The sequence below is a fragment of the Phalacrocorax aristotelis genome, chromosome 3, assembly GCF_949628215.1.
Source record: "Phalacrocorax aristotelis chromosome 3, bGulAri2.1, whole genome shotgun sequence".
Classification (NCBI taxonomy): Eukaryota; Metazoa; Chordata; class Aves; order Suliformes; family Phalacrocoracidae; genus Phalacrocorax; species Phalacrocorax aristotelis.
Genome location: NC_134278.1, coordinates 83,240,133 through 83,519,072, shown reverse-complemented (window position 1 = coordinate 83,519,072; position 278,940 = coordinate 83,240,133). Strand labels below are relative to the sequence as shown.

The window sequence follows — 278,940 nt, the reverse complement described above, 5'->3', positions numbered from 1 at the left end:
CCCCCGCTAAGTAAGAGCAGCCAAACACAAGGAAATCCATGGTTAAGGACGTGTGTTGTAACTGATCATTTGAGGGCCGGGTTCAAAAATAAGAGAGAGAAATTAGAAACACGTAAAAGCCCAGGCACGTACGTGTACATACACAGCAGAGCGAGTACATCCCACTGCTGCCGAGGAGGAAAACGATAGTTCTGCTCCAGGAAGGAGCCTGGCTTATTTATCATGGATTAATTAAAATGTTCATTCAGAACGCACCTAATTTGGAGCAAATGGAGCTGTGTCTAGTGTGACTTCTAATGGGGAGGGAATCCTTTAATTTCATACAAAATGCTGTATTTCTGTACAAGGTGTCTTTTAATGGGGATTTTAATGAAGGATGGGGAATGCACCTGAAGTGCGACACTTACTTTCGTAACCTCAATCACCCCTTCCTTTTCATTCCACAAGCCTTTGTGCGTTCATTTATGGAACCATCCAGACCTACAGACGAGCTGCAATGCCTCCCTCTTCCCTGTCTGAGCCTCTCTCCTGAGCAATAAACGAGCACTGGCTACGTATAGCTCTGACACCATGCGAACAGGCTTTTCTAAAAAGTCTGTGGAAGACACAGAGGCAAAACATCAGTCCCACATTAGTGATAATTCTACCCTCGTCATTTTTTTCTTCCCCCCCTTTTGCCACGGAACAGAAAACTGGAAGAGAGGGAAGGTTATGCAGCTGGATTTTGGAGCATGTTCATCTCGTGTTATGGTTGTATGGGGGGGGAGGGAAGAGGAGGAGGGGGAAGGCGCGGGGGAGAAGGAGAGAGAACCGCGGGTGATTCCTCCTCCCCTGCTCTGTAGTTCCCCACAGAAAAACGTGACTGCAGATCGTGCTTTGCGATTCTCACCCTCTCCTACGAAAATATGTCCTTCAGTCTCATTTGGAAGGAAGCAGTCAAAAGTTTGCTAAATATATGGCAGAGGAATTCTCAGACAAGAGGGGCTCCCTGCTGCATTAGAGTTCCTAATGAGCTGTGCATGTGAAAACTGCAGGGAAGGAGAGAACCTGTCAGGATTAGGGACTGTAAATACAGCTAACAGCATAAGATTAACATTGTGCAGACAGCACAAACACCCTCCCCCCCTCCAGGTGAGGGACCTGGAACAGCAGCCTAATTAGGAAACACATACAGCATCATAAATGGCAGTTTAGGAAAGCAAACCTTTTCTGGCCAGCTCATGCATGGGTTAATAATACCCAGCACTTCAGTTAGGTATGCACTGCAGATGGCAAAAGAAATCCCAGGGTGAGCCTTGATCTGAAATCCAGGCTGTGTCTGTGTGCACGCATTGTGCTTTGCAACTTCCTAGCACACATAGAAAGTTAAGAAGAAATTTTCAGTCAGACAGCTTGCCTGATAGATGGTTTTGAAATGAAGTATGATTTTCAAGACAGCAATACTAGTACTTATCAATAATTCATATTAACGGGACATAAGGGAAGCAAAAGAGAAATTATAAACAGTTGTTTTGACTAAGCCACCAGCACTGCAAAATGCTGGCTGGGTTTGGATTCAGCCCAGTAATGCCTCTGAGAAGAACTTCAGTCCATTGGATACCAGCAGGGATGAATTTGGCTCCTTGTATCAAAAGCCAGGGAGGGAAATTCGGCAAAGGCAAAGTAAAATGCACCATAACTTAGGGCAAGAGGGATAGGGGATGGTAAACGGATGGAGGGGGTGGGAGGAGGATGAGAGGTAGGTTTCCAGTGAGATAACTAGTTTCAATTTAGCATTAATTTTCAAGCTCTGCTGCAGCAGAAATCACATATTTTAATAAAGCAACATAGGGCAGAATCATTAAATAGATCACAAGCATTGCCTATTAAGATTAGCAGGAACAACTACCTTTCCTACAGTTATTCTTAAAATTAATATGGGAAGGGATTTATTTTGTGTTATTTAGGAAGACGGATGCCTCTATCCCAGGAGATGCGGGGGGGGGGAGCCTTTTGCACCGCAGCACTAGGATTTCTGTCGCAATAAGTCTACTAAGCAATTTTAGCTGATTCTGTAGCATCATTTGAAGATTTTTTTTAAAAAAAAAAAGCACACAGGGAGTTTATTGACCCTATCTGATAGTATTTAAACACTCATTTCACACTCTGGACAGGAGAGCTGTGAGAAGTGAAGCCTAAAAATGAAGTAGGAGGGGAGATAAAACTGCAATTTGGTCTAAGAATGATTCAGCTCCCTCCTAATTATTCGGCAAATATTCAGCAAGCTGAACAACCAGTACTTGTGGGCACAGCCCATGAATAATGAGACAGGGTACATGCTTTCCTCTATGTGAGTGGCGTCATGTAGGTTCCCACGTTACCGGCCAGGAGCCAGCGAAGGGCAGAGCAGGCAGAGCCTGCAGCATGTTAACGGGGAGGAAACGACAGCCCTTGTTTTGTCCACAGTTCGAGGTCTGATTGTGGGCAGCGGAAGCTTTCTGGCTGTTCACAGAATCACCTTCAGCCTCCAACACGCACACCTGCATGCTGCAAAGCTGGGCTGTGAGGCAGCTAAGCAAGCAAAACACCAAAATGCTGAGCAGTGCCGCCAGGTCCTGGATGTTAATTCCTGGGCTCTCCTGGAGTTAGCTGTAACACAGAGACTGCCTTGATTCCCTCCACCTTCCTCAGACAGTTCCACTTTTTTTTTTCAGCAGAGAGGGAAATACCTTGTTTATCCAAGTAGTGCTCGTCCATGCCTCCAATATGTGGATGGCAAATAAACTGAACTAGGGCAGAGAGAGCAAAAAAGAGAAGGGAAAAATGTACCTACTTTGGCACTGAATGTTTCACAACATTTCTGATTTCTTCATTTTCCCAGGCTTAGATGCATGTCCCAGTATGTTAAGGGATGTGCAATCAGAACAATTTAATGATCGAGCCCTTTATGCCAAATTCCTAATTATTTTGTATCATTCACTGCTGTATATGTAACTACTGAACTTTGACCATCAGTGGCACTTGCACGTAGGCACCCCAGGCTGCTTCAAGTTAAACTTGAGGGAATAAGCTAGGCCTAAGTTTCATCCCCCCCCAACATTTTCAGGATGTCCAGATATACAGTTAAGCTATGGGCTTTTTTAAGGACCTGTCTATGATAGGGTGCTCCAGTTCAAGCCAAGCCATGATTCCTCTGAGGCTTACATTAAAAAATGGGAGATTTAAAATATGATTTTAACATAAACCCTCAGAGATGGGTCCCCACCGATTTCCTGATTACTCTCTTAGATGTGCAGAGCCAGATCCCCCAAGGTGTTTTCGCACCTGACTCCCAGTTAGCTGCTTAAAGAGCAACTAGAACATGGTCCATATTTTATGGAGGAAAGGGGGTATACACACAGATATGTCTGTGTGCCTGTGACAGAGACAGCCGTTAAGGGTCAAACTCCATTTTTCATTTAAAACAATCCCAGCTTTAATAAAATAAACCATCATCAGATTTGAATTCTCCTCCCTTACCTTGGGAACCATTTCAAACCTTGTCTAAAAGCTGAATTGAAGAAAGGACAGAAGTCCCACAAAGCAGGACACAGGCTGAACCAAGAGGTGTGAACATCAAACCGTTGGTAAAAACCCTCCTGGCTGCTGAGCAAACCTAAAGGTACCTAAAGGTACCAGGCATTTCTGTTTGATCCCAAATTGCCCAATTCTCCTTCAGCTGCATTTCTGGGCATTGCCGGCACTCGCCTGGTAAAGCCTGTTTGGGTAAAGCTGTGGCCAAATAGGAGTTACATTCAAGCCTGGGAAAAGGAGGGGTGTGCCAGGCCCTTGGAGTCCAGCTCAGGCTGCCTCAGGCCATGGGCTGCAGAACCAGACTCTCCAAATTCACCTAGCTCCACTTCGGCAGAGCAGGTGGCTGCAGCAGTGTCCCAGAGCTCCTGCCAGCCCCACTGAGTTGGTGCTTCGTGTATACACGGTGCTCTGCGAAGGAGCGTTGCAGGCATCTTCTGCCTGTAGAAACAGCAACAACAAAGATGTGGGATAATAGTTTGAAAAATGCATCCTCAAATTTGCCCTTTTAAGGTTTCTTTAATGTCCCATCACTGTTAAATCTTACAGTGTAGTGAGTAAAATTGACTGTTGTTCAGTCCTGCAGTCTCCACTTCAGTTTCTTTTGCTTAACTTTCTGTGAGCATGAAAACACGGTAGCGCACACCAATATATTAGCACACAATGTAATGTGTTTGCAGCTCCCTGTATAATTTTGGCCATCTATTCTGTTTGACCACTAAGCTTTAACTGAGTGCAAATTAATGTGCTGGTTTAATCCATGCTTAGAATGAGGTTATGCTTTTGGGGGATATTGCTCATTTACAGGAAACACAGGCTATTTATAATTGTGAGCAGACTTTCGGAACTGAGAAGGGCAATTCTTTCTGTTTGCAGGCTTTGAAATAGATGGAGCTGTGATAAGTTCAATACGCTGGCTTGTGATTTTAAATAATCTACCTGGAGATGAGGGTATAGATAGTCCTGCCTTTATGGTCATAATTGCCACCCACATAATAGATGTATTTATTACATTATTTATTCCACCATTTTTGAATGGTGTGAAGTGGTGCAGGAGTACTAACTTCATTTAAGTTGTGCCTAATTATACCAAGTGAGGTAAGTACGAATTAAGGGAGGAAATAGAAACCTCATTAATCCTGAAGTAAAAGACAAAAACGTAAAGCAAACCAGAACACCCTTTCTCCTCCCAGGAATTGGTTGCTGTCTAAAAGATAGACAGCTCTTGGGCTCCACTACAGAGTTATCAGTTCAGGGCCACCAGTTGTCACAGCAAATGGTGAAAGCCACAACAGATTAAGATCCCCTGAAGATGCCACCCCAGACTGGTATAAAGACTAGAGCTACCCGTCAGATCATGCCATCAGGTCAAGTGATTTCCTCTGACATTAGCACATGGGATGCCACTTGTTGGATCTTTTATAAGGAGAAAGGCTGACCATTTCTCTCGGGTCTTGTCATGGCTCCCACCCCTCACCTGGGAGGGAGGAGTTTGCTGGTGCAAACTGGCCAAGCTCTTTTAACCTTAATTTTTAGTACCTGGCCCTGATTTGCTCCATCCTGACCAGGATGCCTTCTGTGGCTCCTCCCTGCCCTTACACAGGTAAAAGGGCTGATGGGAGAGGCCCTTTCTTTTGATGTGGAGTTTCCCCTAAGTAAGGTTTGTCCTTGAGGAATGAGCTTGTAGCACAGAGAAGTGCTGAGTTTGTTTGTCTCCCTTCCTGTTTTGTTTCCTTGGAGTGTGTGGGAAGGTGTTGGCTGTTAGTAGGTCTAGTTCCTGCTCTTCCTTCAAACTGGGTCATCACAATTTACTCTTCTACCTTCTGTAAAGGTTTTTTTTTCCTTCCCTCTCTGCTTTGATATCATCCTTCTGCAACTCTCCCTCTCCTCCCCCTCTTTCCCTTCCCTCTGTTTCCTCCTTACACTAAACAGGAGGAAAGTGGGTCATTTTATAATTGCTCTTCTCTATTTCAGAGAAATGCAGAGGCATAAAACAGAACAAACAGGTAAGCGTCACAGATTCAGGGGAGCTTTAAAGATGTTTTTCTCTTGGCTGTCTCATGGGCTTGTGTCACCTCCTCCTTTCCCTTTGCTTCTAAACCTGTGATGTAACAGCTAGTGCTGCTATCTGATTGTGTAGTTAAAATTCAAGTTGAGGCTAAGTGGCTTGGGAAGCTGAAAGTAAGGTTGTTGGATTATTTTTTTCTCTCCTTTTTATTGTTTGTGGTTCGATGGAATAACAAAATTTTGGAAAGGGGAGGGGTTGTACTTAAATATGCAAAGGAGGGAGTGATTCAGTGGTGATGCGATAGTTTGCAATAATGTCAGGCACCCACAGAAATGATCCAGAAAAAGAAGGAAGGACTTCCTTACTTATTAATAGTCTTTATCTGGGAGCTCTTTGCCGTACAACAGCACTTTAAATCATCCTCAGTTAGACTAAACAACAAGACATGTGTAGTCCAGCCAAGTACGTGTGGTTTTTTTAATGTAGACACAGCCCCAGGGATTCTTTTGCCTGAGGCCTTGCTGTGTCAGTGCTATCACAGCCATCCCCTGCTTCTTTCAATGAGAAACTTGATAAACTGAGTCCAGTTCTGAGGAGAGAGTTGGAGTCTGGCTCCAGGTGTAGTGTTAGAGGAATTCCAGGATTAGGAGATTCAACAGCTGAGGGTGATGGCTTTGACAGATGGGCTTGGTTTTTTTTTTTGAGAGCCAGGGTTTACAGACCCTGGGACTGTACTGCTCACTGTTAGCTACTACTCCAGATTAACTAGCTCTGTTATATGTCAGGCAGGCTGTTTTACTGTTCCTTATAGAGCCCAGAGTGTTTACTGCCCATCAGAACAAGCTTATTGTGCATACTTGGTTGTAACTTCTGGGTAATTAATCTTGCTCCAGTTTTCACTGTCCTGTGCAAGATGTAATTCTCTCTCCTTGGCAAATGCTTTTGCTATTTATTGTGCAGAGTGGTGGAAAAGACCAAGCTCTAGGAGGAGGGTGGGGACCTGGGTTTTACTCTTAGCCTGGCTGTACTGTTCTGGGAAAAGTCACTTCCACCTTGAAAATTAGTGCTCTGTGCCAAGGTACCAAAGTGTCAGCTTCCCTGTGAGCACTGGCTGTGCAGTCCTTGATGGTGTTTTACAGAACATGCTGCACTGAAGCAGCTGCATGTTCCTTTTCCTCTATTTAAGTTGGGGCTGAATGCATCTTGGCCTCTGTTCCTGTTGCTTCTCCCCCCACTCCCCTGGCCCCCCCAATGTTGTAAATATGCTCCTCTTTACCTATTGTTTACTATATGTCTGCCCAGTGGGACTTGGTGCTACCTCTATAATTTACCTCTCCAAGGAGAGCCCAGAAAGCAAACAGGGCAACTGCCTAGAGAGGAGGCTTCTGTTTGTTAGGTGAAGGGAAGATGTAGCTTGCTGATCCTTTGGGGGACTTGTTCCTGTCACTAAGGGCTCTTGGGAAAGCCTGATGTGTCTGTTTAATTTCTGCCCAAAAGGGGACTACATCAGATGGGGAACCTACTTGAGGGGAAATGGCAAGTGCCCCTCTGGACCATGATGTCAACTTTCCATCACATGGCTGTGCATCTGGAATAATTCAGGTGACTCAAAAGAGCACAGGCTTACTGTATACAACAGAAGGACTGAGTTTTAAGATAGACCAATCAGATATTTAGCCTAAGGTGTTAACCCTTGTGTTCAGCTTCCATGTACATAACATTAGGTTTAAAATTTCTCCTGGTAGTATTCTTCAGCCTGGTTTGAGGCAAAGGACTCTTGTGCATCATCAGTCTAACAGAAAGACTATCTCTGTGGATTTATGGGTCAATGTCTTAATATATCTCTTAAATGGGATTGAAAACTATCCTGGAAACTTCCTGAGAGTTATTTCAATTCCCCCTCCTCCCTTTTTGTATTCTGTAAATAATTGTTTTTTGGCTGTGGTTTTTTTTTCTTTTAACGGACAAACTTGCTGAAAACTGCAAGTGAGGGGAGCTAATCTGTCAAGAACTCCCCAGTTTCTCAAAGTGGAATACTTTTATCTCTCCTCTCCTGAAAAACTAATAAACATTCAAAATATTTTGAGGAACCAGAGCTCAGCTGAAGAAGACTACTTCTCCCCACCTAGTTCTTGCTTCTGGTGTTTTTAAGATGTTTTAAGGAGTGTTCTTCAACCTGCTTATTTCTAAAATATGCGCAATATGGACTCCTTTGAGTAATTAGTAAGCCTTGCTTTCACATGAGCTATATGAATAATATGAAGCTGAATCTGAAGGTGTCAGCTTTCTGCTTCATCTACATTTTTCATGCAAGTGCCAACCACTTGAGTGTGAAAGCACTTGACAACCTGCAGTACTGCAAAGCCCAGTCTTGGCTTGGCAGGGGGGTGTGAAAGGTCAGGCTTGGGTATGTTAGGATGCTGAGGAGAAAGCTTTCATGGTGCCTGATCGAGGGTGTTCTCTTGCACTGTAAGAAAACAAAAAAAGACTGGAGAAAGTGGAGGCCTGTTCCAAAATCCAAAGGTGTTTTCCTGTGGGCTTCAGTGTAGGTCTGCGTACAGCTTTGGACTGAGGGATGATATGGATTGCTGTCAGATCACTTAAATAGTTCCTTAGAGATTGTTTCCTGAGCAGGAAAAGTCCTCATTACTTGAAGGCTGTCTGAGCAACCACTCATAAGTCAGACTGCAGCTCCTACTTATCAAAAAGAGACCCTTTATTAAGTGGAGTCTCTTAGAGCCTGCGCAGATTGCAAAGGAACACCCCCAGGTGAGCATGATGCCTACCATGTGACCCCCAGTAAGCCCATTACAGCCCTTATTATCAGGCTCAGCTGCCTTCCCAGCTCCCATCAGTGCCTACAGCAATGCTGTGTCTCTTGCTGTTGGCCTTGGAGCAGGCCTGTGGCATTTCTCTCTGACTTGTGTCAAAAATGCTTGTGAAATATGTCCAGACACTTGGGTTTCCTCATTCATCTCCCAACACCTTTCCAAAACAAAGGGTTGAAGTTAAAAGGTGACTAGAGAAATAATTGTTTTAATTATATATTTGCCTTGTTACTTCAGTGTTGCTACTACAGCTGAAGAAATGGCTCCTAAACCATGGCTCATGATTAATATGTTCCTCATGACCAGGATGATCCAGATAACAGGGAGATCAAAATTGGCTGTTGCCTCTGGGACTTTCATTCCTGTAATGCGCTCAAGGGATGCTTCAGGCTAGGGACTGCTCTGCTAGGAGCTAGGCTATTAGGTTTGCTCTGCAGCTGGGTGGAGATGGGGTCTCCTCATGTGTCTCTCTGCAGGCAATGTGAGTCTTGGTGGAAGAAAAGGTGTGAGGTAAATGGAGCTGATGCTACCAGAGAGGGGTTTTGCTTAGCAAAGGGACTGTGGCCCTTTGCTGGTCACCTGGGAAGTGAGAGGGGTGGTGTGGGCCCTGGGGCACCTGCAAGGCACAGCAAGCTGCTTAGCAGCTTCTTTCTGATACCTGACCTAGATACCTGATCTAGATTAATGGTTTGCTGCTTGTCTTTTCCTACATCCAGGGGATGGAGGCTAAGCCTTTGCAGTATGTCCTGTTGACCAGTTATTTTTCCTCCTTCTAAAGGAAGTCCAGAAATGGTGTAATGTATAGACTGACTCTCAGCTGCTGGTTGAGGGACTGCTTCTCTGCCGCTGTCTGACTGTCTACTCAGCAGAACAGCCTGAGGGTGAGATTTGGTGTGCAGGGGGGCATATAAGAAAAGGGAAGAAGAGATGAAGAATAGAGGAGGGAAGAGAGCCCTGAACAAGCAACTGTGAGTTGAAGCTGAGAGGTGTGATTGTAAAAGGACAGCCTAATGAGATGAATTGTTTTGGTATTTGCAAGCCAAAATGTGGTTTGGGGCGGGGGGGGATTATCTGGTCAGGGGCTTAACCCTGGAGTGCTCATGCTACCTCCACTTCTCAGTACTGCCTATGAGCCCTCAGTACTTGACATGCTTCAGCATTGTCTTTTGTCTTGTCCTTACTGAAAACTTTGTCAGCACTTACCCATCAGGATCCAAAGCAGGTATCTGACTCATTCATGGGAGTGATTTATTCCTGTGGGGTTTTCCATCACACTGCACCCAAGCAAACAGGATTAAAATGTGATGAGGTTTATATCTGGATCTTATTTGTAATAGTTCAAGGGGAGAACAGGAGAAGCTTCACGCCTGTCCCGAAGCAGGTGAGACATTCAGCTCAGCGTTACCCAAAGTCACATACCTGCTTTCCTGCAAGAAGAATCTGGACATGAAAATATCCTTGGTTTAGCTTGTCTTTCTCCCTTCTTACTCCAGGATGCTCCTCCTGCCTTTCGAGCCACACCCCAATGTGGTACAGAGTCCCTGGGGCCAGCAGGGCTGTAGCTTTTGTGCTGCAGCAGGGAACTGAGCTGCCCTTGCTCCCAGCAGGCAGGACCCTTTAAAGGCAGTAAGCCTTCATTGAATAGAAAGGTCCACAGGGAAGGCCCAGATGGAGTAGTTAAGCTGTTTTAGTTGGTTTCTGAGTTTCCCCTTGTTCCTGTGTGCCACCTGGCACGTGGCCCTGGTGCCTCGCTATGTGCATTGCTTAGTGTCTCTGCACTGGAGTTTCTCTGCAGAATATACCCTTCAGCTGATCTGAGATCTGCTGCACAAAAATCCCAGCAGGTTTGCAGAATTGATCATGCTAAGGCAGAAATAGCCTTGCGCTGGAGCTAAGGTCCTTTCAAGGCAGGAATCATTCATTTGGGAGATTTTAGCAGCACCAGGCTTGCTAGTAATCTCAGCTATTTGAATTCACTGAGAGTCCAGTCCCAAACATGCAGTACTCAAAGAAATTAAAAATGATCCCTTTGGAGCACACTCTATCTGCTTTCTAGCTTTCAGCTACTTAAAAGCTGTGCTTCCAGCACTTACACCTCCAGCCACAGGGGGTAGAAAATAGACCAAAGATTGCAACAGTATAGAGCTTGCCAGAGTAGGAGCTGCCCTGCTGTATCAGGAGAGCTGGATCATATGCTAGGCTTTCTGCCTTACCAGCTTTGTGGACTTCTCCCAGGCATATTTCTTGGCTTCTCCATTTCCTTCCCTACTCCCCACATAATTGTGCTCCTGATAAGAGCCAGGATGTGACCCCACATGGATAAGGCAGCATTGCTGTGCCCTCTTGTGTTGGCACAGGGGCTAGGTAAAAAGACCAACTGTTAATACTTTATTGCATGGGTTCCTTGCACAGCCTTATTAATATTAAAAGCCAGAGGAACTTCTGGGTGTGAGCGAAGGTAATGGAATTTGATTCTTTAAATTGATCTGCTTGGTGATATTGATTGGTTTGGTTCGGGGGCGGGGAGGGTCAAGACTATACAATTTTCTGGTTTTATCTTCCACCGTAAAAAACAAAACAACATAGCATAGGCTGAAGGGGGTGTATTAATACTAATTAATGACTCTGTGTATTAATATCTGGCATGACATTTTTTTTGTAGAAAAGGAGATGCCTCTAGCTTACATATTTGAAGAATTAGCACTGGCACTGTTTTCTTCTTGCATAGAGATTGGGACTGCTGCCATCCTATGCACCAGTCCCACTGCTTATTTGGCAATAAGCTAGAGGAGCATTGCCTGGTACTGGGTATGAATGCACAGTGGGGAGGAATTCTCCCACACACTGCCAGAGAACAGATTTATTGCCACATATCCACACAAGGTGCTGAATTCACCTAAGTATCTTCTAATGTTGTATTTTAATTGCTTATCTCAGCCAGCTAATAATAAATCACTGCTAAAATTGCAGTGGGGATTCGAGGGGTAGAGATAGAAAGATTTTATTGATATTATTGCAAAAGGTCTTTTCTATCTGTTCTGGGTAAATGAATTCTATCCTTTTGGATGTATTAAAGATCTTTCAAAACCAATCTGCTAGCAACCCTCTCTGTGCACTCTGAGCAATCACTGTGCAGACTGCTGCATCCCTAGCCAGAAAAAAGCTGTGCAATAGCTGGAGCCCTCAGCTCCACCTGCCTGCACTAAAAATCAGAATGCAGGGAAGAACGAAGGCTTCTAGCAGAGGAGTGGTGTTTGTGTTTTGGTTTTGCTTTGTGTTTCTTGTTGCTTCAAACCATGCTATACAGATAAACTGTAGTTTTGCAATAGTAAGTGCTTATGGGACAGCATCTGAAGAGTAACAGAAAAAGAATGTGTGAAGCAGTTGTCCCTCTCTTTCAGTGCAGGAGCATTTCACAGGCCATAATCTGAATCTCTTAGAGTTACAGTTCAGCTATTGAGTTTTGTAAGTTAGTTATTTTAAGCACTCTATAGAAATTCTATGTTTTTCTTTCCAGATATACAGATATCCTTGCTTTCCAAGAAGGGTAGCACTGGGGCTTTTAGGAGGGATTGGTATATAATGATTTGAATATAATACTGCCATTATAAATAATATTACAGTAATGCCTAAAGCAAGAATAAGCACAGTTTGTCTTGTGCCATATGCAAATATAATAACTGAGATTTCATACCCAATGAGTTTGCAATCTAAAATAGGTGATACTGGCAAAAGGCAGTAGAAAATAGCCATTTCTGGTCTATGATTTTCTGCTTTCAGTAGACTTTCCCTGTATGCTGAGAACTCCAAGGCTGTCCAAGGTAATGGTTATTTTTAACCCAAGAGACCTGGGAGGTATTTAAACTGATATGCTTCAGATCATAACTCAACCTCTTTTTGAGGAAGAAATTGTTTCCTGATCTTTTTTCTAGAGGTAGTCTCGTAACTGCATAACTGGGGAGATGACGGGAAAATAAAGCAGTTCACCATGTCTCGTGATTACAGTTCCTACTTGGCATATTAGGCTACACTATCACCAGTGTGGTACAGTATTAGCTTTCCTGTGCATGTATGCTGTTGTATACAGACTGTATAGAGAGTGTTCTGTGGCAGGAACACTTTGTAGAACAGTGTAATCATTGCACTGCTAAATGGCCGTGCAAACACACACCAGAAACAGGGCAGCCCACTGAGTAAAGGTGCTCACCCAGTATCCCGTAGACTCCTAGCATCTCATGCAAGCTATATGTCCGATGCAAAATGCAACTGCACGTAAGAATAAGACTTCAAATAGCAAAACCTCCTCATGTGAGAAGTTTTGTGGCATACGCCAGTTCAAACCACATGATAAACACCTGAGGATTGCTTCGTAAAGCAGTCAGAAACACTGAGGAGACTCCCAATGGCCAGTGAACCTCAAATATCAGATTTAAGGAAGATTGAGCCAATGGCTTCAGGACCTGAACCTTTGGAGTGCCACTACTTAGCTGTGGCAACTCTGAGCCAATGTGCAGATTTGGATGCCTGGTCCAAGAGTCATAATAAGGTTTGCTATTATCTTTGGTGCTACAAAAGGCTGCTTACATGGATCCCTAGGTTTCGGCTGTCTGTAGATATGTATGTGCAAGTGAAGTACCAATAGCTTATTTTAGATGAGGGAAAGGAAGGAAAGGCAATATCCAAACTAGGCGAGTCTTTTATGTAGGAAGAGCCCATACTCCTAAAGGTATGAGTTTTATTCACAGTTCTCTATTTACAGGAACCTGGTTTGGTGGGGCGAAGCCTATGGTTCATTAATATAATATGCTTTTCTAGTCTTGGAATGGTTTTTGTTATCTTCGATCTGGCATTTTTCACATGAGCCTACTTAGGTACCAGTAGACAAACAATGTCAATGAAACACTGAATTCTCAATGCTTGCTGAGGCCAACAAAGTGCAAATTCTTTTTCTGATTACTCCCTTCCTGGGACACTGTATCAGGTCAAGAATGGTTCAAAACTACTTTCATTCTCTGTGGAAGCTGTGAGGAAATGGGAGGAAGGAGATCATGATATTTCTGTTCTGCTGCAATAAGCTTTGCAGGTAAATCTGCCTACCTGTGAATTACCTTTTTGTCATCTGAAGAATGGGATTAGCTTTCTCTCTTGAGATCTAAAGTCTTAGCTTTCATCATGCTGCACATCTTGGCTGTAAGATGAAATACCTGATCATTGTGTGCAAGAGAACTTCAGAGCTCTGTTTTGGGGAATCCACCTATGCACTGCAAAGTCCCCAGTTTTGTTCTCCCAGGGCTACTGGTTATGATTCAGTAGCCACAGTAATTATTTTGTCTTTAATTTTTAAAAGGGTTGAGCTTGTTTCTCTACTTGTTCAGTTTCCCTTTAGTGCAGTGAAAGGTAAGGGCTCTTGAGGATATCCCAGGATATTAGGCAGGGTAAAACAAGGCAGAAAACAAAAGTGTGTTGTAGAAGGTGAAACATTAAATTTTGAGTGGGGAGTCGGTCACGTTTGTGACAGAGTATACTCTAGTTTCTCTGAGTATGAGGCTGGATACTCACCTCAGTGGTTATTTTTGTACAGGAAAATACTGAGGGGCAGGAAGACACTCAATTTTGTCTGCCTAGCCTTCATTAGAAGTCAAGAAAAAAAATTTATCATGTTATTGTGGAATCATCTTAAGATCTAAAGAAAAACCACCAAGGATGTATTCATGGAGGGAAAGATTTTGGGCGATGGGGGACTACTCAGATGTTATCCCTCAAAGGTGGAGGCAGATATCAGCAAGGACAAATGACTGTTAGCTTTGCTTGGTGATACCTACTCTTTAATGTATCACTGTAAAATAAATGCTTTGGCCCCTAGAGGATGGCAGTAACCCATGGTGGGGGAGGGGGGGCGGTGTGTGGCTATCTGGACTGCTACTTACTTCAAATCCAAGCTGCGATTAACTTGGGCCTTCATCTTCCAGCAGTTTAATGACATTTTGAGACCAAGAGAATCCAGTAAGAGACCTGGGAATTGGCTGAGCTGCTCTATGAAGCCACATGGTGATGGGGACTGTCTTACTTGGGCAGAGGCTTCAATGTATCCCTTGCAAAGGAGAAGTTATAGGGTAATGGTCTTGGCTGACTGTGGCAGGTGGCTGAGGGGAATATTTGTACATTTAATGTATGTTAATATATGTACATTTGTACGTTAATGTACATTTAATGTAATAAATGTACATACTTAACAGTTGTTACAGCTGTTCCTCTACTGTGAGACACAGTATGGTTAAAGAGCAAAATACTGCATAGCCTGGTACTTGTGGGTACTGCTGTTGTCTTGCCGTGTAGAAGGCTTTGATGTGTGGTGTTTGGTAGGGACTATAACATATTTCCTACAGCGCTTCAGTCAAAAGTATGAGACAACAGTGATGGTTACAAGACCAGAGGTTGCTTAGTGGCTGTCTTCTTTTTTTCAAGTGGTATAGTTTGCTCTTCCATGAGTCAAAACCAACTGGGAACATTACATTGAAAATATCCTGAAGCCTGCTGCAGAGACCATGCTAACTTCCTCATAAGATACAAGGGTGGTCTAAGGAGAAATTATACCAATAGTAGATATAGGGTAGAAATCCGTGATGTAAATGAACTAAACAAAACCTTAACTTGCCCAATTATCTTCTCCACTTCAAAGGCATAATTTAGCTGATGGAAGAAGTCACAGCGCTTTATGTTTGCTGTCATGGTCCAAGGCTGGTTTGACTTGTGCTGAAGGAAGGAACTGACTTTAGTGTAACCTATGCTGTAGCAGCATGGCCTAACCAGGATCAAAACTCTGGTCAGAAAGAAGACTGTGTGTACAATGTGGCCCCGCTGTCCTTCTCATTTTTTTCATGAGAAAGTACTTTTCTGAAGCCTGGTGAAACTAAATAATAAAAAGGGGTACTGAGATCAAGAAAAATAACCTGTCCTGATGTTTTCATCTAGGGATACTTGAAATATCATAAGAACCTGAAATCCACTGGGGGGAACGAGTCTGAAATGGCAGAGGTGTGCAGGAGTTGCTCTCAAAACTCGAAGACACAGGGATAAAAATAAAAAACAGAGCAAGGGAGGATGCCTCAGTAACTTAGCCCACTCTCTGTATTGCTTCTGTATAGGTGTGGGGGAGATGGCAGGCAGCAGCTGGCTGCTTCAGAAAGCCTATTTTTATTAAGTCTTGCAAGTATTCAGAGGAAAGGACAACAATTTAAAAAAGCTAAACCAGTCAATTTTAGGTGAAAAACCTTTAAGATATCTTCTTCTGATGGTGGAGCATATATATTTTTCCTCTTTCTCTTCCTTGGCACTTCCTGCCCTAACAGGAAAGTACCCAGATGACTCTTCCTACAGCATCATTTTCTGGAGCCCTGTTTGGTTCTCAGTGTACACAACATGTTGCTGAGTCTCCCCTTCCCCTGGGAGAAGTCAATTAGAGATCTGATCCTGAATGAATTCTTAATTGCAGGTTTCAATCTAGTATGAAGGGGACGGCTGTCATTATTTAGCCAGGAAGGGAGAAGCACCAGTACTGGCAACAGCTTATAATGTCAGTTGTTTGCAATGGTGACAGCTAGCTTTCCCAGGAAGAGTGGGCGACAGTGAGGTTTTTAATGAGGGGCAGGTGGCTGCTTGCTGTGTGCAAACCCAACTGCTTTGACTGGGCTAGCTATAGTAGACTACATGGGATGCTGTATCTATATTTCTTCTGTGCCTTTTTTAAGGGCTTTGCAGCTCTTAGCTATAATCCCACACCAGTACTAATAGGGTGATGCAAAGGGAAAAAAGTGCTTCATGGTCTCCTTGTACCCACAACAGGTTTGTGTAATGATCTGCTGGAAATAGAGTTTAAATAAACTTTCAGGAAAATCCAGTGGCAGTTACTAACTGATGTTGGGGCAGGATTCAGCTTGCTTTCTAGGGAAAACCCATCATGACAGCACCTATTTCTGCAACCCCTATTTCTGGCAATTTTCTATTTCCTTATCTAGCTCGGAAGTGCTCTAACAGTGGTTCTCCCTGCAGTTCAGTAGAGAAGGTAACACAGATTACCTCACTTGCAGAGTCCTCAAAAGCAGCATGGTTTGACCAAATCCATTGCTTTGTTCCCTCTTAGAGCAAGAGAAGTCCTTTAATCCTTCAGAAGATGATCCAAAGCACACAGTACTGGTGAGGGATGGCATATGGACAGACTGGGAGAAAGATGCCTGGAAGGGTATAATATATCTCTTGAGGGAGGGGCGTGATGTTGGTTTCTTTGTCATCAGTCTCTGCCAACGTGTTGAATCCTTGTTATTCTCAATCTGTAAAGTGAGGAGATCTCACTACTTACGTCCGTCTAGTATTTCACCTTTCCAATAAGCAGCCAAGGAAGTGGCCAAGGCTGGTAATGAACGTTTCTGTGGTGTCAATGTCTTTCCTCTCAATTATCTCCAGATAACTTCATCAATTACTGAAGGGAGATCAATGACCTTAGACAGATGGAAGTGCTGTCACAGGTGAAAGATCCCAGTCCCATTATTTACTTACTTCAACAGTTGTTTCCTTTACAGAGGACCTCATATGACAGCTAAGTATGATATTAGTGTCCTGCTGAACAAGAAGAATGAGGATGCTAGCAGAGTTCCTTTGCTGGCTTAGAAGGAGCTGCACAGGTGGCATTTTGAGGTGTGCTATATTGTGTCCTCTAGGGGAGGGGACTTGGTGGATTGGTCTTTGTCAGAAGCAATCTTGAAAGCTCCTGTGCCATTTAGGGTACCAGGGTTGTGTGTTTGCTTATATAAAGGTTAGATGAATTTGCCTGTTCTCCTTTTCCTGAGCCAGATCTTAACTTATAGGCCACATAATCTGTCAGACCAAAACCAGTCTTGGCTACCAGCCCAGTGACAGTATCAAGGTTTGACATCTGTCCCTTTCAGAGAACAAGACTGATAAAGCTGGAGCTAGTCTGGACCCAGGCAACCCAAATCCTTGGGCATGGCATGCCAGTGAGGCTAAACCTGGAGGTTTAAACCTTCAAGTTGGCTGAATCTCTTATCTAGTTTGGCAGAGGATTTCAAAGTGTTGGTATATGTATGTGAAGGTAACTGCAGTCTTCTGAAGTTATCCCAATTCTGAGAGTCTGTGATTCTTCTATAGAGAGCAGAATACCAAAGGCTACTCTGATATCAAATTCCTTAAGTGGGCTACAGAATGCTTTACCAAAAGCAACCTCATCATCTTCCAAGTGACGGTTGAGGGTGAAGCTCAACAGTGCCCCCTGTGCTGCTCACCCGAGCACCTGAGTGACAGGTGAAGACAGCAGGCCACTAGTGCATTTATCTAACAGTCTTTATCTTTTGCTTTTTTAACAATTGTATTTGCCCTGTAAAGGGGGAGGGAGCAAATATAGTATTTTTTCCCTTCTTTTGCACCCTTACTCATCTCTTCCCATGTGTTGGAGCAGCTGTCCTGTATGGTGGTGAGAAAGTATGCAGGTAAATATTGATCATCTCCTTTTTGTAGTAATTCGGCAGAGACATTTATCTACTTTTCACCCAAATTACATCCCTTCTCTCAAATGAATTTGTTACTGAGGAGTATCCTTAGGACAGAAATCCTTACATTTGTGAACGAAACAGGACTTTAAAATGGATATAGAATTTCTGATAAGTCCTGTAATAATTTTGCTGTCTTCATTAGTGCCTGAACAACAGGGGATGTCATGTGAGGGAAGGAAAAGGAGGTGGGAGGCAGCTGATGAGAGGAGTGATGTACCCTGCTAACAAAGTAACTCATCTGAATCCATACATCCAGGACCTCTGTGTTTCCTTTCAACTGCCTCATTCTGAGCAACCATGTTAAGAAGGAAGAAAAATATTTAAAGCTCTACTAAGTAGAGCCCCATGGAAAAAACAAGATACGTATCAGTAGACCTGGTGCTGCTGGGAAACCCACACAGCACTGGGTTCAACACATTGCTGCCATGTGGTAGCATTGATTTGCTGCAGCTCTGGCTTTGCACACGTGCCGGTGTTCCTTTGCACACGTGCCGGTGTTCCTTTGCACACGTGCCGGTGTTCCTTTGCACACGTGCCGGTGTTCCTTTGCACACGTGCCGGTGTTCCTTTGCACACGTGCCGGTGTTCCTTTGCACACGTGCCGGTGTTCCTTTGCACACGTGCCGGTGTTCCTTTGCACACGTGCCGGTGTTCCTTTGCACACGTGCCGGTGTTCCTTTGCACACGTGCCGGTGTTCCTTTGCACACGTGCCGGTGTTCCTTTGCACACGTGCCGGTGTTCCTTTGCACACGTGCCGGTGTTCCTTTGCAGTGTTCAGCAGCAAGCAATTGACTCTTTTTCATACTGCTGAGGAAAATAAGTGCAGCTGGAGGAGAAGAGCTCGCCTTAGACACGAGATATGGGGTGGCACTCCTGGGAGAGGCCCCAAAGGATTGCTACCTGTCCTTAGGGCTTTTCTTATTCTCTCAAGTGCAGCACTTTCTCAGGAAGGAGCTAACAGATATCAAGGGACACCAAGGCACTGATGTGTGAGCATGTTTTGAGGCCAGCAGTGCAGCATGGGTCACTAGAACATCAACCCTCTCTTCCTCCCCTTCCACCCTGTCAAAGCCAGGGCTGCTTTTCCTGCATGATTGCCCTGCTGACAACTGTGAATGTCTACTGCTTGACATAACTTAAGTCTATCATCTGAGATGTAGTATTTTAATAACAGTCTGAGCTTAGGCAAAACCATGGTAGTCCCTCAGGCCACCAATGCTGCTTATTCCTCCCCCAGGGTCCAAGGGAGCAGATGCAATGGCTATATGACTGAGGACAGCAGTATAAAAGCAGCAGTGGCCAACAGGCTTCAGTTTGCTTGAAAACTGCCAGGTCTTTCATCAAATGCCAGTGTAGGGAAGATGAATTTTGCAAATCAGGAAAGGCCAGGAGAAAATATTTGTCTTGTAAAGAAAGGAGACATAAGGATAAGACCAGGGATCTCTTTTTGACTGAAAATTAACCAAAATAGGGACACAGTTTTAACCTAGGTATCTGGCCATTACTCAGGGCAGTGGTTCTTCCTCACCAGGATTTCTTCATTAATCAGTTCTCTACTGCAACCTTGTATTCAGGAAGGAGACATCTGCTTCCTGGTTCTTGTGATGGAAGTTGTACTTTTGCTCTCTGGGGATGGTTTCCTCTAGGGTGGTGTATTGCCTTCCCTAAGGATGGCCTTTGCCTGCTGCTTGTTCTCTTCCCCAAATGCCTGTTTCAGAGGGCTGTCACAGAGACCTTCCTTCCAAAACTGCCTGATAATGTGGACTGCAGGCAGTGACTGCTGCTTATGCTGGGTGTTCTGTGGGGTTTTCAGGAGCAGAAACACTCTGTTCTGTAAACTCCAGCAGAACATAGGCTGTATATTGAAGTAATTGACAACCTTCATCTTTTCCACTGAGAGACAGCAGTTAGCTTATTTGAATCCAGTTGTGGCCAAAATACAAAGCTATGAAGAAAACAAATATGAAAGATTCTTATGTAATGAACTCTGGAAATGAATAATGAATACATCATTTTAAGTGGTTCTTCAGTCTGTTACAGAGTGCTATCCTGAGATGAGTGTACATGAATCTTGGGTAATATGAAGGAGGACAATCATCACTTGGTTTCTGAATTAACAGATCACAGGATGAATGGAAGAGCTAATAGTTCCTTGAAGCAAACTTTGTTGACCTTTGTGCATCTAAGAAGAAAACTTGGCAGTGTGCTGAACCTTAATTTTTAAACAGAGAGGGCTAGAACTAGTTGCTTGGAGTTGGTGTGATGCCATTGACTTCAACAGAGAATTTACAACAGACACATTGCATTGCTCTGTGGCCATTTGTTGGAACTACAATGAGAAATGAAAGACTAAAGCAAGATTTTGCAGCAAGATTCCAATTTTCTTTAAGATCCCATGGTGACAGAAAAGTAGAATATATGACTGAGTGATTTCTTACATGTCTTTTATTAAATGCATTAAGTATCTTTGCTATGGTGTCTGAGTGTAGGCTTTATTGAAAAAACAAGCTCTTTGGGACCTTCATCTATTAGTAGACTGGCTTACATTTCAAATAAGTCACACGGCATTTCTTCCTAGTCCTGAAATAGTCTTACAGGTTGGTCTTCAATTATTGCTTATATCTCGAAAGGTTTTTAGGATAGCTATTCATTTGGGTTTGGTCTCCCTCAGAGTCCTCAGTTGGTAGACTCATGATAGTGAAAGCGCTTTGTGGATAGATGACTCAAGTGTTTCCTTTTTAGAGTGACTTTTAGTAACTTCAAATTATAGAATCTGAAGGATTCTATAAAAATATGGATGTGTGTACAAGTATGGTGTGAGTGTGAAAATGTATGGATGATTAAAAAAGGCAAATTTAAAAATTAACAGTCCAGGAAATTAAGCTTCCAGATCCTACAGCAAAGGTGTAATGTTTTCAAGTTATCAATAAGGAGAAAATATGTAAGCAGCCAGCAGCTCAGCCTTATAAAGGGGACCATTTGTTGTCAAGACATCTTCCTAATCCATGCCTTGCAGACTTGTCAGGGGACTGAAATGAAGGTGATGAGTGGTGGAGGTCTAGGAGTCTTGGTGATGATCAGAGTGCTGCCTGTGTTAGTCTGTATAGCCCTTTCTGCCCTACCCTCGAGGTGTCATGCCTGGCCCCCATGATGTGATAGCTGTGTCTGGAGCTTTGACAGACAAGTTTCCTACAGGAAAAAATTCCTTACTGAGGCTGTTTTCCATTTTCACTGAATAAAGCAGACGTTGGTTAGATGGTGTGGAAGTAAGCGCCTCTTGTCTCAGGTCTTCCTGCCAAGCTTCCTGGGAGCCAGATGTTAGTGGCAAGTGAGCTTATTTACAGTAAGCCTTTACTAAAGTACATGTGATGTGAAGGAAGTGTAATTTTTCACTTGCTTTCATACTTGAGAACCTATTACAAATCAGTAAACTCTTTAGTGTAACATGTGATTGTTATTGTCATCTGTGTGATACATAGATGTGGTCAATAGCCTTCCTTTCACATCAAGGTTTGCATCTTGTTTCAAGGTCAAGTCTGTTTTCCTAAATCAGACTAAATCTGATTACTCTTATAACGCTCTTCCCCCAGCCTAAACAACAAGAGTTAAATTTGCTTATTGTTATATAATTTTTAAAACATGTCAGACATCTATTTGAAATGGGGAGCTAGGTCCCTAAATATCTTTCAAAATCTGGTGCTGTGCACCAGATGGAGAATCAACATTTAAAGTGTAATTTCATAAAGGAAGCGGAGGATCTTAGTGAAATTATTTCCTTTAGCAAATAGTTGCACAGCATGAAGAAAGAAAGGAGAGCCAGCAGCTTGTACAGAGAAACCATGCTTGCTCTCCCTCTCCTTGTGCCTCTTTTCTAGTCCTTTTTTGCTATAGATGCATCCAGACCACATCATGGTGCTATGCACAGAGTGTACCAGACTAGATATCAGTTGGTCTCTTTTTGGCACCATGCAGCAGGTCAGAGTGAACACTTAGGTGTGTCCCATGAAAGGCTCAACCCTTCTTATGACCTTAAGCAATTTAATATAGATATAAATGTTATAAATACACTGAACAAGAAATACTGATCCAAGATAATGTCGGAGGCTCTTAAAAGCAGACTTAATATGATATGTCAGGCTCATGTAAGTGAATGTTGAACTATGTTATCTATATATGAACCTGAGGTTATGTGCAAATACAGAGGCTGCAGTTGGGGTCAATACCCCAGGAAATGGGCAGGAAAATTCCATCAGCTACCAATCTTTGATACTCAGACATAAGTAATGTTCCTGGTAGGGAAAATTCAATCCCTGATCATTTTTCAAGACAGTGGTGACACTGCAGATTCTGGGTAATGTGTCAGAATTAGTGACAGTCTAGAACGAATCCCCAGAGTTTCCTTACCCTGGATGCAGGGGACATGTGCAATGCACAAACACATTTGCCGTGTCTGGGAGGGAAATGAAACTTTCTAGACAGGTAAAGCTCATCAGTTTTCAAAAAACAGTAGCTTCTGCTTAGAGATCAAACAACTGCCATATGGTGCTGTTTTTTCTATAGCACCAACATATTTAGCTCTGCCAGGGGAAGTCTGGGGAACTGATTCTCAGAGGCCATGTAGGATATGGCTAAAATTGGAGTAAAACACTACCAAAGGACAGAACAGCTTTGGAGAAAGGAGGCTGAATAGCAAGTACAGGAGGGAGTGATGCAGTAGGTCATGTAAGGAAGGAGGTACTGCTGAATTTGACTTCTGAATTTCAGTTTATAAAGGCTTGACAGATGCAAAGGTACAGGTGTAAAAAAAAATAATAATTGTAGAACTCTTTATATAACTAGACTCTTCCACCAAGCTCTGAATCAACATTATTTCAGCTAAGAAAATAATTGCATGCAACTGCTCTAATTCTCAGCTATAAGACCAAATCTCTTTAGGAACTGCAATAACAGCACATCTAGCTAAGAGGAAAACTTGGCTCGGAACTCTTTCACTTCCGCAACACCCACTTTTCATTTGAGTGTTCAAAGTTGCTGCAAAACATATTTTTGAAAATCAGCTATTAAGTACACACTGTAGTAATTTTTCTAGTGACAACCGTTGCATAGTACATCTGCACTGTAATAAACTTTTTGTGGTACCTTAAATTTATCTCGTTGTTGTCCATCAAGTCTTGTTAATGTTAATCTTGTTCCAATGCTGACAGTTGATAAGCATAATTTTGTGATGTAGGCAGCCCTAATTCGTGATCATCTGGGGTTTCACAGAGTATCCAGAGCCTTCCTCAAAAGCATGATTTTGCAAGTGACTAAGGCAGTCATGAAAGATCTTTCAGCTTAAGGTTGCTCTATAAATGCAAAGTAGCATTTATTATTTGGGCATTACAAACACTGTTTTAATTTTGGCTTTATCAATACTTCATTAATAAAGTGATCCATGCGGGAACCATTTGTTACTCTGCTGTCCTAAGCTGCTTACTGTGTCACATTAGGAACAAAAAAAAGCAAAGCTTATAGCATCAAAGACAGCCTGAAAAATATTTTTTCCTTTGTCTCCCTGCCCCCTTTCAGGCTTTCTGCTCCAGTAGCTCATGTTGTAGTTGTAGTATACTTCGAGTGACTTGAAAGCATCCATAATGCTGCATCCCTGGCACTGTAAGCAAATAAACTATTTTTGTGCAGCAATCTGTAAGCTGCACTTCAAGATACATTTCCTCATCTGCTGACAGATGCTTAGGAAGTTTCAGTGAAGACTGAGTAAAGATGGCACTGGCAGAATGAGGAAACTTGCCTCATCTTCCTTGATGCATTAAATTCAAAGCAACCACAGGAGGGGTCTAATAGCCATGGGTTTTTCCTGTCTGGCTATCAGCACTTTGAGAGTGAATGGTTCTGCTGCTGTACTGAGCCACTGTTGTCCATGGTTCGTATTCAGGGTGTTTGGGAAGAAGTGAGCACAAGAGGAGCAGGGAAAGGCAGTGGATGCAGGACGGCTGGTGCCCATGGAAGGCACATGCCAGCACAACCTGCTGGAGTGCATGAAACAGTGTGTCAGGGGATGTCATCTTGAAAAATAACTTGGTGACACAGAGTCCCCAAATCTTGCTTTGTTTTCACCGAGTCCTGTTCCAAATTCCTCATTTAACAAGTTAGGAGATAATTTTGCTTTAAAGTAGTCAAGCTTTGGCCTGAAGAGTAAGTTTCTTCCTCTCTGTATCTTGTATGATCTCTGGTAATGAACATAGTGTGTGGAGACCTTGGCTGACTTGCTCATGGATAATGTAGTCAGCTGAGGGCTGGCAGCAACAGGCCCATCCCCCTGGAGTGACTTGGCACCAAGATTAACTGCACAGAGGATATTGGACACCTGCAAGATGTAACCAAGGGTAGGGTGAGCTTTCATATAGCTGGTTTGTCTTGTCCTAAGATCTGTCCCTCCTGGGCAAAATCTTCCTTTCTTCCCTGAAGTCACAGCTGGCATCCAGGAAAGTTGCTTTTTCCTTTGCTTTTGTTTCCAAGCACTTTTCTATAACACTCTTGGGATTCAAAGCTGGGTTTGTTGAAGTCTTATGTTCTTTCCCTCCCCCTCTAGTACTTCACAGGAACCTTTTCTTTTTGCCTTCTGCTAAAGAACAAGTCACTTTCTCCTGTGCCATTGGAGCTGTAGTTTGCTGAGCCCTTTTTGTGCAAGATGCTTTCAGAGACTAGATGACTGGATCAGGTTTTTTGAAGACCGCCCCACATACACACTTTCAAGGCTTCAAGGCTTGCCCACTTTTTAGCAAGCCAGGGTTGATACCATCTTACTTCAACACTGATGGATTCTTTCCCCTTACTTCTTGGTCTTTGTGAATGAGCTGTTGGCAAGCGTTCCTGACTGCAGCTGCTAAAGCCTTAATCTCTTTCTGTATGGAGATACAGAAGTTGCCTTTAGTGAGTCTCTAATGTCTATTGCTGCAGTGTCAAAAGCTCAGTTCATCACAGGAATGGAGCAAAGTCTGCAGAAGGCAAGTTCACTGAACTGGTATTAAGCTGGCTTCACTGGGACCCATGGGGAGTCAGTACCTGCAGCACTTTGCAGGGTAACGTGTGGGGCTGCAATCGGCGGTCTGGTGTTAGCTCCAGCTAATGTATGGGCATGTTGGTACTATTATCTAGGATAAACCTACCCTGCATCCTAAAAACCCTAGCAACACTTCCTCAGATAATGGAAAGCCAAACAGTTTAGGTTGAGATCTTTTTAATACTCATGTTATACTGCTGACTGCAAGTTCTTGGAACTGGTTGGAGCTATAGCCTCTAGGGTGAAGGAGAGCCATTCTTCCTCCCATCATGGTCTGGCCTGGGATGGAATTAACCTCTTTGTCTAGTGCAGAGGGGAAAAAAAGAGCAGGTTAGGCTTGGCCTGCATTTGATCCTTGCAACATGCAAGTTCTGCTTCCTGCGCTTTTTCTTGTAGTGACCTTTTTATCCTAAGAGGTAGGTAAGAACTACTTTGAGACATCAATATATGTTTTGTAGAGCAAAACTTTTCTTCCAAGAGGAAAGGATAATTTGAAGATTATATCAGTTACAGGAAATCCCAAAGTCAAATTAAAAAAAGGAAACTTGTACTTGTGAAGTCTTCAAATATCGTATGATTAAATTCCTCTTTAGGTTCTGACACTATGAATGGGATGATTGCTATTGATATCTCATATGTGCCGTGTGCTACAGAATAGGATGTTTTGCCAAAGTCTCTCTCACCAGCAACCAAATCTCAGTGAGTGGGGAAAGAAATGTGGTCTGCTTTGAAACTGGCAGGGTGCAGGAAGGCCAGGGTGCTGGTGTTTGAAATGTCATATGTTATGGCTGAGAAAAATATGGGTAGTTTCCTCCAGTATTTTGATTGCCACATGTGAGAGAGCAGAGAACAGAAATTGGTTATTCAGAGGGCAAGAGAGGAGATGGAGTAACATACGGTAGTCCAAGGCAGAGCTGTGCCAATGCATTTTTTTTTTTCCCCCTCCCTCCCTTCTGTTTTCTGGATGAATGAAGGCATGGGTGAGGGAGAGCTAGAAGAAAGCAGTTTGGGGCTGAACAGGACATCTGACCTGAAATACAATATCTGCGTTTATCAAATGGCGAACAGAGGCTTAAAGAAATTCAAGGCTTTCCAAGGATGTGATCCTCCAAGCAGCAACTAGGCCTCTTGGTGTTCCTTCTGTGAGTCAATACAAGAGAAGGACGTGCCGTGTTGCTCTGTAATTATGTGTCCAAGGATATGGAGAAGGGGATGGAGAAGGTGCTGGTGAAGATGGGCAGAAGTGGCTGTTCCTAGCAGCTTGCCTGCTGCAAAACCAGTTACCTCTGTGCTGGCACAGTGTACGTGCACTAGCTGGTGCATCATGGTGTTTGCAAATGTTATTTGACACAGCTGATGCACTGCGGGGGGAAGCAAAAATATTATGTGCAAAAGCCATGATGTCTGCAGACAGCAACATCTTCAGAAGGTTCCATCTGTAGCAGGACTCGGCCATAAAGCTGAGCTGACCTATTTCACCTTTCTGGCTCCTGACATGGGCAAAATGTTATCCAGCACTCAATGTCTTTTGACTGGGTTTTGTCAGCCAGCCCTTTTTCCCTTCTGCTATGCAGTCTACCCAGATGAACTCAACTGAGCAGCAGTAAATACCTCAGGGGCAGAGAGCAGTTTGACTATATTGGTGGATCCGTCCCTTTTATTTGAAGGATGCTAAGGTTACCAAGTCAAAGGTAGGAGATGGCAAATGGCATTTGCTTGAGCAAAATATCAGCTCCTGCCACATTGTTCCTCCTGCACAGTGAAGTGAAGCAGGGAGCTGCAACTAAGACAAGGGTGCAACCGTACAACTCAAGGTTTTGTTGTAATGTTAAGAGGGTTGAGTTAAAGGTTACCTGTGAAGCCTTGCTTCTGGCGCATCCCAGCTTCTGAGTGCTTAACTGCTAGGTTTCCATGTCATCTTTGTGTGCTTCTTAAAACAAAACAAAAAAGACCTAAAAATCAGTAAGCCTCATTGTGTTGTGTTGCATTTAACACCTGCAGGGGGGCAGATCAGCTTTACTTGCTTTTATGGACTAGCAGAGCAGGAAACTACTGAATACCTGGGCTAGGCACATAAGGGCAGGGAGTCCTTAACAACATGGGTTTTGTGGCTACAGGGTGAATTTTGCCAGCTTCTGTTTCCACTCCAGGATCTAATGTGGTCCTGCAGGTTAAAGGGTCTTTCATATCTAATCCCTCTGGGACCAGCTGCGCCCCTGTCTGTTTAGGACTGCTCTTTTTATCCTCTTCCTTTCCTTTCCCTTATTGCTGCTTATCCCATCCCAGGCTTTTGGTCCTGGTGGTCCCATGAAGGTGGCCCTGAAAAGGTTTCCTTCATTTATGCTCTGACCCATGTTCAGTTTTCTTTTCTCTCCATAATACTTCATGCTTCTGTGCAAGATTCAAGCATAGATGCTGAGTGCCCTTCCAGTGCCCAACTCCTGCTGGATCGTGAGTAGTCAGCATAATTTGTTTGCTATGGAATATAATTTGTCAGCAGATTTTTCTCTTTTAACATGAAAAGGCTGAATCTGATGCAGGCAGTACTGCTACTAAACTTTGCACTATAAACTCTCCCAAGCAGTGATTTTCACTTGTAAAGTATCTCCCTTTGTCCCTTTCTAGTGGCCGGTACATGAGCAGAGATTTATGAACTTATATTTCCAAAACAGCCTGCAGAGTAGATGGGCTTGTTATCAAAAGTTGTGATTGCCCCTTGATTATAATCATCCAATATGGAATATCAAGTTATGGCTGTAAATGAATAGCAAATCAGAGCCTCCATTGATATCAGTCTCTGCAATCCCACTGAAGGCAACACAGCTACACCATTTCACACCACACATGGTGTGCGCCAGTCTTTATCTGGCATCTATAGCTCTAATAGGAACATACGCTTTGCTAAATTAAGAAAGAATATTTCTGTGCTTTAGTACAAGCACGCTAACAATTCTGACTTATTTTAAGGATGTGTCGTAAAAGCATTAAAAGGGACATAAAATAATAATATATGTAATTTACCACTGTGGAGACTGTCAAGTGTTGTCATGCTACTGGCATTGTATTTAATACATGGGCTTCCAAGAGCCATCACTAATAGAATTTGCATTAATATACACAGCTTCTTTAAAAAATAATTAGCCAAAGTAGAGCATCATGTGCTGAGATTCTCAAACAGGAGAGAAACATTGAAGCAGTAGTGAAATAAGCAGTCTTGAAGCAGCTTGGAAAGTCAAGGGCAGCTAGAAATATTGCCCCAGCTATTTCCTCCTGCCCATTGCATCATGATGCGGATGCAGACATAAGCTGACAGCATGAAGCATTGCTGTGGAAAATTTTGAAGGAAGTAGTAGATTTGGACTGGGCCCGGAGGCTGTTGTGCTGCTGCTGAAGGCTGTTGGGTTGCAGCTGTAAGCTGGAAAAGCTGCAAATACAAGGAACCTGTTAAGTCACTAAAAGAAAATGTGATCTTTTCTGATGTTTTCCTAGAGACTGGGAGGTGCCAGTGCTTTGCAATTAATGCAACACACAAAAGCGTAGGTTACGCATTTATGTGTGAGCACATGCCAAAGGCAAACATGTTGCAGAAGATTTGCATAGGTCAAAATGTCCAATGGCATCAGTGAGGCACTGCGGAGCTTATCAAGGAAATGTGTGATAACTCCCATCCCAAAGTCAGCCCCCCTATTTGTGCATTCTTTCATCAGCCTGCAAATGCAAGGCCAGATTGACTTGGGATGCCATTTACTTGCTGTTAATGTGTTAAATCAGGCAATGTACCTTCAGCATCCAGCACTTCCAGTTTCTTCATGTGTTGGAAACAGCTGGAGATGCATTTTGCTGCTCAATATGGAGGAGAAAAAGCGAACTTTTACTGGTCAAACATATTGGATGCCTTTTGTCAGAAGCTGAACAAAGTTAACGGTATTTGTGCCAACACTGGCAGGTTGTGGCCTGCTTGTCTTTTGTACTTTAGCCCTATTGGGTTATAAGCCTGAGCTGTGGTGCGGCCATGAGGCACCAGACCTCGTTGCCCACGGGCATCCTTTGTATCAGATGAGCGAGGAGAAACAGGCCCAGCTGTTCAGTGCCATACTTGGGCTGGGCAGAGCACTGCTAGCGATGAGTTTCTCTCCTTGCTGAGCTCTTCCCAGCTTTACAACTTCCCTACCAAGACCTTCCCCCAGCTATAGAGATTTTCCTCCCTTACTACCTGTAAGTGGATGCTCTCTCTCCAACTATCTGTTAAAATTATGAATTATCCCTAGCCTTCTCACGTACTGTCACCTTGAAGATATTTATAAGCTGTGATTCTGCCCTTTTTGAGTCAAGGCAGTGTCGTCATTTCTGTTGCAGCCACATATGTCTCGTTGTCTAATTTCTGGGGTTGTAACTTAGCAGTGGAAGTTCTGTCTGGGCTGGAGTTTGGGAAGTGGAGTTTCAGACCGGGAGCAATTAAAAATAAAATAAAATATAGCTATTAACTGTTATACTCATGGAAGAGCAGGGGAAATTAACTTTTTTTAGCCACAGTCTGGCTGCTTTTGGTAGGTTAGTTTTTGTAAATCAAATGAGTTTCAAGCAGTGCAACCTTTCTGCTTTTGTGGCAGCTGCTATTCTCTCAGCGTCTCCATCTGCACGATGCACGTGTGCAGCCTGGGAATGGGAGCTCGTGTTCAGATACTGCAGCAGTCTTGGTGGGCAGCCAGGTCTGGGCCAAAATACTGTAGACTAAAATATAACTGAAGACTATAAAAGCTACCCCTTTTAGGACAAATACTGTAGTTTCTCTGAATCCAGCCATGGTCACTATTTGTAGTTTCTTCTGCTTTCCGTGGATGAAGAGTAATGTCAGGCATAGACCCCAGGAGTGGGTTTTTTCTTTGTTTTAAAGAAGATTGCTATGGTGAGATCTGATACATTTAATGAGCACATTTTTTTTAATTAATTATTTCAGATCTGTCTTTCTTTGTATGACGGTCTGGGTTACCTTCCCTCTCTGCTTCTCAGGAAATCCTCAGGAAATGTTATTAGTAATAAATGCTCAGACTGCCAGTAGTGTCTGAGGATTCACTGCACAGAGTGTGCTCAGGGGACACAGGTATTCCCTTGGGAGGGCTGAGGCAGTGGTTGGCAATGAGAAAACATCTACGCTCAGTTCTGCAGCAAAACGAGATACAAATCAAATGCTTTCTCACCAAATGAGAAAACTCAAAGGGATCCTTTGCTGACCAGATGTGCTGAGTAGGAGAAGGGGAAGGCAGAGTAGTGGGGGAATATGGCAAGGGATCCATTGATTTCCATCCAATGTGGGATGAACTGGTAGCTGGGACATGATTAGAAGCCATAAAAAAAAGAATCACAGAATTCCAGGTTGGAAGGGACCTCAGGAATCACTTAGTCCAATCTTTCTAGGAAAAGCACAGTCTAGAGAAGATGGCCCAGCACCCTGTCCAGCCAACTCTTGAAAGTGTCCAATGTGGCAGAGTCAACCACTTCCCTGGGGAGATTATTCCAATGGTTGACTGTTCTCACTGTGAAAAATTTCCCTCTGATGTCCAATCAGAATCTCCCCAAGAGCCACTTGTGTCCATTCCCCCTTGTCCTCTCCATGGGACTCCTTGTAAAAAGGGAGTCTCCATCTTCTTTGTAGCTACCCCTTAAGTACTGGTACATGGCAATGAGATCCCCTCTGAGCCTCCTTTTCTCAGGCCTGAACAAACCTAGTTCTCCCAGCCTATCATTGTATGGCAGGCTTCCCGGTCCTTTGATCATCTTGGTGGCCCTTCTCTGGACCCCTTCCAGCCTGTCCACATCCTTTTTGTATAGCGAGGACCAGAACTGTACACAGTACTCCAGGTGTGGCCTGACAAGTGCTGAGTAGAGTGGGCTAATTACTTCTCTCTGCTGGCAATGCCCTTTTTGATTCAACCCAGCATCCTGTTGGCCTTCTTGGCCGCAGCAGCACACTGTTTGCTCATGTTGAGCTTTCTGTCCACCAGGACCCCCAGGTCCCTTTTCACAGAGCTGCTGTCCAGCCAGGTGGATCCCAGTCTGTACTGCACTCCTGGATTATGTTTTCCCAGGTGCATGACCTTACACTTCTTGTTGAACCTCATAAGGTTCTTGTTGGCCCACTCTTCCAGCCTATCCAGATCTTCCTGCAGAGCAGCTCTCCCTTCTGGAGTGTCTACTTCCCCACTCAACTTGGTGTCATCAGCAAAATTCATCAGGCTACACTTGATGCCGTTATCCAGATCACTTTTAAAGATATTGAATAACATTGGGCCCAATATTGATCCCTGGAGGACACCGCTTGTGACAGGTTGCTACTTGGAAAAGGAGCTATTTATCACCACCCTTTGGGTGCAGTCTGTCATCCAGTTCCCCACCCACTGCACAGACCACTTGTCTAGGCCATAACAAATCAATTTCTCCGGGAGGAGACTGGAGGACCGTGTCAAAGGCCTTGGAGAAGTCCAGGTAAACAATGTCCACTGCCTGCCCCATGCCAACCAGGTGAGTCACTTTGTCATAGAAGGCCACCAAGTTTGTCAAGCACAATCTGCCTTTAGTGAAGGCATGTTGGCTTTTCCCAATCGAGTGCTTCATTTGACTTGTGATGGCCCCCAGGAGGATTTGTTTCATAACTTTCCCAGGGATTGAAGTAAGGCTGATGGGCCTATAGTTACCCAGATCCTCCCTTGAGCCTTTCTTGTAGATAGGGGTAACATTTGCCTTCCTCCAGTCCTCTGGGACATCCCCCATTCTCCATGACTTCTCGAAGATTATGGAGAGTGGCCTTGCAATGATGTCAGCAGGCTCTCTCAACACCCTCAGCTGGATGGTGTCAGGGCCCATTGATTTGTAGGGGTCAAGCTCCTGTAGTAATTCATGTACTAAATCTTCCTTCACTGATGGTGGGTCGGTGTTTGGATCAACCAGCAATTTCATTCCCAAAGCCTGGGACCCAACAGTGTTGGTAAAGACAGAGGTGAAGAAGGTGGTGAGGACCTCTGCCTTTTCTGCATTATTGGTGATTGACTCTCCTCTTCTGTTTAACAGTGGGCCTATGTTTTCCTTCTTTTTCTGCTTATGGCCGACATACCTGAAGAAACCTTTCTTATTATTTTTGGCATCTACAGCCAGTTTCAATTTGAGTTGGGCTTTTGCTTTTCTAACTTCATCTTTGCACGCTCTGGCAATGCCCTTGTAGCTCTTGACAGATAATCCTCCACTTCTGCATCTCTGGTATCCTTCGCTTTTAGATTTGAGTAGACCCAGGAGGTCATGGTTGAGCCATGGGGGCCTCTTGCTCTGTTTACTTCCTTTTCATTTGTAGGGGATAAATTGGCTTTGTGCTTCCAATAGACAGTTTTTTAAGAACTCCCAGCACTCATTAGCTCCTTTGTCTTCCATGGAAGCTTCCCATCGAATCCCTCCCCACTGAGCCCTGAGTGAACTGAAGTTTGCTCTTCTAAAATCAAGAACCCTTGTCTTAGAGCTGACCTTCAGCACACTCAGCAGAATCCCGAATTCCACAATATTGTGGTCACTGCAGCCAAGCCTATCACTAACCGAGGTATTACAAAGCAGGCTTTCTCAGTTTGTGAATAGCAAGTCCAGCAGTGCCTCATTCCTCGTTGGCAAATCTAACATTTGTATCAGGAAAACAGTCTTCTATATATTCCAGGAACTTGGTGGCTAACATGCGAGCTGCCGTATTGTTCTCCCAGCAGATGTCTGGGTAGTTGAAGTCACCCATCAGGACCAGGTTCTGTTGGCCAGAAGCTTGCTTTAGTGCCCCAAATATTGCTTTGTCGTCATCATGGTTAGGAGGTCGATAGCAGATGCCCACTGTGAGGTCCTGCTTGGAGATGACCCCTTTCACTTTAACCCAGAGGTATTCGATAGGGCAGTCGCAATCACCATAGCTGACTTTGATACATTCAAGGTTTTCCTTAATGTAGAATGAGGGATATTGGAGATGGGTTGAGCTGGACGCCAGCTCCCAAAGACAGGCTGAAAGCACTGGAGTGGGTCTGAGGAGTGAAATGAGTCAAGAAGGTCTAAGTCTAGGTTTTGCTTTGACATCAGAATGAAAATAGATACTTTCCATTTCTTTCTTTGTCTGCACTGGTGGGAATGCTGCTCTGCTGACTGCCCTGAGGACCTCCCCTCACCATGCTACTTCACCACCATCCTGCAGCCTTGCTTCCTCAGCCAGCATCACTCAGGGCAAAATGGGGTGGAGGAGGGCTGGCTCTCTACTCCAGACAGGGGAACTGGGGCTACAACTAGAGTTTGGGGTTTGCTGCTGCTCTGAGTCTTTGGTGGGGGACTCCCCTGGGTCACCACGCAGGCTGCCCTGTGCATCTTCCAAAGCCAAGACCCAGAAAGTGCAGATATAGTGCTGGTAACAGCGGGCAATTTCTACCTAGAGGATGATGGATCTGTCAAGATCTGAGGAAGAAGGATGTCGGAGGACTGCAGTGAAACAGGCTACTGAAAACATTCAGGTACATTGTAAGAGTGTGAAAGTGAGGGCTGAGACTGAGACACTGGGGAGGGCAGGATTCTTTCTCTGAGAGAGAGAGATTAGAGTCTTGGGACGGGGCTGCACATCCTCAGTTGCTCAGTGCAATTCACTGAGGATAAGCAGTGTTATGGAAAGGGTGCTGTGTGCGAAGCAGACGCTCTATGCTAACATTAAGGATATTTATCTTGTTGGTGCCTTGCCATTGTTGATTTCCCCAGAAACAAAGTGAATCCCATATGGCATTTCTTTCTCTCGCCTTCCTTCTGAAACGTGATTATTTGAAGGATTCAAGAATCATGTAGTTTAGGAAAAGCTTCCTAGGAAAAGTGGCTTGCAGAGCCAGGCGTGCTAGCTTCTGTCTGCTACATGCTGCACCCTGAGATTGAGTCAGGAGCACACTGGGAAATACTGATCTGATGCTGCGGCAAGTGCCTGCAGCTCCATGGTAGTCCACAGGGATTTAAGCCATCAGAGAGCCTGGAGCAGCAGCCAAACATGGTAGCAGAGGACTGAGGGTGTAGCTAGTGAGAGGTAAATCCTTGCCTTCCCCTCTGCTTCCAATAGCATCAGTTATTCAGCCTCAGGTTTTTCCTGCTGCCAGGTCCTACATTTAGCCAAGCCATGGGACAGACCCAGCCTCCTGGCAGCAAGGCAAGTGTGAATCTGAACCAGACCTCACCCTGTGTCTGAAGCAAAGCTTCCTGGGGAAATCCCTGTGCCAGGCAGCAAGGCCCCACACTTCTGGGATGTTGCAGTATGAGGGATTTGGCAGTGTGATGAGCAGGAGAGAGATGGGGGTTGATGGAGCAGGCATGTACCCCTGAATTATAACCTGATCCTTAGTTATATGAAGGACAAAATTGAGGTTGAGTATTTTTATTTTTATCTTTATCTTTTATTCTTTTCCCCAGGTCTTAATAATTCTCTGCTGCTTCTCATACAGGCGGCCGGGGGCTGCGTGATCTTGGCTGTCCCAGGCCCTCCTGCCCTTAGGAGATGGCAGCAGGCTTTGCAGCTGGGACTTAAATCCATGTGCTACCTGAAACCCCAATAACACTTCCCTTTGAGTCAGTGTCTCTGTGGGAGTGTTCTCCAATATAACTTTGATACTGTAAATACTAGAGGTATTTACCTTCTGTTTCAGGGGAGTGAGGGCTTTGGTATCCCAGCATGATATTTATTTGCTGAGCTTGGCTTAGCCTTTATTGGCTCGGGTTGTTGGACAGGGGGAAGGGGAGCGATAGTGGATTTCTGCTCATTTTCTCCAAGGTACATGAGGTATTACCCACACAAGTAGATGGCTTTGAGGAGACTGTCTCCAAGGAGCACTGCTGACATTGGATGTGGCAGAAGTCATAGTGCAGAAATATTAGCAGCTAAATCACATTGCAGATGTTATCCTCAACTCACGATTAATTTCCTTCCTCCAGAAAGGCCTCTCTGGTTAATTCTTGTAGTATAAGAAGGAGAGACAGTAATATGTGGATCTCATAAGCAGAGAATTTGTCAAATACAAACACTGTAGCTGAGGTGTACATTGACCCAGAGGCTTTTGCAGAGTAATGGTCCACAGCTCTTGCTGGGCCAGCACAGATTTGAAGGTGGTTAAAGACAGCCAGGGGATTATCCTGGCTGAGGGCAAGGCCAGAGGAAGGGCACCTCTCTCTAGATTTCTCATGGCCTGTTAAATTTTTTACAAAATATGATTATCAGATTTTTTTCTGTTTTTCTATAGCCATATGTTTTCAGAGCTCACCAAACAATAGATGGGTTCCTGAAAACTAAATACATTTTTTTCAAACCTCAGATATATTTTTTTATCTTTCCCTCTTCCCAGTTTCTCATTACAAATGCAGTATATCTGAAATAAAAACTAAAAATGCCACTAGAATTTTAATTTTGGTTGAAAAGGTCATTTGTTTCAAAGGGTTAGTTTTCATTATTGTTTAGAAACAGTAGCCCAAAGCAAAGCACAAAGTTTAGGCTTGGCCTGCCTACACAACATATTACTGTGCTGATCTTCTGTTAGCCTTGACCACCCACGGCCACAGAAGGTGGGTGCAGACTCAGTGGTGCGCTGCAGAGTGAGATGGAGACATGCCTAGATGCCACTGACTTTCGCATTGTGACCTGCACCTGGAAAATTTCTCATGAAACACTGGCTGAACCAAGAAGGGCACCTGGGTGAGGCTGAGGCGCTGCACAGACACCGGGTGATTTACCCACTCACACAGGGAGCCAGCAGCAGTGCCAGAAAGTGAGTCAGGTCTCCTCTGCTCCTTAAATTTAGACTTGTCAGCCCTCATCTCTCTCCACAGCTTTGTGAAGCATAACAGGATCCAAGGTAGTTAAAAACAATGTCAAAGGTGTTAAAATGATTACCATAAAAATACATCTGTTTTCTGCAGTAATGCCTTGAAATGCTACAATGCTCTTGGAAACCAGAAGGTTGACACCTGGCTGCTGGAGTGTATCTTGTGTGGACTTGGAGAAGAGAAATCTGCTGAAGTGGTAGGGTTTTCTTTCCTTTTAAAGTCATTATTTTAGGCAGTTAGTAAAAAGCAATTTTATTTCCCATGTGATGCGGATCTCAATCTAGCTCCTAAATCCCTCTAACCTGATTCAGGCCGTAAGAATTCCAGCTATTGAAAAATACAAGTTTTTTTATATAAATATCTTAATGTCCCCAGTGCAGCAGATAAAATTAGGTGCTTAAATCTTATCTTGAGAAATTCAGATAGCTCTGCCTGTATGGATCATTCAACCCTACCAAAGGCTTTAATGAAAATACAGTTCACATATATATAAATGTTACATACATATATGTAAATGTAGTTTATGTATGTGGCGGTTTACAGCCAATATTGAGAAGGAATTTCCTTTTTACCTTTTTATGATATGTAGTTGGGCAAACAGCCTCATCTAACCCAGGCAGCTTTGAGATGTCTGTTATCTTTGTCATCCTTTGAATCACACCTTTGCTAAAGGGAGGTGAAGCTTGGGTATGTGGATGGTGAATGCAGAGCTGCATCTTCATCTGTGATAAAATTTACTTTATAACGCAGAGGGGAAAGGGTGTTAGTACAGAAGAATGCAGAGATCCAGTACTCTGATAAATGCATGTGGTGTATATTTTCCATTGGAAGGGAGTGTTACAATTTTCCAGCTGAAGTTACTGTACTTTCATGGTTTGCCAAGTTCTTGTGTGTGGTTTGCCATAGTCTGCTTTCTCAGTGCCACATAGCAAAGGGATCTGTCCACCCCAGCTTCCCACCTGCACTGTGCCAGCTACAGGGGTCACTTGAGTTCCTAGAGCTGTGTCCTCTCATGATGGGGACAGAGTGGAGACAGATCTTGGCAATGCCACCCAGTGAGATGCCACCAGTGGTGGTGAAGCCACTCAGCAGGAGGGGCCCAATCTGGCCAGCTTTTAGCCCCATGATGGAGCTGGCGTGGCCTTGGGGACCATGGACATTGCAGGGAGCCACCACCCCCACCAAGGAGGGAGTGCTGAGCTTCCTTGGAAGTAGGAGACTACGGTCATCTCATTCCTTCTGTACTGATTTCTTCACTACCCCTGGGGGTACAGCCCCGGGGTTTGGCCTTAGTGTGTCATACATCCAACATGTCTGCAGAGCATGGTCAAACCCAGAGCAGGAGAGAGGAGCTGCCTGGCGCAAAATGAATGTAACACCAGCACAAGCAGTAATGGCTAGTTTTGTTGCTCTCCATGCTTTCCCTTCCTGCCCCCTAACATGTTGTCGAGTTGTAAAGGTCAGAGCATTTAAACTCACCAAAGGAAATGTAGTTTGTAGTATTTGACTTTTCAGAAATACAGCGTGGTAGCAATTGTTAAACCTGCTTCCTTTCAAGCACAAACAAGCCCTGCAAAATAACATGTTAACAGAATGTATTTCAAAGCAGATGGTGAAGCAGAAAGCGAGCACTGGAGAATGCCTGAATGCTGCAACTGAAGCGCCGTGGGCAGGTCTCTGCAAAGCTGGAGGTGAGGGGCCAGGTCTGCCCCACAGCCTTGGGGCAGGGCATGTGGATGGGGTACAGGGGTGTTTGCATGCAGGGAGGGGAAGGAGGGTGAAAAGGGGGTGACAGGTCTCATAGGGATGTGTCTGCAGGGTCTCTTGTGCTGCCTGTCTCCCCCATAGCTACCCTCACCTCCTTGGCAGAGCGTTGGCCAACCCAGGCAGTGCTCCTTGAAACCGGACCAGGGGAATTTGGTTGCTCTGGGTTGGTTGGTGCTGATGCATCCTGCTGGTCTAATCTGAAGGTGTGAACCCAACAGACTCGTTTTACAATGTACAAAGTGGGCAACAGCAGTCAGTCATGCATCTGGATTATTTAAAGTGTTGGAGTTACTGGTATGTTTTCAGCTGGCCCACAGAGACATTTGCATTTTGGCAGCACAAATGCAAATTGTAATCCTGCCAGTGACACAACTCTTTGCATGTGCATTCAAAAGTACAGGTTTCCTTGAGACATTCCTAGTTGAAACCGTGATATAATCAATGATTGCTTTTGAAACTCACAAGATTCTGGCTGATTTGTCTTTTCCCATGGAAAAATACTAGGGTATGTGATCTTCTTATGTGGTGGTAGCAATGGAGGAGCTATCGACAGAAATAGAGAATACTCCTGAGGATGCTTGCTAGCTGGCAGCTGAAAACTCGTCTGCTGAGTTCACTTTTGGGTAATCGAAGGAGACTGGCTGTTAGCAATTGGAATTCAAAACTGTACCGGAGAACTGTACTGAGCACTCTTCCTTCAGTGTGGGAATACCAACTGCCTGTTTTAGTGAAAGGAGAGCCAAAGAAAGACTACAACCACTGCGGGGAAGAGGCAGATGCAAGAGGGAGAAGCATACGGTGCTGGAAGTGATGTAGCGGAAACACCGCTGAGAGCAGAGAAGAAAACCAGAATAGTGCCTGTCCCAAGAAGGGAATGGGAAGCTAGTGTCAGGTGCAGCCGAGGAAAGGGAGAGAGATGGATGCAGCAGAGATGAAACAAGGCAAGCCCAGTAGGTTTCGGCTTTTGTGATGAGGCAGGAGGGCACAAGGAATAAAGCAATGCCAAAGGAAGGATAAAAGCAGGTAGCAGAAACTGAGAAAGTCAGTTTTCCAACACAGATTACAGCAGAAGTAGGCCACTGTGCTTTTGTCATTCAGCTATGCTAGGAAATTCGGAAAGAGATCCTCGTGGATGTAATTTAACAGCCTTTTGGTTGACCTGTAATCTCCCGACTATTCACAGGCATCTTGAAATGCTGGGGCTGAGCGTCGGGGTTGGTTTTGTTAAGACTCTCACATCTTGTACTGTCTTCACATCTGTGATATTTATGGGTAAAAATAATCCAGTACAAATATAGTTGTGTCTGCCTTTAAGAAACCAAAGTTGTTGTGATGCCTGGGGCTGTGACACAGAGAGCGTTAGGGAAGTGCAGGCAGAAAGCTGCTGCTGTAGGGAGGCAAAGAAATCTGGAGTTAAATAAAGAAACCAGCTCCTGCATAGCACTTCGACCCAGCCCCTCTCTGCTGGGCTTGCAGTAAATCAGAATGCACTCCCAACAGCCCCTTCTGATATATTAATTAGCATGGCACCTTAACAAGGAATGCAGAGACTCATGTTTCAGCAGCGATAAGCCAAGCCTTTGTTTCAAGGCAGGATGCCTCATACTGAGCTTTCAGCCACTGTCACAACAAGGGATGGAAGTGGATGGTGGAAAACTGAAGAAGCTCTGATCTCTCGGTGGAGAGATGGGAGGCTGTAAAGGTGCTCTCCGCATGCCAGCAAAGCGGAGTGAGTCAAAACGTTGAGACATCCGCCAGCAGAGCAGCAGCAGTGAGCTCTCTGGAGAATTCCCGCAACAGCCTGCTGCTTTTTAAATCTGGTCAATAAACATTAGATGAAATGGATGTTTCTTTGTCAATGTGTCTATCTGAACTTCAGTTACTCTGGGCACTAGACGGGAGCCATAAAATGTTTTGTGCTGGTTTATGAAAGAGAAACTTTAATTACCTTATTAAGAACTGACCATTTGCTCCCAGTACATGAAAATCAAAATCTGTCAGTTCAGTTCAATGATGATTTCTTTCATCCTGAAGAGAAAAGGACCCAGCACTGCTGCTGAGATGTTCCAGTGTACACAAACTACCATCACGGTGAAGGTGTTTTTATGCCCTCTGCTGTGATGCAGACATCGTCTGTCCGGTATTGCTTTGTGAATGGGATTTGTAGTAGAACAAATGTTCCTGACTGAAAATGCAGCTTTTGGCACTGGAAGTGGAGTGCTGAGCTCCTGTTTGGAATTTGATTAGGGTTTAAAGCAACTGTAGGGTAGGATGATGTGTTTGGAGGTGGCTTGCTGGTTCTGCTGGGATTAAGAAATGGACGATCCTGCAGCATTGCCTCCTAGCTTAATTCAGATATGGGTGACCAGAGAGGCGAAGCACAGCCAGTGCTGATGCTGAACTTGTGCTGTTTCACATCAGACAATGAGCTGGCAGCTCAGCACTTGAAGGGAGACTTTGTTTTGTGACCGTGGCCAAATAAAAACTGTGTAAACAAAGCAGAAATGCTGCTGAGCAGTTTGATGTTTTATCTGGGCTTGCTGAGACCTTTCTCCTCAGTGATTCAGGCTCTTGTGTTTCTGAGCATGTGAAGGACATGCACACAAAGGATGTGCAGGCAATCTGCTTGTGGCAAATTTGCCTTTTTTTGTTGTTATTAATCCTACTAAGCAAAATGGTATAGATTTTTATGAGGGGGGAAAATTGCTTGTTGCTATCCAAGTAATGCAACTCAATAAAGTCTTGGAGTCAGAAGGTATATTTGCCAGCTGTTAACCCACCTCCTCACCTAAAACAAAACACCATAACCTGAATAAGACACCTCTCTTTGCCCTGCAGCCAAGATGATTAATATGACTCCTTAAGGATCAAAACTTGCATTGGCTCAGAGAAACACTCCACTACAGCACCCAAAAGTGCTTCTCTGGGGACCACAGAGCCAAGAAGCACAGGGCAGCAGAGCTTGGCAAAGGGTGTTGAATTGACAACAAGTTGCACAAGCAAGAGGGCTGATGAGGAATGACCTGCTTTAGGGGCTACCATCACCTGTTACTTTTCACAGAGCTCATCAGAGAAGGGTATTTAATCCTCTTAAGTAGTGCATGAGTTAAAGGTGGCTTTGGTGGTTGTGTTTTTCACTTGTTGCAAGCGCTGGTCCAAGAGGATAGTGCAAAAAGAAACTAGTTTATATTTGAGATCTAATCTGGACTGTAAATCATCTGGTGATCATGGCTGATGTTCCTCTCTGTGCAGCTCTGAGCACCGGATCCTCCTCCAGAAACACAGTGTCCAGAAGCTACTGAAGGGCTGCTGTTAGTTAACCAGTAATAGCGGCAGGAGCCACAGAGTCTGCAAAGGAAAATCAATGGAGCAGGATCTAAAAGCTGTACTAAATAACTCCTCAATAACCATAAATCTTGTTACCAATAGCTCTCAAGCTGTTTCACTGTGCAAATGATGCCCTCACTTTGTGGAGGTGGAAATTCCAGCATCAAGGAATGAAGTGATTATTCTTAGAGATGTAGGAGAGAAAAAAGGGTCTGTATTTTTGGGTTGGTGGGTTATCTATAGGGCTACATTGCCTCCCTCCCACGACCAAACAAATCAGTGTGGGAATAACATGCTGGCCCTTTTTAGCTCTCTGGCAGGTGCTTTAGGGGGAAGAATTTTCCTCTGGGCCCTGCTGAGCGGCGCTGGGCCATGGAGGCTGGCCAGGATGATGCTGAGCAGCACTGGAGAAACAGGTTCAGCACAGGGCTCACGGTCTGCCTCTTCAGCCAGGAGCCTGCCTAATGGGTTTTGTCACCTCTAAACTGGTCTCTGTGCATGCAGGAGAAGCAGAGCGTCTATGTGTGGTTTTAAGATCTGTTTTGCGGCAGGTGATGGGAACAGCAGAGCCTGGAGAAAAAATGACACCTGTTATACACATGCAGCAGTCTGACTCCATCCCTGCTTGCTTGTCACAGTGTTTATCGCAATAAAAAAAAAGCAGCTTTTTTCTTAACTTATTTAAAAAGCACATCAGGCAGGGATTAGAGAATATCCCCTCCCTCTCCTCTTCCCCAAGAGCCCCACACAGGGTCTGGCCAAGCCCCTGCAAGAGGCAGTCTCTTCCCTGGGTTACTGATGAGAAACAGATGCCTGATCTAAATGTGGGGTTATATGCAGCAGTGGATGGTTCAGGCCTAAGTTTCCCAGAATGACTTCTGGTGCAGGGAGAAATTCAAGTGGAAAATCCTAAGTGCAGGGACACAGTTTTAAGCCAGAACCGCTAACCCTCATCTTACCTTTTTTTTTTTTTTTTTTTAATATTGAAGTCTATAAATTGATTAAACAGTATTTACTTAACGTGAGCTAATGAGGACAAATTAACTCCTCCTAAGTCACTGTGGTGCAATTAATAAAGAAATCCTTCCCTGAGTGACTTGCCTCATAGCTTCAGAGTTTGTGTTGGGGACAAAGAAGAGGAAACCACAGGCTGATGTTTTAATGAGGATGAGGGTGAGCTTTTTCAGAAAAAAAATGAGGCTTTGGCTCATCACAAGGTCTCTCCTCTCTGCTTTGGCTTTGTATCAGCAGAGGGCAGCAGAGATTGGAAGAAAACATTGCTATGAAAATCCTGTCGCAGTGGCCAGAAGGGGAAGAAAAATATTCATCCCATATATTCACATGATCAACGTGCATGTGCTAGGTCGGGGCAGAGGTGGGTGTATGTCCCTCTGGTCCCTTGCCAGCCGAGAAGCACCATCAAGGGCTCAGCAAGGGCTTACCCCTGCACTTGGAAGGGATGCAGATGTATTTCTGTCCTTCTGGCCTATGCTTTGCACCAGGAGCTCGCTCCTGACAGTTGGCTGGCAGAAGGAAAATATAGTGGTTAAATATTTGCAAGGGAGGTGAAAAGCAGTTTAGAATGACTTGCTCTGAGCTGTGAAGAAAATAGAGCATGCAAAATGCTCGGTCTCTCTTGCCCAGTCAAGGCAAAAGCCTCGTGGAGGGACCTTTCTCCTGACAGTGACTTTTATTCACGACATATCAGCAAGCTGCCCCTTTCCCTCCTTCTGCTGTAGCTGTCACCCTGCCCCCAGGAGCAGACCTTTCCTTCCCTTATGCTAGCAGACTTGTCGTTCTGCCTCTGACATTACCAGCGGCTTTCTGTCCCTACCCCTCATTCTCTTCATGCCTTCTCCCCCACAGTTAAAGCCTGCAGGTTATGAAATCAGCAAAGGGACAGTGTGAGCCCACTCACACACCAGGTTCCTGACAAACCCTGGCCCTGTGCTCTCCTGCCTGCCCAGGGATCAACACCAGCAGCAAATGCCTGACCAAGGTGGGGCCAGAAAGCTCTATGTTCCCTCCTTAGATTGATCTTGGGCATATTTGCAATTGAGGGCCAAATTTTCACAGCAGGGTTAAACACATAGCAGCAGTGAGTGCCAAAGCACATCACCATCATCCCATTTCTCAGGCTGCTGCGGAGAAGTAGACTCTGCATGTTGCTTTCTGTGGGCATGGCCCAGCAAAACAGTCCAATTTTACTAGAAACCAAAATGAAGGGACTGGGTAGAGATTGCCCCCAGCCCCACTAGCTGCCTGCTACCACAAACACAGGCTATTTCCTTATAAAGTAATTCAGCGTTACAGATGGGGAAACCTATTTGCTGGACGGTGGCTCCCCAAACAGGTTTATTAGGGATCCAATTATTTGTGTTGTATTGTAATTATTACTATTAACTTAAATAATTATAACTTGTTATTGTTAGAAGCTCCAGCAGAAGGAAGGTATCAATATTTGCTTTTCTTTAGAGTGAAGCTCTCACTGAAGCAAAGCTGTCTGCTGAGGACTTGCAGGTACACATTTGGCATATATTTGAAAGATTAAAGAGTCTAAAATATCCCCTGGGCTGCTGACTGCTTTGGCACAGTGTTTCGCCTGTTCAGGTGTGACTTTCAGTTGTGCCTTTCACTTGTTCTTTTTTTTTTTTGGCTTAGTTTATTGCTTCCAGGGAAATTTCTGACTGTTGTCAGTACCCCAGGCAGAAAACCCAGTGAAAAAGTACTGACATCTCAGCTGCTGTAGCACAAGCCTTTTAAAATTTTAAGGTATTTCTTACTACAAAAGGAAGGAGCACGGTGTTTCTTGCCTTGCTGCGCTGTGATGGTGTATACGCAGGTAGCATCCTTCCTCATCCTTCTCCCACGTGCACCAGGAGGTCTTTGCACTGGTCCTGATTAAAAAAGAACTTTATGTGGGGAAGGAGCAGGTAGCCCATCAAGCGTGAAGGAAAGTTGGATGATTAGATGTGGTACTAATGCATGCTGGCATGGTCCAAATCCTTACCTGCATTGATTTCTTTTCTTTCCAGTGCGTCTTTAATGCAAGATTCACAAGCAGTCCCTAGATACGGACCTCCATACAAGACATGGGCTCAGCACCATCTTTACCACAGTTTCTTGCTGCTGCTGAGTTTCAGACTGAAAATGTCAGTGGCTGAAGATATACTGAAGGCAGGGGTGCTGGAAAGTTTCTCAAGCATGTTCTGTATATGGTACTGAGCTGTGCCTCTAGGTGCAGAGATAAATTACCTGCTCTGCTAGACAGGGAGGCATGTGGGCTTGAATGGCGCTTACTGATGTCTTAGAAATTTTTTTTAAGATTTGGGGCAGGCTTTTAAATCTAGGAACCTAGCAAGGATCTTGCTTTACATCTCTTCCAGCACATGTAAGTGCTGTAACTGTACACCAAGGCTCCCCAGCTAGCACCAGGACCAAAACCATCTCATCAGTGCAGCATTACACACAAACCCACTCTTCTGCCGAGGGCTCAGTCATCGTTCAGAGTGATCTGACCTCTCCCAAGCACCCGAGACTGCTGCAAACGCTCCCTGTCAACAGTCAGTAGTTAACATTCAGCTTTGCGGTCAAGGCATTGGATGGTGGTGGGTCAGAGGTGTCGTGAGTCTTCCCTGACTGGATAAAGCATGCAAATACAGTCAAGTAAACAGAACTGTCCAAAGCCCATGGATTTTTTTTTTTATTTTAGTGAAAGCTATTCATGGCAATTCTGAAAAGTCTGATAGAACAGAGACATTAAGAATTGAATTTCTTTTCCTTTTTTTTTTTATATTTATAACCCTCTCTGGAGCTTGAAGTAAAATGGTCAGTTTTGAAGTTTTGATTAAAAACATCAAAATTTTATTTAAAAGGAAAATATTTCAAGATTTTTCCATGTCCCCCCAGCAGATCTTGCTGTGAATGCTCAAGGCTCATTTTAAAATTGGTTTCTGTAAGCAAAGCAACATGCATCTCTGAAATTCATTTTCGCTGAATATTTTTTGTATTCAGGAAAAGTTCCCTCCCACAGCCAGTCACCAAAAGCATGCACACTGCACAGGGTTAGGAGCCTGGCCTCAGCAAATTCATTTTTAAAAAGATGCAAATCAGTGTTTCACAGGTGGATGGTGCCTTTCAATACATAGAAAAAGGTTTCACTGTCAGAAGGTGGATATTCCTTGTTTCATGAGAAATTAAAATCCATTTGCCCGGGGTAGGCTTTAAGAGTCACATAGTGACTACAAGAAGCCATTGAGCTATCAGGTGGTAATGGAAAACCCCCGTTGATGGTAATTTATAGCCAATTCAAGACAGCTGTGAGAGGGAGGGCCCTGCACCTTTATAAGTGCATCCCTTTGGCTGGCTTAGGAGAAAGTGGTGAGGGAAGTAAAGGGCCAAGCAAGCTTGTAGGGAAGTGCTACCGGGAGGAATAAGGTATTGTGAAGGGGGGGGGGGGGGTGTGGCAGCTAAAAGGCATGAGGGAGTGAAAGTCATGATGAAATGATTCTTTAGCTATTTCTTGTAAGTAGTGGTTATATTTGATTTCTTCTTTGTATTTGTAGTAGATGCCAGGTCACTCTGGCCCATCAGATAACAACTGCTGACAGACATTTGGAATTAATAGGCTATTTGAAGCTACTTTTGGCTCATGTGGATGTTTCTGGTTGTCCCTCTAATGGCTGTACAGCTCAACAGCAATTACCTGTGATGTGCTAGGCTTCTTTTGCCTTCTGTAGTCACCAGGCAGGAGCAGGATTACACAAAATTAGCAGGTTCCCATTTTTATGTCCATTCTCTTTCTCCTGGATGTAGGAAGCTTGTAAGATAATCTGAGGACAGAGGTGAGAGGGATTCTCATCAAATGGATTGTATCTTGTGGCCTTTACTGAAGCTGTATGAATGTTGTCATATCAATGTGATGGTTTGTTTGTACTGTTTGCTTAGCACAAGATAACTCTGATCGTGTTTTCCTTCTAGATTAACAGTGATAGTGGAGGCAAGCTGGTGAAGCTATACAGAATCATAGAAATGTTTAGGTTGGAAAAGACCTTGAAGATAATCAAGTCTGACCTGATCATCTTTTGGGCTGCTCAGCAAAAGCCTCGGCTGGTGTCACTTGGCACAAGCCCACACACCGAGAGCACTTAGGGAAGTCTTGGGGACAGAGGAAATGCACAAAGGGACACATCATGCATGTCTGCATTTTGGGTAGAAATGTGTGGGTTGCTGGGGTGGGGTGTGCGGGTGAAATGGGGAAATAGGTGTGCATGAATCCAGCTGCCCCCATGTGTGAGAAGAAAGGAGCCCCAGTGGTGAGGTCGTCCTTTAAAAAAATAAGTGAGTTCAACATAGACCTGAAGCAGTTGATGGTTCACCAAGGTCTTTTCCATCAGATATCTCTTGGTGCACAGTTACTATCATGTCCTATAGTATTTGATGAATTTTGAGTCTGTTATTCAGCACTGAGGTGTCCTACATAATGAGGAGCCTTTGAAAGACACTCCAGAGTCAGAGAACTGAGCTTTGAGCACATAAACATGTGCCAGTGGTATCTACAACAGCAATACCTAGCCCTAACTAATTTCATGTGTTTTGCAAGGGAACTTAAAATAGCACATGTTGGAAATCAGGGGATGAGAAATGTAATTGCTTATGTTCCGCAAAGGAGTGGTATGTGCAGCACTTCTGGGTGTCAACAGCAGCTGGCCTGAGGTACCTGCATTAGTTTGAAACAATACTTGAAGATCTCACAAGTGTCTTGAACTTTAAAGGCAAACAGCAAAGGGTCACTAAGGCTAGGCTACAGCCTGACTGAACCAAAACTAGTATACAACTCATCTAGCTAGGGCCATGAAAATTTGCAGAGTTCATTTTTCCTTTCAGTGTTGCTGCCTTCTGTCTGCTTATTTTTTCTGCATTGGTTTTCCCTCTTTGATTTATTTTTTCACTTGTGGTACCTGTCTCAAGAGATTGAGTCACAGTCATAATCTGTTTGAACTCCTACCTGCCAATTTCCTTGTTCTTGGTACGTTTTCTGACATGCAGCTGATTCAAGCTTCCAGAAGGCTCTCTTGCTTGGGAGAGTGGTGCTTTGCTCTCTATTACTGAGGTCTCAATCACTTGGTACCCTTTAACACTGTCCACTGAATACCAGCAGCCTGTTCCTGGCTCTTACTCAATACCCTTCCTTCTGCTGATGTCAGTTTTAAGCTCTGGAGCTTTATATCTTGAATTCCCTTGTGCCATCTGCTTTCACATCCCTAAAAATTTCCTATGCTGCTATTGCTGCTTCATGCAACAGATTCTCCTACTCCACTTCTGGTGTAAAGCGGGAAGTCTCTAAGCATATCATCATCACTCCACAGGATGATGACAATCTAGAAAGGAACTTCTTGGCTCCAGCTGAATGCCTCAGTTTGCTCTTCTGATACCTGCCTCTATGCCACTGGCACCTGAATGAATTGACTCTTCACACAAAAATGTCTCCTGAGCACTGGCTTTTTTGGATTGGGTGTTAGATGTCAAAACACTATTAAAGTCAGTGTTAGCTGCTTATTGTACTCAATTATCTGAAAGTTCCACAGAGTAGTTAATTTTTCAATATGTAAATAAATGCACAAATACCACTGCCTTTCTCATTAAAATTAACACAGGAACTACAGGGAAAGTTCAGACATACAATAGTGATGCCATTAATTGTTTGATACCCTCAACAGACAGCACTAAGGCTGCTCAGCTGATAAGGTCTTAATGCTGAGACAGACTTTGAAAGCCCTAAACAATACCTTAGCCCCATAATAGCAGCCAAAAGTGCTAACTGAGCTAGCCTGAGGAAAAGCAAGGTGGCATGGGGACAGAAATCCCTGGGACAGGGAGTAAGTGTGTTTTCTCTTGCACAAAATGAGCAAATGAGCTGTTTTTGCAACTGCATGCAGTTGAGTGGCTAACCTTGTGTCATGTGCGATGACACTTTTTCTTGCATCTTCTGTGCTGTGCTCCTGCAGAAAGCCATGCTGAGGGCTGAATGAGAGATGGAGTGGTAGCTTGTGAGACAGTGTGCCAAGACTTCGGGCAGCCTGCTAGGGAGAGGACCAGGGAGCTATGGAGAAGCCAGCAGACCAAAGGAGACAAATATTTCTTTCTAATTAGCCATTATGTTGTGTATAACTGAGGCACAACTCCCCTCCCTCTCTTTGTGGGACGACATGTGAAGACTGTGGGAGTCTGCAGCCCATAATGGCTGCAATGAAAAAGCACACTGATGATGCTCATAAGGATTTTCTATGGGAACCAAAAATGGCCCCCACCCGCCTTCAGTGCTCTCTTCTCTGCACAACCTTTTCAGAAGCTACTTGCCAACGAGCCTAATTCTATAATGTGATCCGAACTGATGCAGGAGGCTGCCCCTTCTGCTGGCCAGGTTAGTGTGTTCCTTTGCATTCAAGTTCTTGTCAAGGTGCTTACAGTTACCTTAATGAACACAGCTAGCAGAAAACAGTCCATACATTAACGTGGCAGTAGTTACCCAAGTGAGGAGTACCTCCAGAGAAGAGAGCTGAGCAACTGGCTCTAACAGTGGAGAAGTCTTCTACCTCATCTCCATGACGTAACTCTACCAGAAACAGAGTTTTATATTACAGGATGAGTTAGGAGTTTCTGACTCTGCTGCTTGGATTTATTTTGATGGCTGCTGCTTAGCAAATGGACCCCATGCCTCACCTTCTTTTAGAGATGCAGTTTTACTTACAACTGTTCATGGTCATCCTGCTCCTTGCCTGCACTGCCTTCTATGACTAACTTTAACACTATTATTTTTATTTACAATTATCTGCAGCCAGCAGAAGTTTTGTGCTGACAAGCAAAGATGATATACCAATATTAAGAATTCCAAGACACCTTCTCGAATATCAGCTATCTCACTTGCCTGTGAAGTCTGTCTTTATACTGGACTCTTAAAATGCTAAACATCAGGGTATTTTCTCAATGTAAGCAACTTGTCATAAACTATTTGTGCATGACCACATTCATACAAATATTTCAGTAGTGGTATTTGAAACTAGTATCTCACTAGGTATATCTACTTGCTTTGTACTTGTCTTGTAAACGTGATATAGGTAGATAACCATGTGGATGTTCAGCTAGAGTTAAAAAGGAACCACTGCGCACACTGCCGTACAGGCAGTGGTGGTGTCTAACAATGTGACTGCGTAGGTTTTCCCCAACAGTCTTCCACTCTGCTCTCTTCATACCTAGGCAAACCCAGGCATGGGAATGCTACATCACACAATCAACCAAGAAATGATGAACCAGAAGGAAAGGACCCGGTTTGAAGCTTAGATTCCAGAGTTCAAGATTTACAGTTTTAAAAAGTATGTTTGAAAACAGATTTTCAAAAGTAGCTGTACTCTTGAGCCAGACGCCTTTAGAAGCCTCACAAAGTTAAAATAAATTTGAAGAATGGGTACCATCAAACCACAAGCTGATTTAATTTACAGTGTTGTCCTAAGGGAGTGTTGTCATCTCCCCGAAGGGACACCACCCACCCTACCACACCAGACAACAGGGGAGTGAACTGCATTGCCAGGACTCTTGCTCTATCGTGTTCCAAGAATAATTAGCTGAGGCCCTGACATGCAAGGGATTTCTATCCCTTATGTGTTAGCTAACTAGACTCTTCTCACAATCTATGTAAATATTTTAAGTTTCCAAGGATAATTGGCCTAGAGGGTTCCACAGGCTATTTGCATATTGTAGAGTATTTGTGTGCTGCTTTTTCTTTTTTTTCCTATAGTCTGAATGTTCTTGTATCCCATGAAAGGATAGGAGGTTTCAGTTCATGTCTGCACACTTTTTGTTTCTTTAGATATATTTTATGGCATTCCCTTCCATGTTTTTTCTCTAAGCTAAACTTTCCCAGTCCCTGCTTACCCAAAGCTTAGCATCTGTTACTGCCTTTTTTGAAGCTCCAAATTGGGCTCATTATCTCTGCAAAATCTGTGGCAGCAGAGAAATCAACAGAACTCAAGAGGTGCTGAGTCTCTTGGCAGAACACAGGCTGGTTTGGCCTGGTCTATCACACAACTCTTGACATTATACACTTCCTATAATGAACTTTCAGTACCTTTTCTTCATACTAAACTAAACCACAGCCTGGTCAGGTCACTTTTAAGACACCAATCCCTTCCCACCCAAAGAATTAATTTTAATGGCAGGGAGCATATCTGTTGACTTTGCTGTTGTGGGGGCAAGCACTGATTTGGATTAGCTGTGAATGTAGCTCTTAATACAAGAAATTGCATTCACAAAATCTCTGAATGTTTTTCAAGTTTGCCAAAAGTATCTAAAGGTCTTGATAACAGCTTTGCAGTTGGGGAATACATCCTCAGCAAGTGAGGAGAAAGGTTTGTGTACTCTTGTGAGTGTATGAGAGAGAACAGAAAACCAGTAAGCTAGACAGTAGTAGTAGTCCTGGTTGTAAATTCTGTACTTTCTGTTGCCTCTGCAGACGATGAACAACATTGGTGTCTTCAACAATTTCTGAATGCTATCTTCATATCTCTAATAGCCTTTTAGTAGAAAGGATAGTGCTTATATCTTCCAGGAAGAAGTTTTATGTTGGGGTAAAAAATGGCCTTATAAAGCCATACCTTTACAAAGCAGAAGGATGTGTGTATCACAACAGTGGCCACTCCATGAACTATGCTGAGACTCTGAGACTTAGAATCACATGAGGATAAACCTTTTTCCAGACTAAGTCCTTAGCAGAAGATTGTGTGTAAGCAACATAATCTACAGAGGAAGGACTTGCTACTTTTTTTTACATCATAACTTAGATACATTTACTGAGCTCTGCATGATTCCTTCCTTACAGAGGAATAGCCTTTTAGATCTTTTTTCTTCTCCTCAAAATAAGTGTTGAAGTAGCGTCTTACAGCTGGTATGCTTATTCCGTAACTTTTCTATTAAAGGGGGTCTTGAGGCTTTCTGAGTGGCCATCAAGAGTAAAGCTTTCACGGAGCAATTCTTGCTTTCTTACTAGTTCCTTTGTTGCAGCTTCAGGGGCCCAAATCTAGAAAATAAAGGTATTTGTAGTTAATCTGGACATGACTTCTGCAACTGAAGCATTAAGAAAATACTGTTAGCCAAATAGAGGCACGTTCTAGCATTCCTTTCCATCCTGAGGCATAGAAGAAATCTTGTGTGGCCTCCCAGTGGAAGATACCACAACAATTTGTGTATGCATAAGCAGAGCATTCTCTGGTTGTCACTTCCAATCTATAACATGCCATAAACTCAGATTAGGGATAACGTGAGAAAGAAGATCCAAAGCTAATTGTTTAGAATGACTGACTCGGGCCCAAGATTTTCAGAGTGGAAAACAGTAATTAGCTGTGGAGTCACTGGCAATGTAGCCTTATTCCCCCTGAGACCGTTGCAGAAACTAGCACAAATCAGGGTAGGGAAATGGTAAACAAACTCCAAACAAAACCTCTCAGTCAGCAATGGTATTCTTTTCCTTTTTTTTTGGGGGGGAACGTTAAAAATTACTTCTCTCTGATCTTTTTCTATTTCTTTGATATTTGTGACTGAGTATTAAGAAGTACCTGATACTAAAATTATATTTCCAGTATTCTAAATCTAGGAAGTAAATATTTAGTGTACTGTGATCCATTTAGTTCAGTAACTGTCACTGACACAAGTAATCATGTGGTAATTAATTGAGACGGCAAGCTAGAAGTTGGTGCCAGTCCCATGCACAAGGACTCCTATCCTTTAAGTGTAAAAACACATACCATGAATGTAGTTGTATTTGTATTTTACTGTGGGTCCACTTTAATACTATTTGAAAACCTGATAAGAGCTTGACTTCCATGATAATTTGTTTTATATAAATCTATGTGTACGTATATAATACATATACCCGCTTTTGCAAACCCTTTTGTTTACTGTTTTGTGGCAACCTCTCTAGCCTGTGTCACATAATCTATAAGGTAGTTGAATTGTGAACTCACTTCATCAGATTGTTCTAGTTTTTAGTCTACAGCAAGGTCTACCTTTAATTTAATGTGAAATTGTGCTCATGTTTTGCTACTGTACATACTTTTCTGGGCTTGAATGTTATGTCATCTCTCTTAGTAGCACCACTGGTTATCAGAGAGTTCAAATAAATAACGCTGTCCTCGAGGGAATGTGCTGTCTTTTCAAGAATGGATTTTTCCACAACTGGTAGAGGTATCTGTGAAGGCTGAAAGAGAAGCAGCTATCAGTTATACAAATACATTGCATTTGGAAACAAGGCACACATCCTGCATCTTCTGATGCTTTTGCTGTTCATTGTGTGTCTATTTGTCTTAATCTGTTCAGAATCTCTTTTTCTTAAAGCTGGTAACTTTTTTATACCCAAAATTTGTGAGGGAAACCCTTTAAAAGGTAGGTGATGACTCTCCTTCTTGGACACTAAAATATTAACTGCTCTTTAAGATGCACAAGATGATCACCTAGTACTGCTAGTGATCCCATCCTGTGCCAGGTGATGAATAAATAAGCACCTAAAGTTTGTCATTGGCCTGCCTATGAAAGTCTTAGGCTATTCCTGACAAATTCAAAGCATTTCTGAACGGGGAAACCAACATTTGTCTACTGGGATGTATTTACTACACCATTCAGGGCAGGACTGCTAAAGGATACTTCCAGCAGTGCAGATACAATTGCATTTTCTCTCTAAATAGCATCCTGGGTCCGACTAACATGTACTGCTGGTAAATCAGGAAGGTCTCATCCACAATAAGACAGATAGGATGCGGTCCCAGAGGTTGACGTCAGCTTGGGAACTAGGGCAATGGTAAGGTATTCTAGGCTCCCGGGGGTTCAAGAAAGGCATTCAGAAGTACAGCAGCCAAGCACCAGTGTGGGATTTGAGAAACAGGCCTTGAGTCAACAGTAGAAGAGGAAGGGATGTGAGACAAGCTGGGAAATGAGAAGTCAGCAAGCTTGATACTGCCTCAATGAGTTCAATTAACAGAATAAAAAGGCCTTTCTACTAATTTGAAGGGCCTTGGTCTTATCTTGTGAAGAAACAGGTGCTCCCTTTAAGAAATCATGGTTACCAGTTGTTCAGTATTTACCACAACAGGGCTGGATGATCATAAACTTCAGGAGGAGGGAGGGAAGAGGAGGAAATATCTTTTTAATGTGTCCTGTCAGTGATGCAGGACATAATTCTTAAGTGGGACTGGGGAAGACATGAAGTTCATATAATTAACAAGTCAAAATTTCAACCAATGAACAAGTGCTAGTACTGGCAAGAACAAGTACTGGCTTCTGAAAATAATCACTTTAACAAAACTAACTGATTTATAGTTTTAGAGAAACATGGATGGCAAATAAATGAAGCACTCTACTAAAAATTGGCAAATCAATCCTCTGTTACCATCTCTCATACCTCTTTTTTCACAGCTTGTACCTTTACAGGCATCAGTGTAGAAGCTGACTTTGGCTTCACAGCTTTTTTTTTCTCTGCCTTTTTTTTTTCTGGGACTTTTGGCAAATTTTCCAGTTTATTTTGGAGCAGATCAATTATTCTAGAATCTGCAAATACTTTTGCAATATCAAGAGCATTCTTTCCTGTATTTAAAAAAAAACAAACAACATGTATAAGCTGTGAAAATGAACCTTGGCACTTGTTATTGCAACTGGATAATAACTCTGCAGTCACTGAACTGAATTAGGCCTCTATTTTGTTAACCATTCAGTGTGCCAGCAGTGTGCCTGATGTTGGTGTGAGGATTGGCAGTCATCAACACTGCTTGCAGATATAAGGGCTTGCAGAATGAGCCTTAAAAGCAAGTATTGCAGGAATGCTTGCAGTGGTTGCTTTGCTCTTGATGTCCTGACATTTGCAGCTTAATACGCTGGTTCTGCAGGTTGTAAATTTGATCTCTGAGAGCATTTAGCACCAGGAGATGGTTAGCATAGTACAAGGTTAGGAATGTCGACCAAGTTATTGTAGGTATTGACCTCTTCCAGTACTTGCTCTGGAGCTGGCAAGGAGCTGAAGGAAAGAACCATGGTTTAAATAGGGCTGAACACCTTCAGTGTGTAATAAAGGAAAAACTCTCCTGGATTTTATGAGACCCTTGTGGCTGTAAAGTAGTTGTGAGCCTAAACTGCCGTGTGAGTTAGAACTTCACATGGTAACAGAAATGGAGAATACGCATCCCTTCTACAAGCAGAGTTTCACCTATAAGGCATTTTGGGAAGGAAAGTTTCATTATGTAGCAATGTTCCTTCCTACGTTAGAGCAAGAGCTTAAAATATGATAAACATTAACTGTTTAAATTACTCCAGAAGGAAATAATACTGAATGAAGGATCTGTTGTGAGGAAGAAACACTCCAGTATCAGTTCAGATTTGTTTACTGTGAAGTATTTTTTCTCAGACAGCAATATTTACATGTTAAGCAGCAAGAATTTTTTTTAAACCAGTGCTGCCTGTCCATAAAAAGTAAGTGATTTAAATGGGTGGCAGAGTATACACTGGCCACAACAAAAATCTAATTTTCCATCATATATTATTAACTGGATAGAATTTTTTCCATTAAAGCCACTTATAACTCTGTATATATCTTGTGAGGAGCAACAGTCTCCTTAATCATGTAATTAATCATGTTACTTTATTGTCTAGATGCATAAAACCCAGGGAAGCTGTCTACTTACAATAATGATTCCCTGCTGTAGAAAATGAATTGAACCTAACTCTCACCTTCATTCCAATCCTGATAGCAATCACAAATTCAGAACACTTCAGAAAAGTGTTCCAAGAACTTAGTTTTTTTTAAATAAAAACCCCCTTACGTATACACATAAGGAAACAGGCCTTTTTCATGGATTCATTGATATTTACCATTGCTGTTTGTAGCTTGGATATCAGCACCCACACCGATTAAAAAATAGACAATATCTAATCTGCAGATCTCAATGGCTCTCATCAGTGGGGTTGCATTGCTAATTGCAGGCGCATCCACGGCTGCTCCAGCCTTCACTAGCAGTTCAGCAATATCTAGGCATCCGTTATAGCAAGCGTGATGGAGAGGAGTCCACATGAAATTGTCTGTTGCGTTTACATCAGCCCTACAAAAGAATAAGAGAAGCTGTGGCAGAGGAAGCTAGCTACTAGATACAGTAACATCCACAGCTCCAAGTGCCATCAATGTTAACTGCCCACTGCAATGGCATATTCAATGTAAACAAATATTTTCATATTGCTACTGCTACTCTGAAACCATTGTAGTATCTTGTCATGGAACATTAACTGTAAGGGTGTGCCTGGGTGGTGATCATATCCCCCTCTAAGCCAGCACTGTGTCCTCTGCATGGAGGTTTTCATAGGTACAGAGAAAAATGGGCATTCAGACAGCTTTGTCATCTAAAATGATGCTGGTATTTGTGGTCTAGCTTCATGGAGAATGGCAAGAAGGAGATTATGGAATTCAAAAAAGAATGCTTTTGGGCCAAGAACAGGTGCTCTAAAAGATGTGGCAAAATTGCCTACTGTCCAATTTACAAATGAGTTAGAGAAGGTCTGTCTTGGAAAATCTGAGAATATAAAACATTTTCAGCCACTGTGTCGCTCAACTAGATCTGTTTCTGCTCCCAGGTTAAGATTGGCATGTTCTGGAGGATGCAGGGGCTAATCTGGGGGAGACATTTGCAATATGCTGTCTTTGGATGAAGCTGAGGGGAAAAGCATTGCCACCCCTTAAGCCCCTCACTGCCTTGGCAGCTTTTGGGCTGGGGTCATGCAAGAGCAAGAGCCACTAGAGCCCCCTAATCATGTTAAAAGGGAAGAAGTATGGTTCCTCTGTGTCTTCGAAGAAAGTGCAGTCTGTGACCATAGCCAGATCTGCAATCTCCCACGTGTGCCACATCTGGGTTCAGACAGAGTCAAAACCTCATGATGGGACTCATGAGGTCAAGCAGAGTGAATGACTTTCTGTGGTATTTAGGACGGCCTAGAGGTCCTGAACTGAATTAGGGTCACTGCCCTATTTACTCTAGGGACAAACTGCTGATCTTTTCCTAAAAGACATGGAAGGAGGCTGCTTCCAGGGATGGCTTTTTTTGCTCTTCTGGTCAGATGGTTAATATTAAACTCTAGATCAAAAGAACAGATTCATCTGTTCATCTTGTTTAAATTTTTCATCTTTTTTAGAATTCTACCTTTGGTGAGATCTCATTACAGTAAATTCCCCAGACCTACCAGTTTTACCTTTGTTATCTTTCAGGTGCTTAGGTGTTATGGTTAATTCATATGCAGTTTTCATTTCCTTTATATTTCTCATCAAAATAAGTGGTTCTAGTTTATTCTGTTTTCTCTCTCAACCCAGTCTCCATGCCCGTACTGATATTCTGTCTGCCCCTGAATCCCTTTTGCTAACCTCATTCTATCAGAAACAAACTGATCGAGGGGAACAGGGACAACACAGCACTGACTTAAAAATTCTTCAGTGTTTTTTCCTAATGAAACACTGAATTTGCCTTTAGCACAAATTTAATTTACTAATGAGTCTTTCTGGAACAAGATAGAAAGCAGATACCACCAATTTATGTTTAAACCCCAGCATTTTCTATAGCTCTGAATACATGTTTTGTTGTCTATTTGATATGGATTTGTGATGCCATATTGAAAAGGTTATATTGTGAAAAGTATTTTAACTCCCCTGCTGAACTGAAAGGATCTGAAAGTCCACGACGCTAAAAGATGCAAAGCTAAACACTGTATTGATAACTTTCCTCTCCACTTTGAGATTTTTTTAAATTGACAGAAACCACAATTGGTACTATTTTTTAAAAATATTTAAACATTTAAATATTTTTTTAAGTTATTACATTTCTAGGTCTAACTGTTAAATATGATGAGATGTGACTCCAGTGCTGTCTAGTGAGGCTTGATGAAAGCAGTGGAGATTAATTTGCTAGATTATTTTGCTAACTCTTGCATCCTTATCTTTGGAAGACCTGAATATACACATTTACACAACTTTGCATATGATCCAGGAATGTCAGTGTAATTACCAGGGTGTGTAAAGATCCAGCTGCTGTTAAGTCTTTGCAGGAATTGGAGCAATGACTATAGCCACTTATCCTTAGAAATGAATGTTAAAATGAACTCTAGCTATAGGCAGAGAGTAAAGCTAATGTAAGTATCTTTGAAAAATGTTCATTTAAGCATTCATGTGAACGACCGTAGGACTACAAGTCTGAAGATAAAAGAGATTATACTATTACACAAGTATGACTGAATTGTTCTTAAATTGCTTTCATTTTTAAGTTGTCATTGAGATTTTTCACAAGTGTGTCTGTAGGCTACAAAATTTCTGAGGCACTCCTAAAGTGAGTGCAGCCTGCAGAGGCTGCAGAGGAAAGTGATTATAAGGCTTATCCCCTTAAAATATTTGCCTGCAAAGGCTCTGGCATGTGGAACAGGGAAGTCTGGGATTGCCTTGATGATTCAGCTAGGAGTACCTTGATGATACCAGGCAAGTCACTTGAGCCAGATTTCCTCAGAATCATTCATCTGATGTTGAGTGTTCAGTTTTGAGGATGCACTATTTGAGACATGGGTAGGAACTAACTGCAGTTCTAGTAGACTGGATTTGTAGGTGCTCTGTGTGTGACCAAAACATCAACAGCCCAAACAGCACCAAAAATTTCAGACCTGGGGAGCTTACCTCTTGGGTGTTTCTATTTCCCCATTACTAAAACGTGAAAAAACAATAAACTAACCCTCTTGAACTCAGGATCTTATAGAACTACCTTTTTTATTTACATAATATTTAATGTTAAAGAAACCATAGTCTGTTGCATCCAAATGTTTACTGGAAATCTATGCTTTTGAAAGCCTTTCCAAAATAGCAATTTAAAAAAAAAAAAAAAAAAAAAACCAAAAAACTGACATGATCTTACCCTTTGTCCAGAAGATACTGCACGATATCTATGTTCCCACTTGCACATGCAGCCATCAAAGGTGTTTTGTAATATTTATCTTTTGTGTCTACTGGCACACCCTCCTCAAATGCTTTCTGTAGAGACAGAATGTCTCCTGCTCTGACAAGGTAGTTAATATTAATGTACATTTTCCTTGGCTCATCTATATACCAGGCTCGGTCATCATGCACAGGATGGGCAGATGGGTGTTCCTGGTTAAAATGGTAGCTGTTGGCACTGCTCTGAATAGCCTCAATCATGTACGCAGGGAAGCCATCTTCCCTACGCGGACATGTGCTTGTAGGAATAACACAAATCGGCACGGGGATGGTGATGCCTTTTTTGCCTCTTTGTTTCTTCCCTTTCTTCCCCTTCTTCCCTTTGGGTCCAAAGGATGTTATAAGACAGTTTTTCTGCAGGTATTTAGAGCCTTTTAAAAATTCTTCAGTGTTGATTCCCTCAGCATGAGATCCTTCATGCATTTCGGCAACGGTTTGTATTTGTTCAACGTCCACAAAGGTGCACTGCTTCTGAACAATTGATATAAAATCATCTTTAGCTACTATCCCATCCCCTTGGTCAACAGCCTTAAATGCTTTGTGGAGGGCAGCCTGGTGCTCTAAGGACCAGTCGTATAGCCTCAGTGCCCAGCAGGGGTTGTCCTCCTTAGCCCCAGGCTTGAATTGTTTTATAAAGCTATCTTCAATTTTACGCAATTCTGCTGCTGCTGCTTTAAAACCACCTTCCTTGGCAATGGCTCTTGGGGTCTTTGTTAACAAGTTTGTCCATGTAGGATCACAGCCTAAAAACAATGATATAATTTTGCTGATAATGCAGTGGAATTAGTAATTATTAATTAAATAATACAAGACACTTGTAATATACATGCAACTAATTGCCACAGCTCTATAATTTTATACTGTCTTAACTAGAAATAGCGATAGTAGATGGAACTACATCACTGATCTCTGACTGGAAGGTTAGCTACGTGTCTGTATTTGTTTCCCACAGGGAGATTAATTGGGCAGCCCATGCTTTACTTATCCATCCACTCATGAATATGTATACAAAGGCAGAAGTTCAGTGAAAATTTTACACTTTAAGTAAAAGTGGTGAGCAATGTTAAGGAGAAACAAACTAAGATTAAAATGTCACTCACTGTTATATACCTCAGCCTTGTAATTTGGCAATGGGCCACTAGTTAAATGTGTTTGAATCACAAGAACAGAATGTAAAATTTTGTATGGTGCTCTTGAATCAAAGCTTAAAGCAATATAATTATCTGATTAGGTTAGTAAATGATCATATCTTCTTTGGAATATGTTTCAATGCCCATGGGTGCCAGGTTTTCTTCATGACTACATTGAGATAATTTTTTTAATGATCAGCAGACTAAAAATCAATTTTCTATTGGAAGATTCAATACAATACTTCTAAAAACAGCTAAAACCAGAACCATTTAATACAGTCTAGTTCTAAATTACACAAACCCATGATGTTTCTGCTGCTTTCTTTAAGGAATGTTTTCTCAGCCACATTAGTAGAAATAAGTCATAATAGCCCATGTCAGGCACTTAATGAGAATTACATATGCCACATGATACCTCAGAGTCAAACCTTTCATAACTACCCAAGTGCAATCTTTCATTTAGCACAGAAAAAGGATATACGTGATAGTTGCAAAGTGACTTATTTTTAATGTACCTCTTTGTCCTATAAACTTGCAGCAATTTGCAAATCCTCCCTCCGCAGCGTAATGAAGTGGTGTGTTACCATTCATAGCAATCAGGCCCAAGTCTCCATTATAAGCTGAAATAATCCTCAAAATCTAGAGAAGCAAAGTCAGTACCAACAAAAGTCTTGTCTGTTTCTTAAGATGGGGATGGGTGAGAATGAATTACAAATACATGCAATATCATATATTCCCAGTTTATATAGTGAACTTCTCTCCCATGCCCAGCTGATCAATGAGCACATAACATTCAAGTTTTCTAATAGTAATATTCTTACTTAACTGAGGAAATAGAAACCTTGCTCAGTTGTAGACATGGAGGATGATCTTCACTTCTGCCAGCCTACCACAGGCTACTGTCTTAAAGTAACTGATGTGTGGACAATCAAACCCACATAATTTTATATACTTTGAAGATGATATGAGGAATAAGGAAGAAAGTGGCTACCTGTGGCTGTTTGCATCTGCCCTTCTTATAACGGTAATGTTTCATCCAAGTTACACAGCTGTGACACACTACACTCTGAGAGAAACATGCTCTCCAATGGAGCTGTTCACACCAGACAGCCACACTAGCACACAACACTCAGAGGTACCCTGGCAAAAAAGGTTCTGTGATTATGAGAGATTCTATCACTGCTGGGTTCCCTTTGATACTTAAAAAGAAGTTTCTTTTGATTGCTGATTATTATGCTTTGATTGGCTGAGATACTAGACTTAAAAACAAACAAACAAAAAACCCAAAACACCGAACACCCCACACCCCCCAAAAAACCTAAACACTCCAGGTTTGGCTTTGCAGCAATGCTTTAACACCACAAATGATGATACCTCAAAAAAGCCTCCTTTGGCTGCAAAATGTGCAGCACTGTGTCGTTCCAGGTCAAATAGGTTAACATCAGCTCCTCTCTCAAGTAGACCACGCACCAGCTCAAGAACGCCTTCTCTTGCAGCTTCCATCAAGGCTGTGCGACCTGTGGCCTGCAAGGTAGCAAGAAAACAAATGAGATTTTTTTTTGTACGCTAATTCATGTTGGAACGATATGATCTTACTGTTGCAAGGTGGCATAAAACTGGAAGTGTCCTTTTAGGTATTACCAAAAAAAGGAGACTAGTCTAATAGTTTCAAAAACACTTGTAGGTAAACTTTAAGAATCTAGTCATAATGCTGCTAAAATATGTGCAGTCAAATCCTAGTGACTCACGTATATCAGTAACTTGAGTCCCTTGAACAGTCCCCATGAAAATCAATTCCTTAGTTAAGGAATTCTTTATTCTGTGTGCATGCTGTAATGCATGTTTACAAAATTTAACACAAAATACCACCTCTATCGTGAAAGAGTGTAAGGAGCTATGACTCAGGAGTGCTATGGGGAAGGCAGAGCAGCTGGGGAATTTCACTGCTGTTCTGCCTGAGAAGAAAAGTTCACATTCTAACACATCAGTGCTGTCTCTTTCTAAACAATAGTGCATGTTTGTGATTAGCAGTGCCTATTTTCTTTATAATGGCTGACTTTGGTACATCCAGTGACCTTCCCAAGAACAGGGTATATCTTGGATCAGGGATCGCCTGCTATTAATGTTTTGGCCCATAGCAACACTTAGAATACCTGACCTGCCACACTACAGAGGGGCAGAGAGCAGTGAGCCATGGATATCTTCCACTGAACCATATGTTCTTCCCTGATAGCTGTCTTTCTCTGGGCCTAGCAAACTTCCTATTACGAGACTAGGTATGTGCCCATCATGTTACCAAAAGAAAAAAAGGCAGGTTTCTCATATTGCAGGTACACCGAGGGCACAGAGTGGACAAGTGCATTAAGGGATGGGATAAGGATGTCCAAACATTCATTTTGCTATAGTTACAAGCTAGGAATGATACTGCAAGACTAGGACCAAAGCAAAAGCCATGGGTATTTTTAAGTGAAAGCTTGTAGGGCACATCCAGGCAAAGTACAAATCAGCACTGCTCTACTGACATACACTGAAATGCAACTCCTAAGAGCTGCCCCAGTTTAATTTTGTTTTTGTAAAATAATAGCACTTTAATCTACAAAAATCTAAATTGGGATATATGGTTCAAGCAGAAGACTTAAATCCCTGCTCCTGCAAAAAAGGGTGGTACAGAGGAAGGGAATATGCATGGCCACAGATTTAAGCACTTGTCACCGCTTTCTTATTTTAATGTGGGGATTTAAGGTCATATACTCTAGTCATCTGGTAACTAATCTGTACTCCTGTACATATGTTTTTAGTTACGGAAATATTCATACTGGGTTTGTTGCATTGGGATTTGCTCCTCTTTCCAAGAAATTTACACATATTTCTTTAATATCATTAGCTCGCTCACAGGCTTGTAGAAACACAGGCTTCCCATCAGTAGTGCAGTTGTTAACTTCTGCACCATAATCCAAGGCAATTTGCATGCAGTGGTAGTGCCGTCTTGTAGGTAAGATGCAGTAAAACAAAACACCTGAAAAGAAAGCCAGCAGGGATTACGGTGCAATACTAAATTATTAGAAAGGTTATTTCTGAATGGGCAAACTCTTTCAATAGAGACCCATTAACTTCTCTTAGGGTATACACAGGCAAAAAAAGACTTCTAGTTTAGGGCCCTTGAACTTGGGGAATAAACCAGAATTTAATATGTGACAACAGGTCATGGAAGGAACACGATTCTTAATCACAAGTTATCTTTCAGATATGTACTGGAGAGACTGATGATTTAAAGGCCTAGACTGTTCAGGGAGAATTATTTTCATTTTCATCAAAGCTTTTATGGCCAACAGCTTCTCTTGAACTGTAAGGATTACCCTCAACCATGGTTACTCTCTACATATTGGACACAACATATGTATCAAGTGTGAAACACAGTTAAGGGGTCTTTTTATGGTATTTCTGGTCTGATAAGGATCCCTTTTACTTACCTTTCCCTTCGTTATCCACAGCGGTCATGTCTGCTTTAGCTTTTACTAATAAATCCAAAACCAACTCATGCCCTAGCTCAGCTGCCTTCATTGCTGGAGTACGTCCCATTTTGTCCTGGACATCTGGATGAGCTCCCTGTTCCAGCAAAAAGCTGCACATGTCAGCATCATTTTTATTGCAGGCCAAATGAAGTGCGCTATATCCTTCCATAGGCTCTGTGAAATTAATGAGGTTTGGGAATCCATTCTGGACCAGTTTTTTTATTTGCTTCTTGTCTTTCTGGTGAATGCACTGAAGAAGTTTGTAGATCTGTAAGTTTAGAAGTCTGTTATCTACTGGTAACATCCTGGTATAAACAAAAATGGCTTCTTTCAGGGAAGTAATTTCTGCACGGGAAGAAAAGAAAACATGTAAACTCAGAGATGAGATAATTACATGCCAGTATGACTAGGAATCAAATTATCTTCAAGGCATGAAAATACCCACTTAAACCTGACAAAGCACTAAGCTTTGAATGAATTTATCTCATTTAGTATATACAGCATATATAGAGACTATATAAATGCATGTAGCACCTTGCAAAACTTTTCTTTCCAGAACAATTCAAACTGTTCTGAGGAAGTCTCACTCAAGGTGAAAATTAAGTTAAGAAACTGTAAGGTAACTGCTTTCCATTCAAGGAACTGTTATAATCTACAATTACTTGGAAGCCTAAGGGGAGGATGGTTGTCTCTCATTTTAGTACTTCAGAGGGGAAAAAAGAAAATCACAAGTCGCAGCGTCCTCCACACTTGCCGAAACAGAAAATTGATACTAGCATCGCCTCATCAGTACATCAGCACCTCTTTTTTTTGGTAGCTGATGCATGAACTTCCTGTTGGGGCTATGTACATAAAAGAGTAAATTGCATTTCTCTGCAGCAAAACCCTTGGGGAAAAAATAATGCAGACAGCGGGGCACTGGCCTGGAAAAAGGTTCCCTTAGGTGATGCAACTCATGCTTCTTGGGAAAAGTGGGGTGCAGGAAACCAGCTTTGCTTTTGCATCAATTCTGATATTTTTTGTAGGCTTTTTAGCCTCTTTTAGCTAGTCTCAGCATTTGTGGCTGAAGGGTCAGATGTTATAGGGACCGTTTCTGAAGCTCACTTAAGTGGATGGGAAGCTTCCTGTCAGCTTCAACAAGCTGAAGGGTCAGCCTGTCCTCCAAAAAATGACAGTGCTTACAGGACATGCAACAAAAAATGCGGAGGAAGAGCATCCTGTTAGGGAATACTTGGGTTTGGGGTGGTGGTTTATTAGCAATATAGCCTGTAAATCGGACCACTCAGCAATCTGCTTGGCTACTGCTGGGTGCTTTGCGAATGTCCAATAAAAGGTGAATTTTAAGAGAGAGATGCAGAAAGATGCACAGTTCCAACAGACTTTTTGAGGCAACACCTCCCATTCTGGAAAGGAAGCCTGAGAGAACTGTAAGAAAAGTAGAAAAAAATTAATGAAGGCTAATGACATTGGCAATGGAAAGAGAGCAGTAATATTTGTACCACAGGTACAACATGCCAGTTGCTGTTTCTGTAACTACTGCCTCATTTCTTCTAAGTTCTGTGGCCAATCTATTTTTGGAACAACAGAGACAGGGGTCAAGTTTACTGTTGACAGATTTCTGAGAACCATCCCTCTTGTGTTTTCACCTGCTAAACAAACTACTTAGCACTCTCCCTGTGCATCTGGGCCTGCTGCCTAAAGATACCTGCAGCCCTGAGTCAGCATGGCAATATGTGCAAAACAACCTCATTACACCAACTCACACATCTGACCGCAGCCGATCACTCATCTCCTGTAAGAGAGTTAAAATAGCAGAGGTGTTTCAGGAGAGGAGTAAGGAAAAGATAGGGAAGGGCCATACAATACCTGTAGCCACTTAAAAGCTGCCCTTTCTGGTTTATGGAGCATTGCAAAAACAGTGTAAAATGTTCATGTTTTGCTAGAAAAACTGTTTATCGTCGTAAAAGTTTTGCCCAGCTCTATACCATGTTTTATTTGAATTATAATTGGAAGCTGTTCACTTGCAGAAGTGTTTAAGTAGGCACTAAAATGCAAAGACTTTCTCTTTGCAATGTAATCTGGTCAGAATAGCTCAGCTGCTCCCACAATTTGGTGGTTTTCTCTCATTTAAAAATGACATTGCTTAAATGTTAAGTTCTTTTCTGTGTAGGTCTTACACAACCCTCATTCTGATCATATACAAAGTATATTCTTACATTGCATGATCAAATCATTAAGTAGCAATACCTTAAATCTGTTGCCTGTGGCTCATTTATTCTCATCCTTACCATATTGTGCATATTGTCTTGTGAAAGGGAATAAATGCAGATATTTTTTTCTACTGACGGGTTACAACTACAGCGGCACTCTAGTCCTAAAGTTTATAGTTGAGAAATAAGGCTAAACCTGGGTAATGCCCTGGTAGAAGCAAAAAACAGTCTCCTATGGGGTCTAGCTTTTAGAGCCTCAAACATTAGGAAATAATTTCTGAGCAAATTCTCAATACAGGAAGTTTTTCCTGGCTTCTCAGCACAGGGAAAGAAGTGTAAACTGCAGGGGCTATGGCAAGGAGCAGCAAGAAGGTACCGCAGGGAAGGCTTTTCAGTACTTATACCACTGAAATTCAGCAAGAAAAATGTTTTTAAAGATACTTTAAAAGATGGAGCTGACAAGCTTAAATGTTCTATCATGCTCTTGTTCTGTTTCCCACCACCCTGCAGCAGTAAGGACCTTGGGTTCACTTCCAAGAACGGGATCCTGTCTTCCCACTGTAATTCATTATTTGCACCTGGATTTTGCACAGCATTTTTTCAGGAACTCATTTAGGATCAAAACTTGCCTTTTCTTCCCTTCTTTCTCCCCCCTGAAGCTGTAAACACTGAAGAAACGCCATTCCCCATGGAAATAGGTTAGTAATGCTACAGAACACAAGCAGCATTGCAGTTGATAAAAATCTGTTAGTAATATTCAATGAAGGCACAAATGGACACAATATTCAATGCATATGGATTTGGATTTATGTTATGGATTACCCTTGAGTTTCAGAACAGTGCTAGTGCCACATCTTGCACAAACATTACACTCAGTCTCTGAAGTACAAGCATCCAGAATAAGCATATCCTAGAATGCCATGTTTTCCAGTGGGTGAGATGACACACTGGCAAAGCAAGTCTGAACCTGAAGTGCCTCTTACACACCCAAGCAACTACTAGTTGTAAGTAAACACCTGCCATCACTGATGTTCCTCTTTCTGCCAGTGTCCACAGCAGTGACACAGCAAAGGGGCAGCAGCGCAAGTGGCACAGGCTGTCGCAGGAACAGCTGTAACTTTGAGAGGTAATGGGAGAATCAGCAGCACTGGTGGGAAAGGCGGACATGTACTACATGTGTTAGGCATCACAAAACAGGGTTGAAAAGCAAAGCACACAATATTCTTGCAATGTCCAATATATATATATGTCCAATGATCACTTTAACTATGTGATTAGGTATTACTTGCTGCCTACAACATTTGCCGCATGCAGTATGTGAGACTGACAGCATACCTTACACTTACTGCATGCTTTCCTTTTTGCTCACAGGGTGATGTATTACACTCTGTTACAATTTTAGCCCCAGTTCAGCCTGATCAATTTTTCCTGGTGCTTTTGAGATGCTTATCATGGTATTCTTCTAAAACTTCACACACCATAACAAAATTATTTCCTTAAATGTAAGTGAAATTATTTTCATCAGAGTGAGGTATGTTATCTCAATTCAATCACCAATGAGATCCTACCAAGTTTAAAGTCTTTGCTTCAAAGCATTAAGAAGTAATAATTTACATGAAAACAACCATAACATTTTAACTGTGACAGTTAATATTTCTTTGCAATATTTCTTGAAAGTGACTAGATCAAGTTTTATTAGAAGCTTCTACAGTAACAGAATCAATGCAAGACAGGTGGGATAGAAAACTTTACCCAGAGGCAGGTAAAGTTACAAGAAGTGAAACAGGCTTCTGTAATGAAAATATAACTATAGCATCCTGCAAATTTTCTTTAAGTAAATACTACCAACCATATGTACTTCATATAAGTTTTTATCACTTAACCTGTAACAGATCTTTTAATGGAAAATGAGGTATTGTTAATGTGGCTTTGAGACAGTCATGCTCTGGGGAGGACTTCATGAAGCTATAATCATAAATCCCAAGCTTGTAACATCTGCTGAGCAACAATTTTAGCTGTTGACAAACATCAACAGAATTGCGACCTTCATTCTGCCAGCTTGTACCATTGTTTTGGCTGAAAGCATGAACTAATTTCAAATTCAGATTAATCCTTTTCCTGGTACACCTATTATTAAGAAAATAATTCTAATCAGATTCTTATTTTCTCACAAAGCTTTCCAAGCTCTGATCAAGGTACAGTGATAGAGAGGGAGGGTCTGGTGGCCAGTGCTTTCACTGACACTCTGTTGAAGCCTGGTGCCTGACTGCTGCTGTGACTCCTTTTTTACAGTTTTCGACATTTTTCAGTTTCAACATTTCAAGTCAAAAACATCCCTTTAATTATCACTATTCACAAACCAGTAAACAAAATTTTTGTGTTTTATGTTTACTGAGAGAAAATAGCTTAGCACTTTCTACATTTAATCCATTTGCATGCTGGCCATAGAGATAAGCATTGAGCCCTATATGCCTGTATAAAAGAAACCAATATGGTAACAGTGCCACACTACATTTATATTAGTTTTATTATTTTTAATGTGTATATATTTATATGTAATATATTTATTACATACAATATAATATGTATAAATGTATATTATTATTACATTACTTTATACAAATAATTGCACTGGATTTTTGGCTGTGACGAACGTTTAATAGAAGCGATGTAGCAAAATCCTCCTAAAACTGAATTCCAGTATAATGAATAGCCTATAACACTGAGTTTCCTCTTTGATCCCTTCTTGGTGTTAAGTCTCAAGAAACGCTTTGCTTTGGGCTGATGCATAGCTTAGCACTGAGTAATGGTCGCTTACTTGTTTCCGGTCTGAACTAAGCAGGTTGAGATCTCAGCCCAGCTACAACCCTCTGGGAATCTAGACCCAGTCCTGATCACTGTAAAGACATTCCCAAGGTCATGGCTGGATTAGATCGGAAGATGTGTGTTCTTTTGTCTTCAGTTTGCCTTGCAACTTCCAGTCACTTTAGTGTTCATCCGAAATGGAATGTAATAGAAAGAGACCAGCCTGCTTCAGGGAGGGCAGGTAGCTCTTGGGGGCCAGCCAGCAGCTGGCAATCAGGTATATGAGCAACACCTGCTGGGGCTAGGGGCTGAGAGGAGGTTGCTTCTCAGCTAGGAGGAAAGCTCGGGCTCTCTGCAAGCCCCTAGACTGCTGGGGAGCTGGTGATAAGGTGGTGCTGCACCCTGGGGCAAGGAACAGGGTGTGCAACTGCTCCCACAGCGCTTGAAGTGCTGAGTGCCCTGGAGGAGCCAGGTAAGGGATGAATCTGGTGTTAGTTGATTTTCCTTGGGTTGCAACTCAGAGGAATGGGTGCCTGTACAGGAGGCTGGCTTTAACAGGAGAGAAACTGCTGGAAAATGAATATGTTGCAGCGCTGGTGTTGACCCATGCTGTACTTATGTGATAAGGACTTTCTTGTCTGACAATGCAGAAAGACAAGCTGAGGTAACTTCCAGTCTGCCTTCCTGTGAGAGAGGTGCTGAGCAGAGGGGAGTGCTGATGTCTAGCGTGGAGTATTTATTTTAGAAACCTGAAGCACAGTAGCTCTGTGGTGCCGCCCCTGCCGTATCCCGGCCCGCCGCAGCCCTTAGATGGGCCTGCATCACATGCACTGCCCTACATCGCGTTTGTTACCCAGCCGTGCAGCTGAGAGGCTGGAATTCGGCCGGCTCTACCCCAACCCCTCGCAAGCAGCTGGGGAGCGCCGCCGCCGCCTCACGTGCCCTCCCTCCCACCACCGGGCCCGGCGGCGGCCTGGGGCCCGCTGAGCCGCATCCCCGGCGCGTCCCTCACCGGACACTCACCTGAGGAATGGCGGCCCCCGAGAGGCCGGCGGTGGCCGGGGCTCCCCCGGCTTAGCGCCGCCTCACCGCGCCCGCCATTGCCGCTCGCTGCCTCGGTGGCAACGGGGCGCCGCCGCGCGCGCCTGCCCCTGGCAACGGCGCCAGGAGGTTGTGAGGGGAGAGTGGGGCCGTGAGGCGGCTAGTCTCCTCAGCGCCCCGGCGGGGCCTGGGTACGGAGGGGCGGCTGGCCGCCCTCGGAACGGTGGGGTGACATGGGCACGGCCGGTGTGCGGGAGGGGGTTGGTGATGAGTGTCGGCGGGGAGGGCGAGAGCGGCCGCCGGGCTCGGTACAGCCATCCCTGAGCAGGTGCGGGAGCCCGGCCCGCCCTAGGGGCTGCTGGGCTACCCCAGGGGGACAGGCAACCTGATCTAGTTAAAGATGTCCCTGTTCACTGCAGGGGGGGTTGGACTGGATGGCCTCTAAAGGTCCCTTCCAACCCAAACCATTCTATGATCCTAAGTATTCGGTGACCTTATCTTCTGTGGTGCCACAGGGAAAGAGTCCTATGTCACAACCTTTGATAGTTTTCTTACCGTTGACTGACTTTCTTGCCAAACCTGTCTTTCCTCCCGTGGAAAGCAGTACTGTACAGTTGTTTCACCTCTAACATCTTGCTAGAATCACTAGGCACAAAAATGGATTTACAAGATCTATGTGTGACTGAACTTCACAGCCATCCCCAGAGGGTTTGTGTAGCGCTCTAATATGAACGAGGTATGTTAGACTTGAATTGAAACATAACTGTTCATAGACCTGACTGGAAGGATAAGCCTATTTATTAACAGGAGAAAAATGTCAGTGCCAACAAATAGGGAAAAATGCTTTAAACTGTTGAAGCAAGTTGAAGCATAAGTCATTCTAGAATAGGGCAAACACCAGTAATGCTGGAACTTCCTAAGCTCTCTCTATTTCTTTTCTGTCCATTTCCTTTAGTGTCTAATTTCAGCCTCCAAGTGCCACAAACCAACTAGGCCTCAGTGCTCCAGTTGGGCTTAGTGATGGTGTATGGGACAATGCCAGAGTGGCTGGCTGCTGCAGTAAGACTATTTGTCTTGCACCTAGCCAAGACTGGCAGTTGAATTATTTGCAAAACAACTCTAGGATTAGGAAGTTCAACAACAAAGTTGGGTTTTGATATGAAATCTCTTCTGCCAGGGAAGTGGTGACACACAGCTGGATGCATGTCCAACAGCATGGAAAGGCGGGTGATGCAAGGCATGAGACTGTGTGGTGAGTCACAGCAATAGGTAACAACATTTTAGCATAAAGCACTTCATTATTTCCCCCGCAAGGAGTGCCGTTTGTACAGTAACTATTTCATGCTTGCACTTTGTAGTGCGAATTGGCTGGATTAGTAGTCTTGCACTGTTCTGCCTTGGTGGATTGCTTTCCTCTTTGGAAAATATATCATCCAGGCCCTTTTTCCTCTTTCTCGTTAGTCACAGTAAATAGATGCTGCAGACATGGAACAGCAGATATTTCCCTGTCTGTCCTGTGTAAGATTTGTTGCTTTTGCTGTTTCCACAAACAAGAAGACGTGTGTTGGCCTAAGGCCCAGCTGAATTCTCCTTTTTCACTTTGTAGAGTAGCAGACCTTAAATGCTCATTAGAAAAACTAGACATATATTTTGAAATTTAGTCCAATATGAAAATAACTGAAGATTCTGTCTGAAACACCTGCATGACTTGACTCTGGAAATTGTGGAAACTCTGGAACCAGACCATAACAGGTGTGGGTACTTGATATTTCACACAAGTGTGGATGTATGTATACCTGGATATTTCAAATCAATGTGGCTTCAAGAGCAGAGCATCTCTGACTTGCTGGCTGCTGCTCTGGTATTAGGGTACTGCAACATCTCCAAAATAAATACGATCAAAACCCTATTCGAGAAACTCACAGTATTCCCTGCCTTTAGAGATAAAGTTCTCCAGAGAAAATTATTGCAAGCTTTGAAGCATCAAGATTGGGCTCTTTTTGACTGACAGCTCAGTTCTGGACGAGTGCCAAGCTAATTCAGGAATACAAGTGGGATGGCAGTGGTAAAAATGTAACCGACTGCACTAAGGAAAGAAAGGTGTGAACTGCCCAGAGCTTTGAATGTACCCTAGAACCTTGTAGCTGGAGGTTACAGCTACCAGAGCCAAACCTGGGACACAAGTCACAGCATGAATCAAGACACAGTTCTCGTATGGTTTAGTAGAGACCAAGGACTCTGCGCACCATCCGAATCTTCATCTGAGGGCAGTGCTGTCCAGAGGTTTGACGTGGTATAAATTACGGTGGCCTTGAGGCTGCTCTATCCTGGATGCTTTAAGCATGCAGCCTCCCCTCCCACACAGGGACGTCTCTAGCAGCTCACAGTCAGGAAAGATCAATGTCTGATCCTGGGACAATCCCAGAGGTGCTCCACTGGCTTCCTGGCTACCTGGATGAATGCAATCTGCGGAGCCAGTAGCAGATAAGTTTTTCCCACAGTGTCAGCATCTGCTAATGGGATAATCGGTAGTAAATAGTTTCCTAACCAGGATTATTCTAAAGAATGTTTATTGCTGAGGAGCATATATGTCTTCCCCTTGTTTTACACACTCTTAAACATTAACTTCAATTGCTACTACAACATATGTGCACCATCATTATAGGTAAAGCCCCTATTACCAATATGCTCACTTTACAGCTCCAAAACGGTCTAATTACATATGAAAAGATTTCACTGCTGAACAGCTGCTTCAAAGTATTTGAAATATGAAGGCCGTGAAGTTTTGTTTGGTGCTTGCAGAAGGTGCCAGACTGATAGCACTACATAGTCCCTGCATGGAACAAGGGGAATAATATAGCTGTCATCCTCAGTATCACTTGTTGTCTTTGTATTGTGCTGATGTAAAAGCACTAGGATGCTACAAACATCCCACAGCTGACCTGGAGGGAGGCTGTGCACCATAAGGACTCTCGTGCTGGTTGGCACTAGAGTCCTGCTGACATCACTGGGAACTGGGCTAGATGATAGCTTGATTTCAGCTGGAAGGTGTGCTTAGGGATTGCATGGTTTTTACTTAAGCCTTTTACTGTGCAAGTAATTATTACTGTTATTCCTCTCTCCGGATTCTGATGCTACTGCAAAAAATCTGCTGCATGGTGCATTACATCCAAAATCGCCCTGTTCAGGTTTGCCACCTTGGGAGAATGACAGGAACTTACACATTTGCCTAATTCTGAAGGTCATCTGGAGTGTTTCAGTTAGCTGTGAGATACAGAGGGAGCACAAGATCAAATTATGGTGTTAATATTGCTAACTGTCAATAAAACTCTCTGCCTTGCCCATCCATAACACTGCAGTGGGAGCCAAGTGCTGCTGCAGCTGCTCATGGATATGTGTGTGTATACCCACAGCAACACTGACCATGAGTGCAGAGGTCCAGCTCTTCTACCCACGGGAACAGCTTGCGGCATGGGGAGTTGTCGTGTTTCTTTTTTGATGACACTGTATGAAGGTGTTAATGTCACTCAGATCAATGCACAGCTTACTGAACTGATTTAGCTTAACTTTTTTGCTCTTGTTTATACTCTAATTGCTTACTGTCAAAAGCAATGCTCATTCTTTCTGTCAATTAATGTGTGCTTTTAGGAATAAGCCCTTGCATAGGAACAGAAAATCCATAAATTAGTGAAGTAAGTGCTTAGTAAGAAAGCCCCACAATGGCTGGAATTTACCTCCTGACTAAGCCTCTGTAAAACCCGTGTGCATGTTCATACAGTTAGAGTACTCCATAACCTGTTGTGGTATCATGTCTGCTTAGGTACTTTGTTAGGTCCCTGATACTGTGTCCCTGGACAAGATACTTGGGAGGAAAGCTGCGTCTCTTTGGTGGTGGTGGTTTTCAAGGGAAAAATTAAGTTTTTCTCAAACTGTCAGCAGACCTTATAAAAGACGAGCAGCAACAAAAGCTAATGTGCTCTGCCAAGAAGTTCTCTGTTGAATGCAATCCGAGATGAACACTATATGGAAAAACAATCCCAGGAAAGTGTCTGCAGCAGGTTAGCTGGGTATTGGGAGAGGAGCATTTCAGATTTAAGAGTAGTGTCAAGAGGGTGGGGTTTTTTCTCTTTTATTTTTGTCACCTAAGTTTTTCTTAAAACACTGTAACTCATGTTTATTTTGGATGTTATAAATACAGGCTTCTTGTATATGTCTGCACTTTAACTTGACTTGAGGTGAAGGTGATTTCAGGGTTACTGGGTAAGAGGGAGGCTCTCCTCACCCAACAAGGTGGCAAAATAACAAAAGGGATGGTAGGGCAGTCCAGCAATTGTGTGCTTCCCAGCACGTGCTCCCAGGTACTGCATGGGCCAGGATGAGGGCAGGGATCCCTAGAGTCAGGTGAGCTCTCCAGTGACACATAGGTGGGCAGGAGTTCAGCTGAAGAGCTGGCAGCTCTGGGGGCCCTCGGAGTTCATCACTGACTTGGTTAGCAACATTTGTTCACTAAAAGCTTCTGTTACTAATCCTGCAACTTCTGTACCCTACAAGACCTGTGGAGGAGGGAGTACTGCACCCCTTTCATCACCATTTCTTTTTTTTTTGTTTTTACATGTACTTGTCTAAGTCTGTGCCTTGGAACACATATAACTCAGTGGGAGGATTCCAGATGACTTTCAGTGGGAGTGCATCAGGCCTGCTAATAACTGAAGCTCTGACTCTCTTGATTAGTTCTTTATATGCAGATCATAATATTAAAAACCTGAGGGGGAAGATGAAAGATAATGATTTTGTGGCTGTTTTTCAGTTTGTTTCCACGCTGACAGGTTAGACAGCAATGAAAATATGAACTGCCTTCATTTGTCCCATCTGTTCTCATATGGCCTGTCACTGTGCCCCATGTGAGATACTGCACACTGCAAGTTCTTAGTTTTCAAGATAAAGGAATAAATGTTCTGGGGTGTTGCTCATCTGATGTTACATGAGGCTACTGAAATACTGATCACATGCTTCACCACATACACAGCAAATAAAGGAGGAATTTTCAGTTCGAAGTTATTCCATGCTGTCGGATCTGGAAGGCAGAACTTCTAGTGGTGCTGGCTCTTAAGAACAACTTACTGCAGTAGCTCTTAGAAATGCAAATAGAAGGGAGGCCATGTAATGAAAAGTGACTTGAGGCAGAGAGAAGCACATGTATTGAGGGGCTGATGGGTAAACATCTGGGCTTCAAAGCTGCTTGTTGAGTTCAGTGCTCCTTACTGTAAGGAAGGGTAATCTGCACAAAGAACGGCTAAGAGCATGAGAACAACTCTTCCAAAGTTGTAAGGCTGCTGAAATCCCTGAGGTCAAGCAGGGGGAATTCCTATACAAGAAATCAATTGGTTCAGTTGGAATAAGCCTTGTTCCTATTCCCTTGCTTGGCCTTGCTCAGTTGTGGTTAAATGAGGAGAGTGGATGATAATCGTCTGATTATCTTGCTGTTGACAGGCTGTGGAACAGGTGGGAGCCCTTGCCTGTCCTCTTGCTAATGCCAGCTACAGGGGTGGGTCCAGCATTTGGAAAGAGAAGTAAGATGTTCCACAATCTCAAACATGTGCAGGAAGATGGCTGTTCCACTGCTGAATGTGTCAGGAGAGGACCTGGAAGAATCAATCTGTTTGCTCTGACTCAGACCGCACAATTACCTACCACAAGAGAGTAACTTTTCTCAATAATTAATCAAATACATTAGGAAAGACTACCCAGGTATAGGATGCAATTTCTTGATCAGACCAAAAAGTTAACTAGGTCAACTTACAGCAGTCTTCGGTTTGATATGGGAGGTCTGGCACCTCCTGGGGGAGACCAACGCTCCATGCTGCTGCCCTGTATCTACTGGTGTCAGCACAGTTGACCCCAGCTATTCTGAGATCTTCTGGTTCCAGAGTCCTTGGATTTTGTGCAATGCCACAACCAAGCCAAATTGCAAACTGTGTATGTGTAAACTGGCAATCTCTTCCACAACAGTTAGTAGGAGACTGCTAATGAAGCCACTGTGCTCAGTTACTCTCATAGATACATGTTACTAAAGCTTTCCTGTTCATGTTAATAGATATTTTTTTAATCAGACATTATTCCCTATAATAGTAGCAAAACCAGAGCTCCAGGCTGAATATATCCTTTCTAAGCTACAGGTTGCTCCTGCATACTGGTAGCTGTCGCCCTGGTGTTTAGCTCTCTGCACCTTAGGTTAACACATTGATTAATCCAGACATTAGATAAAAGATGGAGTTTATTTAGGATTGAATATTCATTTGTAAATGGAATATGCTACTTATATTCCAAAGTCCATGATATATGGGCTTTGTACAGAGTTATCCCGAACACCTTACATCTCTATTATTCGACACTTCCTAACTTTCTACAGCCACTTAACTAAAGTATTTCAAGGTCTATTGCTCATTCCTAGCTTTTCCATTAACCTCTTCCCATCACCCCTAATAAATTAGTATTTGGGTTCCTACAGATAAGGTATTTTCACCTCTGCTGTCATGATTTCAGGTGTGCAGTTGCCCTGTAGGATATGCTCCCCTTTGTCTCGACCATGACTGTTACACAGTAACCTGGTATTGCATTAGAAAAAGCTGCATTAAATTTTCTAGGCAATACCTAAAGCAGCATAAGTGGCCAGTTTTTTTTTCCACATGGGAGAAATAAAGTTACATTGACAAATATATAAATTATACGTGGGGTCCTGTATGTTTTTCCCTACGAATAAGTGACAGTTCTGACTAGGGAGATCTTCCAAAGTTTGTATCAGATAGTTGATGCTATTCTACTGATTTCTGGGGGCAATAGATTCAGCCCTGGCTTTCGCATTTTTTAAAAAAGTGCCCCGCCTGAGACACTGAATATTACCAACATAGGCTATGCAAGTTTTACTTTACTCATAGCGTAAGACAAAACACAATCCATTACAACAGTCGGGAATAAAGCACACACAAACACCAGTGCTTTTTCCTTCAGCTTTGCTACCATGTAACGCGCCTTGGGTGCAGGAGATGTTAAAGCATCTACCATAGCATCTATGACTTCATTGCAGTTAGCGCTTCCTTCGCTGAGTATGCTGTTGAAAAAGTTTGCGCGTTCTTGAACATACTCCTTATTGTAAGCTGCTTTTTCCTCTTCACTGAGTTCATTCCAAATCTCTTCGGCACTGATTGGTGGCTGAATTTTTGTAGAGCGTGCATAATTTCCTGGCTGAATAATGCAGACCTAAAAGCAAGATGTAAAACTTATCAAGATGCAATCAGTCATTCTGAATTCAATTAAATACTATCGTCAGTAAAACAGATCAAAAGCTTTCTGCAGACAGGCTTATTCCAGAAAATGCTGCTTTGTTGAAATTTTGACCTTGAAAACTTGACTGAAATAAAATATATTCCTGTTAAACACTTAAGATTGCAGAGGTGCTTTATTCTGACTTCCTCATTTTGCTCTGATGTTAATGTTCTTGTTTTGATTACTCAGCATACCTTCACAGAATGCAACAGTGCATCTTTGATTTTTATAGAGTGCTTAATGGTATAAATGTTTTGACAATACTGAGACAAAGCATTTCAGTATGAATTTGATGTCTACAAAGTGGAATACTTTGGATTTTTCACTCAGTGGTGAATCTTGCAAGGAATGGGGTTTTTTGCCCCAATTTGGGACAAAAGGAGATATCAAAGAAAATTAGAAGCTCTTGGGGAAAGAAGTGCTATTTTCCCCAAGCAGATATAATTAAAAGGAAAACAGGCCTTGTCAGCCAAGTACAGAGGGGTAAAGGTCCTGGTCTAGCTCTCACTGAAGTCATTAGCAAATATCCGTGGATTTCTGTGCATGTAGGTTTAAATTGAAAGCAAAGAAATCCTTTGCTGTTCTGCCTGTTTTCTTTGCACATGTTGTTGTTGCTCAAACTTCTGAGAGTTCTGCATACTCACAGTATGCATGCTTTTCCTCAGTTAGCAGTGGGCTTGTTCAAACTATTTGTAGATATGCAATATATAAACTCCATGGTGTTTAACTGACTGGATTTCTAAAGACAACAACACAGGGCGAGGAAAAACTGCACTGAGCTATGTAGGAGACTTGGGGATCTGACAAGCATTCTCTGGAAAGTCTGTAGTAATATAAAACCTTAATGGCTCCAATCTGCCACCCAGCCCATGTACCAGAGGCTACTACCTGTGTGTCAGTACCACCTCATGCCTGCCTCTCAGCCTGCATGGCAGCCAGCACGCTGCATACCAGAGTGGTTGAGGAGCTATATGCAGAGAGCAGGAGGGGATGCAGGTAAGCTCCAGCAGAGAGCATGTGTAGCAGGGGCATCTTATGCTGCCTCAGGTAGGTTTGTCACAGCGCATCTTTTGGAGCCCTCCCTTTGGGTGCTATGTTCAAAAGCATTTAATATTAGCCAAACCAATGCCAATAGTAAACTTCCCACGTTTGTTTTAAGCAACGGAGGCTTGAAAACTTCATGTTTTGGAGCTTTTTGGAGTTGGCTAGGAGAAAAGGAGAGATGATGCTTTTTTTCCCTTCCTTGATTTTCTGCAGCCTCCTTTCCAATAAAAGACACTTTGTTTCCTTCTGGCAGCCAGCTTGCCTGGCCAGAGTTCAGTGGGACAGAGCCATAGCTCCATCTGTTCCTTGCCACCTCTGGGTGACTTTCTCCTGAAAGGACAAAGGGAATGACAAGGCAGGGGAGGGGAGCACAGGGAAGAGAGACCATGTATTCTGCAGGCTCTCTGCACAGTAGGTTCCAAGACAAATGCTAGCCAGTGTCTTGCATACAGTGAGAAACAGAAAAATAACTCTCATAGTCTGGAAATGTTTGTCAGCCTGACTCGCTGTATTGTGTGTTGGGCTATTCCAGGGCTGGGGTAGCAGTAAAAATCCCCAAACGACCAGAGTAGCTAACCTGTTAAACTAAGCTCTTCCATGCATTTGAGATTGTGCTCAGCTAATCTGTTCAAATCCTCATCACGCTGTGTGGTATTAAGATGTGTAAAATCACTTGCATTTTATAGCATTTTGTACTTATCCAAGAGGGATACTTAATAGACTCATAACTGTAATTTCTTCTAACGCAAAGCTTAGGAACAGTGCTGTAAATATGTATACGTAAAGAGTACGCCAATGTAAATCCTCTAGGGAAGACTTTTTAGCATTTGAGAAGAGTGTTTCAGCAGTGGAGTGACTCCAAGGACAAAGCCTAGTGAAGCTACTTATTGATCTAAGCTTCAGGCTTGACTATCAGTGTTGCTTAGACAGGGCACTAAGAGCATGCTTAGAGCCTCTTAGGTTAAGAGAATAAAAACATAATTACTCTGCACAATACTGCCTCTTGCAGCATAACTGTTCCCACAAAAAGGAAGGAGCTTTTAAGCACTGATGCTGTGAGAGAAAAGAGAGAGAAAGAATCCCTCTGGTAGGTGACAAGCCTTCCTTTTTGCTGCACATTGCTCCCACCCAGGCTCTTTGTTCCAGCAATCACCCCAGAGAAAGTTTCGATTACCTGGTACTGTTACATGTTCCTCATGGAGCACATCACTGCTCAGGCAGGCCTGACTTGGAAAGTTTCTCCAGTGCAGAGGATGTGGAGAACAGGTGGAAGTTACAGTGTTGGCACAAAGAGGAGGAGCACTACCCCAGCTTCCTAGAACTGCAAACATCACCCAGATCTGCTGTTCCCAGTGATTTCCAGCTCACTGATTAGCCCCACAGAAACCACCCCTTTCCAAGGGGAAGCTGCACCCAGGGATTCAGCTCTGATTTCTCTCTCTCTCATTTGGATGCATGGATCTTGCTTTGCACAAGATTAGATATTATTTTGCGTAGGCTTGTTCTTGTTCCCTTGCCAAAATTTCTAACCTCACACCATTGTCTGGTATTCTTTGTATAAGCCGCTTCTTTCCCCACAAAATGATGGCTGAGAAGGGGTTAATTCTCCTCACTGTGGGGGTCAGCTACCTTTCCAGCTTCCCGTGCTCTGCCGCGTGGCGGGGGGGGGGGGGGGGGCTGGGAGGGGCAGGGCCATGGTGGGGATGGCTGACCCCGACTGGCCAATGCCAGGTTCATTCCATACCATGTGACACCATGACCAGTATATTGAGGGGGGGCAGTGGCAGCGCGGAGGCGTCGGGTCGGCGGGCGGCGAGCGGCTGCGGCGCGTGCGGTTTGTTCGGCGGTTCGTTCCCCCTCTCCCCTCCCTTCCCCCCTCCCCGGGGCTTTGCGCCTCTCGTTGTTCTCCTTTACATTGCATTTCTACTGTTGTTTCTTTTAATTTTAATTATTAAACTGTTCTTATCCCAACCCACGAGCGTTACCCTTCTGATTCTCTCCCCCATCTACCGGTGGGGGAGTGAGCGAGCGACTGTGTGGGGCTGAGCTGCCGCTAAACCACAGCAGTCATTTTGGCGCCCAACGTGGGGCTCAAGGGTTGGAGATAACAACAGCTGCTGGTCACAGCACCATGTTGTCCTTTTTGCAGTTGGTGTTAAAAATCGGTGTTGGTTAGTTGAGTCTGCTGTGTTCTGCTGTGATTAGTAATGTTTTGCCTACAAGATTTGTTATACAAACACTCGTTTTCAGCTTTATCTGGTATTTGGGGTTTTTGCTGAAACCGTTACTGTACTTCGGACACCACCTTGTTGAGGCAATTAGCAATTATACCTCCTCCTCTGAGAGGTTTTATATGGAGGAAATACAGAATAGTACCTTTGCAACTTTGTTCTATGATGTCTGTGCCTTTGTTACAACAACGATTTTGTATCTTGAACATCCTTGGGTGGTTAAGGTGCACTTATTGTTAGTTTTTGGGCATGTTGTTTTGGTTTTGACTAAGCAACTTAAGAATATCACCCAGAAATCTGCCCCGAGGCTTGATAGTTACGAGTGGCAGGGCATGTGGGATAGCATGGGCAAATACCTAGGGCAGTGGGCACCCCCAGTGTTTTGGAGTTTCACCCCCGAACAAGTGCAGAATCCTAAAAAACTAGTAGAATATTTGGAGAAAGTATGTTGTTACGCTGGGAACTCCAGAGAGACACAGATAACTGCAACATGCTGGGGTCTGGCCCATGCATACTGAGCCCTGCTCAACAGTATTCAGTGCCCCCAGGGGGAAGAGAATGTCTCTGGATTGAAATGCAAAGTGACTGGCACTGTAGACAATCCAGCCCTGACAACAGGCACTGCAGCCACTCAAACCCCCACAACAAGTACCGGAGCTAGCTCAGAAGATAAACCCGTACCAGTATCAGTTGCCCCCATACACAAGACGAAATATTGGAAGCGGACATCAACTCGTTTAGAACGGGATGATGAAGAACCAGGGCCATCGCGGGAAGAGGAGGGAGAAGTAATAAATGAAATAGAGACCACCCGATCCCTGTCCTTAAGCGAGTTGCGAGATATGTGAAAAGATGATAGCCGTCGTTCAGGTGAGCACATTGTCACCTGGCTGCTCCGATGCTGGGATAATGGGGCCAGTAGCCTGGAACTAGAGGGAAAAGAAGCCAAACAATTGGGATCCCTTTCTGGGGAAGGGGGCGTTGACAAAGCAATTGGAAAAAAACCACAAGCCCTCAGCCTCTGGAGGCGACTCCTGTCTGGAGTGAAGGAAAGGTATCCCTTTAAAGAAGATGTTACATATCGCCCAGGAAAATGGACAACTATGGAGAAAGGCATCCAGTATCTAAGGGAATTAGCTGTGTTTGAGGTGATTTATGGTGACCTGGACGATCAACGGTCATCCAAAGATCCAGATGAAGCCGAGTGCACACGACCCATGTGGCGGAAGTTTGTACGGAGCGCACCATCTTCGCATGCAAACTCATTGGCAGTGATGTCCTGGAAAGATGACGAGACACCAACGGTGGCAGAGGTGATAGATAGACTCCGGGATTATGACACAAATATCTCTTCCTCGCTTGTCTCTGCTGTGGAGAAACTATCCCAAGAGGTCCAGCAACTCAAAGAAGATCTGTCCTACTCCCCACCTCGACAGAGCAGTGTCTCAGCTGTTAGGAATAAGCGTCCTTTGGCTCAAAGAAGGGGATACACACCACGGGCCACCCTATGGTTCTACCTGCGTGACCACGGAGAGGACATGATGAGGTGGGATGGCAAGCCTACTTCGACCCTACAGGCACGAGTACATGAACTGCAAGGAAGAACAGTCACTCAGGGAGGCTCTTCCAGGAAAGCTGCTGCTCCAGTCTCCAGCGAGCAAGTCCCCAGACAGAGGAGTAGAAGCGCAGATTTTATTTCTAAGTGTAATAGAGGGACTCCTGATTCACATTTACAGGAAGTGAGTTGTGACTGCCATGATCAGGACTAGAGGGGCCCTGCCTCTAGCCGGGTAGGGGAAAGGGATAACCGGGCTTACTGGACTGTGTGGATCCGATGGCCTGGCACGTCCGACCCACAGGAGTATAAAGCTTTAGTGGATACCGGCGCACAGTGCACCTTAATGCCATCAAACTATATAGGGGCAGAACCCATCAGCATTGCTGGAGTGACAGGGGGATCCCAAGAGCTAACTGTATTGGAGGCCGAAGTGAGCCTAACTGGCAATGAGTGGCAGAAGCACCCCATTGTGACTGGCCCAGAGGCTCCGTGCATCCTTGGCATAGACTACCTCAGGAGAGGGTATTTCAAGGACCCAAAAGGTTACAAGTGGGCTTTTGGTGTAGCTGCCTTGGAGACGGAGGAAACTGAACAGCTGTCTACCTTGCCCGGTCTCTCAAAGGACCCTTCTGTGGTGGGGTTGCTGAAGGTCAAAGAACAACAGGTGCCAGTCGCCACCACAACAGTGCACCGGCGGCAATATCGCACCAACAGAGACTCTCTGATCCCCATCCATAAACTCATTCACCAACTGAGGAGCCAAGGAGTCATCAGTAAGACCCACTCACCCTTTAACAGTCCCATATGGCCAGTCCGGAAGTCTAATGGAGAGTGGAGACTAACAGTAGACTATCGTGGCCTGAATGAAGTCACTCCACCGTTGAGTGCTGCCGTGCCAGACATGCTAGAACTTCAATACGAACTGGAGTCAAAGGCGGCCAAGTGGTATGCCACAATTGATATTGCTAATGCATTCTTCTCAATCCCTCTGGCAGCAGAGTGCAGGCCACAGTTTGCTTTCACATGGAGGGGCGTCCAGTACACCTGGAATCGACTGCCCCAGGGGTGGAAACACAGTCCTACCATTTGCCATGGACTGATTCAGACTGTACTGGAACAGGGAGAAGCTCCAGAACACCTTCAATACATTGATGACATCATTGTGTGGGGCAACACAGCGGAAGAAGTTTTTGAGAAAGGAGAGAAAATAGTCCAAATCCTTCTGAAAGCTGGTTTTGCCGTAAAACAAAGTAAGGTGAAGGGACCTGCACGAGAAATCCAGTTCTTAGGAATCAAATGGCAAGATGGTCGTCGTCAGATTCCAATGGATGTGATCAACAAAATAGCAGCCATGCCTCCACCAACTAGCAAAAAGGAAACACAAGCTTTCTTGGGCGTTGTGGGTTTTTGGAGAATGCATATTCCAAATTACAGTCTGATTGTGAGCCCTCTCTGTCAAGTGACCCGGCAAAAGAATGATTTCAAATGGGGCCCTGAGCAACGACAAGCCTTTGAACAGATTAAACAAGAAATAGTCCATGCAGTAGCTCTTGGGCCAGTCCGGGCAGGACAAGATGTAAAAAATGTGCTTTACACTGCAGCCGGGGAGAATGGCCCTACCTGGAGCCTCTGGCAGAAAGCACATGGGGAGACCCGGGGTCGACCCCTGGGGTTTTGGAGTCAGGGATACAGAGGGTCCGAAGCCCGCTATACTCCAACTGAAAAAGAGATATTGGCAGCATATGAAGGGGTTCGAGCTGCTTCAGAAGTGGTTGGTACTGAAGCACAGTTGCTCCTGGCACCCTGACTGCCAGTGCTGGGCTGGATGTTCAAAGGAAACATCCCCTCTACACACCATGCAACTGATGCTACGTGGAGTAAATGGTTGCACTGATCACCCAGCGGGCTCGAGTAGGAAACCCCAGTCGCCCAGGAATCTTGGAAGTGATTATGGACTGGCCAGAAGGCAAAGATTTTGGATTATCACCAGAGGAGGAGGTGACACGTGCTGAAGAAGCCCCACTGTATAACAAACTGCCAGAAGATGAGAAGCAATATGCCCTGTTCACTGATGGGTCCTGTCGCCTTGTGGGAAAGCACCGGAGATGGAAGGCTGCTGTATGGAGTCCTACACGACAAGTAGCAGAAACTGCTGAAGGAGAAGGTGAATCGAGCCAGTTTGCAGAGGTAAAGGCCATCCAGCTGGCCTTAGACATCGCTGAACGGGAAAAGTGGCCAGTGCTCTATCTCTATACTGACTCCTGGATGGTGGCAAATGCCCTGTGGGGCTGGCTGCAGCAATGGAAGCAAAGCAACTGGCAGCGCAGAGGCAAACCCATCTGGGCTGCCACATTGTGGCAAGATATTGCTGCCTGGGTAGAGAAACTGGTTGTAAAGGTACGGCATGTGGATGCTCACGTCCCCAAGAGTCGGGCCACTGAAGAACATCGAAACAACCAGCAGGTAGACCAGGCTGCCAAGATTGAAGTGGCTGAGGTGGATCTGGACTGGCAGCATAAGGGTGAACTATTTCTAGCTCGGTGGGCCCATGACACCTCAGGCCATCAAGGGAGAGATGCAACATACAGGTGGGCTCGTGATCGAGGGGTGGACTTGACCATGGATATTATTGCACAGGTTATCCACGAATGTGACACATGCACTGCAATCAAGCAAGCGAAGCGGGTAAAGCCTCTGTGGTATGGGGGACGATGGCTGAAATATAAATATGGGGAGGCCTGGCAAATTGACTATATCACACTCCCACAGACCCGCCAAGGCAAGCGCCATGTGCTTACAATGGTAGAAACAACGACTGGCTGGCTGGAAACGTATCCTGTCCCCCACGCCACTGCCCGGAACACTATCCTGGGTCTTGAGAAACAAGTCCTGTGGCGACATGGCACCCCAGAGAGAACTGAGTCAGACAACGGGACTCATTTCCGAAATAGCCTCATAGACGCCTGGGCCAAAGAGCACGGCATTGACTGGGTGTATCACATCCCCTATCACGCACCAGCCTCTGGGAAAACTGAACGGTACAATGGACTGTTAAAAACTACACTGAGAGCAATGGGGGGTGGAACAGTCAAGCACTGGGATACACATTTAGCAAAAGCCACGTGGTTAGTCAACACGAGGGGATCTGCCAACCGAGCTGGCCCTGCCCAGTCAGAAATCCTACATACTGTGGAAGGGGATAGAGTCCCTGTAGTGCACACAAAAAGTATGCTGGGCAAAACAGTCTGGGTTCTTCCTGCCTCCGGCAAAGGCAAACCCATTCGTGGGATTGCTTTTGCTCGAGGACCTGGGTGCACTTGGTGGGTGATGCGGGAGGATGGAGAAATCCGATGTGTGCCTCAAGGGGATTTGATTTTGGGTGAAAACAGTCAATGAACTGAATGGCACAATGTGAACTGCTATATAATACTGCGTGTCACCTCTGTGTTGCATCAATGATATCAGAGTACGAGCCTCCCAACCCATGGAAGATCAACTATGGAAAAAGCCGTGCAGCAGTGACGGAACGATGGCTGACTCGGCATGCAGCAACCCACCGCCACACATCATCTCTCCCACCCGGAAAGACTGATACAACAGATGGAGCCCAGAGTCATGGACTGGGTGAACTCAATGGACATTTTAATGGACATTTTACAGGGAAGGTCCATGAACTAAGGGAATGATGTCTGTGTAGTATGTTAAAGGATGGGAAGGGGAGGGGTGGTGGTTGGTACGGTTGCATTGCATCATATGGGACCTGGGTATGGTGTAAATGGTATGGAATAAGGGGTGGAGAATGTGCTGGTTTTGGCTGAGAAGGGGTTAATTCTCCTCACTGTGGGGGTCAGCTACCTTTCCAGCTTCCCGCGCTCTGCCGCGTGGCGGGGGGGGCTGGGAGGGGCAGGGCCATGGTGGGGACGGCTGACCCCGACTGGCCAATGCCAGGTTCATTCCATACCATGTGACACCATGACCAATATATTGAGGCGGGGCAGTGGCAGCGCGGAGGCGTCGGGTTGGCGGGCGGCGAGCGGCTGCGGCGCGTGCGGTTTGTTTCGGCGGTTCGTTCCCCCTCTCCCCTCCCTTCCCCCCTCCCCCGGGGCTTTGCGCCTCTCGTTGTTCTCCTTTACATTGCATTTCTACTGTTGTTTCTTTTAATTTTAATTATTAAACTGTTCTTATCCCAACCCACGAGCATTACCCTTCTGATTCTCTCCCCCATCTACCGGTGGGGGAGTGAGTGAGGGACTGTGTGGGGCTGAGCTGCCGCTAAACCACAACACAGGGAGTTTCACACAACAGTTACTTGTTACACCACTTACCTGGACACCGAACTTCTTCATTTCCAGTCTCAGAGCATCACAGAATTTTTCAATAGCTGCTTTGGTCATAGAATAAATACCATTTCCCAGAGTAAAATAGGCAGTAATGCTGGACATGAAAACAATACGTCCTGGAAAGAAAATAGTGCAAATAACATAACTTCAGTCTCAGTCTTTAACATAGAATTGATTTATTTGTGCCTTCTGAGCTGCTAATAAGGCAGTATTTGGCATGATGCTGTTTTACTACATAGTATGCCAAAGCCGGGCTGTGCAAGTGCGGAGTCCCAGCATAGAAGTGCACTCAGCTCTGTTAAGCAGAGAACTTCACAGAAAAACCTTTCTTCCATCTAGTGACAGATTCTGGACTAGACAAAGCGTAACAGATTCCCAACGTGCTGCTTATTCCTTCTGAGTCCAAGACAGGATGAAAGAGATGGAACAAAGCAGTTCCCTAAAAACTTTAGACTGAAAAATAGTAATGAAAGACCATACTAGTGATAGGAGGAGGACTGCAGAGGAGAGGAGTAGATGATTTTCTCTGCAGGGTATATATGACTACTAATACCATTTTTTTAAGTGCTAATGATGCCTCTGCACTGAAACCTGGCTTACAACTGTGCATAAAAAGTCAAAATCAGACTGTACAGTGATAAGCTTTGCCAGAGAAAGGTGACTTGACAAAATGTCTGCAGCCTTACACTGCCTTGCTGTGATTGCCCTGATCTGTGCTGCTTTTTCCCCCTTTATAACTCTTGCTGAATTCAGGCATGCGTTAAATAGCAGAGGTTTCTGATTTGAGGCACTGGGCAGTTGTTTACTTGTTAACTTCTATCATATAGGCATACCAGAGTAAGAACATGTCAATGTGGGTATAGAAATACCAGAGGTGTGAGAGAAGATGGCCTTGTTGCTAACAATACGGAGAACGTAGTTGTGCTCCTGTTGCTGCCACAGATGCAGACAATGTCTGGGCTCTGGATCTGACCAAATGGTATAGGCTTGTGGGATATTAAAAGGTTATCATGGGAATGCAGTGAAATCTGATATTTTGAATCAGGTTCCATGCCTTCCTACACAGTGTCTGGAATAAATCTTATATACAATAATGGGAGAACAACTACCAGCTTGCTAATCAAGATGCTATATCAGCTGGCCTGGCCATCTGGAAAAGTTATGGGGGAATGTTGCTCCTCTCAGAGTAGGATGTTTAATTCTAGGCTGGAAGGCAATGCCGCCCTTTACAAGTACTAATAATCTTAATATTAAAAATCCTAGTTTCTCTTGGAACCGGTGCTCATCCTAAAATGGCAGTAAGCCCCTTCCTTCAGAAAACAGCTATGGGGTAAGCGACAGTAGGATGACTTCTGCCTCCTTTATCCAGTAGCTAACTGATTTGGAGCAAACACCCAGGATGTGGGGCATGTCACTTAACTTCCCTCTTTGCCTAAAGTAATTGAAAACCAGCTTTCCCAGGAGAATGCTCTAACATCCGTAATTCCAGCTTTTTATTTGGAGAGGCCACTTGCTGCCCCCAAAAACATGAGCTTTAGCTGTCCTGGCTGTTCCCACAAGGATGGAGATTGGAAACCTAGGATTCTTCCTAGAAGTGCCCTGGCCTCCTCTCCTACATAGATGGGATTTGAAAATGGAGCGCAGGCAAGTCAGCATTGACAGCCAGGAGCAAGATGCAGAGTGCCCTTTTGAGATATGTGCAGCCATCCAGACACAAATCTTCTAAAAGTTTAAGCATGTGCTTAATACCATACACACAATTAGTCCCTTTCACTTCAAAGTAACCCTTTGCAATTCAGAGAGTCAGACAAATGCCTCTGGTGGATCAGCATTGAAGAGTTTAAGCAGAGAGTAGGACATGACAGAAAAAAACCGATGCCTCCCCATGTAATGGCCACATAACATATTCATTGTTTCTCACTGAGTACATTCAATAGAACATTCTTTTACAAAATCACATCTGACTTCCAGTATTTAAAAGTTTCTTTCTTCTTGCTTCAAAATACCATCAAACGAAGGCAGCCAAGCAGAAAGAGACAGAGCAGCCAAAAAGGGGATGCTTTTATCTTACCAAAATTTTGTCTAACAGTGACATCTGGGGCTTCCAGATGAAACCTAACCCTTACTGTGCTTGATGCTGTATACACACAGAACAAATCCTCACCTTAAAGAGCTTACAGCTTAAAACAGACAAGCTAAGCAAAAGAGGGAGAAAGGAAAAGGGTATCTTTGTTTCCCAAATATATATGGGGAAAGGTTGGGAACAAACTGCAAAGCAAATAAGACATGCTGCAATGCTGCAGAGGGCTATTTGAACCACTTCTTCTCAGAAGAAAGGATAAAGCCCACACATATGGATGTCTGTGCAAATACATTTATCCCATTCGATACCCAGGCATCTCTGTACAGCACTGTTTCACATACTTGAAGTTTCCTGCCCAAGGTCATAGAGAGAATCTTGCTAGGCTTGGAATTGGAAGCTGGATATCTCTAGTTCATCTCTGTATGATCACCCTTCCTCTCGCAATTGCCAAACAGTAAAACAGTAAAGCCTAAGTTAAGCAGGAGTTTATTGGATTTTCTGATTGTCAGTGCTTACAAAGTCTTGTCTGGGCTTAATGATCTACTGTAAGCATTTATTTATCTCTTTTTTCTGAGTCAAAACCAGATAATTCATTATTTGTAAATACTTTTGTCTATGTATTGTAAAGACAGAACCTTTAAGGCTATTTTTTCCCCTTATGACTTTACCCTCTTTTCAGGATCAAGTTGCTCTTTCAGGCCACACAGGAGGAGGCTGTCATTTCAGTTCAATGAAAGACAATTAAGGCTTCTTTTATAGATGCTACGTTGCCCTGATTATAGTAAGCTAATTATTCTACCACTCTAAATAACAGTGGATTAGCATTACCCTTGTATTTCCTTAGAAGGGGAAGAAATGCCAGAGTTGTCCTGATGCTCCCAAGGAGATTAACATCTGCAAATTTTTCATATTTCTCCATAGACAGCCACCCTGTCTCGCCAAATGTTGATATTCCTGCATTGTTGACAAGCCCCCAGAAACCTATGGAAGAGAAATGTCTCAACAAGCATTTTTCACGGCAAAACAACTACCATTAGGTGACAAAACACTAGTGATTTGGACCCTTGGAAACAACTTCTTAGTTGTCTTATCTGCACTTATAAGTGCAGGCATGTTTTGTTTAATGAAGGAATGTAATTGTGGCCATTACCTGGACTATATAAGTCTCAGTGCTATTTAATAATCACTCACTTTATAGTTGTCTTATTTATGAATACCATGATCTAGGAGACTACATCTTACTGCCAGTGTGGTGTACCACGATATTTTAATTACTGTCATCCCACTATGTGCTATGAGCAGCTTTGTGAAAATTATATTAAGCAATCTAAAGGCTAAGGGGTAGTATTTTCAAAGTGCCTGACTAATTTAGGAGCCTAAGTCTTGGCTCCTTTTCCAGGATTTAGTCTTCAATTCCTTCTGAAATCAGCCAGAATCACATACATGGGCGCAGCATCGGGTAAGGTCAATGGTTAACACTATTTTCTTTTTATTCCCCATATAACAATGGGTTTTCGTGCTAAGGAGCCCAGCCCCCTGAAACACAGTAAGATTCCAGTCTTTACAAGTGGAAATTTATAGGCACCAAAGCTCCTTCTGACACAACTTTTTGTTGCCAAAAAGTGAAAGCCCTTCAGCCCAAAGCCACAGAATGCTTTGTGTGAGCACTGTGTGGTGCTAATAACCTCGACAGCTGGAAGTGCTTTTTCATTGAAGTGTAGAGTGCTCACAGTTTGGAGCTGATGTGCTGAGTAAATGCTGATTAAGCCAGGCTGACTTGTTCTTGCCTACATATATCTGTACATGTATCTGTAGATGTATGGGAAAGCAGAGAGTGACATGACACAATGCTTTTGAAGACATTCCTGTTTCTGTCCTCAAATCCTGACTGAGGGTATTTCTAGGGTGACCAGTACATAGGGTAGCCTGACTAGCACTGAAATAGCAAAGTTTGCAGCCTGTCTCCACCAGGCCTTGACAATTTTGCTTATGCATTTTTTTTTAAAGATTTCTTGTGCACATCTGAAGCAAATGATTGTTTTGTCCTGCCTTCTACAGGACGTCTAAGCCTCGGTTTGTGATGAGGCAGGGTGGGTAACAGTGCCTTTCTTCCATCCTCTGGATACAGGGTTTGTGCATGGGTGTGATGCCAGCCCTGTTGTAGCCTCCTGTACCCGTGGTGGCAAAGATGTTCTCAGGGGGACCTTTGGTCTCCCTGGTAAAGTCCTGCAGAAACCCTTGCGCTGAACTCTTTTTCCTTCTGATCTTCTCTGACAAAGCTACTGCAATGATTTCTTGGTATCTTGGTCCTTCCAGAGGCCTGCCAAGGACTGCTAATAGAGGATTTCATTCACAACGCAATAGTTAAAGCTGAAACAGACTTTTTTTTTTTAATTAGTTTGTAAAGCAGACTTCTGTAAGCTTTCCTAACATATATGTATTACATAATGAAATTGGTGTTTAAACAAATTTCTTTCAGTGAATGTCTCATTTGCAGAGCGAAACACGCAAATTCAGATGTTTACCACACAGAACGTAGATAACTGTCCTCCAAAGAGAATAAATCATTATTCAGCAGTCAGTCACACAGCAATCCTTGACAGTGGTCCTCTCTTATAACTTTAGATGCAGACTGACTGCTGTCCTAGTAACGCAGCAGTTTCCTGTGTACTCACTTTTTTTCTACTGCCCCAAATGTTAGTGGACTGAGGAGAGGAAATGGACCAAAAAATTGGCCACTGGAATTGGGCACTCTCGACTTCCTTCTTCCTCCTGCCATTGCCCTGTTGTTCCAAGCCTTTCCATCATTTTGTGGCTTTCTTTCTCCTCCTTAAAATAGAACTAGCTCCATGGCACTGACCTCCTTGTAAAATGCTTCAAGATCAATGGATTAGAGAGACCTCTGTAAAAGCTAATTGTCAATATTTCTGTACTTGCACAGGATCTGATCTGGAGATGGACTGAGTAGCTGCACACTCCATCTGTTTCTACTTAAGGCTGGAGGTCTCTGTACTCGGGTTTATTTTTACATAACCTAACTCTAACACAAGGCAAACTAAAGCCTGGCATCACTGTAAAAGCTGTTCTCTGTTCTTCTCAGCTTCACCTTTTCTAATTAAAAAAAAAAAAGTAATTTTGCTTCTGCCACTGCATCCTGCACAGCACAGCAAGAACACTTGCTCCACATATCACTGAATTCATGAGGTCTTCAGAAACACAGCCAATAAACTTCAGACAATTGATTTTCTTCCTCTTTCTCTAAACAGTGAAACACAGAATTCAGCTTGCAAGGCTTAAGTTTTCTCTCCAGCCATTTGCCTCATGCACTTCAAAGATTCCCAGTGGTTAGTGGTGAGGCCGGCCTGTGTAAACAGGCAGAGTTCACAGAATAAGGCTCCTTCTTTCTGTGCAGTGGCGAAATCAAAAGTCAAGAGGAGAAAAACTGGCTTGAGTTAAAGTGAAATAGATTTTTCTGAAGAGAAGATTAAGTAAAACATAAAAAGAAATTTTGGTCAGGGCAAGCTCAAAACATTTTATTTGCCCTCAAGAGAAACATATTGTCTCTTAGAATATTTTGGCATTCCCAAATGGGAAATGTTCTTATATTTTCCACAAATTTTCCTGCCACTTTATTCAGTTGAATCAATGCACAAAATTCTACTCAAATAATGAACAGTTCATTATCCCCTTCTGCCACTTTTTCAGAAAATTTCCTGTCTTCTGAGAAACAGCTATGTACTCAGGGTACTTGAATCTGCTTTGGTCTTCCTTTCCTGAAATGATTGTGGTAAAAATGAATGCTATAAACGTGCATACAAAATACATTATATATTTCTTTAGACAAAGGCAGGTCATGTAACCTGAGAAATATAGTCCTTAGATGGTAATCTAGAAGGACAAGGCACAAGTGAGAATTGAAAAGCAAAAGGAAAAAGATAATGCGTTTCCTCAGCATGTCCATGCACAGACACATTAGGAAAAAGCAGCTGATGTTTGATCTGGAAGGAAAAAATCACTCAGACTGTCAAAACAGAATGCAATCCAAGCCCAGCTTAGGAAAAGGGGTGTTAGGCTATGCTACAGCAGGCGGGGAATAAATAAACTGGAAAGCAGAACTGGATGTCAAAGAGATTTTCACTGATCTCTGTATTGGGAAAATGGATCCTGAGGACAAAGATTAAGAGATATAGCAGGGGATATAAAGAATCACTTTTGGAAACCTAACTTAAGATTAGTGAGGCTTTCAGGAGAAGAACACTAGCTCTCACATAACCTCCCAGATAATTGCTACTTCAAGACATGTTGACCAAAACGCATATGTTTTCCCAAAAACTCCTAAAAGTACTCTTCCTATTCAAGCCAATCAAGCTGTGTGCTTGCAAAGCCTTTTGAAAATCAGGCAATTTCTATGTAGGTGCCTGCACACAGATAATATCTGAATTCGGTCAAATTTTCAAAACTCAAACGTGTTCTTGGTATCACTGATCTTTGGAGTTTCTTGCCTAAACCTCAGACCATGCAAAAATGACAGGCTCTTTCCTGAAAGATCCCAACTGAATACTAAAGGAAACCAGCCAGAGGAAGGGGAGTGTGATTTGTCACATTCCTGTTGAGAAAAATGAAGAGGGAACAAACCAGTCTGTGTGTGGCAATGCAGGGTGTTCATAGTAATGCATCAGCCGAGACTGCTGACTTTCAGATACGTACCATCCTTGCTTGGAGTATTATGCTGTGGTTGTCTTCACTGCGAGGATGAGTCTATTTGAACAGGAAGTCTGAGCTAAAATATGGTACCATGGGCCTACTGGGTGGATTCTGTGAATAGGAAATTTTAATTAAGTGGAGAAGAGTATTCAATAACTTTGGAGTAGGAGGTAGGACTAAAACTAATATCCATCCCTTCCAGCTAGATACATGTAACCCACTTGCAAAAGTCAAGGAGAGGAAGAGACATTCCTGTTTTAAACAGAAGCAGCAAATCAGGAAAAAATAAGTTTTGCTGTAGAGCTTGAGAGAGTTGCAAATCAACATGCTCCAAAGTCCCAGTCTACTTCATGTTGGTTTTAACATGCAAGTGCAAGAAGTTCTTTTTAAGCAAGAAAGGACTCTAAATATTTTAGAAAGTCATCTTAATAGGCTTGGAAGCCATAAAAACAAATAACGAAAAAGAAAAGCATCAGAGCCAGCAGATTTTTGTGGAGGGACAGTTAGTTAGCTCTAGAGAATGAGCTACATACCATGGAAACTGATGTGCCACCCTTTTCAGACTGACATAATTTCACAGTCTAGAATAGAACAAATATTTACAAGGAAACAAACTGTGAAGCGGCAGAACATCCAGCTAGGTGTTACCTGTAGTTTGGATTTCTACTCTTGCATAACAGAGAAAGAGAAGACAAGGTGGAGCTTCAGTTAATTATCTCATGGTTATGGCGTAACTAGAAGGTGTAGGGATTACTGTGCTTCATTCCTGAGATTTAGTTGTACATTTTATACTGAATAGTCTACTGAAAGCAGAAATTATCCTGGGCACAGGAAAATACCAGAGCACAGTATTCCTCCATCCTGGTTGACTTCCCTTGCCACCAGCAATTGCTGAGTGAGGCTTCTTAGATTCATTCTCCCCAGACCCAGGAATTTCTTATTCCTTTCCATGCAGTGAACTGAGTCAGTGGGACAGCACGAGACTCATCCACTGCAGTCCACAATTAGGTGGTCAGGTTTTTCATTGGGACTCTAGGCAAAAAATACAGGCTTTACAGTGTAGACCTGCAGCCTGATCAACTTGGGTCTAGGTTTGAAGCAACTAAAATCTGCTGAAGAACAAGATTCGGGAGGGACTTGAGCTCTCTGCGCCCCTGTTCGTTGCCAGCTTCTTGTCTAGAGAGCCCTCCATTGCAGATTGCACACTCTTCAGGACAGAGGATCTCTTATTTTGTCCATATATTGTGTCTAGAGCAAAAGAGTATGTGATGCTGACCGGGCTCAACAGGCTTTATGGAAGTGCAAGCAGAAACAAGTGCATTCAGCCAGTTTGAAAGGAGGAAAATCGTGTATAGAGATGTAATAAATGCAAGAAAATGTGTATTTTCATCAACTACAGGAAAAGATTTAAGATAAAGGACAAAGTTTTGGCTTATCAGTCAGATTAAGATGACTTGGAAGACAGCGTATCTGCCAATGTCTGACATTCAAAGAAGTCATACTTGTCTGAGATGCAGAATCCATGGAAAGGATGACACTGTAATCATAAAGAATAAATATTTAATCTTTACCAGGATTTACTCTGAGCTATTTAAACACAGCATGCAAAAAGGGATCATTGTTTAACTGCTTCTTCATTGTTTTGGTACATCTTCTGGAGTTTTAGTTTGGAATGCCTTTGCATACTTACCATTCAACCCAGAGGTTGCTGCAGTGGTTTCTTTCTGACATTTTTTGAATGATATGGGAGTAGTTTAGTGATCTGAATTTATAAGTCCACCATGTTGGTGTGACGTATGTAAAATCTTTGGTACCTGAGTGAAACTGGTTATAGTAAAAATGGCATAAAGTGCAGAGAAGGAACAATCCCTAAGCAAACACCTAGTGATTCCCAGAGATAGATACCTCTTCTCAGTTTTTACAGGGACTTGCTGATATAATTATCCTGTTCTGAGGGAGGGAGAGACAGAACTGTCCAATGGTACTTAAGGACATCCAGAACACTGCCAGTAAGTATTTTAAAGGTACATGTTTTCACAGCTTTTTATGTAAGATAACCTATGATCTACTATAACCTTTCAGCACAACCCTGGATTCCTACATCAGTTTGAAATGTCTGTGCAAAAACCAAATGCAGATTTTCTATCTGTCCAATGCTTATTTAAAAGAGTCTACTGGCCTCACCGCCTGCTCTTTGTTCTCCTTATTACAAGTGTCTGACTGCACTTGATTTGCAGGCTGGTCAGTCTCCTGGTGCAGGCTGTGGATGCTGCTGTCTGTGATCCGCTAGAGAGAAGGTCCTAAGGTTTCACAACAGGGAATTCCTGAACTGGTGGGACGTGGAGGCGCATGCTCCACTTACAACCCTTTGGGAACCTTTGGGTAGCAGATAAAATGGTCTCTGCAGTCGCACACTTTTCTCATCTTCTAGCTACTTTCAGAACATAAACACAATTACAGAAGGTTCAGAATTCTTTCCTAATGAAAAAGAATTTCATTTTAAAAAATCTTTGACCCAAATGTAAAAAAAAAAATTACAATTCCCATCTTTAACAAATAAATTGGTTAATATGAGAGCTGAATCGTAAATTGATATTGTTCTTATAAAGTTAAAATACCAAAGTAAACAACACGTATTTTCAGAGGTGCCAAGAAGGAACACTCCTACTGCTTTTGCTTAAAGTCTTTTGCTTAAAGATTCTACATAAGTAGAGTATCCTCATGGATTCATTACATTTGAGATAAAAATATTTATGCCCCTATATTTTATAAATTCTGAAGACAACCTGTGGCATTCACTCCATTAGTATCAGACATTAAAATAAGTCTTTTTCTCCTTTTTATTTAGTAAACTTAGGAGGAAGATTATTTGATAATTGGGAGTTTTCCTAAATGGCGTATGTGCTATCTGGATCTATAAAATTACGTTTTCTTTTCTGCCTCTGCAGCATACCCTCAAAATGCTGCAGCAGAAGAGCTGACCGACAATGGAAAAAGGTTTCAGAAAATGTGTGCTCTGTGTGTGTGCCCAGCCCTGTGTTACAGGTGTAAGGGCCTGACTGAGACCCAGGAAAACCACTGTCTGTGCGCACGCTGTGTGCACGCTGCATTCCCACACCAGCTGTGCTGAAGTGTCGTTCCCAGCCCCTCCAGCAAGCCCTCATGTCTCTAGCGTGATTTGCCTTGATCCAAAGGCATGTCCACACACCTACAGGGAGCAAGGATGACCAGCAAGTTAGTGCTAACTGTGGACTCAAGAGTCTACATGACAGTGTGAACACAGCCATTGCATAAGCTGCCAGAATTATGGGATAAATTACCTGTAACCCAGAGTTTCAGGTGACCCCATCCCCACTGAGCCTGTAAGGGCTTTTGCGAGTCATTTGTGTTGTCTCTGCAGCTTGAGAAAGAGCCTGAGAGGGGAAGGCTCTGCCTTTTGTTCAGATAAGGTCAAGATCAACCATAAATACACGTACTTAATGAGCAGTGTCTATGCTTTTCCTTACTTCACTTCTCATTTCATCCCCTTCCCAATGTGCTAATGAACGAGGCAGGCAGAGGCCTTGCATTTCATTATCGTTCTGTGTGCTTTATTCTCTCCACTTATTCTCTCTGTGTGAGCAGGAAGCGTTTGTAATTCTGAGGGAATCTTACTTTTGAGGCTGAGTAAGCCTGCTCTGCGCCACGTGCATCCCCCATCATTGTACTGGGTAATACTTGCCCTGCAGCCTAACCAGGAAAGGAGGTAACGGTGCTCTGACAACCCGTGCCCTGCCACGTCTTCTGAGGGGACAGCCCAGAATTTAGGTTGCCTGCAACTATTCTGCAAGCTGAAGTCTACCTGTTCTCCCGGCTGTACGCTCCCTGTAGGGTGTATAATAGACAGGCTTCCTTTTAAGTAACCCACCCACGGACTAGCTCGACAAACCTCAAGTTGCACCAAGAAGCAGCCAGTTCTGTACGGCAAGGCAGCGGCCCTCTCCGCATTTCCATTCTTTATTCCCCCTTTCACAAGTCATGCCTAGGAATACCTCGCCTTCCCACCACCTCCTGTGCGCGCCCACACTTGCTGTTCTCCGCTTTCCCCGCCGTTTCCTCCTGTCGGATACCTGCGGAGGGGTCTCGGGGACCCTCGCTCTCGGGGATTTCCTCTCGGGCTAGAAAGGGGACGCTAGAATGGACCGGCCGAGCGCGGGGTTGGGGCTCACCTCACCTCGCTCGGGCAAGTGGCTGAGGATCAGCTCCTTGGCAGCCAGCACGTCGCGGGCGCGGGTGACATCGAGTCGCAGGACGCGGAGGCGGCCGGCGCCGACCCCGACCTCCCGCTGCAGCCGCCGCGCCCCCTCCCCGCCGGGGCAGAGGCACCCGGCGAAGACGGTGAAGCCGAGGCGGTGGAGGCGGAGCGCCAGCAGGTGCCCGAAGCCGCTATCGCAGCCGGTGATGAGCACGGCCCGGCCGGCCGCCTCCAGCGGCGTCGCCCTGCGCCGCCAGAGCCGCAGCACCAGGAGGAGGAGGAGGAGGAGGAGGAGGAGAGGGGCTGCTGCCCACATGCTGCCCGCCCCGCCACCGCCGCCGGAGGTATGGGCAGGAGGGAGGCTGCCGGCAGAGCACTGCCCGCCCTCCCCCCCCCTCCCCTCCCCTCCCTCCCCCCCCCTCCCCTCCCCTCCCTCCCCCTCCCCTCCCCTCCCTTCCCTTCCCCTCCCTTCCCTTCCCTTCCCTTCCCCTCCCTTCCCTTCCCTTCCCTTCCCTTCCCTTCCCTTCCCTTCCCTTCCCCCCGCGGGCAGCGGCAGCCCGCAGGGACCGCCCTCGCCCCGCGGCCTCCGAGGGCCTGCCCTAGTGGAGTCCCAGGCTTGGCGGGGGCTCTCTCCCCACCGGGGAGGGGGGACCTCTTCCCCCCCCATACTTCTCGTGGCTCGTTTGGAAAAAAACAGCGCAGGGATGGCCTGTCAGGCTGGATCTGTGCCGTCAAAAGGGAGCTGGGTTGTACTGAAATCCAGTGCTGAAGTTACCGTGGAGAGTTCAAACCCTCCACTCACTGGAGTTCCACCCAAGCCTGTCACTACAGACTAGCCATAGGGTGTGCAATGAAAGCATTGTGAACATTTCTAGACCTGTGAAACGGGGATTTCTAATACAGCTGCATTATCATGTTATGGTTGTTGTGTGTTACGTTATAGCATTAAATTGATGTGGGTTCTTTATAGCCCAGATATGTGTCTGCCATGTTCCTCAGTGGAGGAAAACGCCTCTTTCTTGTAGGCTAAAGTGAGTTTTACATTGCTGAAGAAAGATCCCTGAGAAGATTACAGGAGAAATTTGATTAGGCACTGTTTTCTCTGCCCTTTCTTTCATCTAAGAAGCTCTCCAAACAGCTATTGGAAGGGATAGCATGTCATATCTGCCTTCCCTGAGTAAAATGAAATGGTTGAAAGAACCAGATGCCTTTATTAATTGCAATTTAAAGTTGGCTTATGAAAAATACAGTGGGGCCAGAGTCATTCATTGACATACACACAGCGGCAGAGGAAGCAGCTGGACTTAGCATGCACAGGGACGGTCCTAATTATTTGCCTCATCTGCATCACTGTAGCTCCATGGTCAGCCTTGTTCACTTTAGTAGTTTGTCTTAAACACATCCTGTACCTGGTTGTGGCAGAGGGGTTTCAGAACTGGTGGCGCCCTGCGGCCCATGAATCTCCAGAAACAGCACTAGTTCCTGCAATCAGCTGTGTTTCATGTTTGCGTGGGGATCCCTTTGCACTGATGTAGAGTGCTTTAAATGACATTCTAAGTAGAAAGGGAATAATTATTATTTAAATCTCTTTTCCATGGGCTGAGGCATTCACGTGTCTTTACTCTTGTTGGCCGCCCATCTGTCTAGATTTACTTTAGCCTTAGATTGGTCAGTGCTCTCGCTTCTGCACTGCTCAGGTCTCCCATAGGCATTGCATAATAGGACTTAAAGCCTGAAGTGGCTCAGAAGGAGAGGTTATGCTTTGCTGCTGGGAGAGAAAGTAGGAAGTGGAATGGTTAAACCCAGAAGAAGATATCCAGATACCTGTCCTCAGTAGGATTTATTTAATCATGCTCCATCACACTGGGAGAGGTTGCCCTTTTTTAGCCTTGAAAATATCACTCAGTCTTCTGCAACTACATGAGTCACAAAGCTTTGTCTTTGCATTTAAAAAATATTATGCAACCCTCAAAATCTTGAGAGTTGATAATAGCCTGTCCTCTAGCCAGTTTCCCTGTCTGGTTCCCTCCAGCATAAGAAGATGGGGAGGGATTCCAGATGCACCACCTCCATGCTTCCTACCCACCTCTCCTCCGCGTCTGCCAGTCTCTACTCTCCCAGCTTTCGTGTCCCGTTAGTAACACAAAGATCACAGGCAGTGACAGAACCATTCTCCCAAAGAATAAAAGGTGACCCAACTACCCTCTTAATCTTATGCTGTCTCTATTCCAAATAAACTTCAAAAGATATTAAAAATGTGGCACACAAATGTGGCATGCTCCCATCTGAGAACAGGAGCGGTATGTGTCAGAGCAACAGAATAATTCAGGCTGAAAGTTATGGATTAGGACCGTATCCTTCACAGTTAGAAACAAATTCATCATTACCTAGTCCAGTAAATGAGGCCACTTAGGTCTGCAGTGCAGAGTATTTGCAGTAGAATTGCTCTGTTTGTTGGAATGATTTTCCTCTGGTTTATATTGTTATTTCCTACTTTGAATATATACATATATGTGTATGCACAGGCATACACATGCATATGTGTTAGTATTCATATTGAATTTATGACTCTGTTTTTTCTAGTTTCTGAAATCCCCTTTTCATCTTTGGAACTCATTTTAATTAAAAACTCTTTTTATCTCTATCTTAATCTGTTCTACCTCTTACATAATGAAGTCAGTTGTGGCTTACCTGTAGCAAGTTTAAGCAAAGGTCTGGATTTTGAGGAAGTAGATGAGGAAACGGAAGATGCTTAGAGGCTGGTACTGATGAGGATCTGGACAAGTCTGCACCTAGAACATGCCCAGGGATCTTCCAGTCTTCCTGAGAGCCTTTCTGGGAACAGCAACCTGTGAAGCTTATGCTTCAAGCTTTCCTCTAGGTCACCCAGTAAGTTTCAGAGTGTGAAATAGCAAGTTGCTACAGTTAAAAAACTGAAGAACAAGCTTCCCAGAGGCATCATAATCTTTTCTTAAGTGATTACATAAGCAGATATTCGAAAGTGCTGAATTCCTGAGGACCACAGTGTCTGCAGTTCTTCCACACCTTGGCAAATTGGGCCATGCCCGGAAGTGCCAAACTGTGGATTTAAGGCATTTAAGATTACCTTCCTCCTGGGAAAAATACTGCTCAGATTTTACTAGGTCTATTAGTTATTGGTCTGAAGCAAATTAGATGGAAAAAATGATGCTGTAACTTTTGTGTTGAGCAGGGAAGTGTTGCCATGTTGCCCCTACCCTCAAAACAAGAGTGCATTTCTAAAGCACTCTCAGCTTGTTCTCAGGCAATGGCTGGAAAGGACCGTGATAAAGGAGAGCTGGGATGGGCTGTGCTCCTCCAGTGCACCCCAGGACTTCCAGCCTGACTTCAGGGAATAAAGATCTGCTTTTTACCTAGTTCCTGAGCAGAGGGTCAGTGGCTGTGAGGAACAGAACTTGCTACAGGACATTTAAATAATATGCACAGATCTTGTCCAGCATAACTCCACTAGAAATCAAGATACAAGGGAGGGGAGGAGGCAGTGTAGCTTTTCTCTGCCCTTAATCTCCTTCTTATCTTTTTGCCTCTTCTAGTGTCTACGCACCTCTGTTTATTTTACGCATTCTCTTGTCCCTGTTCCCTTAGCCCCTCAGCCCTCTACCCCTCCTGGCAGTCTTATCACAAATTGGAGCTGTCTCAAAATTTGCCGTCTGCCGTGCTCAGTGGTACACACTCCCAGTAGTGGGTAGGAAGAGTAATGACATTTGATGTCTTTCTTACAGCCTCAACTCTCCAGCATCGTGTGGAAGTCATTATTTTTATTTTCTGAAGCAAAGATGAAACTCTGATGCCTTTTCAGGTAACTGTAGAGCCATCCTTGGTTTCACAGGAGTCACGTTTGGAGCAAAGTGTCTCTTTGTCAAAGCTTCAGAAGAATGCTGAGAATATGACAGAGTGCCTTCTAAAAGCTCCAAATAACCAAGCAGAGACCTCTTTTGTTTAACATTCTTACCCACTTGAAGCATAAGGTGTTCATGTTTTCCAGGGTGCAGGATTGGGATTTCCAACCTGTAGGAGCTGGCTGTGTTATGTGCACTTCACCATGAATGCGACTCTTCTCTTTGTCATCCATTGTGTCTTGTCAGCTCAGAGCCCAAACTGTTTAGCCTGCCTCTTGCTATTGTACCGTGAATAGCATAGCATGCTGCTGACCTTTGCTGGGACTTTTCGATACCTTTACAGTGAAAATTATGCTTATCAAACAGAAAGAAACATGAAACTCATCTTGACCAGCCCATCTGGAGGGAAGTTTAGCAAAATACATTCCTACCTTCTAATGTTAACATGCAAATGCCACTGCTTGCTGCAACTATCCAAAATGCTGAAATCAAATCTGCTTCTGCAGGCAAGCATTTCAGGACTGGGAAAACTAGCTTTCCGGGAAGGAAATTAAAATAGTGTATTTTTGGTGCAGTTAGACAGCCAAAGACATTCTGAACAGAGGCGCTTGCAGTTTTTAGAGCTGGCAAGCTGTGCGTCCTACTTCAGGACTCAGCCAGTGAATGTTCTGCTGTGGTGTCAAAGGAAGGGAGCCAATTGAAGGTTGTCATTGCATGTAATTAGATAGGAACAGTTGTATGTGGGCTGTGCTTGGGGAATATCAAGTATTTGAAGACTAAGCAGGATGTCTGGTTCTGTATAATGTGATGAGCTGTATTAAAATTTTATTGCACATTTTTAAAAACCCTGGACTCAGTTGACAAAACAGATTTAGGATGCCACGTGTATTGCTCAGGGTGTCATAAAAGGGGATGGCTTCTTTTTAAAGGGCAAGGCAGGAATATCTCTACCCATGAAATATTTTCAAATACCTGTCACTGCATACAATGTCCAGTCTGTTCCAGAGATTAAGTCCTCCATTTGTCAGAAGTTATTTTATTAAGTCCCTAGGATTAAGTCCTTTCTGGCAGTATTAGAGTAGTAGCAAACAAAGAAGGGAGATGGGAGGGAAATTCTCTTAGAAGCAGGAAAATCCGCCTTCTCCTCTAACCTGAAGCGACTGGTCCGCTTTAAACTCGAACACCCCTGGCTCAGGGACAGATACGTCATGGTTCAGCTGGTGTATTCTTGCGCAGTGTGGAAGGTGAAAAGACAGTTTATACCTCCCAATTATTACATTCCAGAAGCAAACGAAAAATTAAACACTGTTGTGTCTCATTTCTAACTTTCAAGATAAATGTTGGGTGATTCTGACTTAAAAATGCTACTGCAAAATGAACCAAACGGAGTAAAAATGCTTAGACTGCTTCTCCACACAGACTAATACCTGTTTCCGTCACAGAAGGATTACCACAGTGTAGCAAACTGAGAGCTTCAAGTGGAGGTGGAGGTAAGACTGAGGGGAGATCAAGTTTCCTTCTCTTCCTGGTGACCAGAGCTAGAAAGTGCTGAAATGAAAGCGGTTTCCTCCAGCACGTATCTTCACCTTAGCCACATAGTGCGGACACAGATTCATCAGGTAAAGTGTTTTGAACCTGAGGGTTACTGAAAAAGAGGCACAACATTATGAGATTAGGATTTATCTCTGTTTAGAAGTTAATTCAGTTTGAGAAAGAGTGTGTGTTTGAACACCGTGGCCCTTCCTGACCACTTCCATATGATGAAAAGCCCTTATGCTGTCGACTGTTGGGAAATTCCAGTGGTGTTGGGGTAGATACAAAGTCAGGTCAATGGTCATCAACTGATTCAGCATACGGGTTAGCAAATTTTAAAAGAATTTTACCCAGGCCCTAAATATCCCTCTCCAAATCTGCCCAGAATTAACTTGTAGTGATTTTGATTTATATTGTGTAATAAGTGCCTTAAAAAGTAGAAGACACATTTACATTGATTTGACTGCAAATTCTTACAATCCAAGAGGTAGAAACGTGAAAGTGGACTCTAGTTGCTATAACCTAAAATATCAGTAAGGAAACACCAGGACCTTCCCTCCTTTCTGAGAGCGTAGCTTACCCCTATAAGGACAGGGTGCTCAAAAATCACCAGGGTCCTTCAGCAGTTTTTCAGCTAGCTTTGAATGTCTCACATCTGAATTCAAGCCAAAACTTTCTGAAGTCAATACAAAGATTTCCGTTACTTTTGGATGCCTGATTGCACTGTATCGATGCAATGACAGAACAGCAGTAGCCTGAAGCTTATACAGTCACACAGGCAGCAAGCTTTTAGCTTTTGTGTAAGAAGTATGCTGAGCTTGCTGTTTCTGACCTTAGTATTCCACACTGGCACCTATAGATTTGCCGGTTAAAGCTCTTATTTTTATGGAAAACCTATATTACCAGCCATGTTACAAGCTGAACAACTCCATCATCTCAGTTCCTCTATAATCTTCCAGAGCCAGGGACATGAAGCTTTGCAGTTTGCTTAGATCAGCAGAGCAGAATACTGTCAATACCTTGTTCTTTGCACTCAGGAGCTGTTATTTCCGGGCAAATGCATGTGCCAGACTATGCCCACGAGATGGCAGCCTGTGCAGTGGAAAAATGGGCCCTGTTTATACCTGCAGGAAAAGAGGATTGTCCAGTACCTGTGCTACCTTCCCTCTGCAGGCAAAAGCGGCAGCCAGCGCACACTGCACAAGGTTTAAGCATTCGGATAACGCTGTGCAGACGTGCCAGCTCTCACCTGCGCTGCAGGATCTGATGGACAGGAAACAGGTGAGATGTGCTGACATGCATGGAAGTGCCACGGAGAAACCAGAGAAGCTGAGATGTTAGAGGTATAGCAGGAAAGTTACATCTCTGAAAACAAAGAGTCTGGAGGGGGTGTGGAATGAAAGAGACCTAGGGGGCAGACAGCCAAAAAATACTTTATGCTGATTAGGTCAAAAGAGCTGAGTTTGCAGTGCAATAAATATACATGAGCACAGGAGGTGCCACTCCTTCTCTGACTTTGCATAAAACAGTATCTCTGTTCTCTGTTCCTTGGTGCCATCAACATACAGGCTTCAGAAGGACATGTTTGTTCATCCTGGACAAAGACCTAGGTGAGGCTAGCAACTAAATAGCCCCAGATGGCTACATCTTTATAGGGTAAAGTAACATTCACACAAAGGGCGGATTGTGTGCTTTTAGGTGATGACCAGCCACAGCCATCAGTCTGCTGGATAAGCACCTATCCAGCAGGTCTGTCAGCCTGCAAAATGGTGTCCTAAGGGCTTAATTCTGGTACAAATGAGGGTGCAGATAATTTACTGTCACCACTCATTAGTTATGAGCAGAAATCAGATGGCTGGAGGTTTAAGGGTCCATTTCACTCATGCTCGATCGTTCAAGGACAACTCAGATTGTGGCGCATAATTTGTCAGTTGGTCAGAACTGGAGGAGTCTAGACACCAATTTCTACTAGAAATAGCTCTATGGAAATTACTCTGCAATTTTGTATTGAGTATCATTTGCCTCTCCTTAGCAGTGTGCCCACTGGTAGTGAGGGCCCAAGGGCGGGGAAGGAAGTGGAGGAGAAGTGGCCTAAGGGCACAGAGCAAATCAGAGACCAGACCGAGGTGACAGAGAAGCCTGGCTTTCTTACAAGTCTGAGTTTGCCCCATGTGCAGGACAAGCTTAATACCTCCCCGCCACAAAAAAAAAAAAAAAAAAAAAAAAAAAAGACGAACGGAAAAGCCCAGAGGATGGAAATGTGGGAAGGTTTGCATTTTTAAAAATTGAAGTTAAAAGTCAACTCCATAGTAGAGCTGGAGGGGTGTGAGAGAAGGAGAGATTGTAGACAGTGGAGGGGTTTTTAACAGAAGAAACAGAGATACTGAAATTTGCTCCTAAGCCCACTGATGCAATCTGACCCCCACAGAGAATGATTCAAGAGGCAAGCGGCTACTACTCAGCCACCTGCACCTGGTCCCAAACCTCACTTACATTATGCAGAAGTAATTTCTCAATAGGTCTGGTTTCCTCCTGGAATGTAAAAGCCCACAGGAAAAAAAAGCTTGGCTTCTCTGATATAGTTCAATATCCAGCTGCCAGAAGTGCTGTCAAGCACGCCATCTGTGAGCAACTCCACAGGGTTACCTTCTTGGCCCTTCAGTGAGACAGCACATAAGGCCAGTTTCTGGGCTCAGAGGAGGAGTACATGGTTGGCAGGACCAGGCCTTTGTGGATAATAGGATGCAAATATTATTCTCCAGGGCAGTTTCTAACCACTTCTCACTGCCTCCTCACACAGTGCTACTTTTATGAGAAAATACAGGACCAATTTTTCAGAAGCTGTGTGTTTACCCATACCCCTCAGCTGAGCAGTTTCCCTGACTCAGGATCTTTGCCTTCTCTAACGGTTGCATCACTGGTAAGAAATTGTAACTGCACTATTACAGAAATATGGGGGCTTATTTCTCCAGTCTAGGCAGTGTGTAGGAGATCATTTGGACTGGCACCCTCCCAAGCATAATGTACTGAAATGTCATTCTGCTCCTTGGTGAAGCTTGGATTCTTCCTGGCTTATCTTGTCCTTTGGCTTGCAGCATCTGTGCATCTTGCCCTCATCTCTTGGCACATAGGTGCCTGAAGGTGTAGGAGAAAGTGCTCTTATTAATGCTGGGAAAGTGAAAATAGATGTATTTTAAAACCTGAAGGGCTGGTTTTGCTTAGGTCTGTCTGCTTTGTTCTTGCCATTGTGCAAATGTCCACTTTTTGAACTGGCCCCCAAAGGCATGGGAGCTGCTTTGGAGAAACACAGTGAATGCCTACTGACAGGGCTCCAGCTGCTCAGGGTCACTCTAAATGGGGTCAGTTTTAATGCTTCTCATGGGTTGCTCAGAGAATAACTTTAAGCACTTGGATTTGGAACTTCAGATTTAAGGTTTTAATGATAAACTTTGCATGTGGATTTTGGCCACTCTCTCTGGCATTTGGTTTTTATTTTTGGCAGATTTCTAAGGATGCCAGAGGAACAGGGAACAGGAATTTGACTGACAATGTGCCACAGAGCAGCTGAGTTCTGTGATGAAGTTTCTACCCTGAAACCAGCTTCCCTTCTGGCAGAGCCCACTGGCATTGCTCTGACAGTGCATGGGGATGTCCACACAGTCGTGCTTTCAGATCAGTGAGGATCGAAGGCACCACTCAGTTAGCAACGGGAACATTTTGAAGCTGAGTTCTTATCTGGGTTGCTAAAGAATATTGTGTTTCTGAGAGCTGTATGTCACACGGAGGCTGTTAAATAATGAATGCCAGGATGCATAGCTAAGTGTTGACATACAAAAGAAGCTTTCTTCTGAGCACCCACTTCTCTGCCTGGCAGCAGCGGCAGGACAGATAACCTAAATTTGCTCAGCTACTTCTTTTCTTTAAGTCGATAATAGCTTTTTATTTTCTTTCATTAAATAGCTTCTGATAAGAATTTATTTTCCTAAGAGAAATAGGAAGGACTTGAATATTTCTGAAGAAAACTAGAAAAAAAAACCCACTGTGAACTGTAATTTTATGTTCTACTTTCCAAAGCATTTCATTTCACCTCTTGAACTGTCATTTGACATCAGAGGGAAAGAGGCTGGCAAAACCTGATTAAACCAGGCTCAAGTTTGGGCAGTACAGCCTCAGAACCAACACCTGACCCTAGTCCTGCAGGGTTTTAATCCCAGACATGCAAGAAATCAAAATCAGTTCTTCACCCTGTCATGCCTGTACTACAAGGGAGGAGCAGAGACTTAGCAGAGGTCAACAGACACCCAAATGCAGCTTCTTGAACTGGCTTTATGCAACCCTCTCCTGAGTAAAAACACCCAGGGAACAGCTTTATGTTACATCACAGGGTTTTGTCAGCACAGACATGGGCAAAGCAGCCCTGCTCTATGCCCAGCCTGCTCTCCCTGTTCTCTCCTACCAAGCCCTTATCTTCCTTGCTATGTGGTGCGATTGTAACAAAAGTGGTTCTGGCCCCCTTGCCAGACTAGCCGTCCCTCGCCAGGCAGATTCACTAGGCAGAATCAAAGAATTATTCAACGGTGTCCTTAAGTGGGCTGGTTCTTGTAGCAAACAAAGGAATTAAGCACCAGCATAGAGCATCTGCTTAAATATTAAGTATTTGGAATCCAGGTAAATTTAAAGGTGCTAACATTTTGAAGTCAAAAGGCATTCTTAATGTTCATGAAGTTAATCATGCATCAAGCGCTTTGTTGCACACAAAGCCAAAGAAAAAAACCCAGCTTAATATTGCACAACAGGGTTTTTAGATTTGCTGGTCTCAATTCCAGTTTTATTTTGTTGTTCCATAAGATCATGTGGTAGCAATAAGATTTATACAAGGCCAGTTCCTTGCAGTCTCTTATTGCCACGTACTTTTCCCTGTTTTTTTAAAGAGGTGAATATATACAGAAATGTAGCCATTTGTAAGCAACCAATATATTCAATAACGTTTCCCTCTGTGGTACATTTATGCTAGAAATCCAGAAATGAGGAACCCTGGAGCAACAGACACCTTAGAATTCTGCCTCCATTTGATTTCCTTCCAGCCTGAATTTTCATTAACAGTTACATTTGGGTTTCAGTCACACAGTGCACTGGCTGATGAATATTAAACAAGGTCTACATACATTTTTTGGGTTTGCTTTTATAGACTCTGCTTGTACAGAGATTTTTTTTTTTGGCAGTTCCCTTCTTGGTGCCCTCTATTCAATTCTTTTATTGTCCCCAGGTTGTTCTGAGACACAAGTGACAGTGTGAGACAGGAGGAGAATGATTATATTTTGCAAGAAAATTATACAGAATAGAAAATCAATAGATGCTCCCTGGGACTGCCTAAAACTTTTTTGAAGAATAATTAGCTTGCAAGAGGGTTCTGGTAGCTGGAATTCCTCCCCAGTTTTGTATGCATAAGATAAACTTAATCTGGGATAAGCATTGTGCTTTGAGGTCTCTTTGCTGGTCTGTGAAAATGGTTTGTGTGGAAAGAATGAAGGAATTACCTAGAAGAGGTACAGAAGAAAGCCTGGCTGGCCACATCCATCCTGAGCTCAGAAGCAAACAACAAGCAGTGATAGAAATGGGAAACCGAGCAGAGCAAAGCATAGATGGGAGTTAGGTGCTGGGGTTCAGCACCTGATTAACCAGGTGACTTGGTTCAAATGGCAATTAGCCATTGGACTGGCATCCCATGGAGTAGAATCAAGTGATGACCAGTGTGGAGCGTCAAGCCCACAAGCAGCTTAACAGGTGTAAATAGTTCATATAATAAAGCAGCATCAATCAGATCAAGGGCTGTGTTTAAGCTAAATGTCTGACTTGGAGATCAGCAAAGGCTTCCTGAGGTTGTAGGAGAGGATGGAGAGCAGTAGAGTACTCCTGTTGAGCCCTACCATTGGGTGCTGACCTATCATATGTTTGACTGTTTTCAATGTGCTGCCTTCTCCTGGGACATTGCTCCAGGTAATCCTAAAGCTGGGAGATGAAGTGTGGGATTTAATAGCTTTGTTGGTTTGAACTCATCTGGGCAGAGTTGACCTAGGAGTGATATTAGTATTGCTCTCCAGAGCTGTTAGTACTCTGTCTTTCAGAGCATAAAAATATACTTGAAATGCCCAGAAAGCTGCTATGAGAGGTGTCAATAACAGTTTATGGCAGACAAAATAATATCTGATCAATTATTTAACTCTCTAGAAGAAAGGACTAATAATGCTGAAAAACTTGCTGGAGGCACAATGTTACAGGTACTAAGGGAGATTTGAGAAATATAATAAAACAGTACAACAGCAAAAGAAGTCATCATAGTGGAGATGATCACAGGGTAACAGAGTGACTCCTGCTTTTCATTTATCCATGGAGATCAATGTTTAATATTTGTTGTCATTTGCATTCTTAAAGTCATATGCACTGTATGAAAACATGCCTTTGTTTTTCTTGGGTTTGGTGGGATTTTTTTTTTAATGTATCCCTTCTTAGGAATTAGAAAAATATCCAAGCGCATGCCTAATGTTGAGCATGTGACTCATCCCCTTTACAGCCACAGATGTCTCTCACTCTTGCAAATAAATATGTGCCAAAGTGGTCTGTTGGAGCAGAGCCCAGGAGTACTATGTGCAGGTTTGAGCTCATTGGTACAGAAGTAGTGCTAACAAACAGGTCTAGAATTATAGACCTGTCGGCTTCAGTTCCTGGAAAAACATTGGAAAAAAGTTACCAAGCAAACTATTTGTGAGCACCTAGAAGAAAATGAGGGGATGAGTAACAGGCAGCATAGATTATTTTTTTTTTGAGATGCAAGAGTCTCAAACCAGTCTAATTTCCCACTGAAACAGGGCAACAGCCTGAGATTAGTTTGAATTTTGGAGCTCTTTCACATGTAGTCTTATAAGGATGGCATTGATGAAAACACCTGGGTGCAAAACTGATAAAGGGATGTTTTTGAGAGGGGTTCCGAGCAGGTTGCTTTGTGTGCATGTCTTGTATTTCCATATGTGATCTGGCTGATAGAAGAGAGGGTTTGCAATTCAAATTTGCCACTGACACCATGATGGAAGAGGCTGTGAGCACACTGGGCAGAGTTAGAGTTCAATATGATCTTTGCAAGCTAGAGATCTGGTAAGAAAACAAAACCAGCTTGCTATTCAGCTGGGATAGTGCATCATCCCTCTGCTGAATATAGATTTATGTATTGCAATAAACTCCTAATATAGGTTATTATATAGTTACAACAGGTTGGGGAACAACTACATATGTAGTTGATTTATCGATAAGGATGAAAGATTTTGATGGCTCACATGCTGAGCGTGAATAAACAATGCCATGCTGTTGCAGAAAAGGCACATCGGTTGCTGCTATGGCAAACGTCATAATCCTTGCAGTCAGCTCTGTGCCAGCAAGCAGGAGCACAGCGCTCGTTTTGGCCGGTGTACTTCAAGACCGAGCTGGACAATGGTTGAGTATGGAAAGGAAAGCAGTAAGACTGATCAAAGGTCTAGAAGACATAATCTGTCAGGAAAGACTGAGGGAGTTTCACCCTCAGGAGAGGGAGACTGAGAGGGAGACTAGATCTCTTCCAAAACATTGTCAGCTGCTGCAAAGCAAAAAGGGAATGATTTGGTCTTCCTCACTCTGGCAGTTAAGACTAGAAGCTGTGGGCTAAACTGCTTCAAGAAAAAGCAAGGGCAGTTTATTTTTAATAATTAATCTGATACTAAGGGAGTGGGAAGGACTGGAACAGACTCCCTGGGAAAGGTGAATCTTTGACACTTTGAAAACAAGTTAGACCTCTGTCAGGAAGAACATGTGCAAGCTCTCCCTTGCAGAGGTGGATGGACTAAATGACCTCTGGAAACCCCTTCTAGACCTCTGGTTCTGTTGGCTTAATTTATACTAATCTACTAGCATAAATGCAGCTTAATTTAACTAAGTCACTACCAATAATCTGGTATTGATGGAAAGGAAATCTTGTCTTCTCAGCAGTACAGTTATAGATATCCAGAGGTTTTCTACTTTGGGACTGAGAAGTGTTAAATGTGTAAGTACAGGGAGGAAGAGGATAGGAGAGTGCACAAAGGAATTAGTAAATTACAAGATTTAATCTGACACTCGTTTGCATGTTAACTAAATGTTGTTGATTTCATGCCACTTTGCTTCAGCCCATAAATGTTGGTGGTTTCAGAGGCTGATAGAGGGAAGTAATGCAGACCAGGCTTCTTACAGGTCTCCAAAGAGCAGAAGATGACAGCCTTATATACTGCAGACAAGTTGACTATGCAGCTATTTTCAGCATTTAATCATTTAATGGTCCACTGAATGCTATTAATGTTGCTGGCATTAGGGCTCCTCCTTGCGTTCATCTATGCTTCTTCATAGAGTCTGCTTAGTGTTTTGCAACTGGAGTTGGTGTTTTTTTTCCCCTTGTAGCTAATTTCTGGATCCTCAAGCTCCCTTTTTATTTTTACTCAAAGGTAATTTCTTCCTTACAGCTACCTGCACATAACATCTCCATTAAATGTGCAAGTAGGAAACCAGTATGTGATGTTTCACTTCACATGTGATACTGTCATCATTGTGATTGTGTTCTCTTTGAAAGCTCCATTCCTGTTACCTGCAGGAACCGGGAATTCTCTTAATATAGTCACTTGTTTATCTTTAAGAAATTAGATCTTAAAAGCTACCAGGACATTTAAAGTCCCTGCTTGATGCTTTATTCCTTTATTTATCATAGAGCACTTCTTGTCTTTCGACCAAGGAAATGCATTCTTGCATTCAAAAAGAGGAGTACTACATATATGGAAGAACAAGGATAACTGACCTTTTGCTGAGCTTCTGAACAGGCTTTATGGCCAAACTCCTGAGAGAGCAGTTCCCTCAAGTTCACCTCATCAGGAGAACAGACTAATTGATGAAATAACCTGCTTCTGGTGGGCTTGACCTCAGTTTCCTAAATCCAAACTCAGCCATACTTTTGAAAAGGTTCAGGTCTGTATGTAAGCCTTGACGGAGATGTTAACCATGTGTGATTTGTTAAATGTTGTGAGATGGTAAGTCAGCAGAGTTACCCAGAGCTTGTCTGGCACATAAATGGCTCTCAGGACACTGGAGGTTTCCCTTTCCCCTGTGGCACACTGATAAGTTTAACTGTACTGTTTATACAGTATTTATACAGTGTTTATACAGGGGGGCAGGTTCTTGTATCTATTGGAAAAGAGACAAAGGAGTCGGAGATCTCTATTCCTAACAGAAAGATTCAGCCATAACAGTGGATATTCAAGGTTTTGATTAGTGTTTGAGGTTTGTTGCTACAGTGTGGCCCTAGGCAGGATAGGATTGTTGTTGTTCAAGTTCTAGTTAGAAGCATATAACCTTTTCTATATTGCTGAGTTATCAGTGTTTGTTTGAATATGTTTGTCTGGTGACAATCTTGAAGCTCCAATGGGAAACAGTATTTTGGGCTTTGCCTTGGGCATGAGTTGACCTATGATGCTGTGTGGTGCAAAGTGCATCCAAATGGCATGATGGAAAGTTGTGTGTTTCTTATTTTAAAAACTAACAAACAAACCTCAAACAAACAAACAAAAAACCCCGCCCACAAGACATATTTCGTGCAATTGTATTTTTTTCATGCTTCTCAGAGCTGATACAACAGCATTTCCCAGAGTTGATTTTTGCTATTTTTTTCCCTAGGAGATGCCACAATAAATTAGACATGTTATAGCAAATTAACCTTGCAACTACATGTTTCAGAGTTCCTGTGTTCCAGAACGTCCTGGTATCTGGGTTCCTTGGACAGATGCTGCCTGTGGCATTTGCTGTTACAGTGATGCGTATCTGCTCACAGACTAGCATCTATAAATGGCACAGCTTCCCCTGTCGTGAGGTCATGGGGACAGGCTTTTGGATGGGGGAAAGTACCACCCCCCTCCCCTCGAGCTCTCTACTGGGGAGGCCTGCTCTGCAGGGAAATCTGTCTTCAGTAGAATTTTTTTTTTTTCTTCTCCCTTGCACTCGTCAGTTTGGAGATTCTCTCAGCTTATTTCACAGCCAGTTTTAAGCCTTTTAAATTAGCTTTATACTGATACACCAATAGGATGGTTTTACATTATTTTAGCACTATCTATTCAGAGAGATGAAAACAAAACTTAAGGCAATCTTTCTCTCTGCTTAAAATCAAGCTAAAGCATAAAGACTGTAAGAAAGGCCTGTGGCTCCTTAGAACATATGTGTGTCCCATGGTATTATACCAGTAATATATCATAAATGCCATAGTATGAAATAGCAGATATAGCTGCTTTAGGGCAAAACTCAGCAAAGCTGCTGTGGCACCACCAACCTCACCATAGTGAACGCTGTGGCATTGGTGCTGTCCCACCCTGTTGTCAAGTATGCCTTGTCCCTCCATATATAACTGCTTTTATATCTTTTAATTATTCTTTATTATGTAATTAATGAACTCTCAAAGCAGGGGCTGTTAATAAGTCATTCCTTCAAATACTGTGTGGAAAGCCCAGGATCCAACTGTGTGTTATCTGCAAAGCTTCAGAAGTGTTGGGCTATCTCCAGCACAGGTGGCAAGCACATGTGGCTCCATTTGTAAGTCCAGTGCAAGTGGTGCTTTGGAGCGTAGCACCTATGCAATTATCTCGCTCATATAGAGCAAGTCATATGTATCCTGAGACCTGTCATGTCTGTATTGTGTCTGGTGTATCCAGCCCAAACGGGACACACTGTGGCATGTGGGTGAGGAAGTCATTTGTGCATGGCTGGGTCTTTAGGCACTGGGAAATCCCAGTTCTGGCACCAGGCTGCACCACTTGCTTTTTGTTGCAGAAGTGGGTAGTAGAGATGCAGATGATGCTAACCAGGGCCTACAAGCATTAAGCTAAATATATAGCAACTTGACTGTGGCAAGCACATAAGACAGTTCAGTAAATGTTTACATTGATTTAACTATTAACAAGAATAGCAAATCCTGTTACGCTAATCATCATTATATTGCTTTTTTGCCCTCTCCTCCCCTGAATGTTTTTCCCAGAATACAATAAACACATATAAGGAAATATCTCACTCCAGATGACCTGATTGTCTGAAACACCTCCCAGGTGTTTCCTGTGGAGGTGAATAGTACCTGCACACTGGGCTCTGGCTTCAGAGGAGCTGTCTGTGTGGCTAACTTCTGCTCAGGAGAGCAAAATCTGAAGAAAAGTGCCCCAAAAAATGGAGGGAGACTGCTAATAAGACAATGACAATGCTGAGAAGTATTTAACCCGGGGGATGTTGTCTTAGCATCTTTTGACAGGCATACAGGAAGGAATAGTATCAGGTTATAGATTCCTTATTAACACATTTTTGAATGGTGAGAGGATGTGTTTGTGTAACCAGCATCCCTCCATTTCTCCATTGCCACTAATGTTTTGTTTCTGGTGGGAAATCATTTTAGTGTTGCCTATGAAAAACTGTTGTATCTGAAGTCCAATTCTGTGCTTGTTTAAAAAGGTTTAAAAAATGGAAGTATTGCAGTTGGGTAGGAAGAAAGAGCAGGTATTGGGTTATCAGTTGTTTTTGCTCTGAGGTGTAGGGCAAAGGGTTTGATGCTAAAGTTTGGGGTTTTTTAAAATAGACTTAAATACACTTATAGCCCAATTACATTTTTTTAAATGGCTCAAAGTGATCTATTGAAAAACATTTGTTGGAGTTGTTTTTTCTGAAAATTTTCATCAAAACTGGGAATATTTTCAGGGATTTCTGAAAAGCTCTGATTTTAATGGCAGTATGGTTGGGGTATGTGTGTCCCAAAAGATGTTGGCAAAATCTTTTGGCTACGTTTGTAGGCTTTAAGAGCAAATTACTTGAATTTTTTTGTTATGCATTAGTGATGAAACATTCAAGACCATGTAAGGAATTCAAATTACTCGTTTCTACTCAAATTAAAAGCAACTGGGAGTTCATATCTCTTAGCTTCAGCAGTCTATAACTTCAGTGTTTAGTTTGAGATAGCTAATTTGTGTTAAACACACATTTAAGTGCAGTAATATTATAATTCATCTCATGGTGGTATTGCCTCACAGCCATAATTTTATGCTTGTGCGCAGTTTTTCTGTATCCCAATGGACTGGAAAGCTTTAATAAGAAATGTAGGCCAACCCCAAGTCCTTGGGCAAGCAAAACTTCCACTGAAGTCTTCAGGAGACTTGGTCACATACTGTCTCTAACTTCAGGCCATGAATACTACTGTGTATACAAGCAGGCATCATCATTTTGGTGAAGATCACTTTGGGGGAAAAGCAGTAGCCTCATAGCAGCCCACACGTGTCCTCTGCAAGAGTTTGGAGGAGAAAATGATGGTTACCAGCTGAAATTGCACAAGGTTATGTGCACAGAATGGGATTACGCACCAAGGGAGTTTACAAGTCTGGGTCAAAATGGGGTTCTGACTAAAGGAAACCTTTCCTGGGACATTCTGCAGAATATACAGGTTTGGCATTATTTGTATAACGGGTTACTTGCCAAATGCATAGAGAGTAAAACCCCAAGCTTTTCATTCAAGAATTTTCTGCTTTAGCATTTTCTTTCCCAGTGCTTTGATGTCCTGGAATTAAAATGTTTGGCTTCAGTCTGGCTTAATTTTAAGATGGTTTAATGTCTGTTTTGAAAGCTTTCCTTTTTTTCTCTGGACCCAGCTCCCTGGGTGGGTGACATCTCTTATCATCAGTTGGGCAATTCTGAGTTGTGGCTGTAGATAATGAAAACCAAGCCCTAGCATTTTTCTCTGAGCAGAGTTCTTGCTTCGTTTCCTTTCACCTCAGATGTTTTTTCTCAGCATGTGCATATCCCCCTGTGTACAGCACAGCATTGTACTGTACAACCCAAAATTTCAGTGTTTTGGTGTTCTTTTCTTTACAGGTTAGACATGCAAGGGAGTTGGAGACCTGTCTCATGGTTCAGGAGGTGCTTTCTGTCTTCATCCACAGTTTTTCATTGTCCTGCAATTGAAGTCACCGCTCATAATCCTCCCCGGCCAGGAGTTTGTCACTTCTGATCCCAGCTATGTTCCTTCCCATAGCATCTTTTCATTGTGGCATGACAGTATTAACGTGTAGTGCCCTGTGGGTTTCCTTCCTGGCTGAAAGACGTTAGAGTTTTAGCTCTTCAGTGCTGTTCAGTTATTTCAATTGCCTTCACTTAGACTCTGCCATTTTACTGCACTGCATTGCTGCTGCTACAGCAGCCACTGGGGTGAGCGTATTGCAGTGGGGCAAAAGATTTTATTTCCACCTGTAAGTTCAACATAGCATCTACAGCATGCTTTATGGTCTTGATTCAAAACTCAGACATATCAAAGCAAAAATGCTACTGAGAACTAGATACCTGAAGGTAGAGTGATAGATGAAGGCCCAGGGACCTTCTCCCCTGTAGCAAGAAAAGATCAGACCAACCAGTGGGGACACCTGGGGATCCATCTCATTTGCTGTCTTACTCCTGCCTTTATTTTTCCCCTGTCCTAAAGCCTGGATCAATAAATACAGTGAATCACAGCAGGCTCTGGGTGCAGGGATGTTGGGGAACGTACCATTTCAGTTGCTCACCTAGCCATGTGCTGGAGTAAGTGTAATTCAAGAGCCATCACAGCCTGCAGCAGGGAGAATGCAGGAATGGGGGAGAGATGATCCGGCAATGAAGAAGCTATGGGATATTTTTGGGTTTGCCCTTTAGAAGCAAGTACCATGCCTCTTAAACTCCAGTGAGATGCCAGAGAGCAGCTAATGCTCTGCCTCAGTGTTGGAGACAGCTGGCTGGCCTTGTGTTTGCTACTGATCTAAACCTGCTGCAGTCCTGGCTGCAGAGCTCAGAGGAAGGTTCACTCCCATAGCAGCAGACTCTAAAGCACTGCTTGTGCCCTGTTGCTTGGAGAGCCTGTCCCTTTGCTTTCTGATTTTGGAGGCAGTGCCTGCAGGCCACAACTAAGCTCTGGGTAAACACCCACCACAGAAGGCAATCTGTCAGTCCTGCAAAAGGCTTTATGTCCGTATTGTTGTTGGTTATTTAACACATATTTGGGTCACATCACTTGATCTGATATGAAATTTGTACGTATGTGAGCATGTACCACTATTGACAGCTGTGGTTTTACAGCTGGTTAGGAGTTAAGGGAATAAAAGCCGAATATGGCTTGTCTTTGCCCCTCAGGTGGCTGGTTGTATGTGGCTGTGCCCCATGCTGGACTCTCTGGGGCCAGATTGGTGCAGAAAGGCAGCATCCTTCAGGTGTCAGAGTGCTGGAGGGGGCAGGAGGCTGCTCCTGGGCTGATTTCCTGGCTCTCCCCAGCCCTCTTCCCACAGGTTGAGTCACCCTTCCTTGTCCCAGCAAAGGTGGGAGCTGCACTTGCAGGAGATACTGGTTAGCTCTGTCATGTGCATGTAACTAAGCTGTGAGAGTACTGTCTCACCTCTCAGTTTTTGGACTTCAGCAGAGGCATAAGGAGCTGCAGGCTTCTTTTCTTCAGGAAAGACAGGGCACAGTTCAGTGGGCAAGAGAGAACTGCAACACAGAGGGCTGAAAACAGAAAATTGTTGCTGTTTCTATCACTAACCTGATAGCAAAAGAGAACATTAATGTGTCAAAAAAAAAAAAAAGGCACCTTCAGCACAGCCTTCATGGGCTTTGCATTACCAGAGCAAACAACCCAGAGGCATTTCTCCCCCATCTTGCTGTGGGGACAGCAGGAGGGCTTGGGTGGGGAAGGGGCTGCTCATGAGTTGAGCTCCCTCCACACTGTGCAAGTGAGCACTGCACCCCTCAAATGCAAGCTAAGTAGTGGTAGCCAGCAGTGGGCAGTTAGCAGGGTGGCCATGAACGCTGGATCACCCCAGTACTGGCTGTATGGGATCTGGAGCAGGGGCTTTTGGAGAGTAATGGTAGAGCTGGTGATTCAGGGAGTTAGTGGCAGGTTTCTTGGTGACTTACCCATCTAGTTTTGTGATATAGTTCACATCTAATACATATCACCTGTGAAAGGAGAAGGTACCTACTTTTCCTGCTATTTCATGAAGGAGATCTTAGCTGCCTGCTCTTAGAGCTTTTTTTGTTTGTTTTTGTCATTCTCTCTACTAAGAAAGGAAGGTTCACAGGGATGCTGCAGCCAGTCATCGCCTGCCCGAGGCCAGAGTCTGCTTCCTGTGTCAAGGCTCTTACAAGCCTGAGGAAAACCTTCAAAGGGTGACAAGTGTTGCAGAGGAGACTTAGCATGCAACTAAATAATATTGTTTGTAAGGCAAACAAATTTATAATGTAAATAAGTATAAATGAACATGACATGTAAATAAAGTCACGCTTTATTTAGCAGGTTATATGTAATCAGGAAGTCTTCCTTCCTATAAACAGCTAGCCAGGGCAACAAACCTCTCAGTGAATGTTAAGGCATTTCTGTGTGAAGAGCTAATCAGAAGGAGAATTTCTGCCTTGTGATAAAGGCCCAGTGCTGCTGGCTACTGAATTTTATTTTATTGATGGGAACTGTGGGGTTTTGTTTTTTCTGTTCCAGGAAAAGGGAGTTCACGTGGTCCCTAGGACAGCAAGGGTTTTGCAGAGCTGATTCTGCATGTGTTGGCTCTGTCCTACCCAGGTAGTCTCAATTACAATCTTAGAGTGAGAGTTTTCCAGAATACTAGCTACTAACACCTGTGAACACATTTAAGCTGTCAATGGCTGTTCCTGGTGAGGAGTGAGACATGAACAAGGACTTTGTTTTTGAAGTTTTAAAAAACATGTTAAGGAAAAAAACCCTTATTTACTGATTTGCTATAATATTTTAAATACATTCCCCCTGCCCCCCATCCCCCCCCCCCCCATTGTCAGAGAAATGCAATATATTTGGTTGTATTTGACTGCTATAAGTGGTTCCTACCTGGAGCTTTGAAAACCTTCTTCCATTTATAAGGAGTTTTTCTCTCAGATAACATGTGTGTCTCTGGTTCCTCTTCTTCCCATATCAGGATTGATGGCTTCTTCATCAGCCCATACATGCCTGCCAAATTAACAGGTTATGAGCTAAGTTAACTCATTCTTGAATGACATAATGACGTTTCTCCAAAGACATAACAGGTACAGATGACATTACCATTTGTAACTAATTCTAATTAAAAACCTGAATGTAATGAGCTCTAGCAGCCACCCACACAGGGGAGGAGGGAGGCAATAGTTTGCAAGACTTACAGCATTAGAAGTAGAGCTGGTTTAAAGACAGTTATTCTTCCCTGTGCCCACTGAAATTTGTTATTACATATCCCATTGGAATTTAAAATCTTTTTTTAATCAGTGGCTTTATGGTATTTTTATGAAACCTTTGGAAACATTTCCATCAGTTATACAAAGAGGCTGTGCAGAATTAATAGGAGAAAGTCCTGCTGTAGGAACCACCTAATGCACTTCAAAAAGCTCAGCAACATGCCGTGATGTCAGATTATTTGCAGAAGGTTAAATCAATTTTATCATCAGCAAGCATTAGCAAATTACTTTTCTTAGAAGCAAAGCCAGCAAAGTATTTTGCAAGAAATACTCTTGAGGAAAAATCAAATGCAATTTATTACAAACTGTTGCTGGGCCTTGTTCTCTTTAAGGCACTTATTCCCTTCATAATGGTGAGCCATTGCATCAGAATACAATACAGAAACAGATTTAGGTTTAACAGTTTTCTACTCTGTAGGGCAAGTGAATCAGAACTGGGGCCTGCTTGCCTGTGGCATAGTGAATAATCTTTGAGAGGGGGTTTTTATGTGTTTGCTTAGCTAGCTTCAAAACAGAGTGCCAAAGAGATCTGACCCATAAAAATGCAGGGTCTACTTAAGGGACCGTATTTCCTTTAAGCCTGGAAGCTGCTTCAGGTTGACTCCAGACAGTGCTTTGAGGGAGAGGAGAAAGGGCAGCTGCTGGTTGAGGAGATGGTGACTTCCTGCTTGAGGAAAAAAGGACCTGCCTTGCTTTAGGGAAGGAGAGCTGGAATAAGGTATTAAGGGAAGTATCACTTTAGTGTCATAGCAAGAGCCCAGGGAAAGCTCTGGGTGAATTTTCTGGCCAAGGATTGTCTTTCTCTGTGCAATGTTTGCTGAAAGCTGTAAAGATATCTGAAAGCTGTAACAAAAGGCACCGTGGGTGGTGCTTGGCTCCTGCTGTCTGTTTGTGCCTGTAGTGCTGGCCCAGAAAAAAGTGTCTGGGCAGAACCTCTGATTCACATCTATCCTGGACCCAGCAGTCTATCCTGTAGTTTAACTCATTATGTCATTCTCATATATCAGATATTTATGATCTATCTCATTTATCGCATCTGATTAAGTGCTGTGCCAGATGTACAGTGACTGTGCTTGGGCTAGCCGTGTTCATGGCATGTCCCTCTGGGAGCGGGCAAAAAGACTTGCCTTGTCCCCAGTCATCTCTGCTTCAGCGCTTTGCCTCTCTGCTTCTCAGAAAATGGCAGTAAGATAAAGTTGTCTTTTACCTGCTCCCATGTTCTAGTTGCAGAATTGATGCATTGCCCTGTTTTGCATCAGACAGTGTGAATCAATGTGATTGACACAGACAGACATGACCCGTGCCCTGGAGCTGGTGGCATGAATAAAAAAAATTTGCTAGAGAGGTCTGAAGAGAGATGCAGACAGCAAATGGATGACGGTAGCATTCCTCTTGCCACCTCTCTTTCTGGCATCCAAACATTTGGGGACTTTGCTTCTGTTGTATTACAGACCTTTTTTTTTATTTAAAGGATGTAATTTATTCTCAATTTCTGCCTGTATTTTTATTTTTCTGGACCTTATATAAATAACACTGAAGTCTGCTCTTCTCGAATGAGTGGAGAAGAAGGGAACAGTCCTTCCCTTTGTGGTTTACTACCTGGTAAATTACTCAACTCTGTATATATGGCTACTGGAACTGCGTGGGAATTTTCCATCAGTGTGTTTACTTGTTGGAAAATGTGGTCTCAATAAACTGAAAGCAGCATGGAAATTCAAATCTCTGATGAGGGCTAAAAGCTTTCCTGATTCTGCGCAAGTCTTGGGTAGCAAGAAATGAGAGAAAATGCACTTTTAGTACACATAAACATGAAACCACAAAGATGGCCAGGGGAAAGGAGTGGAAAGCAAGTAACCTGAAAGGAGTTTTAGCTTTATATTGGTGACACCTCAATTAATTTAATGGTGACCACTTAAAAAAGGAGTGGGGAAAACAAGGCTCTAATGGAGGACAGGCACTTGGGCTTTTACAGTAAAAGGGGTAGTTCAAACGCAAAATGGATTTGGAGGGGCTAGAAAAATAAAAACTTTTGGGCCCATTATATTTTGGCAGAGCTCTAAGGCTTAAATAGGCTTGTGTGGTGCTTATGTTTTTTCCACCCTTAGGACAAGGCAAAATAGAACTTAAACAATGCTGAGACCTAGGAGAAAAGCCTATGAGGAAAGCACTTAGGTGTAGTGCCACTTAGACGTACAGGCATAAACGTCTGTTTTAAGCACTGGGAATGGTTCTCTGATGACAAATCTTTTTTTATACAGGAGGAAATGGAATTATTATTCATTATTGAAAATAACTGTCATTCATCAGTCCATTGTTTTAAAAAGTTACTCCATTTAGTCTGGGGTTAGAAGTGAATGCTACCTGCTGCAGGTATTTAGCAGGATAATTTCATATCAGACAGCTCATAGGTTTCAAACTATTTGGCCAAACTATATCAGTGAATACTTAATAATAATTAATATAGTCCCTGAAATTAGGGGAAATTGCTAAGGAACAGAAGGAAGGCTCTGGTTTTGGGCAATTTCTTCATAACAAATCATTTGACTAACTATAACAAAGCATCAAGTCTAAGAGGTTTTTACCACATGCATTTGTAATTCAGTGGTCCTGAAAAACAGGTTCATTTTTAAACCTCTGGTGGCAGGCTGTTGCCTGGTCTAAACTGGAGCAATCTTTTTGAAGACAATATTATTAAGTCAACCTACCCTGGGGTGAAATCTGGCTCTGTGCTGGGATTTTTAAGAGCTTTAGTACCACAGGCTGTACCTGCTGGGTGTTTCCTCCCAGAGCCTCTTCAGGGAACCAGAGGAACAATTCAATGCCAACAGCAAAGTTCCAGAGGCTGAGCTGACTGTGGACCTGGCCAAGTCCTCTGTGCTGCAGAGAGGAGAATTCTGCAGAGGAGTTTGTTCCTGCCTACCTTTTCCTACTGAAAATGCCACAGCAATTCTGTGTTACCTGCAAGTTCTCAGCATAATAAGTGTTTTCTCGAAAGCGGTCTGTCGGTTGGATGGGCAATTTCAAGAAAGTAGATTTAAAATAAATAATCTACTCGGAAGCTCTGTAATAAAATAGATTATTTATATGTATCGAGGAAATATTTAATTATTATATACAGACGTATTCGATTTTTATGCATGTTCAGTCTTACTATATAATTTAAATTAAGTCTCTAAGCATGTCTTAGAACTGTTCAGAAGGTTTCTGTCTCCAAACACTGTAATATGGGAAGCTAGAGTTGCAGAAACCTCCTGTCTCACTTGGTTCCCTTTCCCTGTCAAAACTGTCCTTTTCCAGAAAATTTTCCTGAAGGCTTGAGGTGAGGGGTGGAGTAAAAAAATACATGTGCATACACAGCCCAAATCATCTTTCTGACAACCTGCCTTTCGAAGGGAGAAATAGATCTGTAGAACTCTGAGCTCTAATGCTGGTATTTTTCCAGAATATTTGTCTGGTTGGAAGCTGTCCAACTCTGGTTAATGAAAGTCAATGTTTCTAAATCGGTGCAAAATGAAGCTTTTGTTTGGGACATTTTAAAATTAGCAAAAAGGTTATGTCACATCTGTGAATATTTCCAGTTACTTATAGAATCAGAGATTAGTTTAGCATCATGCATGAGTGATAGTTTCCCATATAATTTTGGTTTTATTTTACCTTGCATCTCTAATCCTACCACTGCAATTGCATGAAAATCACTTGTTGATCATTTGTTTCAAGAATGACGTGTCATAAATATAGATGTCTTTCTGGTGGTCTCTAAAAATACTCTTCCATCTTATGTGGTTTAACGATTGATGAAGCTTGGAAATGAAACCCTTGTGTGGGGTTTGTTGTAAGATAAATTTAAACCGTGGGAGTACAAATAATCTGAGCTAAGCGGGACAGTATGAGGAGGGTGTTGTTTTAGGATTCAAAAGGCGGCTTCTGACAGAATTTAGGAGCCAGTATAAGTATTCAACTACCTGTTCTTTGTTTGGATTTTTTTTGAAGAAATTATCTATTTTTGTTGCTGTCATCTGCAAACGTAAGATTTGGAAGAAAGCAAAAAAAGGTCACGGCAGCATATGGCTCTTTCACCTTGTTCTCTCTCCATAATATTGTACATGTGGCTGGTATTAGTGGTAAGCATGGCAATGTGTTACGAATGCATGCAAACAAAATAACCTACTTTTAATACAGAGCAGACCAATATGCATTTTTAATTATTGCTTAAAGATCTTGGTTTGCAAACAGAAATCTTCTAGCCAGCAACAAACAGATAAACAGAGTGCTGATGTGCGCAGCGGGGCTCACAGGTACCTGCTGGATTTTACAACAAACCGAGCTCAGCTCCCACTTTCCCTGCCCACATATTTCTGCACAGCTGGCTGCCTGGTTTGTTCTTTTGAAATCTTGATGAAGCTCTCTAGCCTACAAAATACAGGTCAGATTAGCTGACCCAACTGATTCCTGCCAGGATTAAAAACCATGATCACACAAAGTCCTGAGGACTCTGCACAGGATCTGAATTGCCAGCCCCTTCCAGCATGCAGCCCTCTGCCTCGGTCTGGCAGCAGCAGGCAAGAGTGTCAGCAGCAGCAGCAATGTGATGTGGAGGATGGAAGTTTCGAACCCAAACGGGCTCTGCCCACTGGCAACGAGTGAGGGATGGGGACGGAGACAGAGAAATGTTGTGGCAGCTTTTCTGGATTGTGTAACTCTTTAATCATGCGGTTTTATGTGTATGTCCAGGGCGCTTGGCTCTTGGCAGAGTAGTTGTCTGTTGAAACGCAAGAATTACAAAGCCACTCCAGGGAAGTGAAAACCGGCCTCCCATAAAATGCCTAGAGGTGTTGATGCATAGTTCTTTTGGAAAAAGGAAAAAGCACATCAAATGTAAATGATGCATAGGTTCTTATTTTCAGAAAAGAAGCTTTGAATGGAAAGCTCCCCTTCATCCTAAAATAAATAGCTCCTCCCAATATATAGTTTCAGAATGAGCTCTGTTTTTTCTGAGTTGTTATATAGCCCTGATGGCTGCTGTATAAAAGTGTTTCTCTAGTTTTGATAAATCCCCAAGAGGTAGGAAGGGAATACAGTTGCAAGCCAGTTTTTCAAATACTCCTGGATAACCCATGTTAAAGGCACAAAAGGACAGTTACAAAACTTAAATCATTTGACTCATAACTCCAAGCATAGTCATTTGCAGTCTGGAAAATGGCCTGATTTGTCCAAGGTGGCCTGCAGTTGTTGTAGCTGAGTGAAGTTAAATAATGCAGTACTCTTTAAAATTGCATGAGTATATGATTTTGTTTGCTTTATTCATTCACAATTCCTGCTCCCTTGTAGTTTATTGCAGTCAATGATTATCATATCTGTTCAAGCCATCTCTGAAGTGAGTGGGAATGGCGGGTTTTTGTGACTCTTCCTTGCCCATGCCATGCACTAAGCTATACTGTTGCAAAAGAAAGCTGAACTTTCCCTCTGCTGTGAGTTCAGGAATGACTGTATGGCCTAGTCTTTTACCTTGAGGTGACTGTAGCACAGAAAAGAGTGAAGAACGGTTACCTTCCAATAAAATAATCTGATCGACCATATAGGCATCCTTAGGAAGCAAAAGAGTTTCTACAGTGCGTCCACCACACAAGGCAGTGGTTCAAATGCCTCTCTGTCTCCTGCTCCTGCCCGCCATAGGGTCTTGCTTTCTGGATCTCTGTCACAAGAGTGCCTCCATGGACTAAACTGTATGACTAACCAAAGTAGGTGGATGCTGAGGGAGAGGTGCAAGGCAAATGAAAGCACCAGGAAAGTATCTACCACTGCTACCCACTGTAGAACAGAACTGCAAAAACAGCTTGACCTTTAGAAGAGGTGGAGGCTGTCCAAGAGGCCATGGGACTGCTAAAAGCCTTGATGTTTCAGTTCACTCTATAGTCCTGCCAGCATCTCAGTACACAGCCTTGAGCAAGGGACTGCAGCTGTGGACACCCTTCCTTGCCCAGGATATTTGCCAATGCTGATGTTACTGCCCTCAGAGCTCTGCTCAAAGAATAGATTGCATGAGTATCCCATGATGTATAGAAGAAAGTAATCAGCTGAATTAACTAAACCTACCAATTTAAGTTGATCAAATGATTGCGCTGATCTTGCCTGGACTGACTTAAAAGAGGCCATAAGAGCCGCTCTGCCAGTAGCATCATGGGGATAAGAAAAGATGGCCAAGGATGACAGTCCCTTGTCTCCAAGTGGTCTAGCTGCCTGCATGAGGAGCTTTCTCCAGGCCCTTTTTGAGTCCTCAGAACAAAATTCTGAGAACAAGCACTTCCCACTGGTCTGAAACACCATGGTGAGGTGCGGGGTGAGAAAGAGTCTTTCAGATATGGGATCTAAGATTATTTAGGAATTCACATTATTTCTCTACCTCTGCATCAGTTATTTCTCTATGCATGAAAAAAGTATTGTCCTTCCTATTTAACAGATAGGTACAGATGGAAGCTGATAAAGTATCAAAGAAGGTCATGTCTTACCTAAGATTCAAGTCCAAGAAATGAAACCCTGACCCTATGAAAATCAGCAGGACTACTGCAAGCCTGGCAGAAATCTGAATGAACAGAGGGAGGTTGTGTGTGCAGCCAGAAGCATTGCTCACATCAAGTATCCTCTTCCTTGCAGAAACTCAAGGCGTTACAGGGGAATGGAAGAAAAACAAGGAAAGGGAAAGTAGGTGGAAACAACTGGGATGAGTGATGGTTGGTAACACAGTATGAAGTACTGTGAGGAGTGGGAGAGAAAGAGTGGAGAGAAGTGTTGGCAGGGTAGTAGGAAACCAACTTTGAGTGGTCCCTGGAATAAGAGTAGGCAGCAAGGGCAGTAGGCCCCCAACTGCTCTGCCATCATGGCTGCTCTGTGCACTTCAGTGGTGACCTACAGACTCACAGATGTTATAAAGGTTGGCAGAGCTCAGCCTGGAGTGCAGAAAGACCTGAGGGATGTTAGATACCAAAAGAAGATGGGATCTCTTGAGATACTGGAAGTGTTTTGGGTGCAGCTAAAGGAAAAACACAGTTTGAATAATCTCTAAACCTTAAGCAGGCTGAGACTAACGTGAAACAGCAGTTTCTCTATTCTGTCTTGCCCTGGCAGTTTAATCTGGGGACCTGAACTCCATGCAGGTTTGAAGGATTGGGTCACTTGACAGCTTTTTGGGGCTTGGTTTTCTTGGAAAAGCCCAAGGCAGCCAGTCTTTGGGCATGGCGCAGTAAATACTGCTTTCACTTAGCCCTGTGTCTGTTGTGCTTGTGTGTGCGATTAGGTGAACCCCAAGGTACTGTGGCAACAGTGGCTACAGCAATTAATCAGACAGAAGAGTTCAGATGACCGGAGTACTAGAGTCAGGTCAGATTGCTGTCTGTTGGGTCTTGCCCATCTCCACGTTTTTCCCTCCTTGCCCTGCCTCCCCCCTCCCTGCAGTCAGTCCTGAAAGTGGTGAAGCAATTACCAGCATTTCTAGGCAACGTGCCCAAAGAGCAACACAGCATAGCACTTTCTCAAGCAGCTCGATCCCAGAGCACTTGGACATAATGCCAAGACCTCTTGCAATATTTGATAGTACAATCTCAGCTGCTGAAGGTGAGCAATTAAGACTCCTCCTCTCCCCTTTTTCCCCTTTCTCTTTGACCTCCTGGTCGCAGAGGAATTTAAAACATCTGATCTAAAGGCACCAAAAGCTAAGAACTACAAGAACCCACAACTTTTTAGGAACCAAGTGAAGCTACCACAAAACATTATGAGCTTGGAAGGGGGCTGACTTGCATTTCTCTGTATCTTTGTGTTACAATCTCTTTAGACCTAACAGTACCTTATTCATTTGTACTGCCACCACAAAATAAAGGTGTTAACCTACCTGAAAATTTGGGTCTCTGGGCCTGTACTAGAGTAAAAAATAGATTTTAGTTGTCATAAATCTTTTAATTCTAGAAGAAACTGTTCTGTCTCCATTGTACTTTGGAAGGCATTTAGGATGCATTTCAAAAGCTGTGTTTATATCAAAAAAGTGTCTTTACTTACACTAGCGAAGATATCCCCATAGGAAATTTTTACTGTAATAAGTTATTTAAAAAATTAATAAACTAGCACAGAAGTTCCTTTCTTTGGAAACCAAAAATTGCTTATATATAAAGTGCATAAGAGAAATTTTTAAATGGAGACATTTTGATTCTGCCATGTCTTGTCCCTGCAGTACAAACCATCTTCTCCCCTTGTCCAGATCCTGCTGACCAAAGTGCATGTTACATGTGGGGACCTACCAATGTAGTCTTCTGATCTGGTTTAAATTGTTTTATTATCAGTCAGCTGGTGGCAGGTGTTTGTATTCACCCAAACCATGTTAAAAATATTGCAGCAAATCCTGCAGAATAAATACCAGCGCTCACTCGAAGCTCATAACAAAGAAATCCAAGACAAATGTGAGAGTGGGTCCATCCCCCCCCTTACAGAGTGCTTTGATCTGCCATGCAATTGGGTCAGCACTTGGGAAATACATTTTAACATCCCCATCTGATGTGAATACTATGCAGCAGATCCTAAATATAAAACCTCACGGATCCTACAGTAAAGCAACTTTCAAAACAAACAAAAAAACCCAAAACAACTAAAAGAAAAACCCCAACAAAAAGACCTGCAAAAGCCCTTAACTAGCACAGTGATCAAAGTATTCAAAAGCCAAAAAGACAGATATCACTGGGCCAGATCCTCATTTAATTAAAACAGCACAGGCCCACACAGCTCCCACAGAGCATTACTGGTTAAGAAAGTCTCTGGCGTTTGTTTCCAGAGCAGGAGTATGCTGATACTCAGCTTTGTGAACTTTTAGGCCTTGACCATGCAGGAAAGTTTTACCAGAATAAGTTTACTAGCGTAGATTAGCCTAAATGCTCATGCAGGCAGCTGGACATTTGGTCTGAAACCCTCAGCTGGTGTGCAGGGCACCTGCTCCTGGAGATTGCAGGCTGCTAGTGAATGGTGGGATGCATCCTGGGCCATGCAGAGTCAGGCAGGATCTGACCACAGGTGCTTCTGGGCTGCTGGATGCTTCTGAGAGAAAAGCAATATGTGATAACCTGTGCTGTTGAGTCCCAAAAAACTGCAGCTAGTGGTAGGTATTGGCTAGGGTTCCCTACCACCTCTCTGAAGGGTGTCTGCAGTAGGGGAGGCTTTGTGGTGTGTGCCCTGACTTCCCAAATGTCCTTCTTCTGCAGAGCCTGGGAGCGCAAAGAAAACTTTCAGTGCTGGACAGCAGCAATGGAAAGGATCTCGTTATTTGTCATGGTGAGATGTGGATGCTCTCAGAGATCCCTGCTCAGTGTGAGCAAGCAGAGAGGCTGCCCTGGGGAGACCTCAAAGGGAGCCTCAGAGAAACCACAGAGAGAAGAGCAAGGAGGAGAGGGATGGAGAAGCTGGAGAAGAAAGGAGGTAGCATGGGGAAGCAGTGAAAGAGCTTTACAGATCGGGTGTGCCTTAGGAAGCTTCACAGTGGAGGAGAGGGTTGGCCTTTTCTCTTGTAACCCTGTAGCCCTGCGGGCAGTGAGGTCACAGCCCTGATGGCTGAGGCTGAATTTTCTGTCACTCCCAAGAGGTGTAAAATTACGGCTGTGAGGACAGACTCCTGCATAGCAGAGCTAACTCAGCTAGGGTGTAAGCCAGCCTGCCCATTAGCATCCTTCATCTCTCACCTAAAAAGAACGTTACAGCCATCCCCTCAGTAGAACAACTGCCTTGTGCTGTCCCAGGTGAGCTCTGCAGGTTCCTTTAAGTCCCATATCCCCACAGAAATGATGGCAGTGTGGTTCAGAAAGACAGTCCTGACCTGCCAGCCAAAGCACTGACCTGACTGTTTCTTATGAATCCCACAACAGGAAAGATGCCAAGAGGGACCTTGGGTTTCTTAATCCAGATGAGGTTAAAAATCAGGCACATTCCTTCATGTCAGGTCGCTGTCCAAAGTCTCTGCTCCTCCTTGTTAATTGCTGTGTTTTTTCCCCAGGGTGAGTTCAGCCCTCTGTGCCTTGGTAGGACCTTCTCTCCCTCATTCCTTGGCCTACCTTGCCTTCCTCCAGGGATTGGGGTCTACTGGGGCCTTTCACAGCCACCAGAGCATGCTCTTTCCCCTGGAAAAAGTAAAATTCTTGTTTTGCACAACAAAATGCAATGCAGTTAGTGTTATAACCCATTTCCTAAAGCATTCTTTTCTCCATTTGCTGGTGAACTACAATGATCTCACAATCTCGTGCATTTTGGTTTCTACTGTAGGCACAACCCACAAGTTTGCCCTAAAAATTACCTTTCAGGGATAAGTGGCTTTCTATGAATGTTTTCATTGTCTTCTGATACTCATCTTCAGTCATGTGGAGCTGGGCTACCTCCATGCTTGAAGAGCACTCTTCTTCCGTAGCGATGCCCTCCTCTCGAGGAGGCCAGTGTGCAGCAGACACCCTGAAACCTGCTTTATCCAGGTTCCTTGCAAACATCCTCCCAATGGAGCTGTTGGACATAAGAATTACAATTGCTCTCCCTTTCACGTCAACGTTCCTCTCCATGATGCCGAAGGAGATGATGATAATGAAGCAGGTCAAAAATGTGATCGAAATGCATACAAAGGCATAAAAGAGGCAGGAAAGGGTCATAGCGAGTAATAAGTCTATGGCCAGCAAGCAGAAATGCTGCAAGATGAAAATCATTTTTAGAAGGATTAGCTGCCACCTCCTTGCTCACAAGCGAGCTGAGAAATCTGCTAAGAGTCACCGCATGCAACCACACTGTTATAAAGCCAAGCAGCATTGCGAAACATGCAGAGGCAAGTCAAAACCCTGCGGGGAGGGTGAATCATTATCTGGGATAGAGCAACAACAGAGATTGTCAAACCATGTACGTTTTCAGGAGAGAGCGGTTCTGCATTTGTCTTGGCTTTGCTGTGCACCTGGATGCTCTGCTAGGCTGGAATTTAAGGATTTATTTTGTAAGGACATTTCATCATGTGTCATCTTTAGGGCCAGCGAGGTATATAGGTTATTTTGAAGCATCCATTTTTAAATGATTTCTTAAAGTAGTGTATGTGTGTGGTATTGCAAAGGCATGGAGTAGAAGTAATCCTTGAATCTGCTTGGCATGCTACAACTCTTAAATTTACCAGTCTCGCTACTGCTGTAAAGCAGGCAGTTTCAGTAAGTCGGGGAAAGGACTTACACAAGCACAGACCCAGGAACCCTGCCCTATGCAACCAGCTCATGTTCTGCTATAAAACATGCCACACTGGGAGCATCGTGCTGCCTGGCTCTAGGGACTGCATCAGTCTCGGAGGAGTTCAGTCATGTCGGAGACGAGAGAAAGGAGCTGGCTGCTGGAGAGAGAGTTCTTTTGATTGAGGACAGAGATTTCAGGGAGGCTTCTGCTATTTCACAGGCCAGCAGAGTGACGGGCAGAGCAGTGGAATAGCAAGGGCTGTATTTATCCTTAACTGCAGTAATGCCCTTTGCGCACGGGGCACAGCAGGGTCCCACGCTACAGTGCAGCCCCTGCAGAATTGGGAAGAGCCTGGTAGACTTAGGAAGGAGACAAACGAAGGTAAATCCTGCTGCCTCAAGGCCCAGCTGACCTCCAGCAGTGGGTCAGGAGGGAAGATCCCACGTAACCTCGCTGCTTCCCAGCTGCCAGCTCTTACTGCTTTCTCTGAAGCAGCCACTGAGGCTGGAGGCAAGATCCTTCCCTTCTTGGTCAGGGTGGAGGTGCTGCTGATTGCCACTAAAACCTCAATGTCTGAACCCACTCTTTAAACACTACCTTCCTTTTTTTTCCTCCTCCTTATTTTTATGTGGATCAGTGTAAAGTGTCACCCTGAGAAGGTATGTACTGCCACGAATGTTGTGTTGCAGGGGAGTGTTGTGTTTATTCCTTGCTCTAACTGGAAAGGTGCTGGGAACATGGAACAGGCTGTCAGCACAACCCACGCTCATTTTACTGGTCCTTCTCATTCGTCCTCCGTGCAAGCATACAGGTCCCATCTCATGGATTGGTAGCACTGTGCTATCTCAGCCATTCAGCTCCAGACGCTTTGCAGGTCTTGGAAGGAGTTGCTGCAAGCTGCACCCCAAAACCACCCTGCGCCCCTCACTCAGCTTGTGCATAGATGCACAGAGCTTCATTTGAAGGAGGAAAAGTAATGCAAGCATCCAGTTTGCCTTTAAAAATAACTCGTAAGCAGTGAGAGGCAGTGGAGTCGTGTCTATTGGGGGGGCTCATCTTACTCACAAAGTGCTTTTAAAAATCTTCAAGCCCTTCAGGCCAGAAGAGAGGGCCAGGACGTGGCCTGCAAACAGTCTGTGGTAAAAGAGGGCTACCTGCACAACTTATTTTGCAGCAAACAGGTGCCAGAAGCTGACTGCAAATGTCTGTACTTGGTGCCAACAGGGCAGGAGGTGTATTCTGTGCCCAGAAAGGCACACGAGGTCCCTCCCCACCAGCTAGGACAGCGCAGCCCTGGCCCTTTGAATCAGCAGCCTGAGCTTCCTGGTCTTGGCCAGAGAGAGTTTATGGCCCTTTTTGCTGCAAAAAAGAAAAAAAATCCAAACTGTTGCCTCTGCAAGAGATGATTTTGCACCCCCACCTTGCTAGATCTCCTGACTGAGCATGAAAAGCCTCTGTGCTGCCATAAGGTCAGTCTAAAAGGCGGGACAGGGGAGCCCTGAGGAAACTGAGACTCCTCTCTGGGAGGACTGGGAGACTGGGGACAGGGGCTTTAATTGTCCTTTCCTGGCACTCGGGTATTTTAAGAATCACCTGTCGCTGATGCCTGGTTGAGGATTTCCTTGCTGTGCTTCACGACTGCTTGATTTGGGGAAGTGCGGTTCTGTGTTGGGTGTGAGGAAGATCAACGCTCTCAAGACAGGACTGACACAGGCTGCTTGGAGGATTAACTTTCAAGCTAGGCAAAACAGGCTGCATTTCACCTCTGCTCTGGCGTCATTTCTCTAAAAAATGTAGTTGTTAGGGTATGTGGTCTTTTGTTTAAAAAAGGAACTTTTAAAAAGGGGTGGGTTTTTTGTGTATTTTTTGTTGGTTGGGTTTTTTCCTTGTAAGTGGGTTGGGATTTTTTTTCTTTTTTTCTTGTAAATACTATTTTTGAAGGCTTCTCAAAGGACGGTAGGAAACAGCTAACCCCGGCCCAGGGACGTGCGACTCCAACCGCTCTCTGTCCCCGCCCGCCCCCGCGAGGCCCCGTCCCCGCCTCGCACCGCCCGCGGCGCAACGGCGCCACCTGTCGCCCGCCCGCGGCGCCGCTCGGCAGGGCTACGGCGCAGGGGGGAGCTGGCAGGGGTGCTGGTGAAGCCGAAGCATCCCTCTGGCCTGCACCCCCCTCCATTTGTGGGTTACCCGCAGTCCTGGGTCACCCTGCTGGAGCCAGCAGAAGAGCGGCGCCCCCCTGGCTGCTCCCGCCGCCAATCTGCCACCGGCAGCTCTGGAGATATGGATGACAGTATTTCCATCCTTCTTCTAGGTAAAACCTTCTGATCTTTCCCAGAAACTCAGTTCTTTAAAAGAGGCAAACCACCAGCTACCCAGAACCACTGCAAAAAAAAAAAACCCACATTTTTTTTTTTCAAGGAATGATTTATCTACTCTGTGATTCTTCTCACTCAATGAACAAACATTAAAATGAGAGGCTCTAATGCGGGTCAAGAAAACACTTCAAAAGTAGTGATTTTCTTTCCCCCACTGCTGTAATGTCTGGGATCAGTCAAGACCTCAAGCCTTCCCTGGGTCTTATCTTACCATATTCATAAGCATAAAGATATTTTGCCAGTAGGTAACCCATGGGGCAGTAGTGACATGTTTGCTAGCTCTGCTGCTGGCTGTCACACAACTTTGGTTTTGCGCTATAATTACTAAGATAACTCTTCCAAGGGTTTCCACTGCATCCTTTCCTAAATTAATTAACCCTTTGGATGCTACATTGTTTTACTCAGCAGATTGTTGTTTTCAGGCCTGTTCAAGAAATTACTGATTAACACTCTACTTCTTATCAGGGTTTGCTATTTCTCATGTTAAGAAGCTAGAGGATTAAATTAATATGTCTGCAATGTGATCTCAGCTATTGAGTCATTCTCTCAGGTTTGCTGTTGCTCTCAGAGAAGGCATCTGGTTGCTTTCAGCAGCGTGTTTTGGGATTTTCACCAGGGCAGGGGAGTTTGTGTGCTGGAGATCTCACAGTGAGCTTGAGTCCATCTGATTATAGCTTCCTCCATAAATTGGAGAGTTAGAAGAGGCAGAAAGTAACTAAGGAAGGATCTGTCTTTGGGTCAGGTGAATTTAATGGCAGCGGCTTAAGAAGGAAAGGGATGTCTGTGCAGAGGAGCAGTGATTTTGGGCAACATTGCTGCTGTAGCATTCCACCATGCTTCAAGCCGGGTCTTTCTACTGGTGCTGGATAAGGGGTTCCTGCCAGTGTTGTGGCAGCCATGGCACCAGGAGAGCTGCAGGAAGAGACAGGCTCTGATTCAAGGTAGGCTCTTTGCTTTGCAAAAGGTCTTCAGATAAAAATTGACTTCTGATTTCTCTTCTTGTAGGATGATAGGAAGTTGTAGTTGTGGGAGAACATGCATCTGCTTTTGCCACTGGGCTTGATGCTCCTTTAAGAATATAAACAGTCATCTTTCAGAAAGGTTAGATTAGCCTTTATCTGGGACTTGCCAAAATTGCTGGCCACCAAAAAAGTGAACAATGCCTTTGTGGAGGTGCAGTGTCTGCCAACAGTGGCTTGATTTGGCCATGTGGTTCGAAATACCTGTAGGTTTTTTTAAATCTTGAGAACAAGGTTAAACCCTGTAAAATTAGAGAGACTTATCTTAAACCTCTTTTTAGCAGATCCTAAAGCTCTGCTTATTTTCTGATTAATACCACCATCGTGTTCCTTATGCTACTAACTGAGCAATAAAAAGTGATGTTTTTCCTAAAAACTGTATACTGAAGTCAGATCTCTAACAGGCTTGGAAGCTTCGCAGGAGCACCATGGGGCTTTGAGGTATTTACTGGGGACCAAGATTTTGGGCCAGTGCAGTCTTCTTTTGGTCTTCCTTTTGCTGCCCATATTACTGTGGACAGAACAGTGGGCATCTCAAGGCAAGAGAAAATGGAGCTGGAAAATGTGAGCTGAGGGGCTAATCACTCTCACAACTCAGCAGTGTTGCTACTGGGGCAGGTTTATTCTGCTGCTAGCCATGGGTGTTGGTTGAGCCATGCTCCAGCTGGGCTTGGCCTATTTTGCTGTCTTTGAAAAGGAAGCCCCAAGTAGAAAGTATACCTTTTAATTTTATAAATTAAATAATTTCAATTATGTTACATTTTATGTTAGTTTTACAATGGTTTGCCTACATTTTGTGTTTATTCTGCTGAGGAAGTAGAGGTACAAATTTAGTTTTTGAGATTTGAACTGCAAGCAGGAGAGTTTCAGAGATATGAGAGCTAAAAGGCAAGTGCGGTGAGAGCCATCAGAGTCGCTTTGGTGGTCAGTAGCTTTTTGCAGGCACTTCTGCGGCCTTTGGGAGCTATCAGGAAACAGCTCGTATTGAGGTTTCTTCTTTTTTTTTCCTCCTGGTTGATTGAAATCCTTACTGCAAAATATTATACCTGCATGAAAGATAACCACCAAATTCAGTTTTCACCAGATTAAAATTGAATTCAGTTCCTCACTAAAGGAAAATTGTTGTTTAAAGCCACAAAACATTGTTTTGTTCCCAAGTGCAGGAACAGAGTTTAATTTTTGCTTTATTTCCTTTGTGTTTGCTTTCCCTCCTTTCTCTCTTTTCCAGTAGCATCATGAAAAGAGGAAAAATTGGACTTAAGAAGAAAAACAGATGGAGAGAATGAGAAGGGGGGAGAATAAAAGTTGATATTTCTTTCAGTTCTTTTCTTGAAAACTTTTATTGCTAGAAGGTTGAGATGCTGTTTTGATCCCAGTTCAGTTAGTCTGGAGAACTTGTACACTAAGTAATGAACCTATACATAAATATTTGTGTCTCTTGCAGTTCTGTGATGTCATTTTTACCCTATTCTTCAGACTTCCTAAACTGATGTGAAAACAGTGACTAGCTAATCCATTTTCTTTTTCAGTTTGGTACCAGTAGCAATAGTTGGTGGTAATAAAATAATTTCTTCATTTCTTATGTGGCAGCTCAGTCTTACCTAACTCCTCAAAAAAAAAAGGTCCCAGTTGCTTATTAATAGAGGCATCTAAATGTCCTGTGGTGTTTTACACCACTTTGCTCTTCTGGGTATGAAACTAAAGAAGAAAACTACCAGGCAGATACTAACACCCTAGATGTTCCATTGTGATTTGATGAAATACTGACCTATTTATTTATATGTCTCATTAGATGCTCTAGTCCTCTTCCCTTTTTTTTCCTAAAGGCAAATTTCCTTTCTTTTAACTTGAGGCCTCTTGCTTACTATTAAATATTCTTCAGTTGTACCCTGTTAATTGAGTTATGTGGGAGAAGAGAGGAGAAAATGAAAAAGGCGACTAATGATGAGTGGTACATTAGCAAGCTATATTGTATGGGCAGTATGTTTGTGTCACACACACACACCTGCGCTAAGAGAAGTTTAAGGACACATAGGTCTTGATCTCTGAAAACCAGTGTGAGAGCCCATAATTACAGGGCATGCATATCACAGGGTCAAACTTTTATTCCACAGAGAACATTAAGTTATTAATTTGTTAAACTGTAAGCATTGACCTTTTCAGTTAAAGTATTCTTTTCTGTCTTAAATTAATATAATTTCTTAAGTTTATTTTTAAAGTATGATATATAGAAATTTTTGAAACCGTTACAAACATCATCAGCCAGTTGGGATCCTTAAACTAAAATTAAGTCTTGTGTTAATTACCTTGACTAAAACATTGACAGCAATAGAAAAGTTTTGTCTTCTCTTAGAGTTTGGCAGTGGGTTTCCTAGCCACTGAGGACTTCTTGTAATGTTTTAATGGTGGATCTTGCACATTGGTGCCTTTTCTTAAATGCTTCTCTGAATTGGATCTCAAATCCTTTAAAAGGTCAGCAATTCCTGAAACACTATTGCTCGCAGAAATCATCTCTGTTGGTTCCCAGCATTCTCACAACCCGGCTGTAGCTCTGGCCCTGAGCCATACCCTGACATGAATGCCCAGTCTAGATGGAGGACTCCTCAGGACTGAGCCATAGGCTGATCCATACTCCAGGGACTCCCTCCATCCAGAGGACTCAATAGGCCTCGGACATTCTGGTATCCACCCCATCTGCCTCTGGAGCATCCTCTGCAGCCCCCAATGACTTGCAGATCTGCATTTTTCCCTTTTTCTGAACTCCAGCTTTAGGTTGATCCATGGGTCAAGGAGCCAGTGTTTCAAGTGTTCCTTGTAGCTGTGAAAGCTTTTAAAACAGAATTATGATCCCAGCTACCATGGTCTTGTAAAATAATTTGGGTTGGAAGGAGCCTTTGTGGGCATCTAGCCCAGTCTTCTGCTCAGAGCTGGTCTGATTATGAGGAGTTTTGCAATGCACTTACTGCAGTGGTAATGCTGTGGTTCTCAGAAGCCCTCCATCTGTAGAGACATTCAAAACCCAACTGGACACAGACCTGGGCAACCTACTCTGGCTGACTGTGATTGGCCAGGCAGGTTAGACTAGATAATCTCAAGAGGCCCTTTCCAACCTCAACTATTCTGTGTTTCTTTAAGGATCATGTTTATGGCTATCGAGTGTTCTCTGCATGTGAGTGAAAGAGCTCTTTTTTGATTACTGGAAATTTGGGAAATTATTTGGGAAAATTAAATAGTGGTGGAAAATATGCTTTCTAGTGCTCTCTGTAAACCACCTGAATTGGATGGCCAGTCAGGACCTCTCTTTGGGTAGTCAGCACAGGTTTTATCTACAGCCCTCCTGCGCTTCACAGAGGCTATCAGGGTTCCTTCCTGTCAAAGAACCTTGAGTCAGTCTTGGGGCACTGAGTTGGCATTAAAAACTGAAAGCTTTGAAGAACATAGACCCCCAGTGGAGATTTATCAAGTTTAACTTGACATGAAGACGTTAATGATTCTGTCTAGAAAACCAGAAGACTTGGCACAGGCCTTGAGAGCAGCAGGAATGCTACGGGCATAAGTTCTTCCACATTAAGGTGACCTTATGTACCTGGCATATCCATCTTGTTTGGGAAACCTGAGCAGTAGAATAAGTCCCTGCCATAAACATTTTCAAAGTTTTATGTAACCCTGTCAGCAACTGCCAGTTTACAGGGTGGAACAAAATGGGTATATTTATAAGGAAAGAAAGTACAAAATTCATCATATGAATTGCTCGTTTAAGAGATTCACAAATTATTCAATGGGCTTTAAGTTGGATGAATGGAAACATAAAATTAAACATAAAGTATAAATAAAAGTACAGAATAATTTACCAGAACAACTATTCACTGTTAGAAATGCAAGCACTGCTTTCCCTCACTTGGTCAGCAGATTAAACAGTAAGCTCCTAATGCAAGAGATCCCGCATTTCTCTGCTGCCGTGCACACTGGGCCTTTAACTACAACTAGCAGCTCTAAGTCATGTTTAATAAGATAAAATAAATCCTTTTCCCATCATAATTCCTACATGAGTCAGTATTAGCCCACTTCTGCAGCTGAGAAAATTAGGTCAGACAGGAGAAATGACTTGATGGAGGCCACCAGGGAACTCTGTGTCAGAGTGATAGCTATGGTGGAAGAGCCCTGGGACAAGGAGTTGGGCCCCGACATTTGTTGCATCCTTCCCACATTTGAAAAAGCCAGTAGCATTACTTGTTTTTGTTATTTGAAACTGCCAGATGATGACAATAATGGGTTATTTCTTGGGTTAAGCACACCTTTAAATACACTTCTTAAAACTGCCAAATAGTCCAACTCCCAGATTTCTTTCCCGTCGAATATTAATGCAGATTTTCTGACTAAAACATGTGGGCTTTTCTTGAGTGTACAAATACCAAATTGACTTAAGCTGGAGAAGAAACCATATTTGGGAAACCCTGAAAATCATCTTTAATCAGAAACTTATTAAATGCAGAACAAAAATACAAACAGCTGATTTTCAAAATGGACATGCTCTGGTTTTTGGCTTCCCATTTTTTCCCCAGCATGACGACAGATGTGCTTTCTGTGCTCACCATACCCAAGCTTTTCTCGAAGGTCAGGGGCTGAGGATTTAAAAATGAAACCTGACTGAAATTAAATTACTTCTGCCTGTCAACACATTGTTTAGTTATATGCACCACTATATATTAGAAATATTTAGTGGTCTCTTGTCTGTGCAAGAAAACAAAGGAAGCACCCTGCAGTGAACTGAGCAGGTAACATAAACACTCTGGATAAGCTCTTCCATACAAAATCCCTCTTTCATAATAACAGCCAAGTGTGAGTTTGGTGTGCTTTTCACCTGCGATGATCCAACATTTTAGCTGAATTAATTTAATTTCTTGTCTCTCCTTCCAAAGTGTTCTGGGCAAGTTACTGAACAGCACCAAAGGTGGTTCTTTTTGGCAACTAGTCTGGCAGAGCCACGTCAGAGTTTGGTGAAGATAGTGCCTGTGTGGGAGCTTGGTTGTAATTTAAATCCTCTTCCTTAGAATCTCAAGGGTGGAGGTTGCCCCACCTCTCTGGGCTCCTGCCCCAGCGTAGCAGCTCAGTGTCCCCAGCCATCCTGGTGGACCTCCACTGGCCATTTCACTTGGAAAATCCTAATTGCTCCTGTATGGATGAATTGTGGTCTTCCAGCAGTGTTTTCCTGAGCACTGAGTTTTCTGGCCCAGCTCCTCGTCGGGGTTTGGCACCTCCGGGGGACCAGCCAAGCTGCCTTCCTGAATCTCCAAGATACAGCTCATAGCCTCAGTTAAAAATGCTTCTGTATTTTCATTTTGTTTTTATACTTTCTGTCTAAAAACATATTACTCCTTTGCCTCCTTCTTGCAGGGAGCACAGGTCCCACTCCTGCCCGGCGTATGTCTCCTGAGCTGCCACAAAGACAGGCTTTCAGGAGCTGTTGTCAGAAATAAGGCTTTCCTCTCTTGCTGGTATCTGTTTGAGAGAAGGAGTAAAGTGTAAAACAGAACACACTGAGAAGCCTTTAATCACACTGACGCCGCCACCCTTTGCTCCTCTGTGGGCCTGCTCCTAGGCAAAGTGCTGCTGAAGCCGCCTCTAGCTATCCTTCACATTTTTATAAGGATACAGCTCTCATCAGATTTTATCTGCTCCATTCCTCCTCTCAACGTGTTTTCAGAGTTCACATTACTGCCTGGGAAGGTGCAGCATTCAGTGCACTCCCAGAGGTGGATCTGCTCCCCACAGTGTACAGCCAAGGGGCTTTGCTCACCTGGCACCTCTGCTAATGCTGTAGGTGGCTCTGGGCTGGGGCCATCAGGGGCTGCTGTTCCTCCAGCTCTGCAGCACCCCAAGCTAATCCATCCAGCTCTCCTGCCTGGTTATCACCCATGCTGCTTCGCTTTATTAACCTCTCTAGTGCACAGTGTGTGAAGGCTGATAGCATTTTCAATAAATAAAAGTCTTGGTAGCAGTAGGAATGGGAAACATTTTCTTCTTTTCAAAGGAGAGACAGGGACAGAAGACTCCTTCCATCTGGGCTGTGAGCCTCTTCAGAGCTTTGAGTTGCGGTGCATCAGGTTTGGACTTTTGCACCTTATGGCCAAGGAAGACTGACCTGGGTGGTTCCCAGAGTGTCTTTCATTATACTTCAGCCAAAATTAGTAGCTCAGCTTCTCTCTGTTACCTGACTTCCCTTCAAAACAAACCTTCCCTGTCCTGCCTATTCAGACAGTGCACGATGTTATGCCACACTATTATGCCATTAACTGTAAACCACAGTAGCTGTCTCTGTGCTTCATGATTCAGACCTTAACTGCTGCTTGGTACAATGTGGCTTGGTACAATGTACATGGGCATTTTCAGTGCCCCTGGAATGTATTACAGGCCTTGCTTTTCATGTGAAAGTGTGCCATTCACAGGAAAAAGGTACTAAAATATGACCCCATGTCCCTTTTCTTCCCAGACTAGTAGAGCTAACCCAGCACTTCCTTTAAATAGGACAGCTTGGGCATCACTGTCTTAGCTGCCTTGCAGCCCAAATTGGAAGGCATCTTGTGGAATATCACATAAGAAAGCAGACGGAATTATGGCATGTATCACCCTCTGTTTCTGGATCCCTTTAGCACTGCATATTTAAGCTAGGTCAGTTATAACACAGCTTGAAGCAGAAAGATGAAAGAGCTGCAATTAACCTGATCAATCCCATATTTTTTTATGAACAGCAACTGCAAATGTTAGTGTAGACAAGCAGACAAAGACCACTCCCAACCTATGTATGTGCTGAAAATTTAGCAAGCACATCAATAAGCTGTTCATGGAGATACTCTTGAATATTTTTGTATTTTAGCCTTGTCATCAGCAACTTTTCAAGCTACTGTGTTGTGTAAAATGATTACTGTAGAATGAAAGAGCAAGCTCCAGGGTAGTTTGTCTCTATGGCTGTTCATTTTTCAGTGATATGAATGATGGTTTTAATCAACAGGTCTATGCGATGGAATAAATTCCATTATCTCATCATTGCTTTGGGGTGTGGGCTGTTGTCACCAATAACTGCTTTTTTTTATAACCAGAAATAGCTCCTGCTACATCCCAGCAAAGAAAGGGGCCTGTATATTGTACACAAGTATATTATGCTTTATGGCTGATATTTGCAAAGCTACCCAAATGACCTGGATGCCCAAATCCCATCAGTGTTAATGAGCACACAATACCCATGCCCTTGGTTGCCCTAACTGAAAAATCTACATACACAGTGCTTAATCTGAAGTATGTAGAAGTCAGTGGGTAGGCTCCTATTGATAGCAAAAGATATTAGACCTTGCCTACCTCAGGGATTTTAGAAAAAGCACCAGCCACCTCACACCACTAGCAAAAGGGGTTTGAGGTAACCCAGCTGGCTTGGTGCTACGGCGATATTAAAGAGGACTGATTCAGCTGGGCTGGGAGCAAGTAATCTCGAGTGCAGAGGCTCCCAAAGTGCTGCACCCCATACAGCCTGCAATGGGATGCTTTAATTGCAACTATTTGAGGAGGAAGCTTAGCGTTATGGTAGTACAAGCTGCAGCAGCTCTGTCAGGGCATTGAGAGACCCTCTAGCATGACAGAGCCACGAAGACCTGAGTCCTTCCCCCGCCCTCTTATTTACCTCACCTGGCAGCAAGGCTCTGCTTTAGCAAGGTGGTATGGCCCTGATCGGGCTGTGTCTGTTCTTCGGAATGCTACAGAGGTGACAGCAAGGTAAGCTTCTCCACGTAGCAATGGATCTCAGTCCTTCCTGGCCTTAGTCACAGTCTGGAAAGGCAAACTGAATTCAGACTCTGTCCCCATTTAATTCTCAGTTGCTCTCCTGGAAGTGCACCTCAAAGTTCTCATTTTAATAAGTACTGAGCTATTAATTTGTGCCTTTCCTACTCACCTCAGCTAGCATTGAGCTGAGTATCAGTGAAAGTAGGTAATTGCAGTTGCTCACAGAGGAGCTATTAAATAAATGGACACTTGCTGAGGCCAGCCTTAGTAACATATACAAAGTGTGAGCAGAGCTGAGGAAGTGACCAGGCTCTCTTGGCTCTTCTTTTAGCATTTATCATGTTTCCTAAGGATTTTTTTAGGTGTGATCCAAAGTATCTTGATGATATTTATGCCTGAAAATCAGGCAAAATCACTACACTGTGTTTTCCAGCCCTTTGCGCAGGGCGTAACCAGTGGACACATTCCACTGTCATACAACAAATTCCACCATTTGTTGACTTTTGAACACAGCTGTCCAACAATCTCAGTGAGATCTGCAAAATGACTTAGATGCAAGAGGCTCTGTTTCATCAATGGATTTGAAGCAAGTGGACCTCATGGGGCAGGGTTACTCAGTTGTGTGTGAAATTAAACCATGATTCTTTGGCTGAATTTGCCACATTCCGTCTAACAAAAAAGCTGGTTTTAATTTGCTAACCTTTCAAATGTGTCCATCTGTAATTAAATATAGCCTCTCCGCTAAATAGTAGGACATACCACATACATGTAAGCAATAAGAACTGAGTATATATTTATTTGTGTTGACTTTTCATTGTCTGATGCTCCAACTATAAGATTTACTTGTGTTGGGTGTTTTGTTTGTATTTTGTCTTCCTGGCAACTGGGGTCAAATAGCTCTTGGGTAGAAACAAGAATGCAATTAAACATGCAAAGAAGTGGCATTTAGTTGAATGAAATAATATTAAGTGTGCTGGATACATAAGCAAAAACCAGGCTTATCAGAGCAGGTTTTGCATTCAGTGCTGGTTTATCAAGCAAAGGAAATGTTACCTGAAGCCAGCAAATTGGACTGTTTTACAGTGTCCATGTTCTTCTGGCTTTATAGCCAGCAGCTCTCTGCCTTGTCTCTCATTTCATTTACTAGAAATAAGTGTCCTGTTTTTTCCAACTCCAGATTAACTTGTTCATTCAAAGCTAAAACAACATAAGTAAGAAGACACTTTATCTGCTGCAAGTTCCTCGTACTTCAGCAAGCTCTGCTGCTAGAGGCTTATCAGATGCCCCTTTATTTTTTCCTACTAGAGGTGGTATTCTCAAGGGCTGGTTCTATAAAAGCAAAAATCAAATACATTCAGGAAAGTTTGACCATTCACAGTGGCACTGTATTTAATACCCTTGGAGTGGAGACCAAGGAAATGAATGTTGACTTTCTGTGGTGTTTTAAGTGTTCCTGAAAACTTTCTCTTTGGTCTTCCTGAGAGCTTCCCCTCTTGTTTATGGCATCTTAACTACTTTTCAAAGGATGAATAACAATTCTTTAGGAAAGTAAAACTGAGAAGCCATATGGAAAAAAGAACTGGTCTAAAACTGAAAACTGTTCACCTGGGAAACAAAAAAACCCCCTTGTATTATAGCATGCAAAGCATACCAAACTGGATTTTGCTAAATTGCCATTGCATTAGCACTGAATTGCAGGAGAAACACAGCATTTTTCACAAAGTGGGTAAAACCAAAAAGACTTTAAATGACTTCTGGGATATTAAATTCATAGAGACTAAGACATATTGTGCCAGCCTAATTATTTTGTAATACTGTGGGTAAACCAATGGACGTGCACTTAATTTTTAATTGTAGGGACCACGTATTACTGAAATCTTACTATAGGCAATAATTCTGTGTGAAATGGGCAGCATTTCAGCACTTTTTTGATGTCACACATTGTGATAGAAAACAGCCAAGAGCAGAACACATGGCTCTTCCCACTATTGGCGTAGAATTGTCATTGCAAGTATCTCAACAATGAAGAGCAGACACCAGCAACCTGTCCACTAAAGAAGAGGACGTGGTAATTTTAACGCTTTTCCAAAAGAAAAGAACTTTTGGGTCTGTATTTGGTCAGGTGAGCTTCTGCCATCCAAAATCAATGCAGTACCTATGGCAAATGATGCTCTAATTCTCTAATTCATCCAGAATTTGTCACCTTGGCTCTTACCTGCTGACTGCCAGGTTTGAGTAGGGCTGGGAATTGGGGATTCTGCCCTGCTTTGCTCCAGCTGAAAGCTGGCGGCAAGGAAAAACTGACTATCGTTGCCAAGACGACTAGATGGGGGAAGTAGATGCCTCTTGCTTTATGTTCTCCATGGGGCTTGCTTAGAGCTGGCCATGCTAGACTTTAAACTGTGACTGACTCTATTTAATGTTTTGTGTTGCTGAGGTATTTGTGTGTTTTCCAGTATTAATAGTGTTTTCCAGGCAACATTGATGTAGCTTTTGCTCCTGAGATGCTTCTAGGTCCTTGTCTGGCTTCCTCATGAAAATGACCCAAATTTTGAGCTGGAAGCTCCTAAGAACAAGGATTGCTGTCTGTGTATTGTCTGTATGATGACTTTCCTCTGCATGAGCTTCTCAAGGACACCTACATACAAAACATGTAAATCGGGAGAACTGTACTCTCATCGCCCTGTGCTCTGGAGAAGCAAGTCCTCCAGGTACTGAAGCACTAATAAATAACACCACCAGTGTCCTTAAAGGCTTCTCTTGAGCATTGCCTGGGGACAGCAGGGGGCATTTGTGGTGGAAGCCACAGTGCTCAAACTCTTCTATAATGCTGTTCATGCTCCCACCTCATGACTATTAAGGTGCAGGTTGCTCTGAGGAATGCCTCAGCATGTGGCAGAGGGCAGAACTTGTTGTAGAAGGTGATAATCATGCTTGCTTGCTTATTGTTGTCACAGCGGTGGCAGGGGGGGAATTCCTAGCAAATAGCCTCTTAGCCTTAGTAGTCAGAAATGTTTGAGGTCTCCAAAATTTTACCTTTATAAAACAGTACCTTTGCAGCTTGCAAGCCCTACAGGGCTCCAGAGACTTTCTGTGCAAGCTAAGTAGTCAAATCAGCCCTGCCTTCGTTCTTCACTGTTGACTGGAAGAGAAAATGTGTTACTTTTCTGGAGCTGCTGAGATCCAGCACCGGCTTTACCCTGTGCCAGAGTGCGCAAGTGATGCAGTGTTGCTGTGCTTGGGCAGCGGTATTACCGATTATCCGGTAATACCGGATTATCCAAAGGTGTAACTGCCATCATCCTCCCCACTTTGCTATGTCCTGATGTCAGAGCTAGCAAAACTTTAGCCGTCCCCATCATCTCTTTGGGTGTATGGCACAATGGAGACATCCTGCCCTAGAGGTGCTCTGCAGGGAACTGGCTTCTCCTGTTACCTCCATCTGCCTCGCACTGCAGGCTGCTGGCACGTCTGCCCTCAGCAGGGCCAATCCCCTGGGACAAGCCACATCGCGCATAAGGGCGGGGGGGAGTGGGGTGTGAGGGTGGGAATCTCTTGTTGCCATGACAATGAGCCTGTCGGGATGAACATTTCTTTCTGTGAACAGCAATTCAAAGCTTAAAGCAATGCTGCTGCCTCCCAATGCTTATTAGTACCACACGCAAACAGAGCTGAGCAAAGCCTTGGGAAACTAAAGGGGCAGGGGGGGAAAGGGGGCTGGTACTGCACTCCCTTTCCCTCTTGGGCTTCAAGCAGTGGGGAGAGCGATTGCTTTCTGCCTCTTTGTTCCTCGCTCTGGTACAAATCAAATCAAGCCTCCCTTACCCCAGCAAAGCTCGTGCTAAGCTGGAGTACACCAGAGCAAAAACGGATTAAAAAGAAAAATCATCCTTGTGGCAGTGGATGAAGAGGGTATAAATCAGTGAGATGGAGGGTGCTCTGCCCCAGGGCTGGTGCTGGCCACTGCTAACGAGGGGCTTAAATCAATATGGTTGGGGAGACCTGGGGTATCCGCCGAGCTCTGCTCTGCCTTCTGCACCTGTGACGGGCCGAGAAGGGCAGCACCAGATCTGCTATGGGTGTGAGAGTCCAGGAGTGCGGGATGAGCTGGAGCAGCCTCTCACCACTCTGGAGGGAGCTCCTCAGACAGCAAAAGTGCAGCGTAGTGCTGCAGCCCTCACAAGTCAGACCTCAAAATGATGAAAGCGTGTTATACTTCAGGGTGCTTTTAATAGCTGATGTTGGAAGACAGGTTGTTTCTTTTTAGGTTTTAGATCTCCAAAGAGTTAGTTTCCCCCCTGCTGTGTAAATAAGCCTTATGTAGGTTATAAACAGCCTTATATAGGTCTTGAATTTTTTTTTAATGTCTTAACTTCTTACATGCAGAATCTGACTTTCTTGGAGCCACGTGACCCTGGCAGCTAGGGGAGTGAATTCCTGGGTTGAGGGTGACACAGCTTTACACTATCGATTATCCTTTCCCCATCAGCTGTTCCATGAATCAGGGCTGGCACAGGCACAGTGGTGGGGGCCCCCTTCAACCAGCCCTGTCAACCCAAAAATAGAGTGAAAAGTTGGGATGAGTGAGCGAGGGCCTGCGGATGAGCCAAGTTGGGGACTGGGGGCCAGGACACTTTGCTTGCTGTGGATGGCACTCAGTGCTGCTGGTGTCAGCACCCACAGGTCACCCAGCAAAAGCATCCACAGAAAGAAGGGGTTTTTTGCAAGCAGGGGTGGAAAACCTGTGGTACATCAGAGGACACTGGGGGGGGCGGGGGCAAGGCACAGGGGAGACTACAAATACAGAAAGAAATATCCTTGCTTTGAGCAGGGTTTGGCTGCCACTGAAGAGTGGGTTAAAACTGATGAAGACCATTGAGAGGTGAATGGAGAGTAAGGACAAGTAAGAACATATCTTTCTTGTGCTGGTTAAAGACTAAGTGTGTTTTGGCACTTTTCCTCAGTTCTCGTTTCCATTTGCATCTATCATTGGGCACTGAGCAGTGGTGATATATCCAAAAGGCTCCATCCTTTGTGGAGGGGGTCCCCCCCAGAGCACCTGGGGCAGTGAGGCTCAGAAAGGCTTATAGTGCTTGTGCCTGGGGTGGGAGGCCCAAGATAACCCCATAACAGTACCAAGGGGAGTATGAAGGGGGTCTTGGCTGTAAGATGTGATCTGTAACCAGAGTCTGATGCGATGCTGAAGGACTCTCAAGCCGTGGACAGCTGGACGTGGTGTTCCCAAAAAGCCTTGAAATACAAAGAGCCAGGACCATGCTCCCCAGAAAACAGTTTTCTCCCTGGTGTTGTGTGCCAGCAGGATTGGATTAAGGGAGGATTCCCTCATTTGGAAAGGGGGGACTCCTTAATCCCCAAAGCCTGGATTTAAAGAACCTGGAGAGAGTAATCACAGCCAGCCAGATTAGCATCTGCTGGGGAGCCCGGTAGGAGGGGGCAGGGTGGCACTACCAACCCTGAGGGTGGTCCTCACCCTTGTTTGCACCTCCTTTTTCCAGGACAAGGTCCAAGCACTTGGAAACACAAAATCCACAGAAAAGGTGTTAAAAAGAGTATTTCCATACTCAAGTCATGGGTGGCTCCCTGCAAGTGAGAAATGTGTAAAACACAGGTGGGGCAGGTGACAAATGATGAGGGTGGTATTTTGTTTGGCTTTTCACAAGTGTGTTTAATATTGCTTTTGTAAGTCTTCTGCCATAACAGAGTTATCCTTTAGCCAGAAGAAGAAAAGGAGGAGATGCTCATTGACAGAAACTAGCTGGTATAGGGCCATCCCCATGCTGCTCAGAGGTGTGTTGGCCTTCAGCCATGTGAGGAAACCCATAGTTATTGCCTTGGTTGTGCAAGAAACCTTGAAACCAGAGTTTGTGGTGGTGTGGCCCTCATTTTTTACTTACTGTGGCTCATGCTGTCAGGGAGCAGGACCGTGCTCTGCTTTTCCCTGAGTATGCCAAACCCAGTCTTTTCAGCAAGGTGGAACTTCTTTCTTGTTTATTTATTTGAAACCCAGTCCCTAAAGCATGGGATTTCTGTACAGATATAGTACAAGTGAAGCATTTATCCCGGCCAAGGCATATTCCTACTGGGAGATCCTGCAGGAGAAATGGACCATATTGGCTTTTCCAACTGGCTTCAGGTATCACTGCAGTGGCAGACGAACTCAGTGGTGTGTGCGTTTATCTGGCAGGAAGCAGTTCCCTGACAGGTTCACCATTTCAAAATGAAAACTGCATTATTTATTCAGACTGGATTTTCTGGCACCAAACCTTGCATCCTTTTTTGCATCCTCCGTAGTCAAGAAGAAGGGCAATGGTGTGCTCGATGCTCCCCAGAGCGTGGCCTGTGCCACTGGCTGGGCTCAGCCAAGCTGGGTGGTGAGGCCAGCAGACATGGGCAAGTGCTGGCCCACCCACCTCAAGCTTGGGAACTAGAGCTTTGGGCCCTGCTGCCTGTTGCCTTCTTGGTTGCATTCTTTAAAAGTTTCCTATAGGCAATATTGAATCACTTCTCTGTATGTTGCCCTGTGACAGGGCTGGTGCTGCCCTGTGCCAGCTTGCAAGTGCGGCTCATCAGTCACCTTGGCTTTCAAGTCTAATATGATTATCTCCTACAGTCAAATCAGTCTGCTTTGTATAGGTCTTTGCTTTTGGTTTTCAGACTGTCTGGATCCTCCTCTTGCAGGTCTTTGTCATCCCCATGATGGTCTCCTGGCTGGGGATGGTTCAATTTAAAGACCTCTCCTACTACTAAAGACCTCTGTGTGAATCCATCCTCTGCAGCAGATATCACTGACGAAGTATGTATAACAGCACAGTGGAAAGGAAAGCTGTGGAATATCAGAGCTACCAAGAGCCTGATGCCCTTTTGCTCAAGTCACTGAAACAGACTGCAGAGGGTAGGGAGCTATCCTTATTTTCTAATAATTTCCAGTGTGACTTTGCACTGGACAAACTGTTTCAGCCCAGAACCTCTTTAAGGTATTCATTGCCTGATTTCAAAAGAAGTTAAATAAATATCTCTAAAGATCTGGTCCTTGAACTGTCCCTTTGCCATTCATTGCTAAATTGAGGGTTGGTATTTTCTCCTCTCAGCCACACTGTTGCAGAGGGTGATTTCTCTTAGCACGTCATTGATGCCCAGTCTCAGGGGACTCTGCTCTGCTGAAACAGTGTGGGCACATCTACCCATGGAGCACAGCAGAGGAACACCCCAGGTACCCTCTGGCAGAGGATGCTCCATCAGCAGGACACCCACTCTTGTGCTTGGATACCACTGGGCTGAGGTGTCATGTGCTCCATGTTGGCAGACCTGCATGTCTGTGGGGTTGTTGGCCTTTTTTCCCTCTGCACTGGGCCATGCGGTATTGAAGTGGATTTGGATAGTGGCTTTTTTTGCTAGAGACTGTGCCACTGCCCTGGGATGCCTGCTCCAACAATTTATTCTTTCAGTTTAAATGTTGTCAAGGAGCTGTGTTAACCCTAGCCTCTTAAGGGGTGAAAAACCCTTCTGTTGTTGAAAATTGACTGTGTGCAAGTCTCTGAGGACCAGCACCAGTTTGTACCATATACCAAAAAGGAGCAGTGGTCTCAGTCTGGTTTCTAAATCAGGTTGGCTGACGTTAGTGAGGCAACAACAGCAAACAACCTGGTGCTCTTCTCCGTCTGTGCTCAGAGGAGACCCAGAATGGTATCAGCAGAAGGGCTGCAGGGAGGGAACAAGGTGTCTTGGCAAACCTGTGTGTGTACACAACAGCCAAGAGAAATCCCTGTTTGTAGCAGGTTGTTTTCCATCTCTTGCATGTGGCCATCAGCATAATTGTAACATACAGGGTTCTTAGAGGAGATAAAGCCCAATACCAGCTAATGGGGGAGAGTGGGAGGGAGAAAATGAACAACTTTTTATTGCTGCCATGTGCTTAAATCCCTTCACCTCTCTTGTTGTAGTTGCAGTCATGAATTGCTTTACACTGGGAATTTTAGTGCTGCTTTAAGAGCCAGATTAGTAATACCAAGGAAGGATGCCTACCTGTCCCTGGGACGTCTTCCTGCTCCTGCCTGCACTCAAGATCTCATCAACGCACCCTGCCGACTGTGGGCACCTTCCTGGTTTTTCCACCTTGATCAAATCAGTGTGTCCTCCCAGAGAGTGGGCAGTCCTTTGATTTGAAAACAGACCATGAAGATAAACCCAAGAGTTGTTCTTCAGGTCCTAATGGGCATCTGGTCTGCTGGTAGATGACCTGCTGAGAAGGAGGAGATGGATCACAGCCCACATAAGGGCTCTCTCTGAACCTGCCGCACTGGTTTGAGCATCATGCAATGCCCCCTGCCCTGGTCAGCACAGGCTGAAGCTGATTTTTAAGTCAGCACATGGTTGAGGAAGGAGGGGAGGGCAGTCTTGGCAAAGATCCCATTTGCTTAGATCACTAAAGGTCACAAGGTGGCTCCATCTGTCAGAGGAAAGAGATGAACACTGGTATCTCGAGCAAACTAATTTCAGGCTTGTACCAATTCCCTTTTCAGTTTAATTTAATCATCTTTGGTGTCTGATTCTACAAACGGCTTTGTACTACTAAACCTTTGCTGCATATTACCAGAGAGGCAGCTGGAATTTGCATTTGATTTTGACTATAGTGAGAAACCTTATATTTAGCACTTGGCAAATCCCTTGAATGCAGGAGCACATCAGTATATAAATGCAGGTTGCTTTGAAATGTATACTTTTGGAGGCTTCAGTAAGTGAGAGAGAATATAGGCTGGGTACTGATACTTATGAAGGAGTTATAGAAAAATATTCTGCTAGGTGATTGCAATTACATTAGTCTACAGTGTCAGCCTACCTGCTGCAAGGAATTGTTTGTAACTGAAAAATGCTTTGGGTTACAAAGCGGTATTTTGTACTTTGCAATATAAGGGTCAGGTACAGAAACGCATTCTTTCAGATGAAGGGACTGGTGAGAGCAAAGAACGGCAAGAGCTGGACTAATTCAGGGTCATGATGGCAGTCAGGAAATGCAGAACAAACTGAAATGGCAGTGGGATAAACCACCTACTTTCACCCCTCTTCTCTGTTGAGCAAAACCCCTGCTGGCTTCTTTGCTGTGTAGGATGCCAAACTAATAGTCGCTCTTGGCATTAAAACACGTGTAGGACCCAGGATTTGGCCATATGCTCTAACAAAAGGAAGTATTTTAGTTTGCAGCTTGGGGCTGGAGCTGGAGGCATTCCCAGTGACTGCCTCTTCTGACAGCTCACGCCCCTTTGAAACCTGTCCAATTTCGAAAGGAGCCACCTCTGACCCTGTTGACTTTGTGGCAGCTCACACAGATGTATGAACCTGACTGTGCTGCTGTATATTCTTGGTTGCTCCCTGGACATCCCTGGCATCTGGTTTTCTTTTGGAGTTGCTGTCAGAGGGAGGAGTACGTGGTACCTGCTGGGTGGGAAACAAGGGCTCTGGCAGCTGGGAGGCTCAACTGTGGGCTCATTGCTTTGTAAGACACTGATTTGTAGAGAGAGCGTTCCCTTCACATAGTAAAGGTGATCAGTGCCAGAATTTAGGAGTACATGGTTTTGAGAAGGAGCTCAGGTCCTGCTCTCAGCGGAGAGAGATAAAAACTAAGGCAATAGCGATGACTTTGCTCTTCAAATTTGCATGGGCAGAAGAGAAAATGGAGCTTAGAGGAAAATATTATCATCAGTGTTGTGGGCATGATAACTCAGCATTCACTGCCTCTGGAAAAGCAGTAAGATGAAAAGGTGACTCTTCCTTCCCATTGCTGCTTTTGGCTTCCAAGAAATACCCCGAGCACTTTGACTTATTGACGTGCTAGGAAAACGCAGTTAAGTTTTAGTCTGCTGACCCTGTGAGTCCAGATCTTCCGAAGCAGAAATGAAAAGGAAGTCTCCCTGTCTCATGTGTGTGAGGAAGGTCCAATATTTTCAAAGCACTGCTGTGCAATGGTGCTCTGGGACTTCAGATCTGATGGTTGCCCATTCTCCACTTTGGGATTGGGGCTGCCTCTACCCAAAGGACTGGAGCAGATGTACCTCCTCAGGGAGCTTCACCAGGAGATCTCCACAATTGCAGGGTTTGGCCTGTTTTAGTCCCCAAACCACCATCCCTGGGCACAACCCAGAGGACCCAACTTGGAAGGCCTGAGCACACAGCCCTCTTCCACAGCCACTGCATCAAGAGATTATTGCCCACTATCAGAGGCTCCAGTTCCTTCCAGCCTGCGATGCCTTCTGCTCTCTAACACACCCCCGTCAGCAGGCAACCAAGCAAGCATCAGTGATGCTGCAGAGATTGTTTTTGCACCATGGCTACAGAGTGAGAGCATGTGAGATTTGATGCCTTGCAGCTTTTTGCTTTTTGGGCCAGTAGATCAGTGTAGCAGGAGATGGTTTGTCTCATGGTGAATAGCTGACTGCGGGCCAGTTGGCAGCCCCTGCACAGGGAGGCCTGTGTTAATAGCAGAGCAGGGGCTGATGCACGGCCTCGCTAAAATGGATTGACAGATTTGCAGAGAGCGACTTTCATGCATCCCATATGTTGCTTGGCTTCCTCTGGGTGGTTTGAAAAGAGGGGAAAAAGTCTTTTGCTGGAAGAATGTAAGAGTTTTTGTATACTTGGCTATTCTTAAGCATCTTTTTCTACCCCTCTAGCTTGACCTGATACGGTCAAAAAAGAAAAAGGACATTGATTAATCATTTTAGAAGCATGCATAGATGTATTAAGTAAATACAGTTTCCTGTGGCCCTAATAGCAGGCACAGGAAAGTTCCCATAAAAACTAAGACATTCTGCTCTCTAAGAATCACAGCCCTGACTTAGATTGCAAAGATATAACACTCCTAAATGGCACAGTAATTGCTGGGCCACTCTGATTTACACCTGAAAGATTTAGCCCATTACCTATAGCAGAACTTCCCAGGAAGTGTGACATTTAACCTTAAGGTCAAACAAGAACTTTTCGGAGTGATGCTGTTTTCACTTCTCTCCATTTCGTTTAGGCAAACGTGTGCAGTACAGACCAGCGGGCCTGATGAAGTGCCATTGTTTAATACAGAAAAAATGCACATTTGATCTAGTTTGCATTTTCTAAAAACTGTTATTGATTTGACAATATATTTTTTCTCAGAAAAAAAAAATCTGCAGTTATTTATTCATTCTTGCTCCTTGGAGAGCTAGCTACCATCTGTTTTTCTTGGCTTTCCATCACCCTTTTTTTTTTTTTTTTCCACTTGTTCTTCTCCCACTGTGCACCTCTGAAGGACTACACTATACATTATCTCATAGCCAAATTATGAAGGGTATTGTAAACATGTCGTAATCTTTGCCAGCTGCAAAGTCAAGGGCTCTGAGATAGATCGCTTAGCACTGGAAATGCTCTTTGAACAAACAAGGCAGCCTTTTGGAAGCAGATTTGCAGGGCAGCATGACACAAAGGTGTAATACTGCTTTTGCAAAATGCTGGGGGAAGAAAAGGAGTAAATAAATGTGTTCTTGGATCCCTGTAGCTTTATCATAGAGGCCAAGAAGTCCCTAAAACAGCACCTGCTCAGCACCCACTGATAAGACACAGCAGGGCTCCTGCGTGCAGATACTGGAACTGTGGGCTTTGTGCTCCAGCAGGTGGTAACAGGGATTGGAGCCTGATACAGCCCCAGCACCACCACCATTTTGGTCCAGACAGCACCATGCTCAGGGCACTTTGCAGGGATATCCCTGGAGCAGCAACATCCTGCAACCAGTGTCCTGGGAGGATGCAACCAACAGGGTGTCTTGTGCTCTGCATTGTGGGGTTACAGCCCCATTGCTGCCCTTGGGAGTACAAGCTGAAGGAGAAAAATTATAGATGTGTGAGGATAAATCTGTGTAAATCTACAAGAAATATCCCAAGTTACAGATCTTTGTGTGTCTTTTGATAGCCGAACAATAAGGATATTAGCAGTAGCAATACCAGGAATTCTGGAAATCATGCCTCAAAAGTTTACAATAGCTTCAAAACTACCTTTATGAGGTTTAGTATTTGCTCTCTTTGTCTGTCTTCTGGTGTCTCATCTTGGTGCAGTGAAGATTGTGCCTTCAAGCTTTCATCCTGTGGTACGCTTCCAGAAAGGGCAGCAATCTCCATTTGGGAGGCAAGCAACTTGAGGCCAGGAGCTGAGCGTGTAGAAGAAGCACTAGGCAGTACAAAAAAGGAGTTCACTGCCACCCTTGCAAACAGAGAGGCTGTGGGGCTGTACCGATGCACTCTGCAGGGAGCAGTCCCAAATCCCCTGAAGTCAGGAGGACTGGGAAGCAGTGTGGATTATAGCAACACAGGGAAGAGGCTGTTTCAGTGGGCAGTGGACATTTAAATGCCTGCCCAGGCTGAGGATATGCATAAAGCCCTCAGTGAAATGCGGTTTTCTACATTTGCTGTAAAATTCATTACGAATGCTTTCATGCTCACATTTTGACTGATACGGAAAACAAAGACATCTTAAGTTTAGAGGAGATTTGAGGTGGAGCTATGAGAGTAACTGCTCTGGTACCAGGAGATATGGCCATTAAAGTGTCCAGGGGCTGGATGGGAGCACGGTGGTTCTCAGGGTGGCACAGTCCTCCTCCACCCAGCATTCTTCAACTGTCCTCCCTGCACAAGAGCTCGCAGCCTGCGAAAGGCTGCTGACTGCGAAGACAGATAGCTGGACAGGATGTCCGTCTGCAACATCTAGGGAATTCAAACCTGTCTTTTAAATTATTCCAGCAATACTTCATCCACCTCTTTAACAGTTACCAAAAAGGATCACAAGTTCAGTCATACTTACATGATGTGGCTGTGAATATCCTACAACTTACTGTTCTATTCCTGCTATTTTCACAGGGTTAAGAGCTCAGGGGAGAAAAATCGCTAGCTTGGTGAGACATATTTCTTTTTGCAAAGGAAGGACAATGTTCTTCCAGCCCTGGAAGTATTCTTGTGAAAGCTATTTCTTCTCTGAAGGGTCTTTTATTACTATTACGGGCTTATGCTCATAGGCTTGCACTCTCATTAAGGGGCACTGATTTAAATGAGGGGCTTTAATCAACAGATTTCATCATGATTTAAATCAGCTAGCAGGAAACACAAAATTGATTATTAAATTAATCTTGTTCTTCATTTGTACTTTTTAATTATTTTCCTAAGGAACAACTGATACTTCCTCGCTGGAGCCTAGTGCTCTTTTTTCACTTATGATCAGGATATGCCGTTATCATATTTATTTAAGAATCTGCATGTTAAATCTAAAGTTACTTAATGCTTTTCATTTTAAGGTCCAAACTGATGACTGACACTCTACTACATGACTAATTTTGATGTTAATTTGTGTCAAGGTGCACTGCAGAGCAGAGGAAGAAACATATTTTAGTTACTGTGCTTTAATTTAAATTACGTTATAATCTTAAATGTGATCGACAGAGGGGGTGAGGGGAAGAGTATGGTTATCAAAATATATTCTGTGTTTGAAATGGACATTTTGAGCACAGGAAATATTGCCCCTTGGCAGCCAGCTGGGCTAGTTCTGATCATTGGATCATTGAATCCTCATAAAGGCTTGTACTGGGGAAGGTGCAACTGCCTGTTGTTCTCTCTTTGGTTTCAACCCCCAATGGTTTTCTCAGTTTGGAGTGAACTGAAGAACATCTTTCTGTGCATCCTGAGGAGAAACAGGTCTGTATGTAATGGACTAATGTAATGGAGTCTCAAGAACCTCCTGATCCAGGTGGTTCAGCAAATATTCCAGTCACTGCCATGGCTTGACTGCATCTAAAAATTGTAGGGGTATATTTCTTTTATTATAATATTACAATGAAACTTAGGCCACAATGTTCAGTGCCATCGCTCTCTACAGTTACCTGAAAGGAGGCTTTAGTGAGGTGGGTGTTGGTCGCTTCTCCCAAGTCACTAGTGATAGAATGAGAGGAAATGGTCTCAAGTTGCATCAGGGAAGGTTTAGATTAGATATTAGGAAAAATGTCTTTACTGAGAGAGTGGTCAAGCACTGGAACAGGCTGCCCAGAGAGGTGGTGGAGTCACGATCCCTGGAGGTGTTAAAAAAACGTGTAGGCGTGGCACTTTGGGGCATGGTTGACAGTTGGACTTGATGATCCTAGAGGTCTTTTCCAACCTTAATGATTCTATGATCAATTCAGATTTAATTTAAAATTTAAAATTTAAATTTAAAAATATTGAATTTTAAACAAATAATGTAGGTAAGTTTTAAAAGTTAATAATCCTAGGCTCTGATTTTTCTGGAAAAAAAATGTTTCACATTTTTTAATCCTCTTTTCATTTGCATCAATTCTAGCTTGGCACAGCTGCAATGAGTTGAAGGTCCATATTTCTGATTTATACCACCATCTGTAAGAATAATCCAAAAGCAAAATGAACCTTTTTTGAAAAACTTTGGGGTATGTGTATGTGGATATACATCCATTTTCAGATTGAAGGGATTAAATAGTCAAGTTTATCCTTCAGGTAGTTCAGCTGAATTTATTGGAGGAACTAATGTCAAAGTCAGATGTCTGGTTTCTCGTTAGCTTCAGCCATCACAGCAGAGAGTCCGGAGCACTCTGGGGATACACAGGATGGGGTTTTCCAATGCCGTCCACCTCCCTTCAGCGTGAGCCTCAGCAGGTTCTGGCTGCTGAACCTCTCTGCCACCCCTTCTCCCAGCACCACGTGGGATGCCAGGGGATTATTGCCACCTCCTTCCCTTGACACTCTTGCAACAGTGCAGCACCTGGCTCCCAGCACTGCAGTTTGGCAGTCATCAGCCTGTTTTGCCAATTCACTGAGAGACCATTTCCTCCAAATCATGCTTGAGACTAAAGACAAAACAGCAGAGGCTTGATTTCTTTTTTTTTTCCCCCTGCCAGAAGCCATATGTACCATGCCGAGATGTGACATGCAACACCTTGCATTACAGACACACATCATTCTTGCTGACTCAGAGCAGGGAAACCTTCACTGCCTCGTCCTGCATTATTTCTAGTCTGATGCACCAGGGAAAGGCTTCAGCTTTGCAGTGTGGTCTAAGCCCAGGATTTTTAAAAATTCTTAAGTTAAAGTTTTATCCTAGTTTGGCTTTTGTTGGGTTTTGTTTGTTTGTTTGTTTTGGGTTGGTTTTTTGGGGGGGTTGGGGTTTTTTTTCTTTTTCCAGAAGCTTGAGCATCCTTCCACAGCTACCGATTTCAGATGATGCTTCTGGCTGCAAAACCCACTGCAAAACAATGGAAACCAGGAGCCATAGAGCAATTTCAGCACTGGCACCTGCTCAGGGCGGCCCTAACCAGTCTGAATTTCACATTTGGGGGGTTGAAATTATGGTCCAGGGCTTCTGAATAGCTTTATGCCCTATTTTTGGCTGCCTTTGTCTGTGCCTGGTCTCCCTCCCAGCAAGGAGAGTGCCCCTTCTCGTGATGGTGCTGCCTGCTGCTGCCATGCCTGGGTTTTTGAGGCTGGAGCAGGCATTTTGCCAACAAACACTGAACACCGTGTGCTGTCAAGACCAAAGGGAGCTCATTTCATTTTGCAGTGCTAGGTAGGGCAGTGACTGAGGGGAAAGTAAAGAAAATAAGGTCGAAGGAAACATTATGGGTAATGGAAGAGCACATTTCTGATCGTATTTTTGTGTGTGGTTTGTTTTATTTTTTTAATGTAGTTGTTAATGTAGGGGTTTTTTTGTACATGCAGAAACTTGGTTAGACCTCGGGTGAGCAGCTGAGTGCCACTTTGCCCGTCCCAGCATGGCTGCCCCACGCAGCTGAAATGCAGACCCTTATCCTCATGCCATTCCTGCCGTATCCTCTCTGCTCCTGCAATACAGAGTGCATTTTCATGCAAATGTGCATCAAAGACACTAGAAATGACATTTAATTAGACATCATTACATATGAGATGGCCTCTCTCCCATGCAGGGCAGTACCAATCAAGCCAGCTTCAGGTCTTTTCTTCCTGGGCATCTTCTGCTGCAGGTGCCTCTGCAAAGCACTTTGCCATCCCTTCTCGGTGTTTCCTGGCAGGGATGGTTTATGGTCATCCTGATTAGCATGTGGGAGGAGACCGTTATGTACCTTTATTAATGGCAATCTTAATCTTTCTTATAGAACATTATATGAAAATGTAGGCTTAGAACAGCTTTCGGAGGCAGGCACAAATTGCCAGTGGTAATGCACCTGAATTACACGGGATATACGGGGTTTGACTATTGTACTTCTCCGATTGCTTCTGTCCATCGCTTGCATTATCCAGGTTTGTTCCCAGTGCCTGGCCATTGGTTGGGGAGAGCTTACAGGTAACAAAACATGTCTAAACAGAGGGTGTCAGGATGATGGGACTAGGCTTTTTTCAATAGTGCCCAATGACAGGACAAGGGGCAACGGGCACAAGTTGGAACACAGAAGTTCCACCTGAATATGAGAAAAAACTTCTTTCCTGTGAGGGTGACAGAGCAGTGGAACCGGCTGCCCAGAGAGGCTGTGAAGTGTCCTTCCCTGGAGACATTCAAAACCTGCCTGGATGTGGTCCTGTCTACCCCTGTTCAAGGTGTAGACCTGCTCAAGCAGGGGGCTTGGATAAGATGATCTCGGGAGGTCCCTTCCAACCCCTACCATTCTGTGATTCTGTGGTGTTGGTGTAGGCGGTTGTAAAAAACGCGCACACACCCCCACACATATATGTATAATGATCCAGGTCCAAGTGCAGAAGTAAGTGGGTGGGTGGATACATGGATGGGTGGGTGCATGAGTTGGGGTGTGGATGAGTGGGTGGGTGGGTGCACACAGTGCACGCATGGGTGGGTGCATGGATGGGTGGGTGAGTGTCCAGGTGCATTGGCTGGTGCAGGCATGGGTGGGCGCACAGTTTGGTGGACGTGTGAAGGGGCGGGTGGACAGGCAGACAATGCCTCCGTACAGACGTTAAGGGCAGGTGCGCAGCAGCTCGCTGTCCTCTCTCCCCGGCACACAGCGGCCCAGCCGCGCCCCGACCCCGCACCGAGAACCATGTGCCTGGCGTGGCGGGGCACTGCTGCCGGCCCCTCCCGGCGCGGGGGCGGGGCCGGGCCCCGCCCTGGCTCGGCGCGCGGGGGCGCGCGCGGCACCTGCGGGCGGGCGGTTCGGTGCAGAGCTGGGCTGGGCCGAGCCGTGCGGGGCCGAGCGGGAGCGGGGCGGCGGCCCGGATGTAGCCGGCGCGGGAACATGGCGCTAGGGGCGGTGTGACGGCGGCGGCCGAGGTAGGGGCGGCGGAGCGGGGCGCGGGGACCCGCGCACGGTGCGGGGCGGCGAGGGAGGAGGTTCGACCTTGCGGGGCCGCGGCGCTCCCCGACCTGGCGGCCGGAGCGGGCAGGAGACAAAGGCCCGGCCGGGGCATCCCCGTCCCCACCTGTGCGGGGCGGGCGGGGCCGCGGGGGCCGCCGAGGGCGAGCCCAGGGCTCCCGGGCTCCTCTCCGGGAGGGCTTCTGAAGGGCCGGCGCAGTCATCTCGCTTTAAATACCTTGCCGGGGTTTCCCACAGCAATGGCTTTTTTCTCTCCCTCTCTATTTTTTTTTTTTTAGAGGTATTTTGATTTTTGTCAGGTTTTTTGCCCAGAAGAAGTTGTTCCCAACTTTCTGTGAATATCATGTGCTTTTAGGTTTCACCCAGAAAGCAGGTACCCAGAGGGATGTATGGCTGCTCGTGGAAATGCTCATGCACGCACCTCTATACCTTTGCTCGCTCCTTTTTTTTTTTCCCATATAAAGGGTTAGTGATGCCTGCGATCGCCTCCATTCTTCTTTCTGTGTTCGTTAGCCTCAAATAATCGTGGCTAAAGCAAATAAGCTGCACGGTGAATGCCGTGCTTGAATACCACTCCAGACTCCGACTGGAGGAGAGGTGCTTTTTTTCTTGCTGTCGATCAGACCTTGAGAATTTCTTACCAACCCACCAGCAGCATGTAGGCTGCCTCTCTTCCTCTTTGTTACACACCAGTCCTCTGTTAACATAAAGAAACAATGGAAATTTTTTTCTTCCTAGTATTCAGTGTTAGACCAAATGGGCTGTCATTGTCATTATTAAGGCTAAAATTCCCACTGACTCGAGAGGGGACAGCAGCGAGAGCACCCGGCTGGTAGTCTTTCCCTTAAGCTTAGAATTATTTTCTTTTTAACATGCTTTAGCATTTGCAAAATGAGGGAAGAGAGTTGGTATCTGTGCTGAGATGGATCTCTGTGGTCTTTGCTGCCCAGACAGCATTTAGGGAATCATTGCTCCTGATTTATTGCCCTTATTGCACTATGAAACTTTAAACAATGCTGCTTAGGACTGAAGTAGGGAGCTGTGCTGCCATCCTGTGTAAAAGCTGGTGTCAATGGCCGCTGTTGGGGACGGACCTCTTGTTGCTTGGAGGATGCATCTGGAAGTGTTGGGGAACTGCTTTGGCTGTCTTCTTGAGGATGATGTTTCTGATGCGGAGCGTGGGTTTAGTGTCACTTGCAGGGCTCCCTGGCCATCCACACCCTCAGGAGTGAGGGTTGAGCAGAAGCTGTAGAAGCTTTTCTGTTTAAATTTCATGTTCATAAAATGGCTCTTTGTATTGCTCGTTTCTTCCTGCAGATGTGTTGCTGTTTGTGTTGCGTGGCAATTGCTAACATGTTGATCCCCCCACGGTGAGCAGGTGCTCTCCTGGTTTGCAGGTGGGGATGGAGGGACCCAGGGAGCATGGGGCACGGCACTGGTGGTGGAGCTGCTGCTGTGCTGGGTAAAGCTTTGGGAGTTACTCACTGTGGTTTGCCTTCCTGGTTGTTTCTGTGGTTTAGTCACGTTTTTTTGGTTGTAGCTCATTTCAGGTTGATGGAAGGTCTTTGTTCAGTGTGGAATTATGTTTTTGTGCTATCAAACATACTAATTGGAGATAAACTGAGTAAAAATGTGGTTTGAATTGAGGCAAAGACTCACTCTCCTGTTGAGAGTTCTGAAGCTAAACTTTCTTCTTTCTGCTGCTTCAAACATTTTTACAAATGGTTTTGATCCAGGTGAAAGTGTACTTTCTCGCAGAGATTAATTTTCATCATGAGATTTTAGACTAGTCTGCTATAGTTCTCCCTCCCCTTTGTGCAGGAGCTCTGAGAGCCATTACTCCCTTCAGCAGTTTTTTAACCTTATTCTAAGGAAACGAGGGTTAACCAGTCACTGTGTGTGTGTTGTTCAACAGCCATAGTGGCTGTTGAACCATACTTAATAGAGGGGCTCAGAGTAATTGTTTCCGTGCAGAGAATTGGTGGCACAGGGAGGAGACCAAGGCAATCCTGTCATCCAGAGCCTTCTTAAAAGTCATCAGCAAACCCCTTTGGCATTCCCCTGCCAAGCCAGACCTAGTAAATCCCATTGCTCCTTCAATTCCCTTGTTATTTTGGCACCCTTATTTGCTTCCCAGTGTTTATTTTTTCTGGACATATTCATCAATCACAAATGCTCACAGTAGGGGAATATTTGGCTTTCAGTGAAATCTCAGCATCCTGATGGCTGCTTCTAAGATGCAAATGTGTAACAAGCAAGGTTCTTGCAAAGTGTTTTATTTCCCAACTATTATTTGCCGAATTAACAGTCATTTTGCTAACTATTACTTCAAAAAGCTAATATTTGGGAAATAAAGTGCTTTGCAAGAAACTTGCTCGCTAGGGTCAGCTTCTGTTGTCAATCAGCTGAGAAGAAACTTCTCATGGTGCTAGTTAACAACAGTTACAAGTTTTGTCATTTCAGCAAACTTTTCTTTTTGACATCAGGTGGGGCATGTAATTCGGGTTTAAAGCTGAGTTCAAAGAGGACTCCAGCTTGTGTGGCTGAAGCCCAAGTGGTGAGGCTGGCACAGATCTGTCACTGGGTGCTGTGCTGTTTCAGGGAGGTGTGGAAAAGAGGAAAATGGGAGCAGAAGAGGGCCTACATCTGTGTACCTCCTCTCTGATCACCCTCACATTTGACACTTTAATCCAATTATTGCTTTGAAGCTGCTCCAATTAAGAATCTGAAGTGTTTGGCATCTACTTGTTCAAATAGACAAATTCACTCTGGTTTTACTGGCTTCTTTGAAAAAGCTACAAACAGAAGTCTGCCGTGTGGTGTATGTTGAAACTGCTAACAGGTGTCTGCAGGTACCAGCAGCTGAAGAGTTTCTGAAATATGCATAAACTCAAACAAAAAACCTCTTGCCAAAATACCTCCTTAGGGTATGCTGCTCCTGGCATTAGCATCTCTGACTCGTGGTGCTATCTGGCATCCTGGCAGGGTTTCTGAGGCTGTTTCTGCTTTGCTTCTTGCTGAAGTCAGTGGAGTTGGTCTGCTGCAGGGTTTGGCCGTGTTTCCCCAGGTTTTGGTGAAAGCCAAGTGAACCCTCTGCTGTCAGGGTGGGGTGGTTGGTGAATGCAGCCAGGTAGAACCAGAAACACCGCAATGGAAACTTCACATGGTTGATATCCCCCACACCTGGAGGGCATACATTTTTTAGCATCTTCCAATTATAGTCTATTATTTTTTCTATTCTAATCTATTACATATTTCCATAAAATCTTACTACTTTCAATAGCAATGTGAAGCATGAAACGTGTTTTATACAACTATTTGCTCAAAAAGCAGATGGCATGACTGATAGAGCCTTGGTACCTATGGCTTCCTCCCTTGTAGCTTCTCAGGTGTTTGGTATGTGTTTGTCTCTTGCTTGGTAGGAGCTTCATAGGGTACCTCCCTTCTCTCCAGATACAAAGCTTGATATTTTTGCGACAGCATCCCCCCATTAAATTCAGCTTCAGCTGGCGATGGGGTGTGTTGGAGTGTTCCCTGATGCACAGCACAACTGCATCGGCTTCGTTCTCAAGAGAAGAGAGCTGGAAACTAGAAAGTTTAAAAAACTTTAACAACTGTACACCAAAAACCAGTTAGTTATGAGGCCATTTAAAAGGGGAAAAAGACCCACTTAGAGCAAATTTCAGTGCACTCTAATGGTATTTAAAGTTCAGGTAACTCTAATTAAGCCTTTAATCCATTAGGCTGTATAGATTCACCAGGGACTTGCTGTTAGTGCTGGTCTTTCAGCCTGCCAGTCACCAAGCCGAGCAGGACTCAGCGTTGTGTTTGGAGGGCTGTCCTCACAACCAAGAAAACAAAATATTTTCTACCAAAATGAATGTTTAGCTTTTGGTTTTTGGTTTTGGTTTTTTTTTTAGAGAAGCAACTCAGAGGGTGGGCCTGTGGCCGGGGCTTCGGGGCTAAGACCTGCCAGTGTTTGGTTCTCACATGGTTCGGCCATGCCTGTTGAAAGCAGCCATCTTGCAGCCCTGGCACAAAATGCTGGCTTTGAGACAAGTCTTGTGCCTTAAAGGTTCAAGGATTATCTCTTTCCAAGTAGCGCCTGTGAGCACAGTGACGTGAGAGGCACGTGTTCCCATTGCATGGTGCAGAGCCAGCCATGACATGTGAAGTCAGCTCTTTTGCATCTTTTTCAAGTATTTCTTTTTCTGGGCCGCATGACAGGGCTACCACTTTTGGAAAGCGTGTCTGATGGAATTACAAAGGTAATTATGTTTCAGAGCAGGCAGAGCTTGAACATGTTTTAAAATCAAACCAACAAAACAAAAATGTGTGGATCAAGTTTAGCTTTTCTCCTTTTACAGGCTGAGCTGCCATTTCTTATTTCTGACCTTTCTTATCCCCTAAGCAAATCTTTTATTAAAACATGAGCTGTATATACCAAATAATATCTCATGAACCACCAAAATTGGGGTCCTAGTAGGGCTGGAGGCTGTAATGACATGCAGTTAGATGTGTTTTCACCCTGGCGAGCTTATGGTATAAGGTGCACCCTTTCTGTTTGTGCATATTCCACGTGCAGGGGTGAGGATAGCCAAAGCGTACAGGAGAGGAGTGGCGTGACTTGCTTGGGGGCACGCAGTGATGGAAAGCAAAAGTGAAATCCTGGCTCCCAGCATTTTCCTTCTGGGCTATCCTGGGTTTGTTCTGTGCATCAGCTCTACTGTTAGAGTTTGCCGCTAGCAAATGGCTCTGCCTGCAGCGGGACATGCCACTCTGGTGTCACAGGGGTGGGAGTTTTTGATTTTGCTGAACAAAGATGCTCTTCCAAAAATAGGTTAAACCAAAGAGCTTGGATGCTAAAAATAGCAATAGAGATTTTCCTTTTTACAGCTGTATTTTAGATTTATTATTCCCTGCTAGAGACAGCTGAAAAAGGAAAAGAGATACTTTAGCAGCTTTAGGCAAAGGAATGTGGAAGTAGACATACATGGTCACCTCTGATGGAGAAAAACCACGTGTCAGGTATCACTGTAGAAATACACAATAGTGCAAAATAACAGTGTAAATAAAAAAATGTGCAATGTCACTAAACTCTTCCCTTAGCAAAGGTTTTGTTGTTTTCCTAGCAGTTAAGGTACCCCAGAAAAGGAAGGATGGAGAGATCCCTGGTGACAAAGGAGAGGACAAAAGAAGTGCCAATAAACAAAAACTGGAATGAATAAACGCCACGAGAACGATCCTGGTGATAGCCCCATAAATCGTTGTATTGTGACACACTCTGCTGTATATGAATAATTCGCTCTTCCCAAACTAGTGTCCATAAAATCTGCACAGTGGCTTTCCCCTCCACCTTCGTACAGGTTGTTTGGGTGATAACTGTTAAAATTTAAGATTTCTCTCCTGGGATACTCCATAGAAATTTTTGTATTGTTGAGTTAAACTCCAACTTTCCCATTCCCTGAGCTAGGTGCATGCACAGGGACAGAGCTGGTTACTTGCACTGCAGCTATTTAAGGCGCTGGGCTGAGCGTGGAGCTGGGAGTCAGGAGGCACTGTGCCTCTAATCTGGGTTGTGCTGCTTGCTGAGCCACCTCCGAGAAGTTATTTAACCTCTGCGTGCTGCTGCTTCCCTCTGGGTAACAGGAAGGATTATGATAATTGCTCTTGAAAAGCACTTTCAGGTGTTTAGTTTTATTCTTTTTCTGAAGGTGCAGAACTGTCCAGTCCTGAGCTGAAGAGGCTAGATCTGTCCCAGAAGGCTTTTGGTACTTTACAGGATTATGAAAACAAAACCTAATGTCTTGTTGGGCTGTTTGGGCCACGTAAATACATTTAAAAGACTTTTCATGAATCTTCTACACACTACTCACAGAAGGGCTCTTAAGGTACAACTGAAGGAGATAGAAATGAGATATGGGTCAAAGGGTTGTTACTGAACTCTTCATGAAATGGAAGTAAAATTTCACAATGCTTAAATGGTTTATTTTTCAACCAAATCCTTTTGCCACAGAAAACTGGGTTTGCATCTATTAAACTTGTCTCTACCTTGAGTGTAAAGACCCAAAGGCAACAGATTTGCTCCATTTCCCATAGGCTTTGGAGGGTATTTTGGTTTATGCTTTATAGAAAGGGGTGATTTTCTAGGCTGAAGAAGTAGGAGGGTTTTCTGAGAGTAAGGTGAGCACAAAGTAAATATGCCCTGAGCTGTGCCTCTATCCCAGATTTTACAGCTTGCAGGAAAGAATAATGGTACATGAATTTGTCTCTGTTGCACGCACTGAACTCCTCTTGTCCAAATAGCGAAACTTCTTCCTATTTATGCTTTGTGTCACAGGGGAAAATAATCAAAAGGCAGAAAATCCCATGGCTGAACTGCAGCTGGGACCAAAGCGTTAATGCAAAAGTTGTTTGTGGAACACAGTGCTGTTAGTGGCGTGGATGTTTGGGAGGCACCATCCGGACTGTGGGTGTGCTGGAAGGGTTTGGGGGAGGAATGTTACTGGGGATTTTATGTTGAAAACATAAAATCTACTGGGCTGCTGGAAGGTGCTCCAGTGCTCCAGGCAAGGCAATGGCTGTAGTCTAAGCCATAGGCTGCTCTAGGAAATCTCTGAGTCCTCCCATGTTTTAGGCAGGAGTTTGAAATGATGCAGCCTAAAGCCAGGGAATATATTGTAACTTCCCAGCACAAGGAATATAGGCCCTGTAAGCTTGTGTTGATAGAGGTCTGGCTGCCAAAATAGTTTAGTGTTGCTATGATGGTTGCAGGTGGTGATTGCCTTTTAAGTTCTTGCTCTTTCTTCTGACATTTTTAGGACAGTAAATGAAGGATGAGAAGTAGAAAAGTGAACAAATTAGAAAAATCCTCTGTGTGGACGTCTGTAATTGCATTTTTGTGGCTAGATGGGAAAAACCCTGTCCTACCGGAAGTCAGGGAGGGTTTGGCAATGAGTGAAAGTAGTTATTGCCAATAGATTTCATGCCAAAACTGAGTATTGATAATAGGGCTCAGCTTAAAGCAGATGGTGTAATACATACCCTACTGCTCTGGGGAAGCATGTGCAAAACCATGTGACTTGCATGCCGCGGAGGATTTATTCCTAGGGGTGAGACAGAAGAAACATTTGCTTGCACCGAGGTTAGAGTTGAGTCCTGGTCCTGGGAAGCAAGAGAAATGCTTTACTGAGGCAAGGATTTTATCAGGGGCGCAAGCGTGTCCTCATTTTTCATTACGTTAGAGATACAATACTGAAATTACTGAAAATGTAACATCCATCCCATGTCTGTGCTTTCCCTACCTGGTCTCTCTGAGGACCAGATCTTAGCGCTGTCAGGACTTACAGGGAGAGTAAGTAGGGTTTTTTCAAGTTCTAAAGAAGTACGAGGCATGAGGTAAAGAATTTAAACACTGATGCAGAGTATTGCCAGCTGAAGAGTGACTTATAATCTCTTAAGAGGCTAAAAACAAGTGGATCTTTTTCCTCTTTTGGGGGAGAGGAGTGTGGAATATGCCACCAGTCAGCAGGGCTATTTCCTTCCAAGGGAAAGGTTTGCTATAATGAACTCAAGTTAAAGCCAGGGCTTCTTTCTTCTTGGTCAATCGAGTCTGAATTTGGATATCACCAGTGCAACAGACCCCTGGGATTGTGTGTAACCTGAGAAACCGAATATCTCTGTGGGTCACACTTAAAATAAAACTTCTGCTTGAAGAACCATTTTGACTTTTTCCCTCAGCATCTGGTAGGGCTTGGTCCACAGTATTTTGTTGTTGCATTTTTTGTGCTACAACCTGATGCTGCTACTTCTGAGAGACCTTTAACTGAAGGTTAAAGGGTTTCTGGTTGGTTTTGTTCCATTACTTTGGCCATTTTTATTCTAACACACATTTATCTTCCTGTTTACTTTGCTCTTTGGTATGTCTTACTGAGGTAACAGTATCTTGCTATTTCTCTTCAATTTCCAATTCTGTGTAAGAAAGAAAAACAGTCAACTGTCCTGATTTAGCAAGAAATTAAACTGCAACTATTTTTTTTTCCCATGGACTTAATGGGAAAATTGGTGATAATTGCTAACTAATGCTTTTTAAAGATTTTTTTTTTTTTAAATGGGTGAGAGACTGTCAAACTGTCAATCAGGACGAAGATTGGATAATGCACCATTCCCCTGACAAGTTCCCTTTATTATATCAGGCACCTGCTTTGCTCTGTAAATTTGAGCTACTCAAAATTTGCCCTTTAATGTTTATTTTTTCCATCCTTTCTTAGTATTACTTAAGTAGTATTAGTATACCTGTGCAGCATAGTCAAATAGATGTAATAATCTTTGAAGAAAATAACTTTAAGGTGTCCTTAGCTTTGTAAAATCATGGTTTTCTTTAACATTTTTCCAGTCTCTTGCCCTGCCTGTCTGTGATGCACCCACCAGCTCTTGCTGAAGCCAGTAACCAGCCTTGGGTCAGGCTCCAAACTGTGCAGAGTCTGGCTTTATGATGAGCGTGTTAAAGCCAGGCAAGTGTGAAACTCTGAGTTGCATGGATATTTGTGGACCATATGGACCATTTCTTAAGACTTTTGCCTATAACTTAGGACATTTAATTTTCTCTTTATTTCCTTTTAAAGTGAATTTGAGAGCAAATTGGAGGTTTTCTTGCAATCCCCTGATTCCAGAGGCATGGGGTTTTCAGAGAAACTATTAAAACGGAGAGATTTATGATAAAAGCAGATGCTGGGCCATGCTGAGTAGCATCTGTCCACAGTACCAGCTGCTCTTTCCATGGTTCTGGATTTAAAGCAGCATGAACCACTGGCATTGCACATAAAGCACCACAAACATACAAAGCTGGTACACAGCAGAACAACCTCCCTTCCCAGACCATTCCCCCACCTCCAACAGTGTTTGCAGGTTGAAAACTGTTGCCTTCCATGCCACCAAGATCTGGAGTTAGCACACCTGTAGCAAGATCTGCTGCTCAGGCTGGACAGAGAATGGAAAACCACTCCAGCAATGTTCCCATGCTGATGGGAGAGGAAGTGCCAAGTACAGTATTGAAAGGACCAAGTCAATGTTGATTTTGATGTAAATAACTCTAAAAAATGCCATGATGTCATAGCAAAGCATTGCAATCATCATGGCAAATGATGAGAAAAATAAGAATATAGAAATAACAATCTCCCCTGGCCCACAGATAAATCAAAGCTTAGCCCTTGATCTCTCATTGCTCACTAGTCCAGAGCATAAATCCAAGGGTTTACCATTAAGCTTAACGGGTCATAAAATCTATGCTATTTTGGAGGTAGTTGCAGAGATTTGCAGCCCAGGCCAAGAGCGGCCTCTAAGCTGCTGGGTCTTGTGTAACTGAGTAAATAGCAAGCTTCAGATAATACTATAAAGCTATCAAATGTAATAACTAAGGCAGTCAGGCATGTGTTTGGGGAGGGGAGCCTCGCTGATGCCAAACTTGCCAATAATGACCATAAGAGGCCCCAGTTTAGAAAGACCTTTTAATAACAAGTTTATGTCCATTTTGCTTTACTGGAAGTCAGGTATGTATGTCTGGTTTGGTTCACACATAGCACTTTTATCTTCGGCACAGCAATGCTTTCTTCACCCTGGGCCCAGGAGGGCAAGCAGCAAAAACCAGAAAGACAGAAGCGACTGACAACTTGCTTATTTTGTCATTGCAGTTTAAATATTTATGACAGCACTTCACAGTGTGCTAGTAAATGCATGATAGCATATTATGTAATAGTAATAAAATATTAGAGGTAGGAGACTTCACTACTGCCCTTTGCTAGTAAATCTTTTTGCCATCCGTAGTGAAGCCATGTAAAGGCCATGCCTCTTCTTCCCCAGTTACTCTGTGTGAAATGGGATTTAGCTGTTTACTGCCATTTATAATCACAAGTTTTTTTAAAATGGCTCTCCATCTCTTATTCAGGCAAGACTGGTTCAGGTCAGCTTCCTGTAAAAGTTGATGGCTCTGAATTTGCTGAGTGAAGAACAGGTCTTTGGTAGTGTGTGTGGGAATGCACGGGGAGCCTGGGAGGAGAGGATTTGGACCGTGAGTCTTTTGAGTTTATTAGCAGTTCAAAGTAGGTTTTTTTTGTTTAAAGAGTTGCAGAGTATTGATTAGCATTTTTACGGTACTGCTCCAGAGAAGGGGCTTCTCAGAAAATTACGTGCAAAGTCAGTTGTGCCTGGACTGACGATATCTGAGTTGGACTGAAGTTTGGGGTGGGCAGCATAGCTTCTGGGGGAATTTACTGCAAAATGCTGACAATGGAAACGGAAGGGTAACGTAGAGTTGACTTTGCAACAGCCAAAAGACTTGACTCTTCACCCAGAGGGTGGTAGAGCACTGGAACAGGCTCCCCAGGGAGGCAGTCATGACACCAAGTCTGACGGTATTCAAGAAGCACTTGGACAGTGCCCTCAGAGACATGGTGTGAATTTGGGGTTGTCCTGTGCAGGGGCAGGAGTTGGACTTTATGATCCTTCTGGGTCCCTTCCATCTTGGGACATTCTATGATTCTATGACTTTGGGACAAGTAGGAAGGTAGCCCATCAAAGGAGGAGCCTGTCTAGGGAACCTTATGTGTCTGGCTGCTGTTGCTGTGATTTGGACGATGTGCCGTGGCAGCACGGGGCAGAGCCCTCCCCTGACCTGGACAGCCAGTGGTGATAGGTGCTGCCCACAGCAAATGCTGGCCGGGAGAGCTCTATGACTTGGTTGTCAAGGGAATAGTCTGTTTATCCAATTGTATGGTCCCAGATTTCAGTGCAAGGGCTAAACAAGTTATCAGTTCCTTGAGCTATTTTAGCATAATATCAAATTGAATTAAAATGGACTTCTGCACTTAAACAGACATGGGTACATCAGTGCCTTAATGAATCAAGGAGGGATTCCCCACACTCCCTCACCTCTTAAAGGCAGACATTGGGAACCTGTGGTTAGTTATATTATGAAATTGCAGAAAAAAGTCTTGAAGAAAAAGTAAGTTAAAGATGATTTGTACTTGGCATAAGAGTGCTATTATCTGTCACGATGGCTTTCCTAGCAGTACTGTATGTTCTTGGGAAGGCACTTTGGGAATCTGTGCCAATAAAATGTAGCCTTGGAAGCACATCGTGTGGATGGATGAGAAAACAAGCTGCTAGCGTGAACGATGAGCCACCGTGGAGCAGGCTCTAAGGGCGGGTGGGGTGCAGGTTGAAGTGCAGGGGTTGGGTAAATTCTTTGCACAGCCACAGAGAGATTAAATGTACAGCAGGTACCAGATTATTTCTCTGATGTACACACATGTGTGTTTACAAAATACGGTTGCTTGATGATCAAGACTGTTATCTTAGTCTTTACCAAAGGCAGGGTAAGGTTGCCAAGTGGTAAAGTGAGACATGCCAAAATCAAAAAGTAACAGTAGAAGTTGCTGACTTTTGATTTTGAGCCTTTGCATAGACAGGTAGCTCTAATTATGTTTGCTATTTCATACACAAGATCGAGCATGGTGCAGCAGTTGTTTCTTCATTTATTATATTTCAATATCCACTGGTGGAAACTTCCAGCACCTTGGCTGATTGAGGCAGGAGTCCGCAGACCCACAGAGCAGAATGGGTTCTTACAGGACACACAGTGTGCTGGTTTTGGCTGAGAAGGGGTTAATTCTCTTCACTGTAGTGCCTGTGGTGGTCAGGGACCTTTCCAGCTCTGCCACGTTGGCGGGAGGCTGGGAGGGGCGGGGCCACAGCCAGGGCAGCTGACCCCGACTGGCCAATGGCATGTTCACTCCATACCATGTGATGCCATGACCAGTATAGTAATGGGGGCAGTTGCGGCTTGGAGAGAAATGGCGTTGGGTCAGTGGGCGGTGAGCGGTTGCATCATGTATGGTTTGTTTTGGTGGTTCTTCATCATCTTCCTGCCCTCCCCCCCCAGGTTTCCTGCCTCGTTGTTTTCCTTTCCATTGCATTTTTTTTTTATTTTTATTTTAATTATTAAACTGTTCTTATCTCAACCCACGAGTGTTACCCTTCTGATTCTCTCCCCCATCCCACTGGTGGGGGAGTGAGCGGGTGACTGTGTGGGGCTGAGTTGCCAGCTAAACCACAACACACAGCCAGGTGGGCTCCCAGGTCCACCAGCTCCCACATTTCAGTCGTTCCCTAATTTCATATTTCTGGAGGCTATGCTGGAAGATCTGGTGATGTTTTAGTTAATTTGGTGCAGTTTGAAAAACAGAAGCTGAGTGGGGCTTGTTGCTTTGCTGGGGACGCCTGGTGCATTACCTTGCTTTATTGACCCCAGTGCCTCTGCTCAGTAAAGCAGAGGTTTCCATGCAGTAATTCTGAAAACACTTTTCTTGAATTTCAGACCTCAGGAGGCCATGGACTCCTGCCTTTTGTGGTGGTGTGGGATTGGGGCCTGAAAATCTCCTCATGCACTTGAGAAAGGTGGCAGGGTGGACGTACCGTGGTTTTGAGTTTGATCCACAGGATGAATGTGTTGCAAGATGCAGCTGGGTCTCAGCTCACTTTTATATTGTATCTGGCAGTTCCAGAATTCCCTGAACTTTGCTCTCTCCTACTTATATTTTTCTTTTCCAAGAAAGCATTGACTGTTTCTGAAGTTTGCTGCTTTATATAGGCTCCTTTTCCTCCCCCTCTCACCACTTGCTGCCTCTTCTCCTCCACCTCAGTTACTAAAATCTCCTCTCACTGGTGCGTCATCTTCATCATCAGCGCTCTCATCATCCACAGGCTGAAAGCAGAGCAGAATATGCTCAAGGAAGAAGAAACAGCCCCAAACCCCACTTAAGTTTCCAAGTGGCAGGAAGTTGTTTGCTGATCAAAGGCAGTGCACAGGAATCTCTTCTGTTCTTTGCTTCCTCCACCCTTTATCTGGCAGGGCTTTCTCCCTGCTTCTGGCTGGCAGGGCTCGCCCCACAGGCTCTGCAGAGGCTCCGCGCTGAAACGAGAGCAGCTTTGCATTTCCAGATAAAAGGCACCGCTGAGTACCCTGGTGTATAAATACCAACTGCAAAATTCATGCAGTCGGGGTGGTAGGTGCCTTCAGGAATATGGGAAGCCCTTTGGTAGGGAGAAAAGAAGTTAGGAGGGCAAGGACTTTTAGAAAGGTAGGTCAAATGGAGAGATGCATGATGACAAAGCTCAGCTGAATCAGCTGGTGAGAAATAGTTGCTTTGCTGCAGTAATCAAGTTGTAATTTTCAGGACTATTATGAATAGCTCTTATATGTAGAAAGTTTGCAGGTGGGGTATCAACTGATCCCATCTCTTTCCCTGGAGGTTTGCAGGCTACAGCTGGACAAAGCCCCAAGCAATGTGCCTGGGTCCTACTGCGAACGGGGGTCACAGGGGGCCCTCCAGCCAGGGTGAGTCTGTGATGTTGGTCGGCATTTCGAGAGAGGATAAAAACAAACAAAAATATTTGGGTCAATGCCAAACAGAAGTATTAGGAGTGACATGGTAAATTTGTTTTAATGTAATCTGAGCTTAATCACTGGCGTTAACGGTACTGAAGTCTTCCAGGTCCGGCAAGGGGGTTGAACTAGATAACTGTATTTATTTTCCTGCTTTTCATTTCCTATGGATGTGCATACTGATGTAGCTTAAAAGTGTGTAGCAAAGAAGAAACAAAAGAAAGGGGGCAGAGTGACTGCTGCCAGAGTAATTATTCCATCACATTTCAACTCATGTTTTTAAACCTACAACTTCGAATGGGAATGTTCAAAATTATCTTTGCAATGACCATCTTTCTGTCTAATTTAAAGTCATTCAACTTTACAAGAAGCAATTATGCTCCACACTAACATATGAAAAGACATGGCAACATCAGAAAAACTGATTATTCAAGCAATCTTTCTTGTATAAAATAGCTAACTAATCTCCCAGCTTCAATCCTTGCTTGCTGTTGCAAATATACTTCTTAAAGATAACGTCATTCTTGGTACACTGGCAGCCTGCTTCTCATCACTGATTGCTTTCTGTTGTCGGAGTGGTGGTTTGGGGGCTAAGAAATTCTTTTCTCTTTTGTCTCTGTAGCTCTTGCACTTATTGCTGTTTTTATCCTCCTCTTCTGTGACCAATGAAAGTGAGGCACAGGGAATGGGGTTTGTGTCATGCTTAGAAGAATAAGGAAATGTCCCAACTTGCTTCTCCTCTGCTGTTCTGACCATCATTCCTGAGGCCACCAAATCTGAGGTTTTGGAGGAATCTTAATGTCGATGGCCTTTGTTGCCAGAGAGGGGGTTCCATTTGCAGGTATCTTGGTTTATTAGCAAGGAGGTGTTGATGTATCCTTGTCCAAAAACTGAGAAAAGAGGGGAAGGAATCTGCCAAAATATATGAACTTCCTTAAAAAAAGAAAAAAACCCCACCAAACCAACCAACCAAAACCAAACACCAAACCAGGACTCAGAATTTAAATTTTTGTTTTAAGTTTTGCAAATCACTGTAATAAGTGCAGTGTTGCACCTGAAATCTTGTTATGAGCAAAAGGAAATGCATCTTATTTCAAAGCCAAGAATGTATTGTTAGTGTAGCTGAAATCTTAACCCTCTAATGAAATGGTTATTGTTAGTCCTACTCTACTTAAAAAGAAAAGGAAAATAATTTTTTAAATCCTGCTACAGAAGAAGTTTCAATAATAAGTGAAATGTCATTATACATACATTTCCTGACATCTGTGCCTTTCTCTGGTCAGCTTCCCACTGCCCTGTGGGAAAAGGGGTAAGTTTTTGGTTTTCTTTTTTTCTTCATTCTTGGCTCTCCTGCAGGCATGTCTGGCTTTCTGTACTGTACATTAAAGCCTGCCCCAAAATTGAGGTGCAGCCAGCAGAAGCAGAAGTTCAATTCAAATTCAACCAAACAGACCAATTTTGCAGGTGAAAATTTCTGTCTCGTAAGGGCTCTTATCCTCCTTTAGCCTTACTGCCCCTTCTGTAAATTCAAAACGCCCCTTCTCCAATAAAGCATTTCTGCTTCTAGTCCTCACTACTCTTAATATAACAAAACAAAAACAAAAAAAAAGTGGCAGAGAATCATTAGTGTCCTACGCTGCTGCCGGGAGGAGCATGGTGCTGATGGTGGCATTTATTCTTCTTTGCTGGGAGAAGCAGGAGGTAGAGGTTGGTGGCATCTTCCAGTGGGCTTTAGGATCCACTTGGGATAATAAATATATTTATGTTTTCCAGCATACTTTTGTATCTTCTTTCTTAGAGTCTGCGTTCCCACATTATATGCTTATTTACTGTATGTAGAGCGTCTTAAACACATCAGATACTTGTTCCTTGTTGTCTTTGCTACCCTAAAAACTGATTTTGCCAAGGTCTGCATTTCTTTGACTGTTAGCGAGATTTTTATATATATATATATATATATAGAGCTTATGCAGTGTTCCTGTGGAGGGTCAGGGACCCTCCTGTGACCCCTCTTATCTTCCTGCACCTGCACTGTTATGTGGCATCCTGTGTCCCTGCCTGGGAGTCCCCTGCTATGTCATGCCATGCCGCTGTATCATTCCTCCACATTGCCTAATGGTGCCGGGATCATCAGTATTTCATTCTCTGCAGAACACCTGCCTGTTACTACTCTGTGTACAAGCATTAGACATTGGTTATGTACAAAGATGAGCCACCTGGTCAATAGAAGAATTGCTGGTACAGCTAAACAAGCTGCAGCAAAGCCCCAGGCAGGCAAAGCCAGAGCCTGACCGTTGGCAGAGTCAGTGCTTCAACATGTACTGACTCTTCAGCTTATTTGCTGGTTTTGTTTCCCTTCTCTCTCATAACAGTTCTTGACTTTATATTTTCATCTTAATTATTGCAGAACATGAGGTTGATGTTTATAGGGAACCACTCATAAGACTTCCAAGATTTCTTTCCTGATCTTGAAGTTAATTGAGAGGCTGTTGCTGTCTGTGCAAAGGGACCCTGTGAATTGGTTTGTGTTACCTAGTATTGAACTTAATTTGCCATTTTAATGTGTTTTTGACTGAGAAGCAGTCACTTCAGATGTCAGAAAGTTCAGTCTATACAGCCACAGGGCATCGAGATGATTGCCCAGTCAACCTGGAAGTAATTGGGATTTTCCAGTCTTATTGTCTGTGAAGGAAGAGCAGAAGAACCAGAGGATCAGATCGCAGCTGCTGCTCAGGTGGCCGTGCTGACACATCTCTGCCGTGCTGCCTGGAATTGGGCATGGCATTGCAACTCACTGGAGTGATGCTACTACCATTAGCTCGCTTACAACTGTAGCGTTGAGCTTTTTTTGACATCCAGAGCTGTCCCTGCTATGTCATTCCTATATAATCTGCACCATATTGTTAATCTATTCCCTAAAAAGTTGTGCAGTACCTATTTATTTGTAGCCTGTTGGAGCACTAAGCTGCTTTTCAACATTCCTGATCATCATTTGGGTTTTGGGTGTGTTGTGGTTTAGCGGCAGCTCAGCCCCACACAGTCGCTCGCTCACTCCCCCACCAGTAGATGGGGGAGAGAATCAGAAGGGTAACGCTCGTGGGTTGGGATAAGAACAGTTTAATAATTAAAATTAAAAGAAACAACAGTAGAAATGCAATGTAAAGGAGAACAACGAGAGGCGCAAAGCCCCGGGGAGGGGGGAAGGAAGGGGAGAGGGGGAACGAACCGCCGAAACAAACTGCACGCGCCGCAGCCGCTTGCCGACCCGACGCCGCGCCGCCTCTGCACTGCCACTGCCCCCCCTCAATATATTGGTCATGGTGTCACATGGTATGGAATGAACCTGGCATTGGCCAGTCGGGGTCAGCCGTCCCCACCATGGCCCTGCCCCTCCCAGCCCCCCCCCGCCACGCGGCAGAGCTCGGGAAGCTGGAAAGGTAGCTGACCCCCACAGTGAGGAGAATTAACCCCTTCTCAGCCAAAACCAGCACATTCTCCACCCCTTATTCCATACCATTTACACCATGCCCAGGTCCCATATGATGCAATGCAACCGTACCAACCACCACCCCTCCCCTTCCCATCCTTTAACATACTACACAGACATCATTCCCTTAGTTCATGGACCTTCCCTGTAAAATGTCCATTAAAATGTCCATTGAGTTCACCCAGTCCATGACTCTGGGCTCCATCTGTTGTATCAGTCTTTCCGGGTGGGAGAGATGGTGTGTGGCATTGGGTTGCTGCATACCGAGTCAGTCATCGTTCCGTCACTGCTGCACGGCTTTTTCCATAGTTGATCTTCCATGGGTTGGGAGGCTCGTACTCTGATATCATTGATACAACACAGAGGTGACACGCAGTATTATGTAGCAGTTCACATTGTGCCATTCAGTTCATTGACTGTCTTCACCCAAAATCAAATCCCCTTGAGGCACACATCGGATTTCTCCATCCTCCCGCATCACCCACCAAGTGCACCCAGGTCCTCGAGCAAAAGCAATCCCATGAATGGGTTTGCCTTTGCCGGAGGCAGGAAGAACCCAGACTGTTTTGCCCAGCATACTTTTTGTGTGCACTACAGGGACTCTGTCCCCTTCTACAGTATGTAGGATTTCTGACTGGGCAGGGCCAGCTCGGTTGGCAGATCCCCTCGTGTTGACTAACCACGTGGCTTTTGCTAAATGTGTATCCCAGTGCTTGACTGCTCCACCCCCATTGCTCTCAGTGTAGTTTTTAACAGTCCATTGTACCGTTCAATTTTCCCAGAGGCTGGTGCGTGATAGGGGATGTGATACACCCAGTCAATGCCGTGCTCTTTGGCCCAGGTGTCTATGAGGCTATTTCGGAAATGAGTCCCGTTGTCTGACTCAGTTCTCTCTGGGGTGCCATGTCGCCACAGGACTTGTTTCTCAAGACCCAGGATAGTGTTCCGGGCAGTGGCGTGGGGGACAGGATACGTTTCCAGCCAGCCAGTCGTTGTTTCTACCATTGTAAGCACATGGCGCTTGCCTTGGCGGGTCTGTGGGAGTGTGATATAGTCAATTTGCCAGGCCTCCCCATATTTATATTTCAGCCATCGTCCCCCATACCACAGAGGCTTTACCCGCTTCGCTTGCTTGATTGCAGCGCATGTGTCACGTTCGTGGATAACCTGTGCAATAATATCCATGGTCAAGTCCACCCCTCGATCACGAGCCCACCTGTATGTTGCATCTCTCCCTTGATGGCCTGAGGTGTCATGGGCCCACCGAGCTAGAAATAGTTCACCCTTATGCTGCCAGTCCAGATCCACCTCAGCCACTTCAATCTTGGCAGCCTGGTCTACCTGCTGGTTGTTTCGATGTTCTTCAGTGGCCCGACTCTTGGGGACGTGAGCATCCACATGCCGTACCTTTACAACCAGTTTCTCTACCCAGGCAGCAATATCTTGCCACAATGTGGCAGCCCAGATGGGTTTGCCTCTGCGCTGCCAGTTGCTTTGCTTCCATTGCTGCAGCCAGCCCCACAGGGCATTTGCCACCATCCAGGAGTCAGTATAGAGATAGAGCACTGGCCACTTTTCCCGTTCAGCGATGTCTAAGGCCAGCTGGATGGCCTTTACCTCTGCAAACTGGCTCGATTCACCTTCTCCTTCAGCAGTTTCTGCTACTTGTCGTGTAGGACTCCATACAGCAGCCTTCCATCTCCGGTGCTTTCCCACAAGGCGACAGGACCCATCAGTGAACAGGGCATATTGCTTCTCATCTTCTGGCAGTTTGTTATACAGTGGGGCTTCTTCAGCACGTGTCACCTCCTCCTCTGGTGATAATCCAAAATCTTTGCCTTCTGGCCAGTCCATAATCACTTCCAAGATTCCTGGGCGACTGGGGTTTCCTACTCGAGCCCGCTGGGTGATCAGTGCAACCATTTACTCCACATAGCATCAGTTGCATGGTGTGTAGAGGGGATGTTTCCTTTGAACATCCAGCCCAGCACTGGCAGTCGGGGTGCCAGGAGCAACTGTGCTTCAGTACCAACCACTTCTGAAGCAGCTCGAACCCCTTCATATGCTGCCAATATCTCTTTTTCAGTTGGAGTATAGCGGGCTTCGGACCCTCTGTATCCCCAACTCCAAAACCCTAGGGGTCGACCCCTGGTCTCCCCATGTGCTTTCTGCCAGAGGCTCCAGGTAGGGCCATTCTCCCCGGCTGCAGTGTAAAGCACATTTTTTACATCTTGTCCTGCCCAGACTGGCCCAAGAGCTACTGCATGGACTATTTCTTGTTTAATCTGTTCAAAGGCTTGTCGTTGCTCAGGGCCCCATTTGAAATCATTCTTTTGCCGGGTCACTTGACAGAGAGGGCTCACAATCAGACTGTAATTTGGAATATGCATTCTCCAAAAACCCACAACGCCCAAGAAAGCTTGTGTTTCCTTTTTGCTAGTTGGTGGAGGCATGGCTGCTATTTTGTTGATCACATCCATTGGAATCTGACGACGACAATCTTGCCATTTGATTCCTAAGAACTGGATTTCTCGTGCAGGTCCCTTCACCTTACTTTGTTTTACGGCAAAACCAGCTTTCAGAAGGATTTGGACTATTTTCTCTCCTTTCTCAAAAACTTCTTCCGCTGTGTTGCCCCACACAATGATGTCATCAATGTATTGAAGGTGTTCTGGAGCTTCTCCCTGTTCCAGTACAGTCTGAATCAGTCCATGGCAAATGGTAGGACTGTGTTTCCACCCCTGGGGCAGTCGATTCCAGGTGTACTGGACGCCCCTCCATGTGAAAGCAAACTGTGGCCTGCACTCTGCTGCCAGAGGGATTGAGAAGAATGCATTAGCAATATCAATTGTGGCATACCACTTGGCCGCCTTTGACTCCAGTTCGTATTGAAGTTCTAGCATGTCTGGCACGGCAGCACTCAACGGTGGAGTGACTTCATTCAGGCCACGATAGTCTACTGTTAGTCTCCACTCTCCATTAGACTTCCGGACTGGCCATATGGGACTGTTAAAGGGTGAGTGGGTCTTACTGATGACTCCTTGGCTCCTCAGTTGGTGAATGAGTTTATGGATGGGGATCAGAGAGTCTCTGTTGGTGCGATATTGCCGCCGGTGCACTGTTGTGGTGGCGACTGGCACCTGTTGTTCTTTGACCTTCAGCAACCCCACCACAGAAGGGTCCTTTGAGAGACCGGGCAAGGTAGACAGCTGTTCAGTTTCCTCCGTCTCCAAGGCAGCTACACCAAAAGCCCACTTGTAACCTTTTGGGTCCTTGAAATACCCTCTCCTGAGGTAGTCTATGCCAAGGATGCACGGAGCCTCTGGGCCAGTCACAATGGGGTGCTTCTGCCACTCATTGCCAGTTAGGCTCACTTCGGCCTCCAATACAGTTAGCTCTTGGGATCCCCCTGTCACTCCAGCAATGCTGATGGGTTCTGCCCCTATATAGTTTGATGGCATTAAGGTGCACTGTGCGCCGGTATCCACTAAAGCTTTATACTCCTGTGGGTCGGACGTGCCAGGCCATCGGATCCACACAGTCCAGTAAGCCCGGTTATCCCTTTCCCCTACCTGGCTAGAGGCAGGGCCCCTCTAGTCCTGATCATGGCAGTCACAACTCACTTCCTGTAAATGTGAATCAGGAGTCCCTCTATTACACTTAGAAATAAAATCTGCGCTTCTACTCCTCTGTCTGGGGACTTGCTCGCTGGAAACTGGAGCAGCAGCTTTCCTGGAAGAGCCTCCCTGAGTGACTGTTCTTCCTTGCAGTTCATGTACTCGTGCCTGTAGGGTCGAAGTAGGCTTGCCATCCCACCTCATCATGTCCTCTCCGTGGTCACGCAGGTAGAACCATAGGGTGGCCCGTGGTGTGTATCCCCTTCTTTGAGCCAAAGGACGCTTATTCCTAACAGCTGAGACACTGCTCTGTCGAGGTGGGGAGTAGGACAGATCTTCTTTGAGTTGCTGGACCTCTTGGGATAGTTTCTCCACAGCAGAGACAAGCGAGGAAGAGATATTTGTGTCGTAATCCCGGAGTCTATCTATCACCTCTGCCACCGTTGGTGTCTCGTCATCTTTCCAGGACATCACTGCCAATGAGTTTGCATGCGAAGATGGTGCGCTCCGTACAAACTTCCGCCACATGGGTCGTGTGCACTCGGCTTCATCTGGATCTTTGGATGACCGTTGATCGTCCAGGTCACCATAAATCACCTCAAACACAGCTAATTCCCTTAGATACTGGATGCCTTTCTCCATAGTTGTCCATTTTCCTGGGCGATATGTAACATCTTCTTTAAAGGGATACCTTTCCTTCACTCCAGACAGGAATCGCCTCCAGAGGCTGAGGGCTTGTGGTTTTTTTCCAATTGCTTTGTCAACGCCCCCTTCCCCAGAAAGGGATCCCAATTGTTTGGCTTCTTTTCCCTCTAGTTCCAGGCTACTGGCCCCATTATCCCAGCATCGGAGCAGCCAGGTGACAATGTGCTCACCTGAACGACGGCTATCATCTTTTCACATATCTCGCAACTCGCTTAAGGACAGGGATCGGGTGGTCTCTATTTCATTTATTACTTCTCCCTCCTCTCCCCGCGATGGCCCTGGTTCTTCATCATCCCGTTCTAAACGAGTTGATGTGCGCTTCCAATATTTCGTCTTGTGTATGGGGGCAACTGATACTGGTACGGGTTTATCTTCTGAGCTAGCTCCGGTACTTGTTGTGGGGGTTTGAGTGGCTGCAGTGCCTGTTGTCAGGGCTGGATTGTCTACAGTGCCAGTCACTTTGCATTTCAATCCAGAGACATTCTCTTCCCCCTGGGGGCACTGAATACTGTTGAGCAGGGCTCAGTATGCATGGGCCAGACCCCAGCATGTTGCAGTTATCTGTGTCTCTCTGGAGTTCCCAGCGTAACAACATACTTTCTCCAAATATTCTACTAGTTTTTTAGGATTCTGCACTTGTTCGGGGGTGAAACTCCAAAACACTGGGGGTGCCCACTGCCCTAGGTATTTGCCCATGCTATCCCACATGCCCTGCCACTCGTAACTATCAAGCCTCGGGGCAGATTTCTGGGTGATATTCTTAAGTTGCTTAGTCAAAACCAAAACAACATGCCCAAAAACTAACAATAAGTGCACCTTAACCACCCAAGGATGTTCAAGATACAAAATCGTTGTTGTAACAAAGGCACAGACATCATAGAACAAAGTTGCAAAGGTACTATTCTGTATTTCCTCCATATAAAACCTCTCAGAGGAGGAGGTATAATTGCTAATTGCCTCAACAAGGTGGTGTCCGAAGTACAGTAACGGTTTCAGCAAAAACCCCAAATACCAGATAAAGCTGAAAACGAGTGTTTGTATAACAAATCTTGTAGGCAAAACATTACTAATCACAGCAGAACACAGCAGACTCAACAAACCAACACCGATTTTTAACACCAACTGCAAAAAGGACAACATGGTGCTGTGACCAGCAGCTGTTGTTATCTCCAACCCTTGAGCCCCACGTTGGGCGCCAAAAAGACTGCTGTGGTTTAGCGGCAGCTCAGCCCCACACAGTCGCTCGCTCACTCCCCCACCAGTAGATGGGGGAGAGAATCAGAAGGGTAACGCTCGTGGGTTGGGATAAGAACAGTTTAATAATTAAAATTAGAAGAAACAACAGTAGAAATGCAATGTAAAGGAGAACAACGAGAGGCGCAAAGCCCCGGGGGAGGGGGGAAGGGAGGGGAGAGGGGGAACGAACTGCCGGAACAAACCGCACGCGCCGCAGCCGCCCGCCGACCCGACGCCGCGCCGCCTCCGCGCTGCCACTGCCCCCCCCAATATATTGGTCATGGTGTCACATGGTATGGAATGAACCTGGCATTGGCCAGTCGGGGTCAGCTGCCCCCACCATGGCCCTGCCCCTCCCAGCCCCCCGCCACGCGGCAGAGCACGGGAAGCTGGAAAGGTAGCTGACCCCCACAGTGAGGAGAATTAACCCCTTCTCAGCCAAAACCAGCACAGGGTGGTCAAAGATTTGTCTAAAATTATGGATCTATTTGACCTTTGCCTGCTTTACTGTTTTTATGTACCCCCCTTCAGTGGGATTTCCTAAGGACTGTTTGTCTCTTTACAAATGTTACCCATTTCTGACCTCCTTTAAAATTAGATAATTTTATGGCATTCACTCCTGGAGGAGGTGTTACCCTGAGATGTGCTTTTCAGTTTTCCTTCTTTCCTGCTCTTAACGCTCCCCTGTAATTGTTTGATTTTTCCAAGCCAGAAGCTTGGCCCCATTTTGCTTAGGGGGTTGCTCCCCTTTCTCAGCAAGGCTTGAGCTGCTTCAAGAGTCTGCTTGAGTCCCCATTGCTCTGCACCGCTTCCAAATCTGTTTGTTCATCCATTTTTTGAGCGTTTCAGAGGATTTTACTGTGGTGCTTCAGCCTGAAACACAGAAACAGCCCAAATTGCACATCAGCCCTAAATTCTGCCTGCAGGCTCTTCTCCCTTGTTACACTGCTGATACCTGGGTGGACCACAGCATTTCCCAAGTGTGATGTATCCTGAAGGATGCAGAAGATTGTCCCAGATTAAGGTTGTGGTTTTCTGAGGCTCATCTGTTCAGGATGTTTAAGCAAATGAAGTATTCATAATTCTAGATAAAATTAAGGGGGAGGAGGGAGTGGTTTCACATTTTGAATGTGAACATTCAAAACAGATGCAGCCTGCTGGGAAGCATCACATTAAATTGCATGATTTTTTAAAAGAAGAGAACATCCATTTTACTCAAGTCCACAGTGTGAAAGATTAGAAGTTAAGAGACATTTTTTGCCCACTTTGAAAGTAAATGTATTTTAAATTTAATTCTTTGGTGCAGCTGCTGCTTTTTCTCTCTGGAAAGCCTTTCTTATGCTTTGAGTGATGTAAAGATGTGGGCTGTGTGCTAATCCAGTTTAAGATGCCAAACTTTCCACTCATGGGTAACTTTTCCCACCACCTTCTAGATAAATGTAGGACTGTCTTTTATTTTAACACACCATTGGTTTGGGGAGATTCACCAGAATCCAGAATTAGATTTACTGATGGAGGGAATCAAGTATGAATGTGAAGTTTTCATGTTATTTTAGGAGAGAAATATCAGTGTAAGATGGCACGGAATCAGCTGGTTTGTTTTGTTTTTTTCTCCTCCAGTATAAATATCTAGTGGTGCCTACATATAAAAATAAGCCAAGACAAACGATGACCTGTGAAAGAGGCTCATGGCACTCATGGTATTGCTGGAGCACGGTGGGGTGGAGTTGATGGGGCAGCCTTGAGCCATGGTGGGGAGCTCTTGTTAGCCGCTCATCACAGATGGGTATTTGTTGGAGTTACTGCTCCAGCTACCACTTACTTCGGGCTAGAAAATCATCCTGCAGAACGGGTTAACCTGAAGATGCTTGTAAGTTAGGTATGCCAAAATTCTGGGGAGTCTAGGGGGGGATCTAGCATTTTGTGAGCTTTGTTACCACCCATTGGCTGCAGGAGGAATTGCTGAAGGCGCACAACAGCAAGCATCAGCACTGGGAGAGTTTGGCTGGAATAGCCGCAGGATTTTGCTGTCTCATCGCTGCTGTTGTCGTGATCTGATCTGCCCTGGGGACTTCCCTCTCCCAGTTCTTGCAGCCTTCCTTTGAGAAAAATGCCTTTTTGAGGAAAGCCCTGGGTAGGGTCTCTTCCTTTCCTATTCCTTTTTCTTCATGAGAGTGTATTTTGTAGATCTTGTAGAACTTGTTGATCTTAAGCTCATTAACACTGTTGTACCTTTCTAAATGCATCAGCCATGCACATAATACACAGTCTGAAGCCGTTATTCTCTATTGTCTAGAAGTGATCTTTTTTGTTATTATTTTTATAGAGCCAGCGCTGCAGTTTGAGTGGTTTTCCAATAGTAACTCCTGTTTAGTGACTTATTAAGGTTTATCCAAGTAACAGATTTCCAGCGGATGTTCTGAGCTTGTTTCTTATTTAAAACATCATCTAAATTCAAATCAAGAATTAACAGTTCTGCAAATGACATTCACCCCTCTGCAGAAGGACTATCATTAATCCTATGCACTGCAGCAACAGTATTTCAAGCCATGTTTGCGGGCTATAGTAGGGCTTAAATGAGCTGTAGGCAAAGCACAGACCTCTGCAATAGTTAGGTGGAACTAACACTGCCTACTTGGGGCACCAAGCTTAAAGACGTGTCAGAGGGACTGTATTATGATGTGGGTTGCTTATATAGCTGGGGGAGGAGATGAGGTGCTCCACAAAACCTGCCGGGGTTGCTCAATACTGGAGTTAGTAGCGGCAGACAAAATCTTCATATAGTCCTGTTCCTAAACCATTGCCCCACTGCTGGAATCCCAGCCTTTGCTGGGAGGGGGATCAAGTCCTTGTTTCACAGCTCTGAGGGAGCTGACACGGTGCTGGCAGAAACAGCAGGATCTTTAGGCTGGGTATTTCAGCCCCTATTGAAATTCAGTTCAGGCTGCTCTGGTTGCTATAGGGAAATCCCCTATAACAGTATATTACTCTTTTTTTTTTTTTTTTGGCTCCTTACTGGTTGTCGTCAGCAGTACATGTTGTTTGCATTGCTGGAGTTCCCACAAAACCCGTTGCGCTGAGCACAGCGAGTAAGTTGGAGAGCGTCTGTCCATCCCTCCCATGCCTCTGTAGGACAGAGTGTGCCCTCAGCATAGAAATAGCAAAGTAGGGCTCAGAATAGAAGAGGAGGCTGATATACTCACTTCTCCAGCACCCTGCTGCTCAGGAGAATATAAACCCAAAGCAGAGGTGTCATTATATCATTTTGAATCATTGCAAACATTGCAGGAGTTCAGTACAAGCATCCATAGCTTGAAGCCACCTCCTCAAAGTGCCCTGTATCTCTGTCATAAAATTTGGATGAACTACACTGAGTAAACTGTTTTACTGTTACCTGATAGCTGCCTACCTTTTAAAGTTAAGATTTACTGGGGAAGGATAGAAACACATTTCAGTGCATTGTGACAGCTTGCCAGAAGACTGATGTGATTTCTTGGTCCTCGTAGAGCTGCTGCCCAACATGGAAAATTTCTCCTTTTAATTCAGCAACCAGGCAAAGGAAGCTGTCTAGTATCTGAGATTAAAGTATGTGATTATTTCATCACCGGTTGGTTAGTGACAATGAGCAAGTATTTTGCAAAATGAGCTCTTAAAATGAGTCTCTAAACACAGAACCTGGTGCTGCACTACTGAAATCCAGTGGGAAGTGTAGCCCTGACGTTCTCAAGAAAGACTGACTGAATCTGTGTCCGAGAGTTCGATCTCAGCCAGGTGTTGGTGGCAGTCCTGCTGGCCAAATTACCAAGCGTCACGTGTACCGAGGTCAGAGGGAGGATGTAGCTCCAAGGGTTTCTTAACTCATAACCGTTACTTCTTGTGCTTCACTGAGCTTTTCCAGCATGGATATGTTCTCCTTTGTTGGACTTCTGAGAACAGCTCGAAAGAAGAGCAGCCAAACAATCTTATTTTCCTTTGTTAGCTACTTTTATTTTACCTGGATCATTACTTATCAAAGAGCGCTGACTATCCCTTGAAATAAACATGTTTAACCATTAAGAAGTAGCATGAGAGATGCTCTTTTTGATGCTGTGTGGAAAAACGTCGCCTCATTCTTGGAGAAGAAAAAAAAGTAGTGCAAATGTTTTTCACCTTGCATGTTTTAATATCCCTCAATAATTATTTTGCAAGTGGGAAAGCAAAGAATGGAAATGACTGCAATCAACTGCCCATAACATAGCCTTGACAAAAGCCCAACCAAGCCAACAAAGCGTGAGCTGGTTCCCAACAGCAGCAAAAAGAGGTTTGCGAGGGTGCCCCTGAGTCTGCCTCGTGTCTGCCTGAAGATATGTTGAAGGCTGCTGGGAGTCTGGTGGCGCCAAAAGCAATGCCCTGGACCTCTCCAGCAGTGGTTAGTGCTACATTAAAAGCACATATTTCTTATAATTTCAACTACATTGAAACCCTCAAATAAAATCAGAACATAATATATGGCTGAGCATGTTACAGTATGTATCGTGCCGCTCCCTATCCATGCGAGCTGCTGGGTTCATCACTTCTTACAGTTTCAGAAAGTCAGTCCAGAAGGGACTGTTGAATCATCTTTGTCCTTTCTCTGGCATTTTTTGAGACGCTCTGTTTCTACCTGCTCATCCACTTTCCTGTGGAGGAAGATGTCCGGGATTCATGTGGCATCTCCAAGAAATTAAACATTTGCTGCTCTATTTGATAGCCTGTTTGAGAATTTAATGATTCATAGGATAAAAATACTTTTCTTGTTGGCCCTTCCTTGCCTTCAGCTTCCAGCCAGTGATTCCTTTTATTCCTTATTGCAGAGATAACAAAGCCCTTTTTTCGCACTGCATTTTCCTTTGTGAAAGGGGTTTTATGCAATAATCAAGTTACTCCTTGGTTTTCTTTAGGCAAGCTGAACAGTTTGATCTGCAAGTTTCTCATTATAAGACATTTTTCTCACATCCAGTAATTTTTACAGCCGTCTCCCATATCCTTTTCAGTTTTTCAATATTCTCTTGCCAAGTTTGACCCCAAAGTTCTTCCAGAATCCACCTCATCAGCTGCGACGTATGGGGGTGAAATTGTTTCCCAGCTTGTATGTGTTGCATTTCCATTTTATGTGGATGTGGCTTAAGTGGAATATTCCCTGTAACATGGGGAGGTTGTGCTCTGTTCTCCTGAATATTTTTACAGAGGTGTTTTGTTACTGGCTGCTGTGGCCCGTTCTGTAGGTACCTCATTGTGGTACCCAACAGTTTTCTCTTTTCACTGCTTTTTCAGCAATTAAGGAAGAAAAAAGCTTGATAGGGCAGAGCTGTTTCTGGAGAAAGATGAGTTACTAACTTAACAAACGCAGGTATTCCCAATGCTTTCTTATTTGCTGGTTCACTGGTTTGGCAGCTAAGCTAAAGTTCAGTTATGTGGCTCTAACTTTCCTGCAGGGAAAGCTGGGGAACCATTTGGTTTTTTAAATCTCTTTACTTTCAATTCAATTGTCAAATTCAGTTAAGGGAGAGTTTATACTTTCATTGGAAAAGGGCAGCAGCTATTAAAAACCCAACAACCTGAGCTGTTTCAGGATCTGATAGGGGATTTTGTACTTTTAAGTGCAGTCATCTTCACTGGTTTTGGCAGTAACTGCAAATAGGTATTTGCTTATCTTAACATATGGGGAGTTACATGTACGTGTTTTCATGCTTTGCAGCCAAGCCGCAACCCCAGAAGACACAGCTCAGCATCTTCCAACCAAGCAGTGCTAGAAACTTGCTTTTAGTCAGTTTTCAGAAACTTTAATTTGCACAGGCTGCGCCTTGCCCCAAAGCTATTGAAAGCAAAAGTGACACTTCCAGGGAACCCAAACACATATGTGGGGTTTTGGGGGTTGTTTTTGTTTGTTTTAATTTCACTACATCCCAGAAACAACACTTCTTTCCTTCAAAATCTCATTTGTGGTTATTTTCTCTGTGGGAGGGGAAAAAAAGGGCTTGTTGTGTATTCATACATCAAAGGACATAAGATATAAAGATTGTGGGGTGCTTTACTCCCATGGGTCCCATAAAAGTACATCAGACAGGTGTTGTCATGGGCTTTGTCAGTCACTGGTGCAAAACCAAATGACAAATGTTGCTTGAAATCATGAAACCATTTACTAATCAGGGGCTCGGGCATTTGTGTTGACCTGCTGCACCTCCTGCGCCTGGCTTCACAGATGGAGACTTCTTGCATAAAATACTGCTCTCAGGCTGTCAGGATTTTCTGCTATATAACGTGGGTAAGTTTCTTTACAGGCCTTTGCAGTGAACTGTGAGCTTTTCAATTGTCTTAGAGCAGATGCTCTTTCTTCTCTTGCTGTCTCATCCTGTCTCCCCCTCCACTAATGGTAAGAAGTATTCTTAAGTACCCGTTTCACATAAATCTGGGAGGCTGAGTGACTTAGAAGTCAGCTGGGAGGATGAATGTGTCATCACTGGAGTAAAACATAGACTTGGGGAGTTTTTGTAGGTTTTTTTTCAATGTTGCCATTTCTGGTGGGCCAGCAGATGGAACTGCCCACAAGGCCATATTTATCCCTGCAAAACCAGCTGCTGCAAAATGCTGGGCGAGGGTTGTGTGGACTCCTGTGCTTTGGAGAAGCTTGTTTTTATAATAATAATGTCCCTCTGTTTGGCTTAGCAATGTTCTCCAAATTGGTATTTGTCCTTGAAGTTGTGTGTAATTCCCGCTTAGTCAATTTAGGCCAAAGTAATTGTGTAAGGTACAGCTGTAAGTTTGTATTTGTTCCTCTGAAGAAGAAAGAAAGGATTAGAGCAATTTTTGGGTGAAACGTGATTTCCAAGATAACATCTCACTATAGGACATCTGGTGGTGCCCACTGGCATTCCAGGAATTAAAGGATGTTCCCCACTGGTGTGGGTGTGATGCCATACCCTGGATTCCCCACAAAAGCACAAATGTGGTCATTAAAGTGAATGGCAATAGTCCTTTAGGCATCTGTCACTGGTCCTGAGAGGTCTTGGAAAGGCAACAGCCAAAAAACATGGGGACGAGAGCGCCACAAGCTGAGAAACAGAATAACTTTAAAACTTTTTGGTGTTTAGGATAAAGAAATGCAAAATAGTGGCACTAATGGGTGTGCTGTGCAGGCAGGAGGATAGGATAATAACAAAAAGAAATACTTTTTGAAGCTAAGCATGGCAGCAGCAGGTGGAGCATGAAGTGCCAGGTGAAGCCAAATGTGTGCATTTGCAAGCAGCCTACTCTGCAGACATCGCAGCAACCGGGAGCACCCAAGCCAGTGGCAAAGCAGGTGCAGGGTGGTGGTTGCTGCACAGTGACTCTGTAAATCCTGTGTGTGCTGGGAAATCCTTTGGAAATGAATATTTAATACAGAAATAAAATTATTATATGTACGTATAAAGGCTGTATTTATCTCCCTGCAGTCCTATAAAGGGCTGGTAGCTATTGGCCCAAGAGGGCTATAATAATTATGGCTTCACTGACCTGGCCAATAAAAAAATCCATTCCATTGAGATTATCTTATTGTCGTGGTTTAGCGGCAGCTCAGCCCCACACAGTCGCTCGCTCACTCCCCCACCAGTAGATGGGGGAGAGAATCAGAAGGGTAATGCTCGTGGGTTGGGATAAGAACAGTTTAATAATTAAAATTAAAAGAAACAACAGTAGAAATGCAATGTAAAGGAGAACAATGAGAGGCGCAAAGCCCCGGGGGAGGGGGGAAGGAAGGGGAGAGGGGGAACGAACCGCCGAAACAAACCGCACGCGCCGCAGCCGCTCGCCGCCCGCCGACCTGACGCCGCGCCGCCCCCGCGCTGCCACTGCCCCCCCCCAGTATATTGGTCGTGGTGTCACATGGTATGGAATGAACCTGGCATTGGCCAGTTGGGGTCAGCCGTCCCCACCATGGCCCTGCCCTTCCCAGCCCCCCCCCCGCCACGCGGCAGAGCGCGGGAAGCTGGAAAGGTAGCTGACCCCCACAGTGAGGAGAATTAACCCCTTCTCAGCCAAAACCAGCACATTCTCCACCCCTTATTCCATACCATTTACACCATACCCAGGTCCTATATGATGCAATGCAACCGTACCAACCACCACCCCTCCCCTTCCCATCCTTTAACATACTACACAGACATCATTCCCTTAGTTCATGGACCTTCCCTGTAAAATGTCCATTAAAATGTCCATTGAGTTCACCCAGTCCATGACTCTGGGCTCCATCTGTTGTATCAGTCTTTCCGGGTGGGAGAGATGATGTGTGGCGGTGGGTTGCTGCATGCCGAGTCAGCCATCGTTCCGTCACTGCTGCACGGCTTTTTCCATAGTTGATCTTCCATGGGTTGGGAGGCTCGTACTCTGATATCATTGATGCAACACAGAGGTGACACGCAGTATTATGTAGCAGTTCACATTGTGCCATTCAGTTCATTGACTGTTTTCACCCAAAATCAAATCCCCTTGAGGCACGCATCGGATTTCTCCATCCTCCCGCATCACCCACCAAGTGCACCCAGGTCCTCGAGCAAAAGCAATCCCACGAATGGGTTTGCCTTTGCCGGAGGCAGGAAGAACCCAGACTGTTTTGCCCAGCATACTTTTTGTGTGCACTACAGGGACTCTATCCCCTTCCACAGTATGTAGGATTTCTGACTGGGCAGGGCCAGCTCGGTTGGCAGATCCCCTCGTGTTGACTAACCACGTGGCTTTTGCTAAATGTGTATCCCAGTGCTTGACTGTTCCACCCCCCATTGCTCTCAGTGTAGTTTTTAACAGTCCATTGTACCGTTCAGTTTTCCCAGAGGCTGGTGCGTGATAGGGGATGTGATACACCCAGTCAATGCCGTGCTCTTTGGCCCAGGTGTCTATGAGGCTATTTCGGAAATGAGTCCCGTTGTCTGACTCAGTTCTCTCTGGGGTGCCATGTCGCCACAGGACTTGTTTCTCAAGACCCAGGATAGTGTTCCGGGCAGTGGCGTGGGGGACAGGATACGTTTCCAGCCAGCCAGTCGTTGTTTCTACCATTGTAAGCACATGGCGCTTGCCTTGGCGGGTCTGTGGGAGTGTGATATAGTCAATTTGCCAGGCCTCCCCATATTTATATTTCAGCCATCGTCCCCCATACCACAGAGGCTTTACCCGCTTCGCTTGCTTGATTGCAGCGCATGTGTCACGTTCGTGGATAACCTGTGCAATAATATCCATGGTCAAGTCCACCCCTCGATCACGAGCCCACCTGTATGTTGCATCTCTCCCTTGATGGCCTGAGGTGTCATGGGCCCACCGAGCTAGAAATAGTTCACCCTTATGCTGCCAGTCCAGATCCACCTCAGCCACTTCAATCTTGGCAGCCTGGTCTACCTGCTGGTTGTTTCGATGTTCTTCAGTGGCCCGACTCTTGGGGACGTGAGCATCCACATGCCGTACCTTTACAACCAGTTTCTCTACCCAGGCAGCAATATCTTGCCACAATGTGGCAGCCCAGATGGGTTTGCCTCTGCGCTGCCAGTTGCTTTGCTTCCATTGCTGCAGCCAGCCCCACAGGGCATTTGCCACCATCCAGGAGTCAGTATAGAGATAGAGCACTGGCCACTTTTCCCGTTCAGCGATGTCTAAGGCCAGCTGGATGGCCTTTACCTCTGCAAACTGGCTCGATTCACCTTCTCCTTCAGCAGTTCCTGCTACTTGTCGTGTAGGACTCCATACAGCAGCCTTCCATCTCCGGTGCTTTCCCACAAGGCGACAGGACCCATCAGTGAACAGGGCATATTGCTTCTCATCTTCTGGCAGTTTGTTATACAGTGGGGCTTCTTCAGCACGTGTCACCTCCTCCTCTGGTGATAATCCAAAATCTTTGCCTTCTGGCCAGTCCATAATCACTTCCAAGATTCCTGGGCGACTGGGGTTTCCTACTCGAGCCCGCTGGGTGATCAGTGCAACCATTTACTCCACGTAGCATCAGTTGCATGGTGTGTAGAGGGGATGTTTCCTTTGAACATCCAGCCCAGCACTGGCAGTCGGGGTGCCAGGAGCAACTGTGCTTCAGTACCAACCACTTCTGAAGCAGCTCGAACCCCTTCATATGCTGCCAATATCTCTTTTTCAGTTGGAGTATAGCGGGCTTCGGACCCTCTGTATCCCCAACTCCAAAACCCTAGGGGTCGACCCCGGGTCTCCCCATGTGCTTTCTGCCAGAGGCTCCAGGTAGGGCCATTCTCCCCGGCTGCAGTGTAAAGCACATTTTTTACATCTTGTCCTGCCCAGACTGGCCCAAGAGCTACTGCATGGACTATTTCTTGTTTAATCTGTTCAAAGGCTTGTCGTTGCTCAGGGCCCCATTTGAAATCATTCTTTTGCCGGGTCACTTGACAGAGAGGGCTCACAATCAGACTGTAATTTGGAATATGCATTCTCCAAAAACCCACAACGCCCAAGAAAGCTTGTGTTTCCTTTTTGCTAGTTGGTGGAGGCATGGCTGCTATTTTGTTGATCACATCCATTGGAATCTGACGACGACCATCTTGCCATTTGATTCCTAAGAACTGGATTTCTCGTGCAGGTCCCTTCACCTTACTTTGTTTTACGGCAAAACCAGCTTTCAGAAGGATTTGGACTATTTTCTCTCCTTTCTCAAAAACTTCTTCCGCTGTGTTGCCCCACACAATGATGTCATCAATGTATTGAAGGTGTTCTGGAGCTTCTCCCTGTTCCAGTACAGTCTGAATCAGTCCATGGCAAATGGTAGGACTGTGTTTCCACCCCTGGGGCAGTCGATTCCAGGTGTACTGGACGCCCCTCCATGTGAAAGCAAACTGTGGCCTGCACTCTGCTGCCAGAGGGATTGAGAAGAATGCATTAGCAATATCAATTGTGGCATACCACTTGGCCGCCTTTGACTCCAGTTCGTATTGAAGTTCTAGCATGTCTGGCACGGCAGCACTCAACGGTGGAGTGACTTCATTCAGGCCACGATAGTCTACTGTTAGTCTCCACTCTCCATTAGACTTCCGGACTGGCCATATGGGACTGTTAAAGGGTGAGTGGGTCTTACTGATGACTCCTTGGCTCCTCAGTTGGTGAATGAGTTTATGGATGGGGATCAGAGAGTCTCTGTTGGTGCGATATTGCCGCCGGTGCACTGTTGTGGTGGCGACTGGCACCTGTTGTTCTTTGACCTTCAGCAACCCCACCACAGAAGGGTCCTTTGAGAGACCGGGCAAGGTAGACAGCTGTTCAGTTTCCTCCGTCTCCAAGGCAGCTACACCAAAAGCCCACTTGTAACCTTTTGGGTCCTTGAAATACCCTCTCCTGAGGTAGTCTATGCCAAGGATGCACGGAGCCTCTGGGCCAGTCACAATGGGGTGCTTCTGCCACTCATTGCCAGTTAGGCTCACTTCGGCCTCCAATACAGTTAGCTCTTGGGATCCCCCTGTCACTCCAGCAATGCTGATGGGTTCTGCCCCTATATAGTTTGATGGCATTAAGGTGCACTGTGCGCCGGTATCCACTAAAGCTTTATACTCCTGTGGGTCGGACGTGCCAGGCCATCGGATCCACACAGTCCAGTAAGCCCGGTTATCCCTTTCCCCTACCCAGCTAGAGGCAGGGCCCCTCTAGTCCTGATCATGGCAGTCACAACTCACTTCCTGTAAATGTGAATCAGGAGTCCCTCTATTACACTTAGAAATAAAATCTGCGCTTCTACTCCTCTGTCTGGGGACTTGCTCGCTGGAAACTGGAGCAGCAGCTTTCCTGGAAGAGCCTCCCTGAGTGACTGTTCTTCCTTGCAGTTCATGTACTCGTGCCTGTAGGGTCGAAGTAGGCTTGCCATCCCACCTCATCATGTCCTCTCCGTGGTCACGCAGGTAGAACCATAGGGTGGCCCGTGGTGTGTATCCCCTTCTTTGAGCCAAAGGACGCTTATTCCTAACAGCTGAGACACTGCTCTGTCGAGGTGGGGAGTAGGACAGATCTTCTTTGAGTTGCTGGACCTCTTGGGATAGTTTCTCCACAGCAGAGACAAGCGAGGAAGAGATATTTGTGTCGTAATCCCGGAGTCTATCTATCACCTCTGCCACCGTTGGTGTCTCGTCATCTTTCCAGGACATCACTGCCAATGAGTTTGCATGCGAAGATGGTGCGCTCCGTACAAACTTCCGCCACATGGGTCGTGTGCACTCGGCTTCATCTGGATCTTTGGATGACCGTTGATCGTCCAGGTCACCATAAATCACCTCAAACACAGCTAATTCCCTTAGATACTGGATGCCTTTCTCCATAGTTGTCCATTTTCCTGGGCGATATGTAACATCTTCTTTAAAGGGATACCTTTCCTTCACTCCAGACAGGAGTCGCCTCCAGAGGCTGAGGGCTTGTGGTTTTTTTCCAATTGCTTTGTCAACGCCCCCTTCCCCAGAAAGGGATCCCAATTGTTTGGCTTCTTTTCCCTCTAGTTCCAGGCTACTGGCCCCATTATCCCAGCATCGGAGCAGCCAGGTGACAATGTGCTCACCTGAACGACGGCTATCATCTTTTCACATATCTCGCAACTCGCTTAAGGACAGGGATCGGGTGGTCTCTATTTCATTTATTACTTCTCCCTCCTCTCCCCGCGATGGCCCTGGTTCTTCATCATCCCGTTCTAAACGAGTTGATGTGCGCTTCCAATATTTCGTCTTGTGTATGGGGGCAACTGATACTGGTACGGGTTTATCTTCTGAGCTAGCTCCGGTACTTGTTGTGGGGGTTTGAGTGGCTGCAGTGCCTGTTGTCAGGGCTGGATTGTCTACAGTGCCAGTCACTTTGCATTTCAATCCAGAGACATTCTCTTCCCCCTGGGGGCACTGAATACTGTTGAGCAGGGCTCAGTATGCATGGGCCAGACCCCAGCATGTTGCAGTTATCTGTGTCTCTCTGGAGTTCCCAGCATAACAACATACTTTCTCCAAATATTCTACTAGTTTTTTAGGATTCTGCACTTGTTCGGGGGTGAAACTCCAAAACACTGGGGGTGCCCACTGCCCTAGGTATTTGCCCATGCTATCCCACATGCCCTGCCACTCGTAACTATCAAGCCTCGGGGCAGATTTCTGGGTGATATTCTTAAGTTGCTTAGTCAAAACCAAAACAACATGCCCAAAAACTAACAATAAGTGCACCTTAACCACCCAAGGATGTTCAAGATACAAAATCGTTGTTGTAACAAAGGCACAGACATCATAGAACAAAGTTGCAAAGGTACTATTCTGTATTTCCTCCATATAAAACCTCTCAGAGGAGGAGGTATAATTGCTAATTGCCTCAACAAGGTGGTGTCCGAAGTACAGTAACGGTTTCAGCAAAAACCCCAAATACCAGATAAAGCTGAAAACGAGTGTTTGTATAACAAATCTTGTAGGCAAAACATTACTAATCACAGCAGAACACAGCAGACTCAACAAACCAACACCGATTTTTAACACCAACTGCAAAAAGGACAACATGGTGCTGTGACCAGCAGCTGTTGTTATCTCCAACCCTTGAGCCCCACGTTGGGCGCCAAAAAGACTGCTGTGGTTTAGCGGCAGCTCAGCCCCACACAGCCGCTCGCTCACTCCCCCACCGGTAGATAGGGGAGAGAATCAGAAGGGTAACGCTCGTGGGTTGGGATAAGAACAGTTTAATAATTAAAATTAAAAGAAACAACAGTAGAAATGCAATGTAAAGGAGAACAACGAGAGGCGCAAAGCCCCGGGGGAGGGGGAAGGGAGGGGAGAGGGGGAACGAACTGCCGGAACCAACTGCACGCGCCACAGCTGCCCGCCGACCCGGCGCCGCCTCGGCGCTGCCACTGCCCCCCCTCAATATACAGGTCATGGTGTCACATGGTATGGAATGAACCTGCCATTGGCCAGTCGGGGTCAGCCGCCCCCACCATGGCCCTGCCCCTCCCAGCCCCCCCCCCCCGCCACGCGGCAGAGCTCGGGAAGCTGGAAAGGTAGCTGACCCCCACAGTGAGGAGAATTAACCCCTTCTCAGCCAAAACCAGCACACTTATGCTTTCCTTAATGGGAGGTGCTGTAAGCATTATCCCCATTTTAAATAGGCACCTGCAAGGAAGAGGGACTTGCTTTGAGTCCAGCTTTCCCCAAAATTGGAATCTTTTGGAAAATGGTGGTTTTTTTCCTAATACAGCCCACAGACACACAGCGCTCATGAGCAGCAGCCACTTTCCCTGGCACCTAGCAGACTTTCCCCAACTGAACGTTTTTGGTTTGGTTTGTGGTTTTTGTGGTTTGGTGTGTGTTGGTTTGCTTCCCCCACCCCCACCCCACCCCCACGCCCCAAAGAGGAACACTCCAAAACAGAAACTTTTTGCAGAATTTGCATTAGGTTCTGTCAGTATTTCCCAAGAGAAGTTTCTCTTTCCATGGGAGTGTGAGGAAGATGGGTAGAAACCAAGACTTCAGAGCGGGCTGCAGCACAATGTTATTGTGGGTGTATAGACCCAGCCCCAGTGTCTATGTGGGAGCTAATACTGCGGCTGGTAATGACTGAAGTCTTCAGTAAATGCTTTTATATCAACTTTATTATGTGGAATTGTATTGTCTTGTTTCCTAGGGGCAATATAGAACTTCTTCCCTAATAAACTGTCCTATTTAGACAAATTAGACATTTTTAACACCATTCTTATTAATTGGTTTTGACTGCACTGTGTTAATTTAAACAGGGATAGGGATGTCGTAATTGCAGAGAACTGTTCTCTAATTTGGGGAAAACAGACAATGCTCAGCACCCAGCTTCCAGTGCAAGTTTGTTATCTCTGTATTTAAACGTGGTACTTAAACCGTTAACATAATCTTGGGGTGGCTGTAGTTATGTGAATAACTGGGTGGGAAGGAGTCGTAACACAGTATAAAAATAGCACTGTGGAGTGGAAACTTTTTTTTTGTAGACAAAATAAAAGCAGAACGGGAGGTGGAGTTGGGATGCCAATGCTGCTGCATCCGAGGGCTGGCATGGATGGTTATCATGGCTTGCATCGAGTACAGGTGTGGACTGGGTGTTGGCATTGTCAAGCATAGTGCAGCAGTCCCTCTCCTCCCAGTGGAAACTTGGGGTTTATTGCCTTTTTAAGGTGACTGAGAAATCATTGAAGGCTTTGATCAAGATTCATCGGGCACTGCCTCTGATATATCTCCCAGGTCGCAGCTTTGGTCCCCAGCAGGAGCAACCTTCCTGCCCAGCAAGATCTTCCCTTTACCTTCATTTAATTTCATTGCTCTCATTTCCTTCTCTCCATGCTGTGCGGAAGAAGAGAGCAGAGAGCCTTCTCGCAGTCCCCTGCTGAAGCCGAGAAGACCCAGACCTGTTGGAGAGAGGGTGAGCCCTCACACTATGCCTGATACTGAGCCTGATGGAAGGAACTCTACCGCCCATGTGCATGTGGACCGGGGTAAATGGTGCACATCAGTACATTGGTTTCCCAGAGCTTGTCTGTATTATTCTATGTTTTAACACCTCTCTGATGCTACTAAATCAATACCTCTATAATGCTGCAAAGATGCATAATGCTGGCAGGGTAACAGGGCATCTTTCTCTTCAGTGCGGAAATCTGGGATCTCAGCATCTCCAACACATTGAGGGTGTTTGAGCCTTCTCTCAACCCATAGGACCTTCTTGGCTACAGACTCAGGTTTTCAATTTTTTTAAAAGACTTTTTCTACCATTGGCTGGCTTTAAACCTGCTTGATTTTGAGCAGGTGAGTTGAGATCCCCCAAGCCCAGCCTGTCACTTTTCTCCACATGTGTTCCCATAAAAGCTGCCTGCAGGTTGTGGAGTACAAAGGATTTATTTGTTGCTGCTCAGAGGCAGTGATCACCTTAGCACCCTCCATGTGTGTCTTGAAACCATCTTAATATACTGACTGTATGATGGCACTTTAGAAAGTCAAATCTCTTTTTAGCCCGACTCTCTAAGGAGGCTTATGTTATGCTCTGTTTATATCTTCATCCCTCCCTTTGAGAGTTTCTGAACCCATGGGCCCAGATCAGCCAAATTTATCAGCTGGAGGTGTTGATGGTAGTAAGGCTGCAAGGGACTTCTTGAGCTAGATAAAGCAGTGGCACTTGAAGAAAAGCGCTTCTCTGTCAACTCACAGCTGATCAGACATGATCAGCTTTTTTTTACAGAGCTCTGTGTCTTGAAACAAAGGGATGGAGAATCTCAAATTTCTGGTTTTGACAATAACTTCCCCGCGTTTCTGACACCAGAGGAAGTGTTGAATGAAGCCGAGCGCACGAGTTCAAGCACTTTCCCTGATTAAAGCTGCAGCTAGTCATGCATGTGTGCGTATGCCTGCATGTCTGTGCATTTATGTGCATACTTCTGTATGTACATGTATATGTAGGCATGTGCAATACCGTGTATTTTGAGCCATTCTAATGGCAGGGGGAGAGTCGTCATTTTTGTTCTTGAGCTTGAGAATAGTGATGGATAAAACTCCTGTGGAGTCTCATCCTGGGGGGCAGGCAGGTAAGTTTGGAGTACCCTGACAGCTGAACTAGACCTTAGTGAGATCCTAAAACTGTGAGCTCATTCAGGCTTTGTGTCTTTTCCTGTGGATGCATGAATGATTCCCTGTTCTCTCACCTGACCTCAGTAAAACAAAACCACACCCACTGGGTTATATTCTCATGAGTGAAAAGCTTGCATAAAGTCAAGTCTCTCGGCAACAACCTCAAATCAGAAAACCCTTCTTGGGGAGCAAAAGATAATAATCTGAGGAGGCTCAGTTTCCCCCCACCATGCATCTGTTAGTCAGCTGCCCGTGGGGAGGGTGGAAAGTGGCTCCACCACCATAAACCTGTGGGGAGGGACAGGGGACCAGATGGGTGAGGGATTACATATGTGACGGCAAGAGAGGAATTGGGACGGCTGTGCTGGCAACCACTGTCACTGCTGGTTTGCGTGCAGGTACAGGGAAGTACACCCTGCTGCAGCTGCTTTGATTCAGTCTCTGGGCCTCATCCAACCCTCCTGTGCGGAGGTTTGAGGCATGCACAATTACTTAGAGGAAGAGGTTGTGGCTGCTGAGGATGCTAAACTGATTTCTACTCAAAAACTGATTGCATTTGAGACCAGAAGGTGGAATTGAAAATGGTTATCCACTAATCTCAGATAGCTTTTTTTTCATAAGTTTTAATCTTATATTTATACGTGTGTCTTATGGTTTCAATGGAAGTAAGCTCTGTTTCTCTTTCAAATCAGTGTTTGATGTGACAAAGATTGTGTAATATCAGTGTATAACTGTAAAGGTAGTAGAGAAAACAATGCCAGTTAACCTTTAATAAGTGGGGCTAAACATTTTGTTCCTAATTTCTAGGGCACAGCTCTGAGCCCACTGTAAATGCAATATTTTGTGGCAATATAATTTACTGCTTTTCTTAGGAAGAGTTAAAATATCCTAAAAGAATTGGCATATAACATCAGCAAAAAGACAGCAAGCAAAACTCTGAAGTGTCTTGGTGGTTCTTAATCTCCTCTGATATTTTTAGCCCCTTGTATCTTTTGGGATCTTTGAGCAAAGGGTTGTGGTTCCTTCCATGTGTTTCTCTTACACGTTTTGACCAACCACTTTATGATTGCCTGTCTTTGCAGTCATCATCAGCAACATGCATGCCTCCTCTGAATGTCATTTAGGAGGAAGACTACTGAAAAGATTCTCCAGCAGTCTTTATCATCTTTTTTCTGCGATTTGTTATGTGCGCATCATAATGTATCCATGGCTTCCTAAATATTTTCCTCTTTGCTGCATGAATCTTATTTTCAGCCTTTACTCTTCAATCTTCATGAAACTAATTAAAAAATAAACATTTCTGAAGTTAGATGTTTTTCTGCTTGGTAAATTGTTGAAGCTTGAATTTCCACTGTCTTGATTTTCCTGCACTTTTCCTGGTAGCCTTTTGCTTGGATGGACATGGGTCTTCCAATAATCTGTTTTCCTATTGGCACGTATTCCAGACTTCAGTATTTTAATAGCTGTATTGACTCTGGGACCTTTTGGACTGGCTTTCTCATTCTTCTCACGCAGTTTATTATTTTTGGCCTATTAACTCTGATAGGTGGTTAAATTTAATTATATGAAGTTGAACTTGATTATTTAACCTTAATTAAGTCACTGTAGGTCTCCATTCTTCAAATCTCTTGAGAAAGAATTACAATATTGCCTTTCCAGTATAACCTACATTAGGAGTATCAGCTAAACCTTTAAACACTGAATAAGAGGGGCGGATTTCATGGATTTCTTGAGGTTAATATTGTTAAGGCCTGATGTTCGAGCTTGAGTTGGTAGAGACATGCCCCATCTTAATCACTGGGCGGTGCTTTGCCGTAATAAATGCTTGTAAATACGATTTCTTTCCTTCTTCCTCCCCCCTCCCCCCCCGCCTTCTTTTTTTTCTTTTTTAAGAATAGCCTTCCTGGTTGTAAATTCACAAGTCTGCTTATATCTTGTTCAATTCATCTCACACCAAGTGTGTGAGACCTTTTCATTGAGTGCAGTATAAATCGCAGATTAGGTAAGATGGGCTGTCTAAACCAATAATTTCAAATTACAGTCCATTGTATTTTAACCAGGGGCTTCAGAGCTGACTTAATAAATATCAACTCAGACTTATTTAATTAAGTATGAAAGATATTCTTGTCCTGGATTTATTTTGAAAGGATTGAACAGCTACGATACTTAGATTTTCATATGTTTATTTACTTTATGTACCTTCCTATGTAGCATATTCTAGACAGTTCTTATGAGATACTTCAACTCTTTAGTACTATAATTACTTTAAGTAAATGATCCATTTTTACTGGGTGCAGTTAATCTACCTTGATGTAAGAATTAGCCTATAAATAAAGCTACAGGGCTTGCAGGGTTGGGGCCCTTTGGCTCAGGAGGGCTTTTGTGCTCTTACCAGGAAAACAAAACTTTGAAGGTCATTCTGGTAGGGGCCCAGTTTTGCTTAGTGCTTGCAAATCTGTGATTTTAAAAGAGAATTGAAATGGTGAGTGCCTGCAATAACTAGGCATGGCTCAAGTCTTTCTGGTGGGCGTAACACCACCCTTCTGGTGCTTGTACAAAGAGGAAAGTAGATCCAAAAAATACAACCCCCCAGATCTGCAACACCTGGAACACCTGGTCTGGCAAAGCTTTCTGTTATGCTGGTGAGGGCTCTTGCACTGCCAGCTCCAGCCAGTGGGGTCAGCCGTCCTCCCGCCTGCAACCCTGCAAAGCACCGCTTATCTGGAGAAGGAGCTGGGCACCAGGTGACTGAATTTCTGGGATGGTTTGAAGCTGGTTTATCCATAACTATGCATAGCATGAGCTTTCTCAGTTACGTTTCTGGTACCCGTTCTTGAGCTTATTCTCTACTTATTTCCCAAGTGTTTTCTCTAATACTTGCATGAAATTCACTGCTTTCAAACGTTGCTGCCATAAATTTTCAGGCAAAAACATCCAAAGGAAACAAATATAAAAATTAAGTAGAGCATTTTTTACCTGGACACATATTGCAGAGATCATTCCCTGATCTGATTCAGCCTGGCTGTACATCTGTTATAACTCTCCGATTTCCCTCCCATGCAAGATAACAAACAACTGTGTCCCATCCCAGGTAATCACACTGGATTTATGTTAGCATTGGGGTGCCTGCTAGAGAGCTGTGCATTGTCTGACTTAACGCGTGCAGCACAGATACGTCACTCCTAAAGTAGCACATCACTTCTAAGAAAAAGAGAAAGCGATGTAAAATGCATGACCGGTTGGTTTGCCAGTCGAATAAGAAATGGTTTCTAGAGGACATGAATTATGCACTAAGTAATTTTTAATATTAATTTCATTGGTGCTTTTTATAGTGGCTCTGGCAGTGGTATTTTGAAAACATTTAAAGTAGAACTTACTGCAAAGAGCAACTCCAAAAAGGCTATTACCTTTCTGAGAAAACCAATGACAAAGCAAGCTACTTCTTGCCTCAGAGAAGAAAATCAGACCTTCGTCCTGTGAGCTTTGATAATTGTGTTGCTTTAAGCACAGGAATAGTCTCATTAACACATGTAAAACCAATCAGCCCAAATAAAGTTATGGCTATGTGTGGGTAGGATCAGGGCTCACACCCTGCTCAGCATCAGACCTTACCTGTGCTTCTGAGCTTGTGATTTCCCAGGAAAATGCTCACATGAGAAGAGGTGGTCTCAAAGATTGGAAACCAGACCCAGGCTCCTGGGGTAATATAGACAAATCGCTTGACTGTGCGGTTGAGCAGGGCTTGTCCCACTCATTTTCCCCCTGCCTTGCCTTTTTCATGTAGGCAGCAAGCCCTCTGGGGTAGGGACCGCATCGCGTATGAGTAGCAGATGCAGCTCTTGCCTGGTGGCAGTACCTACCGTCTTTATAATAACTGGGATGAGTTTAGCTCTTTGACATCAATTAAGCTAAGTTCAGACAAAGCCCCTCAGAAGAGTTAAACCAGCATAATTCCTAGGCAGAGCTGGGGGCATTGGTGCTAAGATATCTGGTTTTACAAAAGTATTAAAAAAAAAAAAATCCCCTGTGATGCAAAAACATAACCAAGTAAAAGGTAATCTGGGCCAGATTTTGAAGTTGCTTGGGCTTCAGTGATATGCAAAGCCTCGTGTCGACTCAAGATCTTTCCCTGTCTGTGCAGGTGGTGTCTTTACCAAGCATTCGGAGCTTTTCCCTGTATGTGGAAATACCATTGCACATTGAATTTATTGTTGCTGTTCAGTGACTGAGTCATCTGTGTAACTCTCCGAGGCGGGAGGCCAAGGTATAAGCAATGGGGCCTCATCTTGTGGGGTGCAGAGGGCTCCTGGTACACAGCGGTGGTGGCTGGTGCTGGCAAATGTATCTTGAACCTTGTGTTGGCCAACAGTATAGGGCTCATTGGGTTTGATCCTGCCAGAGATACCCCTCATTTATGTTGGCTTTGACAGATATGAAGCATGCTTCACTGTTACTGGGTCCTGAGCAGCAAACCTGGGAGGGATGGACAGCTTTCTTGGCAAAGGAGGGGAAAAAAAACCCACTTCTGTTGTGCTGCTGGCTGGTGGCTGACCCAGGTTCTGTCCTCAGTCTGTGTGCACATCTCAGCGTTTTGAGGAGATGCTGAGAGACACCAATACCAGAGTGTTTAGAGATGGTGGTGAAGAGACTTCTTCTGAGGATCCTCTCTTAAATCCCTGCTTTGAATAAGTCCTCGAAGAGACCTTGACCTGCTTCTCCCACCCCAGCTGAGCTGTGTAACCATGCAGCCCTTTGGCATAGGAGCAGTGTTGTCACCCTTTCCTCCTCCACAGTGGTTTCATGAGCAATGCCTGCATTTCTAAGGCAGAAGATAGCTGAACCTGTATGCTGGATTCAGCCCAAGTCCGTAAGTATCTTAGATCCTCCAAAACAGTATTTTTGACAAATATGCCATGTCCGTTTTAAAAAAAAAGACATATTTCAGTTTTCATCTGACACATGGCTGATGGTTCTGTTGGTCTCTCATGACATCTTTTCCATAACTGTTTTAATCATTACTAGCAGGATGAGCACTTTCCCTTCCCAGCTGCGTTAAGCGATTGCCCTTGCAGGAGACATTTCTTCAGCCTGCTGCAGCCATGACCCTGGCACGTGCATGTGTCTGTGCCACGGGATAAGACCTCCTGCTCAGCTCAGCGCCGAGGTGAGTCTGTGCTCAGCCTTTCCTTCATGAGCTCTCCAAGGCCTTTGTCTTGTCTTTCTCCTTTGCTGGCTCTGTCCTTGCTCACAGGACACCCTCATGCAATCCTGGAGCAGCCCCTGATCGCTGGGTATCTACCACTGTAGGTGACGTTTCTGTATTGAAAGGGGAATATTTAGCAGAAAGTAAAACATCTGCTGGTGGAAAGCTACAGCATCTGCAATTCTTGTTTGTGTTTATGTTAGCAATTCCAGTATCTTTGCCGTAATAACAGTAATTTAAACAGGTACTGTTGACTGAAGGACAATTAGGGATCATTGAAATTTACATTTCCTAATATTCACCATGAGCTGTCACTGAGCCTCACTCTGAAGGTATTTACAGTACTGTGACTGAGCAGCTCCTTGGAAGTCAGTGTCAGTAAATCAACATGAAACTGGAGGAGCACTGGGACTGGCACCCGCCATGGCTCCCTGGCAGCGTGCCGTGATGCTGTGGGTGGTCACAGCATCTTTTCTTCTCTTGCAGAGATGCCTACACAGCTGCTCTCCCTGACAGCCTGATTTATGCCCTGAGATTTATGGAGCTGAACAAATGATTATAGAAGAGCTATGCGTTTCATTACACTTGGACCAATTTTCCCAAGCCAGGGGGCAAATAGTCTCTTCTCTACCTGCGTTCTGGTTGTGCAGCTGCTGTGCATCCTCTTCAATAGTCTGAAAGCTGCAGATGAGAGATTCAAGGGGCCAAAGGAGTCGTTTATCCTCCTTTGGAAGTTGGGCCTGGGAACGGAGTAGGTGTTGGTGCGGTTTGCCATCAGCCATGACCTTGCTCATCAGGCTTGGTATGTCGATATATGAGATACATTGAGGTTATGGGGGGGCAAATCCAGCAGAGCGCAAGTGGAAGCAAGCTTTTAAAAATGAAAATTGGAGGAAATTTTTTAAAATTTCATTTAAATTTACTGAATGTTTGATCTCAAAGCTCATTACAGGAGAGAAGCTCAACACTTACCCTCATCTCCATTAGCTACTTTGGTAGAGTTAATGAAGTGTGCGAGTTAAAAGCTTAGTCTAGTTCCTCAAGCATCACTGAGGCCTGACTCAGCCTATTCCTCAGCAGTAGGCTTGCACAGATGTTGCCAAGTGTGAGATGGGACCCACAGGAACTTCACTGGTGGTGCTGAACAAGCCAGAGGAGACCTGGGTCGGCTCTGGGATCCGGGCTTGATTCAGCACTCTGCAATCAAGAAATGCAGATTTCCATGTTTGAACGGAGCCCCTCGAGCCTGGAGCGTCGTCAACACCACAGAGTTGCTGTTTCCATGGAGGCAGCTGTGAAAGCAGATTTTTCCTTTTAAAGAAAGGGAGAGCATAGGACAAAGCACATGTCCTCCAAATGGATGGAAGTTCTCTACCAAACCCTGGCAGAAATGCATTGGTACTGATAAATCTGTGCAGAAAGTGAGCCCCTTTTAGCCACTCCTACATAACTGAATTTCCTAGAAATCAATTGCAAGCGTGGGTTTGCAGAGAGCCAAGGATTATTCGCATGTGCCAGGTGGCTTCTCATATTCCTAGGGCCACAGGTGGAGATGGGGTCTTACTGATCTCAGAAAGTCTTGCTTCCAGGGAAGAGAGAGAAGGGTAAAGAGCTGAGCCCAAAAGAGTTTTATGGATTTGTGAAGCCCTCTTTCTGGGGCAAGAGAGCTCCTGAGGCTGGGTCTGTGTCTAATTAACTCAATTCTAAGTCATCAGGGTGCTGGGAGAAAGACACAGGGCTGACCCAGCAGAGTGGACCTGCAGCAGCTGCCACATGACACCAAGCTACAGTGACTTCGCCCCATGTAAAGTGTGGCTGACCAAATACTCCTACCTGCCAAGGGGGGGCGCTCAGCTGGCTTTTTCCTTGACTTCACTGGATCAAGTCAAAGCTACTTGCTTGATTCAGCTCCTTCTCGCCTGGCCTCTCTTCCCTTACTCAATTTCCTATTGCATCTGTCCCCTCCGGCTCAGCCTCCCCCTCCTTTACCAGCCACTCACATCGATACCTCTTTGCTGCTCCCATCTTCATGGATAAACCCAACGCGATTTCTACGTTCATGCCTACCACCCTGCCCTCATCAATCCTGCACTTCCCATTGCAGACCCTCCTCTTCCCTACCACCCTGTTGACTGTGCACGGTTTCCCTGTAGGGATTGTCTGTCCCTTGCATCCTTGCTACAGGCACATGCACCAGGGCTTTTTCTTAACTGCTGGGAGCATCCTTCAATGCAATCAATGTCACAGCAAATAAATGGGAACTGATGCTTTTGCTGGTTGGGGGGTGTCACAGTGTGGTGGTGGCTCCCCACCCACCTGATGAACGGTTGCACACTGAAAATGTTCTGTAGTTTTTTTCTAGTGTTTTGTTTTGGGGAAAAGAGCTTGGTGCTGGTTAGCACTGGAGAAAACTGTACATTGATGGCTCTGGTATAAGGGATAATGCGTCTCTTCCTGTTGTGTGATTCAGCAGGAGAGATGGTCTTAACATACAGAAAACCTTGCCACAAAGATCACTTACACTGCTGAGCGGATGCAAAACGGGGTGAAGAGGAAGGTGTCAGTGGGAAGCAGATGGGCAGCACAGTATGTGGTTTGCCTGGCATTTTCTGCTTTGCTGTAGGAAACTCAGCAATGAATTACAGTGGGACCAAAGAAAGAGGGAAAAAAAACCCCACTGAAACCCATCACTCTACAGAAAAGCAAAAGGAACAAATGTATTAACCTAAATGACCATTGGTGGGTGACTCAAAGGCTTAAAGGCAATATATGCAAATGTAAAGGTCATTAACAGCACGAAGGCGTGGGGGGGGAAGGAGCTGTGAAAGCAGAGATGGGCAGCTGCCGACTTCTGGAGGAAAATGCAAACTAATGGAAATAGTTTCTTTGAGGCTCCACTCTCATCTGCTCTGACCACAGAGACTCCTTCCGAACTAGACCTGTAAGTTAATATTTAAACTTCTGCTGAAAACGATTCAAGTACTGCTGTCTTCCTCAGAGGAGAGTGTTTCAGCAGGCTCATTCGGAGAATAATTTGGTCTGAATCATCTCCACGTGATTCGTCTCTGTGAATTGCAGCCTGATTGCAATTTCTGCCTGTGTTTCTCCCAGCTGAAAGCAAGCTGACCTGCAGGTTTTTGCTTTGGTGCATCCATAGGAAAATTGTGCTTTGCTGCCCTATTGTAATTTTTTTTCCCCAATTCCAGATTTTTTTAAATAAACAGAAGAGATTAACTCGAGTAGAAGGCTTAATTGACCTCTTTCAAACAAATGTCTTTCCTAGAGAAGCTTGAATTAAACTGCCAGTTTTATTCCTGCAGTTCAACTGACTGTGGTGGTATTTTGTCTGTAAAACAATGTACACCGATTCATTAAGTCTTCATGTGTTAGACTTTTGATAGCTGATTTTGTGGAGATACAGGATGTATAACACCTGTCCTGAAAGCTGCCATCTTAATAATTTATTAATATTTAGTCCAGATTTTAGGTATCTGGTAGTGTCTCTTACACTTGTTTTTGTTTTTACTCTGCATCCCTGTAACCATTATTTGTATGCGTTTCCTACCTAGTCCCTGTAGAACCTGAGTTTGCCTTTTTGCATCTGTATTGCCTTGCTGTATATGTATTAATTTCAATGCATGATGATGTTAAGGAAAATCCTTTTTATCTGCTACCATGAGAAGCTGTTCTGCTGAGGGTGGTTCTTTTGTCTCGTATTATTGTGCAGCAAATATCAGGAGTCAAAAAGGGAGAGGGGAGTAACTTTGCTCTTGATAACTCAGGGTGACAGTGAGGGTAGGGACAGAGTACTAGTTGGCGATGAAGCTGGGTTTGAGGTGAAGTTTTGAGAGAGTTTTGAAGATTATTTTGCATTAATAGGTAATGGAAGAGCGGTGCAGGGAAGGATAGGTAGGAACTGGTGGGGGTAGTCCTTCAGGAGCCAGCCTGGGTACAGCATTGGCACAGGGGGCAGAAACACAGCAAAACTGAGAGCCCAGGAAAAACAGGTGATGTGGCAAAGCTGCAGGGAGTCCTGGCTCTGCTCGGAAAGTGGAAATAGCAAGGAAGCATCTACTGAGTTCCCTTCGTGTGCTCTCTGGATTTAAGTATCCCGTTAGCCAAGAGAAAAAAAACTGTAGTTGCTCCTATCCTTGAGCTGTAATTTCCTTGCTCTGATTATTACCAAGTGTGGAAGCATTTGCCTCTGCACATGTGATGGATGCCAGCAGCACTGGAAAGCTGTCATCGTGGGGGGAACAAGAGGGGAAAAAAAATCTTATGTTTCCTGGAGTAGAGTTCAGTGGAGCATTTCAGATGCTCACATTTGGATTATTGCTCTTCTGCTTTGTCTATAATTCACCTTTTTTATTAATAGGTAGAAAGCTACCTATTAATAAGCTGATAGGCGAGTAGTGATTTTTGCATGTTAAATAGTGTGATTGCTTCATCTCGACAGGGGTGTATGTTCAAGGCTGGGCAGCTGAAAAAATTAGACTTTATTTACAAATATTGGCTAAGTTTTTCAAATTTTCCAAGTTGGAAATCCCTGTCTTTTTCCTTTTCTGATGAACATAAACTTTGCTCGATTCAGAGCAGATAATGTGTAGGTTGGTCTTTGTCCAGCTTTACATAGGCTCAGAAAACCTTGGTGAAGGGGCACGGTTTAAGTTGCTGAGGTTTTGGATTCTGTTGAGATGTGGGAGCTGGTGGCAGCAAAATGGAGGGGGAGAAGCAACATCTCCTCTAGCCTGTGTTACAAAGAAAGGGAATAGGAAATAAGCTTTCTCAAATAAAGTCAACTGCACTCCCCCTCTCCCCTGCTTTTGACTGTGCTGTCACCATTTAGGGTTATTTCTCCCATCCTGCTATCAATAGAGGGAAATAGAGAAAGAAAGTGGCTATTTCCAGGGTCAGAATCCTCCCACTGAAGCCAACAAGCAGTTGAATCAGAACCCAAATGATGTTTCAGAAAGCCCATGACTGCAGTGAGACAGCTCTCCAGTGGAGCACAGATAAACGGCATTTGAAGATGACATTCAGGGAGATATGAAACACACAACAGCGGGTACCCTACTGAGTCTGACAGGGACACTTAGAATGAAGTTTGAAGCTGTTTGAATTTTGGAGACTCCTTTGATTTTTGAAATTCTTTGTGAATAAGTCAAACTCTTTAAAGAAACAGTCATGCCACCGTAGTAAATATATTTTTTAAAAAATTTAATTTCTCCATAAATACGCAGCTGCATATTTGGCATTTAAAAAAATGAATCAGTATACTGAATGAACTGATGTTTTTAAATGACACCACAGCTAGTTAAAGGCTGTGTGGCAGCTCTGCTGCAGACACAGCTTTTCCAGCCTGAGCCCCCACTAGTGTGAGAAAAGCAGCTCACATGGACTTTGCACTAATTTATTCACATCACATCGCATACGTGGGCAAGCTGAGCCTTCAGCTTTTGGTGTCCTGAGCATTGGTTACTTTCAAGGACATGCCACAAGAAAGAAACACTGAGGGACGAGATGGTGTTATTTCTATTTAAAACATCCAGCCAATACATAATAAGGAGAAATAGTTGCTATAATAACACGGTTCATTACCTTCAGAGTAGTAAAAGGGAGTTTTACTGGAAGAGGTATTATACAGCCTACTATGCTTTGCATAATCATTTTAAAAGCCATTCAGGACTTCTTCCTGCCTTTATCCTGAAGAAGCTGGAAATAATTTAGAAAAACAGAGCTGTCAGTATGGCTGAACTGCAGGCTGGGCACTGCACACCATTACACAGGCCTGGGTGGATGCACAGGGCGCCGCCAAAGGCTGAGTCAGTACCACGCATGGAATGCAGAGATTAATTTACAGGGGTATAGTGTAAAGATGTTATTGTCATTCATTTGCGATATCTCCAATAATTTGAGTATTGTGGCCGTCTTAAAATCATCTTTTCTAAAACCTTTATATTGCCCCATGAAGCACACAGTAAGTCATCTCTTGATGCCCACCCAGAGCACAGATAATTTTCAGATCAGCTGAAACAAAAAAAAATACCAGGGAATGTTTTGAATCATATGTCCAAAAAATTTGAAGAAAAATCTAAATTAACATTTGGGGGAGGTTAACTTAAATAGCTTTTCTGTTTTATCTTATTCCATATTTTAAGAACAAAAGGAAAATGGTGAAAATAAAATGAAAGGTTTGGTTGGGCAACATATTTCATCTGACCAGAAACAATAATTTTTTTTCTGGTAAGAAAATACTTTCATTAGGATCTGTACTCCTTCTGCGCACTTAATTCTTATCTCAGCCAGCAAACTTTGCAGTCCTTTTTTTTCCCTGAGTGCTAACTCTGGCCCCTATGCCTGCCATAACTGTGCATGTTTCCTTAACGTGTTTTTTCTGCCGTCACTCTCACAGCTCATCTTTTGATATCCCAGTTGTATCAGTAGCTTTGTTGGAATTGTTCCTTAATGAAGTAGGGAATGAATGAATGAATAAACGAACCTCCCCGCCCCTGGAAGGAGTGGTGAATGCAACTACAGTCGACATGCAGAGATGTCTTTTTTTTTTTTTTTTTTTTTTTTAACATTTTCTAATTGATGATGTATTTTGGCTGCTGAGACTTCAAGAAGCACCTGTAATCCCAGATGCAACTATGCTAAATTTGTCTTTTCCTGGAATATAAAAAGAGGGCTCAGGGTCTGATGGGCCACTGGCAGGATGGGAACCATGGGCCATTGATTCCTGAGAGATGATGGCCAAATTCTTCACCTCTGCGTAGGCTCAGCATCTCCCCCTCTGCCATAAATAAGATTTCTCAGAAAATACTTGGATAAGACCTTGGCTTCTCTTGTGGGATCCTTGTTATGATGGAATTTTCTCAATGAAACACCCTCCTTTGGAGCTGCTTGCAAAATCAGTTGGTCTGGACTGCAGGCTGGGGAGGGATGATGCCTTGTTGTTCAAGGAAGAGCGTTTCTTCTGGGAGAAAAGTGGCATTTCGTCATAATTGTCTAAAAGTTTCAAAGCTGAACCAGCTCATACACACGGTCATGTGGCAGCTTCCCTTGGCATTTCCAGATCAAGGCTTCTGGGAGTCATCTTAGCTGGTTACATAGTCAACGGGCAACCTCCTTTCTTTGTTTTTTTGAGAAGCTGGAAGTGCCCTTTTGGACCTTTCTAGATCAAACTCTTCATTCTGGAGAGGCAAAACATGCCTGACCCAGACACAGTGCATGGATGGGCCCAGCAAAATGCAGTGGTTCATGTGTGCGCATCCTTCCTCCGAAGAAAGGAATCGTAGCCGCTTTCTGTTGCAGCATTGTCTCTCAGGAGGTGGCAGTGATGGCCGTTCAAGGTGCAGCAACTTCTCCAGTTGCTCAAAAACTGCCTACAGTAAAAAAAACATTTATATTTTACTCATTTAAAAGCTGAAAAACACTAAAAATCTCACAGTAACAGTCATCTTTCTGGATTTGCATATAGTGCCCAGCAATAAAAACATGCAAGTTTTTCCATTCAGTTTAGATTATATTATGATTTTTGTTTGCTTTTCTGTCGCTGGTCTCAAAACCTGTGCATTGGTTTCAGAGACACAGCATAAAGGGTCTCCGTTTCTCCCTACAACCTTTATCTCCCAGTTAAACAGAGAACAGGGCATATCTGTCACTTGCAAACCGATGTCTGGAGATGGCAAAATACAAAGTCTGCATGGCAAGCTCACTTAGCTCTGAAAAAATCAGTGAAGAGGAATTATTAGGTTGCAATTATTGATTGTTGTAGATGATCCAAAGGGAGGAGGACTGAGTAGGCATTGCTTTATAAACATTCAGTGTTCTGTGTAAAGAGCTTATGGTAAACTTTCTGAAGGAGGTAATAAATAGTAAACTCTAGCAAACCCTTCAAGGGATCAGTTCTCATTTTTAATATGGAAACAGAGTATTGCAGGACAGCAACTCAATAGATAATAGGATAGGAACTGACTTTTGAACCGGTTTTTCAGCACGATCCCGAGAAAGGAAAAGACAAGAAATTATGTAAGGAATAAAAAATGAAGATAGAATCTATACATTCGCGTTTGACAGTAGACTATGGAAACATTTTTCCTTCAGTTATATGTTAGAGTGGTACAGAGCAAAACCTCATACCAAGGTAGGAAACCCACAGTGATGACGACAAGCATGATTCTCATCTTCCAGGCACTTGCTGTGGATACATTAATCTATAGGCATGTTTGTTTGCATTTTAAAGATATTTTGACATGTCAAATAACCTAATTTTGTTCCATTTCTTCGTAAACACTTACAGGTCAGATGATGTATTTCATCCTAGAGAATATTCCTATCAGAGGCTTGCCATTAATAATGCATTAGGAAGCATTTGTTTCTGTTGATCATTCATTGGGAAGCAATCTTTGGTACAAATGTTATGGTAATAGAGCAATTCCTGAGAGCCAGCACAGCCTGCATTGTTTTAGAAGTAAAATGAGGAGTGCACTTAATACTATTGCAGAACAAAAACAGCATGTTGAATGCGAACATACCAGTAAGGACTTACGGCAGGAGGTCGCCTCCAGAGCCCCCATCTTACTAGCTTGTCCCAGTGGCACATTGTGCTGTTGCAGGCCTGTGCCCCCTCTGGTCCTGTTCATGCTCGTCACCGCCTGCCCCATGGACTTGTTGGGTGCAGCAAAATAACCTGTGCTGGGGCAGGCACCCACTGTAGGGCCCCTCCTTGATGCAGTTTTGGTACATTCATGGATGCAACCAGCACAAGATAAATTGGTTTTGAGATATAGATAACATTTTGCATCCTTTTTTTAAAGGAAAAGCTATTTTTTACAAATTATTGGGATACATCAATAGTAAATACAGGGCACCTGTGAGCACCAGTATGGTCTCATGATTAGTCTTTCCCAGGAATTGTAGAAAAAACCCTACCACAGCCTAACACCCTTTGGTCAATGGTGTATTTTTAATGCCAGCTTTGCAACCACCATCAAGCGTTGGGGAGGAAACTCACTTTCAGAGGATTAAAACTAAAGCTTTACATGCAAAAACAATAATTAAAAAATTTTAATGCATGAGTGCCCTCTTTACTGTGCTGTGGGTCACCGCCAATCCATCTATTTCGCTGAAGCTTTGCCAGTGGACCCCACTGAGGCTGTCGCCCAAAACGCAGAGATGGTGTAACCTAGTGCATGATTGATCAGAGCAATCTTTCAAGTGCTTTTCAATCACTTTTCTTCAGTCCTTTCTCTTGACAGATGTATGATTTTGTATCCCTGCAGTTCTTATCCTACAGTCACCCCAGTCTATAGAAACGTCAATATTTACTAATATTAATATTCAGAATTAAGTAATACTGTTTTACAACTCTGGTTTTTATATTTTCTTTAGGCTTTCCTGATCTCTCTGCGCACTCTGTCTTCCCTACCAATATATTATCACTTTCATTCTTGACAGTATTTCCTTCTACTGATTATTTTTCTTCCTCATTCAAAACATAGAAATAGAGTAGCTGTTTCAGACATAGAATACCTCCATCCTTTATAATATAGAACTCTATATTTGAAAATATTAATAATAATTATAACAACTCAGAAAAAAAGTTACAACTTCTTTAAAGTTTCAGAAGTAGATTGAGATTTGGGGTGTCTTATTGAATGGGTGCCTTATTTAATACCCCCTCCCTGTGGATGTCCACCATTAATTATCTCAAGCTGAGCACCCAAAGGACTATTGGTTTCTGCAAATCTGGCATCTTTTCAACTGCCTGGGATAGAAATGATCTGAGTTAACTCCAGGGATTGGTGGGGGTTTGAGGGTCATTTTTTCCTCTCTAATCTGCCCAGGGCTGTTGTAGACTAATTCACTGCTGGCACCTCTGTACATTGCTATATATGTGTAAATGTGTATAAGATAATAGAGAGTGACTGACTACAATACATGTGTTTAAACTACTCAGCTGAAAATTACTGAGCATTAAAATCCACTGGGAATCACAAGACTTCTAAATTAGGAAAGCATGTATCAGTCAGCGTGTGGAAATGAATCCTCGTACAAGAGTAGCTTTCAATGAGAAGAATGAGTATTGTTCCCTTGAGTACATCAATCCTAGTTTGGCCACTCTGTACTGGCTTTTAGTATTTCTCTAGAAGCATGCATTGCCTTCTGTTGCTATTTTTTCCTGTATTTTGTTCTGTTGTGCATTTCTATTAGATATGTCTCCTGGGCCAGCTATCAAGAGACATCCTACTGTGCTGTGACGAATGACGGCATTTTCAACCATAAACAAGGTATTGTGGGATTGAAAAGAAATGGGGACAATAACAAGTCCTGGATAGCTTGTAATTGTTTAAATATATTTTTATTATGTTGTGCAGTGAAATGGGAACTCTGAAAAATTGGCTGATTTGACCTAAGGTTGAAGTAAGCAGAATGTTGTAGGGTAAATAAGGGGCTTTGGGAAGGATGGCATATTTTGTGCTTAATGGTTGTGGTCTAGTCCATCGGTATATATTCTTCCATTATTAAAGCAAATGTTTTAATAGCGTTTGAATGACTTAGGTGTCTGTCCCATCTCAAAAAATATAAGGCACCTTGAAAATCCATGGGAATAAGTTGATTCCTATTGACCGTCAAGCTTTTTTGTGCCTAAAGCTCATGTAGGCATGCATTGAAAATGGTATTTCTACACTTAACTTTGAATTAAAAAAAGATAGAGTTAGTCTGGAAGAACTGTACAGTCACAGGTGATTAATTTTTCATCAGGGGTGCTATTTACATGCAGAATAGCTTAGCAGGATAGTAGAAGACACAAAATTTGAGCTGTATGGGCTGACTTAGTTACTTCAGGATTTGTAGATCCTTTTTGTTGCAGCCAGAGTTGATGTTTAAAATCATCATTTTGATTCATTAGTAGGGTATGTCAGAACATTTTAAAGCGTTTATTTTCAATTCCCAAATTGAAATGCTGAAATTATAATTGAGAAGAGCAGAGGATTAAGCAGGGATCGTGGGAAATGGTGTCTTTATTAGACAGATGAACCAAGCTGATATTCCCCTGCATTTGGTGCTGTCCAGCCACATGACAAAACAAACAATATCCTTTTGCGAGCTCTGAAACCACCTTGCATCTAAAGAAGAAATGAGATCTCCTTCTAGATAAGAACAGTAAATGAATCAATGAATATAAGACATGACCTACCTGTGGTTTGAGTGTGCTCTGCAGGCAGCTGTCCCCCAGTTCCTGGGTGCCCCCTATTTGTCTTCATCCTGTGCATCCAGAAAGATCCTCTGAGCATTAGGGAAGCATTGAGCAGTATCTCATCTGGGAAGTCAAACGGGATTTCTCCTCTGGCCCAGAGTCACAGTGGTGTGTCAGACTGACCTGAAACCAGTGCCATTTTTAAGAGCCTTTCCCTTAACTTTACTGGTTTCTCATTCAGTCCATCCTGCTTTTCCAGGTATGGCTTCTTGTTTCATCTCCTGAAAAATAGGGTAGTGTTCTCTGTATTACCAGTTAAAAATAGATGTAAATTCTTGTAAAAAATGTATGTCTTTAATTGAGGCATTGCAAGGCATACCTTTTTTGCAAAGGAAACTCATGCTCTGATTGCAGCCAGCAGCAGAGGGTCCCCACTGAAAAGCTTAGAACCATCCTTAAAGCAAACAAAAAGGCAATACAAAACCATTGTTGTTGCTATTCCATATTAAAAAAAATCAAGCATTTTCCTCATTTTTATAGCTATATACACACACAGATGTGTGTTGGTCTCCTTCCGCTTGCTTCAGCAGTGGGGAGCTGCACCAGTGTGAGCTGAAGGAGAACCAACATCATTTTTACCCCTTGCTTACGGAGTATTTCTTAGCAATTTATGCTGCTATCAGTCCATACCAGACATTTGCTTTCTTCTTGAGATGGAGTATCTGCCCAGCTCACATTTATCTAGAGTACTGGCTATGCAAGCTGGCTTGACACATTAATTTAATTTGTGCTTCTCAATTCATACTCTTTCATTTACGATCAAATGTTGGGAAAGGTTACAGTTAATCAGAGCATGAGAACAGAAGCTGGCAAAGCTAATGATGTATTGCATTTTGTTTGCTCTGGAGGGGAATAATTGAGGTCCTCATGCTACAGAAAACTATTATCAATAAGTAAAAATTATCAAAGGAAAGCGACCTGCACCTGTCTCCCGTTTTGCAATCTGTTTCTAACAGTTTTCTTAAAAGTTCTTGGAAATGAAGGATTCTTTAGCAATTTTTGACTGTGTGGTTGCCTTGAGGGAAAACATGCCTTTTCATGGGGCATTGCGGGGTTTGAGCCCTTGCTGCTGCCCTCTGCTCTGGGCTTGCAGATGATACTTGATGTACATGAAGGCAATTTCCAGATGCTGATAGCGTGCCTGTCCCTGGGGGCAAAGAGCTCTGCTGCTGCTTGCTCAGCAAAGGAACCATGGGCAATCCCTGAAGACAGGCTGACAGACTTAATGTCATGTGTGCTTCCTAATGGAAAATTAACTAATTGCTGGTTGTTTAAAAGGAAACATATTGCTGGGCTGAGGTAGACGATGAACACTGAGTCTCTCCTGAGGGAATATTTAGAACTCAGCCACGTTCTTGAGCAGCAGCAAGGTGTGCGTAAGAAATGCTTGCGGGCTTCCCAGGGTGGCTCAGGCTTATGCTGCTCCTGGACATAGATGATTTCCTTGGGTTAGTGGGACACACCGTTGGACTGCTGAAATACTATAATAAAAAAATAATAGGGTGTATGTAGCTATGGTACTGAGCCATTAAAAGCTCAATTCTTAAGTAAAAATATCTACCTCACTTTATTATTTTAGTTATTAACTTTCTAAGGTTATTGTATGTTTTTATGTATGGCAAAGCTTCACAGAACTTTGCTCAGTGTTAATCTGTGGGGTCATCTGGGACGGCAAGTGCCATTGTCAGTGCTTTGCAGATGCTCTTGGGTCTCCTTTGTGATTTTGAAGATTACAAGACAAATAAGGCTTTCCAACTTCCCTAGTTTTTAACCTAAAAGAATAGATAGTGGGAGGGAAAGCAAAAAGTGGCTCTGAATTTTTCATTGGGAGCAGGGTCTGCCATTCCATAAGTCAGGCAGAGTTGAGCAGACTTCTCTTATTTGGTGGGTTGACTGGATTACTCTTACTTAGGATATGATAAAAGATACAGAATAAGATTAACTTTAGGATTGAAGGCATCCTTTTTTCCAACTGCCCTGGGTTTTACATGATGTAAGTGCAAAAATTTGTTCTCTGAGGCTCTTTACATAAATCTGGACTTTCAGCTTTTCAGTTTGTCAGCCTGCCTGAGTGTCCCTGATGTCAAGTGCAGGGGAGGGAATACCCACCAAAACCCCAGGATAGGGCCAAGAATGAGACTGAAGAGAGCAACCTGTCACCTCTGACTGTGAGCTCAGGGATAGGAGCTGGGCAAGGCTTTAACTTTTTGTGGGAAGGCTATTGCTGGAAATCCTGCCTTGAACACAGACACCCTCATGGGAGGAGCTGAATGGGCTCCCCTAGCACCCAAAATAATACTGTCTCCCTCTTACTCTAGGGTAGGGCTGTATGATACTCCTTGCTGGTAAAATACCTTTATTTGTGACTAGGAGGCAGCACAGTGGTGGTGCAGTAGCCAACAGAGTGGATTTGCTTTGCTGCTCCATGTCTCATACCTTGCACAGGCAGTATCTTGGGCACAGGGAATTTTTTCTGTGTGCGGGGACCTGATCTGTCATTGCAGGTCACACATGAAATTTGGACCAGTCTGGACATCCATGGCACTGTGGTGCTCAGTGAATTATTTCTGTGCATAGAAAGGAGTGAAATGAGAAGGAGCCAAGTCTGGTGTAGAACTAACAGGTAGGATGTACTGATTAGCATGTAATTCAATTTGTTAGGCACTACAGTAAACAGCATTAGTGCAAGATGCAGTGATTACTCCTGATAGCACCTTTCTGTGTTACCTCAGTTTCTACAGCATCTGGATAGAGTTGTGTTATGACTACTCAGCAGGCAGCTCAGAGCTGGTGCTACTCCTTTCTTGGGCAGAAGCTTGCATAAAACAAATACTGCCATTGTAAAAGGTTTTGGGTAGCTGTACCTACAGACCATGGTTCACACATTTCTTCTGCTATCCCTACTCCTTCCCCATTCCCCTGTGGCACACCTGGGACCACTGCTGTGGGTTACTCAGCCATTGTTGGCAGAAGAGGCGGTATGATAGGTATGATTTTTCCCCACCAGTATTGTGTTTTCCTCCAGTAAATGTCATGTCCATATTTTTTTCATCATGGTGTTAGTAAAGAGAGTCCCTTGTCTTCATTCTTGTGCTACAGTTGGACTGTGAGTTGGAGGAGCCCCTCAGCATCGCAGCCCTGAGCTGAATAGAGACTTCCCTCCTGGCTCCCCTGGTTAAGAACAGACTTGCTTTTGGCCTCACACCATCACACTTACTAAATTATTTGTTGGTTGCGACTGAAGGACTACATCCTTCAAACCTCCCATTTATAAATGCAAAATGAATGTACTACATCATTTCAACATAAAGAAAAGTGAAGTCTTTCTACAGAAGTACTCCACTGAAGCCACATAATGATGAGTCCTGGTTTTTCTTTCCCCTAGAGCGAGCTCAAGCCCGCTGCCATCAATAGTAGCTGTTGTTAGGACAGGCTCCCCCAGCCCCCCTTGTGTTGAGTATCACCTTGTGCCACATATGTGGTGTTGAAGTCAGCCAACTATTCATTGGCAAAGCACGTGAAAGTAGAGGACAGACATCCCTGTTGTGCTCATTCCCACAAAAATAGCAACAAATGAGGAGTATGACACCTCATTTCCTCTCATTCTGTGGGGTGCAAGAGGAGCTGGACTAGAGAGATGGCACTTGCTGAGAGACCTGGCATGATCAGGAGTATGTTGGAGGCTGTCAGGAGAAATGAAGTTAAGGGTGAGCACCCTGGCATGGGGAGGGTCAGGTGAGGATGCCATGCAGGCAGCCCTGCACTGCTGCTCTGCAGCCACTTACCTCCCTTTGCCTCAGCTAAAGGTGGAGAATTGCCCCATTGTCTGTGGGGTGTTTTCCTAACTAATCCCATTAAGAAATTAGGGGTTCTTAACAACTGAGAGAGGCTTGCTGTTTTGCATGACAGGGCATGGATAGGTGCCTGAATGAACTTTAATAAAATGCGTTTTGTGCTCTTGATAGAAATTTCATATCACTTATGTTGTATACATACTATCTGGCATCCTGGGGAACTGGAGAGGCCCATCATTTCTCTTCAAAGCACTTAGCTCTCCAAAGCTTATAAAATTGTTTTAGGAATAACAGGTGCCTTTCTTGTTTATTTACTTGTCCAGGACGTTTTTTACTTCCACACCTGATTAAATGAGTAAATGCTTTATTTTTTGTATTGTATCAATAAAGCTATGGCAAAGAGATTAAATTATCTCTCCTTTTTGAGGTCTAAGGAGAAAACCTTGTTAGGGACTGAACCAAGGCTCTTATGAGCCAAAAGCAGGAGGTTTCACTGGCTTGGTGACCCCAGATCTGCATCCTCAGACAGCTAAGAAAAACAAGTAGCATCATTCCCATTCTGTGTGAGAAATCTGGGGAAACAACGGTTCCTTGCAATTGCTGTGTATATTAATTACACTTATTTAGAGGGACCACGGTAAGAAGAGATCAGCTTTGCTTTGCAGTGAAACAGAGAGACCTTTCTGGCTGATGAAGTGAAGCAGCAGTGCACAGCATTTATTATTGATACCCATAAAAGGCAACCAAGGCTTTGCTTCTTTTCATAGCACTAAGAGAGTGTTTGCAGAGCTGGCACAGGTGGCCATGGAGGGAGTCCTGCCCCATTCCCATGGGGCTGAGACCACCATCAGCCAGGTTTCTCAGTCACCTTTCACAGGCACAGCCCCATGGGGGATGTTCTCTGGCCACCAAGTTGCATAGCATTTTTGCATTTGCCCACATGGCTGAATCCATCCCTTGCTGTGCAAGGCGCCAGTATTACTCCCTGTCTCTCTTGCTATAGCTTCACAGTTGACTTAAGCTGATCTAAGCATGAGCTGAAGTCAAAAGAGTGGAGCAAGTCCCACTGCCCAGGCCTCAGACATCATCCCCATGCAAAAACATGGCCTTGGCATCAGGTCTGAGACTCCAATATTCTCCTGAGAAAGTAAAGATCCTGCTGGGCCAAATTTCACATTTGCTTCTAGCTGCAATGGTATTAAAAGAAGAAACTGCAATATATCAAAGACCAATTTTAAACCAAAAGAATAATATATATTTTTAATTAATCTGCTGTATATTTTTAAAAAGGCAATATACAGTATGTCAGCTGATGTGCTTTTATTTCTCTGATGTTGTTTGGCACTCTAGAGGATTACAAGCATCCCACAGCTGCATTAGGGTACAAGTCCAGCAGGAAACCCTGCAAGTACTAGCATTGATCAGATGAGGAAATACATGTCTAGAGGTGATGGTGTAGAATGTGACTCCAATAGGCCTCATAGATTCACATCCCAGAGGGTGAATGAAATCAATCCAGTGCCATTGATCTGCAGCCAGCTGTGATTTGTGGAGCCCTGTAGATGGGCAGTGAATACAAGCTACTACCTAAACTGCCAGCTGCTTCTGATTGAGCCTTGAAAACATAATCTGTGACCAGAGACCAACCATGATGGCTTTGGGTTAGGCTGGAAACACCTCTGCAAGTGCCACAAGTACCTGACATGCCACTGACATTAAAATAAAAAGATCACAATGTTGAAAGTGGAAAAAGGACTAGATAGCAAGGTGATGGTGAGAGGTTTCAGGAGAGGAAGGTGAGGAAGATACCAGAGTTAACAGAGATGGAGAGAGAGTGTCGAAAGGGCAGGAGATTTGGAGGGAGTTCAGAGAAGGGGAGCAAAGCCAAAGGGAGGTGTGAAAGATGAGACCTGCGAAGAAAGGCCAACCAGAGCAGGTCTGCTCCATCTAAAGAAAATATGCACAAGGGAGACATAATCCCCTGCAAACGCACAGGGGGACTTACAAAGCAGCCAGCATTCAATTTTCAAATAACAGACCTGATCTTTAAATAGACTAGTAAAAAGGAATGAGGGTGGAATCAATACCTGATTTATCATCCCATCTCTTTTCACAGCAGCAGCAACACAGCTGTATTTTCTTCCCTGAGCTCTTCTCTGCCTCCTGAATCATAAAGTCAGGCCAGCATGTTTACAGCCAAGTTTCTCCTGTGATACAAGGTTTTGCAGAGCTGCCGCCTCCTTGCCCAACAGCTATTTCGGGCAGATGCTGCTCGAGAGCTTACGGAGCCCTGCTTGAAATGGCCATGATATCAAGGTGGAGGACTATTTTGAGACAATAGAAAGCAGGCAGAGGACTTTTCTAACACAGGACTGTATTTCATTGAAAAGCAACAGGACCCTATTTGTTTCCCTGGGACCAGGAATTTCTCCTTGCCTTACACAGCAGGTTTCTGGAGTCCTTCAGAAAGTAAATTCTGAACTTGCCTCAATATAACCATTAGGCTCCACTTTGTTTTAAGGTGAGACTGACCAAACCCAAGGGTTAATGCAGATTGTAAGTGTATTGGCTATTTTCTATGCCAAATACCTTTTTCCCTTTCAGTTTGCAGTTCACACCTCCTTCCACTTTGCCTCTGAAACCTATCTTGTGCAAGCTATCTGCCTGTGCTCCCTGTGTGCCCTGCAGACCCTACTGCTGCCTTCCCCAGGCTCCTCAGGACCTGCAAAGCAGACAGGGGGAAGGCAAACACACTCTTGTCAGGAAATAACAACTAAATAGTTGACCGAAACACTTTCTCTAGAGTAAATGCTGTAACAGTTAGCTTTACTGGGCAGCCAGGTCAACCCAGGTCTGTCCAGCAATGCATAAGGTGTGAAGGATGTTTCCTCCAACAGCCTCCAGTTCCTCGCTTGCGCAGTGTCGGAGGGTCTCCTCTGTACCACCTGCACAAAGACTAAAAGCTGATCCCTCCTTCTGGACTGTAAAAGGAATAGTGCTGATGCTGTAATGAATCCCACGTGAGTCTGATGGATGGGAGCCAGCAAAGAGCACCCACCTGGGCATAAACCCAGGTGCTTTGGGCATGTGGCTCTCAGAGCAAATCATTTCCCTCTAGAAGGAGAAGTTACACCATGTAAATATAATTATTATAGCAGCTGAAACCTGATATTGTTTTTAAGCAGGACTCTTTATGAATGCAGATGACAGCCCTTAGACCAAATTGGAATTAGATCTGAGCTTTCTATTTGCATTGCTGAAGTGGCGTAGGAATAAATCCCCCTTTAACTGATGCTGGGTGAGATCTAGACGTGAACATAGCAGGGCCAGGCTCTCATCTGGGATGGGTTGTCTTTTTGCCAAGATCTAGTGTATAGATTTACAATGCAAAGCTGTGTGTGCATTTGCTCTTGTGACATGTCGGGGCACGGCTCGCCACTTATACCGTATGCTGTCCTCTGAGCAAAGCCATACACTGCTGCTGGTATTGCTTAGGGCTGTGAGCTTTCACAGGATGCAACTTGCAGCGTGAGCAGACAGCAGAGAGGGGAGCAGAAAGTAGGACCTGGGGCTTTCTGTCCTGGGAATAGAGGCATTTCCTGTTCCATAAGGTATTATGAACATACATAGATTAGAGACTGGGTTAATTTCTTAAAATCTCAGATCCTGTGAGAGGAGGTCAGATAAGTGCTTTCCTTGCATAGATCTCAAAGACAGTATGTTTGGAGTAAGGTTGATTTAGGTATTTGACTAATAACATCTAATAAAATTATCTATGCAGTAGAGAGAATGGCTGCAGTTTGCAACAAAGCATAAAGATGGATTTTTTCTTTTCTTTCCTGTTCCCTATGACATCTCCAGATTTTTCCACCATGTTCGGAAAGAAGAAGAAAAGGCTTGAAATTTCTGGGCCCTCTAACTTTGAGCATCGGGTTCACACTGGCTTTGACCACCGGCAGCAGAAGTTCACAGGACTACCTCAGCAGTGGCACAGCTTGCTGGCGGACACAGCAAACAGGCCGAAGCCAATGGTGGATCCCTCATGCATCACTCCCATCCAGCTCGCGCCTATGAAGGTAGCGTGCAAGGTCACATTTGAATTTCCTAACCCGTCTTTAATTGCATGTCATCTTGATGAAGTAATACCCATAGTGGCTGTCCAGGGAGGCAGGCAGGTCTGGGGATTGTGCAAGTACAGAGAGGGCTGCAAATCCAAATATTGAATAGTAGAGCTGCAAGGAAAAAGAGTTATATGTATAAAACTTGTAGGAATGTCCCAGAAGAGTGTGTGTTGCAGGTCTTGCAGGGACCATGCCTTCATGTTCCTGGGCTGCAGAAGAAAAAGCTACAAGTCCCGGTGGAGGCCCAAAGCAATGCTCCTCTGCAGCGTAAAGCTCCTTGATAATTAATTTAAGAGCAGTGCTTTAGGCAAAGGCAGTTTGGAGCAAGGGAGAGAGGCAAAAGTACACCAAAGGAAAAAAATTAAATTGCTTGTTCAGCCAGGCAGGGAGTTCAGGGAGGGATCTCACTGACACCTGCTGCTGCCTGGAGGAGGTAACACAGGTGATAGAGCTGAGCTCCTCACTGGGCGGTAAAATGATGGGAAACAGCCTCAGGTTGTGGCTTGGGAGGTTCAGGCTGGACAGCTAGGGAGAAAACTTGGCTCAGAGGGTAGAGCAGCACTGGACATGGCACCCAGGGCTCTGGGATCCCCATCTTTAGAGATTCAGGATTCTAGTAGGTAAATTTGCCCTGATTTAGCAGTGTTTCTGGGATTGCACATCCTAACATCCCTGTAAATCGCACCTGTGTGCTGGTGGTAGCCTGTACCCTGCCACCATCATGAAGCTGCAAAATAAATTTAGGATTTCATTTTCATATGGATTTTTCGCAGCAAGGGAAAATCAGATAATCCTGAGAGCACAGACCCTGTATTTATATTTGATAAGTGCTCTTTGCTAAATTTACATTTACTGCCTTGCTACTGAAGGACACTCATCACTTGCTGATCAGGACCGCTGGGTGTTGCTACAGGACAAAGGGGATAAAAACAAAGTCTTGATTTTTTGCTGTAATAACATATCTTACTGCATAATAAAGGCCCAGAATAATGAGGAAAAGAGTAGGCAAACCTTTTCCTGCTAGGGAAGGAGAGCAACTTTGTTCCACAGCCCTTCTTAACACCAAAAATATCCCTGGATGTTTTGACATGAATGCATAAAGATGTTTTAAAATGAAAAAAAAAAATCAGCTTACTATCTTGCAGCAGTACCATCTCTTTTCTGCAGTTCTGGAGCTATAAATCCATAAGCTTAAAAAGTTTTAAAATGTATTAACTTTCTCAGCACCATTCAGGCAATAGAACTCTGGGTGTCAGCCTGCAAATGGACATATGTATGGCTTGGTTCATGTGCAGAGTCCCATTGAAACAATACATACTGCACGGTGTGAAGGATCCAAATAAGTAATTGCCACATTTTGAAGTGGAGAAAATCATTGTCAGTTGTTTCTAAGAAATTGTCAATTCTTGCTTTTCTGTCTGTATATCAGAGGTCTACATATGTCTATATATCAGGGTGCACTTCTGAACTAAAGCATCCTGGGTCAGGAAAGGGCTGGGGCTAGGAGTCAAAGTGCAGTTTCCAAGCCGAGCTTGTTTTTCCAGCGTAGCCCTGGGCTGTGGTGGTCCTTGATGCAACCGTGCATCCCACGACATCTTTCCAGGATGCATGTCCCAGGGACAGGATGCCTGCTACCTGGTACCCATCTTGGCAGTGGCCATGGGGCTGAGCACAAACAAGCCCATCTGCGGAGGGACCCACAGGAGGGTTTTCTGCATAGACGGAAGATGTGAATTTGGAAGGAGACTACCCAAATTGCAGTTAATTGCATGCCACCACTCCGAAGGTATAGTTAGACGAGGAAATAGGGTTAAGACTGAAGGTTTCAAGAAATTGTGCCTTCACCCTCCAGTTATTTTCCCTATTTGAAACTAAATTACAGCCTATTAAAATGGGCCTCCATAGTAGTGCTAGAAAAAAACAAGTTAGTTGAAATAGCAGCTAAGAGGCATTGACTGTCATCTGAGAATTTGCTTTTAACTCTGTCACAAGCAATCATTTTACTGTATATTTACTAAGAATTAGCATGTCTTGTTTTGATATAAATTAACTTATGGAGAGAAAGTGAGTTGTGGCCACTTTAAAACTAAGAATATTTAATGCTGCTAAACTAGTTCAGCATAATTTTTTAATTTAGTCGAATTTTTTATGTGTGCATATGCACTAGCACCTTTAGTTCTTGTGAAGGGTTATTTAGGCAGCAAGGATTTCGTAACTTCAGTGAGAACTGAAGATTTAACATACACTTGCAGTTCATGAAGATAGAAACCAAAGCTTCCAAGATCTCAATATTGTTTACAACTTTTCTCTTTTCCACTCAGCAGTTGATAGTTTAAATAACATGCCTGGGAATGCACTGAGGTATAGCAGAAGATTCATAATTGTGTCCTGAGCCACAGTATTAGGTCAGGCTGAGGCATTTGGCCAGAGTTAGTTGGTGCCATGGTTTCAGGTCATACAGCAGCTCTGTAACTCTGCAATTCTGCACTCCTAATGTTATTCACTGTTTAATTACTTCAGTAAAGACTACCTGTATGGTGTGACGCAGAAGTGTTCCTGCTAATACATGCTCTTTCATGACTGAAGGGTAGCACAGATCATAGAGGCAGACTTTAAGAGCTTGATTTCTTGTTTTTGAGACAGAACTGGTGTTTGCTTGCTTTGGGCTTCACCCAAAGCTGAAGCAGAGGAAGGGAAAGACTTTTTCTTGACTTCTGTGGGTTTTCCTGGTTAGTGGTGTTTGCTTGTTTCTCAGTCTGTAAAGCAGATAGGATCTGGTGGTGCATAGTGGGTCCCTTTGGGTAAAACCAATAAATGATAAATATTCTCACTGCTCCATCTATATTCAAAGGCAGCAGCAGCAGTGATGAAGACGCAGTGCCCTGGGCTCCCAAATATCTGGGGGGATGTCATCACCCTGCGCCTGTGTTGGCTGGGATGAAAGGCTTGTAGTGCGTCTGCACGCAGGTGGCAGCGGCTTGTCATGGTAATATCAGCGTTTGAATCCAAACCTGAGCTGACTGTACAAATTCATTCATTTCAAGCATGAGGAGAGACAATAATGGGATTCCCCTTCTCGGTGTGGGTGACCTAGATACCAGCAGAATATTGTGTATTTCAGATGCTAACTCAAGTCAGTAAAATGTGGCAGAAAATTTCATGAAAAATAGAAAGCATTGGTGCCTTTATAGGTTTGGGGTGTAGCCCTTGAAAAAAGGCTGATTTTTCACTGAAAACATCTCTGCATGAAAGATGTGAACCGTCTGTGTCTTCCTGTATTTAAAATAGGCTTCATGAAGTCTAAGATCCTGATGCCAGGTCTCTCGGTTCTCTTGCTTCAGTACTTTGTAGTTGTCCCATGTGTACCTGGAGCTCATGGTTTGCATGTTTTCCCTCAGCACACAATACGCTTGGCCTGTTGTTACTGTTCCACTACACAGGAGCTTCAATTTGTTGCCACCCTTTGATTTCTGGAAAGCTTCAGAATCAGTAAATGAGCAAAGGCATTGTCCTTAGGCAGCAAAACTCATTCTTCATGGTCTCTCCACTCTGCTAAAAATATTAGGAAAACAAACACCAGAACCCTTATTTTGATGATTTTTTGCCAAAAGAGCATAGCATTGGCCTTGTAAGGATGCTCTGTTATGATGCTTGAATGTCTGCTGCTGTCAGTGGGAGCAGGACGGCACTGAAGACTTGTTAAAATCTCTTCTCATGTTAAAAATAGAGAAAACAACATCCTTTCTATCGCTTTACCAAAACGTCCTTGAATGCCCCACAGCTGGCCTGAGATACACATTAATTTGAGATGCACATTAATTGTGCCGTTAACCTGCGGCAGTTCATTTACCTGGTGTCCTGCAATGCGTGGGTGTTGTTGCAGGGCAGAGAATTTCTGTAGGGGACAGACCACAGGGTCACTGGCTTTTCTCTCTCATCCTCATGTTTCAGTGGTCTATCTATATGTTTTGTCTTATTAGTTTATTTTTTCTCACTTCTACCTCTCAAACATTGACCCTGATGCTGGCAAGTTAACCATGATCTTTAAAAACTTTCTAAGCTTCTACTGCTATATTTCAGCCTCTCTATTGCACAGGGGAAAAACAATCAGAAAATAAGTTACTGGTGTGGCCCTTTTAATAGCTCTGACACGAAAATCAAAGCTTCTGTTTACTGTAAATGTTGACAGAAGGAAAAACAGGTATTTCTCTTCCCCATCCTATTTGGCCTCTTAAGGTGTTTCCAGCAATTGAATTCAAGCCTCGTTTAAGGTGTCATTTTTTCCCTACATGTACATGCTTTTCTTGCTTAAATGGAGGACGTGGAGCATTTGCACAGAGCTGTGCACAGCAGTGCTGAGTGGTTAAAGACATCAAAGAGAGGAGATGAGCAGGGGTCTTTGTCTGGGCTTGAGCAGTCAGAAGTGTCCAGCTCTCATTAGATAACCCCAGCCCTCCCCTCCTGTGTGGAATTGCACAGGGGAAATTCCTGACCAGGAAAAGGGGGATTTAGAAATAAAGAGCTGTTCAAAGGCTTTGCCCACTGCTTGGGGGCAGATGGACAAAGTGGTGGTTGTCCTGACTGGCTGGTTGTCTCTTCCTCGTCCTCCCAAATTTGTACCTCTCCTTCTTGATAGCTCCTTCTTTTTACTTATTCCTCCCATGTTACATCTGTAGATGGGACAGTCTGAAGTTTGTGCTTGAAGAAGGTTGGTTCTCATCCCACCAGGATGCTGTGGACACACAGTACTGCTCTTGCTGGGGCAGGACCTGGAAGGCTGCTGACATCTCATGGGCCTTCCTTGTAACCGCATCATGAAAATTCACGCTTAATAACTCAAGTTTCCTAATTACATGCTTTGCAATCGCACGATGGGCCTGGCCTGTGCTCAGCGGGAGGAGAGGAGGTATGGGGGAGTCTCCAAAAAGGGCAAGAGCCAACACCTTGCAGCACAGGAAATTCTGGGTGAAAGGAAAATGTTTTGCCAGCAAGCATGTTTGAGCAGAGGGGCTCTGGGATCTCAGCCTTTGGAAAGGGCAAAATTTGATGGACAGTGCCCTGAGCAGCCTGACTGGACTTCAACGTTAGCCCTGCTCTGAGCAGGAGGTTGAACTGGATGACCTGCAGAGGTCCCTTCCAGCCTCCATTTATCTGTGATTATCTTCATCTACAAGTGATTATGGTCAGATTTGCAAGTGTCCTGTAAGGCAGCCCCACTTCCAGTGTCTTTTGATCACTAAACAGGAATGCATTTGATGCTACACAGTGCCAGAAGAAACTACAGTAACGTATTTAAGTAGGAGCTTTTTCTTTCAAAGGGATAATGCTTCGCTCTTGAGGGCTATTTGATTTATTATGTTTTTAAGTGACAGTACTACCATGGTTAGTCTCCGTACCCCCTTGAACAGATATAATACAAACATGCCACCTAGTGTCCATGGATGTATCTTACTGCAACATTTGCTTGGAGTGAGGAGAGCCAAGTTACCAATTTTGTGTAACCTTGCAGGAAATCTGTCACTGTACAAATAAAAATCAGCCACAGTACAAATAAATGCAAAAAGTACACAGCTCAGAAGTTTTTTCTAATTTATATCACTAGGTTAATATGTTCCTATACATAGTCCATTGTACAGAGGAAACTTTTGGTTTTATTTCTGATTGTCTGATTTCAGGAAATCATAGGTTTTTACCTAAGTCCTTTAGAAGAATATTGCTGCTGCCTGTGAGGTTGAGTTTGACGAGAGAAAATGCCTGAATAAAAGAATAGGAAGAAATGTTTCACGAGTAGTTCATTTTGTGGAAAATGCTGTTTCACTGTAAACAGTGTCAGCTGGAAAAAAAACATTTTGGATATCAGAAATTGTTTGTTTCAGGGTTTTCTGTGAAAATATTGAAATATTTTGGTTTCAAAGATGAAAGCAGCCTTGGATGTGAAGCACCCTGGGAAGCAGCCGAGAGTGGGGCTGTTACAGTGACTCATCTTCTGGCACCACCATGGTGGGAGCTGCCCATCCCTCCCCACTGATGGACACTGGGCAGGGAGGTCAGGTGAGGTGAAAAACTGACTGAGGATGAAAGTTAGGGGAGAGGAGTGCTGCTATTGCTCCAGTGATACTAGTTTCTCCTTTCCTTGCGTCCTCCTCGGGTCTTTTCCACACCCATACCCACATACATTCAGTGACATTAATACATCTTCATCTCTGTCAAAAGTACATGAACTGCTGCACAGATTTTTTTACTACAGTGTCACACTGGCAACCTGGAGTCATCATAAAATGAAGCCAAGCCTGTCAGTGTTTAAGAGGCATTGGGACAACACTCTTGATAACATGCTTGAACTTGGTCAGCCCTGAATTGGTCAGGCAGTTGGACTAAATGTTCGTTGTAGGTCCCTTCAGACCAAAATATTCTATTCTATTCTATTCTATTCTATTCTATTCTATTCTATTCTATTCTATTCTATTCTATTCTATAGGAAGCACGTCTTCCCATGGTGCTTCTGACTGATGCATTCTCTGTTCTTCTTTATAGTTTTGAGTTTCTGGCTTTCTGAACAGCAAAGTTCCTGATTGTCTCTTTAGCAGCAGCTCTTTCATTTTTATACCATTGCATTTCATGCTATTGAAGCACTTCATCCAGCCTGACTTGAAATTATTTTTCCAGAGCCTCATTTGGAGAAGAAAAACTAGCATAATTATAATTTCAGATTGACTCAAAACAACAAAATGTTCCTCAGTTTTTCAGTTCAAATGAACAAGAAAATAGATTATTCGCATAATTTTTCTGACCATGTTGCCCCTCACAACAAACCCCTCAGGTTCAGCCAGGTATGTTTGGAGGGTCTGTCGGCAGCTGAGCTATAGAAACCAACATCAGGGTTTACAAGCAGGACCTGGCCATCCTAGAGAAACACTGAGGTTGCCAGTAAACAAACCTCTCCCACCACACAGAATAAATACTGTAAGTGGCGAAACAACTTTTTCACATTCTGTCTTGTGAATTCCACCCTTTAAATGTGCTCAAACGACCCTGAAGTGATGCCTGCAGAAATGTGGTTTTCAGAGGTGATCTCCCTAGCTAATGCAGATAGTGCTGGGTAGGGAACGATGCTTTGGTCCACATTGGACTGTGTAGAAAAGTTCATCACTGCACTAAGGCTTTAAGTGCATCATTTTGCTCTTCTGCCTTGGAGGGGTGATAATCAGTTACCTGCTGATCATGTCCCTCGTTTAAAAGGTCCCTGACATCCCCAAAGGAGCTTGTGCTACCAGTACCCTACTCCTGCAGATAGTTGGAGGCAGGCTTGCACCTCCACCTCCACAGTCCTGCTGAGCTCATTGGGCTTTTCCCTGGAGTAGTGTTGGAGTTTGCTGTCTGCAGGGTGAGATCTAAGGATGTTGTTCAGAAGTCCTTTGTCCTCTGAGTAAGCTTTGTTCATGCAACCGTTGACATTGATTTTAATTGGTCTGCTCACATGGGAAAGGATTTACTTTACCTGGGCCTGCAGCAATAAAAGACAAAAATATAGGTTACAGACTTCTGTGGGTAAAAGGAGTTTAATATAATTAGTAAAGAATGTTTTTAAATGCTTTTTTTACATCAGCCTTGTGATTTTAAGTAATATTACTCTTGGAGTAATATTAGTGTTGGAGTGATATTAGTGGTGGAGGCAAGCTTTATTTTTATTAATGAGAGCTTACACAGGTGAGCAGAACTTTGCAATTCGCTAAGGATTGAAAGTAAATTTAGACTTCATGATCTACATCTGCTGAGGCAGACTAGCCTGCTTTAGAGCTCAAGAAACATATTAACCTGTAGGTCTACACAAAAAAGGGGCAAACGCTCAGTGTCAGTGTTTCAGAAATTGAATCTGGTCTCCTCTGGGAATACCAGGCTGGGAATACTCTCCAGGTAGCACTGTATAACCTGAAACAAGCCAGGAATTAGATCCTGAGCAAGGACACTTGTAATCAGGTTCTTTTTTTAACGTGGAAGTTAGTCCCTGAAGACAAATTTATAGGAAACTGTTCCAGTAACTCTTCTTGCTTGCTTGCCTTCCCTGATAAATGAGCCACACTCCCAGCTTTCTGCCAAGAGGCAGAGGGCTCTGGCTCCATTGCTGCTAACATGGCTGTTGTTTCTTTCCCATTCATTTAGACAAGCTTTTTGGCTCCAAAAGTTGCCCTGCACTGACTCGTAAGATCTCTGAGGCCAGAAGGAGGATTTTGGGCAGGTGGAGGTGGTACTTTGGGGCAGCTGCTGCAGCAGTAGGATCCTTCTGGCTCCTGTACCATGTCAGTGATCCCTGAGAGCAAAGCGTGGAAAATAAATGGTAAAGTGTAAGCAGTAAACGCTTTCCCTAGTTAACGTATAGAAAGGCTGAATGTGTTTTGCCAAGCTTCAGTCACATACTGCAGAGGGTTTTCGCTTGGCTCAGCTGAGAAAGCTGATGGAGTAAAACACCCTGAGATACTTCTTATTTCCATGGACTGGGCAAACCTCCAACAGGGCTACTGAATTCCCTCAGATGCAAAGATGCGTTGATGTTAGAAAATTTCGTGGGTGGCCAGCAGAGGGGAACACTAGGTGGCAGCAAAAAATCTCTGGAAATTCATCTCCCTGCGTGTTAAAAGTGGACCCAGACAGCAGAAGTTATGAGAAATCTGCTTGGGCATCGTGATGGCATTTGTTCAAGGTAGACTTTTTAACCCACTTCGTAAGAGGTCTGTGGAGGGGATTTCTGTACAAAATCGATCACACAGCATTTGCACTCCACATCGGCACTAGGGCAGTCTTTGTTAATTCCATTTCCATTTAAACATCCAATGATAATAATCATTCAGTAACTCCACATTCTGCACATCTTCATGATATATTTGTTCCTAGGTCTACTAATGAACTTGTTTTGGTCCACTGTAGCCCAGAACAGAAGCCACAGTGGTTATAGTCCTATTAAATTATATTCTCTATTATAACCAAACAGCCAAGTTTATTCAATCCCAGCAGACTTTGGCTCATAAAGAGTGGTAGTGTCAGGGGGAAAATAATGTTGCCAAGCAGCTCATTTACCTGTGGAGCCAAAGCTCCAGGTGTGAATGTGTTTTTTTTCTGTCTCCTGCTCTGACGTGATTAGATCTGGGCTTTGGTGGCTCTCTAGGAATTTGAAAGTGCTTTTCTGCTCTTACTTTCTTGTCTACCCCTTCACACAGGATCCAATTACACTAGAAAAGTGCTGTGTATTACAGGAGAACAATGCTGACTTGCCTGCAAAGACTTTTAACTGCCTTTTCTGTTGTCTGTGGGATGAATTGGGTGGGACAGAAAAAAAAGGGCATTTCAGATACAGGTGTCTGGAGATAGAAAAGTGAACAGAAGGTAAGTATTTAGGATGAGCATTTCTGCTTTTTAATTGCCAAGGTCAGATCCAAGAGTCTTTAGTTAGCTATAAGGATCGCACAGTTAAAAGAATAGCAAGAGATTATGAATTTTACTGAATTTTACAGTTTGATAGTCTGAACAAAACAGTAATTGCTCTCTGTGTCCTAATTTGCATTTAATAATTCCCACAGACCACAGTGAAAGTGAAGATGCTTACTGCTAAGACTTACGCTTCCATTTGAAGTAGTACTTTCCAGGAGCATAAAGATATAGAGGCATAAAAAACTGGTTTAAACACACCAGCTTTTATGAACCACCCCAGGAAAATGCTCTGGGGCAGGAGATTGGGTCTGACTCCCATCCCACACCCCAGCCAGGGGGCACAGAACCATTTCTCTCTCTTATCAGCAGTGGCTGCATGGCCCTTCACCTTCTTCCTGACTTTCCGTGCTGTCTGGGGGGGTTGGAGGAAGGGGAGGGAGCAGCACTTTGTCAGGCAGATTAATTTATTAAGTGTGTTAGGTCCAATCTGCCGCTGGGGACAGAGTGCACTTGGCAGCGGTGCAGCCCAGCAGATCGAATCATATTGAGATTACCCTAGAAATGTTTCAGCGGTTTCTTGTAAATGAGATATTGTGGTGCTGTGCTCTGCATCACCCCTGTGAGTTACTCTGCTTCGGAGCATCCTCTGAAATCTTCTGCCTTGGTTTGTTCCCATCAAGAAGGTGTTTGATTCACCCTTCTCATGTACAAGAGTGAATAATTAAAACATCAGCTCAGGAAGCTTCTTATGTCTTTCCTCTCACCCACCTTTAGATTTGACCTAATGGATAGATTTCTGCGTAGGGGCATTCTTTGCTCTAAGTCCACGTTTGTGGGTGAAAATTGTTCAGTGGGAGTTAGTGCCACTCACTGAGGGCATTCCTATGACTGCACTTCCCATTTAGTAGCTGTCCTTGCAAAAAAACCCAAATATACTTCCTTGGAAGAAAAAATACTGCAATTTATAATGCATATGAAACTATGTTGTGTTTTTATTTTGCTAATACAAATTCCTAGATACTCTGAAGTCAAAGAGTGAGGTTTCAGAAGATGAAGGAGCCCATAATACTCAGAGACATCAATCACGTTACACCTTACAAGTGTGTGGCCAGGAACACCCTATTTTAGTGAAATACCTTTAAACTTCCTCACTGTTTTTAACGCCATGGGACTGAGGCATTTTCTGGCACAGTACCGGCTGCAGGGGATTTCTCCAGCTGTACCTTGGTGGTCCCTTCCCTGCCAGCATGGCCAGTGCAATGCATCATCCCACCCTTTCTCAGTGCATTAATCCCAAATATACAGGGCTGTGATTGCCATGACTGTCTCAACCCTGAGCGCTACTTTGCTAGGCTTATGGGAGATGAGCCCCATCGATCTGCGGAACACCAGCTGAATGGCACTTGGGACTGATGCACTCACCAGCATCTTCTGCTTGCTGCCTTCACCTGATGATTTATGAAGCAGGAAGGTAATTCACAATCCTGCGCTGTGGCTTGCAGAGCAGAAGGAGCTTCTCGAGCTGGCCTCCGTATGCTCTGAAACAGAAATGTTGACTTTGTGTTCAAGCATCTGCCATATATAAAGCCTCCTTTGCTGTGGTAAATTGCAGCAAAAAGTAATACAGTTTAAATTGTTTCTTCTAAATTATCAGACTGTCAAAATTCTTGTTTTAAATAAAAGCAGGGAGACGACCGCAACCACAGCAGAGTGACCCAAGAGCCTCTGCCTTCCTAAGCAAGTGCCCCGCAACCAGAGCTGTCAGATGAAGGCAATTACTTCCCTAGCGTAAAATTTTATCACAGTGGAATTTACTTAAGTATTTCAGAAAGCTCAATCAAACTGCAGCTAGAAATCTTTCACTGAGGAAAAAAGTGCCAGGATCATTAATAGGGTTAATGCTCCATCAACCTTGCATTTGTTAATGGGTATGTTTAGGGCATGAGCAGAACCTCATCTGGGGAAATGTCATGTGAGCTACAAAGACAGTTTATGTTTTGTGCGATTTTATGAATTACACACTGTCCCTCTCTTCAGGCTGATTTAATTGGCTTTGTTGGTCAAAGCAAACTGTATTCTCCACGGTGGCAGTGAGCACCTTGTACTCCTGTGGTCGTTACAATAAACATATGTGGTGGTGAGCGAGACTGAAAGGATGGGACACTGTCTTATACACCACCCACCCTAATGCAGTGCTCCTCTCCCCATGAAAATCCCACACCAACTCCTTTCTGGTCCCTAGAATAAAATCTGCAATGATGTCATGCACCTTAGTTGTAGAAAGACTTTTAAAAAAATGCATATTTTAAAGAAAAGACTTTTAAAATGCATATCAGCCCTGGGAAGACTCACATGGTGTTGTGCCCCACCAGTTCCCAGCTATAATCATGTACAGATGTAAAATACTGACTCTGTGCCATAGAAGCAGTGTCAGTGGGCACCTTGGCATTGGTACTGTGTGGAAGACCCACGGCTCTCATGAAGCGTAGCAGTAGGTTATCAAAGCTGAAATATTTGGGGAGATGGTGGTTGTGTGTTTGCTCACTGCTTGTGATTTCTCATGCCTTTGCTGAGAAAAGTGGGTTTTCATTTTCTTCACACCTCCCCACATTTATATGGGAAACATATAGCAAAAAAAAACAAACCAGCCTAGGCTGCAAATATTAGAATATTAGATGTAAAGACAACTGGTGGCTACAGCATTAAGGATTACGATGACAGTCTTATGGCTACAGAGAGGGCTTCACAAAACTCTGCAGCCATTTGGGCTAGCCCGAAGCCCCTTTTTACTTCACCTCCCTGCAGTTTCTCCACTGATGTGAGTGCTTGCACCGAGGTCAGAGCGATGGGCAGCAGAGTCAGTTCACACCTAGTTTAAGATGCATTTTTGCAATGCATTTTGGTTAGAAAGTGGTGATACCAGAACTGAAAGAGGCATCAGGATTGCTGCCACCCCTTGCTTCATCTCCTATTCCCTGCACCTGCATTGTGGCTGAGGATGAAGAGCTGTAGTGCAGAAGGCATAGGTCCCACGTCTCTCCCATAGCACATCAGTAATCCAGGCACAAACCTGTTCCCAAGCCCAGACTTCTGAGGTACCAGTTAGAGACACTGAAGCTTCATTGCTTTGTATTAACTGCCCTTAATTCTGTCATTTTCATTTGGACATAAACCTGTTCAAGTCATGCACAGCCCTACTTGCAGCAGACTTTGGTCCTGGAAATGTAACATGTCATGAGTTTCCAGTCTGCTGCTGTCTTGTGTTACAGAACTGAAAAACAAAGTTGTATTTCTTGGAGGGAAGGATTTCTGTCATCTGGCCCAAACATCCCCAACTTTGCTTTGCATTGCCTCTGAAGTCAGCCTCGTTGGAAAGCTCTGGGGTGCTGCTGCTGCAGGGCTCCCCCATAATCACCATGGGATGCTGTGTGGTGCAGAAACCCCACCAGCTGGACCACAGCTATACCTCAGTAAATCTTGTTGAATTTGCTTTACAGCTTCCTCGGGGAAAAGAGAGAAAATACCCACTAGGACAGAGGCACTGGCAGATGGAATGGCTTTGAAAGGGGGTGAATAAGATACCTGGTCCTGCTGGTGTTCATCAGCAGGGCTGGCCACAGGCTTTCCAAGTCAGCAATCTTTTTCTTCTCCTGCCAGAAAATGCTAATTTGACAAAATAGGAAATTCAGCATTGATAGATTTTATCCAGATTGTGGCCAAAAACTGCAGTCTTTGGTGTGGTTTGATACAGCTTTTTGGCTTAGGAGGTCCACTCCGTGCGCTGTGGTGCTGAAACAATTCCCATCAGCCTTAGGAAAATGCAGCACTATTAAAAGGGCACTTGAAATTTCCACAGTTAATGTTTTTGAGGAATTTAATCTTGTGGGACATTTTGCTTTTTCATTCCATCTGGGGATAAAAGAAAATTTTGAAGTGTCCTAAGTCTCATGAAACAGAAATTCTGTGGTTTTGATTTTTCTCCATTCCTCTCCCTGTGAAGTATTTGTGTAACTCATCAGTAATAAGTAGACTAACTTTCTCACTCAGTCTAAAACTTTTAAGTCACACTTCACATTTGTTGTGTGTCTGAGAGATCTGTGTATACATATTGCATATAAAATTGCATATATCTGGTATGTCTTAAGTAGACCCAGAATAATTATTTTTAACATTTAATATTATCTAATAGCATTTCAAATTACATATAACAACCATATTTGTGTATTTAAAAAAAAAAGGAAAAGTTACTAGAATGTAAGTATTTCAGTGGAATTTTAAAAACTAAATGTTGTGTTAAAGTTACTATATTTTAAAATGTCAAAAGAATTACTAGTGAATGTGATTATAATGAAATGTTGCTCTTGTTGTTATGGCAACTAGCTTTAAAAACTGCTCTGAAAGGTGACAATTACACAGTGCCATTTTGGTTAGCCTTTTTTTATAGTTTTCCATCATTTTATGTTTGAAGAATTTTGAACAGCTAGCACTAGTGTTGTTTTTAAGCACTTCTCTCAAACCTTTAGCTGCACCTTTATAACTGCACTATATTATCGAGTAATACATATTTTTCAGGCTGAGTAAATATAATTTCTACGTCATCAATGTGGATCATTGTCATTATCTTCATCTTTCAATAATTAACATGTGGCCATGCCAACGTTTTGCCAGCTTCTCTGCTATGCTGTGCTGTTGCCAGTATCAGGTTAATTAATGTATTGGGTGTACACACCTGAAGGCTGCATATTACCAAGCTGAGCTCTCAGCTGTGCAGTGACTTTGCTGTGTGGCAGCCAAAAAATTTCACCGATGCCGGCGTGCGCTCAGAAATGTCACTACAGCTTAGATGGGTGTATTTCACAGGTCTCCGCGTAGCTGGTTTGCAGCAGCAGAAACCTAATGACAATAGCTCATCTGATCTATTCAGTCCAGCCCCTCTGGACAAGCCCCACCAAAACGTGCTGCAGAGCTCAGCCCAGGGCAGCCATGAAATTTTGTAAGGTAGCGCTTGCAGAAGCGAGCGGGAGATATTTTTGTGCAGGTGGATGCATGGGAAGGAGTCTCTGGGACCCATCCCTCCTTCAAAGGAGAAATTATAAGAATGGTTTATTTTTTTTCCTCCATTGAATTTAGCAGAGATACAAGGGCACAGTCCTTGTAACACAACCATTGGATAGCCCCAAGCTGAGCACCTCTAGTCCAATATTAAGGAAACCAGAGTGGTTGGAGAGACTTCATACAGAAGAGGTAAATCAGCCTGTCTGAGGGAGGTATTTCTGAACTGATATTACACTCAGTGACCTTCTACCCTTGGAAAGCGCAGTGTGCCTGCGGCGAGGTGTTGGTATGGGTATCTGTTGCCTCTCCTGTCATAACATAAAAAAGAAACTACACTCTGCTGCTATTAGCATCCGTTGGGAGGTGAAAAACTTGTTGAATGATAGTAGGTGGACAGAGTAAAACCTGCTTTTTTGTATCCAGTGTTGTTGAGTCAGCTCTGGTGATGAGCACATCCCAGACATGGCACATCCTGCAGCACTCCTGGGCTCATGTGTGGGGGCTCCTGCCCTCCCAGCTACCAAAACCATGGAGGTGGACTTGGCTGAGTTTTACTTTGAGGGGGTTAATTTATATTTAATTCCTCCTGTGCATGGGAAAGGTCCTGTCTAAGAGCTGTCCCAAACAGGAATTTCCGTATCTCCTAGCAAGGGATTAGAGAAATTCATGAGACAGGATCATGGCTTGCGTGCTGAGATACTTTATGGCAAGGGGCAGGTGACATGGTCTCGTGCTCCTGGTTTTGCTGGGTGACTATGCACTTTACAAAGTGCATGTTTGGTCTAGGGAGCAGAGACCCTCCTCGCCCAGCTGAGACATCCAACACCAGTGAAATTTGCAGAACTCCTTGCCCGAGGAGGGAACTGTGGGATACCAGAAACGATTGATTTTTTTTTTAAATTATTTTTAATGAGAGAATGAGAATATATAGCATTGGGAAGGAATTCATAACAGAAATTATATAAACCCTCAGGCTTCCAAGTGTAAACCAAGCTCTAAATTACAGGCTTCAGGAAGAAATATTCTGACATACTTTCCTGTCTGTTGTATATTCCTTGTGACTAACTCGGGGTAATAGCTGTTTTGTAGTCAGGCTGTAGACCAAAACTGGAGCAGATTCCATAGGACAGTATGGGAGAGTGCAGAGTGATAAATGACATCTGTTCCCATCCAGCACCATTTCTCATTATGTATCTGATAAGTTTCTGTTGCAAAGGGCACGTTTCCATGGTAATGCTGTATGGCACAAGCACCCTAAACTTCCCCCTTAGGTTAATGCTTTGTATTACCGTGGAGAAATTAGCTGTTTGGTGCAGGTCGCTGGTGCCAGCCTGTCCATCTGTCTGGCTGTGTCTGCTTGTTGCCTGCCGAGGTCAGGAAACAGCTGCTGTTTCTAACTGGCACAATTTGTACAATCTCCTCTTCTGTCTCAGGGTGAGGTCTGGTGGTCCTACAGCCAGAAGCTGGGTTTTGGCACAATTCAGGTCTCAGAGTTCAAAGCAGCAAATCTATCCAATTACCTCCCTTGCGGTACAACCATACAGACATAGATGCGGTTACAAAGAGGGCACTGCACTGGTGGTGGGAGCAGATGGCACCCAAAGGGAGAGAGCCCTGGGGTGGCCGCTGGTGAGGAGCAGGTCTGCCGGCTCCATGGAGAGGTCACCCAACACTAAGGCCACTGTGGCAAGACCTAGGGAATAAGTCAGCAGCTTCCAAACCCTGAGGCTTTTTGGAAGCGCAATGTACAAATGATTTCCCCAAGACATTTGAACCTCCATTAGGTGGGAGGAAATGCAGAGGAGAGGGATGTGACAGCACAGCCCCTGTCCTTAATTCTGCCTCTAAACCCCTTTTGTCCCAAAAATAGACAGGACTCAAGTGCTTTCTTTTACACGTGGTCTTTTATTTAATGTCCAAGGCTGATGCACAAGCTCATCTCCTGCAGGTGGCAATGCAGCATTGGTTGGGCACTTTTGGCATGAGCATGGGAAGCACAACCTGCTATGATGCCATCATTGGGTCAGGGAAAGAGGGCATGGAGGTACTGAAATGTTTTTCAGTCTCCATTTGGATGTAATTAAGCACTCACTGGAGCACAGTAAGGTCACAGGGATGGTTCTGACACCATCATCTGGAAAGGTGACTCAAAGGTTAGAACTTGTCCTTGAGTGAATATTCAGTGGAGAAAAACCTTAAGTGAAACAGTGGGCCCACGTGAAAACAGCTGTCCTGGATCCCAGCTGAGCCATCCAGTTGCTAGGCTTTCAGCTGCCATCGCTTTTTCTCTCTGGCAGCGTATTTACTTATTCATGTAAAGTCAGCCATTGGAGACCATGGGCAGGTCTTTATCTCTCATCTCCCATCTTCTCCTTTGAGCCTGGTCCTTGTGTCAGCCCTCAAGATGGCAGCTCAGACTTAAAATTTAGCCTCACGAACAAGGGAGAGGAGCCCACCTCATAATGGCCCCGGGCTGCTGGAAAATGCAGGGTTTTGCTGCATGCTTGTGGCTGTCTCCAGGAGTTTTGAGGGTCTCCAGCTATTCTGAGGTCCTCTGAGGTCCGTGCTTGGTCTGATATCTCACAGCCTCTCATCCTGGTGAGAATAGATCAAATGCAGACTCCTGACACCTCCTACGCTCTTGGCTGCAGCTATAAAACGTTGTTACTTACAGGGAAAGCTGGAGTTTTCCTTCTGACGTGATGACAAGGATCAGTTTTTCTCCCCATGGTAGTGCTGTTCACATTTGCTTACACTGAAGAGTAAAATGTGGTGTTGTGAACACAGCTATAAATACCTTGAATGTCTTGCAACACAAGAAGATAACTTACTGACACATCCATCATTTATGCTTGGATTACTTTGACCAGCTGTGCTTTATGCACCTTCTCTTAAGAAAAAATTGATTTTCAGATATGCATAGGCTGTGCTTTTAGCTTATGTATAATGCAAATGAGGGGAGAAGCTAGCTAGAAGCAAAATCAGAGTTTAGATTGGCTGTTTATAAGGGCGACATTTCCTTAAAGGACTTTTTTTTTACTCTGCACATCACAGAGATTTTAAATCCTCATCGACTTCTGAAAACACAGCTCTGGGAGGACAAAGGATGATATATTCTTAATGAGTGTGTAGAGTATAGTAGTTTTAAAGACAATAAATGCAAGGTCGTATTAGGGCAAAAAACAGTTAATTATCCACTTCATTATTGTCAAGGTTAATACAGTATTTGAGCGCCGGTGTTTTTCATCTCCTTTTGGAAACAAGGCAAGACAGCATTTCTTACAGACAGATCCATTATAGCTTATCACTGGAGGACAGATGGCTACAGAAACACCATGAAGGATGTCTACTGTCACCGGGCTCCAGAGCAAACGCCAAACCTGTCCAGAGCGCAATGGAAATGAAATGAGAGCTACAGCCTCAGAGTACCACACTGTAATCAACAGAGATTGCGCCCCATTGATTTCAATGTATGTCCGTAATGGTAGCATAAAATTTACTGGCACTCCTTCATCTATTGTAACATTGATCCCTCCTAAATTGCATAATGTGCTGATAAACGTCCTTCAATAACCATTGGGTATCGACTACAGCAAATCCCATCTTTCCATGGTGAACCCAGTGAAAGCTGCACCTGTGGTAGGACTCAATCTGTTTTTCATGCATGCTGGGGTGTTACACAGGTTTCCATTACATGATCTCAATAGACAGAAATAAAGGCTTCATAAATCTTAGTCCAGCATCCTTTGCAAATAATGCTTTGCTTTTAACTACCTACTTTACCTGCAGCAACTCTGAAAATTCCTTAAAAATTTGGAGACCAGTAAACAATTAAAAGAAATTAGGGGAAAAATCTATATAAATAGATATAGACTATATTTTTAAAAATAATTCCCTCCTTCTATGGAAACATGAGGTTTTATTTTTTCAGTTTATAAAGCCTTTAAAAATTCAAAAACTAGCCTAATTCCTATGAAACTAATTACCAGGTGTTTATGTCACTTTTGATGTAGCCTTTTTCTGTTATAAATTCTTTCAAGGTGTTTGTTTTGCTTTTTAAGTTATAGCTAGAATTTCCCATCTTTTGTGATTCCTGCCGTTGTATTTCAGTCCCAGGAGGTTTTCCCTTTGCTCGCCCATGCAGCACACAGCCTGCTGATGCAGTAACTGGAGCCCACATTCCCAAACCGAGACCCCCCCATATCAGCATATTGGGTCTTTCCACTGCAGTCATACCTTTGAACCTGGGTACCTCTAGCCCCGGTGCTAATGTTAGGCTTTCGGGTTTGGGAATTTGGGCAGTGGTTATGGCAGTTCTCAATCTCTGGCTTCTTTCTGCAAATCCTGTGCTTCCGGGAAGGCTGTGGGTGCTGGCAACTCCCCGGCACACACTTTCTCTGTAGTAAATGACTTCAGGACAGGTTAACATGGCACAAGATATGTTTTATTCTTCATAACATCTTCTTTTATTTTATATTTTAATTTTGATGCTTTGCATCCTGAAAGAGCAATTACTCTTATTACTCTTACAGAATGATACCTGCTTTGGGGTATTGCTTTGGTTTTTAAGCCTAGTAAATTGTTCTGTCTATCAGGGAGGCACCCACTGAATTTCAGATTAGTGTATAAACATCTTAAATTCTATTCAGATTGCAAGATACTTGACAATATAGCGTATTTCCCAGGGTCTCGGTGAAATACACCCTAAATTATCTGCTCTATGGACACTACTGTTCTTTTGATAGGAATAACCATAGGTGTTCCCTTGAAAAAATCAAGCTCTTATAAGCCAGTTGATTTAGCCAGAGGGGCATCTCACCAAGGTGTATGTCCTTTCATATAAGGGAAGCGTTGAATTTAAAAACAAAGCAAACAGAAACGTTGTTGTTGTTAATAATAATAAATAATTATAGTAATTGATAATAATTTTTATTAATAGTAATAAAACACTGACTAGTCTGTAGAAAATGTGCTTCTAGGATAAGTAAGTTTCATCCTCCCTTTGTGCTGGCCCTTTTAATTTACTCGCAGAGAGGAGCCTGGAGCAAATAGGAATTAAAGCCATCACCCTTGCAAGTCAGTGTTTGCCAGTGGTTGTCCTCCACGTGCTGGGAGAAAACAAAAGGGTTTTAGTTCTTAAGCCCCTTAACTTCATCAGTTGGGATGAGACAGCACTCAGGTCCCAGAGCTAACCAAGACTGCTTCATCAGACTGGGGCTTCGGTGGCAAATGATTTTTTTTTTTTTGGAAAATTGGAGTTTCTTACAAGACCATTTTACTGTTAGTACTTTTCTTAAAATCTCGTAATCAAAAAGGTGGCTCCCAAGCATGCAGCTGTCTGCAGAAAATCCCTAATCTGCAGGGGTTTGTCATCAATCAATTCCCTAACACATAAACCCTCAACTGCATTCTTCTAAATCTCCCCTCTGAAGGTATCTAAAAATCCTGCTTCCCCAGAGCATCTGCTTGGCGGAATAGAAGGAGGACAGCTCTTTCCTATAACTGAAGAGGCTACTCTGCTCCCAGGGGCTCCCTCTGGCTCCAAGGTCTTTTTGCGGAGGCACAAGGCAGGTTGCTCCAGGAAACCTCTCCTTTGTGAAGGCCAGTCCCACAGAGAGTATTCCTTGGCATGCATTTGCACAGGGGAAGCAGGGTGGCAGTTGGGTATTTCAAATCTTGTTTTCAATTATAAGCATTTCATTGTTGAATGTTGCTGGTTTATTATGTGATAATTAAATATGAATGATCACGCAGTCTTCCTGCCAAAGGGGCTGTAGCCGAATGAAACCAATTCCTCTCGTCTTGCTGAATGGCTTCAGAGGTGAAAGGAGTGATCTATTTGCTGTTCCTTATTTTTGCTGTCCTATTGTTTCAGTATCACTAGCTTCAAAATAGCAAACTAGGCAAGTAATTACGGACATAAATCAGAGCGGGGATCAGTGTGAGGTCAGGACTGCTTTGCTTGTAGCCTGGCTTTTCTCAGCTGCCTTTTGCTGAATAACAGAGTACATTGCTGTTAATTTGTGAAAAAGTTATTTTATTAGTGATGAAATGCTTATTTTGACAAAGTTTGAGCCCCTGCATGCTTTCAAGCAGGGGTTGAGCAGCCTCACTGTGCCTGGAGCAGAGCCTCCTCTGTCAGCATTGCAATGAATGAAGGTCCAGTGGCCAGGCTGGATGCCACGGTCAGCATCCGATATCCCACAGTTGACATCTGATATGCCATGGTTGGTGTCTGATATGCCACAGTTGACGTGCAGCAGAGGCAGGCTGCAGCTCACAGAGGCACATCTCCTTGGGGTAACCACAGTGACTCTGTTCAACAAACTCGGCATGTAAATAAGATACAGCCTTAGATATTTAGCTGAAGCGAATCAGCAAAGCAAATGTGTTTTCAGTAGGGCCGCATTGATTTATGGCCCTGGCCCTTAATCTGTTCATCTTATTCTTGTGGGGCATTTATAAATGTGAAGCAGTGCTCAACGGGAGTCAACTGCTGAAAAATGGATGCAACCATGTGTTACAGTCTCCAGATGATACTAGTTAAAAATAATCAATCTTTCTTGGAGGAGAGCTGTAACCAATCTCTGCCGGGAGCACCAGTGTTTTGGACAGAAAGGAGTAAGGATGGGCAGGAGGTTGTGGGCAGTCAATGGGAGCAAGTTCATATCTGTGGTGTTCCTACACACTCGTCATCCATGCCTGGGGGATCTATAGAGGACCTTGCAATATTAGGACAGAAACAGGGCCACCACCGCTGCCACCACATGGCATCCATGATGTGGATGTCCCAAAGCCATGGCTGGGCACAGTGGTTTGCTGGATGCTGTGTATTGTCAGAAGGAGATGTAGTTAAGTATTTTTTCCTCTTCCCCAAGTGTCTCTTATGCTAAGGTAACTTAGAGGTAATCCCTGGTAGTAATTCTGCTACCCAGGTACATATATTTTGTAAAAAATAATCAAACCCCAGTGCCCACTAAACTATATGCTCCTTTCCATTCTGACAGTTTGTTAAAATAACATGTAGAAGTGACCGCTGAATTAATTTCATTTAGCTTATCCATACCCTGTAAATCAGATTCAGCCCAGCAGTTTGGCTTGATGTAGAGAACTGAATAATAACAAATAAAAAGTAAGTAGTGGTTTGAAACATCTCTGCTGTTGGCTGCTGAGCACTCACCTCTTAAACTGGGCTTTTTAAGAGTGTCTTGGGGTTGCATGCTAAATCTTAGCTTATGATGTACACTGAATTTAACCCCTCTTTGTTTATTCATTTCTGCATGTCCTATTGTAAGTATTTATTGAGATTTTTTTTTCTAGCAATGGATTATTCTGAGATACGTGGCTGAAGAACATAACACATCACTATTGGCATTTCTGGGTGAATCTCAGACTTTTTTTTTCAGTGGTTTTCTTGGCCAGATATTAAATGAAAATTGGTATTTAATCGAAGCAATTTTTTATTCCCAGACTATTGTTAGAGGAAATAAGCCTCGAAAGGATACTTCAATCAACGGCCTGCTGGAAGAATTTGACAATATCTCGGTGACACGATCCAATTCTCTGCGGAAGGAAAGTCCTCCCACCCACCACCAAGGAAACGCAAACCATGTGCCGAGGCACCAGGAGGAAAATGGTTATATCACGTATTCCCAGTACTCTAGTGAGTCAGACACTACAACAGACTATGTTGTGGAAAAATATCAAGACAAGACTGTTTACGGGGAAGAGTTAGACAGGTACTACAAAGGGAGCTATGCCACCAAGCAGAATGGCCACATGATGAAGGTGACTTCCCGGGACATCTGTTATTCAGAAGTGATGCCCCTGCAGTCAGAGCTCTCCAGGTTCCTCCCAGATTACCATGTGCACCTGGAAACAAAGCCCAAACCACTGGAATATGGCGGCCTAAAGCTGGAGTATCAGCGGATCCCCAGTGGATCTTCCCTGGACTACAGAGATCCCTTTCCTTACACACCATCCCGAGAGTCGGTGCAGAGCGAGTGCCCTAAGGAGAGGCTGGAGTACAGCGATGGTGACTGGGGTCATGGCCTGGGCAAGGATGACTACGACAAGAGGCCGAAGTCATCCTACGTGGACCCAGCAAGCCCTCAGCCAGCGATGAGACAGAGGTCCAGGTCGGGCTCTGGACTGCAGGAGCCAGCCATGCCCTGTGGAGCAAGCGCTTTTAAAGCACACCAGCAAGGACACTCCTACAGCTCCTACACCTACCCCCGCTTGTCCGAAACTGTGGCAGGCATCCCCAAGGTAACATGACATCCCTGGTGACGGTGTTGCCAGGGCAGGAATCATCCTCTCCAAAATGGGAATACAAAAAATTAAGTGTTTGCAAAAAATTAAGGGCAAGGAGCCGTACTTGGGCACGCGATGCCAAACACGGCCGGTACCATCCCTGGGAGTTGCATGGTTGCCGCTTGGTGGGTGTGAAAACCCACCCACTTTACTCAGGTGTCTGAAAATGGATGTCAGGGACCCATGGATTTAAGATATTTATTAAAAGGCAGGTTTGGAGATGCCCAGCTTCCAGGGGCTTTACTTGGGATTCCCCAAAACCCTGAGTTCTTTGGCAGTTTTTGTAGCTTTAGGAGTTCGTACACCTGTGCAGATCTCACCGAGGGGTGAGAAGCTGGTCTGGTTTGTATATCAGATACTTTTGTATTGGAATTGGCACCGTACAAGGTTGAAACATCTGTGTTTTAATATTTATATTGTATTTGTGCTATATTTATATTACAAGGTTTATTAACCCTTTGCTGCTAATGAGAGTAGGGGTTTACCCATCTCCACGTTGTTTTTAAGCAGTGAGATTAAATCAAAGCAGGTTATCTCACCCAAGATGTTTTAGATGTAGTAAAAATAAAGGGTTATGGTGCAAAAAAGCATTTCAATCATGATACCTACAATCAGCTCCTCTGCACAAACTTGTGGGCTGCTTTGCCTTTTTTAACTCATGAGGAATATTACCCGTGCAAGCTGTCCTACACTACTTGCAATAGTTTGCTGTAACTGTTCAGTTAAGAGAATAACGCTTTTTGTACACATCTAGTCACATGACCTGATTAGACATCTAATATTCTGCAAGAGATGTTTTTCTTCAGTGCAGATTGCAGTGAACATTACCAAGTTCCCCTAGCAACAGGCACCAAGATGATAACTCATTTTTCCAGGGCTGAAATAGTCCTGGGTTGCCGTGACTTACCAAATGTGCTGAGGTAGGTAGCTTGGCAGGTGGTGAGATCCACTCTGCTCTTTAATGATGATCTTAACAGTGCATTTTCTTGCTGGCTCTGTGCACTGAGAACATGGTTCTGTCAAGCTGCAGACCCAAAAGAAGTCCCAGGTCCCTGCAAATCCATGATAGCTCTATGCCAGCAGCATGCCTGTATCTTCCTTGCTTGTGGTTTGGCGACTTTGCTGATCCTGGGGTGCAGAGTTGCAACCAGTGCGCCATGGTATAGGGAGAGCGATGTGTTTTTATTCCACATTGCATTAAAGCACAGAGCTAGGCTTTGGACGTTGAGGATATGTCATGGGGGGAATAGAAACATTACCAGGCCTTTCCGGAGCTGGAGGTGTGGTGGGAGGGATGCACATGGGTAGCTAAACTGTGTGCAAGAGTGTGGCATTAAACATGGGTTCTGGAAGTTTTAAGAAAAGCCTGGGATGGGCTATCTCCCATTTCCTTCATTTAAAGCAATCATTTTGTCAGGATTTAGAAAGGAGAAGGACGAATCCAGTTAATTCATGGACTCTCTTGTGTCTGCTCCTGCCAGTTTTAAAGCATTCAATAGGGCAGAAGACAGAGGTATATTTTACAGGACTCAAAGCACTCCAGACACTTTGAAAAATATCCCATTAAAATGCAGTAACACCTTTTATAAAAAAAAAAAAACAAACAAAAAAAAAAACCCCGAAGATGCCTCTGTGCAAGATTCATTGTGAGCTGTTCCTCTCCTCAGAGCATCAAAAACACTCCTACAGCCTTAGTGTATTGAAACTTGATGATTCACTGTTAAATGTAGCAGTTTCAATTCCCTAACCCGTCCACAGCTCCTGGAAGGGAATAGCAGTTTCTTGTCTTGGATGATTGCTGAAGAGTCTTCTTTTCAAGGAGGCATTAGTAAGATAATGGTTCATCAAATGGGCTTACAAAATGAGAATCGGGTCTCGAATCAGATATTTTACAAATGAGATTGGCTTTCAAGTATAATTAAAAGGAGTAAAAAAGTAAGCAGTGAAAAAGTATAGGCACAAATGCATGGCTTCAAAATGCACTTAACAAAGATGTTAATTTTGGCTTGTAAATGTGAAAAGCAGACTTGCTTCAGTATTATTTGCAAGTGATAGATGTCAGATAAGTCAAACATCTGCCCTGTTTCATCATCAGTGGTTTCAGAGGTATTATGTCAAAGACTTCCACTGTGCTGGGCTTGGCCACCGCCATACAGTGGGACCTTGTGCAGGAGGTGCAGGAAGCCAGAGGCTCAGATGTGGTTCCCTCCAATCCACCCCCATGTTACCCACCTGCTCTCCTACTCCTGCAGACTAACTCCAGTAACACTTGCATGGGGTTGCAGTGTTAGCCTCACACCACAGTGATCATGTTCCACTTTGTTCAATGGAGTCTCCTCAATATTGTCACATGATATCAAGCTCGTCCTGCAGGTCTGCTTATTTTTGGACACTGTACTGCATCTTTTCTTTTTACCCTCCTCTTCGTCGCAGGCAGCCCTCTTATCTTTTTGCACCACATCCTGTTATTTCAAAGCTCTTCTCCCTGTCATTTTTTGGTAGCAGCTCTCCTGTCCCTCCTCCAAGGGGCCCTGATTTCTGCTTTCCCCTTCCCTACTTCATACTGCTGTAACGTAGCAGAGGTCTCTGCCTAACCTGGCCACTGCTTAGCACCACCGTTTTCCTGCTGTGCATTTTGCAGGCACTCTGCACTAGGAGGACGTTTCCAGCCTAGTGAAGGCAGAGCCAAGCCTTTACTGTCAGAAACCTCCTTTTATTCCCAGTTTTCTCATTCACATGCCAGTAGCTTTCCACAAATGCTGCCTGTCACTGCCACATCTCAGAGATTTCCACTAGCGAAGCACCATTGTAACCTTTCCCTGTGCAGTCATCCCTTCCACACCTTTTACTTTGGCAAACCAAAATCTGTTTTGCCTTTACTGAAAGGCAAGCGCATCTCACCATGGGCTTGCTGCACCCCTAGGAGGGTATGGTCTCCGGCTGCAGGGCTGCAGCTGCTGTCTCTGCCGCAGTCTGACTGCAGAGCGTATGGGACACCTGCTCAGCTGAAAGGCTGCCCAAGCCACCAGCCTTGCAGGGAAGGTACGTACACCTTACAAACAAGCAGGTGTTTCTGCCAAATGTGATACAAAACGGGCATTGCAGTCATCAGAGTGGAAACTGAAATAAGTTTAAACGTGGTGCTACATCCACCATTTATCTATCAATGAAAAGACCCAAACTATCGATGTGGCCGTGTGCGGATGCGGGTAATGCTGCAAGCCGGTGAAGCGACCTAGCCAGATGCAGCGGCGTATCGCCGTGCACAGCGGCACCGTGATGGATGTCATGTCAGAGCTTTGGTTGCTCTTTTGACCCTATCTTGAATGAGCTCAGGACTGGTTTCTTCTTCCCTTTGTATTATTGAACGATTTTCCTTTCAGTAGGTAACTGCATTTGGTAGCAGAAATAGAATTATTAGTGGAATAAAGCGTGTTTGATTTTGCTGCGATGTGAAGCACTGCGTCAGGACACAGCCTCGGAGGAGAGGTTTGGCTGATTTGCTCATTATAGCTCCTGCTATTTTGTAAGATTTCATGGGATTCAGGATGCGAATGGGTTTACATTGTACTGCAATGCTAACCTCGAAAAGCTTTCAAAAAGCACGTTTTAAAATTTCTCTGTGGAATTTACTTTCGCCAGTGTGTTAAGCTTAGAATGTGCTCAGAAATACCAGGTGTGGGTGAAGCCTCAAGTAGTTCATTAGCGTGGATTTATCCAGCTTGAATTTCTAGACAAGGCTTTCCCCATCTCAATAGTTAAAAGAAAATGGTGGTTTTGCAGCCAAAGCAATAATTTATGTGTCCCTACATACACAGATATATAGGACAGGGCTAGATTAAGTTCCCCTCCCTCCACCAAACCATCTGAGCACTTTCCCTGTTAATTAGTTTGGCAGATGTAATGCTCTTCATTAAATTCTTGGTGTCTCTGACCCCCTTCTATTTTATGGCTACCCCTGCCTGACGAAGCAAGTGAAATTATGGCTGTAATCATGTGGATGTTTTGCTTAAACAAAGGCAGCATCCTAGGAGGTGGCTGTACAACACTGTTACGTGCTCGCTGGATGCTCCATATGGCTGGTAGCTGTCAGCGTGCGAGTCTCAGGCAGAAGCAACTTCAGCTTCACGTTTCCAAGGGGAATCTCTGAGCAGCCCCTCTGGAGAGGCATTCCCTCTTCCCTGCTAAACCTCATGCAAAATGAAAAGATGCACATGCCTGGCTCATGCGTGAGATAGGAAAGCGCTGATATAATATTGTACCCAGAGGCTTTTCTCCCCACACCAAGGCGAATCCAGCTAGAAACTCCTCCTCGCTGTGCAGCAGCCTACAGTGACAAATTGATGCTGCGGCAGATATTTTTTTTTTTTTTTTTTTTTTCTGCAGTCTTAGCATAAAATGGTCAAATGATGTTCCACCACAGAATTCAATTTCACAGTTCAGTTGGGTCCTTGATTACACTGCCAAATTCAGATTAATGTGCATTTAACTAACATGGATCAGGGACTGCTGGCTGGCAGCCAGCAGTAATAGTAGCAACTGTGAGCTGTGTATTTTGCTGCTCTGTCCATTCCTGTGCACCGCCACTAAAATTGATTGATTAAATGAACTCGTTGCCATAATTATTTGTAATTGTGCTACATCATGAGCCTGTGTCACCCCACCCCCCTGCTCTGAGATGCTCCACATGTCGTCAGGATTCACGTATGTTTTATCGTAAATGTGGAGATGCTCTTTTTCCAGGGGAAAAAAATGTAATTTTGTTATGGGTGGGGTTTTTTTTGTCTTACATCCTTTTTATTTTTTTAAAACAACCTGTTGTGTTTGTGAATGCGAAGTATTCATTTGCTTTCAGTGTAAGAAGCTTAGAAAAGCTTGGGAAATAAAAAGAAAGAAAAGAACCTGCAAATGAACAAGGCCTCCCATCAGGATAATTTCCTCTGCGATTGTGTCTGATTTCAGATTAAAATTAGCAGTTTCGTGATGCTGCAGTTAAGTAGTGTGTCACTCTGGAAAATCATTTAAGAAATGGTAAATTGAATTAGGCTCCTCGTCATACTCATGTATGCAGTCACTTTAACAGCAGCTGGTAGCGGGCAAGGCGGGAGACGACAGGGATTTCAAGGTACCACTGCCTCTGCAAGAAGTGGTTGGGTCATCCCTGAATTGCTGGAGAAAAGTGTAAGAAACGTCTAAGGGCTGAGAGTGAAAACCCAGGAACAGGTGTTTGAAAGGAAAGACCCAAACTGGAATTTGCCAAAGGGCTGCTGGTTGTGAAAGGGATGAATTCTTGGAGAAAATGGCCCAGAGAGCCTGCCGGGCATTGCAGATAGAGAGCAAATACACTTTTTGGAGCTTACGCTTTCATTAAACAAAGATTACTGTATCTACAAACAGGTACCTGGACAGAAGAATGGACCTGAGATGCACAAAAGATCTCGTGGTCCTCCCTGGCCCAATTTTAGTGCTGATGACAGCACAGCAGCCCAGTGGTCTAAAAATCTATTTTCAGATACAGGAAGCAGTGTCAGGTTGAGAGGAACAGGTACATGCGGGAACACGTTGTGCCAGCACCCACTGAGGACCTTGGGGGGTGCCGGAAACGAACTGAGTGGATGGACAGCCAGCAAGCTGTCTGCTCAGCCATGTTCACTCATCTGCTTTTGCGTTGCAGGTGGATTATGATCGAGCGCAGCTGGTCATTAGCCCACCTCTCTCTGGATCGGACACCTACCCCAGGGGCCCAGTAAAGCTACCTCAAAGTCAGAGCAAAGTCAGCTATTCAAGCAGCAGCTACCAGTACCCTCTGGTCTATCACAAAGCATCCCACTATCACCAGCCATCTCTCCAGCCCAGCTCTCCCTATATTTCCACAGCCTCCTACCCCAGCTCCCCAAGTATCATGTCAAGTGCTTATCCTCCACCCAGCTGGGGATCCTCCTCGGACCAGCAGCCCTCCAGGGTGTCCCACGAACAATTCAGAGCTGCTCTGCAGCTTGTGGTCAGTCCCGGCGACCCCCGGGAGTACTTGGACAGCTTCATCAAGATCGGGGAGGGCTCCACGGGGATTGTCTGCATTGCCACTGAGAATCACACAGGAAAGCAAGTTGCCGTGAAGAAGATGGATCTCAGGAAACAGCAGAGGAGGGAGCTGCTCTTCAATGAGGTACATTGTTTTGGGTGGTGCAACAGGTTTTGCAGGTGGAAGGTTCAGCAGGAGACATGGACCAAATGGCAACCCCAAAAGCCAAATTAATATATTTCTAGAAGAGGTGGTGAGTTCCACGTGCATCTGTGCTATATAAATATTGTATAGCCAGGCCAGTTTCAAATAAGCTACATGTCCTGGCTTTAAACCTCTAATGTGGTGGGAAGTCACAGAAAACAGCTAAGAAATCTGTCAGCTGGTCCGTGCAGCACATTAGGTGCACAGACATAGTCAGGCTGCCTTTTTTAGAGCATTCGCTGGTGTAGTTTATTCTCCTGAGGTGGAGGATCCAGACTAACCAGACTATCCAGGAAGCACGTGCACCATGTTCTGGCATATACATGCTTTTTGTTTCCTCCCTCCTTCCTCTCCTAACCATTAGCGGTCCCTTTGCTTTCTTGATGGTTACTAAGCAAAGAGCTGACAGTCATTTCTTCATGGAACTGTCTGTGTTAATTCCCACATCTCCTTTCCTGAGTAGCTGCAACCAGTTCAGAGTCCACAACTGCTTATGGAAGATTGTTTTCCCCATGTACGTTATTTTAAATTTAAGAACACTGGTTTTTATTTGCCACTTTTCCACCCAGTTGTTTGGTGCTGAGAGTTCATTCTCCAACTCGAAGAGTTTCTCCTTTTTCCCTCTTACTGCCTTAAAGAAGCTAGTGGTGTGTGTTGTCCACTCCACTTTTTAGATCACTTGTGAATATGCTGGTAACACCACAAAGACCGCAGGTCCCCAGGGAAACTTCTTGTGAGAAGTAACCTTTTGATTCTATCATTTGTTTCCTGTATTTTAACTATAAGAGGGTCTTCCCACACCACATAACAGACTGGTTTCTTTAAAGCCTTTAAAAACTTAGCGTTTTTTATTTAAAATACTAGTTTTTAACAAACTTCACACAGTTTTTCTTTGCACAGTCCATGACTGTACTGAATATTTTGGCTTTGTTTTGCCTCTGCTGGGAGACTGCCCTTAACTGCGCTGTGGTAGCTCTAACCGAGCATCTCTTGAAGAGTAACGTCTTGACACGAGTCCTACGTGCTGTGCAGGACCAAGCTGCTTCCCTGACATGCTCCAGTCACTTGTGTCATCTGAAAATTTCTTTTCAGCCATGCTGATATTCCTCCATCTATAATGAAGCCTTCCTTGGCTGTTGTTTTCTCTCCTGATCGCCCTGCTGACATCCCTCAGTACCATGAGGTGATGGTCACTGCCTTGGCTGGGCTGCTGCTGCTGTGGTCCCAATTCTGTACAGACCCTTTTAGATGTGGGATTTGAGTCATCTTATGACTATTCCCTATATTACCAACATTTTCTTAAAATTCTGTGCAAAGTACCGTTTGATACATGATGAAGACTACTTTGATGGGTTGTGATTGATCCGGTAAAAAGGGAAAAACCTCTCTTGTACTGAAGGCAGCTGGCAATAAAAAAGCAATGAAATAAATAGTCCTGTTCCTGCAGTCTGAAAAAACCCAATTATCTCCCACTTTAGCAACTAAAGATTCTTCTTCCTAATGCGTTTACGATGACTGTTATTTTTACGTAAATAAATTGATTTTTGCTTATGCTTTGGCATAAGAATTAGGGAGGATGTGATTCGTAGCAGAACCTTTACTAAGCACAAAGAGAAAAGTACAGTGAAGAAGAAGTTCAAAGCAAGTGTCAGATAGTGCTTGTAGCAATTCACGTATCGTCTTTTTCTTCCTCACAGGTCGTAATCATGCGAGATTACCATCATGAAAACGTGGTTGATATGTACAACAGTTACCTTGTTGCGGATGAGCTGTGGGTTGTGATGGAGTTTCTGGAGGGTGGCGCTTTGACGGATATAGTGACTCACACGAGGTGGGTTGGGTCTGCTGCGCCAGCAACTGGCAGCATAAATCCTACAGTGTGAGCTGGGCAGGAGGGAGATGCTGCGGCCTTCCTTCAGGGATACCTCTGGACTGTGCCCTCCGGACCTCACCTCCTGTTGAGGGACGCTGGGTTCCTCCTGCCTCTATATATGTATTTTTTCATAGATATTTACTGCTGTATGTTTGTATTATATACAAAATACATATATACAAACATAAAAATACATACATATGTACATTATACATACCTGGAAAATATATATACATAGATATGTGTATGTATGTATGTGCATAGCATTATATGTACCTGTGTTTGTATGTATCTACATGTACTTACATAGACACATACTATAGCATGCTCACTTTACCAGCATAAAGAAGCCCCTGGCAGACTGAATTCCTGTCAGTGCCACCATTTTTTTGAATGGAATGGAAAGAAATACCTGAAAGGGCTCGCTGGTAGGTGAGGATTTGCTAATGCTTTAGGAAGTAATTTAGCAGCAACACGACTTTTATCCATTAGTTCCTCAAATGGCAAAAAACCCCTTCTTTTCCGTGCTTGGTGATCTGTATCATTTTTTGCTGTCGTATTATGTCAGTTGTAAGGGTGATTTCTCTCTCTACTCCTAACCCATGTAACCATGCTGTCAGAAATGTTAACTGCAAACTGAGCCTAAGATGTAATGTAAAATCTGATATTTTTATATCAGATTATTTGCGCTTATGGTAGGGCTTGTTCCCACGTTTCAGTTAACATCATAACTTTAAACAAGGCTATTCGCCAGCACAAAAGCTGTAGTGTACTCCTCTTCGGAGTAGGGACATTAGATTTTACAGCCCTCTTTACATCTGCTCTTCACTCATCTTTTCCTGATAAGCAGGATAAAAGGAGATAGGGAAGAGGAAGTCTTTATTTAATTTCTTCATCTTGAATTAAAAAAAAAAGTCCCACATGATTCCAGTGAGGGAGTATTTAGGTGAACAGGAAGAAAAGCAAGGAGTAGTAAATTAGAAACATTGTCATCTCTCATAGTTTAGTGATGCTTTTAGATCCTACCAAATAAGAGTTGTAATACAGGTATTTTATTTTTTAGTGTTGCCTTAGCTGATGTGCTGAAATAATTGACAGTATTGCAAGTCATTTGTTAACTACTGTTCCCCAGAATGTTGAAAGCCCCATCTTAGATATTTCTGACAGGAGTTTAACAGCAAACAGATGTTCTTTTTTTATTCACAATAGTCTTTCCTTAATCTTCTGGGTTTGTTTTCTTTTACATTGTATAACCTTCCCTCAAAGATTTTGCTAAAATACTGCAAGTGGCACACAAAATTAAAGAAGAAAGCTCCACAGGTATTTTTATGCTTGCACAGTAGGGATGCTGGGATCATGCAGCAGTGGGGCAGTGGGGTCAGGGTGTGCCACCCATCCTGGCCATTGCTATCGCATGGTGCAGGCAGCTTCTTCCAAAATGGGCTTTTGCACACGTGCACAGAAATGAGGACTCCTGCTGTTTATTTTTCTACTGAAATACCCTGAATATTTTTATAGAAGGCATAAAAGCAAAGAAGCGTTCTCGAAGAGCTACACCCAGGGCCTGACTTTTTGACTGCACAGTTAAGAGTGTTTTTTTCTCATATTTATTCTATGCATTTTTCCATCCTTGTAGTGATTTACCCTCCTTGGCAAGCAGTAAGTTTACTGTAAATAAGGCATTTCTGTTATTTCCCAGAGGGAAGCTGGCTCACTGTAACATGCCTCATCACATAATATACTCTGCTTTTTCAGTTCTGCAGGGAGACTTATCCAGACCTTGTTGCAGGGTTGTTGCTCACCCCTCATCTCCACTCTTTTGACAGATTGGACCAGAGAGTCACCTCATGGAGCCATTGTGTTGAATATCTTCTGGCTGTCCCTACGCTGGCATGAAGGGGGACTTCGCCTCTTTGCTCCAGCTCCCCTTTCATGCTGTCTTTGTTAATGCTCAGCTCATTTTTCCACTTTGCTGTTTCAGAATGAATGAGGAGCAGATAGCGACCGTCTGCCTGTCCGTCCTGAGAGCCCTGTCCTACCTGCACAACCAAGGCGTCATCCACCGCGACATCAAAAGCGACTCTATCCTTCTCACAAGCGATGGGAGGGTGAGTGCCCGACATTTCTCCTGCCGCCTCTCGGGGGTGGCATGAAAATAGCTATGCACTTTCAAAGTGACACTAACTTAAAAAAAAAAAGCCAGGCCTGTGAAATCATTGGATATGGCCTGTGAATAACTTGTTAGAGAGCTGAATCAGAAAAACACAGGCCTGCCCTGGCCGGTGATTGACATCTGCGCTGCATGCAGAGTCCCTGAGGGGGATCGGAGCTGTCAAAAGTCAGTGGCAGAAGCAACTATGGGTGATGGTTTGGTGACGGTGGACTCTTATGCTGCACCACTCCTACTCTGATCCCTCTTAAAAATGTTTTCCTTTTACTACATTTAGTTATCCTTTAATTAACAAGCTTCTATACATTTGCTCGATTTTCCCAAGCTAGTTAGGAGGCGAACATCTATCTATACAACTAGGAAATATTCTGCGTTACTGCTGAAACAATCCCCCGATGGTAAGAGTAGCTTTTACCATAGGTACACTTAGAAGATGTGTGAAAATACCTATCCCAGCCTTCCCTTTACTTGGATGGGATGCTGCTGTCAGCGAATTGGTGTTTCTTTGTGGTGTTAATGAGTGGGGAGAGAGGGAAAGAAAATGCTGCACATGACCTGCCCAATAAACAAAATAAAGTTTGCACGTAAAAAAATATTACTTCAGCAGTGTTTGGTCCCAAGGAAATTGTTATTCCCTTACAAGGAGAAAAGTGGTTCTGGGCTAGCAGTTATTTCTGGGCATACACAGCCATAAAACATGAGGCATCTAAACTTGGGGCACCCAAAGGCAAATCACTCTTAAACATAAAAGCCTAATCTCTGCTTGAGTTAGGCACTACTTTGCATCTCACCTTGTGGCCCTGTTGGGATAATTTGAGTAGAAGCTAATGCACTCATGGCCAGTGAGTCCCATAAGCAGGGCTTTAAGGGTTGCTCCACTGGCATTACACACCTGTCAAAAACAAGATTTAGTGGGTTGCACTCGGCCCAAAAGCAGCTGGTCAGTCCGGAGCCAAACCTTCAGAAGGTAAAACTCCTGGCTTCCCAGCCCTAACCAAAGGTTCACCTTTATAATTTGATTCCCACTTCACCGAGGGAAGGGGATTTTCTTCCTGCAGCAGTCACAGCCCTGCTCCTGTTAATCCTGTTGAGGGAAGAAAATTCCACGTGTGTAGGAGTTTTTCAGTTGTGATTTCAATCCATGTTGCTGAAATAGGATCTGATCTGCTCTCAGGATCTGCATAACGTTATACTCATTACTCCAGTACTTATTATCTGCATTGCAGATTTCTTCATGGCTGTGTTGTGCAATTATCTTTTTTTAGAAAATCGTCTTCTTTTATGTACTTGAATGAGCAAGAGATATGCAAAACCTCTTGTGCTCCTACAAAAGAAAATGGGGCTCTGCTTCCAAAATATGCATTATTTCTTCCTTTCTTCATCCTGTAAACTGAAAAATACATTTAGCATGGAGAGCTTGGCTATTATTGGCTTTGTTTTAGAAATACCAACAATCATTTCATAATTCTGTTAAAAATAATACCCTTAGTTTTAAAAAAAAGTAACATCTGCACTGAATCCAAAAGAAAACAAATCAGTGCTGATAATAAAATGCTGATCTACACAATGCAGGGATTTATGGAACTTCCTGTTTCAGTCGTCCTGAGGCTGTTTGGGCTCCCTCCGTATCCCCAGGTGCCGAGCACGTGGTCGGATACACAGCTTATGGACCTTGGGCATGGGTCACCGTTGCACCATGCGGTGTGGAGCTGGAGGTGATGGGGGTTAGGCTAAGGTCCAGGAAAACCCTTCTGATAGCTTCTAGGCCTCCAAATAAATACCTGGAGGGGGGAAATCCCAAAGATTTTAGCTGTAAGGAACAAGCTGCTTCTGGAATGGGGTGATGCCACCGACACCCAGCCCAGCTCGTTTTGGTTGGGGGTTGGAGGAGTTTCCACCTTGCCGTCATAGAGCACCAGAGAAGAGGAGGCGATAATTTGCCATAATTTCTGTTGGGGGAAAAAAAAAAAAAAACTGGCATAAAAGAGCAGGCACATGATGCAGTGAGAGCTGCTCTCTGGAGTGCTTGTGTAGCCCATTATTTCTATTTCAGGTCACTGCCACAGCTACTCAAGGACAGTATTGGCTTTAATTCCCGCCTTCCCAAGCAAAGGGAGCAGGTCCCTTTATCTCTTACAACCATTTTGGAGGAGTCTCGTACCCTTCCCTGCCTTCCCCAGATGAGCTCATCTGCTTCATAAAGATGACAGTTTCTTTAGTGATAGTCCACAGTATGAGGTCCTGGTCTTGAAAAGTCATTGGCAGGGTTATTGCTTTCTGTGAGTGTTAGGTCATCCTCTCTGTGGTAAAAGAAAACAGGGTGAATGCTACTTGTTTCATGGGTTTTCTGGCAAACCCACAGGTCATATCCCTGATAAAAATAATAGGAGCGGTGTGTATCACTTGGATTATGTATATTATTGAATAGCAGTATACATACATAGACTACAACCATGAACTTCATATATATGTAATAATAGATTCATTATAAACCACTGCTACTTCAGAATTTTTTTGCTTTCCTTCTATTTTTTAAATATTCTAAGCCATTTATCACCTCCACGTCTTTTGCCGGTGGAGAGGCAATGAGCTATGGCAGGCGATGTTAGCAATGAGCACCACTGCCACTCTCTCCTGCCTCTTTCCCTTGCCTTCATTTCGATGAGCGGCATGTTCCCCAGACTGCATTGCCAGCTCCAGCCATGCTTCCAAAACTGCTGCTGTCCTGGCCCAGGTCAACACTGCAGCTCCGTCCCTGTCCCCCATTCTGCAGCTGGAGGTGATTCTCCTGGAGGCACATGTGCTTTGGAGGAGTTTGCCTTGCTATTCAAGGGGGGCTTTTTCTTTTTCTTTTCAGATAAAATTGTCCGACTTCGGGTTCTGCGCGCAAGTGTCAAAGGAGGTGCCTAGGAGGAAGTCCCTAGTTGGGACGCCGTACTGGATGGCGCCAGAGGTGATATCCCGCCTGCCCTATGGCACCGAGGTGAGCACAGCGGGGCACTGCGCGCCCACCCAGCCCTGAGCAGCTGTTTTCCCTCTGCATGGTGCCTTGGGTGACCCTGCCGAGCCCTGTCAGAACCATGCAGTTCAAATGCATTTACGCAGATATGCTAAATAGCAGCAACTATGTTTACCCTTGTTTTAAAGTACTTCTCCAAGACAAAGTTGTTAAATAACAACTCCATTTAGTGCACTGAACAAGGTAATGCTTTCACATGTTTTAGCTCAGGGTGCTGTATTAAAGGAACCTGGCATCATTTTCACATCATGAACGACCCTTTGATGATCTTTAATATCAAGCCTGCTTACAGGTGTCTACACCTGCATATGCCAAACCAGCAGCCAAATCACATGCCTGTCCTGCACAGCCAGGTCACATCAGCCTTTGTAGGGACCTGCAGGCAGTGATCCACTCTGCTTTCATCCAGCTAAAGCCTGAGATCCCCTTCCTCTGGAATAGTGCCAGCAAAGGCGCAGGAACGGTCCTGTAGGGTTCCAAACACAGGAGCTGGCCGGATGGCTTGGCTTGCCACCCTCTTGTAGCAGTCGCCTCCTCATTCCTTGCAGCCATTGCTCTCATTAGTTGAGAGTCGGGGGTGGGGGGGTGGGGGTGTGTGTGTAGCTGTGGGAACTACTTTAAGCACTGCCAAATGGGTTGAAAAAGGCAATTCACACATTTTTATTGGAACCTTTTAGATGAGCCCAGAAGGGTGGGGACCCTACCGCTCTGCAAAGCTGAACACCATCTGTTAGGAAGCTCTGAGTCAGGGCACCTCTGCACTGCCAGCCCGGGAAGTGCAATCCCCTCTCCCGCACTCAGTCGTGACAGTGACTCATGCCTCCCCCAGCCAGAGATGCGGCTGCATTTTCTCCTCTACGTGGTGAGGGGAGTCATCATCTGCTTGGTAGTGCCTGTAGTAACAGCTGTTGAGGACAAACCCGCCAGTCAAATATAGATAGATATATTTACACACAGATACGCACACATATATATGCATATACACACACACACACACACACACAGAGGGGGAAATGAGCCGAGGCCCAAGAGAGGAGACGCTGCATCTTCCCATTGCACAGCAGGGACTGACCTGGCACAGGCAGGGAGGGTGCCTGCCTGGGAGTGAGAGCACCCTGCAGGCACTGACAGTCACCCAGGATGTCTAGCATTGTTGAGGCATTTCAGGGATAATAACATCTGCTATTATTAGCCCACTGATAATACTAAAGGGATTATACAGTGGCTGAATTTATGGCTATGTTTGGGTTCCCCACCAGAAGGGCAAGGGAAAAAGAAAGGATTTAAGCTGATGGATAGTGTTGACAAAAGAGCAAAAGCAGTATGAACTGGCCGTGGCTGTATTTGGGTGGGCAAATGACAGGAATTACAGGCATCATCAGTGGACTGGGATTCTGGAGCAGCTCTGCAGCAGGGCAGGACCAAAAAAAAAAAAAAAAAAAAGTTTTGTTTTGTTTTTTAAGCTGTAGCTGAATCATTTTCCAAAGAGATTATATAATGAGTCAGCCATGCTTACTGGAAATGGGCCCAGGTGTAGTAAGTGCTTGCGTTTGCCTTGGGGGGTCTCAGATGGAGTTCCTGTGGTCTTTAAGATTCAGGGGAAGCAGAGTAACTGATTTCACAGCAGCTGAATTGTACTGTGCCCTCCCACGAGCTGCACCTTTCTGCAGCACTGCAGAGCCAACCTGGGGTAAATACTCCATGGGTGCACATCAGTGCAGCTGAACTGCAGTGCAGCCAGCCTCTCAAACGAACAAGCCTTAGCAGTGCTTCTGGCAGACATCACCTAAACCAGCTGCAGACCCGAGTTTATAAGTTGTTTCTAATTTTTCTTCAACGCACTAACTGCTCAGAACTGAAAATTGTTGTCGGTTGTATAAGAAAGATTTCCGGTGATGCTCACTGGACTGTTGGCTTAGGCTGGACGTAGACAGCAGGTACCACAGCATGAGCCAGCTCCAAGGCTTGCGTGACCCTAAGCGTTGAGCCTGTTAGCCCCCTTGCTGCATAGCCAGTGGCATTTACAAATGGCCTGTGTGTTACAGGTGGATATCTGGTCCCTGGGCATCATGGTGATAGAGATGATAGATGGTGAACCGCCCTACTTCAATGAGCCGCCACTGCAGGCCATGCGCCGAATCCGGGATAACTTACCGCCCCGGCTGAAGGACATGCACAAGGTCAGACTCCCCATAGGTGATGAGGGTCTTGCATGTACAAACATTTAGTAAAACCGTAGCCACGCACTTCCATGCCCAAAGGATAAATCACATCTTTAATGTACCCCCCCCCTTGAGCAGCGGGTCCTACACAGGACGCGCATGGGGAGCATGTGAGGCTGAAGCCTCGCCAAACCGTAGTCTTTTTGTGCCTGGTCCTGGCTTTGCTTTTGCAGCAAGTGATGGTGAAGGGAGCTAGGCAGAGCCTCGTGCTCCCTGTGCTTCCCACTATGCCCAAGGACTAGAGCAAGTCGGCACGTCAGCCCTGCTGTGGCTGGGTTGGTACATCCCTGCCCAGTGCCAAAGCTGTTGGGTCTCTCCCATTTTGGGTGTGCTTCTACAAGTCAGACCCCAGCCCTCAGCACAGGTTAATGCTTTTCTCACCCACTGTATGCAAAGCTGTACAGTGTGTGCTGTTCTGTACCCCACTGACAACCAAATGCTTGTAACATAACTGGCACACAGAAGATGTACAGCCCTTTAGCTGAGCACATCTATAGGATGAACAGCCATAGGAGAGCTCAGTGCATCCCTTGTCCTCCCAAGGAAAGCAGCGTGAACAGACCCCTGTGTACGCTGGCATCGGGGGTCTTTGCCTGGCCCTAACTCCAGTGTGATGTTGCAGGTCTCCTCAGTCCTCCGGGGCTTCTTGGACTCGATGCTGGTGCGGGAGCCCTCACAGAGAGCCACAGCACAGGAACTGTTGAGACACCCATTTCTCAAACTGGCTGGGCCCCCTTCTTGCATCGTGCCCCTCATGAGGCAGCACAGGCATCGCTGAAGCCGGCAACTTTTCGGGAGGAGGTCAATGCCGAGTCTGGATAACAGCCATGCAGGAATCCCGGCAGTTGTGTCGGAACCATGGGCAGGGACAAGAGAAACCTTGTGGAGGAAAACCAGCCCCGCGGAAACACTGCGGTGTACAAAAAGTCCAAGGAGGTGCTCTCTGGGGAGTGATCCTGGTCACCAGCTGGGTGGCCACACTCCACCATGGACTGTCGCTCCCCAGCGCTGTCGTCGTCTTGGCCATCCAGACAGAAGGTGCCAAATGCAAACAAGGTTGGAAAGATAATTAGTAGAGGATAGCACAGCCAGCGTGGAACAGCAGAATTTTGTTGCAGGCTACGGCACTTGTATTGTGGAACACTTTTCTGACAAAAAAAAGCACTTTTTAATCTCAGTCATAGCAGCGCAATGTATTTTGCAATGAATTTGTAATTTTCTGTACAGTAAATTTTGATAATTTGCAGTACTTTGTCATGTAACTGTTGTGTTAGTTGGCGTAATAAGTGTAACTTAGCAAGAATTTGAGATGATAAAGTTTCCGACTTTTTTAACCCTTTTGCAAACAAACAAACAAACAAAAAACCCAAACTCACCTTTAGGAAGTTAGAAGGTTTTGCAGATTTTCCATTGGGGCGAGGAGAGCGCTCATCCCCTGAAGCACCAACGATAAGTGATGCGGTGGGAGCACTGGCAGTCTGGCACTGGGCACTTGCCCTCCCAGCGCTACCAGTGACGCAGCGGCCATCAGAGCTGCTGCTGAATGTTAGTGGTCATCAGGGTCTCCCCAGTTCCCCAGCGGTGGGAGCCAACACCTCCGGCCTACCCGTGCTCAAGGGCCATCTCCTCACGCCATGACAGTCCCTTTGTTTTATGCCATTGCAAGGCCAGTTTTGTTATCACAGAAACCTCTGTTATTTCTGTCACTCTGGAAGTAGAAAGGGCCGGCAGATGTCTCTCTGCCCGCCCAGCGGGCACCCTCCAGAGCGCAGACAGACCCTTGTGATGCATTATGAGATGTTTGCCACATATAAGAAGTTGTGCTGCTGTCTAGACCTTTTTGAATGTTGATGCAACAGTTGACTACTACAGTACAATTTTGTGTTATTCGTTGGATGACTTTGCATGTTAACTGTAGGCCTAAATAGATTTGCCTTTAAAAATTTTAGAAGTGTTTCATAATTATTTCAGTGATAAATGAATTTTATTTATTAATGATTAGTTCTTTTGAATTATGTATAATACAAAAGCCATGTTTTTCAATTTTTTTCTTACTGACCTCATTTTATGATCTCATTAAGAAACAGAGCCACTTTGTGAAAACATAGTTTCTTTCTTATTGTGACATTTCATAGAGAATAAATTAATTGTAATTTATTGTCGTAAATTATAACCAAACATCTAAACCTGGCAGGAGCTGTTGCTTAAAGATCTTCCTCCGGGACAAAAGAGTTGCCAATAGTACAGAAGCTCCTTTAGTACTGCCCTTAAAAAGGTAAAGAATATTTGAAGGGAGAGAAATAATTTAAAAAAAAGAAAAGAGGAGATAAATACAAACTCGAACATTGAATAAATGTTCTTACAGCTGTGTGTCTTACTCCCTGCTGCTTTCTCTTCTTAACCGTGTTTGCATATTTTAAGGCAATGCTAAAGAAAATGTGTTCAGCTCCTGCTGCAAATGTGCTCCTGGTACCCACCTGCAGAGAGTGCAGCATCTGCCGCGGTCTAAGGAATTCCTATTTTCTAGTGACAACTCAGGAAAACAGGCTGCACCAGTCCAGGCAGTGACATACGGGCAAAACTGTAATACTAACCACAACAGTAAACTTTTTTAACGACCTTTGAATAAAAAAGGGGTTGGGGTTGGTGGGGTTTTTTTCTTCAATGTTCAGCACATTTTAGGCTGTTCCAAGTGAAGAATTTTCTGCAACTTTCTTATCATTAGATACTTTAAACAGGAGTAATGAAGTTTACTGAAAGTTTTGTCTATTTCCAAGGGGGGATTTTTGTGAACACCAACTACTGGTGAGACAAATGCACATGCAAGTTAAATAAAATAATTAATAAACACTTTAATTTTCAGTGGTTTTCTTTTTCCCCAAGCCTTGTTTCTAAATTTGACTCGGTCACACAGCAAGTAACAAGAAAAAATAGAAGGTCCTTGTGCAAGATATATCTGTATATACACACACAGAGATATATATGCATAGTGATTTATAGAGCTGCCTCTAATAATTTTAAAGTGCCACTGGCTGTGTCTGTGCTGGAAGGCAGCTGCTTGGTCCTGCTCCTGTGGTGCTTGTCGCAGCTGCGTCCTGGCTCCTGGGTGGGGAGTTGCTAGGATACCCCAGCCTCAGTGGACGCCACAGGGGTTGAGCCCTGGTGCCATGAGGGCTTGGGGTTAGGAAAGCCAGGGGATCCAAAATAAAACCCATGCCTACTCCCCCGGCCATGGGAAGCTGCCAGTCAGGAGTCAGTAGCTGTAAGGGTGCAAGAAAATAGGTTGTTTTGTACTTTTTTTATTGTATTTGTTAGTTCAAGATATTTACAAGCGTGAAATGCTGCTGTCCAGCTCTAATTTTCTGAATTAAGACCTCAAAAAAAGAACATCTCAGTGTCAATATATTTTTTTCCTGGTTGATGCCACAATCATGGCATAAATACCTCTGGTAAACTACAGGACATGAGTAAGAATAAGAAGCTTAAGAGTCTGACTGTGCCTCTACCCAAAATTAAGAAAAGGCAAACAGTTGTCCCAAGCATGTCAGACTAAAAACCAAGGAGCAGAAGGTTGGAAGAGGAAAAAAGAGCCCCTACATGACCAAACCCTCCCCCATCTTTAATTTGCTGTGAGGAACATGCAAAGGTTTGCAGCATGATGGGGTGTGGCCAAACCAGGCAGCCTACGAGGTAAATACCCTAAATAAACAAAAACAACCCAAAGTGAGGGGAAAAATTATGGGGGAAATAAGCATTCAAATCTGTAACATCAGGCTTTGCAAAAACCTTGATGTGGGAGACCTGCTTTGTTTGTCTCTGGCACCTTCCCACCCCTGAAGCGGTCAGTCCTGATGGGGCCAGGTGCACCCATTTGTCATGCACCAGCCTCCCCTCTTCTCCATGCACAAAAAGAAACTTCCCCACAGCAGAAATCACCAGTATGGCTTGTCAGGCTGAAGCAAATGATGTAGTCAGAGAAATATTAGTGAAATACCCATTTCAACCCAAGATACCATGAATCAGCTGTTCCAAGAGCACCCCCGGCAAACACACCCCCACATGCGTGCGCACACACACTTATGTTAGAAAAACACGCAACTTTGCCCTACACATAGGAAGAAAATTGTTCATGGCTCAACATGAGTTGGCAACGCCAGCACTTGAAAAACACCCAGACATGCCATTGCAGTTATATAGTACAGAAAATTTTGAGACATTCCGCATATGATGTACTCCAGAAATCTGCTGAAACATTTCAACTGTCCTTTCCTTCCCCCCCACCCCCACCCCCCACCCCCCCCCCGAGAATTCGTTTTTTTCCTTGTCGTTAATTTTTGGGCCATAACCATTCAGCTCTCATGCCTAGTGCAAACATTCCTCCCAGGCTCCCCAGTAGCACTGTCAGCTAATGAGTCTACAATATTATTTGCTCCCTTAGGCATCATCAACTCTTATAAATGACATTTTACATTACTTTTGGTTGCTGACATCAGTAAATGTTTCCAAATGCATTAGCCATCACTCAAAAAACCCAAACAAAAAAGCTTAACTTTGGCTCTTTCACCCACAGGACTTCAAATAAAGCCAGAGCCAGCCAAAAAAGCAGGGCATAACCACAGCCTGTTACCTTGGGCTGCACACCTGGCTTAGCCACGTTCATCACCCTCTCTGCAAATTTGTTCCTTTGGTAACTGCTGTGGGATCTTCCCAAGCCTCGTCTCCTGCAACCTGATGGCTCTCGAGCCCTTAGCCAGGTCCCTGCAGTGTCCATGCTGCAGAAGACCTCTACCACTATCCCTTGTGGGCTTGTGTAGGCTTGCCCTTGTTGGGCATCTCAGCAAAAAAATACACTCTTTAGTTTTAGTTTTTTAGATGCCAGATGTTGGGAGCATCCATTCACCCAGAAGACATCTTCATCTACCGCACCGGCTGAGGCTGAGCTCTGTGTATGGCCAGTTACTCCAACACATTGATTCTCGCCTGTCACTAAGGAGCAATGGCTTTTTCTGAGGTCACCAGGTCTAAAAGTATTCACAAATATTCACAATTTTAGTAGCAGAGGCCAGGGCATTTACTGGCTAGGTAACTCCTCTCCTTGGCAATACATCAATAATTTATAATTAAAGTTCTAGTCATACATACTTTGTAGTTCTAATCCTAAGTACTTTGTAAGTAAGTCATTAACAGCTGGTTTAGTACATCCTTAATCATTACAGGTCCGTACAGGCTCAGCAGGTTGATCAGTTTCTTATATTTATCCACCTTCTACTAGTATGTTCATAAACATCTATAAAGCAAACTATTCAAGTTTGCAACTAGCTCGTTGTAATCCATCGATTAATGAAAGCTAAATATAAAACAAAATCACAATAGAAGTGCTGCCATCCTGAAGATGCTGCTGTAGTTTTATGGGCAGACAGAGAGTTGGACGGCTTTTTTAACCTCTCTTGTAAATAATTTTTCAGAAATAGGCTTGGAAAGCTTAAATTGATGGAAACTTCAGATCAAATTCAGTAAATAATTGTTAGCGAAAGAATGGAAAGAAAAGATTCAAAGGGTTTTCTTTCAACATCTTAACTTTTTCTTTAAACAAGAGACATCAGTCTGGGGCACAATGCAAACTGTCATTGAGCTGAAATGATGGTTTCTATTTCCTTTCTTCCCCAAAAAAGACAGGAAAACCAATTCAGTCCAACAAGAAGTTATTTTCTATCTTAATTCAGAAAAAAATGAGAAATTAATTACTGTATTCATGCAACTCTGTTTGTGATAGCGTACAGACACTTTCTGCTTGAAGGCAATGCTGAGTGCTAGGTAAGGGAAACCTCTTGTCACCCAACACAAAAAGCAGGAAGTACATGTGACACGGGCACAGGGTTGTAAGAGCTGCATCAGCTTTGGGGAGCTGTCCTCCTGTCAGATGGCCGCTTCCACCACCTCAGTGCATTGGCCAATGCCCAAGCAGTGGGATCAGCCAAGGGTGGTTTCCTATGAGCGGTGAAGACAATGTTTTCCTTGGGCTGCTCTGCTATTACTGCCCTTACAGGATCACTGCAGGTTGAACTAAAATTAGTTTGCAAAGTCAACCATAAATTATCAAATTTTTTCCATCTCAAATACAAGTAGATGTTTGAGAGAATCTCCCTGTTACAACAGGTGGGTCTTGCTTGCTTTCTGAAAATGGGGAAGCATCAACATGACCTGCAAGGGGATCAAACCAACCAGCAGCTTTACACAAACAAGACACAACAAACTCCAGCTGCTCCAAAACCAGCCTGGAGACACATGTTCAGTCAGCAGGGCCATCCACCAGCCACTGCCTCTCCCAGGAGTGACACTAAGCCAAGCCCCACATTTTGTTGCCTTCAAACAGCTCCATGTAAACCCTGAACCGTAGCTTACAAGGGAGGCTAAGAAAGGTTAAACATAGCCCATCAAGCGCTGCAGGGGTGCAGAGCAGTGGGTTTCCCACCTCCTGCTCTGGTTTTGAGAAGTACCTGTCAAGCCCTTGGCCAGCTATGGATGATCCTTCCTGCCTCTAAACCTGCTCTGCAATATAAGCATAATTTCTGCAGAATATAAGAAACTATAGTGCCAACAGAATTGCCACTGATTGCTTGTGTGAGGAGCCATCACATGAACCAAAAGCAGAAGGCCAAGAGGAAGGAGCATAAGGTTTTGCTTGGTTGCATATTTTGGAATACTTTGCAGCTACCCTTGCCTCTGCCACCAGCTCTGCCTTGGCCTCAGTACAAGGCTGGATACACTCAGGCATCATGGGAAGTAGCCGAGATATGCACGTCCACTACTGGTACAGTCATCCCTTCATTGGGTTAAAAATTTGGGGGGGGTGTGGGGTGTGTCAAAAATCAAGAACACTTATAAAAATGCTGCAATGTGCATTTCCTTTTCTCTAGTAAAGTTCCTTCTAAAGGCAACTGGAAGGGAAGTAGCCCTTTTTTATAACACCCATTTAAAATTTTGATATCCAAATGGATATACAACCAACAGAAGTTTTGCAAGAAAGAAAAGAAAAACAGTGGGATGGGTGCTGATGAATGTGAGAAGAGGGAGGAAAAAAAAGCCTTGATGGGCTCTCCTAGAGAAACACATGGCACAGGAGAAAAACAGGATCCTCTTTCTTGTTTCTAGCCACAAAGTCCTTCTCTTCCCCACTTTTCACAGACAAGGCCCCAATTATTTTATATCTCTAATTATACCCAACTGAACCAGCAGAATTTGCCTCTTCTGACACCAAAGACGTGCAACTCATCAGGAGGAAACCAGCCGGGTGGGGACCAGCCTCTTACTGACCAGGACATCTCCCATATACTGCGATTTCCATCCCCATCCTGCCACCATATCAGGCCCCACTGCCGCACACCCACACAACCACGCCATACCAGCAGCTCGCTGCAGGTAGCTGCAGAGCTACCTTGCCGAAACACGCTATGAAGAAGCCAAATGACAATGGAGGGACTCCTTTGGCAGCTGTAGTTCAGCTGTTTGCTTCCTTTTCTGTTTTATTTTTTTGGATGTCAAATACAGGAGCAGATGCTCCAGGCTGATGGGAGCTGGCTGGGAGAGCCCTTTTGGCTGGAGGGCAGACAAGAGCGAGGCAGGACAAAGCTGATAACTATGGCCCCTCTCAATTAAGGATGAGCCTGTAATCCTTTTCTTCATCCTCCTGCTACCTGGAGCTTTTTCTGGCTCTCTCTAAAAGAACCTTTTCTCTTTTTTTTTTTTAAAATAATAATCAGCTCACTGTAGGCAGTGGCACTTGGTCAGCCTAAAGCCCGCCCAGGACACTTTCACAGGAGTTTTAAAAGAAAAGGGCAAAGCCACAAGCATCATTAGCGCCATAATTTTGCTTCTTACATCCAAATGAGAAAACAAAAAGATGAGCATAACATCAAAATGAGACCAGGAGTAAGACACGACTAAAGGAAGGCTCTTGCTGCACCCACCTTTGTTTTCACCTTCGACAAAAGAAACTCATAAATTTTGGAAGAGGCTGCAGCATGAAAAAGCAGTTAAGTTTCTCCTCTTCCACTTCTCAACACTGAAATCACTGTTTTTCTTGGGCTGTTACCCTGTCTTAAACTGAAGGGGGACAGTTTGTATGAGTCCCTGTTTGGGTGAAACCAGTTCAAGAAGAGCAAAGTATTTTCCATACCCTAAACTAACACGAGGTTTGGACTAACTCTTGCTGCAGTAACACCGGAGCCAAGGGAAGTCAAAGCTTTCAGTGGGAACTGGACAGGACCAGAGTGAAACGCACCACTGCCCACAAAACGCATAAGAAAGAAACAGCTGGGAGCTTAGAAGAATATTAGAGATAGCTGACAAATCACAGAATACTAAGCCGCCACCATGTCTTCACTAAACCATCTGCACCATAATACTGTTAGAACAAATCCTACCTACATTTCACATCCATTCAGACTACGTATTTTTGCACCAATTCCATTAGATATCATGGAGTTAGTAAGAAGCATTACATAATTTCAAAATAACAAGGCAAATCATGTATTATATAGGTACATGTTTTAATTAATTTTAAAAATGGTCTACATTTAAGGATAGATTTCAAGGGTTTCCTTATATTCTTTTCTGTTACATTAGATTATACCTGAATAATCTGCATAGTAACTTTAACATTGCTGTTTTCTTTTTTTTTCGTTGTGAAAATACCAGTTGCAGGTAGCAATGTAACATCTCAACGACAATCACAATACGTGCAGGATGTCCAGCCAGAAGCATTTCTCAGTTGACTTGCAGTAGCATGGCACTTTAGGATTTGTGTATCAATACTCTTTTTCTATTTTTTTTTAAGTTTAGTTCAGATGTGGCTCAAGAAGCAAAAACAAACTTTCTTCACTCAGCCTCAAGCATGGGGTCAGCTCCTCAGCTGGCTGCAATCTGCTGTGCTGGAGTTACTCCAGTTTATGCCAGCATGAGGTTCTGGCACATGTATATATATATTTTGTTTATTCAAAACACACTTGTGTTGCCTTCATGCTTTCCTAAACATGAGTGCAAACTTCAGGAATTTGGTTGGAGTCCCTTCATTAGAGGACCTTAGTAAAGTCTGTGAAATGGCTCTGTCCCCCAGCCCTGTTCCCTGCACAGATGTGAATGGAGAGGGCTGAACACTGCCAAGAGTGGCACACCAGGGAGGTAAGAGTCCCTGGGGTGGGGGAAAGGAAGAATAAAAAAAAGAAAAAAAAATTTAAAAACCCACAAAACCAAAAGTGTTAAACTTTGACATGTGAAGCATTTCTGTGTCCAGATGATCGGCCCAGCTGCTTAAGGTATTCATATCACCTATTGCCACAGACAGACTCCTAAAATCAGATGCTCTGAGTCTTCTTACAGAGGCAGCTACGTCTCTGCCCTGACTATATTAAAGGCTAACCTTAATGTGTGTGCCTCCATGAAATACACACTATTAGGTGTTGTGAATACCATCTCTCACCCCCTCCATATCCTTTCCCCAACCTTAGAAAAAAGTGCTTTTGCTTTTTCTACCTGATAAACATTCGGGCTGCTCGATCCTGTCCCCTATCCCATGTGTTTGTACTGAGATCTGTCCCGAGGAATTTGCACTTGGTTGGCTGTCAGCTTGTGGTGGATATGGTAAACGCAGAGGGTTATCACAATAACCAACCCCAGTATCAGGCCCAAAATCAGAGGCAGGGTTTCTTCTAACTGCTCCCTCTGGTCCACCGGGCACTTGTGCTCTGCAGGGAAAAGAAAGAAAAGGAAGGAGAGACATGAATGAGGCACTGCAGAGCTGAACTCTTGCTGCAGAGGCAGGCTGACCTCCCTGGAGTCACAGCTCTGCACCGGGGGTCCCTGCACAGCAAAAATAGCTGCAGCAGGAAGGAGGGACAGCAACTGTCATCAGAGTCCCAGGGGGAAAATCAATTGCTTTGGAGGAAAGTGAAATCACAGTCAAAACACAGCGTTTGGAGGGAGAGGTAACATCTATCAAACCAGCCAGTGCAGTGGGAGAAAACATTTTTGTGCCCATAAGCTCCTGTTCAGGCCTCTGCCACACCAGCACAGCAATGGCCTTGCTGGGAACAGGACAGTGAGAGCACACGTTTCCTGACTGTGGCTGAGCATCTGCTTCATTTATTTAGTTATACAGTCTATAAATACGATATCATGAGACCTCAACATCAGAAGTTTTAATCCTGCGTCAGACTTACCCTGCTCATCGTTAAAAAGATTTTTCCCCTGTATCTGCAAGCTGACAGAGATCTAACAGCATCTCTCCCTGCTCTCTGTCAGCTCCCCATGGGGAGTTTACCGGCACTGGCAGAGCACGTGTGTCTGTGGTCAAACAGCATCCTGGCACCCAACATTTTTTGTCAAATATGACAAAGGATGAGCAGAAGCAACACAAGTCTCCCCAGTGTTTTTCTCTCTTGCCTACGAGCCTCTGTCATAGTCTAATAAACCACTAGAAAATAATAACTACACAATGGGAAAACACATTTCTATTTTGTTTGCAAAGGCACAGCCACCAAGGTTAGGAAACGTGTTACACTGGTAATCCCAATTCAGCTCCCTTACGCTTCCAGAGCCTCCTGCGGGCCTGAATGACAGGATCATGGTTTACTTTTTTCCCAGCGGGACTCCTGCTTATCCATGATGATGGCCAGGCAGAGCCAATGCTGCTGAGATGGGGCTGCCAGACCAAAAAGAAGAAAAACATTGACTCCGGGGGGAAAAAAAGAAAAAGGTTATAGGTACAGGAGGGACAGTGCTCTGGTCCCTGGATAATCATTTTCACCGTACAAGAATTGTGCTGAGAATAATAAAAACAGCAATTCCTTTAAAAAAAAGAAAAAAAGGCTGCATGTCAGGTGAGCAGATACAAAGGACACCACTAATTCTTTCTATCGCTAAAGACTGTCCAGTTGCGTTCCCCAGGCAGCTGATTGCAAGATACAGAGATCTGCAATATCCACGAATGGCAAATGCTCTGCAAATCTAACAGCATGTGGCAAAGAGCAGGAAAAACCCAGAGACCCCCCAGGCCCAGGCAGCAGGTGACAGCAGGGATGTATCTCCAGTGGTGCCGGTACCTCTAGGAGCTCCATCACCTGCCAGCACAGAGCCATCCTCCCAGTGCCAGGCTTGCGGCAATGCCGTCAGGAAACGTTCTGAGCTGTAAATGAAGTGAAACAAAAAAAGCAGAAGTGAAATGCAGACTAACAAAAAAAAAGTCCTTCTCGGTTCCAGTTGCTCACTGTTTCACCAGAGGAGTGATTAATCACCAGGACTGTGGTACAGGCGATTCAGCAATTGCTGCAATGCAGGGGTTTTGTTTGTTTGTATTAAGGAGAAAGGCAAAAAAAGCCCTGATTATTATTTAGCTCCCAAAATTGGACTTCTAGAGCTTTACGAAATTCTTCCCGGTTCAGGATGCTAAGGCCTGACCAGACTCACAGCACCAAGGTAGAGACGCAGTGGCAGGTTGGCATCCCCAGACCTGACTGCGGGAAAAGCCACACATGGGCGGTGCCGTGAGGCCAGGAGTGCCCTGACCCCCGTACCCGCCTGCTCATATGCTGGTACAAAGCAGCACCCCTCCTACAGCAAGGATCCGTGCTGGAGGAGCTCCTGCATACTCGGCATGCAGCTGCAGACAGCCCGACGGGCCAGGGTGTGTTGATGTGCCAATTAGCAGTGTTTCACACCAGACACTGCAATCTCCTCCTGTGAGCACTAATTTTTGCTTTGAAAGTGGTTTAAACTATGCTACAGAAAATTGAAACAAGCCTGCTGTAATCCCAGCACAGGCATTCACCTGTGCTCAAACACAGCAGGTTTGCCCATGAGCCTTTCAAGAACGATGCTGCGTTTGCAGAATGGGGTGACGTGGGGGTCTGCAGCCAGTGAAGATGGCAAAGCTAAAAGCACCAGTGCTGCGATGCAGAGGACTAACCCAACTAACCCAACTCTAACACACCCGCTTGCAATATTTGAATCCCCAGCTTTTGCCAAAGCAAACTGGCTGCAGAGCACAAAATGTGCCAGGGGCCAAAACTCTGGTGTCCACAGAAAGCCACAGCTGTATGTAAGTGTCTGAGTCTCAACTCAAAAAGGTGTCAATTCTTGCAAGCAGCCAAGGAAGGCAGTTCTTTATCCTGACACTTTTAAAACAGGATTAAAAGAAAAAAAAAAAAAAGCCCACAGGGAAAAAGAAAAAAGTAATCAAAGCAAAGCTGGCAGTCTCCAGCAGCATCCCCACAAACCGCACTGCTGTACCCTGGTGCACTTCCCCAGGCAGAAAGCGCTCTGCCCTGGCAGTAAAGGCAGCCTTGGAGAGCAGCCACCTCCTGCCTTACCAACACCTTCTCCTCGCCAGACACATCCATTTTCTCCTTTTGGAGCAGATCGCCAAAGTCTGTGCTCTTCGAAGAGCATAGGAGGAATGGGAATGGGTCTGTGGGGGACGCAGCAGAGCCGCAGACAAGTGCAAAGCATGAACACATTTGCAGAGGATCTAAGGCTCTCCACATGCTGACTGCTAGGAGGGTAACTTTTGTATTTTAACATTCATACAGTGTTAAAACACATCATTCTACAACAAAAATATTTTCACATTTGTAACAGCATACTTCAACTACATTTTTCACCCCAAGATTTCGAAGCATTGCATAGGCACTGAGGCCCACAACACCACGGGGAGGCAGGTAACAGGTATCATTCCTGGTCTATCAGCAAAGGAAAATGCAAAGGGAGAGCTGGAGGGGAGAAGGGTTTGCATAAAGCCCACGGCAGACACAAACTCACTCAGCCCCATTAAGCACAGTGCGGGCAGGTAGGCTGGTTGATGCACGACAAATGACACGCCATCGCACTAGGAACCACTATGTATTTTAAATCAATGCCTTCTGCAGGAAAGCAGCCCTTCCCACCAAATTTTCCTGAGTATTTTGTTTCAGGTCACAGGAATCTCAGCATTTGCCCAAATTGCTGGAGTTTACCCTCAGTACAGGAAAGCAAAAAAGTCCCTGGCAAATTTTAACTACATGAAATGTTCAGGTGATGCTAGGAGTTTTGCTGCATCCCGAACCCAAAGGGGTCAGCCCTCTGCCAGAGAGGTGCCACCCCACAGCCCCAGTTCTGGCCCTGTCAAACAAAGACTGCGAGTGGATACAAAGGAGGCATTTAGGTACGTTCCTCATTGTTCTTTTGTGCTGTGCTTTTTCCGACACCATGCAGCACCCAGCCTCACATACCACCACGGTTTCTATGGTGAGTGCTCGTCCAGTTTCAGTACTAGGCTACGAAACCAGCCAACAGGCCCATTTCCTTGTTTCAGCATCCTTCTGCGGAACAAATAGCAGCACGGCAAAAAAAAATCAGCAGTTTCTGCAGCCACAGCCACAAGCCTGAGGATCAGTGCAGGGGCTGTCCGAAGGGATGGGAAAACAGCCCAGTTGTGTCTGGCAAGATAGGATGGATTTTTGAGATTTGGAGATAGGCGTTTATAAGTGATTAGCTTGAAAAGGAATTTAAAAAACAACAACAACAAAGACTGGGCGCTGTTTTAAATGTGGCTGCATACCTTGCAAAGAGGAGCTACTTGGTGCCAAGGACCCTTGAGAAAAATATGGCCCTTGTTTGGGGTGGCTCAGAGGGAGATGAGACCTCCCAGGATCCTGGTCCCTAATTCTCAGCCTTTGTACCCCTTTGTAGTAGTATTTTACGTTATTTGGATTAAAAGCAAAAGAGCTGACAACTTCTGTGGTGTTCTTTTGCCAATTTAAATCTTCTCCTTGCACCCTCTTGATCCAGTTCTTTTCTTTCTGATCTTTTAAGTTGAAAAATGTACACACAATTTCCCTATTAAAAAAAAAAATTTCCCAAGCTCTGAATGAAGAAAATGTTCTGCTGCTTCTGTATTGAAAGAGGTAAATACACCTATTTATGTATATTTATAACTGTATATGTATGTATTTGTGAGGGTTAAAAGCAAGGTCTTAAAAAAAAAGAAGGATATTCTAGCACATGAGTTTAAGCATTCAAAAAAATAAAAGCAATCCAATCACCCCCTACAAGTTTTTCAATCCAGGCTACAGAGGACAGTGTCAGGACTAATGACAAAACCTTTCCCCCCATTTCTCTGTGGTAAAAGCGCCCTGACCCTCCTGTGTCTCAAGCGATCCTTCTGCTTTAGCAGGTCTCTTTCTCTATTCTAAAATATTTTAAAATGTTCTGTAGCTTGTTCATAATTAATAGGAATTTTACCTAATGGGAAGTTAATGAACCAAAAAGGAGAAGGCTAATTACTGTAATTTGAGATTGGCAGTGATTCCCAGACCCCACAAAGGATCATGTTTTGCCGTGCATGTGCCAAGGACATGCTGGTCCGCAGGGCTGGTGGGGATGTGCTGCTGGGAGAAGCGGCAGAGCCCTGTGCGAAGCTTCCCTGATAAATGACCTCTCGGGCATTTCTGACCATCCTCTCCAGGTACTCTTTGCTATCTAACTTCCACTGGAATTAAATAAAAAGAAGTGTCATTGAATAACAAAAGCAACACCAAAAACCAGAAAGCTTGACACAGAAAGAAACGGTGCATTCCTCAGAAGGAGGAATTCCTCACCCGTGTTTAACGATTGCTAAACCAACTGGTGTCTCCTCCTGTCCTGGATTTAAAAAAGAAGAAACTACAACAAAGTAAAAAACCCCCCAAATTTATGACTCGTAACAAAAGAGCATATAATGAAAAAGGCAGGTGGTCCCCTTTGGCAATGAGTGCTGAGTTCGGTTGTTTCAACTGTGAGCTCTCGAACTTTGCAAGTTTGGTATCACAGAGGCACAACCGCTAAAACTGAACCCAGACTTGCGTATTTTAGATATGTTCTTCTTAGCCTCCAAGGTCTGCCCAGCCAAACCCTGAGTGTAGGAAGCCTGAATCCACAGGAGGAGGGAGAGGATGAAAATAATGTGCCAACAAAAACGATAGGAAACTATGAAATTATACCTTTTCTCCCTGTAGCCTATGCAAAATGTGGTACTACTTCGATAGGAAAGAAGATTTATTTCTGCCCACGGATGAAACCTACTCCATACTACACTGGCCTTGCCGTGAGTAATTCATCCATGCAGAGCTCTGCCAGAGCCAGTGTACATAATAGCATGTATTTACTACATCAGTTAGAGGAGTGTGAGTCACGAGCGTAAGTGCTTGGCTCTGTAGTCAGTGCTGGTTTTTTACTGTGTTCTAAAATATTTCCCCATGAGCAAAATAATAGAGCCCCATATTTTTAATGCTAGGCTTGAGAATAACAACACCACTTTCTAAGCTCGTTATTAAAAGATTTGGCTATTACAAATTTTATTTGCATCTTGTTACAATAACGGAGTTAACTAATTTGCTGAGATGGCACTATAAAAAGGGGACTTATCTCAAAGCCCTAATTCAGGTGATCATGTTTACACTCCCTCACTCAACCTGATGGAAAAGGCATGGGGAAGTCAGGAAGGAGGAGCACCACGGGTTCCTCAGGATAAGAAAAGGCAAAATCTGCAGGAATTCTGCCCCATGGCAGTATTACTTCTGACTTCAGTACAACCCTTTGATACCAACAGCATGCGTTAACTCACATTTTCTTTTATCCACAATTAATGTTAAACAAACCCAAGATGAGGAACAGTGTCCTGTGTTTGGCATGTGAGGTGCCTCACTGAAATCCCCATTAGGCCTCCTTCACCCTGGTAACGAGCATTAATCAATCTGAGGCCAGAAACATGCGTTGCAAGTATTTCCTCACACCGCAGCCCCAAGCTTCCCTCAGTGTGCTGTGGCCCTAAAAACCCACTGGAACTGTACTGAAGCACCTTCCATGCTGCAGAGGAGACACTAATGACTTGCAGTGCTCCCCAAGGACCAGGCAGTTCTGGGGCTTGCTGGCCATCTAGCTAGATGAGTCCTTACAGAAGCCAACGTACATGCAATGATAGCCTGTGTTTTGACCAAATAGCGGCTGGGATGAATTTGTAAATGCTTTTGGGGGACCACAGAGGCAGGGAATGGATTGGAGGGTCTGAAGGGAGCACTAACAACCCGCTCTAAGGAGGGGAAGGTGCTCTGGTAAAGGTGGGATCCAAATTCCTTCAGTACATTGTGACACCCCCAAAGGCCTTGGCAGCGTGAGCATCTCAGGGATGAAGGACATGCCTTTGCCCTGCACCTTACCTTCACTGAAGGTAAAATCCGCAGTGATGTCAAAGGGCTGGATGCGCACTTCTGACAGCAAGAGCTGCACAGACTTCTGGTGGTCGCTGGAGATGAGAGAGATGGTCTGCTGCGCCTGGCACTCATAGGACTTCCCAGCTGGGGTGACCAGGGCAGAGAGCCGGTGTGAGCTGGCTGTGTGCTTCCCAGCTGGCCAAGGGGCAGAAAGAGCAGAGATCAGGTCCCATCTCTGGGGGACCGATGGGACTATCAGCAAAGCTAATGAACTGAACACAAGGGTATGCAGGTGGTGTGCAATGCTGTGGCCGCACGCTCTGCTGCTCTTAAAGCAGCATTTTCTCCTGGGGTGGGACCATGCTTTCATATGACACCACCACATAGCTAGGGCAGTTTCTGCACTGGGGTTGCCTGTCCATAAAGTCAGAGGAATGGTTTCCATTTAAGTATATGCAGGTTTCAGCCTCGGACAGTGCTCCTACTCCCTACATTCGGGAAACAGCAATTCTTGCAGCTGCACTTGGGCTCTGAATTCAGGTGAGAAGGAGCAATGCAATTTGGGGACCTCATGACATAGCAAAACAGGGCATAACACCTTTCCTGAAAATACAACATGACCATTTAATGCAAGTATAGATTATGAGAAAATATTTTCCCATGACAACGAGCTTGTTCTATAAATGAAGGCTGAATGCGGCTCAGCAAGGTGGAACAAGGAATGCCTTCCACCTCCCGCTCTTCTGCAGCCCTTTGTTCCCCTCCAGCAGCACAGAAAGGCAATCAGTGTTTCACATTTGCAAAGGGTGATGAGGCACAGCCACCAATGTGTTTTGGGGACAGACAGTAGTAACACCAGTAGGAAAAACAGCTCCGCAGCCAGGGTGTCTTATGCCACAAACTCTTAACGCACCATTCCCTGGAGTTTGAAAATCTTGCGGAAGAATGACTTACAAATTACAGTATTTCAATTTTCAATGCAAGACAACTCACTTCTGAGCAGAAACAAGATTAAAAAAACCCTCAAAATTAAAGCTAAAAGAAAGGAAACACAGCAAGAGGAGGCTGTTGGGTGCGGAGGCACACAGGGGTATGGATATTGATGTCAATCTCACCATACCTTGGGAAACTGCTCCTTTCCTACTTATTCAATCATCAACAGAACCAAGGAGATAATTAACCTTAAAAAATATCTCCCACAGGATGGAGACAGATTTTTCCAAACCAGGTGGACCCCCACCCCACTGCCCACCCCCTCGGGCCCCTGGGTCCCGCCAGGAGAGCCCAGGGCAGTACAGCAAACAGGCGGAGGTTGGGCTCTCCCTCCCATGGCAACTGCGGTGATTAAAAACAAGAAATGAAAATAAAAAGGGGAAAAAATATTAATATGCTGGTTTTAAACCGGCACCTGGTCCCAGCTTTGTAGGGCAAGTTTGGTGTTTCTTTTTTCCCCATTAAACTGCATTTAGGTGCCTAGCCCATGGGGTGTCTGTCTCCCCCTCTCCCAGCTCCACACTCCCCAGACCCCAGGGATCTGGGGTCCCATCTGGGGACCCTATCCCCCCAGAGCGCTTACGGCTGACAGCGTCCTTGAAGTATGTGCGCTCGGAGGTGTCATAGGTGAACTGGATCCGGCTGAGGCTCCAGAAAGCCTCCTGCCCCCGGGACGTGTTGTGCCCCTCCTGCCGAGACAGAGAGGGCTGGTGAGGACCCCAGCAATACCACCGTGCACCCCCAGCTCCCGGGTGGGCAGGGGAGCCCCGTACCTTCAAGAAGAACAGTTTGAGGCTGTACGCTTGCTCCAGCCAGGAGACCTCCAGCTCCGACTCGTTGGTGCCGCACTTGCCCTTCATCTCAGCACCTCGCGACAGCGGGATATCAGCTTGCTCCGTGATCAGCTGGAAACGGGGAGCGGGGCTCAGGGGGGAGGCCCTGGGGTCCCCCCGTACGCCCACAGGCGCGGCTGAATATCCTCGGAGGGGATAAAGGACTTCCCAAAAGTACCGGCGGGCTTCCCCCCCCCCACCCCAGCACTGGCCCTGCCGTGACAACGTGCAGCGGCTCCGCGACTGCAGCTCTGCCAACCCGAGTCCCGGCCGTCCCCCGGACCCCACTCACATCCACGTAGTTGCTGGCCCACACGTCGTAGGGGACGATGAACTTGGCGGCGAATTCCGCCATCAGACACGTCGTCCGGTTTTCCCGCACCACGAAAATGTCCTTTTCGGGGTTAGGGGAGAGCCCGGAGAGATTTTCAACTTCTTGCTCGGCAGCCAGGCGAGCCGCGGCGTCTGCGGGCAGAGAGGCGCTCAGCGGCGGCAGCGCCCAGGGCCTGTCGCCCTAAGCCTCCCCCGGCTACCTTAACAGCCCCCCACGAACACCCCAGCCCGCTGGAGTAAGCTCGCTCCCCTGTCGCGACCGGGCGTCCCCGCCGCGATAGAGCGAGCAGTGGAGATGGGGCGGCGAAGCAGGACTGGTGCTCTAGTAGCGCCGAGTCTTATCTCAGTGCCAGCGGCTGCCTCATCGCGACAGGGCTCCGTGTCGCGACTCCCCACCGCGGGACTCACGCAAGAGGAAGAAAAGCCCCGGGAGGCGCCCCCCGGCCATCCTCCCTGTTCGGCCCCGGTGCGTCTGCGGCTGCTGCTCCTCTGCAAAGGTCCGCTCCGGAGGAAAGGAAGAAAGGAAAAAAGCAAAAATATTTATTAAAAAAAAAAAAAGGAGGAAAAAAGACCTGAATCACCACCTTTCTCAGGAGCCGCACAGGCTGCAAAAGCACTCCCGCTCCGCAGGGAGCGGCGGGAGGAGGGACGGGGAAGAGTTGCGTGGGTGTATGGGAGGAGGGGGGAGAAGAAGGAGGAGGGGAGATGCCGGCGGAGCCCACGCCGAGGGGACGGGGCGTACGCGGAGGCAGGGCGGGGGGGTTTCCCCCCCACTCCTCCGGCGTGGGGGGCCCCGCCGACCTCCGCGGAGGGGCTCTCCGGCATTGCGGCGGATAGGGGGGATATCGGAGGAGGGAGCCGGAGCACCCCGGGGCCGGGTCGCCCCGACGTGCCGCCGCCTGCAGCGAGCCCGGAGCACACAGCCGGGTCCCGCGGCCCCCGGGGTCCCGCGGCCCCCGGGGTCCCGCGGCCCCCGGGGTCCCGCGGCCCCCGGGGTCCCGCGGCCCCCGGGGTCCCGCGGCCCGTTCTTCTCGCTCGGTGCTGGCCCGGGAGGGAAGGGAACTGCAAAACGAGCAGCGGCGGGGGACGGCGGAGGGGTCGGTATCTAGTCCGCCGGCTGCTCGCGGGGCGTCAGTGGTGTCGGTGAAGGCGAAC

At 44.3% G+C, this 278,940-nt stretch overlaps 4 protein-coding genes across 5 annotated transcripts; 1 reads left to right on the top strand and 3 right to left on the bottom strand.

Moving 5' to 3' along the window:
- Nucleotides 1-50,510: 50,510 nt before the first annotated feature.
- On the bottom strand, nucleotides 50,511-68,655 carry ANKEF1 (ankyrin repeat and EF-hand domain containing 1). The gene is made up of 10 exons (XM_075089738.1): nucleotides 68,616-68,655; nucleotides 62,605-62,991; nucleotides 61,951-62,150; nucleotides 60,509-60,658; nucleotides 59,650-59,773; nucleotides 57,925-58,747; nucleotides 54,863-55,089; nucleotides 53,403-53,584; nucleotides 52,062-52,205; nucleotides 50,511-51,029 (listed from the first exon to the last, which is right to left on the bottom strand). The coding sequence occupies exons 1-10, from the start codon at nucleotides 68,653-68,655 to the stop codon at nucleotides 50,904-50,906; spliced, it is 2,403 nt and encodes an 800-aa protein (XP_074945839.1). The 3' UTR covers nucleotides 50,511-50,903.
- A 6,305-nt stretch (nucleotides 68,656-74,960) lies between these two features.
- On the bottom strand, nucleotides 74,961-96,547 carry LOC142055787 (D-beta-hydroxybutyrate dehydrogenase, mitochondrial-like). Its single transcript, XM_075089871.1, has 4 exons — nucleotides 96,199-96,547; nucleotides 88,110-88,262; nucleotides 85,184-85,314; nucleotides 74,961-75,959 (listed from the first exon to the last, which is right to left on the bottom strand). Exons 1-4 carry the CDS (start codon nucleotides 96,533-96,535, stop codon nucleotides 75,612-75,614), a joined length of 969 nt encoding a protein of 322 aa, XP_074945972.1. The 5' UTR covers nucleotides 96,536-96,547; the 3' UTR covers nucleotides 74,961-75,611.
- A 60,771-nt stretch (nucleotides 96,548-157,318) lies between these two features.
- Nucleotides 157,319-262,260, top strand: PAK5 (p21 (RAC1) activated kinase 5). Of its 2 annotated transcripts, XM_075088225.1 has the most exons (11): nucleotides 201,606-201,888; nucleotides 202,414-202,729; nucleotides 212,143-212,219; nucleotides 220,846-221,060; nucleotides 243,054-243,851; nucleotides 249,571-250,062; nucleotides 251,820-251,953; nucleotides 253,977-254,103; nucleotides 257,023-257,148; nucleotides 259,230-259,364; nucleotides 260,029-262,260. In XM_075088225.1, exons 4-11 carry the CDS (start codon nucleotides 220,857-220,859, stop codon nucleotides 260,182-260,184), a joined length of 2,172 nt encoding a protein of 723 aa, XP_074944326.1. In that variant the 5' UTR covers nucleotides 201,606-201,888; nucleotides 202,414-202,729; nucleotides 212,143-212,219; nucleotides 220,846-220,856; the 3' UTR covers nucleotides 260,185-262,260. The 2 variants fall into 2 exon arrangements, with proteins under 2 accessions (XP_074944327.1, XP_074944326.1); XM_075088226.1 differs by lacking the exons at nucleotides 201,606-201,888; nucleotides 202,414-202,729 and adding an exon at nucleotides 157,319-157,615.
- Nucleotides 262,261-267,914: 5,654 nt separating this feature from the next.
- Nucleotides 267,915-278,417, bottom strand: LAMP5 (lysosomal associated membrane protein family member 5). Its single transcript, XM_075088224.1, has 6 exons — nucleotides 278,194-278,417; nucleotides 277,745-277,917; nucleotides 277,393-277,524; nucleotides 277,203-277,308; nucleotides 275,633-275,821; nucleotides 267,915-269,149 (listed from the first exon to the last, which is right to left on the bottom strand). The coding sequence occupies exons 1-6, from the start codon at nucleotides 278,231-278,233 to the stop codon at nucleotides 268,971-268,973; spliced, it is 819 nt and encodes a 272-aa protein (XP_074944325.1). The 5' UTR covers nucleotides 278,234-278,417; the 3' UTR covers nucleotides 267,915-268,970.
- Between the last annotated feature and the right edge of the window lie 523 nt (nucleotides 278,418-278,940).

Coding starts and splice junctions, on each gene's coding strand:
- LOC142055787 (XM_075089871.1), bottom strand. CDS start 96,535: ATGTGGGCAGCAGCCCCTCTCCTCCTCCTCCTCCTCCTCCTCCTCCTG. Junction 88,263..96,198: donor CAGCCACTTGCCCGAGCGAG/GTGAGGTGAGCC, acceptor TCTCTTCCATAG/GTTTCTGGGGGCTTGTCAAC. Junction 75,960..85,183: donor TGAAGAAGTTCGGTGTCCAG/GTAAGTGGTGTA, acceptor TCTTGCTTTTAG/GTCTGCATTATTCAGCCAGG.
- PAK5 (XM_075088226.1), top strand. CDS start 220,857: ATGTTCGGAAAGAAGAAGAAAAGGCTTGAAATTTCTGGGCCCTCTAAC. Junction 221,061..243,053: donor TCCAGCTCGCGCCTATGAAG/GTAGCGTGCAAG, acceptor TTTTATTCCCAG/ACTATTGTTAGAGGAAATAA. Junction 259,365..260,028: donor GGCTGAAGGACATGCACAAG/GTCAGACTCCCC, acceptor GTGATGTTGCAG/GTCTCCTCAGTCCTCCGGGG.
- ANKEF1 (XM_075089738.1), bottom strand. CDS start 68,655: ATGCGGCTCAGCGGGCCCCAGGCCGCCGCCGGGCCCGGTG. Junction 59,774..60,508: donor CCAAAGGAGGCTTTTTTGAG/GTATCATCATTT, acceptor TTGCTTCTCTAG/ATTTTGAGGATTATTTCAGC. Junction 58,748..59,649: donor CAAGTTTATAGGACAAAGAG/GTACATTAAAAA, acceptor CATTGTTTTTAG/GCTGTGATCCTACATGGACA.
- LAMP5 (XM_075088224.1), bottom strand. CDS start 278,233: ATGGCCGGGGGGCGCCTCCCGGGGCTTTTCTTCCTCTTGC. Junction 277,525..277,744: donor GGGCCAGCAACTACGTGGAT/GTGAGTGGGGTC, acceptor CCCCGTTTCCAG/CTGATCACGGAGCAAGCTGA. Junction 269,150..275,632: donor GGATTTTACCTTCAGTGAAG/GTAAGGTGCAGG, acceptor TTTTCCCTGCAG/AGCACAAGTGCCCGGTGGAC.